Source organism: Trematomus bernacchii, unplaced genomic scaffold (assembly GCF_902827165.1).
Source record: "Trematomus bernacchii unplaced genomic scaffold, fTreBer1.1, whole genome shotgun sequence".
Classification (NCBI taxonomy): domain Eukaryota; kingdom Metazoa; phylum Chordata; class Actinopteri; order Perciformes; family Nototheniidae; genus Trematomus; species Trematomus bernacchii.
The window spans coordinates 2,376,528-2,664,885 of NW_022987620.1; the positions used below are offsets into that span (position 1 = coordinate 2,376,528).

General features: G+C 41.3%; 6 protein-coding genes across 11 annotated transcripts in view; 3 read left to right on the top strand and 3 right to left on the bottom strand.

Moving 5' to 3' along the window:
• The first annotated feature begins 6,366 nt into the window (after positions 1–6,366).
• adgrg1 (adhesion G protein-coupled receptor G1) lies at positions 6,367–32,636 on the top strand. Of its 2 annotated transcripts, none has more exons than XM_034132717.1 (15): positions 6,367–6,796; positions 17,159–17,234; positions 18,962–19,218; positions 19,310–19,499; positions 21,102–21,147; positions 21,389–21,503; positions 23,245–23,367; positions 24,279–24,395; positions 27,506–27,548; positions 27,669–27,775; positions 28,570–28,685; positions 28,769–29,031; positions 29,117–29,216; positions 29,446–29,720; positions 30,925–32,636. In XM_034132717.1, exons 2-15 carry the CDS (start codon positions 17,171–17,173, stop codon positions 31,122–31,124), a joined length of 2,016 nt encoding a protein of 671 aa, XP_033988608.1. In that variant the 5' UTR covers positions 6,367–6,796; positions 17,159–17,170; the 3' UTR covers positions 31,125–32,636. The 2 variants fall into 2 exon arrangements, with proteins under 2 accessions (XP_033988608.1, XP_033988607.1); XM_034132716.1 differs by having other exon boundaries at positions 17,162–17,234; positions 30,925–31,183.
• A 2,132-nt stretch (positions 32,637–34,768) lies between these two features.
• slc7a6 (solute carrier family 7 member 6) lies at positions 34,769–45,297 on the top strand. Its single transcript, XM_034132747.1, has 10 exons — positions 34,769–34,848; positions 38,620–39,172; positions 39,254–39,379; positions 40,288–40,432; positions 40,530–40,653; positions 42,925–43,028; positions 43,125–43,221; positions 43,840–43,989; positions 44,396–44,579; positions 44,675–45,297. Exons 2-10 carry the CDS (start codon positions 38,695–38,697, stop codon positions 44,740–44,742), a joined length of 1,476 nt encoding a protein of 491 aa, XP_033988638.1. The 5' UTR covers positions 34,769–34,848; positions 38,620–38,694; the 3' UTR covers positions 44,743–45,297.
• A 15,591-nt stretch (positions 45,298–60,888) lies between these two features.
• dnah5l (dynein, axonemal, heavy chain 5 like) lies at positions 60,889–136,952 on the bottom strand. Its single transcript, XM_034132721.1, has 96 exons — positions 136,877–136,952; positions 134,530–134,718; positions 134,382–134,456; positions 134,103–134,177; positions 132,187–132,258; positions 132,006–132,107; positions 131,486–131,654; positions 130,960–131,125; positions 129,969–130,062; positions 129,782–129,880; positions 128,805–128,986; positions 127,919–128,038; positions 127,730–127,835; positions 127,209–127,304; positions 126,906–127,001; positions 126,338–126,511; positions 124,917–125,006; positions 124,678–124,833; positions 123,774–123,913; positions 123,516–123,667; positions 122,912–123,116; positions 122,731–122,818; positions 121,836–121,959; positions 119,229–119,401; positions 118,983–119,075; positions 118,801–118,904; positions 117,148–117,244; positions 116,995–117,075; positions 115,856–116,110; positions 115,035–115,184; positions 114,781–114,899; positions 114,394–114,530; positions 113,680–113,842; positions 113,383–113,494; positions 112,976–113,104; positions 112,076–112,275; positions 109,227–109,380; positions 108,924–109,034; positions 108,534–108,689; positions 108,294–108,422; positions 106,876–107,091; positions 106,044–106,190; positions 105,799–105,971; positions 105,446–105,516; positions 105,251–105,358; positions 100,905–101,092; positions 98,154–98,348; positions 97,607–97,741; positions 95,624–95,681; positions 95,268–95,399; positions 94,007–94,224; positions 93,527–93,661; positions 92,738–92,914; positions 90,680–90,769; positions 90,408–90,542; positions 89,420–89,521; positions 88,710–88,877; positions 88,321–88,527; positions 87,796–87,888; positions 86,883–87,119; positions 86,110–86,175; positions 85,633–85,773; positions 84,917–85,048; positions 84,215–84,325; positions 82,780–82,934; positions 82,391–82,512; positions 82,060–82,289; positions 81,228–81,386; positions 80,991–81,147; positions 79,353–79,498; positions 78,698–78,832; positions 78,058–78,159; positions 77,866–77,979; positions 77,328–77,495; positions 77,138–77,242; positions 76,803–76,916; positions 75,972–76,148; positions 75,254–75,448; positions 74,672–74,827; positions 74,354–74,536; positions 73,865–74,035; positions 73,515–73,766; positions 72,800–72,926; positions 72,596–72,717; positions 72,367–72,516; positions 71,619–71,783; positions 68,611–68,828; positions 68,465–68,520; positions 67,718–67,839; positions 67,402–67,552; positions 66,432–66,631; positions 63,704–63,892; positions 63,124–63,256; positions 62,642–62,850; positions 61,844–62,065; positions 60,889–61,539 (listed from the first exon to the last, which is right to left on the bottom strand). The coding sequence occupies exons 1-96, from the start codon at positions 136,919–136,921 to the stop codon at positions 61,303–61,305; spliced, it is 13,755 nt and encodes a 4,584-aa protein (XP_033988612.1). The 5' UTR covers positions 136,922–136,952; the 3' UTR covers positions 60,889–61,302.
• A 2,013-nt stretch (positions 136,953–138,965) lies between these two features.
• Positions 138,966–195,431, bottom strand: LOC117484256 (NLR family CARD domain-containing protein 3-like). Of its 5 annotated transcripts, none has more exons than XM_034132722.1 (13): positions 195,144–195,431; positions 165,419–165,568; positions 165,036–165,155; positions 164,571–164,690; positions 161,702–161,821; positions 161,277–161,396; positions 160,211–160,419; positions 156,663–158,817; positions 150,696–150,869; positions 148,672–148,848; positions 141,881–142,054; positions 141,097–141,270; positions 138,966–140,275 (listed from the first exon to the last, which is right to left on the bottom strand). In XM_034132722.1, exons 1-13 carry the CDS (start codon positions 195,263–195,265, stop codon positions 140,266–140,268), a joined length of 3,825 nt encoding a protein of 1,274 aa, XP_033988613.1. In that variant the 5' UTR covers positions 195,266–195,431; the 3' UTR covers positions 138,966–140,265. The 5 variants fall into 5 exon arrangements, with proteins under 5 accessions (XP_033988613.1, XP_033988614.1, XP_033988615.1 ...); XM_034132723.1 differs by lacking the exon at positions 195,144–195,431 and adding an exon at positions 173,141–173,257; XM_034132724.1 differs by lacking the exon at positions 164,571–164,690.
• A 41,295-nt stretch (positions 195,432–236,726) lies between these two features.
• On the bottom strand, positions 236,727–238,881 carry LOC117484265. The gene is made up of 6 exons (XM_034132736.1): positions 238,780–238,881; positions 238,323–238,449; positions 237,983–238,063; positions 237,546–237,753; positions 236,995–237,353; positions 236,727–236,809 (listed from the first exon to the last, which is right to left on the bottom strand). The coding sequence occupies exons 1-6, from the start codon at positions 238,879–238,881 to the stop codon at positions 236,727–236,729; spliced, it is 960 nt and encodes a 319-aa protein (XP_033988627.1).
• A 43,138-nt stretch (positions 238,882–282,019) lies between these two features.
• The window catches only part of tpcn2 (two pore segment channel 2), a 29,600-nt gene continuing 23,261 nt past the window's right edge, over positions 282,020–288,358 (top strand). The window contains exon 1 of the mRNA XM_034132731.1: positions 282,020–282,332. Within this exon, the coding sequence (XP_033988622.1) occupies positions 282,182–282,332 (151 nt within the window). The 5' untranslated portion in view covers positions 282,020–282,181. The remainder of the gene's footprint in view (positions 282,333–288,358) is intronic.

A 288,358-nucleotide genomic window follows, 5' to 3' on the forward strand; every position in this document is an offset into this window, starting at 1 on the left:
AGAGTAAATACTCATCTGAGACTGGCAATCAATACAAAGATCAATATGCTAATGTAGGCAGTGCTTTCTCTGCCCTGCTCTGGTTTCAGGTGCGTGTCCGAGCATATAATAGGAAAAAGGGAATTAATGAATAATTCTTCATGCGGCATGACCTGATCTCTCTTTGTTGGTGTCAGTCTTTTTCATACATCACCCCCATCACAGCCAGGGTCCACCAGCTGGTCTCTAGAACTAGGGGTAACTAGTGACTGTAACCATGGTGACAAAGCCCTGCAGATGAGGACCCATGTGTGTGGTTTATTGCTTGTGAGTGAGGTTTAACAATGTTTTAATAATGCATAAATACAGGCCTGTGTGTGTGTGTGTGTGTGTGTGTGTGTGTGTGTGTGTGTGTGTGTGTGTGTGTGTGTGTGTGTGTGTGTGTGTGTGTGTGTGTGTGTGTGTGTGTGTGTGTGTGTGTGTGTGTGTGTGTTTGTTTGTGTCTCACATAGCCTTCAGGTTTTCTTGTCTGTATTCCAGACAAAGAGACAGAGTACACAGTGATGAGAGATAATTGTGTTGTTGAAACAAACAGCTGAATGAATGTGTTGTATTGCATGCATTATACTGTTAGAGGCATAAATCATCTTTAACTGCTAAACCAATTGTTTTAATGGTTTGGAATTTTACAACAACGGCCTGTATCACTCTCTATAGCTTGCCAGGATACAAAAGGGAAGGAATGTTCTTAAAATAGGGGAGTTTTAAAGAAAAGGATATAGGGTGGGACAGAAAAAAGGGAAAGCATAAAAGGTGCTGGACTGTGACGGGGGGGGGTTACAGATACAGTAAAGGAGCTGCATGGTGGCTCAGACTACCTGCCACTCATACAACAAGCTACATTTCAATATGTTGTTATGAGAAGCCCCAAAGAATATTTTGGTAGTTTATTTTTTTATAACATTAGGTGAATTAGGTGGAAAACTGAAGTGTTGATATCAATTACTGAACAATCTATCTAAAAAGTAGGATGGTTATAAAGTAAAAGAAAAAACAGATATTTTATTGACTTTCAATTTCAGACAGTTTGCAGTTTTTTTTTTTTCTCCTAAATTACCACTTTAATCACAGTGACACATGTCAGAGTCAGACTAAAGATTAAGTGTCCACGATTTCCTGTCGTTAAACTCAGGATGACCTGAAAAGACAGAGGTCTGATTTATGCTTGTTAGCTTATCTTTGCTAGCCTGGATGTTAAGTATAACTCAAGTTCAACTTTGACAAAAATGTACACATTTTAAAGGTCCTGTTCAAAAGCTTCTTTTTTTTTACCTAATTTACATTTGACATCCTAAATGTACCTTCTTATACATACACTTAAATATAGTTCAACCTAGTCTGTTGTCTATAAGATTGAAATCCTGACAGTCTCGTTTCCAACATCCTGGGCCCCTCTTGTGCTAAACTTGGTAAACATTACTTTAACATGAGTTTGCCCCGTCTAAAGAGAACTATTCTGGGACTTAAAGACACCTGAGGGGCCTCAGGGATCTATAGCTACACTGCAGTTCCTCCTTTAGGCTTAAGGAGTTCTCTTTTTTATCAGCCCTTCAATGAATACTCCAACAACCTCTGTCCTTTGAATGAAGCACTTAGCTCGGATGTCAAATGTTTTTATTACAGATCAGAATAATCTTTGCTTTCAGATGTCAGTGACCTAAATCAGGTCCTGCATGCTATCAGGTCAGCGTTTGCTAATACCACAACAACCTTTACGAGCGAGCATTTCTATCCATCTTTTGTATGCACATGTTCTACTTGGGCATAGAATGACCTAATTGAAAACAAAAATTCTAGAAGAATCATGAAATCTCACAAAAAAGTATTTTGTCTTGGCAAAACGCAGTGCAATCAAAAAGAGGTTTGGCAAACAAATGATGACATACATGAAGCATGTAACTTCGGTGTCCACTATAGATGGAAACGAGTATGCATTTGCGATTATATTTTTCCATTTTCTTGAAATTCGATAACATTTTGCCCTAGATTTGGATGTAAACCTGGCTGAATGAACCATGAAATGAACAGACAAAAAATAGGACCCAAAGACACCCGTTGCAGCAAAAGTGATGGTTAATTTTTAGAGGAAAACCTAAATGAAATATCATTATCTTTAGACTAATGTGAACGGTTCCACTAATCAATATCTGAAACGAATGAAACTTGGAAAACTCAGAGGATAGAAGTGTGAATTCTAGTGACAGGTGTAGAGCTGGTTTAAACCCTGTAATGCTGTTGTTTTCGTGGGGAATGCTGGCCTTTCGCTTTAATGAGCGTGCTGTAGAGTCATTTAAACTAAAGAAGGGGTAGCCCTGAGACCCCAAAAGGCTCTCACTATTGTTAGTGAACTTAACAAGAAAAGGTTCCTGTGAGCGGCCTGCATCCTGAAACAGAGGCATATGTGTTTTGGAAAATGTGCCCCGTAAGGTTGCAACTGAGATACTTATCCAATACTCAATCAAAGTTTTCGTAAATCCATGTAAGTAAAAGTTTGGTGTAAATGGGTGGGTAAGAACAGGTGAAAGTAAAGACATAGGTTGCAGTCGAATAGTCCATTTAGCTTAGGAACCTTCCTAACGGAGTGAAATGACCCGGAAGTACCTCAGTGGTAATATGAATATGGGTAATGTCAAAATTCAATTTTGAAATAGGAAAATCATTTGTTAAAAATATGTCTTGCAAAAGTATGTTGTTGTTGACAGTGTTGGTCCTTACAAGTCCGGTAAAAGAAGGTGTTTCGCAGTGCACAATGTTTCATTGTTCTCACCTCGGGCAGTGTCTCACTCTGAGAAGGTGTGTGCTTCCCTTCACTGGGCGGCTTATTTGCTCTATCACACATAAAAACACACATTCATAGACAGAGCCCTGCTTTTACAACAAGTGATATTTGTCCCAAAATAACATGTATTGGCACGACGGATTAAGAAAATTGTGTATGGGTATTATCCTTTACTGGTTTCTGGTAGGAAACTATAATTGCAGGGTTTAAGATAATCTACTAAGTGAATGAATCACAAAGTGCTGTTTTATTTCCTTTTAGGTCAACAGTGTCACATGATTTACCACAAAAGCATTTGTTTTCAAGTTCAGACAGTCTTTCTATTGACCATATTTGGAGTTTTTGACAGAAGATGACACAAAGCTTCGGGGGTCTAATATACAAGTTATTGTTTGCTGCTGACAAGCATGCAGAAAAAAGATCAGCTCTAATAGTTCATCGACTGCTATGGTTTTTACATGGAGATTGATGATAAGATAACTAACTGCAGGCTTGTGATTGGCTGACTCTTATTCTCTCTTTCTCATGCTTCTGCTTCTATCTGTTTATTCTTTCTCTCCGGTAACTGTCACCAACCTCTCGTCTGTCCGCACAAATCTCGCAGCAGATCTTTTACGTCATAAATTGTCTCTTTAGTCTTTGACCCTGACTGTAGCCCCAACCATGCACAGCACACATACAGTATATTCAACTACTACTACAAATAATATTTTCTTATATTGAATGTCACATTTTTCCATTAAGATTTAGGATATAATAATATTAAATATTAAAATGTTTTGGACAGCTTTGGATTATACATATGTATAATTCCTGTATGCCTCTTCAATGTTTACAGTCAGCTCTGTGCATTGTACTCACTACTCCAAGAGGTTGCAAGACTCAAGTAGAGATGAATGCCAAAAGGAAAGCTAACATTTCTGGAAAGAGGTTGAAACACTATTTTTAGACATTCTAAAAAACGTATATAGGATAGGATATAGGATATACCAGGTTTTGTTCGAGAAAATCGCAATGCCGACCTCTTCAAGAAGTTGGTTGAAGGAATAAAAAAAGGGTGGTTGTGTTCCAACCGCCTGACAAAGTCAGCCACCAGCATCAAAATGGCACTATGTACACTACAGTATGAAGTCTTTGGTTTTCAGTCGTCTTGTTCTATCGAACAAGGGAGTGTGTGTGTGTGTGTGTGTGTGTGTGTGTGTGTGTGTGTGTGTGTGTGTGTGTGTGTGTGTGTGTGTGTGTGTGTGTGTGTGTGTGTGTGTGTGTGTGTGTGTGTGTGTGTGTGTGTGTGTTTGTGTGTGTGTGTTTGTGTAAGAATCCAAGCACACCTGTCAACACCGAGACACTGGGCCCTTTATTACCCAAGCCCACGCAATTCAACCGACAAATCCTTCTACCGGCACACACACACACACACACACACACACACACCACACACACACACACACACACACACACACACACGCACACACACACACACACACACACACACACACACACACACACACACACACACACACACACACACACACACACGCACACACACACACACACACACACACAATTCAGGCGGTTGAATAGAAAAGAGGAGCCAGGTGCTGAATCAAACCATTTCCTCTCCCCCCCCCCCCCCCTCGACCCCACCTTGATCCAAAGCTTCTTTTTTTCCCTCTTTTTTTTCTAGAAAAAGATGCGAGCCTACATTTAAACAATGTTGAGTTTGTTTGGAGAGAATTTTAATAAACAAAAAGAATACAACAAAGATAACTACAGTGCAAGAAGAAGCAGAAAACCCACTTGTTAACATTTCACAATATTAGAGTTGAAGGTTGAGTTTTAGAATTGCTTTTAAGTTGTGGGGCAAGCATGAACAATGGCATCAGAAAAGTGCGAGTTTAAATATTAACTGGCTTTAACACCTGCAGCTGCAGGTGCGTCACTTTGTATGAGTCAAATTTCAGAATCAGAATACCTTTATTCGTCCCACAATTTACATTGTTACAGCAAAAGTGAAGATCGAGACAAAAAGATAACAAAACTATTAGAAAGGTCATGCACATAATATTAAAACAAGTTATTTCAATTTATATATTGCACAACGTTTAATTTCTTTTCAGGCTTGTCATAATCTCTATTGTTATGTTTTTTCTAGGTTTCTAGGGCGCATTCCGTGATCACATCAAGCCACACAAATACAAGAAACATGCAATTGTATTGCAAAAAGCTTCTTCCATACAGTGTCTTAGATGTTTGTTGGCTCATATCTTGCAACATAGCCAGACATGTATTGTCATGCTATTATGATGACATGTGTTTATTATTTTTCACCCTGATAAGGCTGATTGCAAATTTCAATTTTTTGTTGTAGCTTTTCTGTTCTGCTATTCAATCTTGGCTCTGCAGCTGCATACTTAAAACCGTTTCACCCAAGGGGATTTATGTTTGCCAGACAATGTGTGTTTTCCAGAAGCAGTTATAAGAACTGGTTATCCCCTCAGTTGAAAGCCACCTTAGATGAAGCTGCGGTTTGTGGTCACTTTTGAAACCTGCAGGAGTGCCAGTTGGCTGTGTGGCATCTAACACTACGTGATATCAATGCCAAAGAGAATATAAAACACATTGTGTTAACACTTTTTGGAGATAACCAAGTCCAACATGTTACCCTGTTGAAAGGCAAATATACAGGTGCCAAGGCATTGACGGAGCATGTATTTTAGAACATGTTCTCGACACCAATATTTATTCATTAAGCCACTGAAGGGAATGCAATTGTGTGTAATGATTGTGTGGCTTTGGACAGGGAACATAACTCATTGTCCTTTAGCTCCTCCCTCCTCCTTGCTCCCAGATTCAGGGCCAGTCACCCTGACTGGCTTCCCGTTTTTTAACACCTTGCTGATAGAAAGCCTGTCAAGTCAGACAGATAATAGGACAAAAAGAGGAAATAACTTTACCTTCAAAATAAAAGCGCAAAATTCGACACAAAAGAGATAAATCCGCTTTCATTGCCAAAGACTTTGAGAATGCAAATTGCTGTCAACACTCAGTGCATTGACATCTTTAGCCAAGTGCACTTAATATCCCATTAAGAAACTTTAATATTCAGCCAATGACACTACATTGTAAAAAGTTATATATGACAGCAATACATGATAGATTATGCCATGCATTTGCCCAATCAGGAATAATATTATTTCATAATATGTCCCACATGACGTGACACGTCATCTTTTTTGTTTATTTAATGCAAAACAACACTTTACAAAACATTGTAATTGAGTAAATCAAGAAATGGTACAATTTGTAGAGCCATAACATCTGTTCAATATGGCTTACAAACTTAAGGGAACAAATGTGGCTGGACTGGGACTTTGACAAAATCTAGAGTAAAACAAGATTTCTTCATGAAGGTGAACTCATATCGACATAAATTATGAAAAACACGGTGAATTTAAGTGTGCTTTGGTTCTCTTTTAAGCCTGATGTATTTTGAAATTCTTCACCGGAAACAGCTTTCCCTTCATTGTAGCGTGGTTGACAGCTCTGGCTCACACCTTGCTCGCGCTGACAGTCTCTCCTCGAGCAGAGGCTCTGTTTGACTTCTTTAGTCCAAGCTTCAGCCCGGTGCCTTGTTCTTTGGATTTATCTATTTTTTTATCTTTAACCTTCTCAAATGTTAACGTCAGAAATAACCGGAGAGACAGCAAGTGACCGCAAATTAAGTTTTTTCAACCGTCTGGTCAGTCAGCCCTAGTCGTTTTTAGTGGTTGACTGATTTAACGCATCACTCCCAGGTGTCACTGCGGTGTGGAACATTAGCTAATTTTCAAAGCTGTCTAGATTTACATTTCTTACTGGGTCCAATTTGCACGGAAAGTGGCTGGAAGTTAGAACTGAAAGTATTGAGCATCAGAAAGTCTTGTAATCTACAGGAGGAGACCAATAACCCCAACTGGTGACAGTACAAGGCTTCTCAAGGTAAGAAAAAATACGAACCTTTTGAAACAAGCTCTAGTCTAGGCTATAGGCTTATTCTAAAACGATATATATTTTAGCATGACATTTGCTCTTAAAGAAATATATTATGTGTCACTGTTCAATAATACAATTATTAAAGTGTGTTTTTGTATTACAATACATATATTAATAACTTGTTTTAATTGTTTTTCCTGTAGAATTGATAATGAGGCAAACCTCATGCTGCCAATGGGGATGATTTTTTATTTCAATTAGCACGTAACATTTGGCTAATTAATGATTAACTTGCCTGATTTGCAGCCCTTTAATGTTCATGTTGAATAGCAGTAGAATAGTAGTTCCCCTGATATCTCATCTATTCATGTTATTCGATACTAACTTGTTTTGTGGGGTTGGGGTCATGGAGGCATCTGTATTGTTACAGTAACATAGTTGTACCAAGCCTCTTGTATCTTTCCTTTCCTTATAAACCTGTCCCGTATCAAGAGATTATGTTTGTGTTCATGTTGCTGTTCAAAGATAGACTTTGAACTTAACCTGCCTTCTGCTTACAGCTGTAGTGTGTGGTTTCCTGACTGTGCCAATGTGTGCAATCAAAAGATTTCACTCGTAGAAAAAAAAACATTGTGTGAAAAAGCTAAAAAAACTAACTAGGGCATTGCATCACTTCAACCCATGCAGATCTAGAAGCTCTTGATGTTTGCAACTGAAAGTGACTAAATGACAAACCCGTAGGGATTTTTAGAAATGCAAATATTGCAGTGTGGATGTGTGACTCATTGCCAAAACCCCTTCTCCTTTGTGCAGACTTCATTTTTCATAATGAGGAAAAGAAAGCCCCTGATGGCAATCTGAACCTTGAGACCCACACCTTAAGGCCATGCTGGGGGATGATTTAGGCCCTGATAACATGCAGGCTTCTGTCAGTGCGTGTGTGTGTGTTGTTTTATTGATTCATTCACAGCCCCAAAGGAAATATCTGCAGCATTCCACCTGCTCCTCCAATTTCCTCGCAGAGACGGGCAAGATACAGATAAAGGAGCACATACACACTCGTGCAGACACAACACTGCGTTGTTATGGTGCTATCACGAAGAATGCAAGGACCAACACAAATGTAGCCTAGGGTACATTCCACCTCAGCCGTATTACATCTCGCGTTCCACTTCAACTTGATACGTTTTTGCCGTCTTGTCTTGACTTTGATGCTCCTTCATGAATTACTGAAACAATTTGTTGCATCTGAAGAGAAGAACAACTTTTATTAGGAATGCTTTCTATTGGATGTCATGGCTTTCACTTTCAGAAGCTTCTTCAGTAGCTGCTCTGTGTATGACTGGAACCTACCATTTTCACACGCAAGTCCTGAAGTGATAATACCACACGCTATACGTCAACAAATGAAACAGCAGCCATAACATGCAAGTTGCTTCTCGTATTTTGTATCCCATGTTATCTCATAACCTTGTTGGCAGAAATGCACAACATGTAGCAGTCTTCTCACAGCAGCTGCTTTTGCAAAAAGACTAAATGAAGAAGCCAAATGATGTCCCAGTGTTTCTTCTGAAGAAAGCGTGAGATAATACGTTATTTCTAATCAGTTGCATCAATGTGATAGGGTTGTGTTTTACTGCACCCAACACAATAAAATAAGTTATTTCCTACCCTTTTAAGGAGAGTTATTAAGAGCTGGAAATTAAACCCAATACATCCAAATACAATTTTAGCAAAGGTTTTGCAGAGAGTGAGAGCTGTATGTCGGTTTGCGTTACTTCTTCAGTCACTGGCTTAAACAGCCTTTAAAGCAGCCAGTGATCTTTGACCCTTATTCACGCTCGCTGTCACTTCAGCTCTAAAGCCCGACAACAAAGAGCACCTTTTGTTCCTTAAATTACTCTTCCGTGCACATTCCTTGCTCCTCACTCTGCTGTGTGTAGAGGACTGGGGTTAGTGCAAACTGAAACTGTCTAAGGTGAAAAAAAACGACAACATATTCAGTCTACTGTGAAATGGGTGTGCAAGATAATGATGTAAACTTGACTTTGAGTCAGAGTTCAGTGATAGTTGAACCAAAGAAAGTGCTGTGCAAACACTAACTCATTCCAAAAGGAGATTGAGACACGAAGAAAAAGCAACAATGTTTGATTCAGGTGAGCAGTCGGCAGTTCAGTTGCTCTAACGTCTTGAAGAAGGGCAGGAAGTGGTTGTCTATTAACAACGTGTTTTACTATACGAAAATCAGGTCATATGGTTTTGAAATTTAAATCTGAAATGCAGCTGATCACCAAATCTGTTCTTTAATAGAATTCAGTAAAATATGTACACTAGGGCTGTGAAAATGTCTGAACAAAGTATTGTGACAATCCGGTCTACAAATGGTATTCTAGTGGCTTCCTTGTTAGGTACAGATCAGATACAAAAATCACACCATTATCAATTAAACCTATTTTTCAATACAAAGGAGAATGAAGTTTGAAAATCAATCATTGCCTCTTATTTTTTTTTAAATTGAGATTTCAGTCAAAATAATCCAAATTACTTATTTTTTTTTTAAATTGTTCAGCATTATAACAAAACCTTCACACAATGCTAATGTTTAGCAGCAGTACTGCATCTCACTATTCTTATGATAACGTGATAAAGTGCATATAGTTTGGCAGGTTTTTGGTCATAAGCCAAACAAACCACTGGGGAAAAAACTAATCTATGATGGTGTGCAACAGCCAGGTCAAGTCTCAAAGTCAAAGTCAGCTTTATTGTCAAGAATTCTACATGTTGTACATCCAGAAATCTCGAAATATCATTTCCCGCAGTCCTACAGTGACATATATATATATATATATATATATATATATATATATATATATATATATATATATATACATATATCAAACAAAAAACAAAAAGGGCCTATATAAACATGGTATACATTAAACAAAACAAAGGGCCTAGATAACCGGGGTATACAGTTTAAAATGTTAATAATATATTCAAGTGTTCAAAGTACAGTTTCAGTGCAGTAGCAGCGGAGATGGGCAGAAAAGTGACTGGTGCTGGATGAGGGAGGTTGGTTGTGTGTGTGTGTGTGTGTGTGTGTGTGTGTGGGGGGGGGGGGGGGTTAGAGTCCAGGACCATTTGGGGCAGGGGAGAAAGGTCGGAGGCAGGGTGGAGAGTAAATCAACATGCTGATATATTTTAGGCAGCACAGTTTTTAAGTTAGCGTGGTTGAAGTCTCCAGCTACGATGAGAAGGCCGTCTGGGTGTGCTGTCTGTTGCTCACTGATGGCTCTGTACAGTTCACCGAGTGCCTCCTCTTTACCCTCGCTACTGGGGTTAGGCGGGAGGTAAACAGCCACCACAAGAATCGCTGTAAACTCCCTCGACAGGTAAAAAGGACGGCATTTTAGAACCATAAATTCCACCAGTGGCGAGCAGTGTTGGCTAACAACAACAGTATCTCAGCACCAAGCGTCTCTGATGTACACACACACCCCGCCGCCGCGAGTCTTATTTCCCCCAATATCTTTGTTCCTGTCTGCTCGGTAGCTTGTTAGCTTGTCTAGCTGAATAGCGGAGTCAGGGATGTTGTTGTGGAGCCATGTTTCCGTGAAGACGTAAACACAGCAGTCTCTCACCTTACGCTGGGTTGATCGTAGTAGGCGTATGTTGTCTATCTTGTTATCCAGTGAGCGGACATTTGCCATAAGTAGTGATGGAATTGCCGGCTTGTGTGGGCTAGCCTCTAGCCTAGCCTGGATTCCTCCACGTTTCCCCCTCTTCTGCTTCCTCTCACATCGTCGGCGGCGTCTCCTTTCCGGGTGGGGCTCGACGCGAGACGGGTAGCAGAGGAGCTCCAGGCGGCTGAGTTCCTCTACGAGTTTAGCTTCCAAATTGAAGAAAGTTGATCATCTTCCAAGAAGAAACTCACGGCTGTATTGTTGTCCTTTACGGTATAAGTCCAACGGAGACGACGAACAAAGTGACAAACTCGACAGATCTGACGAACAAGACGAAAGCACTGTTTTTTCTAGACCGCGAGGGGCCGCTGCGACTGCTCGCGCCGCCAACTAGTCTCGATGTCGTCACTAAAGTCATGTCATGCCAATCCATCCTACAGTTGTTGGTACACGTCCACAAAAAAACAAAGATTCAAACTTAATGAGGGTAGAGTCACTGTTAAAAAAGTCAGTAGGCCATATCCATGGACACACAAGGTTCCCTCCTACATAAAACCAGATACATCATTGGTCATGTTGCGTGTCTCTTTTTGGGTGTTTGACATCATGCTTGATATTTTTGGGCCTGTTTATGGTCTTTTTGTGTCTCTTACTGTTTTTTATTGTGTCTTCTGGTGGTTTTACATCAACCACGTCATGGGCAGTTTTGTGTCAGTCATCGGTTATTTGGGGTCTATACTCCTGCTGTCTTGTTTAGTCATATCGAGTTTGTATCTATTTTTGGTTGTATGCTGTCTTTTTTGGGGTGTTATACAGTATGTCTGTCCTGGTTATTTTGCTCTTTGTGGTCTTTTTGTGACTGCTTTTAATTATTTTGAAACTCTTTTTGCTAGTTTGGTCTCTTACATTTTAAGCAAGGCACATCATTCAGTAATTTTAGCATGTTACTTTCGGAGCTCAAAATGAATAAATAATGCTGCACTTCATTATATCTTGAGTGACTCAGACATTACTCGTTGCCCACTCTCTGTCTCTCACCCTTATACTATGTCTGTGTCACACATTGTTTTGGCTGCCATTGCACTTTGCATGGAGGCGACCAGACTTGTGAAGATGTCGGTATGAGTCATACCCCCATATGATCTGAAGCGGGAACAATCATTGGAACATTTTTACAAAGCAATATACATAGAGGTCAGGTGGCTTATCTGCTTTTGCGGAGGATATGCATGCATGAACATAAACACGCATCGCGGCTCTATATCATGTAGGCGTGATGAGTTCAGTGAAGCAACAAGTTTCAGAATGAGTGTGGGCACTGAAAAATGAGAAATGCTCCACTCTGTGAACAGCGTTCCAGTCACTCACACACACACACACACACACACACACACACACACACACACACACACACACACACACACCATGTATACATTACTTCAGGGGACATTATTTTGACTTGCATGCATTTCCTGGAGACTTATCCTAACCTTAACCATAACCAACACATGCCTAACCCTAGCCCTTACCCTAACCCTAACCAAGTCTTCACCCTAAAATTCATGATTCCCCTCATGGGGACCTCCATTTTGTCCCCATAAGGGAAGCCAGTCCCCACACGTGACTGTGTAAACAGATGTAGGTCCCCACAAGGATAGTAATGCTAGGACACACACACACACACACACACACACACACACACAAGCACACACAAGCCAATCTTTGCTGAGTGCCTCTCACACACACATAAGAACTGGGAAGTGAAAGAAAAGGGGAAATTCTTGCGCTGAATTGATGCCTGGTCGTCCTGCTGGGACAATAGAGAGGGTGTGGGGGTAGAGAGAGAGAGTTAGTTTACATGTCATGCACTTCAGCAGGTTGGACAATTGTGCGAGAGAAGGAGATTATAGTAGTTTGAGCTGTAAATAAAGGTTTTCTGGTATACAGGAAATGTCACTTTAATGTTAAATGCACACTTACACTATGCATTGGTAAGAGGGGCACACAATCACATAATACAAAAGGGTTCTGTGTAGGTGGGGGACATTTTCGCATTCTCTCAAACATTTCTAGAGAACTGAGCCGTCCACTGTGTTTCCCCCCTGGCAGCCTGTGGGTGGGGCGACTGGCCGCTCTTCTCAGTGCCACTAGATTTCTTCTTCATCCATACACTGTCTATATTCAGTGAGGCTGAAATGAGTCAGGCATCCTTTGCCACCAGTGTGATACTGAATTAGTGTTGTAAACTCTTGTTGTTCAGTTATGTGTCATTGCTTTCCCCGAAACATGCTTACGCCTGATTTGGTTTAACTTTAGCCCGTGTGGACATTGTTCAAAGTATGCCATCGCTAAACTTAGGCACGTATAGGTTACATCATTTCTTATTACTTTGTTAAAAGAAAATCACTTGTACATGTATTGTTTTATCCTTTGATTTTCTGTCAGTTGGATTTGAGATATAAAACTGAACAGTTACATAATAAATGTAAGACGTTGTATTACTTCTAACAATATGATGTAGTCTTATTAGTGGCTTTTATTTCAGTATTGTAATCTCTCTGGTTGATTTGGGTCATTGTGTAATGAATGTGTTAATGTTGGAGAGTTGATCTTGTGATGGGTATTTGTTGTTGTTTTAATGCATTTTGAATGTCAGAATGAACTGCTGTTTTCAGTTTTGTGTCCGTAAAGAGAACAGTTTTGAAAAAGAGAACCCACAAAAAAGTACAATCGAAAACAATGACCAGAAAAATGGATTGCAAAGGTGTTTACAAGCTAAAATACTGCATTTTACAAAGTCAACAAACAGCCTTGTCTATATCTGTGATGTTTCCATCAGTGTTTTTTTATTACAAATGCATGTTGGGTAGTTCTCCCTATCTTGCATTACAAAACTGAACAACAATAGCCGAGTTTACTACAAAACAGCAGGGTATTCAGTAGATCAGATAACAAAGATATGAAAGGTACATTTGATATACTCTTCTCTTGACCCTCAAACTGATAACTGACGTTGATTTGAGAGGTATTTGTTGCGATTGATTTGGGGAAAAAAGCAGTCCTGATCATTTGTTTCCACAACAATTGCAGATTAAATAGCAAAACTAAAAGAACACAAAACGAGAAGTTTCATTCTTAGATAACATGACGAAAAAACTAAGTGACCTTCTGGTACTCACTTAAATAACTGCCAGACAATGTTACTTTATCACAAAATATATATTGATGTTACCTTTAACACCTTTGTATTGTAATTGTAGATTAAACCCACATTGCCCACGTTGCTGTTGGTTTATGTAGACCTCGGTGCAACCACGGCAAGTTTTCTTTAGCATAGTAGACCACTACCACAGTTGTAGGCTGCTTGATTGTGTCTTTGGTTATTGAGAGCCACTTAACCAACTCTAGGCTGCACACATATAAGCATGTGTAAATGCGAACCATTATTTGGTTTTTACTGAACTCAAGAGCACCCGAGGCATGATTTTCACCGGTTAATTCCATTCTGCATGAGGATGGGTGTGAATGTGTGTGTACAACACATAAGGTCATTGCTTAAACCACTGTGAAGTCCCGCCTTAACACCCTTTTCCCCAAACTTTTATTGTCACTCTTGAATTGATAGAAAAAGGGAAGTGCCAAACCACAAAAGAGAACCATATGATGCCGTGTGAAATATTCAATAGTTGCTGTTTCACATGATCTTCACGCGCTTTAACTGAAGTGAAAGCATATCATATTCATGACACGGTATTGCTCTTTTTTTTTTAAATGTTGAATGGTTTATTACAGTATGTAAAAAATAATTAGTTTTTTGTCTTCCTGATATACATTTTAATTGAAAATCACCTTTAAAGACAGTCATACTTCAGAGTTCAGTTTGAACTAAATCTGAATTTCGGTTGGAGCTGGTCAGTTCCACAGATCCTAAACCAGGGTTTATCTGATCCAAAAACCGAGCCCGATCTAAAACAAGCCGGTGTAAATACTGCCTGATCATCATAATGCACAACATCAATTCAAACGCATAGTGAAAACTGAAATATATAACTTAAACCACAAAATACATACATATATAATATGCTTTGGCAACAGTTTGGTCTTCATGAATGTCCCTCATACTATTTGTAATCACACATTTATTTATTTTTGTCTTTAAACATGACATTTAAAAACATAAACAAACATACATAACTTTTGCTACAAAGCTCAGCCATGGGTCAAACTTGTATAATAATTTGAATTGGCTCCACTAACCTAATGCCAGAAATAAATGTGTTTTTAAAAGTGTTGCCAATGTCAAGTTTTCAAAAGTCTTAACACTAAATAAGAATCACCACAACTACTTTATTCATCCCAGGGGACATTTGGTTAAGTGACAGTTGCTCCATTTTAGAATGAAATAAAATGAATGATATGTCAAAAAATAAATATGTATAGAAACCTAAGAAGGTGCAATAAATACAAAAAATAAAAAAACTGGTCCATTGCAGTGAACGGAGATGTCGTAACTCTTCTATCTATATGGCGCTGGGCTTCCTATTTTGTATGGACATGCTTTTATTTTGAAGGAGAGTTAGCGCTGTTGACAGGAAGTTGTTGTTGCTATGGAAACAACGTGACGGAGATTAACGGAGAAAAAGTAATATCTACATATAAAGACGGAGAAAGTAAACAATAACGTTTGTGGTTAAGTGTTAGCAGCCCCGAAGAGGCACAAGCTCTTACGTTGATATTGGAGATTTCAATACATTTAATTTGGCAGCCGCAGTGCCAAGCAGCTGCCAAAAAAAAAGAAAAACGAATATCCGAATAACGAAATTTGAAACCTGAATAGTACTCCAACGAAGGAATATTCGGATATTCGGGTACAGCCCTAATGTGCAGGGAATTTAGCAGAATACAATCCTATATAAGCTAAAGGTTAACAACAGGAGATATATGCTCGCACTGCTGATTTTGTGTAAAGAACTTTGAAGCACATGCATATGATTGGCACATGAATCAGATTGATTACAGTCAAAGTTAAGGGATGCAAGCTACTGTTAAAGTGTCACAAAAAGTTCAGGATTTCTACGTTTTGCTGAAATTTCTCTGTGTGTATTTTTGTTTATCAGTCTGTCTCTGAGTGGTTGGCTCTGTTTCTGCTCGAGTATCAGGTGTGTGCTTCAGCTAACAAAATTATAAATTGTCCACTGACCGGCAGCCCACCACCCCACAAACCCCCCAGGATATGCAGCTTGATATTTTTCTCTCAGTTTCTGTCTGTCTGTGGTTCAACCTGTTGCCATCTTGTGATTTTGAGCCGACGACCGCGGCTGCTGTGTTTCCCCTTAAAAAGCTAGCGTCTGCATGCAGACACACATCCCACTATAGCTATATGTCGCACACGCACGTAACTCCACAGTCATCACAGATCCAGTGTTTATTTGATGTGTTTCAAATAGCAACGTGTGACCACAGTGAATGTGCCAGTGTTGTGACAAAGCTGAGTTATCATACTAGCAGCAAGAAAATGTGGAAGTCTGGTCGCTGACAACTGTCTGTATGAATTGTTTGATGACAGAGTTGTGTGGGTGTGTGTGGTAAATTGACACACGTCTGTGTGGTAACACTCGCATCATGATTCTCAGGATGTCTAATTTGATGCAAAGTTGTGTTTTTTCTGGGAAATCATGCTCTTATTGTCTGTGGTGTGTTGATATAAAAACAAATCGGCTATGTTACTTATTACTTGCTAGTGTGAAGGAAAGACTGAATTGTTGGAGGGCTTGGCTGAATGTGTGTCAGTTAAAAGGAAAGACTGTTTCCATTGATAACAGTGCAGAAAGGTCCCCTGTGTGTATTTTCGGCATGAACTCATTTGTATTCATTGATAAGAGAGTGTAGATAAGAAAGCAGGCGTCTGAGTAAGAATTATATCATTTAAAGAAACGTGTTCAGTCTAACCAATGCTGCCTCGAGATAGAGACTTTTTGTTTTATTAAGGATGTGTGTTTGGAAAGAAAGAATGTTAGAGATATGTTTTCCTTTTATTGAAATGTGCCTTTTACAGTTTGGCTTTCCTTGAATCCTCCACTTTACCAACAGCACGTTGATAAAGCACGGTGGGCGTTTTTAATGTGTTGCCTATGCAGAAATAACATATATATATGTGTAGGGCTGTGCAATTAATCGTATTTTAATCGCAATTACGATTTTGGCCTGCCACAATTACGAAAACAACATAATCGAAAAAAACAATTATTTTGCTTTGCTAGGTTGTGACAGTGCACTGCAACATATTTGATCTAATTAATTTTGGTCTCATTTATTTGTATTTATCATATTTATATATGTTTAGTAGCTTGTGGAAGTGCGCTCCAAAATATTTGTTGATCTTGTTTATTGGTATTTATTATTTTGATATTATTTATTTAAATGTATCATTTATTTTTGTATTGGTTTTTCAGTTGAATTATACGTTCAGGGTAATCAACAGTGAAAAAGATACTGTTCAAATTATTATTTGTATTTGTTTTAAAGTTCAATAAATGGATTTTTTCAAAGTCAATGAATAATCGTATTTAATAATCGTGATATCAATTATTGACCCAAATAATCGTGATTATGATTTTTGCCATAATCGCACAGCCCTATATATGTGTGTTCCTCTTTTACAACTGCATTTCTTTCTCACCAACAGCAGCAGTTAGAAATGGAGCCCCGACTAATGAATAATCTGAGGGTGGTGCTCCTCTTCTTCATCCTCATCTCTTCAGGTAAGATAAGCACACATGGAAAAAAGCACCTTTTATCTTAAGTAGCTTTTTTAAACTCCTTTTCATTGTCTCAACAGTGTTGCTCAACTTTATGCTTGTTTGTGTACGTGGTGTTTCAGACGTATTCAAGACTAGACATTCAAATACAATTTATGATAGAGACTTCTAACATACACCACATGTTTATTATGGCAGACCTGATAACATGTATTTCTCAGGTAATGGTATAACTCATGAGCCAATTGCCTTTCTTTTTTATGTTTAACAATATACGATAAGTGTAACATTGTGAGAATTAGGCACCTGAAGTGCCTCTTTAAAAACAACAACAAGAAGGATCATTTTGTAGACAAAAAGGAAACATTTCACTTGCCACCCATGCAGTTTCACTTGTGCAAAGAACTATGTTTCATTTCATTTAGCTGAGGCTTTTATCAACAGCAACGTGCAATTAACCATAACACATACAAACTCAGACCAACAAGAAACATGCAGGTGCATCTGCTTCAAAGCCAACCCATTTTAAGTGCTACATATTCAATCATTTTGTGGCCAAGTACAAGCAAAACAGGCTGGTTTTCAGTGTGCAACGGAACATGTGTAGCCTTTCTGCTGTCCTGTCTGAGGTAAATTAAAGCATGGTACCAGTAAAGGTCATTTAAATGTTGAGGTTGTCAAATGAACTCTCAGACACTGACTGAAACCCCTGCATGTGTATAATTACACATCACATAACACACATCACAAATGTTTTGTTGCACGCCAAAGGGGCTTTTATTTTGTTGCAGCAACAACTCTGCATTTTCTTCTTGCATCAATAGCTGCTTTCACACCAAGTACTTTGCCGTACTTAGTTCCCAGTACTTAGTCCCGCTGAACTCTTTAGTCCCGGAACTGTCCTAGTAAATCGCGTTCACACCAGAATGAGTCCCTGAGGGAGGATTACGCAAATGAAGCCGCTGACGTCACTTCTTCTTCTTCTGCTTTGGGTTTACTGGCAGGCCGCAAACAACTTCACGGCGTATACTGCCACCCGGAGTCCCCCGGAGTTGGGGACTGGCTTCAGTAGAAGCTGCTGGCTCGCGTCTTCCGAGTAAATCGCCAGAAGCGCCGGCACCTCCTCATAATTCCACCGCTCCCACGTTGTATTTTGTGTTGCCATAAGTTAGTCTCTCTCCGTTGGTGCGCTGGGCTAATGCTAATGCTAATAATGCTAATGCGAGCAAATAAAATGGCGGCTTCACAAAACCTTTCGGAGTTTTACGGGGCGTGGTTTGCAATTCGCCCAGCCAATCAGAAATTGGAACCTTTTCCAACCCCAGGAAAGTACCACCTCTCGAGCAGGGACTGAAAAGGGGTGAAAAGGTTCCCATGAGCTAGGTTCTAGTTCCAGATCTTTTTGGTGTGAAAGCAAAATCCCAAGAACTATCGGAACTATTCCTGGGAAAAGTACTCCGGTGTGAAAGAGCCTAATGCTTCCATGCCGCATTTCAACATGTACTATAAGCTGGGTGACACATTTTTTTACTGCGTTTAGAACCTCCACAATGTTTTATCACCATTAATTGAGCATATAAGGATATTGGAAAATATTTTGGAAAAATAACACTCAATCAACGTTTTATTTTTGTTATGACCACTTTTTTGTTGTGTGAGCTCATCAATGTATTTCAGATAAGTTATACCAAACATCAATCCAATGTGTGACTACGTTTTGTCTCTTTCAGCTTCCAGTGAAAATGACCTGGACTTGAAGTTTTGTGGCGTGTGGCAACACGGTAAGGGCAGCCTGAGTCTGAACGTCAACCTCTCCAAAGGCTGCAGCGGGATCTCAGTCTCAGCCAATCAGAGCGCTCTGTCCATCGAGGGCCAGATCACAGCTCAGTGTAAACGGGCCAATAAGATCCAGCTTGGACTGAATTTGAAGGAGGAAACTCCCTTCTGTCTGTACTGGGACCCATTGCTGGACCACTTGATGCTGCAGGTAAATCAGAAAAGAAGGAGGCTCGCAGCAGATTTGTTGAGGAATTTCCATGCAGTGGAATCTAACCCTGGCTTTTATTTTTGTTGTACAGGTGGGAGGAAAGAACCTCACTCTGTGTTACCCTGCCAGCCTAAAGGGTTCCTCCTGCTGCACCGATCTGTCTAACGGTCCCAACGCAGGCGAAGCCCCCTACGGCATCAAGAATGGAACCGTCAAAACTGATTTCATCTCCTCTAAAACACGAACTCACTACAATTTCACAGCACAACCCATCAACTGCAGTAAGAGAGAATGTTATCTACAGCTCATATCTGTCTATATGTAAATTCAGCTACTCAGTGTTTTGTTGTATCTTATTGTTGTTATTTGTATTCATACTGCTACTTATCCCTGCGGGAGGTGTTATCTGTGTTTCATTTTGTTATTCTGTTGCTGCTTTGACACAAACTTTCCCCACGGGGATTAATGAAGCTCTATCTTATATTTTCTTTTCATTTTCTATCGTATCTTATCTCATTTATTTTCTGATTGTACATACATTTTCTGTATGGTTTTATAGGTCACTGCTTGTTAAAATGTTCCTTGTGTCCAGGGTGAATTTTATCCTTTAAAGATGGTTTTAAAATTGTCTTTAGAGTCATACAAACTCCAATTCCAATGAAGTTGGGACAAGTAAAACATAAATAAAAACCGAATACAATGATTTGCAAATACTTTTAGACCTAAATTCAATTGAATACACTACAAAGATGAGATATATAATGTTCAAACTGATAAACTTTGTGAACAGGTTAATTGGAAACAGGTGAGTGTCATGATTGGGTATAAAAGGAGCATCCCCAAAAGGCTCAGTTATTAACAACTTTGTTAACAAATATGTGAGCAAATAGTCCAACGGTTTAAGAACAATGTTTAATCAACATACCATTGCAAGGAAATTAGGGATTCCATTGTCTACAGTCCATAATGTCATCAACAGATTCAGGATTCTCTGGGCCCGAGATAATCTGAGATGGACTGATGCAAAGTGGAAAAGTGTGCTGTGGTCTGATGAGTCCACATTTCAAATAGATTTTGGAAATGATGGACGTCGTGTCCTCTAGACTAAAGAGGAAAAGGACCATCCAGATTGTTATCAGTGCAAAGTTCAAAAGCCAGCATCTGTGATGGTATCGGGGTGTGCATGGGTAACTTGCACATCTGTGAAGGCACCATTAATGCTGAAAGGTACATATAGGTTTTGGAGCAACATGTGCTGCCATGAAAGAGACGTCTATTTCAGGGACGTCCCTGCTTATTTCAGCCGGACAATGCCAAGCCACATTCTGCACGTGTTACAACAGCGTGGCTTCGTAGTAAAAGAGTGGGGGTACTAGACTGGCCTGCCTGCAGTCCAGACCTGTCTCCCATTGAAGATGTGGGGCGCATTATGAAGCGCAAAATACGACAACGGAGACCCCGGACTGTTGAGCAACTGAAGTCGTACATCAAGCAAGAATTGGAAAGAACTCCACCTACAAAGCTTCAACTATTAGTGTCCTGAGTTCCCAAACGCTTAGTCAGTGTTGTTAGAAGGAAAGCTGATGTAACGCAGTGGTAAACATGCCCCTGTACCAGCTTTTTTGGAACGTGTTGCAGGTATCAAATTCAAAATAAGTTAATATTTGCAAAAAAACATGAAGTTTATCAGTTTGAACATCACATATCTTGTCTTTGTAGTGTATTCAATTGAATATAGGTCGCAAAGGATTTGCAAATCTCTGTATTCTTTTTTTATTTTCCGTTTTACACAGCGTCCCAACTTCATTGGAATTGGGGTTTGTATTTCAAGTGTCATGTTTTAACGTTTTAAATCCCCAACTGTGCTTCTTTTTTTTTTGCAGCAATGTTATGTGATCAACAGAGCCAGCAATCCACCGGAGGCAACATGTAATTTCCTCTCTTTTTTTCTACTAACGCACCGTCACAGTAACCGTCAACATCCTTTGTCACATGGCGTTGTGTTAATTTCTAAGGCCTCTGTTGTGAAGCCTATGTAATGAAATGCACTACAAACAGGAAGCTAAACTGTATACTATTTTAGGGTAGGGGGGGGGGGGTTACAAAAATATGCTTGCTCCTTTACCATCGAAAACCACAGTTTTAACATAGTATCATGGTGTGTGTCCAGGACTGAACGGGCTGCGGTGAAGTCCTTCGCTGGTTGGAACATCGAGCATCCCTGCGCTCGCAGCTCCGAGGTGGAGATGACGGAGGATTTCAGAGGCGTCAACATCACATCGCCTGTAAGACTAAGCTTCAAGATTCAAAGATATAATGGCTTTATTATCATTTGCAGTGTAGTACTAAAGACATTAAAATAAATAAAGAAGTTAAATAGTGCAAGTGAGATGCGGGATCAAATTAATTTTGTACATGCATAATCAAATAAGATGAGACATATTGTAACATGAAATACTGTACAGTAGAACAATTACTTAGATGTAGACTGTTATCGAATGTAAGTGACTTATATCTTTTTTTTCCCAGCACATTACAAACCTTATTCGTGTTTTAAAGGCTCAGTGTAGCGGCGAGTTATAATAATAATAATAATAATAAATTCAATTTATAAAGCACCTTTCATTGCTAACAACAATCCCAAGGTGCTAAAGAGTTATAAAAGAAATGTAACAAAATGTACTTAAAACTAAAAGTATTTCTGAGGCACCAGCTAGCAAATCTTATGCAGGGAAAAAGATCCAAAGTCCAGGCAAGAATGTCTTTTTGTGCACTTTATTCCAAGAAACAAAGGGTTTATCATTATTGCCTTGCATCACCAGGTGCCCAAAATGCCCGGGGCCTAAAACCACCTTCAAAATAAAAGCATATAGAATGACTTTATTTAACTAAAAATAATTACACTAAATAATAATGAATGAATTATAGAAAAAGTCAAGAAAATAAATATTTAACTATTACAAATGATAAATAAACATATAGCTCCAACAAGCAGATTCAAAGACGTGTAAAGTAAACAGCACTAAAGAAAACAATCTTTCTACAAGGTCCATTTGTTTGCTTTTTATCGAGTCATCATAACATATAAAGAGCTTTTTCTTAGGTCAAGAAAAACTTCACACTTTAGAATTTCCACAGAAATGTCGTGTCACCGGCCACATGAGCAGGCTTTCGTAACAGTGTTTCCATCTTAGTTTCATTTTAGCTGCATATCCAAAAACTGACACTAATATCCTGGGACACAACAGAAACTGAAACGCATTACTTATGTATTTCCTTATGCATGCTTTGCTGTAAATTGGAAGGTTGTATAAGCAATCGTTCATAACACTGAAAGTAAGTGACTTCATGTCAGAAAACAAAGAAAGCTGCTATAGAGATGAATTAAGAAGTTAAATTGTATTTGAACAGAAAGCATGTCCGGATAGAGACAGTAAAGGATTTAGTTATTTCCGAAATTGTTCATTTATTCAGTAAAAGTGCCATTGACTTGTCTCTACTCCACAGTATATTACAGGTCAGCTGAGTGGGCAGCATCTCGGTGACTGTGCACGTCCATCTTTAATCAGAGGCTAACTTTATAGCAGGTTTCAAACTCAGTAAATGAGTAACTTTTAACATTATATTTAAGTCAAGGGTGGTGGTGATTTAGTTGAGAAAATAGGTGAGAGGGTAACCACATGAAAGTGAACGATACAAGCATTTTACTGACAAGTACAGGACAGATTTTGGAAGCTGGCATTTTTCCTTCCTAACTATCTTAAAATAGGGCCATTTGTGTTAAGTGCCCAGCAATCCACATGCAGATGTGCTCATTACAACTCTCACAAGCAGAGCAGAGGCTGCTTCAACTCATTGATTTAGCTCAAAATATGTTTGACATTGTTCCTGCATCCTGTATGTATTGCAATATGAAGAACTGATGTTCTGTTTATGGTTAAGGGTTATCCAGTTCACTTTTCTTGCATTTACTAAAATTGACCCACTCTAACTTTTCAATGTATTGGTCCTTTTCTCTGTTTTCAGTTCTCTAAAGGTGAATCTGCAGAGTCCGCTACCACTGTCCACCTCCCTCCCGCTCTGAAAGAAGCTGCAAAAAAGTCAAACAAAGTAGTCTGCACTTTCTTCCAAAATAACTCTTTGTTCCAGGTAAGGCTCTGATTGCACGCACCTTTCTGTCTGCATGAATCACGCAAAGAAGACATATTCAGATCATTTTCAGGTTCATATTTGTATTTAGTGTCTCTATTGTGACATGTCTCCATGCTTTAATGTTCAAAAAGCTCTTTATTTTTCTCATACTGCTCTTTCCCCCCTCTGTCTGAAACCAGAGCCCAGTCTGCGCTGATTGGTTAGCTGGACGGCTCTGTTGTGATTGGTTAACCACTAAGTCACCAATGTACAAGAGAAAATCAGAAATATATAGATTTTTGTTGCTGTTGTTGACACCTCGTCTAGCTTTGCATGGTGGGATCAATCTAGTCACAAATTAGATTTTTTTTACAAATCAAATGTACTTGGTATTCAGATTTAGGAATAAGTTAATACTTTTGCTACTTTACTATGAATCGTGCCTATTCAGAAAAAACCAATATAGTGATATTGAGGAGATGAAAGCTGGAACATAATTGACAAATGTTCAATGCTGTTGCACCACAGTGGCAGTGGCTCAGTCAGTTCCGGCAGTGGCTCAGTCAGTAAGGGCTTGGACTGGGAGCTGTAGGGTTGCCGGTTCAAGTCCCCGACCAGACCTAAAATATGGAGTGTTACTTGGAGAGTTCCCAGTTCACCTCCTGCCCTAGACTCCTGGTACTAGGATGGGTTAAATGCAGAGAACAAATGTCACTGTGTGTGCTGTGTGCTCTGCATGTGTGACCATTAAAGAGGGTTTCATCCCTCCCAATTCTATCACCTTACTAACGCGGGTGATGTGAGATGATCTTCCAAAGTAAAGCAATCAGTGGTTCCTGGTCAAAAATGTAATTTATCTTTTGAATTTCTGACAAATATGTCGGGTGTGTTATATCATATGTATATAAATGTTTTTGTTTGTGTTCCAGGAGGTTGACAAGGAGGCCAGGGTTCTTGATGATGTGGTGGGAATCACCGTGGAGAACGAGATCATCGCCAATCTTTCTGAGCCAATCAGGATTGCCTTTCACCATGATGTCATACCTGTACGTTTGTGTTTTCTTTAATCTCAATTATCATTCTGAACAGTGACCACTTTATATTGTCTTAAAGATCTCCTATCATGCTATTTTTGGTATATATATATATAGGGTCTCAGATATATACAAATATGTAAAAAACATGTCTATGATGTGTTTTGCTCAAAATACCAAACAGATCATGCATTTTAGAAATCCCTCATATCCCTCTATTCCAGGCCTGTTAGAGAAACGCTGATTCTGGGTCCTTAGCTTGAAAAAAAAAAAAGAGGAGGGGGAGCTAATGCCTGCTCAGAATTACCCGGCAGATACAGCTAAATACTGCCGTGATTAAACGCCATATCATGTTCCAAATCACACCAAGGATTATTTCTGAAACAGTATGGAGCTCAAATGCTTTTTCTCTTTCGGGTTTACTACAAGGTTAGTTCCTTTTTTTTATTTCCTGCTTTTTACACAGGGTGTTTCTCAATGTCGAGGAAGGCTGCTCCAGAGCCACTATTTCAAGCATACTACGTCATCGAGTGCCGCCGAAGGCCTGTTCCAATGTCCAGCATACTTGGAATTCTACCGAGGCCGGCGTACTTCGTAGCGAGAAATTTCGAGGCTGCACATGTGTAGACTCCGCGGTCTTAAAATCCCCACAATGCTTTGCGCACGGCCCAATTTCCAAATCTTTGGCGGAAATCGCGCTCCATTTATTGCAGGGCCTCTCATATGACGCACACCTGTTAGCCTGTTCCACCATTCTTCGATTTCCGAGGCAAGGAAGGATTCTTGCCTCGCTTCTGAAGCAAGTGACTCGGAAGACATGTGCTACCAAGCAAGCCTCCTCAACATTGAGAAACACCCACATACTCTCTCCAGAACAGGCTAGCTCTGAGTGTTACCCCTAGATTCCACCGGGTCCGGCTGCGCCGCGGCGTTCACAGCGATCACAGCGATCACAGCCACTCTAGTCAATGGGTGCTATTCCACCGGCCAGAAGCGTCCCAGAAGCGTCCCAGAAGCGTCCCAGAAGCGTCTCAGCGCTGGGCTCCGCTAAAAATAGGCGGCTGGTCTATTTTCGACGCGACACGAGGCGTTGCATAGCACCGGGCCGAAAGTGGAACGGTCAGAGCATCCAGTCAATCCCCAAAATAAACTCATTTTACAGACCCTATCCCGCCGTAGTCTTTCAAGTAGAAGAATAAATGCCAGCGTTCTCCTCCGGTTTACAGGCACGGTGTAAATTATATATAGGCTAGAATAATTATGATGATGAATAAAAAATGTTGCCACTAAAATACATAGGGATGCTCCGATCGCCAATTTTGGGGCCGATCGCCGGAATCAGTATCGGCCGATACCGATCGCCGATCCGATCGAGTGGGCGGGGCCTAAATGGAAGATTTAAACATCACTTTAAATCTTGCATTTAAAGTGATGTTTAAAACTCAGTTAATGGGGCTCATTCACTGGCGCTTCCACAAACAACAATCAACTTAATTATTACATTCAAATGATGTACATTATTCAAGTTTACATTAACTTTGGATAATACCACGGGAGAAATGAGCGGAAGCGCTCTCTTTTCCTCTCTCCCCCTATCTCTCCCCCTCTCTCCCTCTCCTGACAGCCCGTCAGTATCTCATGCAGCTCACTGATCCAGTAATGAGTGACCCGACAGTGAAGAATAAATATATGTATAACTAGTTTAGCTTGTTCCAGAGGTAGATAAAATAGCTAAGTGTGTTAGGTCTAACTCTTAATGTGTGTTTCGTTCCGCTCAGCGGTCCGTCACAGCGGGTGGAGCTGCAGGATTTCTGCTTCACACACGTTGCACCGCTATTTTATTGTCATTTTCGGACACCTTAAAATACTGCCAGACCGGTGAAGCCATTTTGGCGAGCTTGTTTTGCCGCACACAGAGAAAAGTGTCATGTATTTTACGTCATGCAATCGGCTCTCGCGATCGGCATGTTCGGTGACCGATCGATCGGTAGAGAGTGAGTATCGGCAGATCTCGATCGGTGACCGATCGATCGGAGCACCCCTAAAAATACAGCAACACATCTTTGATTCATGTCGTTTATAACAGGAAAATTACAATTATTATTAGCTTTGTCTGTACAAAGTAACCTGTCCAGGAAATATGCCCAAATCAACAAAAACTGCGAGCCGGCACGCTAGACGCTCCGCTTCTGAAACGCGCCCGGTTGGGTATGACGCTGGAGGAGGTCGGACCAAAACCGCGGCGCAGACGGACCCGGTGGAAGCCCGGGGTTAGCGATGCTTGCTAATGTAAACAAAGACCATATAAAGTCCAAAACACATCAGGCATTGTTTCTGATTCTGATTCTGATATTACGTCATATCGGACGCAAATCTGGATCAGCTCCGTTGTACCCCCGTTTTTAGAGATTTGGGTACGGAGGAAAAGAGAGAGGGTTTTATTTTCTGACACTTTGTGAGTTCCCTGACACACCGGGGACACATATCTATGTATAAAGTGCATTTTGCATGATGAGAGACCTTTTAATCTGTACTTTCATACTGTATTTCTAACAAATTTGGTAAACAATATAAACATAAAATCTCTCATACAAAGTTCAGCAAGTATTTTGATGCTCCATAGATTTTGGTGATCTCAATTAAAGAAACATCTGGTGGTGCACGTCATGCTCATTGTTTACCTTCGGCCACAGGAGTATGTTGTTTTTATGAAAAGCAGAGTTGGATATTTCTCACAAACTTGCAACAAAATGTTATTTCAAAACGAGACGCTTTTTTTTGTTCAGTGACGTCTGCTTTAGGCCGTCTACCTCAACAAGACACAGAAACCACTTGAAAGTTACTGTTCTTACTTCACATCTCGCAGAAAACCGATGCTGCTGTTTGTAGCTTCCTCTCTGCAATGCGCACAAACCCACCATGTCTGGTTCACATTATTTCTTACAGTATTGTTGTGACACGCAACAAGCCAGATTTTGCACGTAGGTCTTAAATGAATGCAACTCTTTCAATCACTACAGAATCAAATTATGCAGTGGTTACCTTTTTCAAATGTCGTAAATATGAATACAAATGGTCTGCAGATTAAAAGAATAAAACTATTTTTTTCTCTTTTGTTTCAGAAAACGCATTCAAGGAGTTGTGTTTCATGGGACACGAGGAAAGGTAGGAAACCTTAGAACAACCGTACAAGCAATATTAATTTGTCAGAAATATAATTTACTGTAACTCCCCGAGATGTTAATTAAGTACAGTACGTGTCAATCTGTGTTTTTTTTTGTGCAGATCCGTTGCAGGTCAATTGGTTAGGAGATGGATGTGAGGTCGGACAGAAAGGAGAAAAGTACACCGAGTGCCTCTGTAACCATCTGACATACTTCACTGTGCTCGTGGTGAGATACAAACAGGAACACTGCTACTGCCTTTACACAAGAAACAAACAGATGTTTTAAGGTACTTATCAATAGTTCCATATATGACCTACAGTATAGTCGGCACGCTCACATTTTGGAGAAAAACACAGTTACGGGAGTTAAGGCATGTAATCTGAGCAGTATACAGCTGTGTATGAAGAACCAGCAACACTTATTAAGACACCTAATATACAAATATATATCAGTTTAAATGTACGCTATATTAAGAATATTTTTAACCCTTTACTTTACATATATAACGGCTTCAGTTCCTTGTCCGAAAGGGCTGTTATCTTCCTCTTCCAAACTACCAGACTCCATTGATAAAAAATGCTATTTTACCATGCCAATACAGAAGTTGCTCGTCTACTGTTGCCTAGATACTGGTTAGATTGTGTTATTGTGTGACTTTGGTGAATCTGAATAACCCTTTAAAAGCACCAAAGTCTCACATTAAGAAACACTAACTGTTGGAGGCAGTTTCCTGCGAGGTAACATGACTGTTTTTGTATGCAGTATGGTGGCTTTGAAGATAGCATAGGACAAGTAGATGTACAGCAACTAGTTCACTTCAGCTTTGCTCATGTGCCGTAACTCCTGTGTGTTTCTAAAAACTTGGGGCGTACCAACCACAATCTACTACACTGAGTATGGATAAGTACATATACAACCCCACTTCGAACAAATACGAATACTTATTGAGGTAACTAAAATTTGGAATAGCAACACATTATGTTGGTATATGAATTCCTTTCTTTGTTTCCCCCTGACAGCAATTAAAGCCTCGCCCAGTGCGCCACCTCCTGGCTCTGACCGCCATTTCATCTCTGGGTTCTGCTGTGTCTGTGATCAGTTGTGTGGCTGTCATCGTTTTTCTCGCCAGGAAAAGGTATTACTTATTTTTAAGGGATTATATAAAATATACTTAGATTTTGCCTTACAATTAACCCTGTTATTTCGCTCTCCCTGTAGCAAGCGATGTAAGGAGGCATCCATCCACATCCACCTGGGCTTAGCTGTGTCCCTGGCCTGCCTCAACCTGCTCTTCTTCTTCACCGGGGTCCTGGCTAACGTGGGAGGGGAGAGCGTGTGCCTCTGGGTGGGGGCGCTTCTTCACTACAGCCTACTCTGCTCCTTCGCCTGGATGGGTGCAGAAATTTTCCACACCTTCTGGTTGATCTGCATCATTTTCAACCCCTCCCCGAAGCCCTATGTGTGGTACACGGTCGGTTTCGGTGAGTACATGAAGATATATTTATGAAATGTAAAATCATGGCACAAGCATGATACTAATGGTCGAACTGAAATTGTTTTTTCCAGTTCTCCCTGCTGTTCCCACAGTCATCCTCGCTGCAGTAGGGAACGTTTATGGAGTGAAAAAGGTGGCGCCGAGCGATGACATCAACAACCCGTATCTCATGTAAGCAACATTTGTAGGACCAAGATATTTGCTGTGGAGAAAGATATGCAGTAATGCTTTAATAGTGTCAACCACAGCAAATAACAAAGTGTTACAACATATTTTTAGGAAGGAGGATGTAGACCTTTCTGTTTTAGGGAAAGACGATAATTACATCATTCCTGGATTTGATTCCTCCCTCTTTGGGATTATTTGCTTTCCCTCTCTGAGTGCATTTTGGTGTTTCCAGGTGCTGGATGAAAGAGAACGACAAGGCCTTGCTGGCCCATTATTTCACCAACATGACAGTCACGATGGTCCTGGTGTCCTCGGGCTTTGTGATGCTCTTCATGGTCTACAGAAAGATCCGCACCAGAGATGAATGGAGGCAGAACCGCAAGGCTTTTCTCAGCATCTGGGGCCTCAGCTGCCTCTTTGGGACCACTTGGGGTCTCACCTTCCTGGACTTTGGACCTCTCGCTGACTTCATGCTCTTCATTTCCTGCATCCTCAACTCCTTACAAGGTCTGAGCTTGTGATATACCGTGTTAGTTATTTAGATAGATATATAAATATATGGTTGTGAATGTTAGCTTAAATAATACGTTTTGGGGTTTTCCCTTTACTGTAATGTCTTAAAGAGGTTTTTGTGCATGAAAATGGTCTGCAAAGGCTAACATCTCAAAGTTCAAGTCAGATAGAGTTTCTTTCTTGAACATTAGAGCATGTTAACATTACAGTAGAGGCACAATATACAAAAATGAACCTGAAAATTAGCATAATAGGATCCTTTAACATAGCATAAGGAGCTTGGCTATCACATAACTGTCAAAACATGAAATATAATTGCCTTTTTACCCATCTTATTAGACTTTTACCCTTGTGCATATCTTTAAAAAGAATGCTCTGGTGTGCTCGGAGAACAAAAAGTCCATGTTGAAAAATGTCTTGAAATGTTTATATGAACATTATTTTCCACTTTCACTTTGTTCAATCTTTCAACCAACTTCAGTCCTATGCCTAACCTACCACATAATGCGTTATGATTTCCATTTTAAGCTTTTAAAGGCCAGTTTGTATATTTGCCTTATAGGGCAAACATAAGAAAATGGCTCAACCTGGTGGAAAATAATTAGAATGACACTTTGAAGCCAGGGCTCTAGATCTAAAGCCATATAGCATGTGAGGTGTGATGTGTTTCTCTGGGCGCATCTGTGTCCTTTAGCGTCCGAGTGTCTGTATTTGGCTTTAACACTTTATTATAGAAGCCCAGGTTCAACTTGCAACATTTGAAAAAAGAACTTGAGCCCCTGGAATAAATGTATTGCATATGCATTAACACAGTCAAACACAAAATCATGATCTTATCAATATCACTTTCACAGAAGGTTTCACTTGATATAATCAGGGTTGTTTTGTTGCCGACTATATTTTGAGCCAGTAGCCCATTGTATCAGTGTGGGAACGAGACAATGGCCGTGCTTATCAAGGCCTTCTGTTACTGCTGCCTATCAGAGGAAAAGCTGCTTCCTCTCACATGCAGGGCACTTGTTTTTGAATCAGGTCCAAACAATTCAACACAACCCCATTTGTGCTGCATATTGCTTGGTCATTAAGAGCATTTTCTATGCTAACATGCTAACACTGAAGGCCGAGTTATGCTGAAAAGATGAAATAGATAAAGAACACAGATGAATGACTGACCCCTGGTTCTGCCCCCTCCTCCCAGGGTTCCTCCTCATGCTGCGGTTCTACATGCTGGACTGTTTGAAGAAAGAGAGCGGAGGCTCGACTCTGGGCACCAGCAGCACCGGCTCCACCCGGCAACACATGCTGAAGGCCCAGGAGCAGGGCAAGAGGGACAGCGAGCAGAGCTGCAGCAGTCACCCTTTGTATGTCAAAATGCAGAATCCTTTTCAAAGGAAATGAAAGAATGTTCCACCACCGACTGCCACACTGTCGACTGACTGCTTCCCCTGCTGGAGTTCTGTGGGAAATGTAACAACCCACGACTGAAGAGAGACTCCAGAAAGCAGTGAGCGAGCTTTCCTACACTTCTTCTCGTATTAACAGCTTTGGAGCACCCGCTTCTCAGATGGAATGGATTCAACCATTGTTGTGCATGCACTTGTGTCCGTTGGTCATCTTATGAAGAGTTTGGATCTGTTTTGCAGTAAATTATTTTTGCAGCAGATGAGAAGACAATTCTGGTGAATCCATTTTCTAAGTCTGATCTCAAAATAAATCTCATGTGTTTAGGACCTAAGAAAAGTGAAAAAAATTGCTTTTGCCAGTATAATCTTTCCAAGTTCCTTAACAAAGATGTAAAGTCATTTATGTGTTACATGTTAACTTCAGCCTCTTGTGGACAGAATGAGTATTTCCTCAACACATGTAAAAGAAAAGTGTGTTTTCAGATGAAACCTGTTTGACCTGTTCTTAAGTCGTAAACACAGCAGAGGAAATATTTTAAGTTGGACGTAGACATGGATACCAAGACTTTGACCTTCTTATTGCCTCTCAGGGCTTCCATATATTGCACTGATGGGGAGAATCTGAATATAATCAACCTTGCTGGAAGTTTTTTAAATAACATAATCCGCTTTGCAGTCAAAACTGGTTAAAAAAGACTTGATTCATCTTCTCGAGGACAGTGGAGAAGATGTGACCCCATCACTCAGGAAATCATAATACAGGCCTGGAGCCTTTATTTATCAAATATCTAGACTGGGTCTAGATATAGAAGGGAAAGAATTTATTTCAGATTTGAAATTGAAACTGGTAATAAAGTTAAGCTTTATTTCCAGACAGCGAAACATGAGCATGCTCAATGTTTCAAGTTTCTATGCTTTCATTTCCATTATGTTGTCTACAAAAGAAATGTATCATTATTTTTCTTATTATTATTGAAGACCTCCTTGAACCTTAGATAAGCTTTTTATTTGTTTTTGTACTGTGTAAGCATTTATTTTGTAGCTAATTGTAAGTCTTTTTAGCACTTTAGATTTTCAAAAATGTTTATTAGACCCTCAGTGAGTTGTCTTTTGTTTTCATGTATGCATTATGCAGAACTTTTCATATTCATAGCTGAATGTTGTATAATAGATGACTTTTCCAGGCCATGTTTAGACCTTCAGTAAACATTATATAAATAAAATATAACATTATAAAGTCTTTCATTTCAACATTTTCCAAATTGCATTTCAATTGAGGTCATTTGAACAAACCTGATGGCAGAATCTAGTCTGATTTAAAAACATTTGATATTTCTGTAAATATAATTTCAGTGAATTTTACTTTCACAAGTGAGTTTTAAGATACTGTGATATTTGCACTTTTTTATTTTTTTTATAATGAAATAATGTCACTTAGATGACTGTGTATATGAATTTTTGTTGATGTAAATAGACTGTTAATAAAAGTTATTGTGGCATAAAGGAATGAACAGCTGTCAATAAGTGGTTGCAAAGTAAGCACATTTCTGTTTCCCTGCTCTGTCGTCCCTCCTTATCTGTGCCTGTGAGTTTCCTCCCTGGGGGGGTTTGGATTTGTTGTTCTCTTCACAAACACGCTGTTTGTTTGCCATTGAATTACTCAATGTCTCTGCTACAGTTGTTTCCCCCCTCAGGGTGTTGGAGGCGCTGACTAAACTGCCACCAGGAACGCTCAAACTGCCAAACAATGCAGACATGTGAGGTCACAGTGAGATGGACTCAAACCAGACCCAGAGTAGTGCTGTTAAACCTAAGGGAGATCACAAGGAGTCTCCACCAGCGATATGAACTGAAAAGCAACCATATGTTGTTCCCTTGTACAGTACGAACAGGAGCTGGCTGCTGTGGTGTTTCTGTGTCTGCAGATGTTTACTTTGTGATTTTGGTATTCCACTGGTTTGTAGCATCTATCTTGTAGTAAAAAGGGAAAGAAAGTTATTGTATCCTATTTTTCAGCTTTATTTAGAACATTCAGTACATTTATTACATGGAATATACTTCCGGTATAAAAGTTACGATATAGTATAAAAACAACAACAATACTAAACTTTTATTTTACAACAAATCCAAAAATGTAAGGAAAGGAAAGAAGCATCGCTAACAAATACCTTTTGCTGGAGAAAATGCAATCTATATTGCCCCCCCATCTATACAAATATCTATGTTCAATATTGTTCCCTTTATAATCAAAATAAGAGCATCTATCTTAAACAATCAGAAAGATACGACAGAAATAAGCTGTAGTAGTAGGTAAGATGGTGTTTTTTATCTAAACATATACTTACATGGTAATGGCATCATGCTCAAGATGATTGGACACTTGTGAAAAAGTATTATTCAGGTATAGAGACCCCATTAGAAGTAAAGGGGGTATCATCCCCAAGGTGGTGTCCTCCTCATAAAATAAGCTAAACTACAAAAAATAATTAAAAAGATTGTTCTCAATCTTATTTAATTTTGCCTTAATGCTCAATATTCTTTAATGAAATCCCCTGCCTCATTGTACCTTTTGATAGTACAAAGTGACAAGTACATATTGACCTAAGGTGGGACCTATACAGTATAACTATAAACTGGTCGTGTGTGTGTGTGTGTGTGTGTGTGTGTGTGTGTGTGTGTGTGTGTGTGTGTGTGTGTGTGTGTGTGTGTGTGTGTGTGTGTGTGTGTGTGTGTGTGTGTGTGTGTGTGTTTCACCATGCCTGACACTTCACTAACTTGGCACATACTGCTCCTCTGCCTCTGCCCCATGCTCCTAACACGACCGCTCTAATTACACTTCTGTTCTTCACACACGCTCAGTGGAAATCATGGGACTGATTATAATTATATGATAGATAGAACATGATGTAAATGGCGAATCAGCCAATAACAACAAATAGTATATTGTATTTTTATTTAATGCAATCAAAGTAAAACTTTTGAATGCATTTATTCAGCCCAATAAAACGTCAATGTTTCTAATTCTCTGGCCTTTACAGTTTGTACAGAAAACATACAAACTGTAGGTATTTGTATGTACTTCTCCTGCAATACTTGCACATTAATCTTGCAACATTTTCTTGCGCTATTTTTTCTTGTTTTATGTCTTATATATATTTATGTTGCATTGTAGGAGGAGCCGGGACTTAAGATGTCGATGCCACAACTACAGTGTGGCTGTGCATATGACTATAAAGCCTTTCAACCTTGAACCTTTGAACATATTCAGAATCAGAATTTATAAAAGGACTTTTATTGAACTTTCAGTGAACTTGCAGAGTTTATTTTTTGCAAACATATTTCCAGATGTTTATGGGGACAACTTTTTATTTTTGACTAGTGCAGTAAACTAATTTCCTTATTAAGTTGTGATGGGAATTTATCTCTCAAACACAAACAATAAGTATCCGATAATAATGACTCTCTTTTATCTTGCACTGCTTTTGGTGGTATCACAGATAAGAAATATTCCCTAAATAGCCCTAACCATAGACTGGCCCTAACACATAATGTATGCATATTGTAGTCATAAACTGGTGTACAGTATGCGGCAGCGTCACATGACGTCTCTAGTGAGCAGCGCAGCAGCCAGTTGTTCACCGGCACTGATGCATTCACTAATGGACACCGCGTTGGCTGGTTTTCAAAACCGATAGGCAGGAGGAGGTAAACCAGCACAGGTAAGACTGACAAGATGCCCTGAAAGTGTTCCCGCTGAACAACGAGAATTCCTGTTAAACGGGACATTATCTACTTATTCGCTGAAGATAGAGCTACCTGAATTAGGAACATTTTCAAGCAACGGGACAAAATGAAGTCCCGTCTGTTTGGAGTCCCGGCAAAGTAACCGCATTTAGCCCGGACATTACCGGAAGCTAGGAGGTTCCCATTCAAATGTAAAGTCAAAATAAGCAATTTGTTATTTTTATTTAAAAAAAATTATCCTTTACCTCAGCTGTGACATTTTGTTGAGGGAACGTGAATATTTGTTAGCCACAGTAACATTTTAGATCATTTGGGAGCGGGTCTTATCAAAGAATAAACCAGCGTTAACCGAACGAAAGTAAAGAAAAAACAAGTGTGTGCCAACGCGTAAATACGTTTTCCTTTTGAACTGCCCCCTCCATTTGCCTTTTGGTTCGTAAAGTCTATATTAAACACATGTGGGTTTAGTCAATGCAAATAGCCTCACTTGACGTGTTAAGTGAAACACAGTTTGAGAAAGACAACAAAAGAGTATTCCACATTAGTTAAGTGTGGCATTATTTTGAAAGTCATCAGCGGAAGTCGGGGTTAGTAATTCTCTGTTACTTGTCGCGGGTTATTTTACTAAGGAAACGCCGGCTTGGGATGCTTTGTAGCGTTTTCTTATTGATAGCGATGCTTTTTATGTAGTAGAAAACACGGGTCAATCATAGAAATGTAACATTGTATCAGTAAATAGACTGATCCCTACTGACCTAGCCTCAACACTGAAATTATTAAAGCTGAAAGTGGTAATCATGAGAGCTATGTTAGCAGATGATATCATTCAACACAACCCACCCTTTATTGTTGTAGTGATTTATCCACCTTTGTTTAGCATCATTATCCGTATGCTATAAATTAAGCTTGCATATTTAGTTTTTTAGAAACATGTCTACTGCATAGTACAGGTTGAACAATAAGGTCACGTTTTGATCACAGTAATAAGATGCAAATTATTTGGCCTTGTCGAAGTTCACATGGTTACACATTTAAAGTGCAAACTCTAAATGTAAGCTTTCTTGCAAAAACATCTCAGGTACAATTGACCAAACTTGGAAAATGTCACTGACAGTTTTATTATCCTTTAAAGGACATGCGTTTGAAAACAGTTTGGTAATAGATTTGAATAATCTCAGGTCTTCTGGGACGAAAACATACTCAGAAAAAGTCTGAAAAAAAGCAACAAAATTATTAGTGTAAGAGAGGCTGCAAGCCTGCAACTAAAGATTATTTGCATTGTCAATTATTTCCTCGGTGAATCCATTATTGGATTTTGTCTATAACATTTCTGAAATGAGTATCAAATACCCATCCCAGTTCCTCAAAGTCCAAGGGGATGTCTTTAAATATCTTGTCAGACCAAAACCCAACTAAAGTAGGACATCTCCATATTGCAGGGACTGAAAACCGCATTTTCTGACATTTTTAACCATTATTATCAAATAATTAATTAATCCAGAGTCTTATTCTTTCTGTCTAACTACGTTTACAATAACAAATTGTAAAATTGCTTGATAAATTACTATAACACTGAATCTGTTAAATAAGCAAGAGATACATTTTCTGTTGACAATCTAATCTTGTAATTCTTCAGCTCATAATGTAAAATAAACGATTAGCTTTGAAGTGATCTCAGCATACTAGATAAAAGCCGAAAAGCTGCTTGTGAAGTTTTTCTGAATGATGCAAGGGGAAGATATTGCACCTCCTTGTGTAAAAGGCCTTTTCCAAAAATGTACTCTACTTTACACTTAACTTCCTATGGAGGGTGGGTGACACAAGGTCCGGGCCACAATTCAAACCAGGACATCACAATGACATGAAAAGAGCTTTTGTGCTTAAAATGACGACTGTGACGAATGTACATACTTTTTTATCAATGTATTGCTAACTAAAGCATCACAAGGTATGCTGCACACCACACCTACTGTACGTGATGTCTTCTTCTGCATTGTTGACGCATTTCACAGGGCGACGCACACAAGTTCACACACACGTAAAAAGACTCACACCACTAACACCTTTTTAAAGGGGCCCTATTTTTCTCATACTGCCTGTGCTGCAGCACCTCTTTTCACCCTGTCTGTTGTGATTGGTCAACCGCTTAGAGATGTCATTGTCCTACCCATTAGCCTATCACGTACAATTTGTTGGAGCCCTACCCAATAGAAGCGTGAGTGTTACATAGTGATGTCATTATGTTACGCTAATAATCTATTGATTAAGTCCAATGGAGGCACTTCAGGCAGGGGTGGGAGTGTGTGGGAGAGAAACTCCCTCTGGGGGGAATTTAGCCTTTGCAGACCCTTTACAAAGGCTTTATAACAAATGACATGAAAGTGGTAACCCCCAAAGTTTGAAGAAATCTGTGTTTTGATTTTGCAGTATAGTTCATGTTGTTGACCTGCGTGTGGGACAGTGTGTCTCATTGACTAATGAGATTAATTTAATAGCGGTGTGGTTTTTTGAGTCATCGATTGGTCTGTTTTTGTCAGATAAGCAGGTGTGTGGTGGTGAGTCACAGCATGTGGAACAGATGCCTAATGATTGAAGTGAAGCATGCACCCCACATGGACACAAGCACTGGTCTAATGGGAATATGAGCCCTCAGTCTCTTATATTTATAGTCATGTTATTGTACTGTAAAGTGTACATTTCACCCCTGCTTGTACACTTGTGCTATTATACCCTGCTCTTATGCCACTTAGTCCAGAGTATTCTCTGAAGTTACACCATCTTCAGAGCAATTTTACAACATGTGTCCCTAATATAAGTTCATTATCGAGCAAACTCTGTGAGATTCAATATTTTATTTGTGACCACATCTGTAAACATTTCTTCACAAGATGACACCAACACACAGATACTATGATTAATACAGAAAAAGAGATAAGGGCAAGTAGATGGCCAATCCATCTCCCCATCTCACCCCTCAAATCTACAAATAGATTGTTTGCAGACGATTAGGTTGTTTGTTTTAACATAACATTCCTCAATTGCCAAGTGTTTTTTGACATCATATTTGCTGATGTCTTCCAAACTTCTTTCCATACAGTATGCCAAGTTGTGCATGCAGTTCTATCTGATGGCATGTTTTTGTATGTGAGCTACAGCTGTGGAAGAGACATTTCTACCCAAGTAAATGAAGTTATACCACAGTGTAATAATATTCTGTTACATGTACAAGTCAAATATCACTTATGTAAAAGTACAAGAGTAGATGCATCAAAACATTTAAGTACTTATTTTTGCCAAATGGCCTATTTCAGAATAGTGTTTTTTTTTTTTAATGGGCCTTTTATTTGGATGTCAAATTCAGTTTCGCTGCTGCTCCAGTCTGTGGAAGTACATTCCTTTCTGCTTCGCCAGCTTGGAGCTACAGACCCCCCTCCATTGTAGGTAATGGACTTTAGAAAAGTACTTCATACAACTCCACTTTAAAACATCCTAACTCTCCCTTTAAATCCCTTTAAGGCTGGTACCCTCAGGCTGGTACATTTCTCCTTCTCTGCAGTTAATGTTTCCACCCTCGCTGCCCTTTCTGTTATCTGTTCATCCCAACCCTCTCTGCTCATGACCTTTCTTTCACCCCTGTTACACACACTAGAGATTACATTTAGCAACTCTTCTGACTCACCACTCTGGCATTCAGCTCCTCTCCGCGTCACCAACAATGACTTGTTACATCTATGTGTGTTGGACAGGTTGCTCCAGAGGTTGCCAGGCAGGGACTTCAGTCTGCAGCGTCCACGTCTGTGAGGGTCTGAGACGGCGGTACCATGGCCGACCACGAAGAATCCCAGAAGATGAACGGTTCCTCCCATCATGAGGAGCCTCCCAAAGAGAGCATGCAGCTGAAGAAGGAGATCTCGCTGCTCAACGGAGTCAGCCTGATCGTGGGGAACATGATCGGCTCCGGCATCTTCGTCTCCCCTAAGGGCGTGCTGATCTACAGCGCCTCCTACGGGCTGTCGCTGGTCATCTGGGCCATCGGGGGGATCTTCTCTGTGATAGGGGCCCTCTGCTACGCTGAGCTGGGCACCACCATCACCAAATCAGGGGCTTCTTATGCGTACATCCTGGAGTCATTTGGAGGCTTCATTGCATTCATTCGTCTGTGGACTTCTCTGTTGATCATTGAGCCCACCAGCCAGGCGGTCATAGCCATTACGTTTGCAAACTACCTGGTGCAGCCGCTCTTCCCAACGTGTGAGCCGCCGTACGCAGCGTCCAGGCTCATCGCTGCCGCCTGTATATGTGAGTTCTGTCTGCTCATGTCTGTGTTCCTGGAGGAGTAAATACAAAGAGCATCTCTTAAGTATTTCTGTCTTCCCCCAGGTCTACTGACGTTCATTAACTCTGCCTATGTGAAGTGGGGAACGCGCGTGCAGGACACTTTCACCTACGCCAAGGTGGCAGCCCTCATCGTCATCATCATCACAGGCATCGCCAAGCTGTGCCAGGGTCAGTGATGTCTCTACAACATTGACTTTTCAGTGTTCTTTGTTTTAAGACACATGCTCAGATTTAAAGCTGGGTTAATGACTAATACAGTGGTGAACCGTGTCTATCACAACTGGACCTTCTGTAGACACACACACACCCCGCCACCACCGCCACCATTTTCTTTCTTCTTCTGGATAGTCAATAATTAAATATTCAATATAAAATAACCCCATGGTAGAGCCTTGTTTTGTTTACTCCCATGTTTATAAAATACTCGGTAAATGAGAAGTACATTCTTAAAATATATAAATATGTTTACATGCATGCATATACTGAGTGACAGATTAAGCATTAAGAAAAAACTGAATATTTGTCATTACACTATGGTACTCCACTCCACTATCGAGTACTAAAACCCTGTTGTTTAAACCAAAATGTTGGTTTCCGAATGGGTACACACACTATTATATATATCCCCCATTATTATGTCCTGAGCTGTATTGTATTGTATTCTGGGTAATGTAAAGCGCGACGTAAAAACAAATCCACCATCGGCTGTTATTATCAATATAGACACCAGAGCAGTGTATCATGTTATCTTCATATATGATTTCATCATGCATGACTCTATTGAGAAGACACCATCATATCACCCTGCCCTTGCAAACTTTTACTTACATTTTAAATACAAAATTAAGCAGTCTGAAGTGGATCATTTCTGAATTGTTTTCAGTCCTTATAGCCACAGGGAACCCTCTCGTATCTCATGTGGCAGGTTCCTTTAGTTAAACTGTCATGGCTGAAACGGTACACACCACACTGACTTTATAGGAAGTTTCAAATCCCAGGATCCATCGGCGGTGGGATTATAGGATCAATGCACAGAATTATGATCATTTTCTTTAATTATTGTGTCTCTCTCTTAGGTAACACAGCCAACTTTGAATCATCCTTTGAGGGATCGTCTACAGACCCTGGCAACATCGCGCTGGCGCTCTACTCTGCCCTCTTCTCCTACTCGGGCTGGGACACTCTCAACTTTGTCACTGAGGAGATCAAAAACCCTGAAAAGTAACTTTGGTGCTTCGCTTTCTGTAGAAGGTGTGGACCCAATACTTGAATGATCCAGCTAATAATCCAGCTAATGATCCCATGCGGTGTGTTTCAGGAACCTGCCTTTGGCCATCGCCATCTCTATGCCCATCGTCACCATCATCTACATCCTCACTAACGTGGCCTACTATGCTGTGCTGGATGCTAGTGCTATACTGGCCAGTGATGCAGTGGCAGTGGTGAGTTAACCAGCTGTGATGAAGCCCTGAGAGGCACGAGAGAAAGAACATCTGGTCATTCATTTTCTGATACCTATTTCTTTCCTTTGTTTATGACTAAAAAGCTGAAAGAGAGTGTATGCCCGTACGGTATCATATTTCTAAGTTTCTTCATTATCATTTTTTCATCTGTGATACTTTTTCTTTAGTTATGTAAAAGAAAAAATGTAAAGATTATTAAGCTTTTATCTCCTCTTTGAAAGCCATTATTATTTTAGCCTTGTATATATTGTTTGTTGTAGTTCTCATTTGGCGACATAAGGCTAACGTGCACACCCACGCTATATTCTAAATGGGACTCAAAGCATTCATGTTTACTTCCAGGTGAGTTTGAATTTCTTGATACATTTTACTACAAGGTATGTAACATTACTGTCATATTTAAAAATATATATATAATTCTTTATTTTAGCTAAAAATGTATTTTAATCATATCAATTTAAAAAAAGAGTAATTTAGCAAAAATGATTAGGGCAAAATGTTTCCCATCGGTTTCACAGATCAAATAAATAAATAAAGGAACTAAGAAAGAACCTGTCAGACATGTTTTCCCCTGTTATGAAGTCATACACAAAGGACCACTCAGAAAGAAAATCCACAAACATGTTTCCCCCTCACTTACCTCTAATGCCCCTTTCACACCGGCGCTTTTCCAGCTCCAGCTCCGGCTCGGAGCTGGAGCTGGAAAAGCGCCGGTTTTTCCTGTTCACACCGCAGCGGCGCCGCGTCATAGCTCCGGAATGCGGTTCACTTCCAGCTCCAAAAAATTGTCGGTCTAGAGCATAGACTGTATATATAAATATATATATATATATATATATATATAATAATAATATATATATATATATAATATAATATAATAATAATAATATATATATATATATATAATATATATATATACGGAGCTATGACGCTTACGTCTCTCTTACGTCGAGGCGTGCAGGAAACTAAACCCACCTAACCTGAACATGGGTCGACTGAAGAGTCTCGTCATGCCTGCCTACAAGCAGTAGCGCTGAGCAAAGTGACTAGAAGGCAACCACACACTTATAAAAAAAAAACACACTTTATAAAGTCAGGCAACACTAACTAGGCTTCGTGTGATTCTGTTTATTTGTACCTTACTTTGACCATCCGTTCGCTGTTATTGATAATTGTGGAGAGCAGGCAGACGTTTTGTTTGTTATTATAGCAGCTATCGGATGGAATCAATACATGGGCTGCACAGGTTGTCATGTCCGACTATCACAAGTAGAATCATAATGAAAAATACGCCGGTAAAAAGTGCCTGTAGAAAACGGCTTAGCAAGTAGTCAGTTTAGCTTCGGTTGCTATGCTAACATCACCCATGTTATACCAGAGAAACTTTCATAACAGCGTTGTGATGCCAAACAGCGTCAATTCAGACTGACACACATTCACTGAAGGGGAACTGGGGATATGTATCAGCTGCTTGTGTGACAGTCAGACAGTGAATACTTTAGAGCCGTGTGAGCTAACCCAGAGCTAACGGGAGAATAAACTCCCGTGGAGAGCAGCCAGCACTGCAGCGGTCGGTAAATGCCGCTGAAACACATTAATAAACAATGAACCACGGCACTCTGGAGAAAAGTATAAGATTGGAGAAGTCGTTATTTAATTTAATCTGGCTTCGTATGATTAAAAGCAACACGATCATCGACCCGACGCAGTCCCCGGCCCGTTGTTGTTGTGAGCTCCGTTGGGGAGAAAATCAGCGATGTAAACGGTGACGTCATGACGCAGCAGCGGCAGCTCTGAGCGGTGTGAACAGAGCGGGAGCTGAAAAGGGAAACCGGAGCTGAACCAGAAAAGCTCTAGCTAGGAGCTAGAAAGGGAAAAGCGCTGGTGTGAAAGCCGCATAAGGGCTTCTTTTTCTAAAATAAAATATGCAGATGAGACAGAGAACTGCTGCATGTGTTTAAGTTGAAAGTGTGTGTGTGTGTGTGTGTGTGTGTGGTGTGTGTGTGTGTGTGTGTGTGTGTGTGTGTGTGTGTGTGTGTGGTGTTGTGTGTGTGTGTGTGTGTGTGTGTTGTGTGTGTGTGTGTGTGTGTGTGTGTGTGTGTGTGTGTGTGTGTGTGTGTGTGTGTGTGTGTGTGTGTGTGTGTGTGTGTGTGTGTGTGTGTGTGTGTGTGTGTGTGTGTGTGTGTGTGTGTGTGTGTGTGTGTGTGTGTGTGTGTGTGTGTGTGTGTGTGTGTGTGTGTGTGTGTTCAGACATTTGCAGATCACACTCTGGGTGTGATGAGCTGGACCATCCCCATCGCTGTGGCTCTGTCCTGCTATGGAGGACTCAATGCCTCCATTATAGCTGCCTCCAGGTACTATATGAGCACCACAGACACAATCTGCACGGGTTATTCAATAATATCCTTCCCTCAGTGTTATCCGTCTTCATTTCTGTTTCTTGTGTGCAGGTTGTTCTTCGTGGGCTCTCGTGAGGGTCACCTCCCAGACGCTCTGTCCATGATCCACATAGAGAGGTTCACCCCCATCCCCGCTCTCATCTTCAATGTACGAAAACAGATCCATTATTATTGGATTCTAGCAGAGGAAGAACAGGAAACTTCAATTTAGCCCACATCAATCACTAGGGATACGTTTAGCTTTTTAAGTTATCGCCTGGATTGGCTATGTTATACATATTGCATCATTTATGGCAAAAGTGTGAGGTCTTGTCTTAAGAGTTTAAAGCCTTAAAGGGGCCCTAAAATGATTTTCTTGGGGTGTTCTTTTTAAAACCATCATTCCTGCTCCAGGCTTTAAATCAGTAGTTTTTTACAATTGTCACCATTTTGAGCCAAATCTCAAATGTTCATGTTTGTCCTATAGAGAAAGTATATGACCTGGTCCTGGTTACTACAAGAGCCAATGCTGCTGTACTCAAATGCAACGTTTTGGTAATCATTGACATATACCTGACCACACCATAATACCATCATATTGGGTAGTTGTGATCAGTATTGTTGTTTAAAGCTTTAAAACACTGAAAGTGGATATTATTAATATGAATCTTTGTTATTTATAACCATCTCAGGTAAATAAAGCTATTGAGGATGTATGAGGAGAACACAATGGAGTGTGTGAGACTCACTGTTTGATGTCTCCCTTCCTCCTCTGTCCTCTGTGCAGTGTATCATGTCTCTGATCTACCTGACAGTGGAGGATGTGTTCCAGCTCATCAACTACTACAGCTTCAGCTACTGGTTCTTCATGGGGCTGTCCATCGCCGGGCAGATCTACCTGCGCTGGAAGGAGCCCGACAGACCCCGACCTCTCAAAGTAAGACCCTTTCTTTATTATCTCCTAAATAATGATTTTAATATCATATTCAAGATTTTTTTTTTTCTTCTAAATGTTTCATTTGAACATTTTTGGGAATATTCAAGTTTGGAATATTCAATATTTTATCTATTAAATGAATGATTTTATAATTTTAGGGAATATTCAAGATGTTACCTCACATTTTGTATTTCTTTTTGGAGGGGGGGTTGTACCACTTTAATTTCGTAGAATATCAAAGTTTGTTTCTTATAAATGTATAACATTAATCTGCAGAATTCCGTTTTATCCAGAATATGACTCCCCTCAGGCTAAATGTTGTCTTTACTTCCAATGACCCTATTACTCTGTCATGTCAGAGCCAATGAAGACTAACCATTCTTGTGTTGTGTTTCTCTCCTTAAAGCTGTCTCTAGTGTACCCGGTGATTTTCTGCATGTGTACTGTGTTCCTGGTGGCGGTCCCTCTCTACTGCGACACCATCAACTCCCTGATTGGCATTGGTATCGCCCTGTCAGGGGTCCCCGTCTACTTCCTGGGCATCTACCAACCAGAGTCCAAACGGCCCCCCATCGTCACCAAGCTGCTGCGTGAGTGCACTGCACATCCTGCACACACCAGGCACTCTTCAGCTGCCTCCCCCCCCCTCTCCCCCCTCTCATGCTGTCCTCTCTTCTCCCTGCAGGTTCCCTCACTCACTGCACTCAGCACACTTGCTACTGTGTGCTGACAGAGATGGACAAAAGTGAATAGCCCTGAAGCAGCAGTCTCATCCTCACTGGGGCTCCTGTGTGGGTCAACAAAATGACTTTATAGTACTGTTTACCACGTTGAAGCCCTCAGACTCCACTGACTTGTTTACAAAACTGAAATGCTGCCACAGACGCCCTCGTTCACATGCAGATGAATCCTGGCATTCCGGGATATTCAAAGACTCCGAGACATATTGTGGATACTGTTACATTTGCTTCATCACATTATTTAATTACCTCTATTATAAAGGATTGCCTTGTTATTTTAATATGCAGTGTATATATATATATATATATATATGCCTCTTCAACATCATGTGCCTGTGAGGCGCTGCACATGACCACAGGGACCTGATAATGATGCAATGCATTTGTATTCTATGGTTTAGTCCTATTTTAACTGAAAGATATTACGTGCAGTATACGGTGTGAATGTGCTCAAATCTCACCTGAGAATTCAGACAAATCATGAATTGTCCGTCATGTTCAAAGGGAAGAAAATGTAAAAAACAACATAATATAGTGTGTAAAAAATAAATGCAAAAACGGCATAGTATATGTATGTCCAAAATACTTTTTAAAAAACGGCATAGTATAGTATTATGAAACAATCTATACCATACAATTATTTAAATGTATTACATGAATTGAGTTGAACCAACCTATTTTTAAAAATTAAAGGTAGGGTAGGTCATTTTGGAGAAACCAGCTCGAGTGCGCTAGAATTTGAAAATACACAACCGGAAAAAATCTGCCACTTCCATACAGAGCCCCTCCTCCAACACACACGAACGCGCACATGACCAATGAGGGCACGAGATAAGTTTGTGCAGATGGAAGGCTGACAGGCAGGTAGGCCATCCAGTTACTTTAGCCGGGCCGGCTTGGTCGTGCTTTTTACAGTACTACGGCTTCCACAGATGACTTTTTATGTATTTATTGTCAAAGCATTTAATATATTCATTGTTATCGGGATGTTAAGAGCATTCCATGGAATATAACAAAGTGTTTCTGAAATAAATGACATACCCCACCTTTAACCTGTTAAGCCCGAGAGACCCCGGTACCGGGGTACTGCCGCAACATCTTGCAGGAAACAGTGTCTGAGGGCATGTTCATTTAATAAAACTATGAATGTTTTATATCCATGTAACGGGAAGAAACTCATCTAACTGATCTTTTTTTTTTTTTTCAAAAGAAAACCCACAATGCTAACACTGAGCCTCTGAATTAGCAACGAGCGAAAAATGCTAACACCTTACTGCACCGAAAATCACTCACAAAACCTTATTATTTATCTTTTCACCACATCCAACACATCGTGAGGTGACACAGAATCGATTGACACCGACATTACCACTGAATCATACGTATTTGCGACGTTATAAGCAAAAACGGACATCAAAACAGGTGATGCTAGGTAGCTAAAATTGCTAAAATGTTTACCTTGGCTCTGTAGTCTCTCCAAAGTGGTCTTCAATGGCATTAAAACGATAAAAACGCTGCTGAAGTTAATCCATAGGTTAATCCAATGTGTCTGTGTCCCTTTGAAATGATTTCTGATAATCCATAAGCATTAAAACTGCTTTTCCGTTTCCAGATGTCAAAGCTAGAGATAGGTCCACTCTGATGCAAATTAGATGCGCGAAGCCCCCACCTTTTCTCTTCACAACGTGTGTGTGTGGGGGACTCCCCCTTCGATTCTATTGGCTCTAACGGTCAGAAAGAGTTGTCAACCATCAAAATCGAGCAAGGGGAGCCAGAGATATGGAAAATCCACCCAAATGACCCCAGAAGTGGTTTATTTTTGCTAAATCTCTCTAAAAAGGTCACATGTCACTTGTTTTGCATCAATCTTGATACAGGGTACTTATTATATGTTGTACTTTGGATTCCTAAAGCTTTTAGTCTACCTTACCATCATCCAAGGGTGGTTTTCACTATAAGTAAAAAAGAATTTTTGGACGGACACTATAATTTACAGTTTTTTACTATGTAAAATCTGAATTTTCTTTAAAATAAAAAACATCTATATTGATTCTGACTTTTCTACATCCAACTCACAGGTTTATCATTACTTTGAGAAAAAAGATTATTAATTTAACCATTTTAGAAGGGAAGATATGGTCATTTGTTCTGGGAATGTCATTTTTCGAGCCTGAGACCTGAAAAACAGGCTCAGGGCTTAAGAGGTTAAATAACAGTTGAACCAAGTTATTTTTATAACTATTATTAACCTGTTAAGCCCTGAGCCTGTTTTTCAGGTCTCAGGCTCGAAAAATGACATTCCCAGAACAAATAACCATATCTTCCCTTCTAAAAGGGTTAAATTAATAATCTTTTACCTATCTCTGGCCCCCCTTGCTCGATTTTGATTAATGAAATCTCTTTATAACCGCTAGAGCCAATGGAATCGAGGGAAAGTTATATACACACCAAAACGTTAACAAATAAGGAGTGAGAGTGACGCGTTACCAAAACCGGAAGCTGCATACACTCTGGTGGCTACCATTAGCAGCTAACTTTTCCGCTCCGATTTTTACATAAAAATGGAATTATGGATTATAAATAATTTCTTTAAAGGCACAGGTACATTATCAACCTATGGATCAACAGTTGTAGCATTTATTTTTTTCGTTTTAATGCCATTGAACACGTCTTTTGACCTAATTGACAGCTACGGTGAGACGATCTGCCGTAAATGCTCCGTAAAGGTATGTGTTGTGATGTCTGTGTTTGCTTCCCCTGTCGCAAGTTCGGATCGCTCAGTGATGATACTATACCTAAATAATCTGTGGAGTCTCAGCTTTAATCGGCTATATTGTATGTGCAGCTACGATAAGTAATAAGGGTATCTTTATCTTGAATTGTGTGCCGCAGTGCGTTCGAATTTTTTCGCTCAGGGGTCATTTAGACGCTTCTTATGAGACTTGTGTTTTGTTTTGGTAAAAATGGTTCATATCTTCAGTTAGCTGAGATTCTTCCCGTTAATCTGGTGCTACACATTAATAGTTTCATAAATGTTAAGAAGCCCTGAGACATTATCTCGAAAAAAAAACGGTGGGAGGGGTTCAATGGGGGGACCGCCGTGCTTAAGAGGTTAATAGAGGTGTATACTATGGTAAATTATGTATTTATTTTTGCCATGATGTTCTCCTGTTTCCTCTCCAACAGCATCAAAGCAGCCTCGTGATATATTGGACATACCAATATAATCATCTCTCTAAGTCACTCCCAATGACTCGTAAAAACAATCATTCGGACAAGAAGTAATGAAAGATTTTTTTTTTATTTAAATCTGATGGTCTTTGCAGGATCAAAGCATTGTTTACAGAGATGCAAAAATGAACTTTTAACATGATAATAAACATCTGTTCTTGCTTTGTTATTAGTACACAGTATATTTCACAGATCATAAAGTTCATTAAAGTGATAAGATCTCAACATTTCTCAGTATCTCATTAAATGCATTGTTATTCACTTTAACAAACCACAACACAAATACACACATGAATTTGTAATAACCACACATCTTGAGTGATTGTCATTAATAAAGTTTACGTTTTTCAGTTCAATAATATTAATAATCATAATCATAAACGTGCGACAATTCATCGACTAATTGCCTGAATTGTATTGGCAGCCCTTGATTCAACACAGTGTGTTCCCTCTTCAGTTAGCAGTCCTTTCACTTATATCATGTCACCAACATATCATACAACAATGTGTTCATATGTTTAAGTGGGGTGGAGACATTTAACACAAACCTTTCTAATTTGAATTACATTTATTTAATTTTTATTCAATGAAAACATATCTGAATTTAATGCCTGACTTTTTGAGCCTTGGCAATTCAATTCTACAAAAATAAAAGAGCACTTAAAAAGTTAATTTAGACAAATGTAATGGGGGAAAACCTGAACACCAGAGAAAGCCCAAACTGATAGATAATTGAGAGAGTGTAGAAGAAAAGGGTGAAGGAGGAAGGGTGGATGAAGTAAGGATTCAAGTAGATGAAGTAAGGAAGGGGAAAGAGAGGGACTTATGGGGGTATTTCTTAAGTGTTTTTTCTTTGATATCACTCGATATAAAGTGGGAAAACCCGGCACTCCGGGAGAAAACCCTATATAGAAATACGATAGAGAGGGTGAGGAGGAAGGGTAGATGGAGGTGGGGTGAGGAAGATGAAGGAGAAGAGAGATGAAGAGTGGGAAGAGAAGGCAGCTACTGTCGTCGTAAACAACTAGCAGTGGCTTCTATTATACACCTCTCTTTTCTTCTCTTTCGTCTTATCCTTTCTGCTTTTCTTCCCCATACGTACCTTTCCTTCCGCGGGGGTCTGCTTTGGGTCAGAGGCTTCTTCTGGGTCCTTCACCTGTTCCTCTTTCAGCAGCACTTCCTCTCCTGCCTCGGCCTGCTTTAGGTCAGAGACTTCTTCTGGCTCCTTCACCTCTTCCTCCACCTTCTTCTCTCTGGTCCTGCAGCTCTGGTCTTTCAGCACTGCCGCCCAGCTCCGTTTGTTCTCCTCTCTGCTTCCCATCTTCTGCAGACCCACCTGTCCTGCCTCGGTCTTCGGTAAGTCGGGGAACTCTTCCACTTCTTTCTTCTCATCCGTCGCCTCTGAGGTTTCACAGCTCTGGACTATATTGGCCAGGCTGTCCATCTCATTTACGATAATCGCCTCTCCGGCCTCTTCTGGTTCTTTCTCCTCTTCCTCTTCCACTGGGGTTTCACAGATCTGCTCTTTATTGGCCAGGTTGTCCTCTGTCGGTTTTACCTTCCACATCGGTGTGAAGTTCATTTCCCAGCAATTTGGTGTCTCAACAACAAGGTCATTTATGGACTCCTCTGGTTTCATCAATTCCTCATCCGAGCTAAGCTGTTTCTCAGCCTGGGCCTCGGGGAACTTCTCCTCCAGTTTGATGTCCTTGACTGTTTTCCTCTGTTGTTTTTTCTTCTTTCTGCTTTTCTCTTTCTGCAGCACTTCCTCTCCGGTCTTCTTTAAGGAGAAGAACTCTTCTGGTTCCTTCTTCTCATCCTCCACCTTTGTGGTTTCACTGCTCTGGTCTTTAATGGCCACCGCTGCCACGAGGCTAAGTTTGATCTCCTCTCCGCTTTCCTCTGTCTGCAGCTCTACCTCTGTTGCCTCGGTCTTCGGGACGTCTGGGAACTCTTCTGGTTCCTTCTTCTCATCCTCCACCTCTGGAGTCTGAACCACTTCCTGTGTGGACTCTTCCTCTTCATCCTCCACCTCTGGAGTCTGAACCACTTCCTGTGTGGACTCTTCCTCTTCATCCTCCACCTCTGGAGTCTGAACCACTTCCTGTGTGGACTCTTCCTCTTCATCCTCCACCTCTGGAATCTGAACCACGTCCTGTGTGGACTCATCCTCAGTGAACTTCTCCTCCTGATCTTCTTTCATCTCCATCAAGGTGTCTTCCTCTGCCTGGCTGTGATGTGTCTCAGCTAGGTCCTCAATGGATTTCTCTTCTGGATTCTTAATGTGATCCTCCATCTTTTGGACTTCTGTCACCATCACTGTCTCCAGGTTTTGTTGTTCCTCAGCCGGGTTGTTTTCGATCTTGACTTCCTCCTCCAGGATTTCTTGCTTCACAGCCAGGACCTTTGTGGACATTTCCTGCAGATGTGACTTCTTGTCCTCAATCTTCTGGAATTTCTCCTTGATCAGTTTGCTTAGAGAAGCCCATCTCTCTCTCTTCTCTGCCGTGTCTTTTCTAATCCTCTCTGCCAGGGACTTGTTATCTTTCTCAACGCTTTCAACGTTTGTCCCCTTTTTCTCTTCCAGGCGCTTTGAAGATTCCTCCTTCAGTGCATTGTATTTCTCCTGCCAGTTTGTGGACACTGAGGGACTGTGAGAGAGAGACTCCTTCTCCTGTTTCAGACCCATGATTTCAGAGTCCTTCTGGTTGATCAGTTCCTGCCAGCCATTCTCAGCTCGCACAAATCCGGCATTGTTTTGCACCAGCAACTGGTGTGCTTGTGTCAGACCCTTGATCACAGCTTCCCTCTGCTCGATCCTGGTAATCACCATATTCTGGTGATAAGACCAACTCTCCTCCCAGTGCTTGTTTTTCATTGCCAGGTCCTTTGCGTACTTGTCCAGAAGTTCATATTTGAACTCCCAGTGTTTGATAACCTCTACAAGTTTAGATCTGCTGAAGATATGTTTGGCCTCTGGCCTCTGAGCGGCTTCCTGCTCACACCAGCAGATGATGTCATGAGGTGTTTGTGCTTGGATGTTCTTTATCATGGCCTTCAAAATGGATTCTCAATTGAAGTGTAAAATAACAATACTCAACACCATGTTCACTTCAAACATTCAAATATATTATTATTATGTTAATTAACCTAAGGTAAAATGTGAAATAAATTGATTAATTTTGTACTTGCTTTGTCTATTTTCTACTGATTTCTCAAGTGTTAGGAATCACTTATGGGTGCAGTTGTTTAGATGTGCTTTTAAGCTAATTGCAATTAAAATGTGTTGATTATGTACAATTTATATTTGAAGAAGGAAATGTAAATCAACAAAGAAGTCATGTTGTAGGAATCTCTGTTACGATACATTATTCAACACCAAACCTTTTAATCTGCGCAGTTATTTTATATTATTATTATTATTATTATTATTATTAGCATGTTTTCCTTTTCTGCAAGGTTCAAGGCTTTTATTGGTCATACGAACATAGCTACAGTGTAGTTATGACGATGAAAATCTTAGGTCACAGGCTCCTCCAACAGTGCAACACAATAAAACAGAAAAGCTGAAAAAATAGTGCAAGTAAATAAGTAGAAATAGTGAAATAGTGCAATAAGACCAATAAGTGTCTATATACAAGTGATTTACAAAAATCATTTCTAAGTAGCAGCCAGATGAATGTTATGGATGTTGTTTCAAAAGTTCAGGTGTTTAATAGTCTTATGGCCTGTGGGATGAAGCTGTCCCTGAGTCTGGTGGTTTTAGTCTGGATGCTGCGGTACCGCCTGCAAGACGGCAGCAGTCTGTGTCTGTGTCTGTGTCTGTGTGTGTCTGTGTTGTGTGTGTGTGTGTGTGTGTGTGTGTGTGTGTGTGTGTGTGTGTGTGTGTGTGTGTGTGCGTGCGTGCGTGCGTGCGTGCACTGACAGGGATAGTGGTGGTCTAATGCTGTGTTCACACCGGACGCGATGCGACTATTCGCTTCGCTCTAATCGCTCCTATCGCATCGCTCTAAACGCTGGAGGTTCACCGCGGCTGCCAGCTGTGTTTACTCGCATCATTCAAACAAGACGCGCTGGCTTGGGAGCTACAACTACAACAAATGAACATATTTTACCGTGATTAAATTGTAATACACGTTTCTAAATGATGCCGAAGTAACAACATACTGATACCGGTTAGTAACAACCATGAATTAATGCTTTGACAAGTCTGCAGACAAGACGGCAGGCAAAACACCTTTTAAAATGCTTGTTTTCTGAATGAAGATCGGGTCAACCAGGCTAAGCTAACGTTGTATATGCTCATTCCACACTCATAACAACGGCCTACAGACATAAATAAGCAGCGACTGTATTCACCATGACACAGACAGTCTGTGGTTTGTACTTGTTTAACTTTTGTCCAGTTTCTGAACGGATATGAGGAGCTGTGAGCTCTGTGTGCTAACTGCTAACAGCTAACGGCTGATGTTGTGTGGTTGAACGTCAGTGACGGCGGCTGAGATCCTCACCGCTGATTGGCTTCCGCGAGAACGCGTCACGTGAATTTGACGCTCGAGTTGAAAAAATTGAACTCTCGCGTTTAACGCGGCACCGTTCAATCGCCTCAATCGTGTGATTCGCGCCGCGTCCACCGCTTCATGCGCGCCGTCGGAGCGAATTCGCGTCTGTCCACGTCTCTGCATTGACTTTACATGTAATCGCGCCGCCCCCAAACGTCGCATCGCGTCCGGTGTGAACACAGCATAATGGATAGTAAGGTGGGCTGAAGATTGGAAGGTTGTGAGTTCAAATCCCACCTGGAACACCACCACTAGTGTGCACTTAGTCCTTAGTTACTCCAGGGAGAATGTCCCTGTAATTGGTAATTGTAAGTTGCTTTGGATAAAAGCGTCAGCTAAATGAAAATGTAATGGTGTGTGTGTGTGTGTGTGTGTTCCATCTGCAGGATGAACATAATACATTCATTTCTATGGCGGTCAATTCTGACTGAAAACATCATGGGTGTGACACTGTTGACTAAATCACTCAAAATGCAATGCAAGTGTTGATCATCAATTGTATATGTTCAGAGGCCTAGTATGGAGGATAACATAAGGTCTTGAGGCAATTGGATGAAAAACACAATATTTATGATTAAAAACAAAGAGAACCATTAACCTGTTAAGCCCTGAGCCTGTTTTTCAGGTCTCAGACTCGAAAAATGACATTCCCAGAACAAATGACCATATCTTCCCTTCTAAAAGGGTTACATTAATAATCTTTTTTCTCAAAGTAATGATAAACCTGTGAGTTGGATGTAGAAAAGTCAGAATCAATATAGATGTTTTTTATTTTAAAGAAAATTCAGATTTTACATAGTAAAAAACTGTAAATTATAGTGTCCGTCCAAAAATTCTTTTTTACTTATAGTGAAAACCACCCTTGGATGATGGTAAGGTAGACTAAAAGCTTTAGGAATCCAAAGTACAACATATAATAAGTACCCTGTATCAAGATTGATGCAAAACAAGTGACATGTGACCTTTTTAGAGAGATTTAGCAAAAAGAAACCACTTCTGGGGTCATTTGGGTGGATTTTCCATATCTTTCTGACCGTTAGAGCCAATAGAATCGAAGGGGGAGTCCCCCACACACACTCATTGTGAAGAGAAAAGGTGGGGGCTTTGCGCATGTAATTTTCCATCAGAGTGAACCTATCTCTAGCTTTGACATCTGGAAACGGAAAAGCAGTTTTAATGCTAATGGATTATCAGAAATCATTTCAAAGGGACACAGACACATTGGATTAACCTATGGATTAACTTCAGCAGCGTTTTTATCGTTTTAATGCCATTGAAGACCACTTTGGAGAGACTACAGAGACAAGGTAAAACATTTAGCATTTTTAGCTACCTAGCGTCACCTGTTTTGATGTCCGTTTTTGCTTATAACGTCGCAAATACGTATAATTCAGTGGTAATGTCGGTGTCAATCGATTCTGTGTCACCTCACGATGTGAAATGATGTGTTGGATGTGGTGAAAAGATAAATAATAAGGTTTTGTGAGTGATTTTCGGTGCAGTAAGGTGTTAGCATTTTTCGCTCGTTGCTAATTCAGAGGCTCAGTGTTAGCATTGTGGGTTTTCTTTTGAAAAAAAAAAAAAAAAGATCAGTTAGATGAGTTTCTTCCTGTTACATGGATATAAAACATTCATAGTTTTATTAAATGAACATGCCCTCAGACACTGTTTCCTGCAAGATGTTGCGGCAGTGCCCCGGTACCGGGGTCTCTCGGGCTTAACAGGTTAAATGAAATGAAATCCCCTCTTTGTTTCTCTTTGACCCGTACACTGAGGTAGTGACGCACTGCCGTCACTGTGGCGGCGGTATTACACCACACATGAAGTGCCTTCACACACTGAACCCTGACCTGTAGCGGACTCACTGATAAGGCTGCTGATTGTAAGTATCGATTAATATGAAAAATATTTTCTCTATCAATTTTTTGGTCTATAAAATGTCGTAAACAAAGTGAAATATATCCAATTTCAGATTCTCAATGTCCAAGGCTATATATAACCCAAGGATATTTACTTTATAATGACATGAAACAGAGACAAATCGCATCTTTTGGTATTCTAAGTTAATTTTGATGCAAATACTTTTAAAACTTTTACTTCAGTACGTTTTGAGTGGATGACCGTGACTTCAATGTGGTATTAATACTTTTAGTTAAAGTGGACCTATCATGCTATATTTAAATTATATATTGTAGGGCCATACCTATATAAGGTATATTTATACGTTTCTGTTTTCAAAATACCAAACAGATCATGCATTTTAGCCATGCCTCATTTCAGTCTATTTGCTGTTCTCCAGCCCTGTTTTTGCAGGGGGCTGATTCTGTGAGCTGCAGCTGACCACGCCCCCCTGCAGGAGAGGGGAGTGTGCTCTGATCAAGTCAGAAGAGGGGGAGAAAAATAGATCTCCGTCCTCCGTGTTTTATTATAGCCTATTATTATATAGAGGTTATTCATTTGTTTTAAAGCTCAATAAATAACAAAGAAGACCTTTGACCGGCACTTTTCTAATTTTGTCCGGAAGATTTCAACTTTAACCTGTTACGGCCCCTACACACGTCGGCGTGCGTTGACGCTTCAACGCTTCTGCCCATTCACTTTGAATGGGGTGACGTCACGATTCGCCAAACTGCATTCTGGGAGCAAAGCGTAGCTTTTCTCGCGGTGCTCGCTGCAAAAGTAGAGCAATGTTCTACTTTTGAAGCTGAGGCGGAGGCGTCAGCCAATCAAATCCCGCGTATGCAAATCTGCCAGTACAAGCGCTAGCCAATCAAACCGCGTGTATGCTGAGAGAGCCAGACCGCAGTTCATTTCCTCATATGCCAAAAAAAGGAGGAGAAAATAATCGTAGAGGGAGGGAATCACCCGGTGCTTTCAGTCCCTGTTCACCTGCCGGGATACAAACCGGAGGAGCCAGGCATGGAGGGAGGTGGCAGAGACAGTGGGTGAAACTGGTAGGTTTTCGCCTGTTTGGGGAGTTTATATCCAGTGTACTTCGTTTGAATGGACAGCAGGCATAGACAGTATATTTAGCCACCATGCAATGTTGCATAAAATAGCACCATAGACATTAATTAAAAATCGCTTTTTAGACATTAATGTCTATGGTGAGATTAATACACGGGAGCCTTTTTAAAGCCTTTTTACCCCGCTGCAAACAGAAACCCCCCCTCCTTCCCATCACAAACTTTACACAGACCCCTCCTTCCAATTATCAACTCCTGTCTTGTTTCCGCAAACTCTTGTGTCCTGCAGCAGATAAAAGTTTTGCAAGCCCCCGTTCGTTTAGTACCTAAAATAATAGACATCGCTTTTTCCAGCTGACAAACCCGACTTTCTGGTCACTTCTTCAATTTTCCAGCCCTTGGGGAGAGACACGGGAGATTCATGTGATTGGTTGTTGGTCGCGTTGCTCGCGTAAACTCCCCAAGCTCAAGACACGCCCACCGCCAAGCGGCAACGCACGCCGCCGTGTGTAGGCTGCGTTACGCACGGCCCCCCCGGTACCGGGCGGATAAACGCGTCATTTGCAGGAAACAACGTCTAAGGAATCTTAATATTTAATAAACTATGAATGTTTTATATCCATGTAACGGGAAGAAACTCAGCTAACTGATCTTTTTAATTTTTTTTCCAAAAAAAACCCCACAATGCTAACACTCAGCCTCTGAATTAGCCACGAGCGAAAAAATGTAACCTAAAACGGCACTTAAACTCACAATAACTCCCTTATTACTTATCCTAGATGCACAGCCAACCACTCGTTTTGGGTCTCCTGGAGACACAGAATCTGGGGCTGCCCACCTCAACACTCAGTGATAAACATTTGCGATGCTATAAACGAAAGCGTACATCATAACATGTGGAGCTAGGTAGCTAGAAACGCTAACATGGCTTACCTTGGTCAAAACTGGTCTTCAATGGCATTAAAACGATAAAAAAACGATGCTGCAGTTAATCCATAGGTTAATCCTATGTATCTGTGTCCTCTTTGAAATGATTTCTGATAATCCATAAGCAATAAAACTGCTTTTTCGTTTCCAAATGCCAGAGCTAGAGATAGGTCCACTCTGCTGCACATTTACATGCGCGCAGCCCCCACCTTTTCTCTTCACAACGTGTGTGTGTGGGGGCCTCCCCCTTCGATTCTATTGGCTCTAACGGTCAGAAAGAGACAACCATCAAAATCGACCAAGGGGGGCCAGAGATATGGGAAAAAAACAATTTTCACCCAAATCACCTCAGAGGTGGGGTGGTTTTGGCTAAACCTCTCTAAAAAGATCAAATGTCACTTGTTTTGCATCAATCTTGATACAGGGTACTTATTATATGTTGTACTTTGGATTCCCAAAGCTTTTAGTCTACTAACCCATCATCCAAGGGTAGTTTTCACTATCTGTAAAAAATAATTTTTGGACGGACACTATAATTTAGTTATAAACCTTGCTTTGATAAAAGAAATTATTCAAATAACCCTTTTAGAAGTTAAGTTGTAGTCATTTGTTTTGGGCATGTCATTTTCGAGCCTGAAACATGAAAAACAGGCTTGGTGCTTAACAGGACATCTTGACCGGCGAAAGAAAACCTAACTGAAACTCTGCCGCACGGTCCCCTCGTTCCTTGGAAGAGGCGGAGAGATGGGTGTTTGTCATCTGCTGGTGGACTAACCGGAGAGAATTACAGTGCTTGCCTCGACGGGGAGGGATTGCATTGAATTAAAGCAGCAGGAGCAAACGCTTGCCTCGGGGAGGGAGAAAAAAAGCCACAGCGGAGAATAAACAGAAGGGTAACCATGGTAACCATGCACGGGAAGTCTTCTTCGCTGCTTTTGTGGCAGACTACAGCGCCACTTACAGGCCTGGCATATGTACTACAGCGTCTCCAGCGCTTTCGAGCGGCAATGGCCGGCCGTGGCCCAACCCCACATTCCCCTGATAGGTGGAGAGTTGGCCCAATAGCCATAGCGCCACCGTCCTGACGTCAGGACAGTGTTCAAATGTGGATCAGTTTTTATCAGATCCGTTGCAGCCCCTTTTTAGAGATTTGGGTATGGAGGAAAATAGAGAGGGTTGTGTTTTCTGACACTTGGTGAGTTCCCTGGAACACCGGGGACACATATTCATATATAAAAGACGTACAAAAGTGCATTTTGCATGATAGGTCCCCTTTAAATAAAAAACTTCCAAGAAGGCCATACCGTTTTTACCAGTGTTAAAATCAAATGATTGGGTTTAAATGAAAACTGACTATGTAAGATAGGACTATCAATTCCTGCACTGAAAATATATTTGGAAGTTTTTCTTTTTCAACAGACCGTGTAGATTTGGTAGGGGCGTAGCACAAAACTCTGGGCCCTATAAGCTATCTCTGTGGGCCCCCTTCCTCTCTTGATCCATGTATCTAATGCACCTTTTAAAATGTATTTACAAATGACTGAGCCAACAACTGTACACATTAATCTGAAGCGGTTATTAGGGTAGTCACTAATGAACTAAAGCAGAACTCAAGTATAAACAGAGTTGGGTGTAACGCGTTACAAAGTAACGCGTTACTGTAATAATATTACTTTTGTCGGTAACGGAGTAGTGTAACGCGTTACTTTTATAATTCAGTAATCACACTACAGTTACTAACATTGCCCCGACACGCGTTACTTCGTTACTTTTATAAAATCAGTCATAATCACACTGACAGACAAGAGGGGTTTCCGCCGCAGGTTTATATGTACGTAATCTGCGCGACTTGCGCGTCCACATCTCCCCGTGCACTGCTGCATAAACATGGCTGAGTCAGCGATAACTTTCGAGGGGTGGAGGTATACCCATTATTTTGAGTTCGTCCGAAGAATAGACAGGAATGTGACGGTGAGGTGCAAACTGTGTCCAGGCCAGAAGCTGTTATCCACTGCTGTAAACACCACGTCAAACCTCAACAAACACCTGCAAAGAACACATGCTAAGGTGAAGCTAATAGCTAAGGACCCCCGAACCCAGAGTGAGGATGTCGTGAGTCGCCGCCGCCGAGTCCGAAGCAGCACAAATGAGAATTTGGAAGACCGGTAACCAAAGCAGAGATGGACAGGCTTGTAGCATCCTTCATAGTAGAGGTAATGTTGCCCATTTGCACAGTGGAATCACCATCGCATCGTTCAGAGATATACTGCGCAAAATACAGATAGCAGGAGACAGAGGACAGCCATAGTCAGAGCTATCTGGATCAGTCTTATGCGACAATGGAAACTGAACTAAAGAGAACATTTGAAACTTTAGCAGTCTGCGTGATCTGCCTGTAGGGAGGGGCGGGCCGGCCCTACGAGTAAAGTAACGAGTAAAGTAACGAGTAAAGTAACGAGTAAAGTAACGAGTTACTTTATGTAGAGAGTAACGAAGTAGTGTAATATATTACTTTTTTTTAAAGTAATATGTAATATGTTGCTTTTTTTTAGTAACGACCCCATCTCTGAGTATAAATAGTAATATTTGGAAGTAATAATAATCTGTGCACATTTCAACCCTCTTTCCTCAACATATTGTAGTTTACAATTGTGACTTGCTCTATCGAAATCACTCGCATTGACCCGAAGACACATTTTGAGTTGTATACACTGTTGGAAAGAGGAGATTCCTAGCTTTCTAATGATATCAGGATTGTTGTTGTACTCCAAATATTAAGCAAAATATGTCACATTATATAATGACTGTCACCGAGTCATCATTTTGAGAAAAAGGCCTTCAAAGTTTCCTCTTCTCTACTAATAAAAAAGTGCAAACAAAAACAAACTTTCAATTCCATGCCTTTCAAGGGCCCTCCCCCCATCTGGGCCCTGGGTAATCAATCTCTCTTCCCCCCACTACGACGCCCCTGGATTTGCTCTAATTTGACAGACACTTATAGAGAAGTAAACTGCAGAAAAGAATGCATTGTTTTATCTAAACTTGTATCTCTTATTCTGAAATTCACCTGCATCATTCCAGCGGAGGACTGTAGACCAGCACCACTTTGAATATATGGACAATGGAGGATAAAGGACAGGGAACTTACCACTCATACGTTTCTTTATATTCATTAACATGATACAAGACAGTGTTTTGCAATAAGTGGAGAATGTATATTTGTGATATGGTCGTGAGTTTCTGAGACGTGTCTGGGTTGGTCTAACTGCACGCGTGCATATCAATAAAATAATCAGCTCATATTATAAACAGCTCATAAGGTCGTCAAAATTTAGTTTTAGGAGTTTAATTTGTAATGTTTTGCTACCATTCTGTGTATTAACATAATAGTAAATAATAGCCTATAGTTATGCAATGTGAGAGGGCAGGGTGATCCGGACTCAGTCTGGGTTCCATGGTTGCTATGCGGTCTCCAGCTGCATGATCTTAATTCAAACCATCACAAACCTTCCGACGGTCAGAAAAACGGAACAACTGAAAATTGCCCCTTTCAGTCGCCAATTTCTCTGAAAACAAACTAACAACCTGCCATTTTTTGCTTCCGGACCTCTACCTAAGCCCTTCTGTCACTTATTACAGAGCTTTTTTCATGGTAAATGTGAATTTTTTTCCCAACTTTTCAAACCCATGTTGTTTTCAATGTATTCTCCCATGTTCACTTTCCAAAACCCTCAAAAGTCACCAATATAACTCTAAATATGTTTAATGTTTGTAATTTTAAGTGTAAATTCATGAAATATGACTGACAAGAAACGGATATGTGACCAAATACTTACCGTCCGTTTCACCTGTTGAAAATGTTAGCATGCAACATAGGCTACTAAGCTAGCAACATAATGTTTCTTTAAATATAATTTTTTTATTTCTTATCGATATGGACCACAAGTGTTGTAAGCAGTGATAGTATTTAACCCTTAATATTTCCATATGTTCATAACTCACAAATTAGCAATATAAGACTGACAACAGTTCGTGGCTCTTTTACAGCCTTATCCTTTAGTATTATGAATAAAAACTTTATTCTGAATATCAGTGGAGGTCAAGTGAACATTTAAGTAGATTTTGAATTAATTAATTTCAGCTTGCCATTAATATGCAGTCAGACATGTTGCTGTAACCTACTGTCTTTTTAACAAAAGATCAGAAAATATATTTTTTATTTATCCATGTACACCATCTTTAATTATTGATTTGCAATTATTTTATTCTAAACATAATTTTACACAATGTGGTTAATCTTATTGATTTACTGTTTTCATCATAAAAGAGCAGCGGGACAATTTTTTGAGAAAGTTACCGGTGCGCCAAGGAGGAAGTGCAGCGCACAGGAGACAACCATTTCATTGCAGACTGTTATGTTTACGTGGGGAAATGACAGTGCATACATTATTTTAGATATATTTCGGCCAGGGGTGTGCAGTTACTCCAGGAGGCAGCGGGACGTGTAACTCAGAGAAGAGCAGCACCAGCGCTCAAAGAGCTTTTACGCACCGCCTACACTGTGTTTACCTTCATTCGAACAGCTATAAAGAGTGACCGCAGGCTGTTACGTTTTAACCATACACACACACACACACACACACACACACACACACACACACACACACACAATTATGCTATTTTTTTTAAATATGAATAGTTATTATAATTGTAATAAAATAAAACCAAAGAAGATCCATCTAAAACAGATAGATGTTTATAGAGATCGTCAGGAAAGTACACTGTATGTGAGTTTTAGATCATAGTCTCAAACTTGAAAATGAACAAATGTGGTCCTTTAAAGACTACAAACATGGCCGCTGCAGGCCTCCCTCTCGCGGCGGAGCATCACTTGCAGTCGCAGAGCAGCGCGGCCCCCCTCAGGGTCCAGTGCTGGGGGGGCTGCAGGCTCCTCAGCTGCAGAAAGAAGATGAAGTTGAGGTCGGTGCGGCGCGGTTTCTTATAGACCGGACAGGAGTACAGGCTGACCGCCCCCCCACCCCCGCCGGGGGGCAGCTTGCTGTCGGCCATGTTGGCTGAGCTGATGGCAAAGACGTGAACCACGGGGAGGGGGCTGAAGAGGACCTGAGGAGCAGAGACAGAATTGTATTATTGTATTACTTTTATTAGTGTTTACATTTGAGTACATATTGCTCCATAATTGTATCATACCATTTTTCCTGCATTATTGTTTCTTATTTTAATTAGTAAAGCATCACTTTATTATTTATCAGTAATTATTGCTTTTTCCATTTTTCCATTATATATTTCATTTATTATTATTTATTATGTATCAGTATTTTTTTGTTTTGCCAATACATTTATTTTTCTTATTCATTTTATTTCATTATTTCAATGTATTAGTTATGGTTTTCTTCCTGTTTTTCACCTTTGGGGGGGCCTCGCAGAGTTTGATTCCTCGCCGATCCCACCCTGCCCCATCCAGGAAGAGGCCGTAGATGTAGACCCCGCCCACTTCTTCTGGGGGCGGAGCCACCACATCTTCCTTCATCATCTTAGTGACATTGTTGCTAAGGGTGACAGTATCCAAGGCCCAGCCCCGGGTCAGGTTGGAGCGCGTGGTCTCCTGGCGCATGGCGGTCAGAAAACCCTTTACGAAAAACACCAAAAGTGACGAGACTCAAGTTACATCAGGTTTCTCTCAGAAACTCTTCAATAAAGAAGATACAAATCTGGAATTTAGATCTTAAAGAGAAAGTAAAACATGTCAAAAACATGCAAATTACATTTTTACCCCTGACAGATGAAAACCACTGGCAATTGCAGATTTCTTCATATTTTTCTACCCTGGCTAATATTTTAAATGAATAGAGATTAAAGTCATACATTTCACAGAAAGAAATTGACCAATTAACGGAGAAAAATAACTTGAATATTCTCCAATATTATAAAATTCTTCTTGCCATTATTTTTCCTTGCATAGAAGGATCTTCTGCATCTTCTCACAAAATCTATGACTATAATATTGACTTATTTTTGTCGCATATTAGGGATGTTGTTATTTTCTTGGCTTTGCTCTCAGGTTTATTTTCGCACAAGGACAGAAAGGTCTTTGATGAACTGTTCCTCTTTAGTATGTCCTGTTTGAGAAGTTAGATTGTTCTTGTTTGACTGTCCTTAACATTGTTTCTAAACTCTTCTCTACGTCGGAGGACTTTTATCCAACCTGAGGGTTGAAGAATCCGGTGAGCCAGAACGTGTCCGGCCTGCCGGAGCTGATCCAGCCGCGGAGCTGCAAGCTCCTCTCCAGCAGCTCGCTGAACCAGAAGCCCAGTGAGGCCGAGGGCCAGCTGGGCCGCAGCCACAGGCGTGGGACCCGGGCGTCGAACATGCAGTCCAGAGCGTCCCGCAGGTCCTCAGACATGATGATGGTGCCTGCAGGGACACAGAATACGGGACTATATTTACACGCATATAATAACGTAAAATATACTTGTAAATAGATATCACATTTGCCATAATAGTGTTTGTAGAATGTGTGTGTGTGTGTGTGTGTGTGTGTGTGTGTGTGTGTGTGTGTGTGTGTGTGTGTGTGTGTGTGTGTGTGTGTGTGTGTGTGTGTGTGTGTGTGTGTGTGTGTGTGTGTGTGTGTGTGTGTGTGTGTGTGTGTGTGTGTGTGTGTGTGTGTGTGTGTGTGTGTGTGCTGACCGTCGATGGCCAGTTTGAGGTCGGTGAGCGTGCTCCGTACGAGGCCGATGACGCGCTGCATGCGCTCCACTTCCTGTCGTAGGAAGATGTTCATTGGCTGCAGCGCACCCATCTTCTTCAGCTGACCTTTGACCTTCAAAACACACTCCACAGTTACTCCACATTTCTGCAGAGGACCATATCACTAGTGTATAGATTAATTATGATTCATAACACAAACTCTGTATTAATATGTATTGTAGTTATCAGAAAGAAATGTTATCAGGATGTCATTTTATTGTATATTTAAGAGTTTGTTTCTTGAAAATGTAATACTTACATTTTGACAATGGTGAGTTTTTCCTCAGAAAATAAATCATCTCCCCTGGCTCCATAATCATTATTATTATTATTATGTATTTATTTTTAACCTAAAATGGAACTCATTTAATGTAGTAGAAATTGATTGATTCATTATTACTGCTTATTATTAGTACTGCATTTATTGTTTACCAAATACAAATGTGTTTATACTTTTCCTACGAGACCCATCTCAAAGTCCTTTTATTCCATAGAAATGAATCTTAGTCACCAAACACACCTCGTGCTGCACGTAGTCCGGCGGCAGCTTCTCCAGCATCTCGGCGGCGAGTCTCTGAACGCTGGCCTCCCTCGTCTCCCCGGCCCCGCCTCCGGAGTCCTTTGGTTGGATGCTGATGATGGTGTGGAGCGTCTCATTGGCCAGGTTGGTCTGGTAGGTGATGTCAGCGTTAGGGTGGAGCCCAAACACCTGCAAAAAGGAAGTCAAAGGTTTAATGATGAAGCTGTTCAGGGTTTGGATATTTTAGGAGGATCTTTGTAATTTTTTTTCCTTTTTAAATGTATAATATTTCTGAAGTAATATGTTTAAAAACAACTGCTGTAACATTTTCCTAAATGTTTTGATTAAATAAATAAATAAAATAAACAAAGCCTGGAGAGGGTGGGTAATATTTCATGAAAAACTCAGAACGTATGGGTTTCAAATTAATAAAAAAACTAGTTAATGAGACCAAAAACATCATACATTTGAAAATGTCGATGGAGCAACCTTACATTTTTATGCAGACGATACCGTGATGTACTGTGCAGGTCCCTCCATTAAGGAGGCTGTTGTTGAATTGCAAGCTGTTTTTAACATTATTCAGACTCAGCTCTCTGAACTAAAGCTTCTTTTAGATGTTGATAAAACCAAGGTAATGCTCTTTTCAAAAGCTAAAAAGACACCAGAGCCTGTTTTAGATATTGTAACTACGCAAGGAATAAAACTTGAAGTGGTTACCTGTTACAAATACCTTGGTATCTGGCTTGATGACTGTCTCACTTTTAAACGTCATGTCAATAACCTGCTTAAAAAACTGAGGGTTAGACTAGGTTTCTTCTACAGGAACAAGTCCTGTTTCTCGCTCGAGGCCAGGAAAAGGCTAGTCTCTGTGACCTTTTTACCTGTGCTGGACTATGGTGATCTGATTTATATGAATGCACCTGCCCATTACCTGGTCAAGTTAGATGCTGCGTATCACAGTGCACTGAGATTTGTGACAAACTGTAAAGTATTAACCCATCACTGTACCCTGTATGCAAGGGCTGGTTTGCCTTCACTAACTGTACGGAGGCTCAGTCACTGGTACATTTTTATATACAAAGCCATGTTAGGGATACTTCCATCCTACATCTGCTCCCTGATCTCACGGCGAATTGTAAGTGGCTACTGCCTGAGATCGCATGCTGTGGTTTTATTAAATGTGCCAACTGCTAGGACTGTCTTAGGGAAGATAGCATTTAGATGCACAGCTCCACTGTCCTGGAATAGTCTGCAATTGAAATGGAAACTGAGCAATCTGGTGCCACTAAATGTTTTTAAAGCTCGGTTGGATGCTAGTGAATCGGAAGCTGTTGGTACCTGTTCATGTGGATAGTATGTAATTTGTAATCCCTGTAATGCTAATGTATGATGTCCTTTTTGTTGTTCTGTTTATGTTTTTAATGTTTCATGTGGAACCTACTTGAGCAGGTCTCCCTTGAAAAAGAGATCAATGATCTCAATGGGATACACCTGGATAAATAAAGGTTTGAAATGAAATGAAACATTCTTAAAGGACAACTTTTCAAATGTATAAGTAATAAAATGGAATAAATTGCACATTTATTTTGGTAACACCCAACATATTTTATTTGCATAAGTTACCACCAGAATTTTTAAGAATATCTAGATTTGTTTCTCATGGAATGGACTTTGACATTTAATTTAATATTCCGTTCCTTACACACCTAATGTAAATAATATCCTGCTTTATATTGTGTTAACTGAAAATTGGCCCTTCAATGGTGTTTTATTTGTTTATCTTCACGGTCCACTTATTTTCAACTTTTTGATGCTGTTTTATTTCTATTTTGAGATGTTTCTATTTTAGAATAGTTTATTTTTAATTCTACTTATGTGCAATGCCTTATTTTTCATGCTGCTGCAATGCAAACATTTCCCAATTTGGGATCAGTAAAGTACATCTTATCTTATCTTATAATAAATGTACAACATTATCTCGGAAATTAAAACATATTAGGCGCGTTCACACCGGAGTACTTTTACCTGTACTTTTACCGTTTAGTTCCGTTAGTGCCCGGAATTTTGCATTCACACCAAAAAGAGAACTTAGTTCAGAGAACTTTCCCCCCCTTTTTAGTGCCTGCTAGAGAGGTGGTACTATCCTGGGGAGAAAAAAGTACCAATTTCGATTGGCTGGGCGAATTGCAAACCACGCCCCGTAAAACTCTGAAAAGTTTTGTGAAGCCGCCATTGTATTTGCTGGCATTAGCATTATTAGCATTAGCATTAGCCCCGCGCACCAACGGAGAGAGAATAACTTATGGCAACACAAAAAAAAACATGGGAGCGGTGGAGTGATGAGGAGGTGTCGGTGTTCTGGCGATTTACTCGGAAGATCCCCAACTCCGGGGACTTCCAGCCGGGGACTTCGGGTGGCAGTATATGTCGTGAAGTTGTTTGCGGCCTGCCAGTAAACCCAAAGCAGAAGAAGAAGTGACGTCAGCGGCTTCATTTGCGTAATCTTCCCTCAGGGAACTTATTCCGGTGTGAACGCAATCTGTACTTAGTTTCATGGGGGTACTAAGTGCTGGCACTAAGTGCCGGCACTAAGTGCTGGGCACTAAGTACGGCAAAGTACTTGATGTGAAAGCGGCTATAGCCTAACACTAAATAAAAGTGGCACGTTCCTTAGCATGAACCCCCAGCCTTCATGTTTTGACGCTGCTGTGTGTGATGCTCTGACCTCAGGAGAGTCGACCAGCGGCAGGGTGTCGATGTGCTGCAGGACGTCCTGCACCGTCCTGGCCCTGCCTGGGATGCTGTAGCCCTTATAGAAGCAGAAGGTGTCGCTGAAGGTGCTCTCACTGAACCACACCCCAGTGAAGGTGTTCAGAAGACACTTGTCCAGGTCGTCTGTCACCCGGCCGCCGTACTGCACCTCGCCTGCACAAGGACAGAGGCAGGTGGATGTTTTTATAAAAAGAATGAAATAAACAGAGAGATAGTTTGTCTTTCTTCTTGGTTCATGTGTTGGCAGTTTCAGTGTGAAAGTGTTGACATTATTAAAAGATCAAACCTAATATTCCCATGCTCCCTGTGGATTTATGTTCTATATTCATGTATTATTCCAAGAAAAAGTTTCCACAACAGTTGATCCAGCACGTTGTTATCTTTTGTCTTTTTTCATATCCTTCCTCTTTGCGTCTTAAATCTATGAATCTAGAGATGTTGTCCATACCAATCCCAGTGGCTTGAACTAAACACAGCGTATTGCAGTTTGCACACTGTTTATCTTGGAAGTTAATACAACAAATCTCATGATCTTCTTTAAACAACTGCATTTTGTCAAGACTACATTTGAATACTACATAGTAACTAGTTTTCCTGCAGATTTCCATGCAGATCTTTTGCTCACAAGGTAGCATTTTCAGGTAAGAGATTTGGTAGGCGTCAATTGAGAGTTGAATGACTCCCAAACACTATCATCTTCTGGGACACTAAAGTATCCGTGATACCATGGAGACAAAAACAACATCATCTTTTGTTGTTGAATTGTGGCATCAACTTATTACCAGAGTTTGGTTTGCATGACATCCCTACTTCCAGTCCATTGCATCTTCTTCTTGTTGTATCTGTTTTTATTGTATCTTGTTCTAAAGTATCTTGCCATGCCATGTCAAGGGAGAAGTAGATGAAACCATGTGAGGACCAACCCAGCATGTAGCGCAGGCAGCTCCAGTCGACTCCTCTCTTTGAGTCCAGGTCGTCCAGGTGGTTCTGCACAAACTGCATGCTGGAGGTAAAATCTGCCTGGTTGAACTCGTAGGGGATGTTCCAGCCGAGAGGACCGAACTTACGGCGCTCCTGATGGGAGAGAGAAGAAGAGAAGTGAGAGGGGATCTTTTCCAAATCGTCCAGGAACACATTTCAGTTTGTTTATATGAGAATCATCTTTGCAGAGACTATTTGTGTATCTGAGCTTTTTTAAATGATCATTTTGTGGTGAATGTAGCGTTTGTGTGGACAGACCTGCACGGTGGTGTGCAGGAAGGCCACGGCATACAGCAGAGGTTTCCACTGAGGCAGGCTGCTGATCTCTAACTGATCCTGAGTGACAGCACTGAAAGTCCTCTTCAGACCCGCCTTCATCCCTGAGGTACACACACGAGAACAACATTTTCATAAACAAAATAATACAATTAAATATATATGATAATTTTGATGGTGAAATGAGCCTTTAACAACAGAATATCGTAGTGATATCATATCAAAAGTAGAATGGCATCTCAAAGGGAGACAAAAAATCATAAATGATAAAAAATGTATGTGATAAATTAAACATCTTTTATAGAGCAGATAGGAGTATTGGGAGCCAGGTTAAAACATTTCTGAGAGGAGTCTCTTATCAACTAGTGTACATTTAGTCAGCACTTTATGTAATTATTCTTAATCCAGTGTCAAATGTTCTTGTTAGTTTTTACTATTTCAGTTTTCTTTAATCAAAAGTGTATCATTTATCAGTTAGTTTGTGTGCTGCTTCTATAGACTGCTCTTTTTTTGTCAATCAAAATAAAGACAAATATTAGTAAAGATTTATTTTGTAACTACAATTCTGTCTTGTGGTTTATTCACTTTTCAGACATGTTGCATGTTTATAGGGTCACAGTTAGTGTTTAATGCTGTCTGTGCTGTCTCCTCATAGTCCTGTCTCAGTCATACAAATCAAAAGACAGACATATTGAGTAAGAGTTTTAGTTAATCATATGAAACTGTTACCCAGAGGAGGTTCATTGGTGAACTTGATGGAGGACTGAAGGAATGTGATGGGGAATCTGCACACAAACAAGCACAGTAACATTATTCAGCAAATGTTATATTTAAGTTCCTTTTCTGATAAATCATCATTGGGTTTCTTGTGTTACCTCTCGTGCACGTCTGTCGTCAGCCACACACGGAAACCCTTATGCACGCTGTCTGCCGTCGCTGTGGTAACCGTCTCCAGCAGCTCTGGCAGGAAGTCCAGTCCCAGGTGGCAGTTCTGGAGGAGGAGCCAGCCGCCGTCCGTCATGCTGCCGGCCAATAGCCTGCGAGCGTGCACCTCCTGGCCCTGCCCCATGGAGATGGACCGGCACTGCGCCCCCTGCAGGCAGAGAGCAACACTTGATTCATTACATTACATTACATTACATTACATTACATGATACTTGTTAGACGCTTTTATCCAAAGGGACTTACAAACTCAATACTGTGGACAATCCCCCGCCACATGCCTCCATTCATAAGTGCTTTAACCTATTAAGCACTGAGCCTGTTTTTCAGGTCTCAGGCTCGAAAATGACATTCCCAGAACAAATGACCATATCTTCCCTTCTAAAAGGGTTAAATTAATAATCTTTATTCTCAAAGCAAGGTTACATCTGTGAGTTGGATGTAGAAGTATCAGAATCAATATAGATGTTTTTTATTTTAAAGAAAATTCAGATTTTACATAGTAAAAAACTGTAAATTATAGTGTCCGTCCAAAAAATCCTTTTTACTTATAGTGAAAACTACCCTTGGATGATGGGTTAGTAGACTAAAAGCTTTAGGAATCCAAAGTACAACATATAATAAGTACCCTGTATCAAGATTGATGCAAAACAAGTGAAATTTGACCTTTTTAGAGAGATTTAGCTAAAGAAAAAACACTTCTGGGGTCATTTGGGTGGATTTGACCTATCTCTGGCCCCCCTTGGTCGATTTTGATGAATGACATCTCTTTATAACCGCTAGAGCCAAATAAGGAGTGAGAGTGACGCGTGACCAAAACCGGAAGCTGCATACACCAGGGCTGCCAACACTCATGCATTGAGCGTGAGAGTCACGCAATTAACCCGAATCTCACGCACTCACGCCACACATGCCTTTCCTCACGTTAAGTTTTCGTCCAAAATAAATGTATATAAATATAAAAATAAAGTGAAGGAACAGCAAACCGAGCGGTCTACGAAATGAGACGGTCTTCTGGCTTAGTTCAGTAAAGTTGGAAAGATATTGGGAGATTCTGATTTCACGGATCAATAACTTATGAACAAAACGTTATTCAGACACAAATGACATCTCCTAAGTACCGTGGTAAGGACAACGAACTACAATCACATGTTGATCAAAAAAAGCCAATACGTGCCGTCCTCCGAGCTGGCACATTACATTGGTCTCTATCCGCAGCCGGAGAAGAAAACGAGTGCTCAGGGACCGTCTGCAAAGTGCAACTCCGAAAAAAGAGAATACAATAATATTCAATCACTATTATACAGTATATTACTACCAAACTCACCACACACATCAATAGTCTCCTGGTGGTCATACTATAGCAAGGAGTTTGGAAGAATGTGCTTTTGAATAATTTTGGGGAATATTTATAATGTAAAATCTTCAATAAATATGGCATCATCTTGAATAACTTTACTATTATACAGTATATTTCTACCAAACTCACTATTTGCATTGTTGTTGTTAGCATCTGGTTAGCTAGCTGCGCTAACAGATATTAGAAGCTGTTTCTTAAACAAGGAGAGGGAGAGCTCTGTCCTGTCAGAGAGAGATAACTACAGCTCAGTGAGGTAAGGGACTCTGAGTGTTTAGATAGTTCACTTTAGTCTAGTTATCTGAGTGGGTCTCAAACGGTTTGGTCACCATTTATGAAAATAAATGAAAAACAGTTATGAAATACTATATGACAGTACAACAAGAATACAGTTTAAAAGGGGAGTGATTTGTCAAATATCCATAAAGAAAAAGAAAATCTGTTTACAGTTCCGTTTCATATGGGTGTTGAGAGATGTATCCATAAATTCATTTTGCTCTCAAAGTGCACCAGGTTGATGAATTTAACTTCAATATTTAAAAAAAATCTTCCCGGGGGAGCATGCCCCCGGACCGCCCTAGAGGAGGTGAGGAGGTGAGGACCCCCCCGCACTTATAAAATAGCACTTGATTGTAAGAGTCGCGGGTACACTGTGTAAGTGTGTATTCCACTGTAGCGCCCGGTACATTAATGGGAAACCCTAGTTTGTACATGTTCAATACATTTGTAACACTGAACACATGAACGTTTCTTTTTTCGGTTCACCAAAAAAAAAAATCTCACTCCAAGCTGAACTCAAATGTTGGCAGCCCTGCATACACTCTGGTGGCTACCATTAGCAGCTAACTTTTTCGCTCCGATTTTTACATAAAAATGTAATTATGGAATATAAATAATTGTTTCAAAGGCACAGGTACATTATTAACCTATGGATCAACAGTTGTAGCATTTTTTTTTTCTCGTTTTAATGCCATTGAACACGTCTTTTGATCAGATTGACAGCTACGGTGAGACGATCTCCCGTAAAAGCTCCGTAAAGGTACGTGTTGTGATGTCTGTGTTTGCTTCCCCTGTCGCAAGTTCGGATCGCTCAGTGATGATACTATACCTATTATAATCTGTGGAGTCTCAGCTTTAATCGGATATATTGTATGTGCAGCTACGATAAGTAATAAGGGTATCTTTATCTTGAGTTGTGTGCTAAAGTGCGTTAGCATTTTTTCGCTTAGTGCTAATTCAGAGGCTTGGTATTACCCTTGTGTTTTGTTTTGGTAAAAATGGTTCATATCTTCAGTTAGCTGAGATTCTTCCCGTTAATCTGGTGCTACACATTAATAGTTTCATAAATGTTAAGAAGCCCTGAGACATTGTCTCGAAAAAAAAACGGTGGGAGGGGTCCAATGGGGGGAGCGTCGTCCTTAAGAGGTTAATACATTTCTGTCCATAACTAATCTATAAAATACTGTTCAAATCTTCCCCTTTCCCTGACCATTTCATTGTCTCCTCTTGTTTTAATCTATTGAAATGTCCTGTACTGTCCCTCTCCCATCATTCATGTTTCCTCTCTCCACTGATTGAGTTCACCTTGTTCTTGGCCAGCCTCTCTATGTTTTCGGTGGGATCGGAGCCCATGGACAGCAGACAGACCATCGGCGTCCTGCTGTCACTCTCTACCAACATGGCGTCCAGGTCCAGAACCAAACCTTCAGCGTACTGTGGACCCAGGGAGTCCGAGATGTAGCGGCGCGCCTGCTCAACACACAGATACAAAATATGTTTTATTCTTGTTGACAGACATAGCAGAGAAAATGAGATAAGCTGTGGGAGATATCTTCTGTAAAAGTATAATGTTATTAAGAGGTAATAAATAAATAAATAAGAACAGAGGGGAGGGGGAATAGCAGGATGATAAACAAACATTTGAATGCTGTTATTGGCATTGGACGTGGGAAAAAGCGGTAAAGGATGATTACGTTCTTAAAAATCCGTTTTTTGTTAGGGGAAGGAAAACGTAAAATGTAGTTATGAAGTAATCACGTATGTGAGGGTACGTTCTCCACAGCAGGCTCCAAAAGGAGTGAGAGATAATATGCAAACGATGATTTTTAAGTTAAACTACAGGCGCTCTGCACACCAGCCCGTTATATTAAATGTGTTTTGTGTTGTTCTTTTGGTTTAAGATATATATGTTGTAGGAAAACACCGAACAAAATGACTTTCAGCGCATGTTTTATGTTTGCATTACTGTAAGGCTAGGCATGTTAGTATTACATTTCTACTAAACATGATTCTTAGATAGTTCGATTTGTCCTGCAGAGTTAAGCCTTCAGACCTGAGCGGTGGTTCGGTCGGGACACCAGCTTCGTATGAGCAGAAGCTTCCGGAAGGTGTCGAGCTTCTCCTCGTACCCATCAGGCAGTGGGGCATCTTCTGGTGTTGGATGGTCAAACCACGCTCTCCAGGTGCGCTCGTTCTGGATCACCTGGACAGGAGGAGAGAACACTTTGCTGGGTCTGTGTCCCAGCTTTACCTGCTCACCTTCACCTGGGTCTGGGCTGTACCTGGGTCAGGATCTGGGAGAAGGGCTGCAGGCTGGAGAGCTGCACCAGGTTGAGCCAGGTCTGATCCAGGATCCAGCGCCGCGGTTTGGACTCTACAGAGTTCAGATCCAAAGAGGCTCCACCTACAAACACAAACAGCATTTTCTGTTGAAATACTTTGGTGTTTAAAAAGTAAATGATGGAGAGAAGGATGGGAAGTGTGACCTTTAACGAAGGTGAGCACCTCAGGGTGCGAGATGTTTCGGGCCTGCAGGGCGATCTTCAGAGCCAGGAGCAGAGTGAACAGCAGTTTGTGTTCTTCATACAGACTCCTGGCTGTGTAACAGTAAACCTGAGGGAGGGACACACAGGAATCCAGTTTAAATCATTACAGCAGACTCTTATAGGCTTGGAGTTCTAGTATGAATGCAGACTATAGATCAGGAAGTGGACGTAGTCATAGTACGTCACCCATTGGTGTGTGGACTTCTGCTTCAAAACTTCCAGTTTAGCATTTTGACATATTGGTCATGGCTATCTTGTTTTTGGCCTTCTCCAGCTTGTTTTTTTTGGCTCTTGCTATCTTGATTTTTGGTTGTCCCTATCTAGGTTTTCAACCACATTTTGTCTTTTTAAGCCGTCACTATGTTGATGCTTCTTAATCATCCATTTTACCCAAATGTGGACCATACTTTAGTATATGAAAATATTGCTGTATTGAAGAAAAAAAGTGATGGCTATAAACTAATCAGAAAAGTGTAAACCAATAGACTTTTATTAGTCTAACTTATGTTGGCACCAAAGGAGTTGTCCCCTGCTGGATAGCAGAGAGAGTGAAATACTCTTTTAAGACACAGAGGTTATAAATATGTAGAAATATGAAATGCAGATCATCTTTGTTGGTGGATGATTTAATGGTCACGTCTTTTGACTAAAGCACCTTGTAGGTGAGGAAGCTGATAATGTTGCTGATGCGTTTGGAAGTGAGCTGAGACTTGGCGGATTGCAGCATGGACGAGTCAAAGAGTCCCAGGAACTGCCGCAGAGACGTCTGGTACATGATGTTGACCAGGGACATCTCCACGATGAGGAAGTATAGGATGCCCCCCCTGGTGGCCACCGGGCGGTACTCCTCCCTCGCCTGGTTGATCTTCAGCTCTGTCTCCGCTGCAACAGACAGCTTCTCACTAACCTGGAAGACAAGATGATTTGGTGTCATTTCAATTAGAGAAACTTTCAACATTACATTTAATTAAAGACAACCAGTAGGCTCACAGACAGAGACAGTACCTCCAGAGCAGTGGTCTTGGTGACCCTCAGCACCTCAATCAGAGACTGGTCCTCCACTAAGGACCCCTGGGTGCTGGTCAGCCTGAACAGGAGACTGTCCTCCAGCTCCTGCATCTTCCTCTTGTTGGATGTCACCTCCTCTAAAAGCTTCCCTCGCTCCGCTTCCAGCTCCTGAAATGTAGCATTCGAGCAGATATAAATGCACAGGCCTTGACTTTTCAAAAGAATCAGCGTGTTTTTCATTGCGGTGATTTCATCTTCAAATGTCACATTGGATTAAAGGCGTAAACACAAAATTACAGTTTTCCCTTTTGTCAGGATAACAAGATCTACGCTCTCAGATTGGCCATTTAAGTACATTTTTTGGTGTCTATTTGGAACACAAACCAGAGGCACATACAGAAGGGTAACAGACACTGCTGGACTCAAAAAGCTTAATGTAGGCAACTAAAAACGCTAAATAACTATCTGACTATCTAGCTGAATGACCTGTTTCTCCAGCAGGATGACCCTCCCCAGCAGCTGGTCCTCCAGGCCTCGCTGGGTGACTGTGAAGTCCACCACAGCCGTCCTGGCGCTGACCTCAGGGCTGTACGCAGGGTTTGCCAGCTTGGTGGTGATGTAGAGCGTGAAGCCCTTCATCACATCCACCTCCTTGTCTCCTACCTTCACCTGTAGGCGAGAGAGAGAAGAAGAAATCACATTGGGAATGTATACGTCTGGTTGGTCTTATATACAGTATAGAGAGGGGATATGACAGAGTAAGTTTGAAATTCATGTAGGAGAAAGACTTCACAGGAGTCCTACTTTATAAGTGGATCCAGACTTGATGTAGTTTTTGTCCAGTATGTTGTCCAGGACAGGGTCCAGTTCCTCCCCAACGTCCTCCAGCAGCAGGGGGCGCCCCAGAGACAGACTGTCCTCCAGGTGAGAGCGGAAATATTTATGGTTCAGAGACGTCACCTGGGACACAGACAAAGACAATATAAGGAAAATGCCTTCAAGTGCCCTAAACCTGCGTTCTCTCTACGATCCAGCAGTGACTACAGTGGTTGCAGAAAGAAAATCAGATTTTATAAAAATCTATGAGAAAATGAACCAAAAAAGACTTCCGAAAACCAAGTTGGTGACGGACAAATATTAAATGTAGATGTAAATACTCGGCAACACATTGTCAGGGTCAAATAAACCAAGATGAAAAACCGAGATGATGATGGACTGAATCAAGATGGTGACGGCCCAAAATGAAGATGTTGGCAGCCATAATGCCAACATTGAGGCTTCAAAACAGCAATCCACAAACCAAAGAGGGCGTAAGAGTCACCACTCCTTTGTACCTGTATGGTCAGCACTCGGATTACATTTGTTTAATGTGTTCATACTACTCACCTGCAGCTGCTGGTCCCGCTCCCTGTTCTGGATCCAGGTCTTGCCCTGGCCCTGGGGGTCTATCAGCAGCGGGTAGCGGGACGCCTTGGTCACCACGATGCCGTTCTGGATGGACAGGTCGTCGCTGGGTAACCCCTGCAGGCTCCACTCGCTCACCGTGGTGTTGTCTACCAGCAGGCCAATCACGTTCAAGTCCTGCGGAGAATTGAATAAGTCGTCACAAGAGAGTATAGATGTTGCTTGTAGATGTGGCAAAGAAAAGGACTTTAACATACTTTAAAGGCAACTGTTTTATGTATGTTCCTGCTGTGTTTAACTTACTATTCATTCTTAAAGTTTACATTTAATAAATATACAGGCAATACTAATAATAATAATAATCAATTGTTCGTTCTGTAGGAGCTCTCTTAAGTAATCCAATATTATATTCATCACCACAGTAATCCCATTCTTAAAAATGTTCAACTATAAATACTATATACTATATCTTTAAGGCTGTGTTATTTTAATTTCTTTAAGGTAAAAACAAGAATTTCAGTAAAGTTTGGTGGAAAGTTGGACAGTTTTAATCTGTACATATATTTATTTTATTTGACAGGCCAAATCTTTGAATACATTTAACATAGGAGGATGTGGCTCAGTGCGTTAGTTAACTTTTAGATCAAATAATGTTTTTGGAGGGGAACAGAGGCGGAGCTACACAATGTGAAGTACTCACAGGACTGAAGGGGATGAGCCTCTCCTCCATCTCTCTCTTCCACAGCTCCAGCAGCAGGCTGCGGTACTCCTGGTTGAAGGGCCCGGCGTAGGACAGGAAGCCTGCGGACAGAAGGACGTCCCCCACCAGGTGTGTGATCTGCGTCTGAAACCCAGCGCTGCTCTCAGTCCAACGCACCTGAAACACAGCCGGACCAGGAGACAGAGGGATGAAATTATGATGTTTAGATCAGGCATGTCCAAAGTCCAATCACGGCCCGCGGTCAGATTAAATACGGCCCGCAGTAATTGTTGCCTTTGTTTGTGGGCCTATGAACTGGATTTAATTTATGTCTGGGTTGTAACCAACTGGACTCTTATCTAAAGCGGATTGAACTGTATATATTGAGTCTTTTCACCACACACACCGCACACACACACTGATCTTATATGCGTCACTTTCCCCCATGAAATATATCTGACGAAAATGGAAATTGATGTGTGATCTGTATTGTATTGCATTTCGGTGACGGAGGAGATATTTCCCAAAGTAATTCATTTGTGTATGGTTTGACTGAACCATTTCTGCTGAATATCTTTGTTTATTATTTGTCAGACCTGATTCTGACTGGCACCCCACTTTATTAAAAATAGGTCAAAGCCGCTTCCAAGTTTAAGGTATTCCATATACCTGTAGTTCGTCAATGTTATCTGACTCTCCAGAAGTGAATAAAAGGCTTTAAGAGTTGTTCACGCCTGGCTTATATTTATTTACATTGCCATTTGAAAAATAAAGATAATTGTGATATCAGTGAAAAAAGTTGGGACCTTTAGATGGGTGGATGACACTGACCTTCTCCCCCCCCAGCCCCTCGATCAGAGCAGTAGCGTTGGACATCTTGCGGCGGCAGGCCTGGGCGTCCTCCTCCAGGTCCTGCTTCTCCTTCATGGCAGCGTCGTAAAGCGCCTGAAGGTTATGAGAAGTTTTTTGATATTATGTCAGATTAAAGTGGTACATCTACAAGAAAAAACTCACAAATGTTAAAGACATTTTTTTAAAGATATTTTGAGGTATGTATTAATGCTCAAAATAGAGACCACTTGCTGTAGGGCTGAAGTACAACTATAAATCAGCCTTCAATGACAACAAATCTTCAAATCAAAAGAATATATAGAAGAAGTAGATACCTTCACGGAGTCCAGCTCCCGCTGTTTGGCATCCAGCTGGTCCTGAGCATTAGTGAGTTCAGTCTGAGCGACCACCAGACGAGCCTCCTGCAGAGCCAGGTTAGCCTGAACAGAGGCATGAAGCGACACAGTAAGATATCTTTGTGTTGTGTTCAGGCTCTGTTCACACTGCCCTCCTCTGTGTTTGTACCTTCAGAGGCAGCACCTCCTTGTTGATGGAGAAGAAGTCGGCCATGGCCTGGGTCCAGGAGCAGAGTCCGGCCACGTTCCCGCAGATCCTCTTGGCTGACTCCAGGTTGTAGTCGTCCATATCCCGGTAGGGAGCAAGCAGCTCCACCACCTCCTCTGTGATGGAGTCCTGCAGCGCACACACACACAGTGCAGAAGATTCTAGTATATCCTCACGTTGATCACCAAAATGTAATAAGCCAAATAAAAGAGTACATCTATGAAAAAACTTGAATGTTCTTTGAGATTATAGTTGGGAATGTAAGAAAACTATTTTGTGATATATATTTTATATTTTAAGGTGAGTTTTAAATGGACATTTAAGATTTTTTTCTGGCAAATCTATGTTTTTTTAATCTCATAGTATATTACTCAGAGGAAATGTGTGAGTTTAATCTCTGAAATTCATTAATTTCCTTTAAATGACCCCCCTCTCCCAGCTCCGCAATTCATCAATCATTGTTTTGACCTGAGGATCTTCACATGTATAATAATCTAACCTTGCTGAAGTTGAGCAGCATGCTGAGGAAGGATGAGTTCTGCATCAGCTTCATGGCCTCGGCCCACGAAGGTTTGGGACACGGCCGCTCAGGGTCAGCGCTCACCGTGTCGATCTGTGGACAAAAAGTTGAAAGAGTGAGATGGATGAGAAAGTGTGTTAGGATATTTCACATCAGACGAGACTCGGAGACCTTTCTCTGGAACAGCAGCAGCACGGCGTCCATGATCCTCATGATGAGGTGAGGAGGCTTCTGCAGCTTCCTCACTGTGGCGATGTCCGCCGGCTTAATGGTCTGTAATGTAGAGAGGTTGTTTCAGGAATAAAACATGGCATACCAAAGGACCCTACGAACAGTCCTGCATACTGTAGAGTCAAGACCTACATTTTCAGTCGGTGTCTTTAAGTATGGTTTTAATGTCTCATGTTTTACAATTGTTATATGTATATTTATATATACTTTTTATATATTTATTGATGTACAGCACTTTGGTCAACTCTGTTGTTTTTAAATGTGCTATATAGTAAGTAAAGTTGGATTGGATTGGATTGAAATAATCTTGCTTCAAATGTATGAATTTACTTGATAATTAAACTGCGTCAAGGATATCATTTTCTCGTCACTTTTATAACATTAAAAGCTCATCTTACATTTTTTTTTTTTAATGCCTAAAACATAATTTTGTGTCTCTGTGGTCATTTTGTGTCTGTTTAAGCTCTTTTGTATCTCTTTGTTGTCACATTGTGTGTGTGTGTGTGTGTGTGTGTGTGTGTGTGTGTGTGTGTGTGTGTGTGTGTGTGTGTGTGTGTGTGTGTGTGTGTGTGTGTGTGACCTGTAGTGCATCCTCAGCAGCCTGCAGTGCTGGTTTGGCAGCCTCCAGTTTGGTCTCTGCAGAAGCCTTATCAGCTTCTATCTCGTCGACGATGAGCTGAGCTTTATCCTTCACCTTCTGCACCTGCTGCTTCACCTGAACAGAGAGATTACAATTGTGTTGGTTTTTACTCCACAACAAGCTGACAAACACAAACAACCGTATATTCTATCAGCTAACAAACCACTTCCACATCCAGCAGATCATTTACACAGGTTATATCAGAAAACATGGAGATTGAACCAGACATGAACAGCCGCACAACCAATAGCTAAAATATGTTAACAAGCTTACGGTTAAGGTGCTTTACAAAAATACAAACCATAGATAGGGAATCATAAAAGCGATATATACAAAATAAATCATATAAGAAAATGAAATAAAAACAGATTTCAAACATCTTGTTGATTATTAAAGTTTTCCCCTCGAGAATTTCATTATCATGTATTTTATTTTTATTAATTTTGATATTTCATGATTTATTTTCTTTATGTGGAGCTCTATTTACTTTGTTTGGTAAGTGCTATATATACAAATGTTGAGTATACATTATTTAAATAAATCCCACATTTCTCCTGATTGTGATGTTTTTCTAAAGTAGTGTGTCTTGTGGGACCTTTTCCGCAGCCTGAGCTTTGGCCATGACCTCCTGCAGGACCTCCTCTGCCCTCTGGGAGGCGACGGCGAGCTCCTGCTCCTTCAGCTGCAGCTCCTCTGAGAGGAGAGACACCGCCTGCTCCGCCTCCATCAGTTTACACAGACCTGCAGGAAACAACAACAACAACAAACTGAATATTACACTGGTTATTCTTTCACTTATCTATACAAAAAAAAGAGGAAGTTTTTTAATCATCTTGTGTCTAAAGAGTTGCAACTATTTTGCAGATTATTTTATCTGATGTCCTCAAATGTCTTATTTATTAACCTGTTTATTAATATTTTGAGAACTTCTTATTATTGTCGGAAGGATTAAAGAAACCAGAACATATTGCTATTTAATAATCTGGGTTCAGAGAATTTTACAATTTTTTTGCTTACATTTTTTTTTTAACCTGTTTAACCAGCACCAAGCCTGTTTTTCATGTTTCAGGCTCGAAAATGACATGCCCAAAACAAATGACTACAACTTAACTTCTAAAAGGGTTATATGAATAATTTATTTTATCAAAGCAAGGTTACATCTGTGAGTTGGATGTAGAAGTGTCAGAATCAATATAGATGTTTTTTATTTGAAAGAAAATTCAGATTTTACATAGTAAAAAACTGTAAATTATAGTGTCCGTCCAAAAAATTCTTTTTTACTTATAGTGAAAACTACCCTTGGATGATGGGTTAGTAGACTAAAAGCTTTAGGAATCCAAAGTACAACATATAATAAGTACCCTGTATCAAGATTGATGCAAAACAAGTGACATTTGACCTTTTTAGAGAGGTTTAGCCAAAACCACTCGAAATGTTTGGGTGAAAATGTTTTTTTTTCCATATCTCTGGCCCCCCTTGGTCGATTTTGATGGTTGACACCTCTTTCTGACCGTTAGAGCCAATAGAATCGAAGGGGGAGTCCCCCACACACACACGTTGTGAAGAGAAGAGGTCGGGGCTTCGCGCATGTAATTTTGCATCAGAGTGGACCGATCTCTCGCTCTGACATTTGGAAACGGAAAAGCAGTTTTATTGCTTATGGATTATCAGAAATAATTTCAAAGAGGACACAAACACATTGGATTAACCTATGGATTAACTGCAGCATCGTTTTTTTATCGTTTTAATGCCATTGAAGACCAGTTTTGACCAAGGTAAGCCATGTTAGCGTTTCTAGCTACCTAGCTCCACATGTTATGATGTACGCTTTCGTTTATAGCGTCGCAAATGTTTATCACTGAGTGTTGAGGTGGGCACCAAACGATTCTGTGTCTCCAGCTGATGCAAAACGAGTGGTTGGCTGTGCATCTAGGATAAGTAATAAGGGAGTTATTGTAAGTTTAAGTGCCGTTTTAGGTTACATTTTTTCGCTCGTGGCTAATTCAGAGGCTGAGTGTTAGCATTGTGGGTTTTTTTTGGATTTTTTTTTTTAAAAGATCAGTTAGCTGAGTTTCTTCCCGTTACATGGATATAAAACATTCATAGTTTATTAAATATTAAGATTCCTTAGACGTTGTTTCCTGCAAATTATGCGTTTATCCGCCCGGTACCGGGGGGGCCGTGCGTAACAGGTTAAGCTTATATTATGAGCAAAAGGTAACGAAAGCCTCACCTGTCTTCATGCGCTCTGCGAGTGTGCCAACGTCGGCCATCTTGTGTGCGTAGATGACCTTGTAGCTGGAGATGAAGGACAGGTAGGATTTTGGCGTCACAAACGTTTGGCGGCGGAATCGCTCAAAATACTCGGCACACTTCTCGGCCACCAGGTCCTGCAGAGGTCAGAGGTCATGTGATCAGTCAGCTGATGATGATAAATGAAAACACACCTGATCGTCATGGTGAGCGCTACCTGAAAGGTTCCCATGGTAACCACTATGCTTCGCTTAACATCCTCCGAGCAGCGCAGATCGTGGTGCTGGGACAGGAAGTGATGCGACACGGCCACAAGGGCGTCGCGGGGCCAGCGCTGGAACCAGTCCACGGTGCAGCCTGAGATCAGGCCCGGGAACTATAGAGGGCAACGGACAGAGGTCACTGAAACTTTAAACTGTTCTCTCTTTTCATCCATGACACCTTTCACTCACTATCCCTGCACTGCAGCTCAACAAATAGAACACTTTTGGAACAATACAATACATCACAACAATACTTTGCACATTTCTGGAGAGTAAAGGAGACAAGGAGAGGAAAGGACGGACAAGGAGACTAGAGATGACAAGGAAAGGAGATTATGAGAGAAAATAAGCCAAGGCGATGAGAGATAAGGAAAGAACAATAGGCGCATTCACACCGCAGTACTTTTCCCACAAAGGTTCATCAGAACTTAGTTCATGAGAACTCGTTAGTTCTCATGAACTAAGTACAGATCGCGTTCTCAGCGTTTCTGCACTGGGCTAATGCTAATGCTAATAATGCTTCACAAAACTTTTTGGGAGTTTTACGGGGCGTGGTTTGCATTCCGCCCAGCCAATCAGACATAGGAACCTTTTTCTCCCACGAAAGTACCTGCTCTCTAGCAGGGACGGAAAAGGGGGTAAAAAAGGTTCTGATTAACTCATTTTAGTTCCGGCTCTTTTTGGTGTGAACGCGACATTTCAGAACTATATCGGAACTAAAGTGGGAAAAGTACTGCTGTGTGAACGCGGCTAATGAAAGGAGAGGAAACAAAGCCCTCTCCTCACCTTTAACGCTCGATTCCGAAACTTTTCCCCGACAGGCGAGAAGCAGAGGACGACGTGAAGGTTGCTCCGCACTCGGGACAGGAAGAAGTCGTACAGGTTCTCTGAGGTCGGAGGTCGGCGGGGGTGCTGCCGCTTCATCACAGGAATCAGATCCTGAGAGATGTCGTCCAGCTCATCACGAGCAAACAGGTTAGAGACTTCACCACTCGCCAGCACATTGTTCATGTACTCTGGAGAGGAGGGGGGAGGGTAGAAGAGAAAGTGATGAATTAAAGTGTACAGGACACCTGAATTTCCCTATGGCGATTAATAATGGTTTATCTTATCTTACCAAGGAAGGCCTCGTCTTTTATGTCATTGTCAGTGAAGAGGAAAGTGACTCCTCTTCCTCGCTGACCAGCGATACGATACAAGGTCTTCAGATCCTCCAGCAGGTTACTGCTGCTGTACGACCTGCAGCATGTACACATATAAATGTCATTTTTTAGTTTCTATCTTAAAAGATAAAATGACCGAAAGAATAATTAGTTCATAAGTATTTTCAACTATGAGATAATTAGACCATTATGGGGTCTATTCAATTCAAACATGATCTATAATGGGATTTAAAAAATATGAACTAATTTATTTACGTATGTGCTGCATGATAAAGGAACGTACTCTTGGTGGATGAACATTTTAATAACCCATAAATAAACCTGTGCGTGTGTTGCTTCAGACCTGGTCAGTGTGATCTGAAAAGTTTGGTATCCTGCAATGAACGACGCCAGCCTGGTTAGGCTCTGCTTCCCTGACCCCCCCACCCCCACCAGCAGGGCGTTCCCCTGCGGCGTCCGCAGGACCCTCGAGATCCGCATCAGGTGGGTCATCGCGTCCTGCAGACAAAGAGGGGTGGGTTACCATGAGAAAAACACTGTAAGGGCAAAAGTGTATTTATATATATGTATATTATAAAACCAGAGAAAAGTTTTCCTTACAGCTGCATGTTTCTTTAGTAAGTCATTCAGGTGTTTGTATGTAATGCACTTTTGAACTACTGGGACATGTCTCCATGCTTTAATGTTCAAAAAGCTCTTTATTTTTCCTCATACTGTCTGTGCTGCATCACCTCTTTTCACCCTCTGTCTGAAACCAGAGCCCAGTCTGCTGATTGGTTAGCTGGCCGGCCTGGCCGACTCTTACGTATCGTCCACACGGTTCTGTCGCGTTGAAGCTTGCCGGTGGGCGTGTCTGGCGCGCGACCAACAACCAATCACATTCATCTCCCGCCCCGGACACACAAGCACGCGGTTTGATTGGCAAGCGCTTGTACTGGCATATGATTTGATTGGCTAGCGCTTCCTTCGACGCTTGAAAAGTTGAACTTTTCTCAACTTTTGAAGCGAGCAACGGAGGCAAAGCAACGCGACGGAACCACGATGCAGTTCGGCAAAACTTGACGTCACCCCATTCAAAGTGAATGGGAAGCGTCTCCGTTGAAGCACGCGACGGAACCGTGTGGACGTACCGTTAGCCTATCACGTACAATGTGTTGGAGCGCTAGCCAATAGAAGTGCAAGTTTTAAATAGTGATGTCATTATGTTACGGAAGTAAACAAAGGAGTCCAATGGAGGCGTTTCATGCGGGGGTTTTGTATAGGTTTTTGTGCACCATTTACATGCACACACTATACAACACACTACAGGAAACGGAGAACCCCCAAAAAGCATAATAAGGCCTCTTTTGAATGTACCTAAACATAAGCAAGTAATTGTGTTGCATTAATAAACGTGATAAACAACACATATTTTAAGTTTATTTTGAAATGGCACCATACTAGTTACAAGTGGGGTCTGTTCTTTTCCTTATAATTCAGACACTTATAAAATGACACTGAATGTAACATGGAAGTTTATTTTGAAAATAAAGTATGCATGTTACTGATGTAGACTTTGCATTTCCAGTGAAAGTGGAAGTTTTTTGGGGGGAAAACTGACACTGATGCATGAGGGTTCGTGGGGCTTTCATTGTGTAAGTGAATACTGGTAACATAAAAGTCAAGTGTTTTTTTATTATAATTTATAAATAGAAAAATAAAGGTTAAAATAAGTTGCTGTTTGGATGAACCTGCATCATGTCCACCTCATGAAGGTGATATATAGAAATAGTGATTACCATGAAGAAGACCAGGTCCATGGCTCCGCCCCTCACCGTCTCGTTGTACTGCAGCTGGAAAACAGACAGCCGCTCTGCCAGGACGTCCAGTGATGGGATTGGCTCATACACCTGTCAATTATATATATAAAAATAAAACATTATGCTAAGCTACATAAATAAATGATTGGCAAAATTTGGCAAGGCTCACAAGAAACTCATTTCAGTCGCAGAAAATATGATAGCTTTTGCTTCTTGATTAGCCAGAGGACTTGCGCTGTGAATTTAAGATGGTTTACATCATTTCTTGTTGAAGATAATGTGCTGTTCAACAAGGAGCTTTGCTCGGAAATGTAATGCTCCATAGCAACCATTTTTACATACAGTACGCATAAAGCAGAAGAGTCACACCTGATTCTGCACTAGTTTTATACTACTGTGCCCATATTATATGTAGTTTACTTATATGTATATTTTTTACTTAGAAATTATTATTTTTTGTTATGGTTTACATAAATCATACTGTTTTTGTTTTGTGTATTTATTTAGTCATTTTAATTATTTAATTGAATTTTGTATATCTTACAATCTTTGTCACATTGAATTTTCTTATATGTGCACGTAAGTTATTTGAAATATCAATATAAATATATTGTGTGTATTCAAGTGTATTGTATTGATGTATTGTATTTCATATGGCTGTAATCTGCCCTGATGGAGGACCTTTGGAGCCTCCAGCTCTCCGTCCTCAGGGTCGTCTCCCGTCGCCTCCGGAGCTTCACGCAGGAAGTCTACGAAAAAGCTGTCCCACTGAGCATGCTCAATCACAGCTTTCCCATGATCCTCTACTGTGATCTGAAGAGTGGGAAGGGGTTAGACAAAAAATCAAACAGCTGTCAAATAATCAATCAAACTTTGCTTAGTGCAGATGACAGACAAGTGTGAATCTAAAGAAAAGGAGATATCCTTAAATTGAACAATTTAGCAATTTGAGACCAATGGGACTATACAAATTTAAAAAATGAAACTAAGTATATCTTAATGCTTTGATAACAGTATTAGTAGTTAAAAAGCGTTATATAAAAAACAATTTTCAGTTTGAATAAAAGGAAAGACGTGACATCATTAATAGAGAAAAGGTGTTGACCAAACACATTTTCATTTTAAAAGTTATTTTCTTCTGTTCACTTCCGGGATATTTTGACCATTTTGCACATAATTGTAAAATACTTGCCTTTTATTATAAACTTTATTAATTGTTGTATTTTATTATTTTATTTTGATGTTCATGCATTACAGCATCATTTATTTCACTACACTTTTATTGTTGCTTTTTTGTTGATCAATTTGAGCATCTAAAATAAGAACATAAATGATGTCTAAAAGGAAGAATAAAAGGATTTATCAGTAGTATAAAAACAATATATAAACAGGCACACCTTCTCCATGATGCCGTTGAAGGTCTTTCTGTCGGAGTCGTCGATGAAGCGGTCGGCGATCACTCGACAACATTCGTGATGGAAGAGAGCGGAGAGCAGCTCGGAGCTCTGACACACCTCCGACCTCACCGTCAGGATGCCCTGAACACACCACACACCAATAACTCAGCCCTAACTAAATACAACTATTGGAAGGAGGAATATTTGTGTTTCATGGTCAATCCACAAATGCAGCACATTGCAGATTTACAACTGACAACAAATAATACTTTATGAGACAAATGACAAAGATTTATAGACATGTAAATGTACAAATCATGGCAGAGTTATAGGTGACTCAAAATGACTATAACGACATTATGATAAGGAGACAGAAATAAATAAATAAAAGAGAAAATTATAAATGTACTTGAAGAGTTTTTACTGTCAGGTGTATGTAAGTAAAAATAGAAATGAAAATGTTCCCGTGTTTTCTACCTGCCAGATTCTGCTGAGGTCCCTCAGGTTGAAGATGTAGTGAAACTTAGCAGGAGACGGCAACATCTGAAGAAACACAGAATAGCTTTCATAACGTGTTCACATTTGGTTAATATCTGCTGCATGTGACAGCCGGACAAACATTCAAACTAACAAAAACTCAATCAATCCCAAACACAGGGACCAAAGTTATCGTTGGACATGGACTGAGGGTCAAATTGCTGAAAAATAACTGCTGAGAAAATCTGGGAACAGGTGCACCAGGCCTTCAGAATAAAATCATTATCATTGTGTAAAATTATAATTCTGCACAAGAGCTTTTTTGACAATATATTACATTATTCATTTGTCAAAACCCTTGAATATTAAAATGTGAAAATACTATGAAATCCTGTATGCTGCACTTAATGCTCTTATAATAAACGACATATTAGATTGTGTTTATGTCAAAAGTACAAAACATGCTGATTGTCAGCCAGTACGGTATTACAGAAGTTCGTTATAGTATTATCACTTTTAACATGACACTTATTTATTGATGCATGTGTGGATTTGGTACGTATTCAAATTAAATACGAAAAAAAACTCTTGCTTGTATTAACAGATTACTTTTTTAATTATTACATATCAAATAAATATATAATATAAATGTTTCCAAAAAGGTTTCAAAGAGAATCAAAATCCTAATAATTATATATTTTATAAATTCAGAAAGAAGAATGTGTTTTTGAATTTTACAAAGAAAAACAAGTATTTAAGATAAATTATTTTACCTTGGCCTTCACTGCCTGCCACACCCGTCTGGTGGTGGGCACGAGGGCGGAGGCGAGGGCGCAGACCCCGGGGGGGAAGCCCCTCTCTGGGCAGAAGTGTCCCCGAGCCACGGTGCCAAAGATCTTATCGATGGAGGAGTTGGAGGGCAGCGTGCAGTTGAAGATGGAGAAGTGTCTCTTCAGACGCTCGGGGATGTCGTTACGACCCCCGCCCGGATGGATCATGGCGGCCACCAGCTGGGGAAGGTTATTCAAATGTTTACTTAGTCCAGGTCTAACAGTGTTTACAACCATGATAAAACACACTAAGCTAGCGTTTCTTAAACATTTGAAAGAAGGAGGAAGAAATAATTGGTCGATTTTCATATATTAATATAACTTAGAGAGAGTTGTTGTAGAGAATACATTGGCTGGTCTTTCTCATTATATCTCATTTCTTTATTGAATATATCGCATCTCCCATCAGTTTTTTGAGAGTGGTGAACATTTTATTTTTGAGGCTAAACACAGATAAGTATTTATTGAAGCAGAACATTTTGTTAGATAAAGGAGATGATAACAACAATCCTACACAGCACCCACTGGAATATCATTCTACAAACATTTTTTTTGAACAAAAAAACATTTGTCAAACCTCATCTTTATCTGACACTGTGCACAAATACCGTCTTCGATGACAAAAAGCTGGGCATTTAAATGTCTGGTAAAAAAATATTCTGATGACTGATGAAAATGTATTTGTTGCATCTTGGATGACATTATTTGTGGGTGCTTTCAACACCTAACATTTATAGATAAATCATTTTAAAATCAAACTGAGGATGAAACATCAACATTTCTAATCATATTAGACATTTTATTTTCTGCATTTCCACTAAAGTTGTTTTTCTATGTCTATTAGTAGTTGTTTTACCTGAACGTCCACCACAGTGATGAACTCTCCGGGGCGATCCAGACTGTAGAAGCCTCCCTGCTCCATCAGCTGACGCACAATCTCATTGGTTATCTGAGGAGAACGAAGAAGGGGTTGAACACAGCTCTATGACGTGATTGGCTACTATGGTGTCAGGTGGAGGTGTATCAGAAGCTTATCTTAAAGAAGAAGCTTTTTTCTTTTGAAAAAATATTTTTGAATCAATTTTGAAGAAAATTACATTAATTATGTAATTTTTCATCTAGCACGCAAATATCAATAGTAGTATAAATAATACGTACAATAGTTCAAACAAATACAATTATATTGAATCTCACACGTCATTTTCTGTAAAACTCTTAAAAACATGTTTGACATTATAACTTGTTTGAAGTGCAACACTGAAATGTATGTCAAGGGACTACAGATTAAAAAAGTTACATTTATATGAATGGTTATTTATCTACACTGTTAAATTAACTAACAAGGATGATAATGAAATAAAAGAGAGCCTCTGGAGCCGACCTGGTCTCCCCATTCGTTAATGACGGGCATGTTGATGTCGTCTATGGACACGGTCATCCTGCGCCCCCCCAGCGGCCCGTAGGTGGCGCCCATGCGTTTGTCGATGTAGCTCTCTATGGTCCTCTGGAACATGGCGGGCAGCGTGGCTGAAGAAAAGTTCAGGGTCTTACTGAGGTGCTGCTCCGGGTCCAGTTTACTGGTGTAGCCCTGCAGGGGGGCGCCACAGAGAGGGACAAGTAGCATCAGCATTTTCTACTTCAACTTGAGTAACATTTTAACTCATGACTTTTATGGAATAATTTAAGACTATAACATTTCTACTTTTACTTAAGTAAAAGATCTGAGCACTTCTTCCACCTCAACAATGCGTCACATCCTCGGTGTCTCACTTTAATCATGACGGTCTTGGCGGTGCCCTGCTCTCCGATCAGCAGCACAGCCTTCCTCTGCTTCACGATGGTCTGCAGCAGGAAGTCTGTCCTCACGTTGTCCACATTTGGGACCAGGATGGACGAGTAGTCTGGGACGTGATCTTTGGGGTAGATATACTCTGGGACCTGCATTAGGTCAATAATAAATACAGAAGGTGCATCATGTTGATTTAGAAAAACATTTATTTTCAGAGAAATTATAAAATTACTTATTGTTCGCATTTATGGCATTTTCTGAAAAAAGCTGCCAAAATACTTAAGCGTTAAAACTTTCAACCAACAGGTCAGTCCTGATCATAATTATACTCAGAATACTTTATTTGTTCTCGGGGATACAAAATAAAATAAAATCGTATTTAATAAAATAAAAAAAGAGGATATATAAATAGAGAAGTTGAAATAAAAAAGTAGACAATGTAGAACAATATAAAACAATATGTACAAATATATACAGTAGTGTATTAACTGTATTTAAATTCACATTCTGAATATAATTTTGTCTTATTTTAATATGGAGCAACTGTTAAAAAATCAAACAGGGACATATAAATTATTCTTTAGTCTATAGGGGAACTTTGAAGTTAGAGTGTCTCAGTCCTCCTTCCATGTGCTCAGTGTCAGTCTGAAGGAGACGTGTGTAATGAATACCAGCGTCAGTGTCCACAGACCTTGTTGGACCAGTGCTCCCACTCTCCCCGCTCGCTGACGGTGAACTCGAAGATGGTCTGCTCGTCCTGAGGGAGCGGCAGGTCCAGAGACGAGCTGTGGTGCTGTGAACACAAACAGGAAGTGAGGGACATCCAGAGGACAAGCCACATTATGCAAAAAATATTTTTAACCTAACACCTACAAAGAAAGTGTTATGGCAGAATCCTTATTACAGCGTATTTCTGGCATATGCATTAAGGTCACATGGTAAGCTATATCATGTGTGTTATTGAGTTGGGTCACACAGAGTTAGAGAGGCCCATGAGTCTCTTTGCTAATTATCCATGGTCTCTGAATTATCAATAGATGTATTCATTTTCAAATGAGCTGATGCCGAGGTCATAGGAAGTGCGAGAGGCTACTCAGAGATAATACATTTAAGTCTTTGTTGGTTACTCCTAAAGACGTCATGAGATAATGACTTTTCAACATATACAAGTATAGCTTTCAGAGAGAACAACATGTGATGTTTGTGTGGTAGGCTGCATGATAACATGTGTGTGTGTTCATTACAGTGGCTATATATGCTGTGTGATTGTTGCTACTGGTGGGGGGCATTTCCACGATTGGCTGCTGTGGCAGGTGATGTTATACTCCAATATTATTATTGTTGTTGCGCAACTGAATAATAATTCATCTCAAACATGTCTGTGTTTGTGTTTTATTGATCTCTCTCTGTGTTAACATTTAAGGTTGGTGAGCCATAAATTGCACTAACAAAAGTATTTAGATTAATACTTAAATTAAAGAAGCAAAAGCACACTATTAAAAATAATGCATACCAAGAGGTGGTATGACAGAACTAAGTTAATTTACTCAATTACTGTAAATAAGTGCAACCAAGCAATCTTCATGGAAATCTAAACAGTAGTTTTGGAGGTATCTCAACTTAAACATGACAAACATAAACAATATCCACCTACAACACGTCAAGGTGCATCAACACACCTTTAGGAAGGCCTCCATTTTGGCTCTGTCCTCCAGCTCCAGCACCGCTCCCAGAGACCACATGACTGCAAACACAAACAGTCGACCAAGGTCACCATGGCAACCCTGTTTCTCATCGACTGCAGGGAGCAAACCCTGAAAGCAAAAATATAAAAAATACTTCACAAAAAATCACTCCGACCCGAGTTATGTTCTCAGATAGTTACTTTCTGTCCTTCAACTCCACATTTCTGTGCTGAATAACTCATTTGTGATTCCTTCCTGTGTTGTACCTGCAGCAGGTCGATCGTCTGCCTGATGTACATGCTCTCCAACACCTGCATCTTGGGAGACACAGCCGTGGAGACAAAGTCCAACAAGTCCTGTAGAAAGAGCAGAAAAATACAGTAAATTATACAGTTTATTTAATTCTAGTATCTTACTATTCTTCAACGCAATAAATAATATAATCAGTGGTAGAAGACATTTCTAAAAGTAAAAGTCTTGAATTGAAAATGAACAGTGTGATAAAATAATATACATTATTTGTCTATCCTTAAAGGTAGGGTAGGTACGTTTGAGAAACCGGCTCGAGATACACTTTTTGTTATATTCCATGGAATGCTCTTAACACCCCGAGAGCAATGAATATCTTAAGTGCTTTGACAAAAAATACATTAAAAAATGTCATCTGTGGAAGCCGTAATACTGTAAAAAGTACAACCAATCATTTTAGCCGGCCCGGCTAAAATAACTGGATGGCCTACCTGCCTGTCAGCCTTCCATCTGTGCACAAACTTATCTCGTGCCCTCATTGGTCATGTGCACGTTCGTGTGTGTTGGAGGAGGGGCTCTGTAAGGAAGTGGCAGATTTTCTCCGGTTGTGTATTTTCAAATTCTAGCGATCTCGAGCCGGTTTCTCAAACTTACCTACCCTACCTTTAACAATTCAATATAATGCAATTTTAAAGGGCCCATGTCATGGCCATTTCCACTGATCATAATTCCATTGTTGAGGTATACTAAAATAGATTTATACTGTGCATTTTTCCAAACTCACATTGGTTTCTCATACAGCATCTCTGTAAACTACTTGTATTCACTGAATTTCACTCTCTGCCTTTAACGGCTCGTTGTAGCTCCAATAGCTCCAGCCCCCACCCTCCCTGTGAGCACAGTGTGCTCTGATTGGTCGGGACGTTGTGAATCACGCTGAGCTCCGTGGAGGTGTTGTGTCCTTGTTTAGGATACATAGCGAAACACAGCCAAACTCATCCTGAGCACACACAAAGTCACATCCGAAGTAAAAACAATAAGTGTGGCTTGATATTGAGTAAGAAAAAGGTTGATAAACTCTGTGAGAATGGGTCTGCAGAGAGAATTTCGCCGCGATCCCAACTGTCTGTTATCAGCCTGCAGCCAGGGAGGAGAAATCAGCAGTGCTGCCTGCACTGAGTGTGTGAGGAAGTCCGTGGATTGGTCAATTTGAACCAATCAGCGGGGGCTTAACGTAACGGCTCCGCGGACGTAACGTAACGGCTCCACGGATTGGTCCATTTCGTTCCGGGTACGGCTTGACATCATGCCGTACCCGGAACGAAATGGAAGAATCAAATGGACAATGACGTATCTCCAACGAGGCGTTTTGGGGAGGTATTTTCTGTGTTAGAGTTTTACTCGCTACAGGGTGTACTTTGAGGGTTTTGACTCTGCACACCGTTTACATGCATAAAAACCTTCATAACACACAAGGGGACGGGTAATAACCGGAAAAGCATGACATGGGACCTTTAATGTTTTAGTTTGTTAAAGCACATTTTGTTACCCTTCAGTACTGTGTAGATCGTGTGTGGAATAGTAATATAGTACTGCATCAAATCACATAAACATACTATGTGCTTTTATATGAACAAAGAAACTATCAGTGTGAAATTCATGTATTGGAGTAAAAAGTCAAACAAATTCCCTTTTTCATTTGGTGTAAATTAAGTATAACATTGAAATACTACTGGAAGTCAAGTACAAGTAGTTATATATAATACTTGAATAAATGTACTTAGTTACATTCCACCACTGCTGTTATGGCATTTATTAATCCTGTTAATGTCAAATAAGTCAAGAAAGATTTATTCAAAAAGCACTTTCAAAAAAGAGGCAGGTTGAAGGGGCTGTACTGGGACTTTAGAAGAACACAATACTGATTATAAGTATTTCAAAATACACATGTAAATAACAACAACAGAAGTAATGAACTATTGTTCTGCAGTAAGTTTCAAGTCCCTGCAGGTTTATTTGCACAGAAGCGAAAACCCTCCCTAAGCTCAAACTGCAGACCTCCTCCCGGTCCTCACCTGGTAGCAGGAGGTGAAGCAGAGCCTCAGGGGGTCCGCCTGCTGCTGGGGGAGGGTCTGCAGCCAGGCCTGCATCACGGGGCTCCAGCCCAGCACCGAGGAGCTCATGAACACCATCCCGTTTCTGGACACTGTGGCCGGGGAGGCGTTGTCGATGTTGTGAGGCTCAAAGATGATCTGCAGGAAAGATGCACATGTCACTTTAGATCTGCTCTGTGATTCAGGAATATTTAACACGGATTCAAAGGTTTATGTCTTAGCAGGATTTGGAAAAAACTTGCATTTATCACCTGTTACCTTGACTATTAGTAGTTAACTAGTTACTAACTACAAGGGAGGGTAACATCACTCAATTTTCTGATGTCCACACTGGCTTCCTGTCTGTCAAAGAATTGACTTGAAAATACTACCGTTAGTTTATAAAGCACTAAATGGGTTAACACCAAAATATATTTCTGTTTGCAGTCTCTGCTTCTGAATGAATGTGTTTGAATGCTGACTCGTATTGGTAAATGTGCATCGAGAGGTTGCATAGATTGGAAAAGCACTATATAAATGAAGTCCATTTACCATATATATATATATATATATATATATATATATATATATATATATATATATATATATACCGTCATTTACGCTAAATACTTTTATTTGTCTTCTATTTAATCACATAGCAATGCATATACACTGCAATGTAACTTTTATTCTTGTATTTTGTATTTTCTATGGATGTTTTCCAATGTGTTTCAGTATCTAATGTTTTGGTTAATGTGCTTTTAAAGGCACCTTGCAGCAGGGAGCCATGGGGATCCGGTCTCCGTTCGCCAGCGTCAAAGTTTTGTTGTCGTCCAGAACGGAGTTCAGGTTCTCGATCCAGATGGCGTCCACCGGACCGTCCAGCACGATCCAGACATATTCACCCTGACACACACACATCATCATTTTCATATCAATACCCAGTGTTCTTGAAGTAAAAACGATGCACTGACGAGTAACGCACCTGCCTGATTAACTTAAAATCAGGATAAAAAAGATCATGTTATACTGTATATAATAGAGCTATGTGGGAGACCAATGTGTTCATATAGGTTTTTTTATTAAACTATTCCTCTTACTGTGATTTAAACAAAAAAAGTCTGAAAACACTATTACACTTTAACTTGAACTTGATGACAAAGAAAGATAGAAACATCCCCGTGCTCAGAGTGAATCGTGAAGTTCTGTTAACCGTTCTCTCATGAATCCGTGCTGTGATATCCCGCCCACCTTCTTGGCCTTCAGGGTCTTCCTCCACAGGGTGGAGAAGATGCCGTCGGTCCAGTCGTTGGTGGTGACGTCCAGCGTGCCGAACATCTGCGCGGCCGTGATGGCTTTAGGGTTCATCCTGACCTCTCGGTGGGGGGAGCCGCACTCGCTCATGGCCCTCATCAGAGTGTGGATGCAGGACGTCTTCCCCGCCCCGCTGGGACCCAACGCCATCATCCCTGCAGGGATACGACAGTTACAGGTCAAAACAGACGCATGGTGCGCATCTCAGTAGGTTTTTTCTCACTGTTATTACATTTTATTTAGGTCGGCAAAATAACAGAAGGATTTATTATTTCTCCAACTGAATTTGTATAACTGGCTTCATTGACAGCGTTCACACCATCGTGTAGGGAAGAAAACTGTATAACTCTATTTAACTGGTGCTTCATTTTCTAATTTACAAAGTCATTCCAAAATCTTAATCTGGCCCCATTTGTTTAATAAAATAGAGTCAAAGTTATTTGAGTAAATTAAGTATTTTGCATTACATGCGTTACATTTGAATGTATCTAGCAGAGAACTAAATAATACAAAGTTATACACTTTAATATTTTAAGAGTTTTTGGTGGTATTTATTTTTTTAATATTTCATCATAAATGAATGTGAATGCTTTTTGAACAGCTGTTGGTGATGCAGACCTTTTTTCACAGATCTGATTTACAGTATTTAACAAACAATGCAATACAATTACAGTACATGCTGAATCATTCTAAATGTATGTACTTAATAAGATGGATCCTCGAAGTCACCGGCCAATAAATCATTCTCACATGGACTTCCAACATTGACTTAAAATAAACGAGTCTCTTCCCGGCTGTAGTAGTACACGTCAACAACTTTCATAGCCTGTTGCAAAAAAGTTGCATCGTGTTTTACATTTATTCGTCATGTCCTGCTTGAACTTTCTTCTATAATATTGCAGAAAATGTGCGCAAATACAGAGTAATGTATGGACATATGGTGCAATCTGTATGTCTAAAACAATTATGCAGGGCAGGCTAAATTGCCCCATGAAAAGCGTTGCCAAAGCACTCGCTACATACCCATGAGACTCATTTAAGTGGGGGCATATTCCTGCTCTCCAGAAGATGCAATTCAATAACTACCTTTAGCCCCACCTTAAGGACAATCTCTATTGCCTTACATTTTATACTTTTAGGGTTTAAATATAAGTTATTTTATCAGGGAGTTGTTGGTTCTTCCTGTTATGATCTGTACCATGTCGGACTCTCTGCGTCTCGTAGAGCTGCACCAGTTTGAGGATCCATGGGGGGTGGGGGATCAGACCGGTCTCCTGAGCCTGATTCAATATGGACGACTCCAAGTCCGGATACCCAGCTTTATCTAGAACTACAGGGGGAGGAGACATTTAAAAATACATATTTTAATACAAACTTTCCAGTGCCATGATATAATAAATGTGGTGACTTCGACATAAATAAATTAGATGATAGCTTTATGTTAAAACTTCTCAGTCTCATGTGTTTGCCTCAGAAACTCTTCACCGACAGAGCCATGCTTTGGACAACATGATGAATGTGTTTTTGAGATAGAAGTGAGAGATAGAAACGTACCAATACTGGGAAACAGGTCATTGATCAGACTCATAAACAGAGGCTCATCCCCGTCCACCTGCAGAGACACACAGAGGAATCATGTTGCTGCTGTGAGAATAACTAACTATTGTTCCTGCTTTGTGGAAATCTTCGAGCAACATTTCAACTTACTGGTGCTATAAGTGGCAATGGGGCTAGACCATTTTGGAGCTAGTGCAGGCTACCTTTAATGGAAAAGAGTCAGCCAAACTGCACAGGATATACTGACGCTTTGTGCCATATATCGTGGTTAATATTACCTTGAGATCGCAGATACATTTGCATATTTACCTGAAGGCTTATAGGGAGCCAAATGAAATAAAGATTGTGTCATTATTCTGCAGAATATGAAAAATATTGAAGTATGTTACTATTCTAACTCATTGAAGCCTGAAATGACTTTCAAAAGGCTCTCAAAGCAAACCAGCTGCTACATACAACTCACTGCTATTTTAGAGGGAAACATTGTACTATTAAATTAACCTGACAGAAAAATGTTATTGGTTCAGATTCAGATAAAAAAAAATGTAATTGAGCATTTACATGCATAATCACTGAATCTCCCTAGCGATGTCCAGATACATTCTCTTTTTTGTACTTCTTTAATTTACTCTTTTCTGAATGCACAACAGAGTAGCCCTGGTCCTGTGTCATTTGTTGTCTTAGCAGAGCTAACATGTGTGCAGCATGCTAACCTGCTAACAAGAATCATTTCTGGTTATTCAGTGTGTATGCATTGATTTAATGATTAGTAACTACTTTAATAAACCAAATGTTTGTTAATGAGGCCCTCTACGGCCCAATCCCAAACCACTCCCTCGACCCTACCCCTCCGTGACGGAGTGAACTCCGTCTGTAGCCACACGCTGAATGAAGTTCCCTCCATTAAGGGTTAAGGGTATAAAATACAGCTTCTTAGTTTTTGCAACAATCTGTAAATACAGAACTTTATAATAAATGCAGACATTTACCTTTTTCTAGACTAAACACAGGTACGATCCTAAGTTAAAAAAATATGAGGTTATCATGAGGTTGTTAACATCGCAGTTTATCAGTGGATGTTTGCTGGAATTGTTTGTAAACAGCGTGTTTCCTGACGGACACACACAGCGTGACTCCGGTCAGGTAGAGACCGGTCTCCAGTCAGCACCTGCAGACTCGCTGTTTGAGGGCTTGATAACCCACTCCCCCTCCACACCGCTCCACACTCGTTGGTTTGGAACAGCACTTAATGTGGCGGACCCTCCGCGCGAACGCGCAAACGGAGGGGTAGTGTGTAGGGGTAGGGTGTAGGGGGCGGTTTGGGATTGGGCCTACATTTGCTGTTGGTCCTGGGTTCAAACTGCCAAACAGGAAGTGAGAACCTCCAATAGGATTAATAGAAGAGAGAAATGGACTGTACTATGTTGAGCAGAGTAGCAGGGGGGTTTCATGTTTCACATAAGTCTTTTATTAGACGGTAAACAATTCATATTGTTCATGTTTCTATGTTAGAACAGTTTAAAATAAGGTTTAGGTTTTTACTGCAGTTTGGCCTCTTGCCTTTTTTCTGGATCGGAATCTGTTTTCTTCCAGCGCCTTAAAAAAAAAGCTCTGCAAAACGGTGACAATGAGGATTCACCACAAGTACATGAGCAGAGGGAAAAGGATGAGAGTGCAGTTAAAGGGTGTAGGACTTATGTCATGGAAGCATTTGAGGTACATTGGAATATGCAGGCTTGCATTTAAACAGGAACGTTTTCTTTTTCAGCATAAGGACAAGAGAATGTACGTTTATCCAGATATTGTTGGAGTTGAAGCTTGCCGAAGTTTTTCTACATTTTTTAAACATATCTTTTTCTACAACCTCACTAAAACCAGGCGGAAAGTATGACGAAAACTACAAATAAAAACAGTTATCCTGGCATTGCAGTTATATAAATAATGATATATATATTGTCCCAAAGTAGTGATACCACACACCAGTTTGGAGAGGTTCATGTCTCTCAGGACTCTCATCACCACCGTCTTCTCTGGCTCTGACGGGTTGGATCTCTTCACAGCGCCCAGCGTCCTCAACACCGACAAAATGTTCCTCAGACCAAAATCATAATGGACCTAGAGTAAACACAGAACTAATATCAATAAGTAAAATACAGGGTTTTTTACCAAGCTGAATGAGAAACCAAAAATAGATATGATTATCACTGAGATGAATGATGCTTTGTGCTCAAAAGTCAAAGTTGATATAGACATTTTAGATTTTTTTTCTGTTTAAGATGTTCAGCATTTCTTTTTGCTGCTACTGTTCACATTCCCCCTGAAGCAAGTTTAAAAAAAAAAAAAAATTTCTCTCGTGTAGCATAATGGACTTCTTTGTGCAACCCTGTGTTGCATTATTACAAAAAATGACCCTTGCATCTTTGTTATGAAGTTATGAAATCTAGCATTCAAATATCATAATGGCAGGAGAAAGTTTAAGAATTGTTTCTGAATATGAAATGTCATGAAGTTGGCAGTATCTCCGCACCTGTTTGGAGAGCTGCTCCTCACACAGTTTGTACAGGGTGAAGAACTTCCTGCTGAGCACCTGGTTGTCACGGAAACCTGCGCTGGCCAGTTTGACCCTCATGATGATGGCACGGTCCGGGACCATCATGGCGACGGTGCGAAACTGGATCTTCAAGTTCTCAGGAAGCTCCTGTCGACCGGCGTACCCGGGGTTCTGCAGGGCAGAGAGGTTAGGTCCAAACTGCACTTTTCCATATTTGGATACTTTTTTTATTTTTTTATTTAACCAGGATAGGTCTCATAGAGATTAAAAATCTCTTCAACAAGAGAGTCCTGGCCCAAGATAGGCAGCAGCACAGTTTCAGACAACTTAAAACAGTCACAATCAAAACCCAATCACAGTAATAACAAGATCAGCCGAAGCATGTTCAGACACAGCGGCCTGCTTCAAAGTATTTTAGAGTCACTTTGAGTCTGTTTAAAGAAAAGAAAATGTTGCAGCTGGTTCCGAGCCACAGGAGCAGCGTAACTGATCGCCCTATGCCCCAGTTCAGTACGGACTGGGATAGTAAGAAGAAACAAGTTCTCGGAGTGAAGCCGATAATATCCTGTGCATTTGCGGTTCATGTAGTAGATCCTTAGATAAGGAGGAAGAGCACCAAGAATAGCCTTATATATGAGGATGTGCCAGTGTTCCAGTCTGACCATCCAACACAAGCATATAGGTTGCAGTGGTGTGTCAAAGTGTTGAGGTTGGTAATGAATCTCAGTGCACCGTGGTAGATGACATCCAGCGAGTGAATGCACTGAGATGATGCATTCATATAAACCACATCTCCATAGTCTAGCACAGACAGAAAGGGTGCAGACACCAGTCTCTTTTTTGCCTCGATGGAAAAACAGGACTATACTTGAGTTAGTACACTTCCATGTAGAACAGTACTTTTCTTTCTCTTCGTCCTCCTCCTTCCTGTTGTACAGTCAAATTACTTTCTAATCTGTATTATCCTATTTCATTCAATAAATGTATGTATCATTTTTTTCCTGCATTTTATATTGCATTTTTCATGCATTACTATATGTGACCTGCTCCATCGAAATCAGTCGCTTTGACCCGAAGACACATTTTGAGTTGTATACACTGTTGGAAAGAGGAGATTCCTAGCTTTCTAATGATATCAGGATTGTTTTTGTACTCGAAATATTAAGCAAACTATGTCACATTATATAATGACTGTCACCAAGTCATCATTTTGAGAAAAAGGCCTTCAAAGTTTCCTCTTCTCTGGAATCCATCGATCTGATTGATTATCAGCGGCTAATAAATGATCAAAGTAGTACGGAGGGAAAATATTTTCGTTTGGATTACTGGTCTGGGGGAAGCTCGCGAGTGTGTGTGTGTGTGTGTGTGTGTACGTGTGTTTGTGTATTTTTGCGTTTGTGTATATTGTGTTTGTTTCCCGGGGAAAACACTCACGAGAAACACCGGCTGTTATGCCTGCTGTGACGTCAAGTTACTCCGTTCTCCGCTTATAATTATGCCGTTACAAGCTTCAAAGTTGTATTTATCATCTGAATTTGCCGAAACAAGTTTAAAAGCCAAGACTTTATTTATTTGAAATCAGATGAAAACAAACTGTAACGGACCCTGCCGTGTTATCTATGATTACTATAGAAATTATGTATGCCTTACATTCATAATTTCAGCCGGAGGGAGGGGAAGCGGTGCGCGGGACAGCAGAGTGGCGAGTGAGAGCTGTCATCTTCCCTTTACAAGCTTCACAAATGTATTTATCGTGTGATTTTGGAAATAAAAGTTTTATATTCTGAAAGCCAAGACTTTGTTTATTTAAAATCAAACAAAACACCCGAACCCCGAAAAACTATTTTTTTACACAAATACACGTTTATTTTTAAATGAGCCGTTGCGACTTCCGACTGATTTCGACTACATATTTGTAGTAGCACAATTTTATTCTTGCAGAATTTCATTTGGTCTTGCCCTTTTTTATTCTGGCACCACTTTCATTCTTGCACTGTTTAAATATGTATTGCCCTATTTAATTATTGCACTTTCTTTCTTTGTTGTTCTGGCACTATTTGATTTTTGGTATATTGTAAGTTGCCTTGTAGGTGGAGCTTTGGATTTAAAATGTTCTTTGCAAACAACTACACTGTATCTTTTGTAAAAATAGCAATAAAGCCTTTGACTCTTCAAATAGGTCCTTTAATTTTACTTAAAGGGGACCTATCATGCAAAATGCACTTTTGTACGTCTTTTATACATGAATATGTGTCCCCTGTGTGTCAGGGAACTCACCAAGTGTCAGAAAACACAACCCTCTCTCTTTTCCTCCATACCCAAATCTCTAAAAACGGGGCTGCAACGGATCTGATCAAAACTGATCCAGATTTGAAAATTCTCTGACGTCAGGAATGAGGAGCTCCGCCTATATGGCCAACTCTCCACCTATCAGGGGAATGAGCGGTTGCCGTGGCATGGTAACAGCATGGTACCATGACGCTCATGCCTCGCCCCCCTCCTTTGCAGGGGGGCGTGGTCAGCTGCAGCGCATGCAAAGACAGGCTGGAGGAGAGCAAAATAGAGCGAAATGAGGCATGGCTAAAATGCATGATCTGTTTGGTATTTTGAAAAAAAAAACGTATAAATATACCTTATATAGGTATGGCCCTACAATATATTATTCAAATATAGCATGATAGGTCCACTTTAAAATATCAATAACGCCCCCTCTCAGAGCTCAGTTACCATGGTGAGGAAGATGCCGAACTCGGGGTCCATGTCCACCAGGTCTCCGTCGCTGAAGATGAACTGCTTCTTCTTGTTCTTCTTGCACTGCAGGACGATGTAGATCTGCTGGGCGGCCACGGACAGGACGGGCAGCTCGATGCGGTTAAACTCATCGAAGCAGCCCCAGGCTCCGGACTGGGCCAGGCCTGCAGAGACATCAAAACACAAACTGAAGACACTTTGAGGAGCTTAACTTAAGATTGTCATTGCCATAGCTATAATGCAGCATCTGTGCATATGACAATAAAGCCCTTGAATCCTGAATCTTTGCAACTCAGCCCAGCAGATCCTACGGTGCTTATTTTGCAACTTTTTGTATACATGTGACAGTTCAGACGTGTTTGGCCACTTCCCCTAACTTGTACCAGCTCACATGGTTTACAAGAATCCGACACTACCAGCGACACCCATTTCCTATCTTGATTCTGGAAATGTCAATTACAATACCAATGTTACTAGGATATAAAATAGGTTCTTACTGAACCAATGCTGAAAAAAAGAACCCTCTAACCTGGTTCATTATTAAAATAATGATGTTGCCATTAAGAATAGAAGCTGATACAGCAATGGACTAATGCATAAAGCAGCGGTTTTCAAAGTGTGAGGCGCGCCTCCCCTGGGGGGCGCCAGAGAGCTTCAGGGGAGGCGCAGCGTGAGACAAAAAATAACGAGAAAAGATGAGAAAAGTGACACTTGCCCACTGTTGGCTGTCTGTGGAGACCGAGTTCCCCCACCTCGCCAAAAAGGCTGTAAAAGTGCTCATTCCCTTCACCTCCACCCACCTGTGTGAGTGCGGGTTTTCCGCATGGACTTTGATCAAAATCAAGTGCCGAGTATGATCTGCGTTTATTCCTGTGTGCATCAAAGACGCAGACTCATTGTTCCCACTAAAGTAGGGGTGAGTGTAATAAGGAGGCAAAATTGACGTTCAGTGTGTTGCCGGGAACATATAAGGATTTATCCACGATGTTGAAAATGTTAAAAATGTTTTAAAAACATGTGTTGAGAACACGGCGTGCGAAAATATACGGGTCGTGCTGCAGCTAGATTTGCCTGTCCTCTGTAAGAAGGTGCCGGCGACTGACATGCGAGGAAGAACGGCTGTCCACAGGCTGTTCCAACTTTAAAGGGCCCATGTCATGGCCATTTCCACTGATCATAATTACATTGTTGAGGTATACTAAAATAGATTTATACTGTGCAATTTTCCAAACTCACATTGGTTTCGCATACAGCATCTCTGTCAAGCATGTGTATTCAGCAGTATTCACTTTCTCCACTAAACGACTCGTTGGAGCTCTTGCCCCCCCCTCCCTGTGAGCCTAGTGTGCTCCGATTGGTCAGCTCGGCCACTCGTTCTGATTAGTCAACCACCAGAGAGGCTGCGCCCATGTCAGTGCTTTTCCCGGCTGCTCTCAGCGTAACATCAGTCTTATCATGGCGTCGGTACAGCGGTATATTTTATATACATATATATTTTTAACTGTTGTTATAGAAGAGTGTGACGGCCCCAGGGCCTTTGTCTTACGATGGGGTGGAGCTGAAGAAGCTAATCAGCACGATCACGGACACCTCCGGACACTACGGCCCCAGTCTCTCTCCAAAGCGGCTGCAGGAAGACTAACTCTGCGATCCTCTCAACCACCTATCTTTGCATTTACCACAATAAATGTGCCGTGGTTTTGTAAACTCGTGTATGTCTCCTTGTCTTTCCGTTGTGGCCTACGAGCCGCTCATAACAAAGAGTAAGTTATTTTTACCCGTTATAAACTACTACTGTTTGATGAGAAATCAAATCATGGTTTGCTATATATGAATTCAGGGAAGAAAGGATAGGCCTACTAAGTATTTCCATTAAACTTTATTTTTAGAAATGTACAAAATGAACATAAATATACATATATACACGGTATATCATCCATTCCTCCTCCTCTTGCCTGCGCACAGCCGGTGCGGTGCGGTGCCTTTTAGCACGACGCCTCAGTAGTAGTAGAATCCCTTCCCCGTCATGGATTGTCCGCCAGGATCTGGCTGGACGAAATCAAATGCAAATCACAAAATATTAGAGAAACTTAGTTGTTTTAGATTCGTTAGTAGTAGTTGTGTAATGAACAGCTTGCCTGCTAATATGCTAACCTAGCTTTGTTTACCTTGGTAGCTAACACGATATGAACGTTAGCTTGGAGGAAAGGCAACTATAATGCAGTGTAATAAAACTACTATGAACAAAAGCTAGTGGTTCATATTAGGCTAGCAATAACGTGTTTATAATTGCAATCGTATACGGGTATTCTGCTACCATACAATGTAACTTGCATGAATACATTGTTTTGCGCTAGCATACAGCTAGCCTCGTTAGCTACATGCAGTATATGTACGGTCACAATGTACGGTAAACCGGAGTATACTGTATGAGTATTCCGTGTGTGTGACTGCAGACATTCTCCTGCCATGACAAACATGTAAGGCCATCTGCTGACATTGTAGTTGATATATTTAAACGCTAGCAACGTAGCATCACAAAAATGTTTTTCTGACCAAAACTAGCTCAAGCTCCGTGTGTTAGATCGCTACGCCAGCTATAATGTAATTACGTTTCGCGACTGACCGGCAAATCACCCGCAGTATACTGTCAATAGGTATTTTGTGTGTGAATGCAGACATTCTCCTGCTATGAGATACATGTATGCAAGGCCATCTGCTGATATTAGAGTTGATATATGGAAACTCTAGCAACTTAGTTAGCACAGTTAGCACTGTGTCAATGGCTTAGCAGTCCAACACAGTTTACACATTTAAACAGTCTTGTTTGATAAATACACAAATAACAATGCAAACTTACAGGTTGTATACCCAGATCTTCCCCTGCTCCAAACGGTCCAAACAAGCTGTGCATATCCGGCCTCAAACTGGGCAATGTTTTTGGAAGCTTTCGTCTGTGAAATGCCGGTTCATCGAACCTCTGGAGGAGGAACACGCCGCTGCTGGTGTGGCCATAGCTCTTCGGGATTGGTCCATTTCGTTCCGGGTACCGCATGACATCAGGCGGTACCCGGAAGAATCAAATGGGCAGTGACGTATCTCCAACGAGGCGTTTTGGGGAGGTATTTTCTGTGTTAGAGTTTTACTCGCTACAGGGTGTACTTTGAGGGTTTTGACTCTGCACACCGTTTACATGCATAAAAACCTTCATAACACACAAGGGGACGGGTAATAACCGGAAAAGCATGACATGGGAGCTTTAACAACTTTATTAACTTCCAGGGAAGTGAATTGAACATGCTATTGTAATTGGGTGTGTGGTATATTTTCGTGCACGGACACGCATGTTCCACAACACACAAACTGAACAACACTCAATTGTCCGATCGCTACCAGTGTCCTTGCGATCTTGTTTTAACAACAAAGTGCACATTACTGATGCAATATGGTTGAGACCATTCGGGCTTATTCTAGAGGGGTGCAAGGAATAGTCCAAGTAGTGGGGGAGTTGTATACAATATGTTTAAAACATAAAGATAAAAAGGTTTAAAAAAGTTATTGTTTAATGTTTTAAGGAGGTGACGCTACTCAGCCAATCAAATCGGTGCAGTCAGTGAGTCAGCACGATAGATTCAAACACACACACAGAGACGAGACAAGAGGAGAGAAACAGTCTTCATTTTCTCTCACTGGACCTCTTTGAAATGAAATTGAATACCTCTGCATTATAGCAACAACAACAATGATAATAATAATAATAATAGCAATAATAATTGGGAGGGGGGGCGCGGCTGTTCTTATGTTCTCTGAGGGGAGGCTCACCTTCCCACACTTTGAAAACCCCTGGCATAAAGGATCTTCTTTGTGGCCTTGTTAAGAGTAAATAAAAAATGCCATGTCATGCATGTATACTTTCCTATGTGAGAAAATTGCAATGCCCTTTTTTTATATTTTGTCCATATTAAAAGGACCAATAAAGGTCCTATTGAGATGAAAAAGCTTCCTATACAAGTACAATATCTGCAAAGAATATATGCAAAAACTGAAAAACAGACACGGGACATAGTATCAGAAGTTAAGGAATCAAGGCATCTGTAAATGCTCATAAACTGATTAGGAAATGTGCCACTGATGCAACACTTGCAGGACGTGAAAGGAAGCAGATTATTCATGAGGAGAATTCTCTCTGATGATATAGTGTTATAGTTAATGGCGATATTTGTCGTTTAACTGGAAACGGTATTTCTTCAAGTGAAACTTTAACAGTTTCAAAGTCAAACACAGCAGTTCAAGGTGAATCCAGATTTGTATGACCTTCGCACCTTTGTAGATGCGTCCCAGCCCTCTGTAGTCCATCTGGTCTGAACAGTTGAAAACCACCACGTATTTACCTAGACAGCGACCCATGTCTTTGGTGGTCTCTGTCTTACCTGGTCACACACACACAAACTCATTTGTATAGCAAAGTGCAACAAAACAATATAAGAATATTTTTGCAGACACATGTTCTGTGTAACCTGTTCCTGCAGGGCCGGCCGGAGCACCCCCCATGCTCATCCCCAGAGCCTGGGCCAGAGTTATGTAACACCTGGACATTGTTTAAAGGAGCATAAACATTTTATACAAATATTTATACAGTTTACTCAAGTATTGTAATTGACATGTTATGCTACGTATACTTTACTCCACCACAATTGTGATGCAAATTATGTCCAGCCAGTTTTGAAAGGAAAATGAGCTAAATGAGTGTGTGTGTGTGTGTGTGTGTGTGTGTGTGTGTGTGTGTGTGTGTGTGTGTATGTGTGTGTGTGTGTGTGTGTGTGTGTGTGTGTGTGTGTGTGTGTGTGTGTGTGTGTGTGTGTGTGTGTACCTGTCCGTCAGCGGGGTGATCACCAGTCTGTCTGTGCAGCCCAGGTATTCGTTGCAGTAGCTGAACTCCACATCTGTGATCTGGATCACACATCTGTCCGTGTCCTCCAGGAAGTAAAACCTCGACTGTTTCTGCCACTCAAAGTCCGACGCAGACCGCACATTCAGACGCACCTGAGAGAGAAATATGATATAATGACGAAAATATTTAAATAAATATTGATGTCCGTCCCTGTGTGCACGCACCAGCTCGTCGAAGATGTCCCTCTGGTGGACGTGGATGGTGATGAGCGTCTCGTACTTTGTCCTCTCGTTCTTGCTCAGGTCCCGGGTCGTCATGTCTATCAGCTCGTTGAGGAGGTCCAGGAACTTCTGATTGGTCTTCTGCATGACCTGTCAGCAGAGGTGGGAAGTAGTTGAGTACAAACACTTCGTTACTGTACTTAAGTACATTTTTCTGGTATCAGTACTTTACTCCACTACTTATTTTTCTGACTACTTTTTACTTTGACTTCTTACATTTTGAACACAAATACCTGTACTTTCTACTTCTTACATTTTGAACACAAATACCTGTACTTTCTACTTCTTACATTTTGAACCCAAATACCTGTACTTTCTACTTCTTACATGTTGAACACAAATACCTGTACTTTCTACTTCTTACATTTTGAACACAAAGACCTGTACTTTCTACTTGTTAGATTTCCCAAACAGGCTGGTTCCTTTAGTTTGAATGTGTGTTTGGTGGCGTGATCATTATTATTTAGAGTCATTGCGTGCCTATTGATTTGAACACGATCCGTGTATCCATCATTTCCTGGTCTTCTCTAAAGAAGAGGGACCAATGAAAACGTTGTCATGTTGCCGTTGTTCAGCATGGAAACATTCATTAGCTAACAATGACATTATTCTTCTATTAATATAAAGGGAGGTCAGGTACTCTTTAAAACACCTGCTAGTTATGGGTACTTTTTACTTAGCCATCTCTGCCTGTCAGCCAATGAGAGAAGTGAGATTGAGAATAGAGGCCTGACAGAGGTTTTTCCCTCTGTGCCTGGTTCCTAAATAAAAGCACCTTCTTGTCAGACTTGCTGAGGACGAGTGCGTCCTCTGCGTCTCGGGTCCAGATCATCTGGATTCCCAGCAGGCCGACCTGAGCAGGAAACTCACACTGGAAGTCCAGGAGCTTCATGGCGGGGTCGCTCAGGGTGAGGTGGGCCTGACGGATGATAGCATGGAGGGTCTGCCTCACCCCCGCTAACAGCTGACCCAACCACACCTCCACATTCCCCTGCAGGAGACACACAGACACCCTTTAGGATTAAGCCTTCATATGCCAAATAATCCAGATTGATGACGTGCTTGTTCATGAGCGTTTAGTGGAATAAATTACAGAGCAGGGAGAACAAACTGTTTTATATAAGGTAAATTAAGTTAATAAACATAGTAGCCTCGGTTATTTGCATGCAAACCAGCAACATTTTCTGCATAAAAATAAGCTAAAAGCCATAGATAACTTAAATGTATTGTAAAAATGTGATAAAAATGCTAAGCCAAGCAGAGGCTATTTACAGTAATTACATTACCCCACAGGATGGGTTTTAAAATCAAGCCTGCATGCAATTTCCGTCACCCCCTGCCCTCCTTCGGGCCCAAAATAGTATTTAAAAAATACACAATGGGCCTTTTATTTTGATATAAAAATGTTTCTTCTGGTTGGTTCAAACCAATTAAAACAACCCCTTTATGATCAAATACAAACATTCATTCAGAGATTTCATTTGTTCAATGCAAGGTTTCAAGTTATTTAAAGTGGACCTATCGTGCTATATTTGAATAATATAGTGTAGGACCTGACGTCAGGACAGTGTTCAAATCTGGATCAGTTTTTATCAGATCCGTTGCAGCCCCTTTTTCAGAGATTTGGGTATGGAGGAAAATAGAGAGGGTTGGGTTTTCTGACACTTGGTGAGTTCCCTGGAACACCGGGGACACATTTTCATTTATAAAAGACGTACAAAAGTGCATTTTGCATGATAGGTCCCCTTTAAGATACAAATATATGCATGTAAAAATGTAAATAACTGTTTACAAAAGTATGAAGACATCTTTTGTGTGTGTGTGTGTGTGTGTGTGTGTGTGTGTGTGTGTGTGTGTGTGTGTGTGTGTGTATGTGTGTGTGTGTGTGTGTGTGTGGCCTAGCATTACTATCCTTGTGGGGACATACTTCCCTTATGGGGACAAAATGGAGGTCCCCATAAGGGGAATCATGAATTTTAGGGTGAAGACTTGGTTAGGGTTAGGGTAAGGGCTAGGGTTAGGCATGTGTTGGTTATGGTTAAGGTTAGGATAAGTCTCCAGGAAATGCATGTAAGTCAATGAAATGTCCCCTGAAGTAATGTATACATGGTATGTGTGTGTGTGTGTGTGTGTGTGTGTGTGTGTGTGTGTGTGTGTGTGTGTGTGTGTGTGTGTGTGTGTGTGTGTGTGTACCTGTGCCAGGACAGGCTGCCTCAGCTCCACAGTTTCTCCTTCTTGAGACTGAAATGTGATCATCTGGTCGTAGATGTTCTCGTTGAAGACGACTCTATGAACGTTGTCAAACAGACTGAGCAGATGTGCCTGAGACATGCGAGGAAGAAAGGACACATATATATAAGCAGACAGGCAGGGAGTGGGGACAGCAGTGAAGTGTATGACTTGAGTTGTACCCGTACTGCATGATAGTGTTACCTGGATAGTGTGCGAGTCAGAGGCCTGTCCCAGGATCTCCAGCAGGGCGGGGTCGGACACGAAGAAGAAACGAGGAAACACCAAACGCTTCTTCTCCAGATAACCAGAGAGAGACTTCTGACAGAACTCCAGCTGCTCCAGGAGGTGAGGGAGCACCTGCAGGAGGAGAGGAAGAGGAGGAGAGGAAGAGGAGGAGGAGGACAAGGAGGAGGAGGAAGAGGAGGAGGAAGAGGAGGAGGAAGAGGAGGACATATCAAGTCATCATCTTTTGGTGAAGAATAAATAAACAGATGTTTTCCTGCTGATATATATTTGATGAATTGCTCTTTAACAATAAAGACTAAACCCTCATGTGAGAGGGTGAGTGTTGCTCAGAGGCCGGGGCAGCACCTGGCTGAGGGTCTCGTCCCCCCCGCAGCACTGCACCACGTTGGGCTGCTCGTGGGCTCGCTGCATGACGCTCTGCCACGCCCGGTCCATGTTCTGGAACCGCTTGGCCTCCTGGACGAGGAAAACACAGACATGAGGCTCTGTCTGACGCGACAGGAGACATTGGAACTGTGACGTGGGGATCATGTGACGGGGGGATCATGTGACGCAGGGATCATGTGACGTGGGGATCATGTGACGCGGGGATCATGTGACGTGGGGATCATGTGACGTGGGGATCATGTGACGTGGGGATCATGTGACCTGCGGCAGCTGCTTGGCGATGTCCCCCCCCACGAACACGGCCTCCAGGTAGATCCAGAGGTTCTGCACCGACAGCCAGCGCTCCACGATCTCAGAGGTGTTGGAGAGCTTCTGCACCCAGAGCTGGATGGAGGCCTTAAAGGGAGCGTTGTACCTGCGCACACAGGCTGTATTCATTACATCATTCACGTACTAATGTATCCATCTATACATTCTCCTACATGTATCCATCTATACATTCTCCTACAGGTATCCATCTATACATTCTTCTACATGTATCCATCTATACATTCTCCTACAGGTATCCATCTATACATTCTCCTACAGGTATCCATCTATACATTCTTCTACATGTATCCATCTATACATTCTCCTACAGGTATCCATCTATACATTCTCTTACAGGTATCCATCTATACATTCTCTTACAGGTATCCATCTATACATTCTCTTACAGGTATCCATCTATACATTCTCCTACATGTATCCATCTATACGTTCTCCTACAGGTATCCATCTATACATTCTCCTACAGGTATCCATCTATATATTCTCCTGCATGTATCCATCTATACATTCTCCTACATGTATCCATCTATACATTCTCCTACAGGTATCCATCTATACATTCTCCTACAGGTATCCATCTATATATTCTCCTGCATGTATCCATCTATACATTCTCCTACATGTATCCATCTATACATTCTCCTACATGTATCCATCTATACATTCTCCTACAGGTATCCATCTATACATTCTCCTACAGGTATCCATCTATACGTTCTCCTACATGTATCCATCTATACATTCTCCTACAGGTATCCATCTATACATTCTCCTACAGGTATCCATCTATACGTTCTCCTACATGTATCCATCTATACATTCTCCTACAGGTATCCATCTATACATTCTCCTACAGGTATCCATCTATACGTTCTCCTACATGTATCCATCTATACATTCTCCTACAGGTATCCATCTATACATTCTCCTACAGGTATCCATCTATACGTTCTCCTACATGTATCCATCTATACATTCTCCTACAGGTATCCATCTATACATTGTCCTACAGGTATCCATCTATATATTCTCCTGCATGTATCCATCTATACATTCTCCTACAGGTATCCATCTATACATTCTCCTACAGGTATCCATCTATACGTTCTCCTACATGTATCCATCTATACATTCTCCTACAGGTATCCATCTATACATTCTCCTACATGTATCCATCTATACATTCTCCTACATGTATCCATCTATACATTCTCCTACAGGTATCCATCTATACATTCTCCTACAGGTATCCATCTATACGTTCTCCTACATGTATCCATCTATACATTCTCCTACATGTATCCATCTATACATTCTCCTACAGGTATCCATCTATACATTCTCCTACAGGTATCCATCTATACGTTCTCCTACAGGTATCCATCTATACATTCTCCTACATGTATCCATCTATACGTTCTCCTACAGGTATCCATCTATACATTCTCCTACATGTATCCATCTATATATTCTCCTACATGTATCCATCTATACATTCTCCTACAGGTATCCATCTATACATTCTCCTACAGGTATCCATCTATACATTCTCCTACATGTATCCATCTATACGTTCTCCTACATGTATCCATCTATACATTCTCCTACATGTATCCATCTATACGTTCTCCTACATGTATCCATCTATACATTCTCCTACAGGTATCCATCTATACGTTCTCCTACATGTATCCATCTATACATTCTCCTACATGTATCCATCTATACATTCTCCTACATGTATCCATCTATATATTCTCCTACATGTATCCATCTATACATTCTCCTACAGGTATCCATCTATACATTCTCCTACAGGTATCCATCTATACATTCTCCTACATGTATCCATCTATATATTCTCCTACATGTATCCATCTATACGTTCTCCTACAGGTATCCATCTATACATTCTCCTACATGTATCCATCTATACGTTCTCCTACATGTATCCATCTATATATTCTCCTACATGTATCCATCTATACGTTCTCCTACAGGTATCCATCTATACATTCTCCTACAGGTATCCATCTATACATTCTCCTACATGTATCCATCTATATATTCTCCTACATGTATCCATCTATACATTCTCCTACATGTATCCATCTATACGTTCTCCTACATGTATCCATCTATACATTCTCCTACAGGTATCCATCTATACATTCTCTCCTACATGTCCGCACTCTTTCATTTCAATCTGCTATCTTCTATTATACATATTTCTCTTCTTTCATTTATTTCCTTTCTGCTTTTCTGTCTTGCTATCCTTCTTCAAAGTCCTCCTTCCTTTCAGTCCTCGCTCCAAGTTGTCCTTCCTTCCTTTCCTTTCTAGTCACTCTGCAAGTAATCCTTCCTTCTTTCCTTCCTAGTCTTCCCTCCAAGTCATCATTCCTCCCTTTCCTTTCAAGTCCTCCTTTCTTTCTGATTCCTGTGTTCATTCCCTTTATTGCTTGCTTTATAGTCCTCTTTTCTATCCTTCCCCGCCTCCTTGTCCTGTTCATTGATGTCCTTTCTTCTTCCTGTCCCTCCTTCCTTTGAAAACCGTTATTCCCTTCCTTAATGTCTTTCTTTTCTTACTTTCTTCCTAATCATTCTTCCATATTGTCCTTGCTTCATTTCTCTCCATCCTTAGTTTCCTTTCTATCAATCAGGCACAAGAACCCAAAATGACCTTTGCCATTACCTTAAATGACCTTTCCATCCTCTGTCCTAAAATCCTTGCTCTCTTTCTTCCCCCTCCTACCTCCTTCCTTCCCCCCTGGTCTGCCCACCTGTTGCTGAGCAGTGAGGTGAGCACCATCAGACTGTCCTCCATCATGGAGATCTTCTCCGCGGTGTCGGCTCCTTTCAGCAGGAGTTCTCCTCTGGTCCTGAAGGAGGAGAAGCTGAGTGTGTGGCTGCTCCACTCCCCCACCACCTCCTGCAGCTTGGCCTCGATGTCGCGCTCCTTCACCGCGCTGATGCACACATCCTGACACACGGGAAACAGTCAGACAGAGGCAGGCTTTTCTAACACTGACCCTGGCCTTTAATGCGTTATTATCATATGTTTTCAGTAATATTCTTCATTTTTACCTCATCTTTCCTGGCTATTTCTGTTTATTTGTCTATATTTAAAATAATCCGATTATTTTGTAATATTCCAGACTTTTAAGGATTATATTTTGTAATATCTTTTCAAAGTTATTAGCATATTTTTCAGGTTAATCTCCATCATTCCAGACTTTTTTTAAGTTATTCAAAATGTGAGATTTTAGTTGACTTACATTACATTGTGACTGACTTTTTCTGGTTATTTGTGTCCTATTCAAATAAATCTTTGACATTTCAGGCATGGTTTAAACTTTCAAGACTACATCTTTTAAATATATGTAATGAAATGTAATATTAAGGATTTTTTTTTTTTTTAAAGTCTGCCTTGCACTATTATTCAGGACTGTTGAGAATGATTCATTTTCATCTGGAAGTCTTATATTTTTGCACATTTTAGGGTTATTTTCTTGATTATTCTATATTCTACAGTGTAAGACACTTTCACAGATAATTTCTTATTTGACAAAATGATTCACTAAATGAAAGTGATGGTTAAATAAAGGCATTATATTTAAAACGTGAGTAAATGTTAATCAAAAAGAAGTAAGAGAATGAAGTAGTTTGTTCAGCCTCCGTACCTCGATGTCCTCCTTGTGTGTGAGCAGCGGAGCCTCCATGATGTTTCTGAGGGAGAAGCTCTCCGACTCCACCTGGAGGCTATGAGCCGTCAGCTCAGAGAGGCGGGACCAGTGTCGGGGCAGCATGGCCTGCAGGACACCATCGTTATGACACAGGAGGGACTATTGTACACCTCTACAGGATGTTCACTCAGGTTAGAAGAGTTTTCCATTAGAGTCACTGATACTTGACTTTATTCTAACATTATAGAGATATCTGTAGACATTTCAAAAAATCATAACATTGCTTTTAGTGAAACATAACTTTGAAATGTATTTTTTTGTATAGGATGTGGACAGATGACCAAGGACACAACTCTGTGGGGGTGATTTTCATTGTATAAAACCAACTCCAAAATGTTAAATACCTTGTTGGCCATCATGTGCAGCAGAGGGCAGGTCTCCGTAAAGTCATCGATGGTTTTCTTCAGATCTTTGAAGGCCTGCCACTCCTTCAACGCTTTGGGAAGCTTCCGGATCCTGCAATCACGAAAAAATGATCTGATGAGTGATGGAGCAAAAAGTTCTCCTTTCTTCCATTTACATTGTTTACTTTCTATATTTTAATTTTCAAAAAACTTGCATGCTTTATATCGATTAAATTCGTTTTAATCGAAAGATTAAAAAAACAGTTTGATAGTGTCAGAAACTCTTCGCCGCTGCACCTGCTCTGGAAGTCCATCAGCTCGGTGTTGATCTTCTCGATGTTGAGGTCGGCCCACAGGATGTCGCAGTAGCCCCCGACGCTTTTGATGACCGAGTTATACAAAGAGTAGAGTTTGGACATCAGAGAGAGCTCCTTCTTGATCCTCTGCAGCTCGGGGTACTCTGCCGGGAGAGAGGGGGGGGTGGATTAGGAGCAACAGTATTTTGCCCTCCATGCAAACATTTGATCAGCTAGTTTCTTTAACTTAAGATCTAGACGTCTAATGACTAAAATCCTTCATCTAAATAAAATATAGAGTTAAAAAAACACCAAGATCTAAAACATGTGTTCAGTCCATTTCTGAAGGCTTCTGGCAGACAACGCTGGCACCTGACAGGAGAGCAGATGAAACTAGGACAGCATCAAAAAAAGAACATGTAGTTGAGAGAGGGGATGATTTTCAGATTTAAAAACATTGTAAATGTACACGAAAAAGCTCAGATATTCTCTAACATTTAACTGGTAAAGATATAAGAAAGGGAAATGGTACCTTCACCAAAAAGGTTTTTTTGTTTCTGAAATTTGTGACTTTTCTTTTTCACACAATAGCCCCAATACGCTTTTGTGTGAAATGCATGGTGACCTTTAACATTATACACTTTCCTGAAAAATGTGGGATAAAGTAAGATTAAAACTCACAAAGGTCATTTTTGACAAATGTTACACAGTATACCTTTAACAGGCAGTCCAAACAGCTCCTCTCCTCCAGAGCAGGTGGTGTATTTCCTCCACAGCTGATCAAACTCAGCCTGAAAACCCTGCAGCCGATCGCTGGCTTCAGCCGGAGTCAGGCCCTCTGTCCCCGGACCCCTACACACACACACACACACACGCACGCACGCACGCACACACACACACACACACACACACACACACACACACACACACACACACACCACACACACACACACACACACACACACACACACACACACACACACACACACACACACACACACACACACACACACACACACACACAACACACACACACAACACACACAGGTTTAACTCCTCTGTTAGTATACAAATATATCATATATGTGAAAATGGTGTGTACCTGAGGCTGTACGCGCTGCAGAAGCTCTGCATGAGGTTCTGGAAGCTCTGCACGGCAGACAGCAGGTCAGCCTTCATGCTGGGCTGGATCCTCACCAGAGTGTTCTGGTTCTGCTCCACCTGAAACCACAGCACGTTTACATCGCTCCACCTTTCATAGAGCGGTCCAATCTTTCATGGAGTGCGCTCAAATACAATACAATTCCATGCATATAAACATTTGATAATGTTGTGACCGAGGAGGCTGAAGCTCACCAGGGCAGCGAGGTTACTCCAGGCGTACGTGAGGCCGTCCACACGCTCGGCGTTCCCATCACTGAAGAGCAGATCGTGTTTGTTGAGCAACGCAAAGGATTCCTCCACCGGGCCGATGGTGGCGTCCACACGCACCTCCGCCTCCCGCACCTCCAACAGGAAACAGTGAGGAGGAGGAGTGAGCATAGATGCATGAATTATAAACACTGAGGCGATGAATGCATGAGAGAGGGAATAATTAGTTAGGTAACAATTCACTTTTTTTTCTTCTAAAATGTGTAAATGAACATGATTTATGGTCTCTCAATGGACTAATATTATTATGAAACCATATATTGAGTTTTGGTCCAATGTGAACAATTCTTTGTGAATATTATTTTTAAACCGTGCTATATATTTTTTTACATTTTACACTATACAGTATATTACAATAAAGCAATAAACAAATCGTGTATATATGGAAATATAAAAAAAAAAATCCACTTTAATTTAACTGATTTCACAAAAATAGGGTTTATGATGTGGTTATTTATTTGTTGTTGTTGTTGTTGTTATCTAGACATGAAATTAACTTGTTATCTAGTTATGGTGGGTGGGTTATGGTCCAGCCCTATTTATACTGTTATTATTATGTTCATATTTGTAGATGTATGTAGAACTTAATACATTCATATGAATGAACATTAGATTAAAAAAACTGATCAAGAGTTCATCTTTTGGAGTATAGATCAATCAATGGTGCATTCTCTCTAATTGAGAATGAATGAATGAACGAATCAGCGAGCATGTGATGTGTGACAGCCAATCAGACGCTGGCTGACCTCTCTGAGTGCTGCCATGGTTTCTCGGACGTCCTCCAGGTCTGTGATTGGACGCTGCAGGCGCTTCGTCATCCCGTCCACAAAGGAGAAGAGGTCGTTCATGTCAGCTGACGCCCGTCGGTTCAGCGCGGCGCCGAGGGCTCGCTTCCACAGCCGAGCCTCCTGAGTCAGCGCCAGCTTCAGCTGCTCTGTGTCCAACAGCACCGCACCCACACCGTAACACACCGGGAGCTCAGAGATCTGCTCCTCAAGCTTCTGCAGGGACAGCAAGGCATCATGGGTAAAGAGAGCATTTGTAGTTTTTATTGACAAGCTCTACTTATTCTCAAACTGCTGTCAATTTGATTCCACATGTGTTACTGTTAATGTGATTAGCTGTGCACACAGAGGGAAAGCAGCTCCATCTACAACAACATCTCCCAAAGAAGAAGGGCTTCAGCCATTGTAGTTTTACAAAAATAATGAATTACTGAGCTGGGGGAGGAATCTAATATTGCAAGAAAAAAGCATGTTCATTTATGATAAATGTATGAAATAAAACGTCACAAATTTAAAATAAAAATAATATAAATAAAATATTAAAAAGTGGTGCTTCTTTATATCAAGGAACATCATATTGCACATTTGTTTCTCTAAAATGTCTCCAATCTCAGAAAAGATTCAAGTTTTTACTATTAAATCTGAGTATTTTTCTGTAAATTAACAACTTTAATTTCAGAAGATTGTATTTTACCCCCACCCGCTCGATCATTTAATTGTAATATTTGTATAGTAATGGCACTAAAAGACCCTGTTATTATACAACATGAATTTACCACATGGACGATCAGCAATCATCAATAATTGTGTATTCTCTTTAATGCACAAGTCACAAGACAATGTGACTCAAGCCATTTGATTTGATTGCCTAAGTCACACTTTGGACCTAGGCCATTAAACTCCCAGGGTAGGAACAGCATTATGTTTTCAATAAGGATGTAGGCAATTTGACCAGAGGTGGCCAGCATCATGATGCGAGATTTATGCGAGAAAAAAACATTTCCCTCAAAATATGACTTATGCCATTAGTTTAAGAAGGTGACGATATTGAAAAAATGAAAGAGCGGCTTGTAACTGTGACAAACAGGAAGTGGACTCACAGAGTAGGAGGAGATCTGAGAGCTGAACTCCGGCAGCGAGGGTCCGGACTGCAGGAAGGCCTGCACCTGCTCCTCTGGCTCCTAAACACACCTGTGTGTTAGTGCATCTTAACAACACACAACACACACTTATAGACACACACACACACACACCTGGTTCCACAGTGTAGAGAAGTGAGAAAGTTTCTTCAGAGTGTCCTCAGTCTGGGGTCTCAGAGAAGACACGATGGAGCTGAGCTGGAAAACCAACCTGCTCGACAAAACAACAAAAATATAGATACAAATAAATATATAAATATGCATTTTATTAACTTAGCTGTTGTTGGGTAAAAAATGAAAGGTCCATGCTTGGGCTAGAATCTGACCAAGGACCTTCTCAACTAAATGTTTCATCGTTCCTTAGCACTTTCCGTCTCATCAGGTTCACAGAATGCACTGTAGACGATCAGAGTTTTATCCTTAGAGTTTTATTCTTAAAAGAATGAAAACCCGGGACAGTCTCCGGACGACTGGACAAAAATGTGAACGTGCTTTCTCCTTTTTTAAAGTCCAAGCCCCTGCTGTTCCATCTTCAAACTGTAATCCCAATGTGTTGACAACTTGTACTATCTTGAGACTTTCTCTTCCTATGTTGGCTTGATTTTCTACTGACTTCAGTGTTTTCTAAAGAGGGCCGAATGCCCTCCAGCTACTCCTAACCCTTTTAGTTTCGGGACCCCCTTTCCATCCAGCTATCAGCCTTCAACCATGGGCCTTCTGTCCTTGCATGAACCCTCCTACACACACACACATACACACGTCCTTACTCCGGCATACAGGTCTTGGCAGCTGGAGATACACACGCACATCTGATGCAGTCACTGGCTGCCACTGTACACACCTTAACATTACGCTTATTTTACTGAATTATAATAATACTTTTCTAATAAAGAGCAATTTGTTAAGAAGAATTATACTGCGACACTGTGGTTTGCTTAATTGCTATTTATTATAACCATGTCCTTCAGAAGTCAACTGAACACCACTAGAGGTATTAGGTTTGACTTAAGAGTAATAATCTTAAAGATTTGTATTCACCATCTATTGATGCATAATGTAAAACAATGTAGTATTTTAATATTTTAAGTATTACGAACTGTACTAAGGTACTGGTAATGCAAACCTAATGTTTCCTGTCAAAAGGGTGGGTTTTGTATTTGTTAAAACTCTCTTCTCAAATCAATCAATGTTGATTAAATGTCTCAAATTTGACCTACCCAATGTTTACCTAACTTGTATTACTGATATTGTTATGAAGAAGCCATATAAATGCAGTGTGACCACTGATATACTGTAAGTGAGTGTGTTAGTTGAAGACATGTGCACCTAATGTATATAGGAAAATGAAGAATTGTTATTTTTATGTTGTATTCTATAGTGCTGCTAATAACAATAATACACTGTTTAAAATAAAATTCAGCTTTATATGTATCTTTATTAATATAATTGTGTTCTCCTTTTCGTATTAGGGTTATTATAACTGACAATGTTAAAAAGAATAAATAATCATAATAATATTATATATAACAGCAACAAAAACATAATAATAATACAAATAATAATTATACTCATAAGTTTAGCTAATTTTAGCCTGCTGCGTTAGATAGATTCAGTACTAAGGCAGACCTTTGCAGCTTATTTGAAAGTTAGATAAACAAGTAAATACATTATTTAATGTATTAATAATAATACATGAGTATAATATTAATTAATAAATGAGTATATTAATAATAACTTTATTGTGTGGATAAATATCTCTGGACTGACTTGCTGACGTCCCTGTGTTCGGCCAGTTGTCGGTCCAGAGGCCTCAGCACCGGGGGCTTCACCGGGACGTCGTCTCCTGCGTCCCGCCCCGACGCCTGCTCCACCTGCACAGAGTAATGCTGCACTGTGATTGGCTGCCTGGTGACAGCTGTTTAACACAACCAGATGGAGGGGGAGTTTACCTGCTGCTGTCTGTACTGCAGGTGAGAGAACGTCCACAGAGGGATGTCTTTAGTCACAGACAGCACCACACTCACCAGCCTGTTCACCGCACTCTGAAACACAAACGACATCAAAAAGGTAGAGGCAAGTTAGTATATCATCTAAAATGAAATAATAAACAAATACAAACAAAACTAATGATATTAAAGTCACAGAAGTGTTTGTTTCAGTAGAGTTTATGTAGTGATAGATCATAACAATAGTACCTGGATGTCTTCCAGGCTGGGTCTGAGGACGATGTTTGGGATGGCGAGCTGGATGCTGGCTCTGAAGAGAGGAGGAGGAGGAGGAGCTGGCTGGCTGCAGGAGTAAGAGGAGTAGGAGGAGGGCGGTGGGACGTAAAGTCTCCTCTTCAGGGCGGCCAGAGACGATTTGGTGGCTGGAAGGAAAAGGTGTGACAGAGTGCAAGACACTGTCAAATAAAATACCACATCAGGACATTAAAGGTCACCTATTGTGCAAAATCCACTTGTTCATGTCTTTTATACATCAACATGTGTCCAATCTGTGTAAAGAGACTCTGAAAGTTTCAGGATAAAAGATTCTCTCTCTTTTTGTCCTGATCCATTTATATAAAAACCTGTCTGAAAATGAGCTGATCAGATTTTGGCCACTTTATGATGTCATTTTTGGCTTGTGTAACCATTAGCCAATCAGCAACCAAGGTAATCCCTCCCCCCACCTTATCACCTGAATCTCCTCCTAGGGCACCAATAGCCGCGTTCACACCAAGTACTTTGCCGTACTTAGTGCCGGCACTTATTACCCCAGGGCATTTAGTACAGATCGCGTTCACACCGGAATAAATTCCCTGAGGGAAGATTACACAAATGAGCCGCTGACGTCACTTCGTCTTCTTCTGCTTTGGGTTTACTGGCAGGCCGCAAACAACTTCACGGCGCATACTGCCACCCGGAGTCCCCGGCCGGAAGTCCCCGGAGTTGGGGACTGGCTTCAGTAGAAGCTGCTGGGACTCCCAGCAGCTTCTACTGAAGCCTTCCGAGTAAATCGCCAGAACGCCGACATCTCCTCATCTCCACCGCTCCCATGTTTTCTTTTGTGTTGCCATAAGTTAGTCTCTCTGCGTTTGTGCGCTGGGCGAATGCTAATGCTAATAATTTTTCCCCCAGGAAAGTACCATCTCTCAGCAGGCACTAAAAATGGGGGTAAAAGTTCCCGGCACTAAGTACTCTTTTTGGTGTGAACGCGACATAAGGGGTACTAACGGAACTAAACGCGAAAAGTACGGGGAAAAGTACTCCGGTGTGAACGCGCCTATTGTGTTCTTTTTAACAAAATATCTCTCAGAGGGGCGTGGGGAGTGGCTCCTTATTTTTATCTAAAGTGACAGACAGAGAATCAGCACTTTTGAAAGAGGGCTGAAACAGAGGGGATTATGGGATGCTACTATGCATGACCTGTTTGGTGTTTGGAGCCAAACACTTCAGAGACATGTTTGTATATATCTGAGAGCTATAATATATTGATGAAAAACAGTATAATAGGGGACCTATACAATCTTGAGTAATTACAACTTTTTCTGTAAAATAATTCAGGAACTGCATCTTGGAGCTCTTATCTTCCACCAATTTAAGGCGTTCTGAAATACATTAGAGCATGATATTAAACAACCAGTCTTGTAAACATTATTTTTTACTGTGTTCCAAGCTAAATTAATTATTGAATTGAAATGAATTGTAATAGTACTGATCAATGTGCTGGTTATTTTTGTGTTGATGTGTTCTTTGTTCTCTCTTGTTACACATGCTACGTCTTTTACCGACCAGCAGAGGTGGGAAGTAACAAAGTAGAAATACTTCGTTACTGTACTTAAGTAGATTTTTCAAGTATCTGTACTTTACTTAAGTATATAAGACAGACGAAAACAACGTAAAAGACGTATGAAGAAACAGCTAGGCAGAGACGTTAAGGGAGAAAGGTCTAACGGCATAATGTCCAAGAGTAACGCTAGTACAGTCAGCGACAGGACTGAAAGTGAAGATAACATCGACGGAGGCGATTCATCAGACCACCAGCAAGACATCCCACATCCATGGCCTTACTTGAAGGAGATGTTTGAAGTTGTGGTCGCAAAAAATGATTGGTGGCGAATGCACTATAATCATTTCTGTTTGATATGTTTCGGCCTATATTAAGGAAAAGTAACTCATCTACAATGTTGGTGACAGCAAATTCAGGTACTTTGTTTTTGTTGTTCACGCTGAATACATTCAGAATGGTAGTAATACAAGTTGAAATGAAGCTCCTTTTCACTTATATTAATATGATATTAATATGATGTAAGGTTCAGTTAGCTTTGCACAAAAACAGCCAGTTTACAAGTTACTTTTTATTATGAGTACATTTCAGAGACTGTACTTTTGTACTTTTACTTAAGTAAAAAGTTGAATCAGTACTTCTACTTTTACCAAAGTATTTTTTACAAAGTATCTGTACTTCTACTTAAGTAAAGAGAGTGTGTACTTTTGCCACCTCTGCCGACCAGGAAGCGATATTGTGTTTAAATGCGTCACTTGAACAATTCATTTAAAAAATGTATTCAACTCTTCAAAATATAAAAAACGCAAAGTATGGCTGAATGCTTTGGAATTGCCTCAAATAGGAGATGATACTCATTGAAATGAAAAACAATTGAACATTTAAACTATTATAAAGCAAAAATCTGAAAGGATTTCTCTTCCTTTTTTGTATTTCTTCTCTACGAGTAAAGAGGAAGAAAGATGAAGGAAAAGGGACTCTATCTTAGTGAAGACAAGAATGAGGTAAGGCAGGAAGGAAAGGAGACAGCTGACCTTTGACCAGGGCTTCAGTGTTGCGATGACACAGCTGACCAATCAGGTTGAAGAAACAACACGGAAGACACGACTGACAGCGAGTCTGATGCTTGGAGTCTGGATGGAGACACTGGAACGATCCCTGAGAGGAGAGGAGAGGAGAGGAGAGGAGAGGAGAGGAGAGGAGAGGAGAGGAGAGGAGGGGAGAGGAGAGGGGAGGGGAGGAGAGGAGAGGAGAGGAGAGGAGAGGAGAGGAGAGGAGAGGAGAGGAGAGGAGAGGAGAAGAAACCAAGGAGAGGAAAAGAGGAGATAAGAAGAGGAATAAGGATATGAGAGAAGAACAGGAGAAGGACAATAAATTAGACAAATATAAGGGAAGGAGACAAGGATAGGAGACAATGAGATGAAGGAAACAAAAAGAGGAGACAAACAGAGGAGAGGAGGTGAGGAGGAGAAGGAGGGGGAAGGAAAAGAGGAGGGGACAAGCAAAGAAGAGGAGATGAGGAGGATAAGGAAACAAGGTGAGGAGACAAGAAGAGAAGAGGAGAAGGAAGGGGCGAACACATCATAAGGAGGAGCAGACAATGGAGGGGAAGAAACAAAACATGTAACAGAGCAGAAAAGGAGAGGGGACAAGGAAATAAGATATTACAGGACAAGGAGAAAAAGACGAGGAAACAAGGAGAAGGGAACCAAAAAAGGAAGAAAAAAGAAAAGGAGATAACTATTACATTTATTATTAAAACAATTATTTACATTTTGATTTTTGGCCAAATACTCTTCTGTGTGTGTGTGTGTGTGTGTGTGTGTGTGTGTGTGTGTGTGTGTGTGTGTGTGTGTGTGTGTGTGTGTGTGTGTGTGTGTGTGTGTGTGTGCGTGCGTGCGTGCGTGCGTGCGTGCGTGCGTGTGTTACCTCCAGATTGACAGACTCTGTGGTCTTCATCTTCCCCTTCAGCTCATCGATCAGCTCAAACACATTCCTCTCTACCTGCTGACTCTGCCTGTACACACACACACGATAGGAATTGGATGGATGTTTTACACATTTCAAACCTGGCGCCTACATGACCCACAATGCAGTTCACCAGTATTACCAGCTGAGGGTGGCAGCAGCAGCCTGTGCTGAGCTGTCTGTCTGCAGCAGGAGGTCCTGAGGAGAGACGGGTGAGACAGGCAGCAGCAGCAGAGGGCAGGAGGACATGTCCTGCAGCAGCCGCTCCACCCGACACTCCAACAGGTCTGAGGCCGCTTTAGAGACCTGATCCAGGTCCTTCAGAGCCACATACACGCTCTCTATGACTGGAGACAGATTATTCTGGGTTACAAAATAATATCTCATATGGGGTTTCCATATTTTAGTATCAATTATTAAAGGTAATTATACAATTACTTAAATGTTCAAAGACGCCAAATCATTTTCTCTAAATCGCTCTTAAAGTTTGTATAAATATATGGCTAGTTTAATTCATAACAAAACATCTTATTTTATATTCTTGTATTTCTTCGCAAAAATCTTAATTTGTAAAGTAAATAGTGTCAAAACATTACTTAAGTACACTACATCTTCTTAGCATTATCTTGCAGGTGATATAATATAGGAGAAAATGTGTTTTTTCAAAGCAAAATGTAATGCAGAAAAAAAAGGTTAAATTGTATTTTATTTTCAATAGTACTTCAAAATGTTGTTTTTTTGCTCACATGTGTCCGTATTGAGAGCGCTCCAGGACAGCGTGATGAGTCCCGGGGAGAGAGAGGCCTCCACGCAGCTGATGAAGGGCTGCATCAGAGGGCAGAGGAGAGGCGGGACCCTGGATAACACCGAGCTGTAGTCCTGGAGCAGATCCAGCAGCCTGCACAGAGTCCATCCAGGACAAGAGTCATTTCTATAAACACATTCACTCATTTTTTACTCTTTCCATAACTTCGTATTCTAAAGGATGCAACAGCTGTTCTCACCGCTTGTACAGCGCTTTGACATGTGCTTCTCTGGAGGTCATTTTTTGGACGGCCTTCGGCACGGTAACCCCCAGTTTGGTCATCCACCGGGCTTCCTGCAGCACCTCCAGCACCACCGGGTCCAGGTTCACAAAAAACTCCTAGGAAAACACACAGTTCCCTCACACATAATTCCTGACTTGCCAGGTGAGTGACTTTATATCCAACAACAAAATAAACAAAAAAAGACATGGAGTGTGCCTCAACATTAATTGTTTAGAAAGATTAAACCAGAACATGCAGGTTTGTTCCAGATGAAAACCTTATTCAAAACCTCTAGACATTTGTAACATTCAAAATGAACCAGTATGTATATACATATTTTTAAACATATTTTTATATATATTTGTATTTTGTATTCCTCTGGATTGTGGGAAACGGTATTTCGATCTCTCTGTCTGTACACACAAACTGAAATATTGACAATAAAGTTGACTTTGACTTGACTGACATCAAGCCGCATTTATCAACATAATTATATTTAGTTAGGTCGTGCACTTACATTATGCCAAATAGATTTTAGAGAAATATGTATTTTTGTCAGGAAAGCAGTGCATATTATTTTGTCTCCTGTAATAGTGTTGTCAGAGTTTCTGGCTAGAAGCGGTCTGGAATAAATTGTTATCTCGTTTTAAGACACATTTTTACCATACTCTTTGTTTGGGGATCTTGGTGGTTTTTAACCTGTGAAAAGCTCAGTGTTAAACTCCTACTGAACTATTAACACTGAAGGAACCCTAACCAGGAGAAGCTGAAGACTGCAACTCTCACTATCCCATGCTGCTTTATCATGACAGCTTTACAATGCTTTGAATCAAGAAGCTTCAATAATGTGCATATAAATCCACTTTGAACTAGTCCGCACCTTGCTGCTCTCATGCCTGACCAGCAGGGCGGCGCTCAGGCGGTGCGGGGCGCTCTCTGCAGCCTGACTCCACCCCTGCAGGTGCAGCACCTCGTACTGCAGCAACGCTACGGCCATCTTGTTGTAGCTCCGGATCACTTTAGTTATCTCTGGTCCCTGGCACACAGACAGACAGGCAGGTTGGGTCACAGAGGTCACATTAATAAGTGATATTAATGATGTTAAATATGAGTTTTTACCTTGAGGAAGTCAAGCTTCTTCTTCAGGATCAACATGGGAGCTTCTAACTTCCTGAAGAGCTGTCGACACCACAGGATCCTGCCTGCCACCTGAGAGACAGACAGACAGACGGACGGACAGACAGACAGACAGACAGACAAACAGACAGGCAGGCAGACAGACAGACGGACGGACAGACGGACAGACGGACAGACGGACAGACGGACAGACGGACAGACAGACAAACAGACAGGCAGACAGACAGACGGACGGACAGACGGACAGACGGATAGACGGACAGACGGACAGACAGACGGACAGACAAACAGACAGGCGGACAGACAGACGGACGGACAGACGGACAGACGGACAGACACACAGACGGACGGACAGACGGACGGACGGACGGACAGACAGACAGACAGACAGGCGGACAGACAGACAGACGGATAGACGGACAGACGGACAGACGGACAGACGGATAGACGGACAGACGGACGGACGGACAGACGGACGGACGGACAGACAGACAGACAGGCGGACAGACAGGCGGATGGACGGACGGACAGACAGACAGGCAGACAGACAGACAGGCAGACAGACAGACAGGCAGACAGACAGACAGACAGACAGGCAGACAGACAGACAGGCAGACAGACAGACAGGCAGACAGACAGACAGACAGGCGGACAGACAGGCGGATGGACGGACGGACAGACAGACAGGCAGACAGACAGACAGGCAGACAGACAGACAGACAGACCTATGATGTTAGATAAAATAATGATAATTGAATGAATAGAATTCAATACGATACTTTCCTATGATTCAGGTCTCAAAAAAGTGTTTTTGCTTTTCAGCAGCTCCATTTGCAATATCAACAAGGACAAAAAGACAAGAAACAGACTTTCAACATAACTTTACAATCACTGAGAAAGCTATGTTCAAGACACTTTAACGTACATACGACCTGGGATTGAACGCTGTATTTCATGTGAGGATTGAGTGATGCACAAAAGAGAGTCTAACCTTAGGAAATCATTATATCCTGTTTTTCAGAAAATAAACTAGTTAGATTATCTTTGATGTACATTTGTTGTTGAATTTCTTTGTCATACATGATATTTGACTGAAACAAAACGAGACATTTGTAGAACGGGTCTTCCTCATTTACCAGTTTGTACAACCTTGACTCCTTTCCTCACCTCCTTTTTCTAGCGTCTTAGTTCTGCAAATGTAAGAAAGCAAGGAAAAGACTGGAGGAAAGAGAAGTCGAGGCATTCAATAATATGATAAATCTTTGCTTCGGAGCATCATATTAAATCACTTAAATATGCCAAAAGGTTCATATTGTCAACTATGTAGGCTACACGCAGGGCTATTTTCAGGATATTTTCCATCGTTTTCTGACTGATTTTATAGAACAATGGATCATAAGTACCGGGGGCAGGTTGCGTCCGATGGGGGGGCTTTCTCTCTGTCTCTGGTAGGTCTTCCTCAGCAGCTCCAGCTCTCGGCTGTAGCGCTGCAGCAGCAGCATGTAGTTCTGCTTCAGGTCCAGACCGGCCAACGGACCCGACTCAAACACCTCCAGCAGCGCCAGCATCCGCTCCGCCTGAAACACAGTGTTACTCTGTCTCCCCTCCAAACATCATATTTAATAACCAACTTTCAGCATTGTCCGGACCTATTGGTGAAAATCTGTTCAAATATTATCTTTGTTTATTATTATACCTTTGGGAGAGAAACTCCCTCTGGAGGAAATATGGGGATTTTAGCCTTTGCAGACTATTTCAATGCAAACAGAACCTGTATAACACACTACAGGAAGGGGCAAACCCCACAAAGCAGAATAGGGCCCCTTTAAGGTGTGCTTCTGCAGACTGGAGATCTAACGTTTTTAAATCCTGTTCTGCAGAAGGAATCCTCTCAGATAACAGGAACAATGCCAGCTTTATTAACATTAACTGTTTGAACAGTACAATCAGAGTTGTTTGTGTTGAACTCACAGTGAGAGGCTGATGGCACCAAAAGTCCAGCAGAGACTGAAGAGACTGGAACAAACTGTGAACCTGCAGCTGGAAGTCTGCATAGTCACTGTCAAACTGACATACAGAAACACACACACACACACACACACGAATGTTGAATGTTGCTCAACTCTGGCTGCAACACAACATCACTTGTGCTGGAAAATATTTGAATCGTTCAATATTTTTAGGACTTAAGGAAATGAGTAGTTCATCCCTTCTATTTCTTGCAAAAAGAATATATATTTAATGGATTTAATTTGTATTATAATTTAATTGTACCTCTAGCTTACGGTGGTCCAGCACGTCGTAGGTCTTGGACGTTGTGGTGGAGACGATGCTCTGGTAGCCAACGTAAATCTTCTCAATGCCCTCCACCTGTAACATAATGTCCATATTATCTTTTATATCTGCGTCAACAAACTGTCAGGTTACATCAAATCAAATAAATATTTCCTTATCCGAGCAAAAATAGATAAGTTACCTGCTAAACTTTGAAGCTAAAACGAAATGTGTTTACGTTTTAAAATACTTACGTTGAAAAAAAAGCCACAATATTTCATAGTTTGAAAAAGAAACACAATTTGTGGCATGTAAAGCACAAAAGCTTTAATATAACAGATGTTCTTTATATTTTGTGTTGATCGACTAATTTGTCGTGCTGATGTGTACATATTTATCTTTATGAATTTCTTTTTACTTTTGTGCAATGGCTGTTAACCTGCTGCTGATGTAACAGGAATTTCCCAATTTGCCATCAATGAAGTACATCTATCTCTCAATTTAACAAAAGACTGGGCCACCTTCATGTGTTGCAGAGCAGCCAGGCTCTCCAGTGAAGACGCCATGTCAGCGATCTTCTCCAGACGCCTGCAGAAAGCATCAAACTTCCCGAAGATGTAGTTCTCACTGAAGAGAAGAGGAATACACTGAAGGTAAAATATACTGTTTGTGTTTTAGGGTGAGAGCGTGTGCTTCTGCATGTTGATCACCTGAAGTCAAACTGTCTGCTGTCAGGGTTTTCTCTCAACTTGTCTCTGACCGTCTGGAAGCTTCTCTGGTACTCAGCATTCAGCTTACAGCAGTCTGAGATACGCTGCAGCAGCACTGGCCTGACACACAGACACACAGACAAACAGACACACAATATCATTTATTGATGCAAGTTTGAGTCTCTTTGTAGTCATTTTGTATCTCTTTGTAGTTTTACTTTGTCTCTGTAATGATATTTGTCTTTTCTTTATTTTCCTGGTCATTATGAGTGTCTTTGTAGTTGTTTTGTGTCTCTGTAACTCTTTGTAGACATGAAATGGAAAGTAAAAAATGGGGCAGCTCTTGGTTATCAGTGAGGAATATAACGTAAGACAGGATTCTGATGAGACATGATAACCTGTAGACTGCAGCAATATGCCTATGAAAATAATGTAGAAATTGTAGGCTAAAGCTTACGTTAGAAGTTAAAAAAAATGTAAGCCAGTTAGCTAGCTAACAGTTCTATTAAATAATATGTAAAAAAAGTATCTTTCACACATCTACTGCCGGTCCATCTCATCAGACAGAGTACCTAGAGTAACCTCTACCGCTCCAAGAGTGAGCTGCTCTAAATATCTGAATGGAACATTCCAACATAACCCGAGTTCACTGACATAGAAGCCATTGAAAAAAATCCAGACTATTTAATTAAAATATTGATATTCTAATAAAAGAGAAAAAGCACAAAATCATCTAAAAATAGGTGTGTCCAGTCTAATTCACTGGTATCCTGCTGGGACCAGTCTATTAACTGGTATCCTGCTGGGACCAGTCTATTCACTGGTATCCTGCTGGGACCAGTCTATTCACTGGTATCCTGTCTGACAGTGGTGTAGTCCTCTGTACCTGCTGAGGTCCCAGATGCGGGCCACGCCCTGCGACAGGAAGCTCCTGCAGGTGGTGATCATCTGGTTAGTGACCTTGAGCAGCAGAGAGGTCATCCTCTCTGAGGTGTTGTAGTACTGGGAGATAGTGTGGATCATCCTGATGCTGCTCATCAGACGGGGGATGTGCTCCAGCAACCGGGTCTGTCAGAGCCACAGAGAGAGAGAAGGAAGGTGAAGAGATCAACATTCCATACCAGCTGTTTGCCTGAAGCAACATCATTCTTTACATGGCTTTTTCTTGAACAAAACTGACACAAAATTTGGAAGAAAATAAAGAAAGCCATTTAAATGCAATTTATTTTTGGTTAAGTACTCTTCGGTTAAGAATAGTTCTGCAGGAATTCCATGTTTTGTAAGTACTTACAATACATGGAGTGTGTGTGTGTGTGTGTGTGTGTGTGTGTGTGTGTGTGTGTGTGTGTGTGTGTGTGTGTGTGTGTGTGTGTGTGTGTGTGTGTGTGTGTGTGTGTGTGTGTGTGTGTGTGTGTGTGTGTGTGTGTGTGTGTGTGTGTGTGTGTGTAGAAATAGGCCCCTTGAAGGATATTTACAAGTTTTATTTAGTAGGATATTCTTCAAATAAGGAAACCAGTTTTATGATTTTTGAAGTAAAACGTCAGACAGTATAATGATTAAGAAAATATAAATATGTTCATACACATAAATACATATTCTCACATATAAATCGTTTTGTATTCCACACATTATGGCGGGTAATGTAAACATGACGCTTACATTAACCACAATGGAACTATTCTTCTGAGAGTTGTTTTTATTTATTTTTTATGTTCTTGTGTTTTTTTTTCTTTTGAATAAAGAATTATCAAATATATTTGATATTCTTTGTTTCCTATGTTCTTGAAAGCTGAATCTAACATTTGTGAAAGAGATTATCATTATCAACGGGTCACAAAGCAGTGGACATAAAAAGTGTTTTACCGGAGTGCATTTCCCCAGCGGCCCGAAGAACTTGTCCAGCGTGTAGAGGAACTTCACGTTGTCTTTAGCCTCGTTAGCCACGACGGTGATGTCCCCATCCTGACACAAGCAATAAGTCATCATATTAGCAACATCAAGCTAACTGCTGTGACAAAACATTTTCATTTTATTATTTTCAGAAGCTAACCAGCTCTCTCCAGGTGCGTAGAGTTCGGGACTTGGTGACCTGCAAAACTCCCAGAGTCCTTTTCACCTCAGGACGCTTCACCTCCTCCATCAGACTGACACACACACACAGAAACACACACATATTGTAACCACACAACACTTCAAGTGTTAACGAAAAAAGGTTACTTCATGAGTGAAATTATATTTACCTAAATGATATCAGACTATTTTTAATAATGATACAATGGATTAGTTTATATATTGACATTTTTAATTTAACTCAGTGAAATTAGATTATTTAAAAAAATTGTTTAAAGATCAGATAGTGAACTACATTTGCAAGGCTTCTTGGAAATAACAAGTAAGATAAATAAATAACATTGCTTTTAGGCAGCCATTTTTTGTTAACTGAAAATGGTGTGGTTCTATACATTTTACAAGATGCAAATATCATGAAGATCCCTATTCAAAGCATAAATCTATACAATTCTAAAGTACATTTTCATTTTCATTTTTTTATTAATTGTATTTCAGTCAGCGAGGCAGAGGCAGAGGCAGAGGCAGGCAGTCAGCGAGGCAGAGGCAGGCAGATCTGGCAGCTTAAATAGAGAGGCATGTTTAGGAGAATGCGTTGGCTGGTTGTAAGAGGGACGAGGTGTGTCACGTGTTAATGTATCATTGGTGCTCGAGTTGACTGCCTGAACTAGCTCGCAGGCTTCGCCCCACTCTACTAAAATATATACTTTGGTTTGAAATTACTTTTCTTTCTTCAAAAGGATAATTAATTTATGTTTTAAAACTAATTATATATATTATTTATTTATTTTTATTTGAAATGATTTAGTTGTGTGTCTAAGTTAAGGGAGATCATCAATAATCCTCTTCGGCTTTTGGCCCCCCTTTGCATATTTTGTTTTCATTCATAACATCTTTTGTGAATGTATTTTCCTGTGCTAATATTAATCAATCAAACAGCACAGATAAATAAATCATTAGCAGAGTGCTCCTACCTGTTGAAGGTGACCATGCGCCTCTTCCAGTGCTCCAGCTCAGCTGACGGTCCCACATCGTCCGCCTCCTTCCTCATCTGCTTGCTCTCCGTCAGCACCTGCTTGATCTGATTGGTCCACACGGAGACCACGCCCTCCAGGTGCTCCACCAGCTCGCTGTTATTGGCTGAGGGCAGAGGCACAAGGAGAGGAAGATTTTGGTGCAAGATCATAATGAATCATTCCTCAAATACAAACCACACGTCTGCATTTTAAAATTCCCCTTGATGACATTTGCGCACGACATTTGCTGTAAAGTATATAGTAGCAACGTTAATAAGCTCTCCGGTCAGCCTCTGCCAGTGTTTAGAAAATGTTTCTGGGTCTCATGGTATTTTGTCCCTAATTATTAAGTTCCATATTCTGATTGTTTTACTGTAATAAGGTTAGTTTTATTTGAAATGATTTTATTTGTGTATCTTTATCTAAAATGGGGAAGAACCATGATTAGAACTCAGAATATGTATTCCCACCGCTGACCCCCTACCTGCGGCTGTGTAGTCTGCGGGGCAGCTCAGCTGGTGGATGGCCTCAGGAAGGTCTACCTGCTGCAGCTGGAACTTTCTCTCGATGTTGACTCTGGCCGAGCTCAGATTACAGATGAACTGATCCACTGAGGACAGGAAGGACTGGACGTCTGGACAGGAAGTGCCGTCCTGCACCGAGCCCCACGTCAGCACACAGAATGAAGAGCCAGCCGTGAAAATACACGGGGAGGAAAGGTCCAAACATCAGAGGAAGAGAAGGAGCTAGTAATGCTATTTCAATGTTTTGTTTATAGTGCAGTATAAAAATGTGAGTGGCAAACATGAAAACAACCAAATGAAACTTACAAAAAATCAATAGAACCACATTCAGATACAAAGAAGTGCAACACAAGAAGAGGAAAGAAAGTAGGGGGGAAAAGTAGAGCTCTGATATGCTCGGATTAGGAAGTAGGTTTAAATTGAAGACAAATTAAAGTACCTGTAGTAAATGTACTTAGTTACTTTCAGCCTAGTGTTTACCTGCTGTGAGCGCAGGGCCGGCAGCATGATGTGAGCCAGCAGAGTCTCCACACTGCTCAGGAGGCTGCTGTCTCCGCAGGCCAACATCCCAAAGTTCACCTCCTGAAAACACATCAGGTGCAACATTACACTGGATTATAGCTCTCACGGTAATATAAAACATGTACAAAAAGCTACAGACCTGTTGCACGTTAGCCGCTGTTATGGCCTTGTCAGTGGTTCTCAGGAAGAACAGACACTTCCCCAGTAAACGCTGAAAATAAAAAAGGGAGGGACATTGTGTTTCATATTAAAGATATCCTTTTATGTTTTGGTTTCTTTTCCTTTCCTGTAGTGTGTTGTATAGGTTTTATTACATGGAAATGGTCTGCAAAGGCTCAAATCCACACATTGTATGTGATAGGCTAAGGGGCAGGACATCTCTAAGCGGTTGACCAATCACAACAGAGCTAGCCAGCTAACCAATCAGAGCAGACTGGGCTCTGGTTTCAGACAGAGGGTGAAAAGAGGTGCTGCAGTACAGGCAGTATGAGAACAATAAAGAGCTTTTTGAACATTAAAGCATGCAGACATGTCACAGTAGAGGCACATGAACGTGAAAATGAGCATAAGAGGGCGCCAGAGGTGGGAAGTAGTGAATAAAGTAGCTTTATGTTCAGAAATCTGTTTTTCTCCTTGCACACTGTTTGGCTGCCAACAAAAAACAGCGGATATTTTTGGTTAAATGTTCAATGTAATTGGATTATTACCCTCATATCATTGACTAGCTGGAACCAAAGGGTTAGGCTTGATTAGGATTATGTCTAAATGATTTCTTTTATTAAAACAAACATTAAAACAGTAGTATGAACACTACATGTGGTTCAGAAACTGTTAAACATGTCATATTTTTGTTCTGGGAATTTGCTCTAATTGAGGATACATGATATCACCAGTTTGAGATGTAGACACACATTTTACCCAACAGCAAACTGGTTTTAGACTTTTAACATAAAATGCCAACAAGGCCCTTTTTTCTGAATGCCAGGTGGAAAAAACAATTACCGACTTTTAGATTAGCTACATTTTTACAAATGTATTGTAATTACAGTTTTAAAATGCTAATAGTTTTAAAACTATAAAAACGAAATTAATAGTTTATCAGCTCTGTTTGAAAGCATTTAGCTTTTTTCCTTACTGTGAAGTGTAGTGCATGCTGAAGGAGTTCCACCAAACAAATCAGCAAACAGGATTTGCTGCCATAGCAACTGAACACAGACTGAAGCGGGGCAGGTATTATCTCTGAGGCTGGACAAAGGACAACATTCAGCAGGCGGAGCAGCATTGTGCTGAGCTCGGACTGAAACTAAATATATATTGACAACTGCTCACGCACCTGCATTCATTAAAGGGGACCTATCATGCAAAATGCACTTTTGTACGTCTTTTATACATGAATATCTGTCCCCGGTGTTCCAGGGAACTCACCAAGTGTCAGAAAACACAACCCTCTCTATTTTCCTCCATACCCAAATCTCTAAAAAAGGGGCTGCAACGGATCTGATAAAAACTGATCCAGATTTGAACACTGTCCTGACGTCAGGACAGTGGCGCTACGGCTATTGGGCCAACTCCACCAATCAGGAGGAGACAGCCACGGCCATTGCCGTTCGAAAGCGCTGGAGACGCTGTAGTACATATGCCAGGCCTGTAGATGGTGCTGTTCTCACAGAATCAGCCCTTGCAAAAACAGAGCTAACATTTTTCAAATTGAGCAAAATGAGGCATGGCTAAAATGCATGATCTGTTTGGTATTTTGAAAAAAAAAAAGTATAAATATGCCTTATATAGGTATGGTCCTACACTATATTATTCAAATATAGCATGATAGGTCCACTTTAAGTTACATCTTTCACTGCACTGGCTGCAGTTATGAACCAAATCAAACCCCCATCATGTGTGAAGGTATGGCTGATGACGTGAATTTATTCAGGAATCAAGGAACAATGACCCCACTCACATTTGTGTTCTGTTGTCTGTTAAATATAGAAAACTGCAAAAAACCTCTGGGACATTCTTTCTGGTAAGTTACATGTTTCAACTCTAACTCATGCCTACCTCTGAGCATCCTGTGGTGAGGAAGAGTTTCCTCTGATCTGTAGCGGAGTTTGTTACTTCCACAGAGGACAGATCCTTGAATGAAAGATGGGAAATAAATTATGATAAGAAAGAGAGAGGATGATAAAAAGTAAGAACAGATAAAGGTCAAACTGCACACAAAAGTCATGTCATGTTTGCAGGTCTCCCTTGAAAAAGAGATCTATGATCTCAATGGGACCAATCTGGTTAAATAAAGGTTTGAAATTAAATGAATGTAAATTCAAATATATATTTGACCTGCTTCACATCCTGATAGAAGAACATCAGCTTCTTGGATCCGTTTGCAGCAAAGAAATCATCCACCAGACTGAACTGAAAGAATACATTATAAATATGACATTTCTGAGTAAAATACTACAGTTTCAGAGCGAGGCGGCGATGCTACCTTGTCGTCAGAGATGAGGGCGTCCTCCACCTCGGCCCCCCCGAGCGTCCCTGCGTCCTCCAGCCTGCTGATCAGGTATCTGTGTCGGGGATCCAGCGCTGCCCGCCGCTCCTCCTTCAGCGCTCTCTGCTGCGTCGCCATCTCTCTCCGCTCCTCACTGGATAACAGCAGCGGCCTTCTGCCGGAAAACTGCAAACAAATGTCACAATTAAATTCAGTAAATTCAGAAATAAAAAATATAAGGTAAGAAATGCAGTCTGATATCATTGCAACACATTCTTCCTCTATTTTAAAGGACACCTATCATGCTATATTTAAATTATATATTGTAGGGCCATACCTATATAAGGTATATTTATACATTTCTGTTTTCAAAATACCAAACAGATCATGCATTTTAGCCATGCCTCATTTCGCTCTATGTGCTGTTCTCCAGCCCTGTTTTTGCAGGGGGCTGATTCTGTGAGCTGCAGCTGACCACGCCCCCCTGCAGGAGAGGGGAGCCGCTCTGATCAAGTCAGAAGAGGGGGAGAAAAATAGATCTCCGTCCTCCGTGTTTTATTATATTATGATATAGAGTCGTTATTCATTTGTTTTAAAGCTCAATAAATAACAAAGAAGACCTTTGACCGGCACTTTTCTAATTTTGTTCGGAAGATTTAAACTTTAACGGACATCTTGACCGGCGAAAGAAAACCTAACTGAAACTCTGCCGCACGGTCCCCTCGTTCCTTGGAAGAGGCGGAGAGGTGGGTGTTTGTCATCTGCTGGTGGACTAACCGGAGAGAATTACAGTGCTTGCCTCGACGGGGAGGGATTGCATTGAATTAAAGCAGCGGGAGCAAACGCTTGCCTCGGGGAGGGAGAAAAAGAGCCACAGCGGAGAATAAACAGAAGGGGAACCATGGCAACCATGCGCGGGAAGTCTTCTTCGCTGCTCTTGTGGCAGACTACAGCGCCACTTACAGGCCTGGCATATGTACTACAGCGTCTCCAGCGCTTTCGAGCGGCAATGGCCGGCCGTGGCCCAACCCCACATTCCCCTGATAGGTGGAGAGTTGGCCCAATAGCCGTAGCGCCACCGTCCTGACGTCAGGACAGTGTTCAAATCTGGATCAGTTTTTATCAGTTCCGTTGCAGCCCCTTTTTTAGAGATTTGGGTATGGAGGAAAATAGAGAGGGTTGTGTTTTCTGACACTTGGTGAGTTCCCTGGAACACCGGTGACACATATTCATGTATAAAAGACGTGCAAAAGTGCATTTTGCATGATAGGTCCCCTTTAACTTCCCATCTACATGTCCCATAATGCAACTCCACACCTAACGCATTTGAAGTAGATTTGGATAGGTTATGTTTTTAGCAGATAATGTATCGAGCAGCAACTCCCTCAACATATTATTGATTCAGACTTGTAAATCTTTAGCCGCAACCTGTCTAAAGGACGCCGTCGAGGCACAGTTCTTAACCGTTTAAGTTACCGTTGTAGTGCCGAGAGAAGGGAGTCGGAGGCGGTGCAATGAAGGTACAAAGCTGGCTTTATTGAGCAGCAGAAATGCACATGTTGTCGGGTCGCAGCCCGGGAAGAGAAGAGAAAGCGAAAGGGAGGGCACGCAGTAAGTACCAACAACATATATGTCCGTGTGGAAACAGTACCCCCAACCTGTAGTTCCATGAGTGAATTATGTAACCTAGTTAATTAGTGATCACTACACCGTTAAAGTTATACAAGCCTATACATAGAAAGAAAGAAAGACCAACTTGCTTATTTTGTTAAGTAAATGCACATAGCACAATATCAACACACTGCCAGAGACCAAGCAAGTCATCCAAATGTGAGTAAAGCAAATGTGATTGAAGGAAAACATGTTAGAATTGTCTGTTTAAGGCATCCAAGTAGTTTGATAGAAAGCAAAGGAAGGCAGCCGCGACACACAGTTAGTTAAAATACTTGCATTTTTTTCTGACAGGCGGTTAAGTAACGACTTTTACGTAAACTTACATTCAAAATATGTTCGGGCCTACATGTCCTTTCAATATACTGTACATCCATGGCCTACACTTTTAGAATAATAACGATGATTTCTCCTGGGAGGGATATAATCCTGGATTCTTGACGCTGGGTCTCCTTTTAGTCTAATGCAGATTTGAGTTCGATTTTGCTAATGGAAGATGCAAAAAATATTTTAAGATTATTATTTATTATAAGTTATTATAATTTAATTTCACTACAAAGTGAAATAAAAAAAATAAAAATTCCTTTCTTAAAATCTTGCATTTACAGTAGTTCTAGTTAAATCACAGCAGCTCCCTCTGCAGACATTAAAGCTTTAAACCACTTTGACTCACAGAGCTGCTGCTGCTGGGGGAGGGGGCAGCAGGCGGAGACATCATGTGATTATTGGCTCTCAGGTTCTGGCCTCCGATTCGCTGATGTTCTCTGCCAGCCACATCTGAAAAATAAATCACATTCACACAATTTTTGTTCTCGTTTTTTGTATTCATTTACTTTAACCATACAATGAATTTAAACAGCAACAATGAACAGCAGCCCATTAAATGGTATAAACTTGTTTTAGTTAAATGTAACTAAATGTACCTGCATAAGAACAGAGACAAGCAAAACCTAAATTATGTAAGGGCATTAAATCATGAGTGATACATTATTACTTAAAACCACAGTTAGATTTAGCTTTGGTGTCTAATGTTGCACAAAGTAAGAGGAACAAATAGTCAAATGTAAACTTAAAATTAAAAAACCATCTGAAATAAAACTGTAGGAGCTGTGCAGTTCTGAGATGGTAGTATTGTGAAATACTAATACTAGAGTAGTAGCTGTAATAATAGTTACCAATTGCAGTAATATTTGGAATAAAACCTGCAAAAATACACTAGTAACAATAAGTCTCCATCAGCAATATAACTTTTTTTAACTGAATCATAGTTTGGAATTTGAAAGTTAAGTAGCAAGTACATTTTTATTATTATTATAGAAAAGCAGAAGTATGTGTAGGTTTGGAATTCACATTTGTTTTAAAGCCCACTTTGTCAATGTTTTCAGTTAATGAATCAGTGTGATCTGTACCTCTGTGGAGGTGCAGCAGAGGTTTGGGCTTCATCAGGGCTCCGTCTGCTCCTCCTTCCTTCAAGGCTTCCTCAACCTCCTCCTCTCTCAGGACTCCCTGCCCTCCTGCCTGGAGCTCTATGTCCGGGGAAGGAGCGCCGCTGTTCAGCCCGGGTTCAGAGCTGCTGCCTGGGGGTACAACAGGAGACTGCTCCCTCTCAGGGTCTGGGTCTGCCATCTGAGAGGAATTACATATATTCACACATTATGATTATCTGGCAGCATTTATGGCATTATTAATGAATATAATATATTATGCCATATAAATGGGATTCTGGATTGGGATCCCCCAAAAAAAAACCTGTGTCCTGAAACTAATATCCTTAATTTTGTATGAATACTTTTCAAAGTAGGATAGTCAGAAGGAAAGATGATAATTTGCTAAATGAATATGCAAATGAATTTAATCATAGGACTAAGGCATTGTGAAAATGACACATTATTAACAATAAATGACTAGAATTGTGCAGAAAATTATAAAATGAAGTCACATTATCAGGAGGAGCAGAGAAACATGTCATGACACATTATTACACTTTGGAATAATTGCATAAAAATATGTAATAAAATATTTTCATAACCATCACAATTTTTGTAAAATTGTTTTATAAAACATTTTTGATAACACATAAACAAATGTCTAAAACCCAACTTAAACTCAAACATACCCAGAGAAACATGTACAAATATTATCATCTGTATTAACAATGTAAGGTTATAACAAACAAGCTATTTGCATTTATCAGATTCACTGTGTAAAAAGTCCCAATATTGACAGAAATAATAAGACAAAATAATTATTTAAAAACGATATACAGTGCAAAACAATTACGAACCTTCAATCAATGTGGTTTGGACTAAAATCTAGAAATGCCAACATCTCAATAAAACATTTTTTTGAAGCATTTTTAAATGTTCACCCCATTTCACATTTAAAAAAAAGCAGAGCGGCCCACGTGCCCTTGAGCCACAAAGTGAACTTATAATGTTGACTGACCTGAGAGCCCCTCTGAACAGTCAAAGTCACTGCTGCAAACCAGAGAATAAACTGTGAAAAAAAAGTCAGAGCCAGAGACCGAGCTGCAGAGAATTGGGAAAGTAAATTAAAACCGGCTCAGCAAAGCTACAGTTTGGCTGTTGCCTTGGTGACACAGGCAGGGAGGTGTGTGTGTGGTGTGTGTGTGTGTGTGTGTGTGTGTGTGTGTGTGTGTGTGTGTGTGTGTGTGTGTGTGTGTGTGTGTGTGTGTGTGTGTGTGTGTGTTAGTGACTCAGTAACTAAAACACAACAAAGCTGAAACCAGGAGACTGTGTGTGTTAACCAATGCAAACAGGCTGTGACCCAACATTGCTTATATTATACATTTATGAAAAATAATAGATAACGTTAACAAGTACGTGAATGACACAACATTTTGGGGAGAGCATATCATATTTGCAACAGTAAAACAACATAAAACAAATAAAGTCACAATTTAGTAAGACATCTTTTCCTGTTCCTACGTAATGAACTGATCAATGCAATGGAACATTTCTAAGAGAGAAAGATAATAAAAACAATATTTGAATACAGAACATTTCTGAAGTTATAGTATCCATATCAGGTCATAAGGCTTGTGGCCATAAGAATAAAATATGTTCCAATTGAAATAACATAAAACGATAATAGTACAATTGTTAGAAACCAGAAATAGTTTGAGGTTTGAGAAATGACACTCATTCATACATGAAGGTTGAACTGTAGAGAGAGATTCAAGACATTCAGATGACGGCTACACCCCATCGTTTGGTTGTAGGCCCAAATTCCTCAATTATCTCCACAAAACTTCATGCAAATTACTACCAAACATGACAGACATTTTTTAGTTGCTAGATATCATGTTTTTTCAAATAGTGTTCAGATTGGTCAAACAATACAGTAGGTCCGCAGTGACATTCACTGTCTTACTATACTAAGTACTGCAAGCACAACATTCTTTAGTGATCAAACTACAACGTATCTAAGAATATAAACAAAATCAGCAATTAATTGATTAATTTCAAAACTTTATCAACATTTTGAAAAGACAGACATATCAGTTATATAATGGCATCACATGTGGATTCAGAGATCCAGGGTTTGTTACCCCAATGGGCTCCTCTGATTATTGAACCAATTTCACCAAAATCTATAACAATACACCTGAGAAAAGCAGGATGCATGGAGGTTCCCGGTAATTGTTTACCACCATCAGTAGACTATAACCTTATATTTTAAGGTTCATTAAATGTATACAAACATTCAAACAATTTAGGCTACACACGTCACTTTCCATCGACATTATGGATGTACAAAGAGTACTTTTTTATCATTGCAGGTTTCTGAAATAATGTATGGTTTATGTGAGAGTAAACCTAAAATGTATGCACAAAATCACAAAATCATCTTTTCATTATGTATTTTTTGGGAAGGGAGATCCGATCACATCTGGTCAAAGACTTATTCTAATGCCGGGCGCGAGGTGTCCACTTGTATCCTTGCTCAGTCAGAGCTGAAGATGCTTCAATCTCTGTGGATCATCAGGAGAGCCGTTCCTCTCAGGCTTCACCCTTTCTCATCGCTCACTCCTCAGTGAGATTACTTCCATCTGGTAAGAGAAGAAGAGATAAATCAGTGTTTATCGACTCCCTTCATCAGCTCTCATGTTAATGTATCAACCCTCACATACCTGCAGAGACTTAAGACTGAAGTTGTAACGGAAATACACTGTACCGAATGCATAATTAATGCAGAAACAGATAAATATTCACGGCTCTCTTTAAGGATGGATTTACTGCTGTTAAGCTGTCCAAAGCAGAAGCAAGAAGAAGAGAAGAACATCTGCTGTGTGATATCACTTTCATCACTCATCTTTGTATTAATGGCAACCGGAATATAGGACATTGGAACACTTGAACTGAATTACCATTACAGGAATGGAGTGTAAGTGAGTCGCTTAGGATAAAAGCATCAGCTAAATAACATGAAAGGTAATGTCAAAATTATTTGGGCAAAAGAAATTAAACAAGCACAAACATTTTTAACGCCTTCTCTTAAAGATGAAAAGTAACACTTTTTCTTAGACTACAGCAAAAGGGGTTTGTTGTTCTGTACAAAGTCCAAACATTTGTTAAATGTAATTATAGTTATTTAAATTAGAACAATGCTGTGTCTCAAATCGCATACTTATATGAACTGTTTTGAGTACAGTGCAAAGTATGGAGAAAGGCAGTGCACTCTGAGTAACGTTTAAAGAGTAGTTTGGAACGCTGTACACTTCTCACACAACAATCGCCATCCTGGCTACCAGCCGTTATTGCAACTGCTGGTTGTGATCTATCATTTTTACTGATAAACTAAATTCACACACTGGACAAGTGTTTACGATGTTAGAGTTTTGTAGGCAAATAACTTTAACCCTTTACTGACCTCAGAGTCTCCAGGCTACAGTCAGGACTTTCCAAAAGATCACAGAGCAGCTTCACTGCTGAATCCTGCAGCTTGTTGTCCCTCAGGTCCAGCTTTCTCAGGTGGGAGGGGTTGGACTTCAGAGCTGAGGCCAGAGAAACACAGCTGCTCTCCAACAAACTGCAGCCACCCAGTCTGAAGAGAGAATAGATATACTTGATATGACAATGGGCCTCATGTAAGAACATGACATGATTTGTTCCTATCCAAGATCAGCCTGGCTCCATCTATATCCAACAAATATCAAAGTTTCAAAGATGTCCGATATGTCAGGATTCATTTTTTGGAGATGAACCTACAATACACCTAAAATATTAATTGAAGGAAATGTAGTCATAAAACAAAAGGATCTACAATTTAAAAGATTTGGTCAGCATAAGCAACATATAAATGTGGGAAAAAATGCAAATACTAATGATATGTGCTAGTGGAGTGAATTATACAGTGTAATCCTTTTACTAAAGTTTTAAATTAAAGTTTAAAATCTGGTGCAGTCAATAGACTCAAATACAGAGGTACAACATACATTTAAGCATGAACTGATGTGAAACTGTTCCTAGTACTAGACTCCTGGTGGTACTAGGATGGGTTAAATGCAGAGGCCACATTTCACTATGTGTGCTGTGTGCTCTGCATGTGTGACCATTAAAGAGGGTTTCATCCCTCCGATTCTATTATCGATTCTATAATATCATAAACTCATAAAAATCACAGCGCAGAAGTAAAAATTGAAAAGTTGTCTGACCTCAGAGTCTCCAGTTTACAAGTTGGATTCTGTAGAAAATCACAGAGCAGCTTTACTGCCGAGTCCTGCAGCTTGTTTCCTCTCAGGTCCAGCTCTCTGAGATTAGAGGGGTTGGACTTCAGAGCTGAGGCCAGAGAAGTACAGCTGCCCCCTGACAAACTGCACCAACTCAACCTGGAAAACGAATAAAAGAAGAAGAAAGAAAATCCATTTATAATCCAATATATCCAGAGCTGATCAGGTTTAAATTGTGTAGTTCAAGGGTTTCCTGCAGCATATAGTACTGCAGACAGCTGTAACAATCTTTTGCAAGTGAAAACAAGCACCAAAAGGTCCATGTCCATCCCTTTGGAGTCATTTATTTACAAAAGCACATTAGCCATTTTAATTTCCAAAATTGCGACCATCTTCCAAGATGGCTGCATCTAAATAACAATAAATTGGTTAAAAGTCAAATTCAGTGCACCATCCGAGCGATATTTTTTCTAATATGTCCTGGCATCAGTAGATACACCTCGATTACCGTGCCTTTTAAGCTACCCAGTTATCCATTGGATTGGAGTGGGTAATTTAAAAAGTGGAATATGCCCCCATATCAGGTAACGGGGTTAACAGCTTAGTTAAAAAGCTTGGTATTTTGTGTTGTTCACATTTAGTTTCATTAACCCAAAAATTGATTGCCCGCGCCCACCACCTACGGGAAACAGCGATGGGGTCGGGTGCGCTGCCAGAAGGGTGGCAGTGAAAGCAGAGGGTCTCAACGGACTAGACCCGGGCGGCAGAAGCTGGCTTTGGGGACGTGGAACGTCACCTCTCTGGGGGGGAAGAAGCCGGAGCTTGTGCAGGAGGTGGAGCGTTACCAGTTGGATCTGGTGGGGCTCACCTCTACGCACAGCGTTGGCTCTGGAACCTTACTTCTTGATAGCGGTTGGACTCTATTCTTCTCCGGAGTTGCCCAAGGTGTGAGGCGCTGGGCGGGTGTTGGGCTACTCACAAGCCTCTGGTTGGGTGCTTCTTTGTTGGAGTTTACCCCAGTGGACGAGAGGGTCGCCTCCCTGCGCCTCAGGGTTATGGGGGGGGGGGGACTCTGACTGTTGTGTGTGCTTATGCACCAAACAGCAGTTCAGAGTATACAGCCTTCTTAGAGACCCTGAAAAGAGTCCTGTATGGGGCTCCTGAAGGGGACTCCTTAGTCTTGCTGGGAGACTTTAACGAATGTGGGCAATGATGGAGACACTTGGAGTGGCGTGATTGGGAGAAATGGCCCCCCTGGTCTGAACCGGAGTGGTGGTTTGTTACTGGACTTCTGTGCTAGTCATGGATTGGCCATAACAAACACCATGTTCGAACATAAGGATGCTCATAAGTGTACATGGTGCCAGAGCACCCTAGGCAGAAGGTCCATGATCGATTTTGTTATCGTATCATCGGACCTGAGGCCGTATGTTTTGAACACTCGGGTAAAGAGAGGCACGGAGTTGTCAACTGATCACCATCTGGTGGTGAGTTGGGTCGAGTGGTGGGGGAAGCCTCTGGACAGACCGGGTAAGCCCAAACGTGTGGTGCAGGTGAACTGGGAACGTCTGGAGGAGTCCCAAGTCCAGGAGGCCTTCAACTCACACCTCCGGCGGAGCTTTTCAGGCATCCCTGTGGGATGGGGACATTGAACCAGAGTGGGCGGTGTTCAAAGCCTCTATTGCCGAAGCCGCGGCGGGGAGCTGTGGTCTCAAACCCTCGAACCTCCTGGTGGCACCGGTGGTCAGGGAAGCCATCCGACTGAAGAAGGAGGCCTTCAGGGATATGTTATCCCGGGGGAGTCCCGAGGCAGTTGCAAGGTACTGACAGGCCTGAAGGACAGCAGCGTCAGCCGTGGCCGAGGCGGCAGCGGGTGTGGGAGAAGTTCGGAGAAGCCATGGAAAGGACTTTTGGTCGGCACCAAAGTTGTTCTGAAAAACCGTCCGACACCTCAGGAGGGGGAAGCAGGGAACCATCCAAGCTGTGTACAGTAAGGATGGGATGCTGTTGATCTCAACGGATAGGGTGTTAGGGCAGTGGAAGAAAAACTTTGAGGAACTCCTGAACCAGATAACTCCGCCCTCTATGGTAGAGGCAGAGCTGGAGGAGGATGGGGGATCAACACCAATCTCTCGGGGGGAGGTCACTGAGGTAGTCAAACGACTCCACAGTGGAAAATCCCCGGGGGTGGATGAGATCCGCCCAGAAATGCTGAAGGCTCTGGGTGTTGAGGGATTGTCATGGTTGACACGTCTCATCAACATTGCGTGGAAGAAGGTGGTGGTTCCCCTTTTCAAAAAGGGGGATCAGTGGGTGTATACCAATTATAGAGGCATCACACTACTCAGCCTTCCGACAATGTTTACTGTAAGCAGGGTTCTTACACCTTTTCCAAAGTCAAATTCAAGCACTTTTCAAGCATTTTCAAGGTGCATTTTCAAGCTTTTCAAGCATCTTACAGCTGTTGTAAATTACATATTTATATACACATACTTATACTCAAATGATTATTTCCCTACCTCACATTAAATCAGATGTTCTTTATGCTATAAACAACCAAATGTGTGTTTCATAATAGCATTCTACATGAGGATGACAAATTAAAATGTTTAGAAAAGAAAACTAAGTTTAATATTTCAAAATGAGTGACCCATCTGTACGTAGACTGGGCATCCCATATAACCTGGCTGAGCCAATATAAAACAATCAGCCAAATAACTTTTCAATATATTATTGATTACTATTTTTGAGGTACTTTTAGGTTGGCAGTAAACACAAGTCAGAGGTAAATGGTGTACTTTGACTCCACTACATGTATTTAATACCTTTAGTTACTTTACAGATGTGGATGAATGATGTGAAATATAATCAAGTGTTAAATCAGACTTTAGTTCCACCTGGAGTAAATTTACAAGCTACTCTGTAGTATACAAAGTCATTCAAACTAGCTGCAACTTTACCAGCTTTGATAACACTTTCATGATCAATAATTATAAAACATATCATATACAATTATTTGGAATGCTCCGATCGCCAATTTTGGAGCCGATCGCCGGAATCAGTATCGGCCGATACCGATATCGCTCTCTTTTCCTCTCTCCCCCTCTCCCCCCCTCTCTCTCTCTCCTGACAGCCCGTCAGTATCTCCTGCAGCTCACTGATCCAGTAATGAGCGACCCGACAGTGAAGAATAAATATATTTATAACTAGTTTAGCTTGTTCCAGAGGTAGATAAAATAGCTAAGTGTGTTAGGTCTAACTCTTAATGTGTGTTCTGCTCCGCTCACCGGTCCGTCACAGCGGGTGGAGCTGCAGCATTTCTGCTTCACACACGTTGCATACCACTATTTTATTGTCATTTTCGGACACTTAAAATACTGCCAGACTAGTGAAGCCATTTTGGCGAGCTTGTTTTGCCGCGCACTGAGAAAAGTGTCATGTATTTTACATGCAACGATAGCCTAATCTAAAATGTTCTACTACAGCGTACCTTTTGTGTGGTGTGTGGCTCGTCAGCGCAGACTCTCGCATCGTTATTGTTGCACACTTTGCAGGAGGCTACTCTTGGGCTTCGCTTGACCCTCGTCTTAGCCATGGCTTGTATTTGTCTTCTGCTAGCCAACGCTCGTTGAAATGGCAACCTCCTGGCATACTGTCATCTATCACTCTCATCAGAATGCCCTGGTCACACACGTAACAAAAACACTTGCCGGTCACGCGCATAGCGCGGGAAGGCCGGAGCGGAGCTGTTTTATGTAAAAGCGAAGCAATTAAGCGCGCTCCGACTTCTTTATTTTCTTTTAATCTAAAAAGCGAAGTAAAGCATTTACAATTTCAAGCACTTTATCCCAAATTCAAGCACCATTCCCAAAATTCAAGCACTTTTCAAACCTTGAAAACACCTCGTACAATTTCAAGCATTTTCAAGGATTTCCAGCACCCGTACGCACCCTGTGTAAGGTACTGGAAAGGAGGGTCCAGCCGATAGTCGAACGTCAGATTGAGGAGGAACAATGCGGATATTCCTCCTGTCTAACGGGCCATTTTTGTTCCTACCCTCACCTATGGGCATAAAGGATGGGTCGAGACCGAAAGAACGAGATCGCAGATACAAGCGGCAGAGATGGGTGTTCTCCGCAGGGTGGCTGCCATCTCCCTTAGGGATAAGGTGAGAAGTTCAGTCATCCGGGAGGGACTCGGAGTAGAACCGCTGCTCCTTCGCGTTGAAAGGAGCCAGTTGTGGTGGTTCGGGCACCTAGTAAGGATGCCACCTGGGCACGTCCCTAGGGAGGTGTTCCAGGCACGTCCAGCTGGGAGGAGACCGAGGGGTAGAACGAGGACCAGGTGGAGGGATTATATCTCTTCGCTGGCCTGGGAGCGCCTTGGAATCCCCCAGTCAGAGCTGGTTGATTTTGTGTTGTTCACATTTAGTTTAATTAACCCAAACATTAAGCTCCACTATAACATTTTTATCATGTTTGAACTGTAATTTGAATATGAAATTAAAAAGTCACAGCCTCATGCATATTTCCAAGCTAGAAAGCCAGTTTGAATCTAATGTTATATTATCACAAGGATGATGTATGCCACAGAATGCCGTTGAGGAAGGCTGTGTTAAGTTCACTCGCCTTGTGTTCTCAGGGGCCTCATTTATAAAGGGATATACGCTCAAAAAATGGCGTACGCCAGTTTCTACGCGATGTTTGCGATTTATAAAATACTAACTTGACGGGAAAATGTGCTGTCCTCCACGCAAACTCTAACCCATGCGTACGCACTAAGCACACAAACGGGAGAGACGAGAAACTGCGACACCGTTGGCAGAAGGAAGAATGGAGAGAAATATGTGGAAATAATACCATAAATAAAATGTTACCTCTCATTTATCAAATATGAAGAATTCATTTTCAAACATTGATTAAAGCCAATCTTTAAATGATTAAACAAACGCCTGTTTGCGACTCCTCAGTGCACACAAAAACATAACTTGGAGAAATATATAAATACAGATATGTTATTTAAAACCACCTCGAATATGTTGTGTTACTGTTATGAAATGTTTTCTCATAAATGATGCGGTAAGCAGGAGGACAGAATTACGTCTAAACTGACGCCGTTTTGCATTTCTATAGGTTGTAGATACGAGCATGGTTTTATATACTATCACGTTTAATCGTGTTTTATGCCGTTTGCCAAGACTTGATAAGTCGCTCGTAAAACACAGGAGGTATGGAAACTAAGAACACCATATGTGGTAAATTGTACAGCTAATATAACACAACACATTAGTTGTATTTCCTTTAACTGGTGGATTATGGATATATAGTTGCTGATCGACAGCTGGAACACAAACCACCAAATACAACAAAAATAATTCAGATCCAGTCGTCATGACTCCACTCCGGAGGGATTCCCCGATCATTTCTTACAGTTTCTCATCAAGGGGGTGTCTCCTGTCCCCGGGACAAACACACTGCCTGAGGAAGGTTATGTGTAATTTTTTTGTCATTAACTTTTTTCGGACCACTTATTTATTTATTTTGGTGACGATCCGACCTCCATGCTGCTACTCTGGTTCAAACTGCATCCACCAAACAATATGATTTATCTCGACCTCCCCACAATAACCAAAATCTGACACGGTGTGAGATGTCTTTTTTAGCTGTTCTATCGTAATTTCCTGCGATCTTCTTCATGCAGTCAGTCAAAATGAATGAATGAATGGGCGTTTCTTTGACTATTTATAGGCAAATATGGGCGTTACGTGAAGCCTGCAAAAGCTGCGCCGCATTTCGAGTTGATTGTGATTTATAAAAGGAAACAGGCGTAGGAAGTGCCGGTACGCACTTCCCTCGCCGGTACGCAATGTTTTGTGAATCGGAAAATGTCTGAACATTTCTGTACCTATTTTTTTGCTTTGTACTACGTAAGCAACCTTCTCACGTCAATCCTACGCAAGGCGTTATAAATGAGGCCCCTGGTCACCAAATTGAGGAGCTTGGTGGAGCAATTAGGAAAACTATACTTTACTGTATGTTTACTTATTCTTAATTCTCTCTCACTCAGTTGCCTCTAATGTGATGTTGCACTTTAACTGTGAACTTTCAAAAACGCTGCAAATATAAAAAGTAAACGTGCCAAAAACAATGTAAATTAAGAAACATATTCATCAACTTGACAACAAATGCACAGTATTAAGAAAACATTCAAAAACTTGACGAAACATGCGTTTACTAAAAGCATAAATGAAACACTGCAAATAAAAAACACTGCAAATACAAAAACAATGCAAGACGCTCGAAACACATGGAAAACCAGGGGACACTAACACACAGCTGGGACCGGAGTGCTTGCTGACGTTCGGGGATTATAAAGTTGGCCAAATGTCACTGTTGGCAGTGAAGATGTTTCTTCATTTGCATGTGTTTTGGCACATTTGTGTTTTTCTTTTCTTTTGCATTGATTTTAGACTGCAGCACGTTTCTCCAAATGGAAAAGTTTGTTTGTGCCTCTGTAGAGCGTTTTCACCTGTCTGCCAACATAGACCTCCCTTTTAAGATAGATAATATCACGATGGGGTCTAATCGCCAAAGACTATTCTGTAATCTTTTGCACAGGTTAATAAATATTCTTTAATTAAGAAATAAGTCTCTCCTGATTGAAAATAACGTAGCGTCTATCCATACAATTACAGGATTATACCGAAAATATTTTAGAGGAATAGGCAACTGATGCAATACAGAATATATGTAGATAGATAGAGACGGGGTACTGACCTCAGAGCCTTCAGTCTACAGTGTGGACTCTCCAGAAAGTCACAGAGCAGCTGCACTCCTGAATCCTGCAGGCTGTGGTTGTAGCTCAGCTCCAGCTCCCTCAGGTTGGGGGGGTTGGACTTCAGAGCAGAGGCCAGAGCAACACAGCTGATCTCTGATAACCTGCAGGAACTCAATCTGGAAAAATAATGTACAGCACAGTTGTGTATAGTTACGCTATGAACCCAAGCTTTTCCCCTTTGTTGAATGATTATGTCATTCATGTGGATCATTATAACATCACCGTTGTACAGACACCATCTAAATGTAACCAGTGTTGGGCAAGTTGCTTCCAAAATATTATACAGTACATATTACTTATTACTGTCTTTTTTAAGTAATAAGTTACATTACAATATTACTGTCTCTGAAATGTAATGAGTTACACTACTTTTAAATTACTTTTGAGTTACTTTCACCAAAATAACCGCAAAAGAATGGCTCGGTATTTTAAATGCTAAAATGTAGTTTAGTGCAGCTCATTATATATCCAGTGAAGGGCAATGCGGTATAGCATAACAACTATGTAGGCCATTAAGGCTACTCACAACTTTTATTACACGGCTTGGTCAGGGTTCGAGTTATAAACTGAGCTCTATGGGGGTCTTTAAATCTAACACACACACACACACACACACACACACACACACACACACACACACACACACACACACACACACACACACACACACACACACACACACACACACACACACACACACACACACACACACACACACACACACACACACACACACACACACAGCAGCCCTCTACTTGCTACAAACTTAAATATGAAAAGGTTCAACTATGCACACACACATCATCTCGGCTCGCGCAGCACGCTCACAGGCATAGATTGCGCAATAATGTATTGTGCACCTTGGAGGTGCAGTGCAGGCATATTGTCATTCAAAAGATGCGTAGTTCTTTTGGAAAACATGTTTTTCTTTAGGGTGATCAGGGAACCCGACGCGAAGCGGAGGGATCTTGATGAACCCGAAGGGTAAACACCAGGTTTACTAATCTACCCGCACAATTTTTCTCTTGTGTTGGAATGTCTCGCGATGTTAGTGAATTCTTAAAAAACAAACACCATTTAATTTCGGGTTAAAATGTGTTACTGAGAATTGTAATGGGTAGTATATTACCCAAATGTCCTTAGTAATGCGTTACATTACTTAGTTACAGCAAAAAGTAATACATTACTGTAACTCCGTTACTTTTGTAATGCGTAACACTGAATGTAACCAATATAGTTATACACCTATTCATTCTCAATATGGCAGAATCAGCTTTAAGGGCAGAGAATGTTAACACACAAGGAATTCAACTCCGGTTTTAAGGTCCTCTTTAGGGGCAAATTAAAGAAGAAAGTAATCAAATTAGATGTAGTATCATATAGTTAATTTAAATAATTAGAATCTTTTAGCGTGCCAGACAGGCTGTGCTTGTTGTGTGTTATGTTTAGTTTTTTCCCTCCTCCTCTTCACTTTTTTCTTTCTCCTCCCTGATTTCCTTTCCAGGGGATAACCAGCCAATGGGTTCCTACCTATATAGGAATACATAATATATATTGTGGTCTGCTGATGCCTCCTGAGCTATAGTGAGTCTTGTTAAAATAGAAAAAGGTCACATGTGTGTGATGGGAGGTTGAGGAAGTAGATGAGTTTGGGGTACTTTTTATATACTTTTTATATACCCTTATCACGTGGTTGAACTTTGTTTGGGAATGATCGGTTTGTTGAATGTTGCCAGCCCTGTGAATTCTTCAGGAGCATCTTAGTATAAAAAGTAGTGAGGGCTTGTGTTTGTGTTATGTTTAAAAACGGCAGAATTAGCTTACTATGCCTAGTTAAGTTATATGTGTTTATTTGTTTGTCACAATCATCTTGCCCTCCCTCTCCTTTTAAATTACATATATCCTGATGAAGATTTCCACCATATCACATGGTTATGTGAAAACAAAAGCAGCAGAAACTGACCTCAGAGTCCGGAGTCTACAGTGTGGACTGTCCAGTCCAGTGGACAGCAGCTTCACCGCTGAGTCCTTCAGACTGTTGTTGCTCAGGTCCAGTTCTTTCAGGTGGGAGGGATCGGACTTCAGGGCTGAGGCCACAACTTCAAAGTGAGGGTCTGAAAGCCCAGAGTTCTGAAGTCTGTGAATACAGAAACATGTCAAATTTGTCATAGTCATATTATTATAAAGGAACTAAGAAAAAACTTTTCATAAAGCAGTTGTTAACAATAGGCGCGTTCACACCAAGTACTTTTCCCACAGTAGTTCCTGAGAACTTTAGTTCATGAGAGCTCTTTTAGTTCTGATGAACTAAAGCAGATCGCGTTCACACCAAAATGAGTTCCTGGGGGTGGATTAGGCAAATGAGCCGCTGACGTCACTTCTTCTTCTTCTGCTTTGGGTTTACTGGCAGGCCGCAAACAACTTCACGGCGAGTACAGTAGGTGGCGGTATGCACCTTAAAGTTGCAATCCGCCAAAAAACCGAGAGAAGAAGAAAAAAAACTTCCGCTTCCGCTGTATGCTTCTGTTTACCTTCCGACCTCAGACACGGTATGGAGTTGACGTTTTGATGGTCGTGTTATACAGCTTCGTAACGGAGTTATTTAAGCCAATAACTCAGCCACAAATACAAATACAGATCGACCATTCAAATGCAATAGAAATGCTGAGTCGGAGGCGAAGGCGGTTAAGAAGCCTTAACAAAAGGATTAGACGACGAAATCACACGCTATGGACATGTTTCGCCGTTGTACAGCCGAGGATGATGGCCGTTATTACGCCCAAAGAACAGCAATGGTACGTTCATTAAATCACATTAATACTATCTAATGTAGGATTTATGGAGTTATGTAGGGCTAATTTGTGTCTTTGTATGTGTTCCAGATATGCGAATACTACGGAACTCTGGGTGAACAATAGAACGTCGGCCTGGTGGGAGGTGGTGCCAACGTGTGCAGTGGATCGAAGATTTCCGAATGTCCAAGGGCTCTTTTCAACTCCTCTGTATTCGCCTGGAAGCAACGTTGTGGAGAGGCATCTGAACAGCATGGAAATTGTAAATTGACAATAAAGCTGATATTTTGTACAGTGCATTTGGTTCTCTTTTATTTACCAGTCAACAGACACAATTACAATAGTGCAGACACACCTTAGTGCAAAGATTAAATGTCAGTATCAAAACAGTACTCATACTGTATATTTGTATATTAATGAGTATATTATGTTAAATGTGTGTTAAAGACAATGGGATGAGGTTGAAAGCTCTTTAAAAACGTTTGTATACATACATGTTAAGCATGCACACCTGAAGAACTACGTTACACACACACAGGTTAGTCTGTGTACCGCTGCACTGCTGCTGGTTTAAACAAAGACAGTCATGATGCTAGTGCCGTGCATGTAGGTTCTCTTTTATTTATCAGCAGCAGATCAATAAGTGTCAGTAGTATCAAAACAATATAATAACAGTGGCAATAATATATATATATATATACACACACACATATATATATATATATATATAAAATAACAATAGGTAGGCTCAGCAGCAGACACACCTTAGTGCAAAGTTAGGTGTCAGTATTAATAACAGTGGCATATATATATAATCACAATAATACAAATTAACTGTCACAGGTGTAGGCAATTTGGGGTGAAGTGTCTTGCCCAGGGACACAACGACATCCTGACTGCAGTGGGGTTTGAACCTGTGCTCCCCTGATCCGAACACCAACGCACCAGACCACTGCACGACACGCCTCCCAACAAGTCATTGTACAGTTTATCAACGACAAGTTTTTCTTAATTTTTGTATTGAAGGCCTGTTGGATTTAATCAGCTTGTTTAGCACTGCCAGAAGCCCAGCCAGAAAGGTATTTTGTTGCTCCACCTCGATTCCTGGGCCTTGTGTGAATGCAGCAGCCGTTCGTCGTGCATCTCCTTGGCACGCAGGTCCTCATTCTCCTTGCTGACCATGGCACGGCGGGCCATCGCCATGATGGTGTCAAGGAAGCTGTCATCGCGTGCCCACTTTCCTAAGGTGAAATATGCAAGATACAAGATCAGTTTAATCGCAACAACGACACAACATTGTCCAAATCTGTCTCTGCAGGCACACAACAGGAGGAACACAGGGAACACCTTTGATTTGACTATTAACATTTTAAATGGTGAAGGCACTAGCAATTGGGGGATGGAGGGCTCTCAGGACATGATAGGGAGGCGTCTGGCGCAGTGGATAAGTGCATTGGTGTTCGGATCAGGGGAGCACAGGTTCAAACCCCACTGCAGTCAGCATGTCGTTGTGTCTCTGAGACACTTCACCCCAAAGTGCTCCTGTGGGGATTGCCCACAGTATTGAGTATGTAAGCTTTGGATAAAAGCGTCTAACAAGTGACATGTAATGATTCAAAAAGCTTTTGAATATTGAATAACAAACCAATGTGGTTTACTTGTTATCCACAGTTTAGCTGCTAAATGTTTTTTAGCAATGCTTTTCTTTGTGCTCCACATATCTAAATGTATAAAGTGTGTTTTCACCTCCGTTCCCTCCTGTTTGCTGCAGTATGGCAGCAGCGGTCAGGATGGACCGGGCACAGGGTGTGGAGCTGCCTACTCTCAGCGGGGGGGAACTGAACGTGGAAACTGTGTTTCTCTGAGGGATCCTCCATGTAGTCTGAGAAGCCTTCTGAGGAAACAAGGTCAAACTATTTAGGATAATACAAGGAACAATGTTTAGGCAGTAAATAGAATTTCAATTACATTTCTACTTCAATGTGCAAAAATATTAGAACATCAGTCTTTGTGGCATGCAGGTAATCAACTGTTTAAGCTTTTACCATTAACATGTAGAATGAATGTTGCAAATTACTTGAAATTATAGCAACTACAATCTATTGTTTACCTCTAAGCATTAGCCACAGAGGTAGCATTATGTCCAGCTAGCATGCTAATTGCTAACGTTATATTATCGTTTTATCCCGGAGGGGAAAACTAGTTTCTAATCCTGAGAGAAACACCTCGCCTGAAACACACGATTAGTGCCATGAGTTAGTGAAGCAAATTACAGAACATTGCACACTTATTCACAAGTCAAAACGTGTTCATAGCGGGCATGGATGAGAATAGCTAGCTAGCTAGATGTTATTAGCCAGCTTGGACCTAACGTTAGCAAGTTCTAGCATGGCTAGCTCGATCTACTGAGCAAATAAAAGTACATCTAAGACCAGTATTGTGCAGATTAAAACAGTGCAGTGCATTTTACCTTGGTAGTCGTCCCGACATGACTTTGCCAGGTCTGCTAACTTTGCAGAGCCACAGAAACTGCATTCAGTAGAAGCTTCTGAATGTGGCGCTTCGCGTCCTCCGAGTCAATCGCCAGAAGCGCAGACACATCCTCATCCTCATCACTCCACCGCTCCAATTGATTTATTTAGTGTTGCTATAATAACTGCTTTCACAAAAGGAATCTCTTCGTGTGTGCTGCGAAGCGAGGAAATACAATGGGCGCTTACAACAAAAAATTCTGAGTCAAACGGGCGTGGTTTGCATTCCGCACAGCCAATCAGACGTACGAACTACTTTCTCCCACGACAGGCCCTGCTCTCTAGCAGGGCCTGACAAGCCGGTCTGAAGAACTAAGTTGAGCTACTTTAGTTCCTGGGGCTTTTTGGTGTGAACGCAAATATATCGTAGTTCTGATGAACTATTGTGGGAAAAGTACACCAAAGTACTCCGGTGTGAACGCACCTATAGGATACTGTTAGAATCACTCATATTCATTTATAGATCAATGCAGGCTGCTTCAATTTAAAAGACAATTCTAAAATATAGAGTTATTTGGACAACATTACATTTTGTGATGTTTTAGATAATATTAGACTATATTTATTAAAAGTTATTAAGGACAATGATTATGTTTGTGGTGCATCCATCATGCTGAGCTAAGCATATTAGGATCATTACCCATGTACAACAACTTTCTTACTTGCTGGTACTAGGCAGAATTAGGATGTTGTTGAGTGGAAAAATCTTACTTAAAGTGGACCTATTATGCTATATTGGAAAAAAATATTGTAGGGCCATACCTATACAAAACATGTCTCTGAAGTTTTTTGCTTAAAATACCAAACAGTTCACCCATTGTAGCCATGCCTCATACTGCTCATACCCCTCTTTTGCAGCCCTGTTAGAGAAACGCGGATTTTAGGTCCTTAGCTTGAAAAAATAAAAAAAGGAGGCGGGGCTAATGCCTGATCAGAATTCTACCGGAGATAAAGTTAAATTCTGCTGTGATAAAACGCCATGCTGTTCTAAACCACATAAAGGATTATTTCTGAAACAGTATGGAGCTCAAATGCTTTTTCTCTTGCGGGTTTATCACAAGGTGAGTTCCTTTTTTTATTTCCTGCTTTTTAACACTAGAACCGCCAATCGGGTCAATTTGACCCAGAGCTGTTTTTTATTGCGTGTAACTTTTTTTCAATAAAATAATAAAGTCTTCCAGTATGTGACTTTTCCTGAAAGTGTGTTATGTAGCACCCTATGTTGTTAAAAATTGTCAATATGAAGTCAGATTGAAGAAATCGCCCCAAAAATTGCCATTTATACCTATTTCCGCCCAGCGGGTCATATTGACCCCACCCCTTTTCATATAAACATGACGTGTTGCTATAGCAACGCCTTTTGTCTACTGCGGTTCCTTATAGATTGAGAGATAGATTGAGAGAGAGAGAGATAGATGGATAGATATATTGATAGATAGTTATAGATAGAGAGAGAGAGAGAGAGAGAGAGAGAGAGAGAGAGAGAGAGAGAGAGAGAGAGAGAGAGAGAGATAGAGACAGTCTGTAGTGAAGGAGTGCGCTCACGGGAGACTGCTCGCGCTGCGCTCCGCAGCAAACAGCTGTGGGGCGAGTTGAAAGTACGTTATGCTGGCCGCGGTGTCTAAATAATGCTTCCGGGCCAGCGGGCCATTTATAATGTCGAGCCCTGTCAAGCTGAGAGTCCACAGATTCTATTGGTATACGTTTCATCCCTGTGCGATCAAAACTCACTGTTCAATAAAAGAACATTTTACCTTGAAAATCAATGCATTCTAATAGCGGGTCAATTTGACCCAGGTGGCGGTTTTAGGTATAAAAAATCTCTGGCGGTTCTAGTGTTAAACACATGTGCTCTACAGTACAGGTTAGCTCTGAGTGTTAGCGAGGCTTGCTAATGTAAACAAAGACGAGATTACGTCCAAAACACGTCAGGCATTGTTTCTGATAGCAACTTTCTGTGGGTCCGCTGCTGATTTGACGTCATATCGGCAGCAAATCTGTATCCGCTCGTTGTACCCCCGTTTTTAAAAGATTTGGGTATGGAGGAAACGAGAAAGGGTTTTATTTTCTGACGCTGCGTGAGTTCCCCGACGCACCGGGGACACATATTTATGTATAAAAGACATTAACAAGTGCATTTTGCATGATAGGTCCCCTTTTAAAGCCTTTAAGGCTTATTATCTGTAGTATAGTTAAATAATGCATTAAGTGCTCTTTATTGACTAAGGGATTCTGAGAGATTGCTGAAGTTACACAAATATGTTCCGCGATGTCAGAGGGATTGATAATTTTTGAAATACTATTCATATTATAAATAAAAGAATATGTTAAAATGATCAAGGTGTGATTTTTTTTTTTTAAATCAGGAGCAAACTAAGTTTTTCATAAAGTTTGTAGAATATGGTTTGTAGGCTGGGCAGCGCCAGAATTATATTGCCACATATTTACTCTTTAGCAAATATAGCTCTTACTGCGATTTGGCTATTGCACTGCTTCTTTTGCATTGAAAGGCTCAATCCTAGAGAAAGAAGACGTATAAACGGTGTGATTGAGGATCTATAACTGTACATTATTGTTTTTTTTTTCAATAATAACACATGTACTTACACAGCCTTCCTGCAATTCCTGACAGCTGGAAGCAGTCTCAGTTGTCCCTGGTCTGATGTGTTGTACTTCTTCAGGTCCACCTCATCCAGAACCTCCTCTGACATCTGCAGCATGTAGGCCAGCGCTGAGCAGTGGATCTCAGAGAGCATCTTCTCTGATCTGTTGCCTGACTTCAGAAACTCTTGTATATCCTGATGTACCGATTGGTCGTTCATCTCCATCAGACAGTGGAACATGTTGATGCTTCGGTCGGGGGATATTTCGTCCATGTTCGTCTCCTTCAGGTTGTTGATGGCACTCTGGATGATTTGCGGACTATTTTGTTTCAGACCCAGCAGGCCTCCTAAGACTTTCTGGTTGGACTCCAGAGAGAGGCCATGAAGGAAGCGGACAAACAGGTCCAGGTGGCCATTTTTACTCTTTAGAGATTTTGTCATGGCTCTACTCAAGAACACTGTCAACAGAGAGTCACTGTCATCACATTTAAGAGACTCAGAGTAGTCAAGGGTCCCACAATCCTTTTTATCAACTTTCTTGTTTTCACTTCTATCATCATGTCTGTCATATTCATCAGCATAGTCATCTTCATCATAATATTGTCCTTCTTCATCATCATATTGTTCCTCTTCATCAGTGTAACCTTCAAATTCAAGTTCATCAGCATAATCATCTTCATCATAATCTGGTCCATCTTCATGTTTTGACAGAGAGGAGTTTTGTTTTGCCAGGGAGGAGTTTTGTTCTACCAGGGAGGAGTTTTGTTCTGCCAGGAAGGAGTTTTGTTCTGCCAGGGAGGAGTTTTGTTCTGCCAGGGAGGAGTTTTGTTCTGACGGAGAGGAGTTTTGTTCTGCCAGGAAAGCTTCCAGTACCTCTGAGTTTCCGTTGGTGTAACAGTGGTACAAGTAGACTGCAGCCAGAAACTCCTGAATGCTCAGATGAACAAAGCAGTAGACCGCTTTCTGGAAGATCACTCTCTCTCTTTTGAAGATCTCTGTACAAACTCCGGAGAACACCAAGGCCTCCGTGACATCAAGACCACACTGCTTCAAGTCTTCTTCATAGAACATGATGTTGCCTTTCTCCAGATGTTCAAACGCCAGCCTCCCCAGCTTCAGGAGAACTTCCACGTCAGCCTTCGTCAGTTCCTGCGGACTCTTCTCTTGTTCCTCATCATACTTCTGCTTCTTCCTCTTTGTCTGAACCAGCAGGAAGTGTGCATACATGTTAGTCAGGGTCTTGGGCAGATCCTCTTTCTGGTCCATGGTCAACATGTGGTCCAGAACTGCAGCAGTGATCCAGCAAAAGACTGGGATCAGACACATGATGTGGAGGCTCCTGGAGGTCTTGATGTGAGAAATTATTCTATTGCATGGTTCTTCATCACTGAATCTCCTCCTGAAGTACTCTTCCTTCTGGGTGTCAGTGAAACCTCTGACTTCTGTTACTCTGTCAACAAATAATGGAGGGATCTGATTGGCTGCTGCTGGTCGGGTAGTTATCCAGACAAGAGCCGAGGGAAGCAGCTCCCCCCTGATGAGATTTGTCAACAGCACGTTGACTGATGACTTCTGCGTGACATCGGACACAACCTCATTGTTTTTGAAATCCAGAGAAAGTCTGCTTTCATCCAGGCCGTCAAAGATGAACAAAACTTTAGAGACAGCGAGGAGCTCTGCTGTGACCTTCTGTAAAGTTGGATGGAAAACATGAAGCAGCCTGAGAAGACTGTACTGCTCATTTTTGATCAAGTTCAGCTCCCTGAAGGAAAGCAGAATCACCAGATCGACATCTTGGTTTTCCAAATCTTCTGCCCAGTCCAGAGTGAACTTTTGCACTGAGAAGGTTTTACCAATGCCAGCGACGCCGACAGTCAGAACCACTCTGATTTGGTCCTCTTGGTCAACTAAGGCTTTAAAGATGTCGTGGACCTTGATAGGAGTGTCATTGGCGGTCTCCATCTTGGACGCTGTCTCAAGCTGCCACACCTCGTGTTGGGCATTAACCTCTTCACTCTGCCCCTCTGTGATGTAGAGCTCTGTGTAGATCCTGTTGAGTGGCGTGACACTTCCTGTTTTGTCAGTTCCTTCAGTCACACATTCAAATATCTTCCTCTGGCTGATCTTATGTTCATCTAAAACCTTTTGTAGACCACTATCTGATAAAAAAGAAGGAAAGTCACTGTGTCAGATAAAGGTGAATGACAGGAGGAGGAAATCGTTTTCCTTTCACTCATGTATTAACACAGATGTAATGCAGAGTCCAATAATAATGTTGTGTGCTCCTAGACTAGACAAGCAAGTGAGTAAAGACTAGGGATGGGTATCGTTAAGGTTTTAACGGTACTACTACTTTTATCGATACCGCTTATCGGTCCGGTCTTTTAACGGTACTCTTATCGGTTCTTTTGGAGAGAAAAATGAGGTAAACTAACTATATGTTGTATGTCAGGGACTACGGATGGAAATTAGCTCAAAGCTAAAATCCGGCATATTTACACTTGAAGCATTATTTGTCTAAAGTGTTCATTAATGTGCATTGTCCCTATTCAAATAAACAATTAAATGAAAATTAACAAATTGTGAACAAAACTAACATTGCTTTTTATTTAAATGAAATACATAATATTTCACATCAACAGAAACAACAACGTTTTAACAAATCATATTAAATAATCTGATGACAGAACTGTGAACAGAATGGCTGAAACTTTAACTAACTAAATAACTCAGTTCCCTCTAATCATTAACCCATGTTTGAATCATTGAGTTAGCTTCGTGTGTTGCTGCTAGCATACATAATATACCTGACGTGGAAACGTTACTCGTGGATGGGGCTACAGAGCTACAGTACTAGAGAGACAGTCGAACCCGGTGCATTTCTCCGTCTGAACGTGGTGCACTTTTGCAAGATGTTTAGACAAATTGCTCGTGTTACCGCCCTGACATGCTAAACTCTTATTGCACTTTAGGCAACGAGCGAGACGGGTAAAGTTTAACCACACATCGGAGCGCGTTCTCTCCGTCATCTCCTCCGTGTGTGTGTGTGTTGCTGCATGTAGCAGCTGCGTGTGTGTAAACTGCCCCGCCCCCTCGCACACAGGCGGGGGAGAGAGATCTCTCGTCTGGATTGGAGAGATCGAAAATACAAAGAATGACGCATTTTGCTGTCTTTTTGCATATTAGAAACGGAGTTAGCGACACTAAAACTGCAATATAATGTTTGTGTAGCAATAATACACATGACATATTTTTTAGATGTCTCCAGTACCGATAAAAAGACCGATAACGTCGGAGCTTAACGGTACCACGGTCTTTAATAATTCAGCCCCGGGGCCCGTTTAATACCGGGGCTCGGTACCCATCCCTAGTAAAGACCGAGCAATGCGACAGTATGTTGTATGTATGCTGTTGTTTCTTTGTTTGTAAAAAAATAAGGGTTGTATAGTTTCGATTCAGTGTTACATTTAAATGTTGCATGCATACTTTCATCAGAACTTTGTTTCTGACTGAGTGTGCAAAGAACTTTACTTTGTACAGTGCTGGTCTGACCTGCTGTCTGAAGTCCAAGACTTGTTCTGGATTGTTTTCCACACTGGGGACAGGAGGAGCCTCCTGATGAAGCAGACTGACCCCAGTATGAGGCGATGCATTTTCTGCAGAACAGGTGTCCACAGCTGATAGAGACCGGATCCTTCAGGACATCCTGACACAGAGCACAGCAGGGCAACATCTCCTCCACAGATACACCACTCTTCTTCCTGTTAGGAAGAAGACATATTTTCTAAACAAGGTCTTATGTTGACAACAGGTCAATAGGTCAACACTGTTTAGAAGCTCAGATAGTCAAAGAGAACATTAAAAACTGAAGTTCTTTTCTATTCTATTTCAGGATTTTTGATATCTAACTTGCATATTGGTGCTTATATAAGTCAAATACAAGCATGGTGTGTTTTGTTAATGATTAAATTGATTCATGTGAATTATTGTCTTAATATATATTTAATATGAATATTTTACTTGCATAACCAGGAGGTTAATTGTGGTTTATAATAGACACTTTGTTTGGAATTAACAAAAAAAAAGTTTGAGTTCCATGTTCAGCTTTTATTTCATTAAATAAAGTCATAGTTTTGGTATAGCGTGTTGGACTGATCACATATTTTTGTGGGCCAATTCAGAAGTGAGCATTGTAAGGGCTCCCTTGACAAAAGTCAATGGGATTTTCCATTGAAGATCTTTGGCAAAGACCGGTTAATATACTCATACATTTTGTTCTGCAGGATAATCTCTACATATTAACACCACTTTATGACCACTTTATGGCTTAATGTTAGCGACAAAGAAGCTTTGGATATTCACCAGTGTGGTATTTACTGCCATATTTGATGTCGTACAAAAACACTTATTCATCTCTTAAGCTTGTTTTGACCACAGACCTTATTTCAGGCATCTAACCACAATTGTTGATTTGGAGACCAGAGATACAGAAGTGTTAAAATGCTAACTCATTTCCGGATTTTAGGACTTTAGACTTTGTGACACCTCTGACAGCATGCGTAACCCTGCAAAAAACGTATGATTCTGTTTATGGTTCAAAATGAAAACAGTCTATTACTTTGAGTCTGAGGGTCCAGGTTCATTGCTGAAGTATGGAGGGGCCTCTTTGGAAAAGTCACTCTTCATAGACAGACAGCTGGGTGCTGGAGACTCTGCTCTCTCTCTGTTGTACAGACCTCTGGAAAAACCAAGATGTATTTAATTCTATTGCATGAATCCTTGTTCAACGATCTGATGTTGAAACCGGTTAAGTAGCTTAAACACACAAATTACTGTTACTAAAATTTGCATTAGTCCTCTTACAGCTCCTCTAAGTGTCTGACAGTTGTCACAGATACAAAGGAAGATGGAACAAATTATTTGGCTTTGTGACGCTTACGTTTGTTAAATTTAAGATAGCAAATAGTTAAAAACTTCAAAATACAAACACAAAATCAACAGACACCTAGGACAGAGATAGCTGAATATGAGCAGTTATCTTACTTTGAGTCTGAGGGTCCGGGTTCATTACTGAAGTATGGAGGGGCCTCTTTGGAAAAGTCACTCTTCATAGACAGACAGCTGGAGGCTGGAGACTCTGCTCTCTCTCTGTTGTACAGACCTCTGGAAAAACCAAGATGTATTTAAATCTATTGCATGAATCCTTGTTCAACGATCTGATGTTGAAACCTGTTAAGTAGCTTAAACACACAAATTACTGTTACTAAAATTTGCTAAAAGTCCACTTACAGCTCCTCTAACCCAGGCATGGGCAAACTAAGGCCCGCGGGCCATATACGGCCCGTTGGGCTTTTTAATCTGGCCTGCCGAATATTGGTACAAAATTGTCCAAATTACAGTAAAGACCGCATTCATTTTGTCTTTTTCCTGCAATACCTGGCATTTCAGTTGATCCCACTAGATGGCGCACTCTAGACACAAATGACCTTTGCTGGAGTCGGCAACCCAGCAAGATCTATAACCAAATACGTCACGCTTACATTGGAGGGGGTCGAGATTAACCTGAGCAATAACAGTTCACGGTTAGTACAGTACAGCGAATACAAGTTGTAACAAGCAGTAGCGCTGAGCAAAGTGACTAGAACGCAACCACACACTTATAAAAAACACTTATATAAAGTCAGGCAACACTAACCAGCTTAGTGTGATTCTGTTTATTTTGTGTAGAAAACGGTTTATGCCACAATATGATACGAGATAGTCTGATTAGCTTCGGTTGCTATGCTAACATCACCTGTAGAATGCCAGATAAACTTTCATAACAGCGTTGTGATGCCAAACAGCGTCAATTCAGACTGAAACACATTCACTGATGGGGATGGGGGATATTTATCAGCTGCTTGTGTGACAGTCGGACAGTGAATACTTTACAGCGGCCGCTGCCGTGAGTTAACAGTAGAATAAACTCCGGTGCACGAGCAGCACTGCAGCGGGCAGTAATCCCGCTGAACCACATTAACAAACAATGCACCACGGCACTCTGGAGAAAGGTATAAGGTTGGAGAAGTCGTTCTTTAATTTAATCTGGCTTCGTATGATTAAAAACTACCCGACGCAGTCCTCTATTGATGTTGTTGTGAGAGGTGTTGCGGAGAAAATCAGCGACGTAAAACGCTGTGTGGGTCATAAGAAGGCACGTAAACGGTTACGTCATGATGCAAACGATGACGCAATGACGCAATAACTCACCTTTGAACCTAATTCACCTTTGAACCTGCATCTGTAACACTAGAGGCTTCTCAATACTCTAATTTCCCCTCCTCGACTCCTCGGTCCTCCGGTAGTGACCCGGAAATGGATTTCAGCGCGCCATGTTGAAGGACATCTAATTTCTCTAAATGCACATCGAGGACCGAGCATCGAGCATCGAGGAGGCTCTCTGGAGGAGCTATAACCGAGGATACACTGATGCATCCTCCACGGCTCCTCCGCGGATGCATTTCCGGGAACGGTGGAGGGTCTCAGTTGGTTTGGTGTCCTATGCTTACTTTTAATACTTGTAAATACAACTTTTGGCCCGTCATTTCAATTCCCCATTTCAGCGACCAGAGAGGGGGGGGGGGGGGGATATATCCAGTCTCTGATTGTGTTACGTTATTATGAGAGTGCTCTCATACTTTAAATTGTATATATTTATATAAATATATGTGTGTGTATATGTCCGCATCTGTAGCCTGTTATTGTCTCATTACACCGCACTGTCAATGAATTCAAAGTAAATATATAAGTGGTCATGAACACATCTGTCCATCAGACAGAGGGTTGGCTGTGTTGAGGAGCTTGACGCTCGTGAACTATCATCAGGAGGGCGGGGGGGCCTCGCTGCGGGGAAGCAGTGTGTGGACCTGTCAGCGCAACTTACATGATACCGAATTTAACAAACACATTTAAATAATTGGTTTAAACGGCATAATAATAAGGACGATCGTCCGTTCTGTGATTCTCCAGAACACACATGTTATGATATTAGGGTCATGCAGAGTGAGATGAGATCGCTGTCCCTTTAAGAGAGAGGGAGAGGGGTGTGGCGTGTGCATGTGTGTGTGTGGATGGTAGAGCGACAGTGAGGGAGCGTGTGTATGTTTCTGGAAGTGAAACGAGGCAGCAGAAAAACAGAGGTCTGTGATGTATTTTGTGAAACAGAAGAACAGCTAAATAAATGCAACGGCCTCCCAAGAAGAGCTCGCCTCTCTCCAGTCATTTAAGCTAAAGTGGGTTATTGAACCTGAAGCTTGTTGCTTCTGCCCTCCTCGACTACGGTCTGGGAGCCGACAGGAAAGTTCAACACACAGATGGCCAGTCCGTCCCTTTGTAGCATATTATTTCAATGAGAGATGAGCAGATCGCCACTGGGCTTTCAACTAAAGACACAGCCACGCAAAAACTGCGGCATTTGTAAAGCTCCTTATGGGTACTGCAATTTGTGAAGTGCTTTCCTCTGTGGTGAAACGATCAGCCCTGCACCACGGAGGAAAGCGGCAGAAAGTCACCTGGAGTTAAACAGAGCGGGGCTGCGCTGCGTGCATGGCTTCCTTCTGCAGGTAACGGGGAGACGCGCTCTGGCGGCGGTCTTGTTCAGGATCCGAAAATACAATTTAAATATTTTGCACACTTATTCCACTTATTCCTAGTGTGCCACTGGTTACGGTGCCGCGTGCCAGCATTGGCACGCGGCACCGTAACCAGTGGCCAGTGCCAGGGGTTGCCGACCCCTGACCTAGAAGAATGTTTCTTTGATCAAAGGTTTGTTACCTTTCAGTAGGCAAACACATTTTGTTAGAAAATACCAATATACATACAAAAATGTAAAATAAACATTGCATTGGCAAGGGTAACTTGAAATGAGTCGTACTTTGAGTCTGAGGGTCCGGGTTCATTACTGAAGTATGGAGGGGCCTCTTTGGAAAAGTCACTCTTCATAGACAGACAGCTGGGTGCTGGAGAATCTGCTCTCTGTCTGCTGTACTGACCTCTGCACAATCAAGATGTATATATTTATATTGCATGAATCCTTGTTCTAATCTGATGTTGAAACCAGTTAAGTAACTTAAATACACAAATTACTGTTACTGTCAATAATTAGCAGGTTCAAAGAAATGGCATTAGTCCACTTCAGATTTGATTACAGCTTCTCTAAGTGTCTGACAGCTGCCACAGATACTAAGGAAGATGGCACGAATGATTTGGCTTTGTGACGCTTATGTTTGTTACATTTAGGATAGCAAATAGTTAAAAACGTTAACATACAAACACAAAATCTACAGACACCTAAGACAGAGATAGCTGAATATGAGTGGACGTGCAGCAGTTCTCCTACTTTGCATCTGAGGGTCCGGGTTCATTGCTGAAGTATGGAGGGGCCTCTTTGGAAAAGTCACTGATCATAGACAGACAGCTGGGTGCTGGAGACTCTGCTCTCTCTCTGCTGTACTGACCTCTGCAAACACCAATATGTTTTTAATTCGTGAATACTTGATAAATGATCTGTCAAATCCATGAGGCAGCTCTCAACCACTGAAATGTAAAGCCAATAATAAGGAGGAGGAAAAAGAGTACTTGTACTTAGATTAGATTACAACTTCTCTATGTGACTTTGATTTGTTTAATTTTATTTTACATTTAAGTAAAAATGCTTGTATACAAACAGAAAATAAAAAACATTAAATTAGCAGAGGTATACAGTATAAAGATGTGTCTTACTTTGTGTCTAAGGGTCTGGGTTCATTATTGATGTTTGGAGGGTTTTCTTTAGAATCGTCACTCTTCATAGACAGACAGCTTGGTACTGGAGACACTGCTACATCCTCACTTTCCTCCTCACAATCACTCATTTTGTGATCTGGAGGCAGTCTGAGGGGTAAAAAAAATACGGACAAACTCTGTGAAATCATAACACAAGACAAACAATAATGCATTACATTTTTATTAGAGGACTTTTCCAGGTGCTCAAAGCGCTTTACAATTACACATATTAGACATGTAATGTAATGGTCGTTACTCAAAAAAAGTAATATATTGCATATTACTTAGTAATAAATGACTTTACTTCGTTACTCTCTACATAAAGTAGTTACTTTACTTGTTACTTTACTCGCAGGGCCGCCCCTCCCTACAGGCAGATCACGCAGACTGCGGAGGGTGCTTCATTTTGCGGAGGGAGCCTCATCAGGGGCCTCATTTATAAAGGGATATACGCTCAAAAAATGGCGTACGCCAGTTTCTACGCAATGTTTGCGATTTATAAAATACTAACTTGACGGGAAAATGCAATATGGTCTAGCTGCGGCCACGGACAGTACACGACACTACACGACACGCCCACTACACGACACGCCCACCTGACACGACACTACGGTGGCTGGGAGACATTACCGTACATGGCAGATTAAAAGCGAATTGACGACACTTATTATTATTGAGATCGTACATGGCAGATTAAAAACGAATTGCAAATGTTATTGTAGCATTTTAAGCAACTATTAGGCAAATAAATTAATAACCTAGTCTATCCGTTTGAGACACAACAGTATAACTTTCAACCCAAATCATTTTGTCAACAAACGGTGGTTTAGTCAACTTTTTTTTAATATATAAAATAGGTATTAATGAGATGATCTATTGATTATGTTTGTCTAACTGCTACACATGTATTTTATACATAAATGTAGATATTTGTGAACATCTAAATATAGTTGTTAAAGGTTTTAAGATATACATTATCACATCATGGGGTCATTAAGGAACAAATTAGGAGGGCCAGTCAGGCCACTAATGAGCTCAATCATTCACATGTATTATTATTACTTTATAAATTAAAAGTACTAGGGGTCTATTACAAAACCTTTGAAGGAATCGCATAAATTAAAATAAATGTATGGCAAGTATGATCAAATTAACATAATGTCAAGATATAGCCAATAGACAATCAACATGCTTTGAATATAAAGGAAGAAGAACAATAAACAGATGAACATTTAGGTTTTATGTGTAAATTGTGAACAAACCATCTTAATACAACTGGCAGTCTAAGACAGCAAACTAAGCTTCTTTAACTGCTGCTAGAACACTGTTTTACCATGGGGTATTTCTAACAAGACCAAAAATATATACAAGGCTTCCAAAACAGAAGAAACCAACTCAATACAGTATTTTAATTTCCTTCAAAACGACAAAAGCACTAATAAAAACCAAATAACAATAACATAAAGGAAAAGTAATTGAAGTGGTTGCCTGTTGTAAATACCTTGGTATCTGGCTTGATGATTGTCTCTTCTCTAATAAGTCAAAGATATGTTTACTGTATATTATAAAAATGCTTGTCATGTAGGCATACTGGAGATGGGAAGGCTTTAGTCAGTGTTGTAGCTGAGATTCTTACCGTTCCAATGATGTATTAATAATAACTTGGATTTATATAGCGCCTTTCATGAGACCCAAGGTCGCTTTAAAAAGAACAGGAGTAGAAACAAACATAACAAAAGGCAGTTAGACGAACAGTTAGACAGACAACACAAATAGATTTGGGGCCAAAGACCTTGGCAGACTTGAGGGCCCTTTTGAAGGCGTCAAGCGTGGGGATGTTGCAGATCTCCGCAGGGAGAGCGTTCCAGAGAGTGGGGGCTGCCATACTGAAGGCTCTGTCCCCGAAGGATCGCAGGTTGGTGCGGGGGGCCAGAGTCTGAAGACCGCAGGTTCCGGGGTAGGGCATGTGGGAATTGTATTGATTTGATACAAGCAAGCCAGTGTTTCATTGTGTACTTTCAACTACAGTATATGGTCCGGCAAGTTCAGCATGCACTGCATTCACTGTGATGAATATACAATAAGACACTGATACCGTTTTCCTCAATGAACATTTATTGAACAGAACATCATGTGAAAAATGTTCCTTTTTAGTTGTAGGCTACAAAAACAACATGTTGTGGTTTTGCGCTTTGACATCAAAATGTTGGGGGCTGTGGAAATATTGTGCCATGTTGCTGCAGCAGCCGGAGCCATCACTGGAGCGGCCGTCGGAGCCATCACTGGAGCAGCCGTCGGGGCCATCACTGGAGCGGCCGTCGGGGCCATCACTGGAGCGGCCGTCGGGGCCATCACTGGAGGAGTCGTTGTGGTTGCTGGGGCCGCCGCCAACGTAGTTGGATGTTCAGTGCAGCAGTTTTTAAAGTGACTAATAAACATCTCCTTTCTCCCAATGATTCTTGGGCAAAAGCCACAGTGATAATGGCTGCTGGCCACACATTTGAGATGGCATTTATAAACATTATAACCTAAAAAAAAGAGACAGAAAGTGGTTTAGAGGATTCTAGAAACAAACCAACATGAATTTCTTGTAAATATGCAATTTGAAACAAGGTGTTTGTGCGAGAGCAATAAATAATCATGTCACCAACAATAATATTTTTGCCTATAAACTGATTTTTTGCAGATTGAATGTGTGATTATGCTCATATTGTGCCTACCCCAAATAAGGATATTTTTCCAGCATTATTAACACTTCATAACCTGAATATAAATCTAATTTTTAATGTTCAATTTATAATTCAAAATGAATTTACACCAAGGATGTCCTGGGGCACAGAAATAACACATGTATCCATAATGTGTGAGGCATTAAACACATCTAACAAGTAACATGTAATGTAATGTGATGAAGTATACAATGATCATATAGAATTATAGATGTACTTACCTCCATATTTCACAAGTGCCCTCTGGTGGCTCTGCAAATGAGCCATCAGACCAGGGTATGACCCGGTCCTTTCACAAAATGGACACTGGAAGGTGTCCGAGTCCAATTTGTTGAGCTCTGGGCGTGCTCCATCACGGAGTGTTGTGTTGTTTGTCTATAGGTGAATAAAATAGAATACAATTTCAGTGACTTTAATATTGGAAATAGTTAACTCCTTAAACAAGCAGCAATGGACTGGCCTGTATAATCCTATGGGACAAAGCTGGTCATACTTCCTCACTTTCAGAAGGTAACCCTTTAACTGCCAGCGCCACCATTTGGTAGAGCACATTTTGTGTCTTGATATCTTGTTGAAAAAAAAAAAAGTTTAACTCCATCTGATTCAGCCAGCTCTACCTTTTTGGTTGACATGTTATGCACAAAACAACCTCTAGATGTCACTGTGGTTCGAACAGAAAGCCCTTCAGCTAGTTTAAATCTTTATATATACGGTCTATGGTTTAAATGTCAGGCCTACAGCATGGCCACAAACCCCATCTAAAAACAGAGGCCTGATTGCATCCACCTGGGTTACTTGGCTCTACCCAATAACTATATATCATTTAACTTTAAACCACACTTAAAATAATAATATAATTATACATATGTGCATGTCAGTATAGCAGCTAATACATGTTTTTTTTTTAAAACATTCAAATGTGAAAGACACCTTCAATGAATATTTAAAATCAGATTCTTGTAAAAATGCGAGTACATGCATTGTTCCATCTGTCAAGCTAAAATATATACATATATCTTAGCTCTTAGCTTGACATGCTAACTGAACGAGCATGTTCAGTTAGCATATATGCTAACTGAACGTCGAACATGTCAAGCTAAGAGCTAAGATATATATATATTTATATGTATTCCATTCCTTTACATTTAATATTTAAAATACAAATTAGCTAAATAAACACAATTACACTGCGCTAAACAGCCACATCGACAAACAAACGAGAACCTAAATAGTATGTAATTATATCTAAAACCACAATACGTTAATTACCTGTACTCGGTGCGCCATATTGTTTGTCTGTTCTCTGAACCTCATGTCTCTTTAAATATCCTTGCATCAGCGTCAGTGTCGTCAATTCGCTTTTAATCTGCCATGTATGGTAATGTCTCTCAGCCACCGTAGTGTCGTGTCAGGTGGGCGTGTCGTGTAGTGGGCGTGTCGTGTAGTGTCGTGTACTGGCCGCGGCCGCAGCTAGACCCTTCTCGGAAAATGTGCTGTCCTCCACGCAAACTCTAACCCATGCGTACGCACTAAGCACACAAACGGGAGAGACGAGAAACTGCGACACCGTTGGCAGAAGGAAGAATGGAGAGAAATATGTGGAAATAATACCATAAATAAAATGTTACCTCTCATTTATCAAATATGAAGAATTCATTTTCAAACATTGATTAAAGCCAATCTTAAAATGATTAAACAAACGCCTGTTTGAGACTCCTCAGTGCACACAAAAACATAACTTGGAGAAATAAATAAATACGGATATGCTATTTAAAACCACCTCGAATATGTTGTGTTAATGTTATGAAATGTTTTCTCATAAATGATGCGGTAAGCAGGAGGACAGAATTACAACTAAACTGACGCCGTTTTGCATTTCTATAGGTTGTAGATACGAGCATGGTTTTATATACTATCACGTTTAATCGTGTTTTATGCCGTTTGCCAAGACTTGATAAGTCGCTCGTAAAACACAGGAGGTATGGAAACTAAGAACACCATATGTGGTAAATTGTACAGCTAATATAACACAACACATTAGTTGTATTTCCTTTAACTGGTGGATTATGGATATATAGTTGCTGATCGACAGCTGGAACACAAACCACCAAATACAACAAAAATAATTCAGATCCAGTCGTCATGACTCCACTCCGGAGGGATTCCCCGATCATTTCTTACAGTTTCTCATCAAGGGGGTGTCTCCTGTCCCCGGGACAAACACACTGCCTGAGGAAGGTTATGTGTATTTGTTTTGTCATTAACTTTTTTCGGACCACTTATTTATTTATTTTGGTGACGATCCGACCTCCATGCTGCTACTCTGGTTCAAACTGCATCCACCAAACAATATGATTTATCTCGACCTCCCCACAATAACCAAAATCTGACACGGTGTGAGATGTCTTTTTTAGCTGTTCTATTGTAATTTCCTGCGATCTTCTTCATGCAGTCAGTCAAAAATGAATGAATGAATGGGCGTTTCTTTGACTATGTATAGGCAAATATGGGCGTTACGAGTCGATTGTGATTTATCAAGGGAAACAGGCGTAGGAAGTGCCGTACGCACTTCCCTCGCCGGTACGCAATGTTTTGTGAATCGGAAAATGGCGGAAAATGTATGTACCTATTTTTGTGCTTTGTACTACGTAAGCAACCTTCCTACGTCAATCCTACGCAAGGCGTTATAAATGAGGCCCCTGAAGCGCAAATGCGCCGCACATACAGTGTAAGCGCGCCACAGTTTGCGAGGCTCCACTAGTACCACCAGCCCCCCGTCCGTCCGTCCGTCCGTCCGTCGACGCTCGCGACACAGAGGGCCTCATCATATAACATTGCGTGTTTGCTGTTTACTCATTACTTTACTCGACATCCTCACTCTGGATTCGGAGGTCCTCCTTAGCTATTAGCTTCACGTTAGCATGTTGTCTTTGCAGGTGCTTGTTGAGGTTGAGGAAGCAAATAAATACGCACAGACATTTTTCGATTCATAAAAGACTGCGTACCGGCGCAGGACTTGCGTACGGCACATCCTACGCCGGTTTCCGTTTATAAATCACAATCAACTCGAAATACGGTGCAGCTTTTGCGGGCTTCACGTAACGCCCATATTTGCCTATAAATAGTCAAAGAAACGCCCATTCATTCATTCATTTTGACTGACTGCATGAAGAAGATTGCAGGAAATTACGAAAGAACAGCTAAAAAAGACATCTCACACCGTGTCAGATTTTGGTGGGGCAGACTTCACCTCCTCTAGGGGGGTCCTCACCTCCTCTAGGGGGGTCCGGGGGCATGCTCCTTGATTGTACTTGTGGTAGTAGTCCAAGTAGTACTGAGTCCAACAGTATCAATTTCACTAAGAACTTATTGCAAAAAATATTTGTATCTCATCAAAGATATCAGAATACATTCATTTGTGTACTCAGGACAGGAGTTTAAACGAGTATTACTCAAAAGGTACACAGTAAAAGTACTTGACGGTACTTGTGGTAGTAGTACAAGTAGTACTGAGTCCAACAGTATCAATTTCACTAAGAACTTATTGCAAACAATTATTTTATCTCTCATCAAAGATAGCAGAAAACATGCATTATTGTACTCAGGGGTGGAGTTTGACAAAAGATTACTCAAAATGTACACAGTAAAAACACTTGATTGTACTTGTGGTAGTAGTCCAAGTAGTACTGAGTCCAACAGTATCAATTTCATGTAGAACTTATTGCAAAAAATCATTTTATCTCTCATCAAATATAGCAGAAGTGGCATGATTTTGTTCTCAGGAGGGGAATTTGAGAGTATTACCCAGAAAAAAACACAGTAAAAGTACTTCATTGTATTGTTGGTAGCAGTCAAACTAGGACTGAGTCAAACAGTGTCACTTTTTTAAGAACTTATGGTAAAAATTATTTGTATCGCAAATAAAGCAGAAAAAACATGCATTATTTTACTCTTGTACTACCGTCCGTCAGTGCCGCTTCTCGGCGATTACCGTAAAGACGCTATTAATCGCGCACTCAAAAATGAAGAGCTGCTCATTTGACCAAGCAAATGCGAGAGACGGCTGAGTTGACCGCAGTTCAAAAACTCTGCATGAGTCCGACTGACAGTTTAAACATTGTCACAGCTCACAGGATCTAGGTACCTGTCAGCCAATAAGACAGATGTTTATTTCCATTAAACTCTGTAGTTGGTCTGGTGTCTTGCCTCTGTTACATTCACTGAAAACGGGAAATTACAATTCTGCCGTCCTCTCTAGTGTCATGATGAGGTTCAGGGAAAGCACGGTTAATGTATTATATTATTGAGGGAGAATTGTCCGGGGCTACAGAAAAAACATCCGGGGCTAAAGTCCCGAATGCCCAGGCCAGGCGACGCCGCTCCACCCCTCGAAAGTTATTGCTGTTGACTCAGCCATGTTTATGCACTGCATGTGTGGACCATATGTTACGTAAATATAAACCCGCGCGGAAATCCCTCTTGTCTGTCAAAGGGAGAATCTAGTAATTATGTATGTTAGTAGGCTAACTGTAGTGTGATTACTGATATTATAAAAGTAACGAAGTAACGCGTGTCGGGCAATGAACTGTAGTGTTATTACTGAATTATAAAAGTAACGCGTTACATTACTCCGTTACCGACAAAAGTAATATTATTACAGTTGTTACACCCAACTCTGCATGTAACAGTCATTACTGTGGACAATAACCACCGGAGCAAATTAGGGTGAAGTGTCTTACAAAGAAGTTTCTACATGAGTCGTACTCAGTAACAGACACACACACCCTGCTATCTTGGGTTATGGCAGGTTTAATGCGTATTATTGAGCCAACAACAACGTTGTGTGTGCAGATGACAGACTGTTGAGTTCATTCTAAAATGTCTTTCCTCCACAGTCCACACGGAAAAAAAACTGACTGAGACACAATCAACTAATAAAATGAACACTTACCCTGCCTGTGCTTCCATCGAAATGGAAACTTAACTCACTGAACATATCGGTGTCAGGGTTCCTTCCTGTTGCTCTGTTCCTTGATCACATGAGTGTTGCTCCTCTCTATGGGATTAGTTTTGTTTCATAAAGATAAAGCAACACTTTCTCAGAATCAAGCAAAACTAAGAGTTTAAGAGAAAAAAAGACTGAGTCAAGCAAAATAAATTTAATTTAAAAAATAAAACTATAAGTTGCAAACAAATCATTTGTGTCCTCATGTAAACTATAAGTATTTTTCTTTGTTTTAACATATCTTTTTGTTTGCAGTTCTCGTTGCTTCTTTCTCAATGATCAGACTTTTGCTCTCGCTGCAGCTCTTCTCGTTTGCGCTCCCTCATTTTTTGTTTTCGATTCTGACACATGGGTTGCATTCGAATAGTCCATTTAGCTTAGGAACCTTCCTAACGGAGTGAAATTACCCGGAAGTCCCTCAGTGGCAGCCATGATAAGTGCCGTTCGAATTCTCTAAATGAAAGGAAAGGAGGTTTCAAACTTCCTTTATAACCTCCTTTAGCCTAGGAACCACTGGACCTCCCTAACCGAAAGGAGAGGAGAAAATGCTGCCCCACAATGCCTTGCGGCCGCGGCATTTGCCGCCACACAACAGTCGGCCGTTCACGGAAACAACCGATTATGAACGAGAAATGATATCATGAAAGTTACGGTGCTTATTAAGCATTTTAAAATGTATGTGGTAACTTGCCAAAGTGCTTTGTTTTGAACGATCATCAATATTATAATCAAAAAGAGAAATATGAACGTTAGTTTTTACTGAAATGATCAAATAAAGTCAACATTTCACAGTCTACTGAGCTGTGTGGGGTTTGTTCAACTTTTAAAAGATGTTTGAATGGTGATATACACAGTGATAGATGTTAAGGACTAACGTGTATAATAAATACATTTGTATTGATTTTAAGATCTTTTCATACAATCATACGTATTGGGATCATTTGTATTAATGTGGAGCGGAGGGAGAGGGTGACGAGCATAAGTTTCACTTTCCTTTTTTATTTCAATTCCAACTTTGGTCATGAAGAATATGTTTCTCTGTTGTCCCCGTTCATAAAGCATAAAACAACAGCATCAGAGCACGGTGCAGAGTCTCTAGATGAGTTTACAGTAGTCCCTCGTTCTTATTAAACATCCATGTTGTAGTCCGCTGTATAGAAAACTGTAGTTTCCATAGTTTCCCCACAGCAGCAGGCGCACATTTATGACCTCCGCTGGCGCATCATAAACACGTCGGATAGTGAAAGTGCAGTCGGATTCTCTAAAGTACCGCAGTCTCTTCTCCTAAATCCTTTTGAATTATCCTATCCACTATCCCTTAACCCCATGACGTTTCACTCAGAGGTCAAGGAATAGACGATAGGGTTAGAATTTAGGAGCTGATTTTTGGACTATTCAACCGCAACCAAACGTCCCAGGCAGGGTTCGAGTTATAAACTGAGCTCTATGGGGGTCTTTGAAACTAACGCGCACACACACTCAAACTCAAACACACAGACACACACAGACACACACACACACAGACACACACACACACACACACACACACACACACACACACACACACACACACACACACACACACACACACACACACACACACACACACACACACACACACACACACACACACACCAATAAACATATGGACAGGGGTTACTATTTAAAAAAAATTGCAAATGTATTTGGGAACCTATCCATGTGAACATATTTTGGGGGTGGACCTCAAATCCTCTAGGGGGGTCCGGGGGCATGCCCCCCCTGGTAAGATATTTTTTTAATTTTGGAGTTAAATGCATCAATCTGGTGCATTTTGAGGGGAAAATAAAGAGACTAGATCTATGGAAACACCCATATGAAACAGATGCCACATCATGTAGACAGACAGTCACCCTGTGTGAGGCAAACCCACATTTGCGCAGCATTGCGTTCACAATAGCCTACATTAAGGCCATCGGGAAACCTCCCGGCCCTCCCGATGGCCAGTCTGGGCCTGCCAGCAGCCCTCTACTCGCTACAAACTTAAATATGAAAACATAGCCGTGGGAACATGTTTCAAATGGGGGGTGCTGTGGGAATGACACCAGGGCCGGTTCTGACCAATTTGCTGCCCTAGGCAAGATTTTTGCTGGTTCATTTATATCTTATTTTATCAGTTAACATTTATTTATTCATCCATATTTTTTAATCTCTCCAGTTTTAAAGGATATTGTTGGTTTACTGTCCTATAGTATGCAAGTGCCAAGAGCAAGGACTGTCTTAGGTAAGACAGCTTTTATGTGCGCAGCTCCACTTGCTTGGAACAATCTTCAGCAAGAATTGAAACTGAGCAATCTCATTCCTCTGCATGTTTTTAAAGCTAGGCTAAATGAAATGCTCGTTGATACTATGGGTACTTGTAAATGTCTATAACTATGTAAATGTATCCTGTAAATATAATGTATGATGTCCTTTATTGTTTTATGTTTCATGTGGAACCTATATGCTGCAGGTCTCCCTTGAAAAAGAGATCTATGATCTCAATGGGACCAATCTGGTTAAATAAAGGTTTGAAATGAAATGAAATGACATTGGAATGATTTCAAACCTGTTTTTATTTATCGTAATAATTATAAAGGTGTGCCTTGGAAATATTTGTTTACATAAATTGTGATAAAACCGTTTGAGACACACTGAGATAACTTAGACTAAAGTGAACTATCTAAACACTCAGAGTCCTTTACCTCACTGAGCCTCTCAGGGCAAATGGAAAATGTAACCGGGGTGAAAAGGGTGTTATCTTTACTTAATTATGAATGTGAACAGTTGTATCAACAGCTTTTACAATGTGCTGCTGACTGCTGGAAAGTGGTTTTACTTTAATGTATTTGTTTCGTCCATTGTGCTAATGCAGGTGGGGCCGACCAGTTATACAAGAGGTAGATAATAGCTGTACTTTTTTTTAATGAGCCACATGCCATGATGCACCAACATAATTGTATTATTTAGACTGACATTAAGAAGTTGAATCAACTCATTACAGGGCGAGAGAGTGAGTGAGAGAGAGAGAGAGAGAGAGAGAGAGAGAGAGAGAGAGAGAGAGAGAGAGAGAGAGAGAGAGAGAGAGAGAGAGAGATCAGACAAAGTGATATGAGTGATAGTGAAACGTTTTAACTTTCATTTAGCAAAACATAGCGTGAAACTTTACATGCAAGTTTCAAAGTAACTTCCTGAAATGTAATTGTCTGCGGTGATTCTACGGAGTCCCCAAAGGCCCAAAAGTGTGCACACAAAACATATTTTCGGCTGCCCGGGCATAAATCTCTGTTAGTTTAAACTCCCACTTCACTACTATACATTCAAAACAAATAGCTTAAAAAAAGGGGCACGGCATTATTGATAAAGCTACATATTAGTCTATAAAATAGTTACATCATACTTATCTTAACCAGCAACACCAATAAAATACTGCTTCACATAAATGCATCGCAAATAATCATCAGTTTGTATTCAATGCATATAGAGGCAACTGAACCACACATCAACATTTCATCCATGCATTTCTTCACTTGTCAGTAGTTGTTCAAGCTCTCAAACAAACAAGCGGGCAGTACATCACATTGGCTCTTTTTGCTGCTACTTTGACAACATGGTTGCAACCGGTTTTGTTTTCGTGCTGTTGATGCCAATTTTCATTTTTTTATATAGTGAGTTGATGATTTCATAAACTAAGAGTGAGGTACATTTTCGCCTCGCAAATTTTCCATCCAAATGAAGCAACATTTCTAAATCATTTTCAGACAAATTTGACTACACATGTTAGTGTTGTTGGATCTTATTGTCTTATATTTGTGTACAGCACTTTGAATTGCTTTGTGTTGAAAGGTGCTATATAAATAAACTTGCCTCGCCTTGCCTAGTGATGACTCACAATCTACTAGGATTAATAAATGTCCAAAGTGTCTATTACGTTAGTAGGAAATCTGACCTAGAGCAATTGAGCATTGGAATAGAACATGTTGTTCCATACGGCCCAATGAGAACAAACACGAGGCAGAATCTAAACAGGAAAGTGTAAAAACATGTTGAATCATTAAACATCTGATAGAACAAGAACAAGACACACCTAGTTTTTGTTTTTCTAAAAACAAAACAATGAGGTAGATACTAGCTGTCATTTTTTTTAAGGAGGGGCAGTTTGGGCGTATTGTTGTACATAGCCGCGGGAACATGTTTCGAATGGGGGGTGCTGTGGGGATGACACCAGGGCCGGTTCTGACCAATTTGCTGCTCTAGGCAAGATTTTTGCTGGTTCATTTATATCTTATTTTACCAGTTAACATTTATTTATTTATTTATCCATATTTTTTAATCTCTCCAGTTTTAAAGGATATTGTTGGTTTACTGTCCTATAGTATACATTGGAATGATTTCAAACCTGTTTTTATTTATCCTAATAATTATAAAGGTGTGCCTTGGAAATATTTGTTTACATAAATTGTGATAAAACCGTTTGAGACCCACTGAGATAACTTAGACTAAAGTGAACTATCTAAACACTCAGAGTCCTTTACCTCACTGAGCCTCTCAGGGCACATGGAAAATGTAACCGGGGTGAAAAGGGTGCTATCTTTACTTAATTATGAATGTGAACATCAAGGCCGACATTTTTTTTTTTTTGTATTATATTTGTATTATATTTCCATTTAATCTTGTGGACGTGCAGATTCCCTGTCCTCCATCAGGGGGTGCTGCAAGCACCCTCAGCACCCCTACTTACCACGGCCCTGTATGAAAAGGTTCAACTACGCACACACACATGATCTCGGCTCGCGCAGCACACTCACAGGCATAGATTGTGCAAGAGGTGCAGTGCAGGCATATTGTTATTCAAGAGATGCGTTGTTCTTTTGGAAAACATGTTTTTCTTTTCAATAATACTCATTACATTGACACATGCATTATTTGTGATTAAAATAATGGTTGTTGGTAATGTATTAGCGACCCCCACAGATGTATGATTTCACTGCGTCCGTGGGAGCTCAGACCCCTCCTTATGGGAGCTCAGCTCCCATTGGCTCCCACATAACTCGAACCCTGGTCCCAGGTGAGCGAGACTTTCAGGGGTGCGTCCCCATTGGCTACTCAGTTTTTGAGTGACAGCCCACTACACCACAGATCATACAGTGCAACTCATGCAGCAAACTCCGGAGTCCACTCGGCCACGTTTGTGTTGGTGTCTCCTGTGGAGTTTTCATGAAAATATCAGACTTATCTTATGGATTGCTGTGCATTATACTTGTGTTAGAGCCAGTATTTTTGATTTATAAGAAAGGCCACCTAATTGTGACGTCTGTAGTCAACGCACTATAAAGGACTACAATTCCCACGGCGCCTGCGCTAAAGCCACAGTGATGGGCAACCTGTTGAGAGACGCCGTCGAGGAACAGTTTTTAACCGTACACGTACACGTACATGTACAAATCGTACAAGTACCCTTTAAGTTTTGAAGTTATAAGCATTATCAAGAAAGAAAGAATACCTAAGTTGTTTGTTATTTTATTTGAGTTTTCAAACGAGTTTTGCCTATTTATTTTGAATATTGTAAAGGCCTATTTTCTTTGTTGCATGTGCAAAAGTTTGTTATTTTATTTTGAGCAAACACATCGCAACATCATCTAAACCATCGGAGGCCAAGCAACACTTCAAACTGTGAGTAATTTAAAGGAAAGAAACGAGTTAGAACTGTATGTTTAAGGCGTCCAGTGGCTTGATGGAAAGACAAGGAAGGAAGCCACGACATTGTTAAAAACTCTCGTGACGGACAAATCCGTATGGAATTAAATGGTTGCCACCATATTATAGAATGAATGAAATACTCTTGGAAATGAATGGATACGAGCGGATGTGAATCGTGAGTTTACAAATCACGGACTTCAGAGTGAACAAGGAAGGACCGCATTGACTTTCTGGATTGTGACAACGTGGATTTCTGTGGAAAAAGGCTTGTGCCGCATGTTGTGGATGTTGCAATACAGTATAGTCTAATGCTGGAAGTGGAATAAATTCGCTTATGAATAAAGTGTGGAACGTAACTCAAGGAGCACATCTTGAAAAGCGCTTTAATAAGTTTGTCTATCTGGCTTACTGCCGCGGATCCAAGCCGCACAATAACAAAGCGCAACATTAAAATAAGGACAGCTGTTTACAAGTGGATGTTTAATGACAATAAAGCATAACAATGGCTGAAAAGGAAAATGTGGAAACGAATGAAACTCCTATGGACCCAAACGTGACTGAACGTGAAGTGCCTGTGGAAAATGCTGACGTCAGACCAAAAAGAACAATAAGACCTACAGAAAAGGCTTTAGAAGCTAAGCTGGCGCAGTTAATTAAAAAAACGAAAACGAAATTGGGTCAAGTCTCCAAGGAAAAAAAATGAGATTGATTCACTCATGATTGATTATGGGAATATCATTGAGATGCAAGGTTGTCGTGGGGTTTTTCAAATACTCTCCAAAGAGTTTTCAAACTCACATTACTCAGTGCAAGAAATGCTGTCAGAGCAAGAACAAGAAAGTGATCATGTTGACTGGTATCTCCCAAAAATTGCATATTTCAATGAGTTTCAAGACGTGATGAAGAAATGGTTAGCTAGAGCTGCCTCCTTTGACCATGGCTCATATACTGCACTTATGTCAAGTCCACATAAAGCAATATCAGTGGGCATGATAAGCAAAAAAGGTAAAAGTTCTAGTGGCAGCAATAAATCTTCAACAGCTTCATCAATAAGAAGAAAGGCAGAGGCAGAGAGAGCTGCGCTCATATCACGCGCTGCTGCCTTACCACAGAAACACTCACTCGAAAAACAAGAAGCTGACCTGGAAGCAATGAAAGCCAATGTCAGAGCTAAAATGGAAAAGCTTGAGCTTCAAACGGATATTGATGCTGCAACAGCCAAAATTAAAACATTGGAAGCTTCTGAGGATGATGACTCTGATCCTGACCCTCGTGTGGGGGAGGAGCAATATGACACTCGTCAGCCAGATGAAAATGATGATTTCCAGGATGAAGGGAATCAAGGAAAACCTGTGGAGAAGGATAATAAAAAGAGTTTCATAGACTTCAATTCAATGAACTCAAGTCATGCAGCCCCTAGTGGTCATGTCCAAGTATTGCAACCAGGGCCCACAACAAGGACAGCAGCATCAGCACAGCAGCATCACTCCATCCAAGTCAGACAAAGCTCTCGGACAGAAAGCAATGACTTTATTCAAGTAATGCAGCGACAAAACGAAATAACTGAAATGCTAATGAAGGAGCAACGCTTAACATTACTCCCATCCAGAGAAATACCCATCTTTAAAGGAGATCCATTACAGTACCTTTCATTCATCAGAATGTTCGAACATACAATAGAAGATAAAACTGACAATTACAAAGACAGGCTGTTCTTTCTAGAGCAGTATACAGAAGGCCAAGCTAAAGACTTGGTCAAAAGTTGCCAATACATGGATTCTAAAAAGGACTTTTTGGAAGACAAAAGACTGCTCCAAGAGAACTATGGACATCAACTCTTAATCGCAGCAGCTTGTTTGGACGAAATGTTGAACTGGAATGCCATCAAGAGTGAAGATAGAAAAGCACTGCATTCTTATGCTATCTTTCTTCGTGGATGTTGCAACACAATGGAAGATGTTGAGTTTTTGGATGAAATGAATAGCACATCAAACATGAGAAATGTGATCATGAAACTCCCATTTAAACTTAGGGAAAAGTGGAGAACAACTGCATATGCATATTATGAACACAATAAGACAAGAGCAAAATTTCCAATATTGGTCGACTTCATTGAAAAGCATGCACGCATTGTATCAGACCCCATGTTTGGAGACATACAGGATGTAATGCCAAAAAGGGATATTAAAGTGTACAAATCACCCAACAATAAGCCTGCTCATGGTTATAAGGGAAGTAGTTTTGTTACTGTGACAAGCCTAGGAGTCAATGAAGAGCAAAAACCTTTCCAAAACATCAAATCAGACCATAAAGGCATTACTGTTCAGAAGCGCTGTGTATTTTGTGCAGGAGAACACACCTCTGAAACATGTAAGATGAACAAAAAATCTCACAATGAAAAGATTGACTGCTTAAAAGCACAAGGAATATGCTTTGGCTGTCTAACGAAAGGACATCTAAGCAAAGACTGTCAGAAAATAATGAAATGTGAAGTTTGTTCAATGAAACATCCAACAATATTGCACATCTACAAGAACAGGATTGAACAAAAAGACAACTCTGATAAATACACCCAAGCAGCTTCTGTAAGCAGTGCATTAGTCTCTTTAAATGGCAGAAACCACACTGGGGCCGGTGGTCAACAAACCCTACCAATTATCCCAGTTCAAATAAAGTTGTCAAACTCGAACCAGACTGTGCAGACTTACGCATTTATGGATCAGGGAAGCACTGCAAGTTTTTGTACTGAAGCCCTTCAACAAGATTTGCATGCCAAAGCCAAGAGAACAAAAATCCTCTTAAAAACAATGGGTCAGGAGAAAATGATTGACACTTCCTTTGTCAAAGGTCTTGAAGTGAGTTGCATCGAAGGCAATGATTTTTATCAGCTGCCTAAAGTATACACACAAGAGGAAATTCCTGCTGGAAAAGAGCACATTCCCACTCAAGAGACCATAAATAAATGGAAATATCTAAGAGAAATTAAGTTGCCTGAATTGGATTGTGAAATCGGGTTGCTTATAGGAACAAATGCACCAAAGCTAATGGAGCCGTGGAAAATAATAAACAGTCAAAATGGAGGACCCTTTGCTGTTAAGACAGTCCTAGGTTGGGTTGTGAATGGACTGAATCAGGAAACCACTGAATATGAGAATACTTCATGTGCTGTTGTTAATCGGATATCAGTGACAGATTTAGGTGAGCTGCTGGTGCAGTAATACAATCATGACTTTCCAGAGAAAGGTTGTGATGAGAAGAAAGAGATGTCAGTTGAAGACAAATAATTTTCAAAGATCATGTCAGATTCAGCTCAAATCAAAGATGGACATTATCAGCTTGAACTTCCATTTAAACAGAAGAATATCATGATGCCAAACAATCGCAAACTTGCAGAGCAGAGAGCAGAATCATTAGAAAGGAAATTCAAAAGGAACAAAGTTTTCCATGATGAATATAAAACATTCTTGGAGACTGTGATAGCAAAAGGTCACGCTCAGCTACTGCCCCAAGAGCAGCTCAAACCTGAGAGTGGAAAGGTGTGGTACATACCACATCATGGGGTTCATCACCCAAAGAAGGGCAATATTCGTGTAGTGTTCGATTGTTCTGCATCTTATCAAGGATATTCATTAAATGACAAGCTTATTCAGGGTCCCAATCTTACCAACACGCTACTTGGTGTGCTCATTCGATTCAGACAAGAACAGATAGCTTTCATGGCTGATGTCCAGGGGATGTATCATCAGGTCAAGGTGGCTCCTGCCGATCAAGATTATCTTCGCTTTCTTTGGTGGCCAGGAGGAGATGTCAGTTTACCTCTCGATGAGTACAGGATGACAGTACATCTATTTGGTGCCACTTCATCAGCAAGTTGTGCAACCTATGCTCTCACTAAAACCGCTGAAGACAACAAAGATAATTTCTCTGCAGAAGCTGTTGACACTGTCGGAAGAAATTTCTATGTTGATGACTGCTTAAAATCTGTCGCTTCTGCTGATCAAGCTGTGAAGTTATGTGAAGAACTCAAGGATCTTTGTGCAAAGGGAGGATTTCATCTGACAAAGTGGACAAGCAACAGTAAAACTGTGCTGGCCTCCATCCTAAAGAGTGAAAAACCCAAAGAGGTAAAAAACCTGAGGCCTGTACTACAAAGCTGGATTTTCGCTTAGCCGGCTAAATTCAGGGAAATCTCGGGCTTTCCGGTCCTACGACGCTGGTTCTCTTTTTAGCAGGCTAGATTTCCATGGTAACTTATGCTGAGCGGCAAACCTGCTCCGGAGCAGGTTAGGTGGCAGGCTAAGAGATCAACTCAGTGAAAGCACCGCCTGCTGACCAATCAGAGCTCCGTGTGCGGAGTTTAAAGCTATCAATTCATATTACAGGATAGAGGAAATACAGAAAAACTGCCGTTGCAGGAAAGACGGCCGGCCAAAATCAACTGACTGTGTGAACGTGAAAATTAATAGAATATCCCCTCCCATCTTCAGAGCAATCTGACTATTATAATATTAGCGTTAAGAAAGCTTACTTAAATATCTGCCACGACATAAGTAACCGGATCAGAGTAACATTAAGTACAGTCCGCGGCACTGTGAGTGCAGACGTAGATGTGTCCCATTATCATTCATATCATATCACATCATAATGTATCATATATTTCCTTATCTGAGTCAGCTTCTTGAGCCGTATCTGGCCGTGCAACACTCACAGTGTCACATACTGTATGCAGAAGTATTATTTTAAGCAACACATTAAGGCCCCGGCTCCACGAGGACAAATACGGCAAAACGCATCGGAGTAACGCAAATGCAACCGCAAAAAAGCTTGCGTCCCCACGCAATATACACCGGATTGTGTCAAGCTCCACGAGACGGCTCCGTTTACATCCAAACGCTGGAAAAGCTGCAGTACATATGCCGAACCTGTACGTGGCGCTGTAACTTCCTCCACAAAAGCAGCAACTTCCTCCACAAAAGCAGCGAAGAAGAATGGTTGTCATGGCTGCACTTCTGTGTATTCTCCGCGGTGGGGGCCGACAGAACCGGGCAGAGTTTTTCGCCGGTCAGCGTGTGTTAAAGTTTAAATCTTCCGGACTGTAGAGTATTCGCATTTGGTCTCTGTTGTCCTTCTGCAGACACCGTACCGGTGGTAGGGATCTACAGGCGTGGTTCGTGTATTGTGATGATAACAGCCATGTGGATATAATGTTGCTCCGTCACTAATAGGTTATTAAACCAAGTTCTATGATAAACATGACTCGTTTATAAGAACATCAAACATGGTGTCAGAAGTCATGTCTCCGGAGTTTTTTTTTTCGGCTGATTTTTCACGTCTAGGTGACGTTTGCGAGGACAACTAAGCCTGCTCCACGACGCATGCAGCTAAGCTAACATGGCGGATGGATTCCGGAGACCCGACCCACTCGTCTTTGACGGTAACATCGCAGAGAACTGGCGAATATTCGAACAGGAATATGACATTTTCATCGCGGCGGCACACTATGACAAGCCAGCACGCACACGAGCATACATTCTCCTCAATATAGCGGGACCAGAGGCCATCGAGCGCGAGAGGTCTTTCGTCTATGCGGCTGAAGTGAGGGGTCCTGGCGTGGATGCGCCCATCATCACTCATGCTGAGTCTAAAGAAGACCCGGAGTGTCTGAAAAGAAAATATAGGGAGATGTGCAACCCTCAAACAAATGTCACTATGGAAAGACACAAGTTCAATACAAGGAATCAAAATGTTAGTGAGCCAATTGAATCGTATGTCAGTGCTTTAAGGATCAAGGCAAAGAGCTGCAAATTTGGGAATCTCTATGAAGAACTAATCAGAGATAGACTGGTCTGTGGTATCAGTAATGACAACTTAAGGAAAGTGCTCCTGAGAGACTGTGATTTAACACTAATCAAAGCTGTTAACATATGTCAGATCCATGAGATGACTGAAGAGCACAATAAAACACTAGCTATGCCACAGCACTCTGCCACAAACGTGGATTCAGTTCAGACTTACCAGAGAGGAACACGAAAATACGACAATAAAAGGAAACCTCAGGCAGATACACATGGATTTAGCTGTATTTCCAACTGCTACAACTGTGGAGGTAGTCATGCAGCAAAGAGGGACAACTGTCCAGCTAATGGTCAACAGTGTCATACCTGCAAAAAGTGGAATCATTTCAAAAAGTGTTGCAAGTCCACACAACAAACATATAACAAGCAAGGGCCCAGGAGGATAGTTCATCAACTAGAACCTGATCAAGCTGATACAACTACAGATGAAACATTCTATGTTGACGGCGTAACACTGCAAGTAAGTGTTGATGCAACTGATGCACAGATAGAAAAAAATGATGAGGCTTTTGTCACTGTGCACATTAATGACAATATAGTTGAGATGAAAGTAGACACTGGTGCGAAGTGCAATGTTCTGTCAAAAATATCACTCAATGTGATAAAAGGAGATGAACAAATACAGACGTGTTTTAAATCCACTAATCTTGTTGCATATGGTGGAAGCAAAATCAAAACTGCGGGCGTAGTCAGACTGCAGTGCCACCTAGTGGGAAAAGTCCACACACTACCATTCTACATTGTAGAAGAGGATGTCCTGCCACTGCTTGGGCTACGAGCGTGCAGACAGATGGGACTAGTTTCATTCAGTGAAGCAGTTCATCAATTAAGCCCCACTGACGATGATTTTTCAGTTGAGATCCAAACAGAATACAGCGATCTCTTCTCTGATGAGCTTGGAAAGCTACCTGTGACGTACTCCATGACTCTCGACCCGGATATAAAACCAGTCGTTCGTCCTGCACATCGCATACCTTTGGCTATGAAAGACAGAGTCAAAGCTGAACTCGACAAGATGCAGGAACTGGGCGTCATTATTCCTGTCTCAGAGCCCACTGATTGGGTGTCCTCTATGGTAGCCACTAACAAAAAGGACAAACAAGAAATCAGGATATGCATTAATCCAAGAGACTTGAACACTGCTCTGAAAAGACCACACCATCCTATGCGTACTGTGGAAGAAGTCGCTACACACATGTCAAAAGCAACTATGTTTTCTGTATTGGATGCAAAGAGATCCTTTTGGCAGGTTCCACTCGACCATAAGTCTTCCATGTTAACCACTTTCAGCTCCCCTTTTGGTCGTTACAGATTTCTAAGAATGCCATTTGGAATCAATTCTGCCAGCGAGGTGTTCCAGCGCTCCATGGAACAGATCTTCGCTGGATACCCCTGTGAAATCATCGTTGATGATATCATTATTGCAGGTAAAGATGTTGCAGAGCACGACGCCAACCTGAGAAAAGTGCTTAACAGGGTCAGGGAGGTTAATTTAAGGCTTAACCCCCTCAAGTGCAAGTTCAGGCTAAGCCAAGTCGGCTATGTCGGCCATGTTTTCACCAGTGAAGGACTCAAAGCAGATCCTTCCAAAACAAGTGCTATTAGTGAGATGCCAGTGCCAGCAGACGTCCCAGCCTTACAAAGATTTCTGGGGATGGTCAACTACCTTGGAAAGTTCATACCAAACTTCAGCCAGCTGTCAGCTCCACTACGGCAGCTCACACATAAAGACACAGAATGGACATGGCATGAACAGCAGCAGAAAGCTTTTGAAGATTTAAAGAAACGCATGTCTTGCCCACCGGTGTTGCTATACTATGATGTTGACAAGCCAGTGACACTTACCTGTGATGCTTCACAGTACGGACTCGGTGCAGCGTGTTTGCAGGAAGGAAAACCCGTAGCGTATGCTTCGCGTACGCTAACTGAAACGGAAACCAGATATGCGTCACCCACAAGAGGTAAAAGCCCAGCTTCTAAACAAGAGGTTGTATCAAAAACAGTGCTATGATAAGTCAAGCCGACCACTACAACCTTTGATGGAAGGACAGGTTGTTAGGATGCAGACCCCACAAGGTTACAACAGGACTGGAATGATTCAAGAGATCTGCAAGGAACCCCGGTCGTACGTCGTCCACTCAGAGGGGAAGCTGTACAGAAGGAATCGTAGGCACATTCTGCCTGTAGATGAGCCGGTCCCGTCACGCACCTCTACAAGTGACACCGATCATCAAGACACAGGACTTGAGTTTACAGATTGTGACACACACACACAGGAATCACTGAACAGTGAACACATGAGGGCTGATGTTCCCACAGCTAAACTGCTGTCAGACACTCCCGAGAGTGTCTACAGGACACGCTCAGGCCGTGCTATCAAGCCTAATCCCAAATACAGAGACTGAAGCTTTGTCATGTATGCACAAACATACCACTCTGAGAACAATGACTCTAAACTGTTAGTTCACACAGTAATGCCATATTGAGACTTAAAGTTTTGTTTCACAGTGCAAATGTACTCTATTTTAGTAATCTACTTTGTTACTGTAGTAATTACTGAGTTAATTGCTACACTCATTCTTTGAGATTGTGTAGTGTTCATCAGTTACTAAATGCACACATAGTTTGATAATGTGTACATTCGCAGCATTTTGTATGTTCTGTCATATGTGTTCAGTATAACAGTTTTGTTCATTACTGTAGGAAGAGCTAAAGAAAGGGGATGTAGAGTATTCGCATTTGGTCTCTGTTGTCCTTCTGCAGACACCGTACCGGTGGTAGGGATCTACAGGCGTGGTTCGTGTATTGTGATGATAACAGCCATGTGGATATAATGTTGCTCCGTCACTAATAGGTTATTAAACCAAGTTCTATGATAAACATGACTCGTTTATAAGAACATCAAACACGGACAAAATTATAAAAGTTCCGGTCAAAGGTCTTCATTGTTATTTATTGAGCTTTAAAACAAATGAATAACGACGATATAATGATATATAATCATCAAATACACTGAGCCTGTCTCTTTTTCCTCTCTTCTGACAGCGTCAGTGTCTGTCTCATGCAGCAGCTGATCCTGTAATGAGTGACCCGACAGTAAAAATGAACATATTTATAACTAGTTTAGGTAGTTTGAGAGGTAATTAAAATAGCTAAGGGTGATGATCTGACTTGAACTGTGTGTTTTGCTCCCGCTGCATCACAGCGGCAGGAGCTGCGTGTCTCCGTCCTGTCAGATTAGACTTCACTCGCGTTTATGTCCATATCGAGATAAAGATAAATAATCTGAATTCAAGGAGGAGCTCCTGTAGATGTTGCACAAAGAACTGTAGCATGGTCAGTAGCGACTGGAGCACGATAGCAACCCTGCGGGGGAGAGGCGGGGCTATGAAAACGAATGACCGTATAGGCGACTCCACGGCCCCGTTGGACCCCCCAGAGCGCTCCGTTCCCAGATCTATCCACCTTTGGACCCGTTGTCGTTTGCGGGGTCTGTTTCTACGTTTCCGTTACGGCGGCGTCGAGCTTAGAGGGCTATACGCATGAGAAATATGCGGATTCAACCCGTTTTCGTCCTCGTGGAGCCGGGGCATAAGTTGACGATACACTCGAGTCAAATTCTCCTAATTAAAGTCAGATCCACTCGTGTCTTGGACGGGGCAGTGATTTCATAAACCTGTTAATGTACGCATTCAAACACTTTTTCTTTTACCAGCTGTATTCACCTTGCAGGTGCAGCTATGTGGCTTTTATCCTGGATAAAGTGTTTAAGTCATGGATGTTTAAAGTTTAACTTCTTCATATTTGACTAATATTAAAGTTCACTTTTCATTCAGGAAGTATGACGCTGCGCTGTCAGTACGCTTCTCCGTGTTTGAGATTGGTCGAATGCTCCAAATACCACCCCTTTCATGTGAACGCGCACCTAACTAGATAGGACACAGCTGGCTTGAGCGATCCACTTGATAACCAGCGTCGTAGTACAGCTTAGCGCCAGCGCGTATGTTTTGGCTTAGGCCAACCGGCTAACTCCAACATATCCAGGTTAGGTTGAACCAGCTTCGTAGTACAGGCCTCAGGACTTAGAGACCCAAGACAATCTTCAATCTAGTCAACGCACTATAAAGGACTACAATTCCCACGGCGCCTGCGCTAAAGCCACAGTGATGGGCAACCTGTTAAGAGACGCCGTCGAGGAACAGTTTTTAACCGTACATGTACACGTACACGTACACATACAAATCGTACAAGTACCCTTTAAGTTTTTAAGTTATAAGCATTATCAAGAAAGAAAGAATACCTAAGTTGTTTGTTATTTTATTTGAGTTTTGCCTATTTCTTTTGAATATTGTAAAGGCCTATTTTCTTTGTTGCATGTGCAAAAGTGTGTTATTTTATTTTGAGCAAACACATCGCAACATCATCTAAATCATCGGAGGCCAAGCAACACTTCAAACTGTGAGTAATTTAAAGGAAAGAAACGAGTTAGAACTGTCTGTTTAAGGCGTCTAGTGGCTTGATGGAAAGACAAGGAAGGAAGCCATGACAACTTGTGTTGTGTAGTTTATACTTTATTCCAACTTTAAATATTTTAATACCTGAACACACTGCTGCTGTAAAATAATTTCCCAATTTGGGATTGATAAAGTGTTTGTCTGTCTATCTATTTATTTTATAGATTAAAAAAAACCACATCTATGTATTTTCAAGCTAAAGGTGATACACAATATAAACTGTATACTGTTATTTTTTCAAAGACATGTTACATTTCAAAAGCATATATTGCTATGTTTAGGACAAACAATTAAAGACTGCTTTAATTTAACAAATTCTACAATATAAAAGTGGCAGATTCGCTTTATTAAACAGACCAGACCTAGGTTGCATACCAACACAATTAGGAACATGCTCACATCTTACTATGTTGGTCTGAAGAGCTGAAGCATTCATACACAATGGATAAACACTCTGTTGTCTCATTCTATATCCTGAGAAAATGATATACATTTAGCGTTAAATATTCGACATACTATTCCTGAGGAAGATATGAATAATCAACAGATTTGAATGGAATCTCTAACATTTTCATGTAGAATAAAGACAAAAGAGTGATTATACAAATTACATTTATTGACATTTTAACCAGAAGATTAAGTCTCAAAGAATGCTTTAAATAAAAGGACATAAAACAAAAAGGTGGATAATAATAAAATCTATTAAATGTATATGTAAAGACATTTGGTCAAATGAAATGACACTGAGCAAGTGATAACAGCAACGCCCAGCGTGGATGAAGCTGGTGCAGGTCTTTCTTCATGCCCCCCCTCCGTGCTGTCCCCTCAGAGGAAGTGGGAAAATGGGATAAGACCTCTGGACACCACGCTGTCTCAATGATCCACACTGTTAATATGAGAGGAAAATAAATGTTTTAGGAAATGAAAAATATGAAGTTAACAAATAAAACACAGCTCAGGGGCATCATGGACGGTAGGTTTTCCTACAAAGTTAACTCAGCCTCCATTGATTTTCACATCAAATTAGCGTGTTAATAAAATAAGCTATCATGGCTTATACTTGCATATCTAAACAGAATCATGAAAGCCTGTTGGTAGAGTCAGGCACACGAGTCCGTTTGAGTATGTGCGCCGGTGTCTGAACGCTCACTCACTGCTAGCTATGTAGCTAACTGTCCCTGCTGTTAGGCTACTTAGCTTGCATTGTTATGGATCTAAAGGTAGCAAAAGCTAACTTTCATAGCACAGCTTTTCTTTACTTCTCACTTAACACAATAATGAAACAGACCGTATAGTACAGCACAAACAACACAAATGATCAATACTTACATATAATTTCACTTGTAGTATTATAATCATTGAAATGCTGGTTCTTCTGGGGGTGTTCTATCCACGCTCAGCTGCACTGTACATTCGCTGGAGGACTGGGCTGTCACTCAAAAGCTGAGTAGCCAATGGGGACGCACCCCTGAAAGTCCCGCCTACCTGGGACGTTTGTGTCACAATTGAAAACAAAAAATGAGGGAGCGCAAACGAGAGAGCTGCAGCGAGAGCAAAAGTCTGATCATTGAGAAAGAAGCAAAGAGAACTGCAAACAAAAATATGTTAAAACAAAGAAAAAAAGACTTATACTTTACATGATTACACAAATGATTTGTTTGCAACTTATAGTTTTATTTTTGAAATTACATTTATTTTGCTTGACTCAGTTTTTTTTTCTCTTAAACTCTTAGTTTAGCTTGATTCTGAGAAAATGTTGCTTTATCTTTATGACACAAAACTAATCCCATACTCCCCTCTCAATTTACAGGAAATACAAATTCAGGTTTCAGGAAGTTTTTCTATCAGTGTGTTGTGCTCACAACCTCTGTATACATCCATGGCTCACAATGAACATATCAACTATATATACTATATACTACAACTGAATTGTTTGTGTTATGTATTATTGATTTCTGTTATGTATTATTTACTTATATTAAGGTGAATCAAAATGTGTTGTATGCAGTGTTGGGACTAACGCGTTACAAACTAACGCGTTACTGTAACGCAACTACCTTTTGCGGTAACTAATAACGTTACTAGTTACCTATTCCCATTCAGTAACGCCGTTATAGTTACTGTGATTTAAATGGGTGCGTTACTGCGTTACATTATGTGGTCCAACTGAACCGAATCTCTGTGCGATGTAATTTACAGGCGAATACAGTGATGTCCTCTCACAGTACCATGGAAAGGTGAAAGTGACCAGAGAGGAGTGATGATTGATTAACGCGGGGTAACATTTCAGGGTAAGCCAATCAGAGACAGAGTTGGGCGGGTCTTGTCTATGGGGAAAATACACAGACACACAAACACAACACTTGCTAACACACACACATACACGGCAACGCCCACCACCAGCACACACACACACAATGGCAGATGCAAGTATCAGCGAGAGCAGCAGCGCATTTACAACTTGGAGATATAACCACTATTTTCAATTTGTGGGGATAAAGGACGCAAAAAATATTACGGTCAAATGTAAACTGTGTGCAGGACAGAAAGCATTGTCCACATCGAATAACAGCAATGCCAATCTCCTGAAGCACCTAACTAATGTACATGGGGCCAGGGTTCGAGTTATAAACTGAGCTCTATGGGGGTCTTTGAAACTAACACACACACACACACACACACACACACACACACACACACGTTACTATTTAAAAATTGCAAATGTATTTGAGAACCTATCCATGTGAACATATTTTGGGGGTGGACCTCAAATCCCTGGTAAGATATTTTTTTAATTTTGGAGTTAAATGCATCAATCTGGTGCATTTTGAGGGGGAAATAAAGAGACTAGATCTATGGAAACACCCATATGAAACAGATGCCACATCATGTAGACAGACAGTCACCCTGTGTGAGGCAAACCCACATTTGCGCAGCGTTGCGTTCACAATAGCCTACATTAAAAAAAAAAAATCGCTAGGCCATCGGGAAACCTCCCGGCCCTCCCGATGGCCAGTCCGGGCCTGCCAGCAGCCCTCCACTTGCTACAAACTTAAATATGAAAACATAGCCGTGGGAACATTTTTCAAATGGGGGGTGCTGTGGGGATGACACCAGGGCCGGTTCTGACCAATTTGCTGCCCTAGGCAAGATTTTTGCTGGTTCAATTATATCTTATTTTATCAGTTAACATTTATTTATTCATCCATATTTTTTAATCTCTCCAGTTTTAAAGGATATTGTTGGTTTACTGTCCTATAGTATGCAAGTGCCAAGAGCAAGGACTGTCTTAGGTAAGACAGCTTTTATGTGCGCAGCTCCACTTGCTTGGAACAATCTTCAGCAAGAATTGAAACTGAGCAATCTCATTCCTCTGCATGTTTTTAAAACTAGGCTAAATGAAATGCTCGTTGATACTATGGGCACTTGTAAATGTCTATAACTATGTAAATGTATCTTGTAAATATAATGTATGATGTCCTTTATTGTTTTATGTTTCATGTGGAACCTCCAAAGTAACTTCCTGAAATGTAATTGTCTGCGGTGATTCTACGGAGTCCCCAAAGGCCCAAAATTGTGCACACAAAACATATTTTCGGCTGCCCGGGCCTAAGGAAGTAGCTCTACTTATGAAATCTCTGTTAGTTTAAACTCCCACTTCACTACTTTACATTCAAAACAAATAGCTTATAAAATGTGGCACGGCATTATTGATAAAGCTACATATTAGTCTATAAAATAGTTACATCATACTTATCTTAACCAGCAACACCAATAAAATACTGCTACACATAAATGCATTGCAAATAATCATCAGTTTTTATTCAATGCATATAGAGGCAACTGAACCACACATCAACATTTCATCCATGCATTTCTTCACTTGTCAGTTGTTGTTCAAGCTCTCAAACAAACAAGCGGGCAGTACATCACATCGGCTCTTTTTCTGCTACTTTGACAACATGGTTGCAACCGGTTTTCGTGCTGTGATGCCAATTTTCATTTTTTTCTATAGTGAGTTGATGATTTCATAAACTAAGAGTGAGGTACATTTTCGCCTCGCAAATTTTCCATCCAAATGAAGCAACATTTCTAAATCATTTTCAGACAAATTTGACTACACATGTTAGTGTTGTTAGATCTTATTGTCTTATATTTGTGTACAGCACTTTGAATTGCTTTGTGTTGAAAGGTGCTCTATAAATAAACTTGCCTCGCCTTGCCTAGTGATGACTCACAATCTACTAGGATTAATAAATGTCCAAAGTGTCTATTACGTTAGTAGGAAATCCAACCTAGAGCAACTGAGCATTGGAATAAAACATGTTGTTTCATAAGGCCCAATGAGAACAAACACATCTAAACGGGAAAGTGTAAAAACATGTTGAATCATGAAACATCTGCTAGAACAAGACACACCAAGTTTTTGTTTTTCTAAAAACAAAACAATGAGGTAGATACTAGCTGTCATTTTTTTTAAGGAGGGGCAGCTTGGGCGTATTGTTGTACATAGCCGTGGGAACATGTTTCAAATGGGGGGTGCTGTGGGGATGACACCAGGGCCGGTTCTGACCCATTTGCTGCCCTAGGCAAGATTTTTGCTGGTTCATTTATATCTTATTTTACCAGTTAACATTTATTTATTTATCCATATTTTTTAATCTCTCCAGTTTTAAAGGATATTGTTGGTTTACTGTCCTATAGTATACATTGGAATGATTTCAAACCTGTTTTTATTTATCCTAATAATTATAAAGGTGTGCCTTGTGATCAAACCGTTTGAGACCCACTGAGATAACTTAGACTAAAGTGAACTATCTAAACACTCAGAGTCCTTTACCTCACTGAGCCTCTCAGGGCACATGGAAAATGTAACCGGGGTGAAAAGGGTGTTACCTTTACTTAATTATGAATGTGAACATCAAGGCCGAAAATTCGTTTTTTTTGTATTATATTTGTATTATATTTCCATTTAATCTTGTGGACGTGCAGATTCCCTGTCCTCCATCAGGGGGTGCTGCAGCACCCTCAGCACCCCTACTTACCACGGCCCTGTATGAAAAGGTTCAACTGCGCACACACACATAATCTCGGCTCGCGCAGCACGCTAACAGGCATAGATTGTGCAATAAAGTATTGCGCACCTTGGAGGTGCAGCGCAGGCATATTGTTATTCAAGAGATGCGTTGTTCTTTTGGAAAACATGTTTTTCTTTTCAATAATACTCATTACATTGACACATGCATTATTTGTGATTAAAATAATGGTTGTTGGTAATGTATTAGCGACCCCCACAGATGTATGATTTCACTGCGTCCGTGGGAGCTCAGACCCCTCCTTATGGGAGCTCAGCTCCCATTGGCTCCCACATAACTCGAACCCTGCATGGGGCTATAAAACTAGTCGCCAAAGACCCCACCGTCTCAACCACCGGTGTTACCGTTTAACTGGTGACACCGGGGAACTCGTGACGTTCTATAACGGCAGGAATGTGTCAGGGGCGTGTACTTTGAGAAGCGACGAATAACCAGGAAATACACATTTCGATCGCTTCTTCTGTTGTTTACATTTATCTTTTGGTATATTTGGCTCCATAGGAAAACTTTGATGCACATTCAGTACCAGTGTGTGAGGTTGTGGTTGCGATGCCGATATCCGGACGCGTACAGCGAGGACTACACAATGACAATGAGGTGACTGGGGATGTCTGTTCAAAACATTGCAAACGTGAATAAATCATTTCAAATATATATTTGTCTCCGACTTTCATTTGTACATCGTTGTTAATGTGATGTTTAGTAGCTTTGATAGCTGTTCATACCTTCAGACAGCCTAAAAGTAAGACACAAGTTGTTTACTCACAGCCCGAATGCAGCATCGAGATCCGTGGCAAGCTGTGATCCTCTCCGATTAAGTTGTGACAGGACTTCTGTAGCTATTCTCCAGCGAGTAAGGTTTTTATTAAATACCTCCATCCCTCTCATCACAACAACAAGACTCTACACTGTGCAGAAAAAATACAAAATAAATGAAAATAACCTTGCTGGATAGCTTAGAATGAAACAAACAATCTTCCATGGCTGATATGTCACAGTAACGGGTAAACCACAGAAAAGTCGAGCGGGACACAAGTTGAATCCATATAATGAAATTGTTATTTTATATGTATATACATACATACATATATATATATATATATATATATATATATACATATATATATATATATATATATACATACATACATATATATATATATATATATATATATATATATATATATATATATGTAGATGATGATTGTTGAAAATGCACTTTTACCATAAAAAGCCAGCACGACCAGTTGGTTGAGGCTCATAAAAACACAACCGTGTAGTCAGTCAAAAAAAAAGTAGTTTGTGGTAGTTTGTGTCCCATTTGATAAAAAAATACAAACAAATAATTGTTCCATAGATTTTTTCTTGGTCTGGCAATTAAAGGGTTAAGCCTATATGTTTAAGCAATTATGTCTGCCTTCCCCGTCTTGCACCATTAGGACCCACTGATATAAAATGCTTAACTGCCTAAGTTGCAACTATGCACTTTGTGGTGGGCTAAGCGCCAGCTTCACATATTTTTGGCTACATTTAAAGTGCCCAAATGTAAGTTTAGATATTATGCAATGCAAAGTTTTTCTTGGCCTACATCAGTGTTATAGAAGGAAAGACAACAGTGATAGTTATGTTTCAGAATAACATTTATTGGAAATTGTTGGAAAAATATCACTTTTCACCAGCTTGAGCTTCAATCTCAGGATCCATGTATTTGTGATCCTCTCCAGAATGGAAGGAGTCATCACATACAGAGCATCAACTAGTTCCTGAACAGTGTCCTTCACATGCTGATATCCAAGAGAGGGAGTTACACAGTCACAAGATGGAGGAATAGAAAGCAGTATTCAATGTTTACTTCAGATTAGCTCCACGTCAGAAATGATCATGCTTGTCATCTATCTCCATAGAGGCTGAATCATCATGTTAATCACATAGCTATCATATGCCTAAAGGGAGGCATGTGGGTTAGTGCGTTGGTGTTCGGATCAGGGACACTTCACCCCAAATTGCTCCTGTGGGGATTGTCCACAGTATTGAGTATGTAACTCGCTTTGGATAAAAGCGTCTAACAAGTAACATGTAATGTAATGTAAAACAGTCCTGATGCTCTTCTATTTATTTAATTGTTTATTTGGCAGGGACAATGCACAGTAATGAACACTTAAAACATTCAAATGTATCAAGCGTAACAGTGCCAGATTTAGCTTTGAGCTAATTTCCATCCGCAGTCCCTCACATAAAACATTTAAGAAAATTACATTTTACAAACATAGCAAAAACAAAATACATGATATGCAAAAAGTGCAAAAGAGCAAGAGCAGCACACACAAGCATTTACCACATGGCAGTACAATATAGCAGCAACGACATATAAAGTGCAAGAGAAGATAAAAGTGCTACATAAAGTGCAAGAGGAGATACTGTGTTAAAGTGCATTTAGCGGTGATTGCACGTTTGTTTGTTTCTTAAACATTCTTTGAGTTGACCTTTAAAACTATTGAGAGTGGGACAATCCCGTATCTCAGTATAGGCTGTTCCAGAATGAGCTGCCTTTAATGGAGAGGACATTTTGTCCAAAAGTGGTCCGTCTGCGGTGGACTTCACAGTCTCCTCTGGTTTCTGACGTAGTGCAGCGTCCAGTGTGTTTTTTGTGGATGAATTCCCCTAAGGGAGGGGGGGGTCAGTCCATGTAAACATTTATAAATAAAACACATACTTTTAAAAGACTTAAAATTGTCAAAACTCAAGAAATTGTGTTTCTCAAGGATGGTACAGTGGTCTGTCTCGCTATCTATCTATCTCTCTCGCTATCAATCTCTCTCTCGATACTCACAAACCAAGAAAGTTGTGACACTTCCTCCGGTTTATATAGCCTAGACCAGGGGTTTTCAAAGTGTGGGAAGGTGAGCCTCCCCTCAGAGAATATAAGAACAGCCGCGCCCCCCCTCCCAATTATTATTGCTATTATTATTATTATTATTATTGTTGTTGCTATAATGCAGGGGTATTATTATCCAGTGGAATGCCCTTACCTACTGGCCTAGTTAAATCAAAGTGGTTACTTATTTTTGTCTGGGCAGTGTAGTTTTACACACCATCTTATTTGACTTTCTCAGGGCAGACCCCCACAAAGAAAAAAATATATGTACACACGTAAGGTCATCATCTTAACAGTTTTTAATGCTCGAGTCATCCGTGAGCAGAGCATCAAGTTGGCATGCCTATTACAGCTGAATGCGGCGATTACCATCTTGTTCAGCAAAACGCCTCACAAACGTATTAACATCCAAAGCTTTAGTGCGTTTTGATTCAATGCTGAGCACAGCCAAACTTGACAGTCTCTTCTCTGTCATTGTAGACCGCAAATACCTTATTCCTTCCGTGTACTTGGGTCCGAATGCTTCTCGTTTTCTGCCGCCCGTTCAAATGAAATCGCCGCCAATCACATTTCCTCGCTCGCGCCAGGGTTACAAGGCTCGCGTCTTGTGCTGCATTCACTTGCACTCGGACATCAGGGATTTTCTCTGATAAATGTCCGATGAGCCACAACTTTTATTTCAAAACAAAGCTGCCAACTGGGGTGGCCAGACGCTGTCTCCTCTCTCACTTTAGGTAACTTCACTAAAAATCGATCCATGTTGCCGCTCGCATAAAGTTAGCTGAAGTTAACGAGCTAGATTTCATTGTTTCTCTTTATTTTTTTCTCACGCTGCGCCTCCCCTGAAGCTCTCTGGCGCCCCCCAGGGGAGGCGCGCCTCACACTTTGAAAACCGCTGGCCTAGACAATCTAGGATAGAAATAAATATATATAGCATGTATATATATAGCATGTGTATATATATATATATATATATATATATATATATATATATATACACATACATATAAAATAACAATTTTATTATATGGATTCAACTTGTGTCCCGCTCGACTTTTCTGTGCTTTACCCGTTACTGTGACATATCAGCCATGGACGATTGTTTGTTTCATTCTAAGCTATCCAGCAAGGTTATTTTAATTTATTTTGTATTTTTTCTGCACCGTGTAGTCTTGTTGTTGTGATGAGAGGGATGGAGGTATTTAATAAAAACCTTACTCGCTGGAGAATAGCTACAGAAGTCCTGTCACAACTTAATCGGAGAGGATCACAGCTTGCCACGGATCTCGATGCTGCATTCGGGCTGTGAGTAAACAACTTGTGTCTTACTTTTAGGCTGTCTGAAGGTATGGACAGCTATCAAAGCTACTAAACATCACATTAACAACGATGTACAAATGAAAGTCGGAGACAAATATATATTTGAAATGATTTATTCACGTTTGCAATGTTTTGAACAGACATCCCCAGTCACCTCATTGTCATTGTGTAGTCCTCGCTGTACGCGTCCGGATATCGGCATCGCAACCACAACCTCACACACTGGTACTGAATGTGCATCAAAGTTTTCCTATGGAGCCAAATATACCAAAAGATAAATGTAAACAACAGAAGAAGCGATCGAAATGTGTATTTCCTGGTTATTCGTGGCTCCTCAAAGTACACGCCCCTGACACATTCCTGCCGTTATAGAACGTCACAAATTCCCCGGTGTCACCAGTTAAACGGTAACACCTGCAGTGACCCAGATGGAGCAACACCATCTAAACAGCCAAAAAACGATTTTTTTTAAATCGCCACATGTCACCCAGAGTCAACTAAACAGATTGATTGCCAGGTATGTTGTTGAGGACATGCTGCCCATCGCAACGGTCGAGTCTGTTGCATTCAGAGAACTAGTCAGCAAAATACCAGTGAAAGCAGTGAAAGCAGGGCCACAGTGCAGAAAGACCTTTTCCAACAACACAAAAACTTTTATTTTTATTGTTATTATTTTTAAAGTAAAGTAAAGTAACTTGTTACTAGTTACTTTTATAATTTAGTAACTAATAAAGTAACTAGTTACTTTTTTGAGAGCAGTAACTTTAACTGTTACTAGTTACTTTTTTAAAGTAACTTGCCCAACACTGGTTGTATGTAAGAGAGTGCTACAGCAGAGATCAATGACATTCCCTGGTCAGCTGTAGTATCCAAATGAAGGACAAATCTCAGGTTGAAAGATACATCCTGTAGATCAGGGGTCACCAACCTTTTTTAGGGTGAGGGCTACTTTAAAAAAATAAAACAAGTCGGGGGCTACTTTTACTTTTCTTTTCTTTTTTTGCGGTGTATATATTTAGCACATTTTAACATTATGATATGCTGACCTTTAACCTTTGTGTGCTGTTTGGGTCTGCGGGACCCGTTTGCAGTGTTTACTAAAAGAACATGTATGCAATCTAATTATTTTAACCTGCTTTATTTGGGGGTGGACGGGCCTCACCTCCTCCAGGGGGGTCCTCACCTCCTCTAGGGGGGTCGGGGGGCATGCACCCCCAGGAAGATTATTTTTTAATGTTGAAGTGAAATGCATCAAACTGGAGCACTTTGAGCACAACATGAATTGATGGATACAGCTCTCAACACTCATATGAAAGAGAGCTGTATACTTTTCAATAATCCAAACATCTTTACAATATGATCACAACCAATAACAAATCATTTAAACTGGTTTATTCTTATCTTATGTTACCTAGTTAGCATTTTTTCTTTTTATGTATGCTTATTTTACTAATCACTCCCCTTTCAAACTGTTTTTTGATTTTTTTTTATCTATATTAAATAGATAAAGGTATGCTCTCCCTAGCTCTCTCTCTCCCTCCCTCCCTCCCCCCAGCTCTCTCGCTCTCTCTCTCCCCCTCTCTCTCCCCCTCTCCCTCCCTCCCTCCCTAGCTCTCTCGCTCGCTCTGTCTCGCTCGCTCACAGAGGCTGTGAGCTCCTCCGTGGCGATCGACGGCTTGCGTTAAAAAAAAAAAAATAAACATATTTTTAAAGTGGGGGGACACAAACGGGATTTCGAAAAGTGGGGGGGACATTTCCCCCCTGTCCCAGGTGGAAATTACGCCATGCGTGTGTGGTCAAGTGCAATAAAGATATGCAAGTTGCAACACACAGAGTAAAGCTCTGCCCCCCATGTGCTGTATAGGCTGCATGATAGGCTGTTCAATGGGGCTGATGTGTTGTGTAGATTCTGCCAGAAGGAAAATCAGCGGGGAGGTGCCACATTGCTTTTCTTCCAGACTGCAACGCTGGTCCCGCAAATCAAGCAAGAACGTGATTGGTAGATATTAATTTTGGGGGTGGGGGGAGGAGGGGTGTTAGATAGATATAGAGTTGTAGTAGTAAGTAGATAGAGTTCGCTATGATTTAGGTTTCGTTTATGCATAGGGTAGATTCTTTTAATTACATTTCCTTTTTTGTTTTGTGTATTTTATACATTTTGGATTTGCTTGGCGAGCTATTTTTAGAACATGCCCCGCGGGCGACTCACGTTGCCTCTGTGGGCGACCAAGTGCCCGCGGGCACCGTGTTGGCTACTCCTGCTGTAGATTAAAGGTAGAGTATGTAAGAATGGAGAAACCAGCTCGAGTGCGCTAGAATTTGAAAGTACGAAGCCGAAAAAAACTGCCCCTTCCTTCAGACTTCCTTACAGAGCCCCTCCTCCAACACACACAACGACCAATGACACATGACAATGGCACATGACCAATGAGGGCACGAGATAAGTTTGTGCACGAGATGGAAGGCTGACAGGCAGGTAGGCCATCCAATTATCTGCCCCGGGCCGGCTAAAATAATTGGTCGAGCTTTTTACAGCACCACGGCTTCCACAGATGAAATATTTGTATATATTTATTGTCAAAGCATTTAATTTATTCATTGCTATCGGGATGTTAAGAGCATTCCATGGAATATAACAAAAAGTATTTCTGAAGTGAATTACCTACCCTACCTTTAAGGGTTAAATCATAAATGTACCATCTCTAGAGTGGTTGACGATTTATCAACCCTCTGAGACCCACATAGGACATTTCCGTTTTTGTATATTTTTGTGTTGTGCCTTATAAATTGTCATTTCTTTACAGTATAATAAAGTGTTACACATCCCAGAAATTAGCACAACCTCAGCTAATGATATATGTCACCAGGGCCGGTCCTAGACTTTTGGGGGCCCTAAGCGAGCTTTGGCTTGGGGGCCCCCCTCACTCTAGCTCGTTCTCACTACACACAACACGGAACCAACTTTTGTCTTATGATGTTAGTATAAGCTCACATATTGTATAAATAAACATGTAAACACTGTGGACCTAAACTCCTCTAGGGGGGTCCTCACCTCCTCTAGGGGGGTCCGTGGGCATGCTCCCCCGGGACGATTTTTTTTTTAATATTGAAGTTAAGAGCATCAATCTGGTGCACTTTGAGAGCAAAATTAAGAGATCTATGTATACATCTCTCAACACCCATATGAAACAGAACTGTAAACAGATTTTTCTTTATGGATATTTTACAAATCACTCCCCTTTTAAACTGTATTCTTGTTTTGTCATATAGTATTTCACAGTGTTGTAGTCAAGTCACCAATTCACGAGTCCAAGTCACTCTCGAGTCACCACTCTTCGAGTCCGAGTCCAAGTCCGAGTCACCAAGGGAGAGTCGTAGTCGAGTCCGAGTCCAAGTCCGAGTCACCCAAGGAGTGTCCGAGTCGAGTCCGAGTCCGAGTCATCATTACCTGTGTTCGAGTCCGAGTCCAAGTCCGAGTCACCCAAGGAGTGTCCGAGTCGAGTCCGAGTCATCATTACCTGTGTTCGAGTCCGAGTCCAAGTCCGAGTCACCTAAGAAGAGTCCAAGTCAAGTCCGAGTCACAAGTCTTCATGTATTAATCTTCGTGGATATATGTGTTGTAATGTAGCTGCTCCTCTACATTGCTTTTATCCTGTCATGTTATACTAATCTGTCTATTGAACTGCTGTGAAGCCAGTTTGGCTACAATTCTTGTAATAGGTGCTATACAAATATATAAAGCTTATTACTAATATTAATATTATTATTATTATTATTGTAAATGACCCATAATATGTCTAACTATATTTAAAATGAGTTACCTTTTAGAGAAGTGATTATATTTGTAATCCAATATTTTTCTATGGTAAAGTTTTCGTTTTGCACTTTTATTTTGATAGTAATAAGATCGGGACTCTTATTTTGAAGGAATTTTACCTTAAATCAGTTTACTGATAAAGATTGAGCCCCAGAAAGCACATGGCTACTTAGCATGTGTGACCCACACAAAGTGTAATCACAATTGTATGTGTATAATTAATATGATTTAATATGACCTGTTTAACAATGGACAGCAGGGGGCAGTAGATGGCAGGGTATCACTGCCGCAAAGGGGTTGGTTATTATTTACGCGTCTGCCGTAAAATGTCTGACGTGATGACGGAGCTGTCGTTAGCTTGCCATTCTGGCAAGACCCGCCAAACGAGCAGCAAAAGGCATTCTCTGCTCATAATTTCTCCTGTTCTACAGGTCAGTAATGTGTACAGATTGTCACAAATGTTATAAATCGCAATGTCTTAAGTTTGAAGTGATGTTTAGATGTTGTTTATTATGTTTAATTCCGCGTAGAAGACCACCTCGTGGTGTCTGTGTGTGTATGTGTAATGGCGGTCGCTATTTAGATGTAAGACCACCTCGTGGTGGCTGTGTGTATGTATAATGGCGGTTGCTATTTAGATGTAGTAGACTCACGCTCCCTGATGAAAGTGAATGCAAGTTAATTGTTTATAGCTCCTGTGCACTTTATTAGCTACCTATTTTCAGTGTTAATATTCCAAATGACAAGGTGTGTTCTGTATTATCGATAGCCTATGTGCAGTCGTTCTTTAATTATTGTAAATGCTTGTAAGATGCTAATGCTAGCACATTTTAGACTAATGCTAATAGTTATTCTGAAAAGGTACTTAACAGTACATTCTTATTTTTAGTCATGAAGTTAATGACATTTGGTTATAGACAAATGTGTTTATTTTGAATACTTCAAGCATGTTAAAAGTATATTTTGAAGACATGAACATATAAACATGTGTTTATATTGAGAGTAGGAAAAGGACAAGAACAATTGTGTTTTGTTTTGTGCCAATTGTGAATAAATTCTGGCAAGACCCGCCAAACGAGCAGCAAAAGGCATTCTCTGCTCATAATTTCTCCTGTTCTACAGGAATATAATCTGTCATCGCGCCCTGCATAGTGGGGCCTGCTACATTAAGAGATCTATGTATACATCTCTCAACACCCATATGAAACAGAACTGTAAACAGATTTTTCTTTATGGATATTTTACAAATCACTCCCCTTTTAAACTGTATTCTTGTTTTGTCATATAGTATTTCACAGTGTTGTAGTCAAGTCACCAATTCACGAGTCCAAGTCACTCTCGAGTCACCACTCTTCGAGTCCGAGTCCAAGTCCGAGTCACCAAGGGAGAGTCGTAGTCGAGTCCGAGTCCAAGTCCGAGTCACCCAAGGAGTGTCCGAGTCGAGTCCGAGTCCGAGTCATCATTACCTGTGTTCGAGTCCGAGTCCAAGTCCGAGTCACCCAAGGAGTGTCCGAGTCGAGTCCGAGTCATCATTACCTGTGTTCGAGTCCGAGTCCAAGTCCGAGTCACCTAAGAAGAGTCCAAGTCAAGTCCGAGTCACAAGTCTTCATGTATTAATCTTCGTGGATATATGTGTTGTAATGTAGCTGCTCCTCTACATTGCTTTTATCCTGTCATGTTATACTAATCTGTCTATTGAACTGCTGTGAAGCCAGTTTGGCTACAATTCTTGTAATAGGTGCTATACAAATATATAAAGCTTATTACTAATATTAATATTATTATTATTATTATTGTAAATGACCCATAATATGTCTAACTATATTTAAAATTAGTTACCTTTTAGAGAAGTGATTATATTTGTAATCCAATATTTTTCTATGGTAAAGTTTTCGTTTTGCACTTTTATTTTGATAGTAATAAGATCGGGACTCTTATTTTGAAGGAATTTTACCTTAAATCAGTTTACTGATAAAGATTGAGCCCCAGAAAGCACATGGCTACTTAGCATGTGTGACCCACACAAAGTGTAATCACAATTGTATGTGTATAATTAATATGATTTAATATGACCTGTTTAACAATGGACAGCAGGGGGCAGTAGATGGCAGGGTATCACTGCCGCAAAGGGGTTGGTTATTATTTACGCGTCTGCCGTAAAATGTCTGACGTGATGACGGAGCTGTCGTTAGCTTGCCATTCTGGCAAGACCCGCCAAACGAGCAGCAAAAGGCATTCTCTGCTCATAATTTCTCCTGTTCTACAGGTCAGTAATGTGTACAGATTGTCACAAATGTTATAAATCGCAATGTCTTAAGTTTGAAGTGATGTTTAGATGTTGTTTATTATGTTTAATTCCACGTAGAAGACCACCTCGTGGTGTCTGTGTGTGTATGTGTAATGGCGGTCGCTATTTAGATGTAAGACCACCTCGTGGTGGCTGTGTGTATGTATAATGGCGGTTGCTATTTAGATGTAGTAGACTCACGCTCCCTGATGAAAGTGAATGCAAGTTAATTGTTTATAGCTCCTGTGCACTTTATTAGCTACCTATTTTCAGTGTTAATATTCCAAATGACAAGGTGTGTTCTGTATTATCGATAGCCTATGTGCAGTCGTTCTTTAATTATTGTAAATGCTTGTAAGATGCTAATGCTAGCACATTTTAGACTAATGCTAATAGTTATTCTGAAAAGGTACTTAACAGTACATTCTTATTTTTAGTCATGAAGTTAATGACATTTGGTTATAGACAAATGTGTTTATTTTGAATACTTCAAGCATGTTAAAAGTATATTTTGAAGACATGAACATATAAACATGTGTTTATATTGAGAGTAGGAAAAGGACAAGAACAATTGTGTTTTGTTTTGTGCCAATTGTGAATAAATTCTGGCAAGACCCGCCAAACGAGCAGCAAAAGGCATTCTCTGCTCATAATTTCTCCTGTTCTACAGGAATATAATCTGTCATCGCGCCCTGCATAGTGGGGCCTGCTGCAGATTCTTGGGGGCTCGTCCGGGATCAGCATCGTTTGAGACGACCATATGCTGATCCAGAGATATTGGACCTAAGGACCGGACAGACGACGTGTTGCCGGAGTGAAGGTGCTTCCAGTTAGCGACTCAAGAGGTAGAGAGACCAGGTTAAAGGGGATCTACGCCTAGGAGTGCAGAACTGTTTGCCACAGTTGCCCACAACACACAGGATGGCTGACAACGAGAGGAAGAGACTAAGCTGGTCCATCAAGAAAAGACTTCATCAGTTAACAACAGATGAAGCGTATGAAGTTGCCACACACCTCGATCCAGTGGAAGGACTTGACTCATCAGAGCTAAACAGGGACGACGAGGAGGGCTGTGTTAAGTATATTGCTGTGAATATGAACAGTGAGACTCTACTAAACCTAGAAGATGAGGGAATGTCAATGTTGTTGTGTCTACAAGATACTGTTGATTTGATTATTGCAAACCGTAGCAGGGGTACAGTGAGTTCCAAAGAGGGTGAAATTGATACTTCTGTTAAGTCACCTCTGATGTTATCTGCTGCTGTTAACGCTAACCAACCACTTGAGCCATTAGACAATCCAACTGAGACTGGCATTCATGACACGGACATACAGAAACTGTTAAGGGGCTTAAAGGAGGTGCAAAACAAACTTCAACACGGTGTCACCACACCTAGTTCAGATACACCGCAACCTCACTCTAGCCAACCCAGTGAGCAGCATATACCTAACTCACCACATACATCTACAGAAGGACTCTCTAATACCACCCGAGAGAGCATGATTTCCCTTAAAGATCTTTCACTTCTGCATAGGAGGGAGTTTAAGATTCATGGAGGGCAGATAACTGACACTTCATCAGACATTAGCTTTAACAGCTTATGTAAACAGATTGAGGAAGGCTGCAGAGAGCAACACACTGACGACGAGATCATTAGAGGGGTGTTACGCATAATAAAGGGTGGAAACTTTAAAGACATGCTGACAAACAAGGAAGATCTTACAGTCACGGAGCTGAAGAGTTTCCTGCAGTCCCACCTTGGCGAGAAGAGCAGCACAGAGCTCTTCCAGGAATTGATGTGTACTAGACAGCATGAAAATGAAGCTCCACAGCAATTCCTATACCGCATGATAGGACTGAAACAAAAAATAATGTTCACCTCCAGGCAGGCAAATGCACTTATTAAGTATGATGCGTCTACACTGAAGGGTGTGTTTTTGAATGCAGTCTATCAAGGCATGGGAGAGAGACATGAGGATGTCAGACGGGAGCTGAAACCACTGCTTGCTGACCCCACTGTGTCTGATGAAGCTCTGTTAAGGCAGGTTATCAAGACTACAATGGAAGAAAGTGAAAGAAAGCGCAGACTGGGACGCAGTTCCAACCGCAAATTGACTCAAGCACACAGCATACTCGCTGAACCTGAAGAAATACTCAGCAGTGTGGGAGAGACTCAAATCAAAAGTAAGGATAATGTCATCCAGAGATTGAGTGCTCAGGTTGAGGCTTTAACACAGGCAATGGAAACACTGAAACAGCTATCAACAACGACCCAGGTGCCTGAGGGGCTACATCAAACCACCCACCAGTGTTGCTCGGACAAAACCAGACCAGAGAAGAAGACCAGGAGACCGTATGGGTGCCCACAATGCATAGCTCAGGCTCAACCAAACTGTAGCCACTGCTTTTTCTGTGGGGAGGAGGGTCATCGTGCTATAGGCTGCTTGAAAAGACAGAAGCAGGCGGGAAACGGGCGCAGGTCAGGGCAACGGGACGACCACTGACCGACCCAAAGGACAAGTCCCACCCCCAGGAGGTTACAGCAGCAAGACAAAGCACTGGTCGTACACCTATCAACTCGCAGAAAAATAACGAACAACACCCAATCAAAAAGATAGCTCCGCTAATTGGCCGAAAGTCGCTATTGAGATGTAGCATGAACGGTTACCCCATAACCGCTCTTTTAGACTCGGGGGCCAATGTGAGCATAATAGACAGTGCTTGGAAAGACAGATACTTACCTGGACAAGATATTAGACCCCTCAGTGAACTCATGGAGGATGATCTCTACGTGACGGCTGTCACAGGAGATGCAGTACCTTATGAAGGATGGATTGAAGTGGTAGTAAACCTGCAGGGAAACGATGATCCAGACTTATCTATTCGAGTGCCTTTCCTAGTGAGTCGAATAAAAATAGACAGACCAATAGTTGGTTTTAATGTCATCCAGGAACTCTTTAGGAGTCATGAAAGTAGACCCAAAGTGATATCTATCCTTGTCAACTTGCTTACTGGTGCTTTGGAGACTGACAGTGCTATGGCAGAAGCTATGGTGAGTTTCATAAAGACTGAGCAAAAACAGGAACAACAGAGTGCTGCAGTAAAGATAGGCAGGAAAGAAGTCACTATTTATCCTGGCCAGGTAGCTTATATTAAGTGCAGGGTACCAGTAGATATTAGTGAATCCGACTCACTTGTGCTTTTCGAACCCAATCTAGAAGCTACACCACTGGCACAGCTGAGTGTTGGAGAAGGACTAATGGCGATCCAACAGACAGAGAGACCTTTCGTAAAGGTGCCTGTGTCAAACCATTCCAGAAGTGCTGTGACTCTGCCCAGCTGTACTGTTCTAGGCAACATCGAAACCATTGATAGAGTGATAGAGACAGACAACCCAAGCAGCAAGGACAATCAAGCCCAGGCAAATATAGCCAGTTCTTCCACATCACCACACTCTAACAGTGACAAATCCACTTCTGCACTGTGGCACCCACCTGTGGATGTCAGCCACCTGAGTGATGAGCAACAGATGAAGGTGGAACAGATGTTACACGAGGAATCGGCAGCCTTTGCTAAAGATGATGGGGACATAGGTTGCATTCCCAGCCTGCAAATGTCCATCAACTTAAAGGACAACATCCCAGTTCAGCGCACATACAGTGCAGTGCCCAAGCCCCTTTATAAAGAGGTTAAAGAGTACATCCAAGACCTGCTTGTAAAAGGGTGGATAGTTAAGTCCAAATCTTCGTACTCAGCTCCTGTAGTCTGCGTCAGGAAAAAGGATGGGTCCCTAAGGTTATGCATCGATTATAGAATGTTAAACCAGAAAACAGTACCAGACCGTCACCCATTGCCTCGTATCCAGGAACTCATCGACACCCTAAAAGGCCAAAGCTGGTTCAGCATTTTAGACCAAGGCAAGGCCTACCACCAGGGCTACATTGCTGAAGGATCCAGACACATGACGGCGTTCATCACCCCTTGGGGGCTGTATGAGTGGGTGAGGATACCTTTTGGACTCTCCAACGCCCCTGCTGCTTTTCAGCGCAGCATGGAGGAAATGTTGGACTCTCTGCGTGACAACTGCTGTATCCCTTACCTCGATGACATCCTCTGCTACTCCGACTCCTTCACTAGCCATGTTGAGGGAGTACGTCAAGTCCTGAGAGCCTTGCAGTCCCATGGTGTCAAGCTTAGACCAACAAAGTGTGAGCTGTTTCAGAAAGAGGTCAGGTATGTTGGGAGGCTGGTCTCTGCAGACGGTGTCAGGATTGACCCAAAAGACATTGATGCCATCACGTCCCTGAAAGAGAAGAGGCCAAGCACAGTTGGAGAAGTGCGGAAGTTACTGGGTTTCTTAAGCTACTATAGAGCCTATATTCAAAACTTCTCAAGCATTGCCAAACCAGTTTATGATCTGTTAAAAATTAAAGGAAGCTCTACCGTGACCCAGGGGAAACATAAGGTTGGAAAAGGAGCTCAGCTGCCCTCAAGGACACCTGTCCTGTGGACTGATGATCACCAAAGGATCCTTGAACAGCTGATTGACACACTTTCACACCCACCTGTGTTGGCCTATCCGGATTTCGAACTGCCATTTGTGCTTCACACTGACGCCTCTCAGCAGGGACTCGGCGCTGTGTTGTATCAACGACAGGATGGAAAATTGAGAGTCATCGCCTATGGTTCAAGAACTCTGTCTCCCGCTGAGAAGAATTACAACATGCACTCAGGGAAACTCGAGTTTCTTGCTCTTAAGTGGGCGATATGTGTGAAATTTAGGGATTACCTGTTCTATGCACCCCATTTCACAGTATACACAGACAATAATCCCCTCACATACATGATGAGTACTGCCAAGCTGAATGCTGTGGGCCACCGATGGGTAGGTGAGCTAGCAGACTTTAGGTTTGATGTCAAATACAGGCCAGGAAGAGTGAACATAGACGCAGACACGCTCTCTCGTCTCCCTCTTGACATTGACACCTACGTCAGAGAGTGTACTGAAGAACTCACAAGAGAAACCATCCAAACCACATGGGATGGCTGTGAGTCTGCAAAGAGGCAGGATGTTGCTTATGTTGCTGCATTGGACCTAGCTTCATGCTCAGAGTCACCTGTGAATGTGTCACCCCTTACCATTGACCACAGTGAGCTAGTCAATGCCGAAAGGGAGGACCATGCAATCGGTGAGCTTATCAAACTTAAAGAGGCAAAGGCAGTATTGACCAATGAGGACAGGAAGAGAGCCAGTGGTACGCTCAGAAAGCTCATGCACGAGTGGGGAAAACTGCACATGGAAAATCAACTGTTGTACCGGACAGCCAGTCAGCGGCAGCAGCTCGTCTTACCATCACGATACCACCCCCTGGTACTAAAGCATCTCCATGACGACATGGGACATGTTGGGGCTGAGAGGGTCATCCACCTGGCTCGAGACCGTTTCTACTGGCCTTTCATGAAAAAGGACATTGAAACCTATGTAACCAGAAAGTGCCCCTGTATCAAACAAAAGAAACCTGTGACACACGTCAGAGCACCAATGGGCAGCATCACTTCATCTGCACCACTTGAGCTTGTGTCTATAGACTATATGCACCTGGAAACTAGCAAAGGGGGCTACGAGTACATTTTAGTAGTTATTGACCATTTTACCAGATTTGCTCAAGTCTACGCAACAAAAAATAAATCTGGCAGAACAGCTGCTGAAAAAATCTATAATGACTTCATTCCAAGATTCGGCTACCCGGCCAGGTTGCACCACGACCAAGGCAGAGAGTTCGAAAATGACCTGTTCAAGACCCTGAGGCATCTGGCTGGAGTTGCTCATTCGAGGACAACCCCATACCACCCCCAAGGAAACCCAGCTGAGAGGTTCAATAGAACACTGCTCCAAATGTTGAGGACCCTGGGAGAAACAGAAAAGAGCAACTGGAAAGACCACTTACCCCTGGTTGTACATGCATACAACTGCACCAGGCATGAGGCAACAGGCTTCTCACCCCACTACCTCATGTTTGGACGGCACCCGTGTCTCCCAGTAGATTTAATGTTTGGTCTGTCAGCCAAAGGTCAGACTGAAACAACACAGGGCTATGCTAAGAAATGGGCTCTGAGAATGAAAGAGGCTTACCGGATTGCATCTGAAAACAGTCAACACTCCAGTGCAAGAAACAAGAAGTACTACGACTGTCACATCAAGGGAGTTGTGCTCCAACCGGGTGATAGAGTCCTAGTCTGCAACATGAGTGAGAGAGGTGGACCTGGAAAATTGAGGTCCTACTGGGAACAAACTGTGTATGTCGTCAAAGAACAAGTTGGTGACATTCCTGTGTACAAAGTGTGCTCTGAGACAGGTGGTCATAAGATCCGTACCCTCCATCGAAATCTCCTACACGTTGTCAATGACCTACCTGTAAACTTGCCTGAACCAACAGGAAATCTGCTACCACCTAGAGGGAAGAGCAAGAGTCATAATGTTGAGAAACAACGACAGAGAGAGACATCACAAAGCAGTGACTCAGAAAACTCTGATGATGAGGCACCTAGAGTACGATACTGGCTAAGAGTACCCCCACAAGCTGGACTTCACTCACAGAATGTTGAACCTAGCTCTGGATCTCAGCAAAACACAGACGGTCTGAAAAGGGTACCTGAACCACATAGATATAGAGTGCCATTGAGATATCATACACCAGAACAACATTGAGTTGTTACACCTGAGAGAGAAACCAGACAAGAACCACCAGAAGAACGGACTGATGAGGAAGACCTGCCTGTGGATTCTGAAGCACCGGAAGAGCATGAGGATGTACAAGTACCCTATGGCTATGACCGACCTGTGACACCTCAGGATGAGCCAGTGAGGAAATCCACATGGGACAGGAGACCTCCTCAAACGCTGACATATGACTCCCTTGGTCAGCCATCCTCCAGATCATGTGGGCCTACAGACCCAGCGGGACTATATACTGTACAAGCCCTGCCATTCTGGGGAATGCAGCCCCTTCCTATGCCACATTACACTACACACCAGACACTGCCTTACACTACACACCAGACACTGCCTTACACTACACACCAGACACTGCCTTACACTACACACCAGACACTGCCTTACACTACACACCAGACACTGCCTTACACTACACACCAGACACTGCCTTACACTGTAATGCTGCCATACATACATGCATATTCAGAAGAAAAGATTGTTACACCCACTCTCATACATATTTTATTCACCTGTACATTTAAAGAAGTGCCCTTGTGAGAGTGTGTATAAGTGTTTTAAGTTCAAAGAGAAGGGGCACAAGTTAAGAGGTTGATGGTTAATGTCGGGAGCCATTTTTCTTTGTCGGGGAGTGTGTGACCCACACAAAGTGTAATCACAATTGTATGTGTATAATTAATATGATTTAATATGACCTGTTTAACAATGGACAGCAGGGGGCAGTAGATGGCAGGGTATCACTGCCGCAAAGGGGTTGGTTATTATTTACGCGTCTGCCGTAAAATGTCTGACGTGATGACGGAGCTGTCGTTAGCTTGCCATTCTGGCAAGACCCGCCAAACGAGCAGCAAAAGGCATTCTCTGCTCATAATTTCTCCTGTTCTACAGGTCAGTAATGTGTACAGATTGTCACAAATGTTATAAATCGCAATGTCTTAAGTTTGAAGTGATGTTTAGATGTTGTTTATTATGTTTAATTCCGCGTAGAAGACCACCTCGTGGTGTCTGTGTGTGTATGTGTAATGGCGGTCGCTATTTAGATGTAAGACCACCTCGTGGTGGCTGTGTGTATGTATAATGGCGGTTGCTATTTAGATGTAGTAGACCTCACGCTCCCTGATGAAAGTGAATGCAAGTTAATTGTTTATAGCTCCTGTGCACTTTATTAGCTACCTATTTTCAGTGTTAATATTCCAAATGACAAGGTGTGTTCTGTATTATCGATAGCCTATGTGCAGTCGTTCTTTAATTATTGTAAATGCTTGTAAGATGCTAATGCTAGCACATTTTAGACTAATGCTAATAGTTATTCTGAAAAGGTACTTAACAGTACATTCTTATTTTAGTCATGAAGTTAATGACATTTGGTTATAGACAAATGTGTTTATTTTGAATACTTCAAGCATGTTAAAAGTATATTTTGAAGACATGAACATATAAACATGTGTTTATATTGAGAGTAGGAAAAGGACAAGAACAATTGTGTTTTGTTTTGTGCCAATTGTGAATAAATTCTGGCAAGACCCGCCAAACGAGCAGCAAAAGGCATTCTCTGCTCATAATTTCTCCTGTTCTACAGGAATATAATCTGTCATCGCGCCCTGCATAGTGGGGCCTACTACATTAAGAGATCTATGTATACATCTCTCAACACCCATATGAAACAGAACTGTAAACAGATTTTTCTTTATGGATATTTTACAAATCACTCCCCTTTTAAACTGTATTCTTGTTTTGTCATATAGTATTTCACAGTGTTGTAGTCAAGTCACCAATTCACGAGTCCAAGTCACTCTCGAGTCACCACTCTTCGAGTCCGAGTCCAAGTCCGAGTCACCAAGGGAGAGTCGTAGTCGAGTCCGAGTCCAAGTCCGAGTCACCCAAGGAGTGTCCGAGTCGAGTCCGAGTCCGAGTCATCATTACCTGTGTTCGAGTCCGAGTCCAAGTCCGAGTCACCCAAGGAGTGTCCGAGTCGAGTCCGAGTCATCATTACCTGTGTTCGAGTCCGAGTCCAAGTCCGAGTCACCTAAGAAGAGTCCAAGTCAAGTCCGAGTCACAAGTCTTCATGTATTAATCTTCGTGGATATATGTGTTGTAATGTAGCTGCTCCTCTACATTGCTTTTATCCTGTCATGTTATACTAATCTGTCTATTGAACTGCTGTGAAGCCAGTTTGGCTACAATTCTTGTAATAGGTGCTATACAAATATATAAAGCTTATTACTAATATTAATATTATTATTATTATTGTAAATGACCCATAATATGTCTAACTATATTTAAAATTAGTTACCTTTTAGAGAAGTGATTATATTTGTAATCCAATATTTTTCTATGGTAAAGTTTTCGTTTTGCACTTTTATTTTGATAGTAATAAGATCGGGACTCTTATTTTGAAGGAATTTTACCTTAAATCAGTTTACTGATAAAGATTGAGCCCCAGAAAGCACATGGCTACTTAGCATGCAAAATGGTCATTCTGCATGTTAAGTAGCCATGTGCTTTCGTGTTATCGGCTGAATCTTTATTTATTGATTAGATCACGTTACTCTGATGATAGTGTTCAAGACAGCCTATATGTCTGAACTTGATCCTTAGAGTAATGTGTTATGGAGCCTTCTCTTCTCTTCAATATTTTTTCCACATAACGAGCATTTTGCGCTGCTCTTTTCCAATGTGGAAGCAGAATGTGTGAAAGCATACAGCACGATGCGGGGTGTGTCTCTAGACATCTTTAGACTGGAATAGCGGGGCCCAGTACATGAACTCGCCTCGCAGGTGCACACGCAGGGATAGAGGACATCAGACTCCAGAGAAAACTTGCTCGAGTCCGAGTCCAAGTCGGAGCGTCAATGTACGAGTCCGAGTCATCGTGGGGGGGAACATTCACGACTCCGAGTCCAAGTCATTGTAAGCGAGAATTTACGAGTCCGAGTCCAAGTCATCGTGCGCGAGAATTGACGAGTCCAAGTCCGAGTCGCGTCAATCAATGCGCGAGTCCGAGTCGAGTCACGAGTCCCGAAAATCGGCACTCGAGTCCATCTCTGGTATTTCATAACTGTTTTTCATTTATTCTCTCTGGCTGTCCATCTCATAATGTTCACATAGAAACTAGCTGTCAATAGGAATATCATTCAGAAGAATTATAATTTCATTCAAAAATCTGTCACAAAAAGAGGTTTCACATTTAAATTCAGGTGTTGTTATGGCAACGTCAGTGGCCAAACAGCCACATTTACTGCTGCAAATACGTTCAAACATGCTGTCGACACGTAAAGCAGTGGCAACTATGCCACCATTTCAGCTGACTTTTTCTCAGAAATACTGTCACATAACATCCATATATGTCAGTGCTAGGTTGATGCTTAGCTAAGCTAACTATGAAACACTTTAACTGACAGGACTCAGGATCAACTGTGTACTGTAAGGTAGCTTCTAGCTTCATGTCGAACAGTAAGTCAACATTTTCCAGAGAGCTTTCTTTGAAATCACCAGGTAACGCTAAAAAACATAACATTTAGATTGTATGACAAAGTGTTTATTTAATATATCTGGCTAGCTATAGCTACTTGCTAACGGTTTAGCTTACCCCCGCGATTCAAAGTAACGTCAACGTAGCTGTAATTTATGCTTTGCTTACATGTTCGCATAACTTGGAAGTTTACTGACATTTACATACCTTGTTCACCTGGCTCAAGTGGTGGCTCTGGGGTTGTTGTGTGAGCCACCACTTGAGAATTGTCGACTTTTTTAAGAACAAATGTTCTTATGTCAGATGTCTTCAAAAACTCTGATTCCGACTGACAGTTTATTTTAACCTCTTAAAGGGCCCATGTCATGGCCATTTCCACTGATCATAATTCCATTGTTGAGGTATACTAAAATAGATTTATACTGTGCAATTTTCCAAACTCACATTGGTTTCGCATACAGCATCTCTGTAAAGTATGTGTATTCAGCAGTATTTACTCTCTCCACTAAACGGCTCGTTGGAGCTCTTGCCCCCCCCTCCCTGTGAGCCTAGTGTGCTCCGATTGGTCAGCTCGGCCACTCTGTTCTGATTAGTCAACCACCAGAGAGGCTCCGTCCATGTCTAACTGCTTTTTTCGGCTCGCTGTCAGCGGAACAACAGTCTTATAATGGCCTCGGTACAGCCGTATATTTTATACGCTAACTAACCGAACTGTACCTACAACTGTTGTTATAGAAGAGTAAGTTATTTTTACCTGTAATAAACTACTCCTGTTTGATGAGAAATCAAATCATGGTTTGCTATATATGAATGATATGTTATAGGAGCAAATAATTCAGGGAAGAAAGGATAGGCCTACTAAGTATTTTCATCAAACTTTATTTTTAGAAATGTACAAAATGAACATGCGTAAATATACATATATACACTGTATATCATCCATTCCTCCCCTTATAGGCGTTTTCGGCATCTTGCCTATCGCAGCTTTGTAAGCGACTGCCGGGGCTTTTTAGGACGAGGCATCAGAGTGGGTCATCCCGTGTGTGTGTTGTCCGCCAGATACGCCAGGAGTTTCCTGATCTGGCTGGACGAAATCAAATGCAAATCACAAAATATTAGAGAAACTTAGTTGTTTTAGATTCGTTAGTAGTAGTTGTGGTAGGAGTGTGTATCTATCTAATCTATCTATCTAATCAACACAGTTTGTTTTCCCGAGCAAACTAATGTCTAGCTCCGTTTTTTAGCTTTGTAGCATACACGCTAGGAACGCCAGCTATAATGTAATTACGTTTCGCGACTGACCGTACGGTAAATCACCCGGAGTATACTGTCTATGAGTATTTCGTGTGTGAATGCAGACATTCTCCTTATATGGGTAGTCTGCTACATTCATTGTAGCTGGCATAAAAACAATGTTTTCCCGAGCAAACTCATGTCTAGCTCTTAGTAGCCTTGTTGTTTAGCTCGGTAGCATACACGCTAGGAACGCCAGCTATAATGTAATAACGTTTCGCGACTGACCGTACGGTAAATCACCCGGAGTATACTGTCTATGACAGTGGCGAGCCGTGAGCTTTATACCTAGGCCCTCTGACCCCCACCAATTCCCTCGAAAAAAAGAAAAAAAATAGTTATTACGTCACAGCGTATACTTCAGCGGAATATCAAAACAACGGCCCAGGGTGCAAAACGCATCAATGACAGCGACCCTGTACCACACAAAACAACACCTGTGAACCCAATTTGTGTTCTTTGACATTGAAAATGATATTGCATTGTGTTTGTTACTTTCGTTGCAGTTGTATGTCTTAAGTGTAATTTGGCATGCTTTTATTTTGAAGGCGAGTTCACGCTGTTGACAGGAAGTTGTTGTTGCTATGGAAACAAGAAAAGTTTCACAGCGGGCGGAACTTGTCATAAAGTCCGCGATAATCAAACCCACCCATTTAGAGGGAAGATATGATTGGTCAATTGTACTCTCATTTGACATTACTCTCTCGTTCAGTTACTATAGCGGGCCCTCTGTGAATCGCAGAGAGGGCCAGGCGAGCTTCTTTCATGTAACCCTTCACATTCAACAGAGACTGAACAGGCAGATTCGAAGGATTCATTTCTTTGGAAATGTTATTTTAAATACAATTAAATCAAGTTTTTTTTCGGTAAAACTAATGAAAAATATATCAAAAATAATATTAAAAAAAAGATATATTTAAAAAATATATATATTTTTTAAATGTTTTTAAATATTATTTTTTAGAATATCTTAGGCCCTCACAGAGGGCCTAGAGGGCCCTGACGGCTCGCCACTGGTCTATGAGTATTTCGTGTGTGAATGTAGACATTCTCCTGCTATGAGATACATGTATATAAGGCCATCTGCTGATATTGGAGTTGATATGGAAACGCTAGCAACTTAGTTAGCCCAGTTAGCACTGTGTCAATGGCTTAGCAGTCCGAAACACGTTTACACATTTAAACAGTCGTGGTAGATACCTTGTTTGATAAATACACAAATAACAATGCAAACTTACAGATTGTGTACCCGAATCTTCCCCTGCTCCAAACGGTCCAAACAAACTAGGAATAGCATCGTCCTTCAGTTTCAAATGCTGTGCATATCCGGCCTCAAACTGGGCAATGTTTAGGAAGCTTTCCTCTGTGAAATGCCGCGCACACAGTAACGTTCTTCGAACCTCTGAAGGAACAGTGTTAAACAGAAATTTCAACCACTGACTTCGTCGTGGTTCTTCCGTCAGTAGGACAAACAGCTCAGATTTCTCCTCACATTTCAGGAAACAGGTCCTTGGCATTGGCATGACTGGATCGATTGTGAACTGAACCAGAGCTTCCAACAGTAAATGTTAGGCTGGCAGAGGGTGCGGCCAGCGCCGCTGGGTGTGGCCATAGCTCTTCCGGATTGGTCCATTTTGTTCCGGGTACCGCATGACATCATGCCTTACCCGGAACTAAATGGAAGACTCAAATGGGCAGTGACGTATCTCCAACGAGGCGTTTTGGGGAGGTATTTTCTGTGTTAGAGTTTTACTCGCTACAGGCATACCTGCCAACCCTACCAATTTGGGCGGTAGTCTACCGCTTTTGACATGTTTCTACCGCCTACCGATTTAGCTGGCTTTCCCTACCAAGCGGTGGGACAATGTATTTAAAGCCAAGTGGACAGCAGGTCACCCGTTCATCAAGGTATCGCGGAGAGGAGAGAAGCACGCATTCTGCGAATTGTGTAGGTCCGACTTCTCGATTTGCCATGGTGGACATAACGATGTAGATAAACACATAGCCACCGAAAAACACAAAAGTAATGCGATGGCAGTCAAGGGTACTACTTTATCTGTCATGAATATGTTTGTTAAGAAGAACCAGTCAACTGCTGTGATTAATGCCGAACTGTTATTCCAAGGAATGGTGATCGAGCACAATTTACCACTCGCCCTGAATGATCACTACTCAAAGCTGGTGTCTCGGATGTTTCCGGATAGTGAAATTGCCCGGCAATATGCATGTGGACGTACCAAAGCAACACATATAGCGTACAGTGTGGCAAGCCACTCGGTTGACGGACTGAAAAAGGCTGTGGGTTTGAAGAAGGCGCCGTACAGCTTGGCAACTGATGGGAGTAGCGATGAAGAAGATAAGTTCTTCCCAGTACTTATCACTCATGTGGATGAAGAGACTGGCCTGATCACAACTTCATTCCTTGACATGCCAGTCGTAAATGAAGCGACTGGTAAGAACATCGCATCGGCCCTCAAGGCGTCCCTTAAACAAGGTGGATTAGATGTTGAACAGTGTGTGGCTTTCTCGTCAGACAACGCGTCTGTAATGACTGGACAGCATCGTGGTGTGATGAGCTACCTCCGCAAGGGCAACAAAGACATCCATTTAGTGCGATGCCCATGCCACCTTAGTGCACTGGCAGCCAAGACTGGTGGGAAAGCGCTGCAAAGTTTCGATGTGGAGGATTTCATCATAGACCTCTACTATCATTTTGATAAAAGGTGGGCAAAGCTATTACTGAACACTTCATATAAAATTCAGGGAATATATTTGCATGCTTTACAATTTAAATGAGTGTTTTATCCTTTTAACCTTAATTTGTTATATTTAATTACTAGACAAATGGCCAGTGGCGACTGGTCATTAGGGGCACAGCCCCACCTAGTGTCAGCAGAAAGTATTAAAAATAATGATTACAAAAAAATATATAAAATATATTTTAAGATTAATTTGTTTTTAGTTTAATCATCTGATTCGTCTGTACATTGCTGTTTTAGTCTGTGTTCTTCTAATTTCTTCCATTTGAAATGGCACATAAATTATGATATTAAACTTATATTCAAGTTCATTATATTAAACTATTTTACATTTCTGTTTCTTAGTGCCAAGAGGAAGCATCAACTGAGGGAGTTTCTCGTCTTCAACGATGTGGTCGTGAGGAAGATCCTGAAGCACGTTTCCACAAGATGGCTCAGCCAACACAAGTGCATCGAGAGGACGCTCAATCTCTGGGAAGGCTTGAGGTCCTACATCTTGTCAACCTTCGATGCTGATGAAGATGACATGGAGCCTCCGTCGAAGAGACAGAGGTAAGCTCAGCATTGGTATTTATTTTGAGAACCATATACAAATATTTAGTAAAAATGTTTAGGCATAGCGTTAATGCTATCATAAATAAATAGGCTACATTCTGAAAAGAATAATAAGTAATCTTGAATAAAACGCCATGATTTAGGTAGCTAATTTATTAATTTAATTAAGTACTATAGAGTAATTATTTACTTATACTCTACATTTTGTGAAAAGTGAAATATATCTCATTAAGAAATATAGACAATGCATGTTTACTTTAAATGTTGTGAAAATAAAATGTTTTGAATGTTCTTCATCAACCAGCATATCTTATTTTTGTATTAATATTTTAACCACCTATTACCTTTCATTTAGGTTGAAGAAGGGTGGTGCTCGTGAACAGAGGCTTCTGAAAGTATTCAAGAGTCCAACAGCGAAGCTGTACATGTACTTTCTACATGCCATCCTGCCAAACTTCGACAGCTTCAACGTACTCCTGCAGTCTGACGCCCCAATGATTCATCGGCTGTATCCATCAATGCTGAAGATCTATCAGGTATTCTAACTATTGTAGATAGCATAAGATTTCAGTCTTATATATGTAAAAAATAATGTTTTATACAATAGAACAATTACACTTGATTATAAATGTAGTACAGGTTTAATGACTCTGGGAACTATTATAAATTGTACATTCTGTGATGAAGCCATATCTTGTTTTGTTAATCCACACAATTACTTTTTTCTCAGAGCTTCCTGTCCTGTTTGGTGAAGCCAGTTGTACTGCAGGAGGAGAGTGATGTCCTTCAGGTGGACTTCAGAAATCCCTCCAATCAGAAAGACAGCCAGGAGTTGTTCGTGGGGTTTGCAGCAATGCAAATGATCATCAAAGAAGACATGGAGGGCATGCATGAGGTGAAGAAATTCAGGTTGGAGGTCAGGGACTTCTATGTGAATGTGCTGGCAAAGAAGTTCCCCTTCAAAGACAATCTCATCTGCAATGCTGTTGTGGTGGACCCTGCTGTTCGACAGAATCTGTCTATGAGGTCCTTTCTGAAGCTGCTGGATGAACTGCACCGCCTCTGCTGTCCCAACAGATAAACAGGATGCTGTGTGTGTGGAATTCATGCAGTACCAGTCCGCCAAAGACACAGACCTACACAGATGGAGAGCGGGTTGATGCTTTCTGGGCTGCCATGGCAAAGCTGAGGGATCCTGCAACAAGCCAGCCTTGTTATGAGAATCTCTGCACAGTTGCCCAGCATGTGTTGCTTGTGCCTCACAGCAATGCCTACTGCGAGGCCTTGTTCAGCATGGTGCGCAAGATCACTACTGATCAGCGGAGCTAGCTTGGGCGTGGCAAAGAAGGCCATTCTAAGTCAAGTGTTTACAGTGAAACTTATGGCATCCGAAACACTCTGTGTGGTCTGTTGGCAGGGAAGATAAATATCTTCAAAAAATGCACCTGCTGCAACTGGAAACCAGACCCTGAACTTCTGAAGAAAGCCAAATCCGCCACGTACCAAGCACTAAAATGACTGAACATTCTGTGTAATGATATATTGATGATGTGATGCATGCAATATATTAAATGCATGGTTTATACCAGTAATTCATGTGGTTCCATTTCTTCTGATCACCTAATTTGGGCGTGCACATTTGCCACGCGCAAACCTACCTCTTTTGAATTTGGAAAGGTTGGCATGTATGTACAGGGTGTACTTTGAGGGTTTTGACTCTGCACACCGTTTACATGCATAAAAACCTTCATAACACACAAGGGGACGGGTAATAACTGGAAAAGCATGACATGGGCCCTTTAAGCACGGCGGTCCCCCCATTGGACCCCTCCCACAGTTTTTTTTTCGAGACAATGTCTCAGGGCTTCTTAACATTTATGAAACTATTAATGTGTAGCACCAGATTAACGGGAAGAATCTCAGCTAACTGAAGATATGAACCATTTTTACCAAAACAAAACACAAGTCTCATAAGAAGCGTCTAAATTACCCCTGAGCGAAAAAATGCAAACTGACTTTGGCACACAATTCAAGATAAAGATACCCTTATTACTTATCGTAGCTGCACATACAATATATCCGATTAAAGCTGAGACTCCACAGATTATTTAGGTATAGTATCATCACTGAGCGATATGAACTTGCGACAGGGGAAGCAAACACAGACATCACAACACGTACCTTTACGGAGCTTTTACGGCAGATCGTCTCACCGTAGCTGTCAATTAGGTCAAAAGACGTGTTCAATGGCATTAACTGTTGATCCATAGGTTAATAATGTACCTGTGCCTTTGAAAAAATTATTTATAATCCATAATTCAATTTTTATGTAAAAATCGTAGCGGAAAAGTTAGCTGCTAATGGTAGCCACCAGAGTGTATGCAGCTTCCGGTTTTGGTTACGCGTCACTCTCACTCCTTATTTGTTAACGTTTTGGTGTGTATAGAACTTTCCCTCGATTCCATTGGCTCTAGCGGTTATAAAGAGATTTCATTCATCAAAATCCACCCAAATGACCCCAGAAGTATTTTTTTTTGGCTAAATCTCTCTAAAAAGGTCATTTAACTTGTTTTGTATCAATCTTGATACAGGGTACTTATTATATGTGACCCGCTCTATCGAAATCAGTCGGAAGTCGCAACGGCTCATTTCAAAACAAACGTGGATTTGCGTAAAAAACTATTTTTTCGGGGTTCGGGTGTTTTGTTTGATTTTAAATAAACAAAGTCTTGGCTTTCAGAATATGAAACTTTTATTTCCAAAATCACACGATAAATACATTTTTTAAGCTTGTAAAGGGAAGATGACAGGCACCTCTCACTCGCAATCTGCTCTTCCGCAGCGCCGCACCCCCTCCCTCCGGCTGAAATTATGAATGTAAGGCATATAGTAATCATAGATAACACGGCAGGGTCCGTTACAGTTTGTTTTCATCTGATTTCAAATAAACAAAGTCTTGGCTTTCAGAATATTAAACTTGTTTCGGCAAATTTAGATGATAAATACAACTTTGAAGCTGGTAACGGCATAATTGCAAGCGGAGAACGGAGTAATTTAACGTCACAGCAGTTATAACAACAGCCGGTGTTTCTCGTGAGTGTTTTCCCCGGGAAACAAACACAATATACACAAACGCAAAAATACACAAACACACACACACACATTCACACACACACACTCGCGAGCTTCCCCCAGACCAGTAATCCAAACGGAAATATTTTCCCTCCGGACTATTTTGATCATTTGCTCCGCTAATAATCGATCAGATCGATGGATTCCAGAGAAGAGGAAACTTTGAAGGCCTTTTTCTCAAAATGATGACTCGGTGACAGTCATTATATAATGTGACATATTTTGCTTAATATTTGGAGTACAAAAACAATCCTGATATCATTAGAAAGCTAGGAATCTCCTCTTTCCAACAGTGTATACAACTCAAAATGTGTCTCCGGGTCAATGAGACTGATTTCGATAGAGCAGGTCACATATGTTGTACTTTGGATTCCTAAAGCTTTTAGTCTACTAACCCATCATCCAAGGGTAGTTTTCACTATAAGTAAAAATGAATTTTTGGACGGACACTATAATTTACAGTTTTTTACTATGTAAAATCTGAATTTTCTTTAAAATAAAAAATATCTATATTGATTCTGACTTTTCTACATCCAACTCACAGGTTTATCATTACTTTGAGAATAAAGATTATTAATTTAAGAAGGGAAGGGAAGATATGGTCATTTGTTCTGGGAATGTCATTTTCGAGCCTGAGACCTGAAAAACAGGCTCAGGGCTTAAGAGGTTAAACATTGTCACAGCTCACACAGTACCTGTCAGCCAATAAGACAGATGTTTATTTCCATTCAACTCTCTGGTTGGTCTGGTGCCTTGCCTCTGTTGCATTCACTGAACACGGGAAATTACAATCCTGCCGTCCTCTCATGATGAGGTTCAGGTGTAGCACGGTTAATGTATTATATGATTGACTCAATAATATAATACATTACTTTGAGAGTAGGCAATCTTGGCATATTAACAAAATTAATTAAACATACTTATCACGGCGACGGTCTTTCTTTTTTTTTTGTGCTAGGGGGCCCTTACGGCCCGTCCACACAGCGGCGTGCGTTGAAGCTTGACGGCAGGCGTGTCTGAAACTCGACCAACAACCAATCACATGAATCTCCCGCCCCTGACACACAAGCAGCGGTTTGATTGGCTAGAGCTTGTACTGGCATATGATTCGATTGGCTGACGCTCAGTGGCGGCTGGTGGAAAATATTTTAGGTGGGGCTGTGGAAATGGTGATCAAACAATACTAGAGGGGTCCGGGGGGATGCTCCCCCGGTAATTTTTTTTGAGAAAAGACCCCTTAAATCATGACTTCTGGTGATGTTAGAGGGGGGGAGAAGGACAATTTGAGGCTTAAAAATATGAGAAGACTGATCAATACCTCCATAACTTCAGTGTGGTTAGCTATGAATCTTCCAAAACTTCCAAACACCTTGTCCTGGACATAGTTTCTACAGCATAAACTGTGCAACAGTACAGTAGGCCCACACAAACTGCAGAACACCGGGGCTTTGGGAACACTGATTTAATTCCCATTTAACCTGTTAAGGGGCTTTTTTCCCCCGTTTTTTTTCTCACGAAACTGTGTCTCAGGGCTTCTTAAAATACTATTCATGTGTCCTACTCAGAGGAAACGCATCTAACTGATGATATGAACCATGTTTACCGAAACAAAACACAAGTCTCACAAGAAGCGTCTAAATGAGCCCTCAGCGAAAAAATGCTAACGCACTCTAGGTATAAATCAATCGATATACTTATCGGATATGCACAAACAAGCTTACAAGCTGAGATTCCACATATTCTAGAAATATAAGTATCATCACTGAGCGATCAGAACTCGCGACAGGGGAAGCAAATACAGACATCACACGACGTAGCTTTAGGTAGCAAAACATGGAGATATGCTCACCTTTTGCAGAATAACAATTCTGATCAAAAACGAGAAAAACGCAGCTGAAGGTTAATCCATAAATTAATCCAATGTGTCTGTCACTTTGAAAAATGATTGATGATCCATAATTCCATTTTTATGTCAAAAACGGAGTTTTCATTAGCTGCTAAATGGTAGCTTCCAGAGTGTATGACAGCTTCCTGTTTTGTCTCCTTGGATACGAGTCCAAACAACTCACAGACTGCACCGGGCGCTCACGTAGGAGCCCTGTGACCATCATATTTGACGACGCTGATTGGCTGAAATTATGTTTTCGCGGCATAGTTTACACGTTACAGATAGCAACAGTCAGCTGCTAGTGGCTGCTGCTGCACTGGTTGAGGGCTCCTCTCTTAGCGCCCAGACGAGAGAAGGTACACGGGCAAGGCCAGGCAGGAAACATGTGACTTATCAGTAACTTTAGACATCGTAACACAATTTTAAACGAGATTTTATTGTAGATTATACATTTTACTGATACCAATTATATAATATTTACCTTGTTCATTAAAAATAAAAATAAAAATAAATATATTTTTTAAAATATATTTTTTATTTTTATTAAAATATATGGACCGGCCGCCACTGCTGACGCTTCTGCCGAGGCTTCAAAAGTTGAACATTGCTCAACTTTTGCAGCGAGCCACACCAGCAAAGCTCCGCTTCACTTCCCACAATGCAGTTTGGCGAAAAGTGACGTCACCCCATTCAAAGTGAATGGTGAAGCTTTCAACGCACGCCGCTGTGTGGACGGGCCGTTAGTGGCTGCGGGGCCCTAAGCGGCCGCTTATGTCGCTTAATGAGTCGGGCCGGCTCTGTATGTCACTCATTAGAGACTTATATACAATATAATATGGGATATTTGCCAATAACCCTTTTTTTTTTTTTTAAACCGAGCTTGAATTTTTAACTTATTTCATTAAAAATAACTGCTAACCATAACATTGAAAAAAACATTCAACACAGACAATTCAATCAATCAATCAATCAATCAATCAATGTTTATTTATATAGCCCAATATCACAAATGTTACATTTGTCTCAGTGGACTTCACAGTTTGTACAGAATATCAGTATGACAATACGACACCCTCTGTCCTTGGACCCTCACATCGTACAAGGAAAAACTTCCAAAGAAACCCCACAGTTTAAAGGGAAAAATGGGAGAAACCTCAGGGAGAGCAACAGAGGAGGGATCCATCTCCCAGGACGGACAGACATGCAATAGATGCCGTGTGTAAATCGAAGAGATAATACATTTACAGCATAGGTAGACCAAATGTTTGGAAATGCATGTTTCTATAATAAGAAGATGAATCCACGAGGATGTCAACAATCCTGTGGGAGCCATCAGGGAAGTAGTATGATGAGAGTCAGGCAGGACCACAGTGACAGGTTCAGCCACAACTCAAAGTCCAGGATTCAGATACAGGACTCAGGATAGCGGATCCAGGACACAGGATCCAGGACTCAGGATCCAGGACTCCGGATCCAGGACTCAGGATGCAGGATCAAGGACACATGACTCAGAATCCAGGACACAGGACCGCAGCAACAGGATCAGCCACGACTCAGGATCCCGGCGTAGATAGACACCAAAAATAAATTTGGGGGAAGCTGGGTTATTCGGAACATGAGAGTACACAGGTACAGACAGACAGAAGGAAGAAGTAAGGTGTCCCCCGACAGTCTAAGCCTATAGCAGCAAAACTAACGTGTCTACAGATGTAGCAGCTAATTTAGGACAGTTTGAAACGCGAGGGTCGTGGTCGGCCCGTGAACGGCCCGTGAACGGCCCGTGATCAAGAGACAGCCTCCAGTCTGACTTGAGACCGCCCCCGTGATAAATAAATGTAATTATTGTGAAGCCAGCTGCAATGGATCATTGATCCACCGTGGGGTTCCACACTGGAGCTCATGTGAAATCAACTTCGATACAGTAAGCTGGATGTACAGTATGTCTGGTACTACTGTATAGCGGATCTTTGTTAAGATCCATATGTCACGGATAGGATCATAGTCTGTGCTAAATAAGACATGTAATCATTTACAAAACATCACCATGTTGTTATTTAACAAAATAATGTTGTTTAGTCGAAAAAAACGAACGAGAGGAAATGCAGCCGGCTCTCGATTTTTAATCCTAATTTAATCATCATCTTCACCACGATCATTTATGTTTATGTTCGCCGAATTGACATGAAATCACTGACAAATATGAATATTCTGTATTCAACTTCATTAAAACGTTATTAACGTGCCTAAACTCAGTAATTCACTAAAAATATTTATATTTTAATGGAGCCTTGTCAGGCAGATCAGGATTTTTCCCCACAATGACCAAGTCGCTGCAAATTATCCCGCTTATTACATGGCCACATTCTCAACAAAGTAACGACATGACTCCCAATATTAATTGAAATGCTTTTATGGATTTAGAAAATGTTTTTATTGATTTAAAAAATAGTTGTATGTATTGATTTAAATTGACATGTGTCATGCTAAGAAAAATAGTCCGTTGTTACCGTCTGAATGCTGTGTGTTTACACACCTAATGGCCCATCAGCCACAGCTCTCTCCCCCCCCCCCCCCCCCCCCCCGATCTTTCTTCTCCAGCAGTTAAGTTAACTGTAGGTTACTCTGAGTGACAAGCTTACAGTTAGTGAAGTAACACTTTTTTTTTGTGAGTCACGACCTGGCTGTTTCATTCAAACATAACGCTCCAAATGCTACTGTTTCCACTCGGACTTCAATACAGCTACACCATTGTTTGGTTTCCATCATAGACTGTGGGTGTTTCTCAATCGCGAGTACGCTTGCTTGGTAGCACATGTCTGCCGAGCATCTTGCTTCAGAAGCGAGGCAAGAATACTTCCTGCCATTCGGAAAACAACGAGTGGAACAGGCTAGCAAGTGTGCAGGTGTGCGTCATATTACATCTTCCGCCACAGATTTGGGGAAATTGGTCCGTGCGCAAAGCATTGTGGGGATTTTAAGACCGCGGAGTCTACTCATGTGCAGCCTCGATATTTCTCCAAACGGAGTACGCCGGGCTCGGTAGATTTCCAAGTATGCTGGAGATTGGAACAGTACTTCGGCGGCACTCGATGACGTAGTATGCTTGAAATAGTGGCTCTGCAGCAGCTTTACTCGCGATTGAGAAACACCCACAGTCTTGTCTTCCCCTGTGTGCCTTGTCGGTTCATTGTCTCTCCTGTCTCCCTCCATGTTGGTCACGGTCAGTTTTTGTGCTACCTATGTGTTTCATGCCATGTTTTTGTTCAGCTTTTAAAATAAAGCTCGCTTTTTGTTTCTAGACCTTTTTACCTTTTTTGTAGTCTGCATTTGGGTCCTACCCTTTCCACGCAACCTAACAGAATGAACCGACCAATTATGGACCCAGCGGATTATGATTTTGATTTTGATTTTGATTTGCTCTCTCTGGATTACTCCCTTCGATGTCTTTACGCTGAGTGGAGTAGAACCTCGACTAGAAGGGAGAAAGAGGCTGTCCTCAAAAAAGCACAAATGGAGGTGGATAACGTGCCATGGCTGAGGAGCTCGTTGCCTGAATTTCTCAGAGTTTTTTCGCGTAGCCCTGAGTGCCAGTCTCCATTCTCTGACCCTTTTTTGGGATCCCGCCTGGCGTTTGGAGGTCCACGGAGCCTCCAAAAGACCTCAAAGAAACGCAAGGTCAGGAAGCCAGCTCATGCACCAGTACCGGCCCACACAGCCATGGATCCGTGCACCAGTACCGGCCCACACAGCCATGCTTCCGTGCTCCATTACCTGGCTCACACAGCCAGGGTCCAGGCTTCTGTTCCGTGCCCAGCAGCCATGGTGCCTGCTCCAGTACCGGCCCACACAGCCATGGTTCCGGCTCCAGAACCGGCCCACACAGCCATGGTTCCAGCCCCAGTTCTTGCCCCAGCAGCCATGGTTCCAGCCTCAGTCCTGGCCCCAGCAGCCATGGTTCCGGCCCCAGCAGCCATGGTTCCGGCTCCAGTTTCGGTTCCAGTACTGGCTACCCGGCCGACGCCAGCCCTCCGTGTTATGTCAGTGGTTCGGCCCACTCCAGCCCCTCGTGTCCTGTCGGTGGTCCAGCCCACTCCAGCTCCCCGTGTCCTGTCGACGTACCGGCCGACTCCAGCACCTCGTCTCCTGTTGGCTCTCCAGCCGACGCCAGCTCCCCGTGTCCTGTCGGCGTTCCGGCCGACTCCAGCTCCCCGTGTCCTGTCGGCGTACAACCCGACACAAGTCCCCTCTCAAGTCCTCTCTCAAGTCTCTTCTCAAGTTCCCTCTCGAGTCCCCTCTCAAGTCCCCTCTCAAGTCCCCTCTCGAGTCCCTTTCCAAATCCCTTCTCAAGTCCCCTCTCGAGTCCCCTTTCAAGTCACCTCTCGAGTCCCCTTTCAAGTCACCTCTCGAGTCTCCTCTCAAGTCACCTCTCGAGTCACCTCTCGAGTTCCCTCTCAAGTCCCCTCTCCAGCCCTCTATCAAGTCCCTACTCAAGTCCCTCCTCTAGTCCCTCCTCTAGTCCCTTCTCTAGTCCCATCTCTAGTCCTATCTCTAGTCCGTTCTCAAGTCCCATCTCTAGTCCCATCTCTAGTCCCTTTCCTAATCCCCTCTCTAGCCCCTTCTCAAGTCTCCTCTCGAGTCTCCTCTCGAGTCTCCTCTCGAGTCTCCTCTCGAGTTCCCTCTCAAGTCTCCTTTCCAGTCACCTCTCGAGTCCCCTCTCAAGTCCCTACCCAATGTCCTGGTCCGTTGGAGGTTCCGCTGGGGGTCCTGCCAACTCCATGTCCTGTCCCATTGGGGGTCCCGCCGACTACTCTTCTGCCGGGGGTCCTGCCAACGCTATGTCCTGTGCCGTTGGAGGTCCCGCCGACTACTGTTCTGCCGGGGTTCCTGCCAACCCTATGTCCTGTCCCGTTGGGGGTTCCGCCGACTACTCTTCTGCCGGGGGTCCTGCCAACCCTATGTCCTGTGCCGTTGGAGGTCCCGCCGACTACTGTTCTGCTGGGGGTCCAACCAACCCTATGTCCTGTGCCGTTGGAGGTCCCGCCGACTACTGTTCTGCCGGGGGTCCTGCCTACTCCATGTCCTGTGGCGTTGGGGGTTCCGCTGAGGGTCCTGCCAACTCCACGTCCAGTGTCGTTGGGGGTCCTGCCGACACGTGCTCCGCCGGGTTTCCTGCCAACACCATATCCTGTCCTGTTGGGGGTTCCGCCGACACGTGCTACGCCGGGGGTCCTGCCAGCTCCATGTTCTGTTCCGTTGGGGGTCCTGCCGACACCTGTCCCGCCGGGGGTCCTGCCAGCGCCATGTTCTGTTCCGTTGGGGGTCCCGCCGACACCTGTCCCGCCGGGGGTCCTGCCAACTCTGTGTCCTGTGCTGTTGGAGGTCCCGCCGACACCTGTTCTCCCGGGGGTCCTGCCAACTCTGTATCCTGTCCTGTTGGGGGTCCCGCCGACACCTGTTCCACCGGGGGCCCTGCCAACTCTGTGTCCTGTCCTGTTGGAGGTCCCGCCGACACCTGTTCCACCGGGGGTCCTGCCAACTCTGTGTCCTGTTCCGTTGGGGGTCCAGTCGACACCAGCCCTTGCTCCATCCGGGGTCCCATTGATACCAGCCCATGTCATGTCCAGGATCCCGTCTACGCCTGTCCCGTCAGCTCCGGTTCCTGTCCGGCCGACACTGGGTCCTGCCCGGCCTCCGGAGCTGTCCCGTCAGCGCCTTCCTGCCCGTCCTCCGGAGCGGTCCCGTCACCGCCTTCTTGTTCGCCCTTGAGCCCGGCCCCCGGACTCTTCCAGCCGCTGCCTTCGTCCTCGAGCCCGGCCCCCTGAGTGCCGCGGCCTTCGCCCTCGAGCCCGGCCCCCTGATTTCCCCAGCCGTGGCCTTCGCCCTCGAGCCCGGCCTCCTGACTCTTCCAGCCGCTGCCTTCGCTCTCATGCCCGGCCCCCTGAGTTCGCCCGCTGTGGTCTTCGCCCCTTTTTGAACTCTGCCTTGCCCCCGGGCCGTCCGCCCGAGGCCCGCTCCTTGATCTCTGCCTTGCCCCCGGGCCGTCCGCCCGAGACCCCCTCCTTGATCTCTGCCTTGCCCCCGGGCCGTCCGCCCGAGACCCCTTCTGGGTCCTCCGCTGTGCCTCTGGGCTGTCGATCCAGACCCGTCCTCCGGACCCCCTCCACCCACCCTTTTGGAAATGTTGGACTTTGTTTTTTGGGACGTCTGGAATCCGTCCCTTGAGGGGGGGGTTCTGTCACGGTTTTGGGTTGTTTTCATTTTCCACCAGAAACAGTGTCTGAGGGCATCTTAAAGCTCCCATGTCATGCTTTTCCGGTTATTACCCGTCCCCTTGTGTGTTATGAAGGTTTTTATGCATGTAAACGCTGTGCAGAGTCAAAACCCTCAAAGTACACCCTGTAGCGAGTAAAACTCTAACACAGAAAATACCTCCCCAAAACGCCTCGTTGGAGATACGTCACTGCCCATTTGAGTCTTCCATTTAGTTCCGGGTACGGCCTGATGTCATGCGGTACGCGGAACGAAATGGACCAATCCCGAAGAGCTATGGCCACACCCAGCGGCGCTGGCCGCACCCTCTGCCAGCCTAACATTTACTGTTGGAAGCTCTGGTTCAGTTCACAATCGATCCAGTCATGCCACTGCCAAGGACCTGTTTCCTGAAATGTGAGGAGAAATCTGAGCTGTTTGTCCTACCGACGGAAGAACCACGACGAAGTCAGTGGTTGAAATTTCTTTTTAACACTGTTCCTCCAGAGGTTCGAAGAACCGGCATTTCACAGACGAAAGCTTCCAAAACATTGCCCAGTTTGAGGCCGAATATGCACAGCTTGTTTGGACCGTTTGGAGCAGGGGAAGATTCGGGTACACAACCTGTAAGTTTGCATTGTTATTTGTGTATTTATCAAACAAGGTATCTACCACGACTGTTTAAATGTGTAAACATGTTTCGGACTGCTAAACCAGTGCTAACTGTGCTAACTAAGTTGCTAGCGTTTCCATATATCAACTCCAATATTAGCAGATCGCCTTACATACATGTTCCTCATAGCTGGATAATGTCTGCATTCACACACGAAATAGTCATAGACCGTATACTCCTGGTGATTTACCGTTCGGTCAGTCGCGAAACGTAATTACATTATAGCTGGCGTAGCGTGTATGCTACCGATCTAACCGACGGAGCTAGACCTTAGTTTGGTCGGAAAAACATTTTTGTTATGCTACGTTGCTAGCGTTTAAATATATCAACTACAATGTCAGCAGATGGCCTTACATGTTTGTCATGGCAGGAGAATGTCTGCAGTCACACACACGGAATACTCATACAGTATACTCCGGGTGATTTACCGTACATTGTGACAGTACATGTACAGTACATACGCAACCCAGTCTCACGGCATTTCGTGTTATAGTCACGTTATTTAATCTATTGATTTGTGTGCACCACCACGATTATCCCCTTATTTTCGTGTCACACAGAACGATTTTAAAAGCAATGTATTTCTATTGGTAATGTGTTTCGTGCCTGCAACACGTCTTTTTCTCAGTCTGGTCGTGGAAGACCGGAAGCTGTGTGGTTCATAAAAACATGTTCTTACTCAATATCAAGCCACGATTATTGCTTTTATTTAAAATCGTATCATTTCGGACTTTTGTTGCCGTCTGTGAGGAAAAGAAATGGGGCTCAGAGCCTCAGGATACTGAAATCTGTATTTTTAAAATCTTTTTTTCCTTCTAATTTGTTATTCTTTTCAAAATAACACACTGTTATTTACTCAACAATAACACACAATTATCCTTGTTTTTATTTATTGGTTTAATTCGATAATCTCGGGCTATTTTGACGTCCGTCAGGAACTGAATTTCAAAATAAAGTCAACACGTCTTTTTCTCGGTCTGGTCGTGGAAGACCGGAAGCTGTGTGGTTCATAAAAACATGTTCTTACTCAATATCAAGCCACGATTATTGCTTTTATTTAAAATCGTATCATTTCGGACTTTTGTTGCCATCTGTGAGGGAAAAAAATGGGGCTCAGAGCCTCAGGATACTGAAATCTGTATTTTTAAAATCTTTTTTTCCTTCTAATTTGTTATTCTTTTCAAAATAACACACTGTTATTTACTCAACAATAACACACAATTATCCTTGTTTTTATTTATTGGTTTAATTCGATAATCTCTGTCTTTTTTGACGTCTGTCAGGAACTGAATTTCAAAATAAAGTCCGAAACAATACCAGAAACAGATTTAGGACTTTTCAATAATCCTCAGCGGTGATTGGATGTTTTAGCCGCAATGCACGTAGGGATATGGTGTTTATGCACACGTTTCTTTCGTGTCAGAAAGCACGATTTTCAAAGTAATGCATTTTAAGTGGAAGAATTGTTCGTGTCTCCTCTTCGTGTCTCGGGAAGCCGGAAGCTGTATTATTTTCTAATGTTTATTTTTTTTAACCATAACGGGTACTTTACATAACATTGAGTCAAACTTATCCTTGTTTTGTTTATGTTAAATTGTCGATCAATTGTCCATTTTATTTATTAAGGTTTAGGATATTTGCCAGGAGAAGGGAGACCGTCGGAAACCGGAAGCTGTATTATTTTCAATGTTTTTTTTTTTTTTATTTTATTAATTTTTATAACCATAACGGGTACTTTACACAACATTGAGTCAAACTTATCCTTGTTTTAATCCTTGTTTTATTTATGTTAAATTGTTGTTGTCGGTTAATTTTCCATTTTATTTATTAAGGTTTAAGATATCATTAGTCTTTTATTTTATTATTATCATGCTTGATGTTTACACTTTTCTGCATTTTATAAGGCAATATATACTTTTTTGTTTTTGTCTGTAGGCTACTTAGGTTATTAAATAGTTATTGTGTCAAAATATAGGAAATGTATTAATATTTTATTGTATAATCGGTACAGGAAATGACATAATTCAGAGCACCACCTATAGAGTGGCGAAGTCCCTCCCACTTACTTTCGGGGTATGGGACCTTATTCCGGAAAAGTTATGCATTGAAGTCAATGGGGAGAGAAAACTTATCTTTCGATCCCGTTTGAATTGTGCCATGAATTACACATATGATGTTTGTCAATCTTAAAAAATCATTTCCATGTCAAAAAAGTCACAGTTTGTCGTAAAACTGTTGAAATATAAGACTATGAAAAATACGTAACTAGAAAGACTACAAATCCCAGAGTCGCGTAAGTGATGTCACAATTGTTTACCTCCACCATTCAGATACCTAAGATCAGCGCAATATAGATATAATCTATCTATATGGCGCTGGCTAAGATAAGATAACTTTAACAAGATGCCTGTGTGCTTAGTACCAGGTTGTTATTATACCAGCAATGGGTCTTGCTCGTTCTTTTGCTTCCCGTCTGATGAAACGACCAGGAGTGGCTTGATCAAGTTAGCTACCTAGCTAGTAGCTAGCACGTTAGTTAGCATTACAGCCTTGTCATTTTTATTAGCCTTAACATGAAGTAACATTAAGTAACCCAAAATGTTAAACAGTAAGAGTAGTAGTCATATTTCGTGAACCCTTTGAATAGTACTGTCACCGGTGTGATCATTCTATAATACACCATTTAATTCCGGGGGAGAAATGCTAACGCTAACGTTAGCATCGGCGATCTTTTCTACTTCATGCTATCTGCACAAATGGTTGACATTAAACATTAAAACGACCAGGCAGTTCAGAGAGAATCAAAGGAAGGCAGGCTTTGCATGACATTCTTCAGGACGTGTTTCATTGTGGTGATAGTCAATCGTTTGTTGACAAGACAGTAGTGACGGCCATCTTGGTGACGTGTGTGGTTGACCAGAGATGTAGTTCATTGAGCCTTTCACACAAACAAATGTGTTACTTCACAGTTTTACGTTTGAATTGTGCCACGAATTACACATATGATGTTTGTCAATTTAAAAGATAATTTTGCAAGTCAAAAAAATTAAAATGTGTCGTAAAACTGTGAAGTAACACATTTGTTTGTGTGAAACGCTCAAAGAACTACATCTGATCTCTGGTCAACAACACACGTCACCAAGATGGCCGTCACTACTGTCTTGTCAACACAAGAGACTACCCTCACTATCACTACAATGAAACACGTCCTGAAGAATGTCATGCAAAGCTGCCTGCCTTCCTTCCTTTGATTCTCTCTGAACTGCCTGGTCGTTTTAATGTTTAATGTCAACCATTTGTGCAGATAGCATGAAGTAGAGAAGATCGCTAGCGTTAGCGTTAGCATTTCTCCCCCGGGCTTAAATTGTGTATTATAGAATGATCACACCGGTGACAGTACTATTCAAAGGGTTCACGAAATATGACTACTACTCTTACTGTTTAACATTTTGGGTTACTTAATGTTACTTCATGTTAAGGCTAATAAAAATGACAAGGCTGTAATGCTAACTAACGTGCTAGCTACTAGCTAGGTAGCTAACTTGATCCACACACTCCTCTTTCATCAGACGGGAAGCGAAAGAACGAGCAAGACCCATTGCTGGTATAATAACAACCTGGTACTAAGCACACAGGCACAAAGTTATCTTATCTTAGCCAGCGCCATATAGATAGATTCTATCTATATGGCGCTGATCGTATATATACGGTATTATACGTGTATCGTAGTGTCTCAATTGTGACATCACTTACGCGACTCTGGGATTTGTAGTCTTTCTAGTTTCGTATTTTTCAAAGTCTTATATTTCAACAGTTTTAAGACAAACTGTGACTTTTTTGACATGGAAATGATTTTTTAAGATTGACAAACATCATATGTGTAATTCATGGCACAATTCAAACGGGATCGAAAGATAAGTTTTCTCTCCCCATTGACTTCAATGCATAATTTTTCCGAAATAAGGTCCCATACCCCGGAAGTAAGTGGGAGGGACTTCGCCACTCTATTGGCCAAAGACCGCTGCCACCGGCATTGCGATCCATCTTCAGACAAAGTAAGTTGTGTCACTAAAGTCTGATGCATGATTTAATAATTGGGGCTTTTTTTTAAGCCTTTTCTCGCATAGTTCATCATACATAATGAACTGTTCTAAGTCTGAGAAATGCTTCCGCCATAATCAGCAAAGCAACATTAATGTGAAATTATTCTTGCGGGCGGCTAGCTAGCTAGCTCACGTTCAACATAAGCTTAAACTAGTTTAGCTACATTTATATCAGCTCATAAGTGGTGTGTGGAAAATATTTGTCTTAATTACGGCTACATACGTCTGTGTTAAAGTGTGAGTTATACGTTATTTTAATCGCTTTTGTTTGACACATGACAGTGCTGCCGAGCGGACATTTAACATATGTTTGGGGGGGAGGGGCATAGTCCATGTGCACGGCCATGTGCTTGTTACGAGTCTGAAACAGGAAACACGTAAATGAACTCACTCAGTCTGTCTAAAGTAGTTAAACCGTCACAATGTGCATTTAAAAAAGCTAGTTTCACTACATAATTCACTTTTTCTGTTCTCTCCTGCAGCTCCTGTACCCACACCACAAACCCATACACTGATCTACACCATCATAAAACCAACGGCACTTTTAAGAGCCAAACTCTCCCTATCTCCCTATCCAGCTCTCTTATATCTATCATCTATTTCTTTATTCACCCTTCTATCTATTCTGTGTACTTCTCTACTTTCCTGTGTTTGTCAGTCTGTCTGTTTGTAATCCTGTGTTAATCATGCCAGGTGGGTCTACAAAAAAGACATGTCCCTTCTGTCAGAACATTTTATTTTGTGCACAGAAGATCTGTGCACATTGCCTTAAGGAGCAGCCAAAAAAGCTGCACCTTGAGAAGAAGCTCAAGCGGTTTGATGAGAAGCGAGAGGATTGGGTGTCTGGGCGGAAGAAGAACCACAACATTGCTTCCATCAAGGATGAAGCCATTGTCTTGGTATGTACACTTTTTACTGTATGTTAATGCCCGGACACACCAAGCTGACACCAAAGAACTGACACAGACGGACCCCCGACTGTTTGCCAATATATTGGGCCAGGATAAAGTTGAATGTTGTTTTTATATACATTTATTTCTTAATGATGTTTGTATCTTATTAACCAATATACACTTTGATATCAACTTCAAATATAGATATTATTGCAAAGGTATTATTTAATATTCTCTTTTCTTTCAATTTTAAAACTACTCTTATCTTAACTTTCACAGCCAAGGGACACTATTTTAATTTAACTTTCACATTTCAAGTCGGGGGTCCACTGCTGCTGGCAAGTTTGACAGACATATAGTGGCAGATGCAAGTCATAACGCCCTTGGAACAAGTAAATAAACATAATTAAGACACATTTTACAACAGTTCCATCTACAAATAGTCAAAGATTAACAGATATTACATGAAGGTTTTACTCCAATTGGAAGCACAATGCCTCAGCCCACAACAGTAAAAATATAACAACAATTCAATAGAAATCCAAATATATATATATATTTGTTTACCATTGATGGTAATTAAAATCACTGGTTTGCCTGGTACCACAGTGAAGTTGTTGCCTTTACAGGAGCAGTTGGGTGCCTTCACAGTTGGCAATATGCAAGCTGTCAAAAAAAAAAAAAAAGCACTAATTACCATTATCTGCTGGCCGAAGAGACATGTGAACATCAAAATGCAAGTTTGAGAGAGCATACCTTGGTCATGGGTGTCATATCCACCTTCCACTCTAACAACACACGTTGTTGGACTAATTGGTTTAAAAAACCCATTAATTAAACTGTCCCTGTTGTGGAGTGGCTGTTTCTTGTGATGAAGTACATCACAGTCTCCACAGAACCACTCCTCGGGGAGACACTCTCTACACCTTGGGAGGAAATACAAAATGATTATAATATCCTAGAATTACTTTCATTTTCATGTGGGTTTTCTCTAGGTATCCAGTTTTCTAACATCCCAAAAGTCATGCATGCTAGCTGAAATAGCAGAGCACTGAGCATTAATACTGAAAAATTACAATTAGGTAAAGTAATTTAAATAAAGGTAAATGTTATCTCACCTAATAACAGCCGGCTCGTGGCAGAGGCCACACAGGGGATGACCAACAGCCTCTTTTTCTAGAAGGCATTGTAGGTGGTGTGGTCTCGCTTCTTTCCAGCGCTCTGAGGCTTTCTGCTGCCGAAAAGACCAGGATGAGGCAGAGCTTCTTTGAGGCTCAGGAGGAGGACATGAGGAAAGAATGTCAGAGAGTCTCTCCATATTCTTTTCTGTGAACAGAATGGGAAACTTTAACTGTAAATGACTATATTTAAGATGAACACTAAAAATCAAGGATCATTTCTTTGCTCAGTATGGAACTGGCCAATATCTTTACTGAATTATTCCTCGTTCCGAGTCCTGAACTGTCAGTTGTGTATAAGGTTATTTTCTCTCACTAACACAATTTATTTAAAAATTGATTTTAGTTTTAAACTTAAAGCCATTTTTGTGATTTACCAAATTCATGTTGTGCTGAAGGTTCAGTACGCAGAACCTCCACACTGGATGACTGGAAGCCCTCAGTCGGGGGGGATGTGACTGTAAAACATCACACAGAGGGTTAACAACAGATAACTGATGATTTGTATTATCTACCTATTGTTTAAAAGCTTGTGAAATTAAATAAAGCATAGTTCTTATGACACCACAGTGGGAATGTCTCCGACTGTAGTGTCACTATGCGTTTATATATTGGGATTATTGTAGACTCTCAACAAGCAATTACTGTGTTTTAATTAGATTTTCCAACCAGTTACTTAGTAAATTCATAAAAATGTAAAATAATTGGGATTTCAACCTGTAGCTGAGCCTTGGCGTCGCCCTCCACGCCTCCCTCTCGGCTTGCCACGTCCTACACAGCCCCTTTTAGGGGACTGTAAAGTGTCTCCTACAGAGCGTGCCCGTTTCCTCTCCTCAGCTGCTTTCTGTGACCAAGTAACAACTCATGTAAGGTTGATGTTGCTGATAAACTGATACCATATGACAGTGGACAAATAAAAGGAAATTCATTCACTTGAAGAACATTTTTGCTTCAAGTTTTTCCTACCATATCCAACTAATGAAGTAAAACAAGTTGAACAAGCTTTATTTAGTAAGCCTCTGCCCCCCATGTTGTAATGATGAACTGTTTTGCAAAGGCCCTATACATTGATCCAAAATCCAGTTACTCTTGGCCTGTTCAGCATTTTTTGGATAAGAGATAGTGCCACATTCAAGTAGGAAATGAATGAGGTCATATGGGTTAAAACACCAACCTTAGCTTCAGCTAGCATGTGTTCATGTTTCAGCTCAAGAGCCATGCGTTTCCCTTCTTTGGATGTGGGATTATTGGGGTCTGGGTTGTGTTTTGTTGCCATTGCAACACAGCCAGCCAGACAGACAGACAGACAGACACAACAGATATGCAAACAAACAGCTGCTGTATGAGACAGACAGAGATAGTGAGACAGATTGTAAGATTGAGATAGATAGATGAAGAAATAGATAATGAATGATAGAAAAAGATAGAGACAATAACTATAAGAAAGCTAGGTAGATAGACAGAGAGATAGGTTGAGTTTGGCTCTTAAAAGTGCCGTTGGTTTTATGATGGTGTAGATCAGTGTATGGGTTTGTGGTGTGGGTACAGGAGCTGCAGGAGAGAACAGAAAAAGTGAATTATGTAGTGAAACTAGCTTTTTTAAATGCACATTGTGACGGTTTAACTACTTTAGACAGACTGAGTGAGTTCATGTACGTGTTTCCTGTTTCAGACGCGGAACAAGCACATGGCCGTGCACATGGACTATGCCCCTCCCCCCCAAACATATGTTAAATGTCCACTCGGCAGCGTTAGTACTGTCATGTGTAAAACAAAAGCGATTAAGATAACGTATAACTCACACTTTAACACCGAAGTATGTAGCCGTAATTAAGACAAATATTTTCCACACACCACTTATGAGCTGATATAAATGTAGCTAAACTAGATTAAGCTTATGTTGAACGTGAGCTAGCTAGCTAGCTAGCCGCCCGCAAGAATAATTTCACATTAATGTTGCTTTGCTGATTATGGCGAAAGCATTTCTCAGACTTAGAACAGTTCATTATGTATGATGAACTATGCGAGAAAAGGCTTAAAAAAAAGCCCCAATTATTAAATCATGCATCAGACTTTAGTGACACAACTTACTTTGTCAGAGGATGGATAGCAATGCCGGACCGGTGGTGGTGCTCTGAATTATGTCATTTCCTGTACCGATTATACAATCAAATATTAATACATTTCCTATATTTTGACACAATAACTATTTAATAACCTAAGTAGCCTACAGACAAAAACAAAAAAGTATATATTGCCTTATAAAATGCAGAAAAGTGTAAACACCAAGCATGATAATAATAAAATAAAAGACTAATGATATCTTAAACCTTAATAAATAAAATGGAAAATTAACCGACAACAAGAATTTAACATAAATAAAACAAGGATTAAAACAAGGATAAGTTTGACTCAATGTTGTGTAAAGTACCCGTTATGGTTAAAAAAAATAAACATTAGAAAATGTTACAGCTTTACAGCTTCCGGCTTCCCGAGACACGAAGAGGAGACACGAACAATTCTTCCACTTAAAATGCATTACTTTGAAAATCGTGCTTTCTGACACGAAAGAAACGTGTGCATAAACACCATATCCCTACGTGCATTGCGGCTAAAACATCCACTCACCGCTGAGGATTATTGAAAAGTCCTAAATCTGTTTCTGGTATTGTTTCGGACTTTATTTTGAAATTCAGTTCCTGACAGACGTCAAAAAAGACAGAGATTAGCAATAATCGTGGCTTGATATTGAGTAAGAACATGTTTTTATGAACCACACAGCTTCCGGTCTTCCACGACCAGACCGAGAAAAAGACGTGTTGACTTTATTTTGAAATTCAGTTCCTGACGGACATCAAAATAGCCCGAGATTATCGAATTAAACCAATAAATAAAAACAAGGATAATTGTGTGTTATTGTTGAGTAAATAACAGTGTGTTATTTTGAAAAGAATAATAAATTAGAAGGAAAAAAAGATTTTAAAAATACAGATTTCAGTATCCTGAGGCTCTGAGCCCCATTTCTTTTCCTCACAGACGGCAACAAAAGTCCGAAATGATACGATTTTAAATAAAAGCAATAATCGTGGCTTGATATTGAGTAAGAACATGTTTTTATGAACCACACAGCTTCCGGTCTTCCACGACCAGACCGAGAAAAAGACGTGTTGACTTTATTTTGAAATTCAGTTCCTGACGGACATCAAAATAGCCCGAGATTATCGAATTAAACCAATAAATAAAAACAAGGATAATTGTGTGTTATTGTTGAGTAAATAACAGTGTGTTATTTTGAAAAGAATAACAAATTAGAAGGAAAAAAAGATTTTAAAAATACAGATTTCAGTATCCTGAGGCTCTGAGCCCCATTTCTTTTCCTCACAGACGGCAACAAAAGTCCGAAATGATACGATTTTAAATAAAAGCAATAATCGTGGCTTGATATTGAGTAAGAACATGTTTTTATGAACCACACAGCTTCCGGTCTTCCACGACCAGACCGAGAAAAAGACGTGTTGACTTTATTTTGAAATTCAGTTCCTGACGGACATCAAAATAGCCCGAGATTATCGAATTAAACCAATAAATAAAAACAAGGATAATTGTGTGTTATTGTTGAGTAAATAACAGTGTGTTATTTTGAAAAGAATAACAAATTAGAAGGAAAAAAAGATTTTAAAAAATACAGATTTCAGTATCCTGAGGCTCTGAGCCCCATTTCTTTTCCTCACAGACGGCAACAAAAGTCCGAAATGATACGATTTTAAATAAAAGCAATAATCGTGGCTTGATATTGAGTAAGAACATGTTTTTATGAACCACACAGCTTCCGGTCTTCCACGACCAGACCGAGAAAAAGACGTGTTGACTTTATTTTGAAATTCAGTTCCTGACGGACATCAAAATAGCCCGAGATTATCGAATTAAACCAATAAATAAAAACAAGGATAATTGTGTGTTATTGTTGAGTAAATAACAGTGTGTTATTTTGAAAAGAATAACAAATTAGAAGGAAAAAAAGATTTTAAAAATACAGATTTCAGTATCCTGAGGCTCTGAGCCCCATTTCTTTTCCTCACAGACGGCAACAAAAGTCCGAAATGATACGATTTTAAATAAAAGCAATAATCGTGGCTTGATATTGAGTAAGAACATGTTTTTATGAACCACACAGCTTCCGGTCTTCCACGACCAGACCGAGAAAAAGACGTGTTGACTTTATTTTGAAATTCAGTTCCTGACGGACATCAAAATAGCCCGAGATTATCGAATTAAACCAATAAATAAAAACAAGGATAATTGTGTGTTATTGTTGAGTAAATAACAGTGTGTTATTTTGAAAAGAATAACAAATTAGAAGGAAAAAAAGATTTTAAAAATACAGATTTCAGTATCCTGAGGCTCTGAGCCCCATTTCTTTTCCTCACAGACGGCAACAAAAGTCCGAAATGATACGATTTTAAATAAAAGCAATAATCGTGGCTTGATATTGAGTAAGAACATGTTTTTATGAACCACACAGCTTCCGGTCTTCCACGACCAGACCGAGAAAAAGACGTGTTGACTTTATTTTGAAATTCAGTTCCTGACGGACATCAAAATAGCCCGAGATTATCGAATTAAACCAATAAATAAAAACAAGGATAATTGTGTGTTATTGTTGAGTAAATAACAGTGTGTTATTTTGAAAAGAATAACAAATTAGAAGGAAAAAAAGATTTTAAAAATACAGATTTCAGTATCCTGAGGCTCTGAGCCCCATTTCTTTTCCTCACAGACGGCAACAAAAGTCCGAAATGATACGATTTTAAATAAAAGCAATAATCGTGGCTTGATATTGAGTAAGAACATGTTTTTATGAACCACACAGCTTCCGGTCTTCCACGACCAGACCGAGAAAAAGACGTGTTGACTTTATTTTGAAATTCAGTTCCTGACGGACATCAAAATAGCCCGAGATTATCGAATTAAACCAATAAATAAAAACAAGGATAATTGTGTGTTATTGTTGAGTAAATAACAGTGTGTTATTTTGAAAAGAATAACAAATTAGAAGGAAAAAAAGATTTTAAAAATACAGATTTCAGTATCCTGAGGCTCTGAGCCCCATTTCTTTTCCTCACAGACGGCAACAAAAGTCCGAAATGATACGATTTTAAATAAAAGCAATAATCGTGGCTTGATATTGAGTAAGAACATGTTTTTATGAACCACACAGCTTCCGGTCTTCCACGACCAGACCGAGAAAAAGACGTGTTGACTTTATTTTGAAATTCAGTTCCTGACGGACATCAAAATAGCCCGAGATTATCGAATTAAACCAATAAATAAAAACAAGGATAATTGTGTGTTATTGTTGAGTAAATAACAGTGTGTTATTTTGAAAAGAATAACAAATTAGAAGGAAAAAAAGATTTTAAAAATACAGATTTCAGTATCCTGAGGCTCTGAGCCCCATTTCTTTTCCTCACAGACGGCAACAAAAGTCCGAATTGATACGATTTTAAATAAAAGCAATAATCGTGGCTTGATATTGAGTAAGAACATGTTTTTATGAACCACACAGCTTCCGGTCTTCCACGACCAGACCGAGAAAAAGACGTGTTGACTTTATTTTGAAATTCAGTTCCTGACGGACATCAAAATAGCCCGAGATTATCGAATTAAACCAATAAATAAAAACAAGGATAATTGTGTGTTATTGTTGAGTAAATAACAGTGTGTTATTTTGAAAAGAATAACAAATTAGAAGGAAAAAAAGATTTTAAAAATACAGATTTCAGTATCCTGAGGCTCTGAGCCCCATTTCTTTTCCTCACAGACGGCAACAAAAGTCCGAAATGATACGATTTTAAATAAAAGCAATAATCGTGGCTTGATATTGAGTAAGAACATGTTTTTATGAACCACACAGCTTCCGGTCTTCCACGACCAGACCGAGAAAAAGACGTGTTGACTTTATTTTGAAATTCAGTTCCTGACGGACATCAAAATAGCCCGAGATTATCGAATTAAACCAATAAATAAAAACAAGGATAATTGTGTGTTATTGTTGAGTAAATAACAGTGTGTTATTTTGAAAAGAATAACAAATTAGAAGGAAAAAAAGATTTTAAAAATACAGATTTCAGTATCCTGAGGCTCTGAGCCCCATTTCTTTTCCTCACAGACGGCAACAAAAGTCCGAAATGATACGATTTTAAATAAAAGCAATAATCGTGGCTTGATATTGAGTAAGAACATGTTTTTATGAACCACACAGCTTCCGGTCTTCCACGACCAGACCGAGAAAAAGACGTGTTGACTTTATTTTGAAATTCAGTTCCTGACGGACATCAAAATAGCCCGAGATTATCGAATTAAACCAATAAATAAAAACAAGGATAATTGTGTGTTATTGTTGAGTAAATAACAGTGTGTTATTTTGAAAAGAATAACAAATTAGAAGGAAAAAAAGATTTTAAAAATACAGATTTCAGTATCCTGAGGCTCTGAGCCCCATTTCTTTTCCTCACAGACGGCAACAAAAGTCCGAAATGATACGATTTTAAATAAAAGCAATAATCGTGGCTTGATATTGAGTAAGAACATGTTTTTATGAACCACACAGCTTCCGGTCTTCCACGACCAGACCGAGAAAAAGACGTGTTGCAGGCACGAAACACATTACCAATAGAAATACATTGCTTTTAAAATCGTTCTGTGTGACACGAAAATAAGGGGATAATCGTGGTGGTGCACACGAATCAATAGATTAAATAACGTGACTATAACACGAAATGCCGTGAGACTGGGTTGACATACTGCATGTATAGCTAACGAGGCTAGCTGTATGCTAGCGCAAAACAATGTATTCATGCAAGTTACAATGTATGACCGAACGTAGCAGAATACCCGTATAATATTGCAATTATAAACACGTTATTGCTAGCCTAATATGAACCACTAGCTTTTGTTCATAGTAGTTTTATTACACTCCATTATAGTTGCCGTTCCTCCAAGCTAACGTTCATATCGTGTTAGCTACCAAGGTAAACAAAGCTAGGTTAGCTCTCTTTGCCCGCTCACAGACCCCCAACGGACGGCCTAGAGACCTCCAAGAGGTGTCCCTGAAATGGGGACTCTGTTTATTTCACACTTCCAGCAGAGACAACGGGGAAATCCCCTCTCTTTGCCCGCTCACGGACCCCCAAAGGACGGTACATTACAGTTGGCTTTCCTCCGACGCTGATAGCATGTATAGCTAACGAGGCTAGCTATACATGCTAGCGGGAAACATTGTATGACCGAACGTAGCAGACTACCCGTAGAATAATGCAATTATAAACACGTTATTGCTAGCCTAATATGAACCACTAACTTTTGTTCATAGTAGTTTTATTACACTCCATTATAGTTGCCGTTCCTCCAAGCTAACGTTCATATCGTGTTAGCTACCAAGGTAAACAAAGCTAGGTTAGCATATTAGCAGGCAAGCTGTTCATTAGATAGATCCACACTCCTACCACAACTACTACTAACGAATCTAAAACAACTAAGTTTCTCTAATATTTTGTGATTTGCATTTTATTTCGTCCAGCCAGATCCTGCCGGACAATACATGACTGGACGACCACACTGAGGCATCGTCTCAAAAAGCCCCGGCTGCTATAAGCAAGATGCCGACAATGGGGAGTAATTGACGATATACCGTGTATATATGTATATTTACGTTCATTTTGTACATTTCTAAAAATAAAGTTTAACCTCTTAAAGCTCCCATGTCATGCTTTTCCGGTTATTACCCGTCCCCTTGTGTGTTATGAAGGTTTTTATACATGTAAACAGTGTGCAGAGTCAAAACCCTCAAAGTACACCCTGTAGCGAGTAAAACTCTAACACAGAAAATACCTCCCCAAAACGCCTCGTTGGAGATACGTCACTGCCCATTTGATTCTTCCGGGTACCGCCTGATGTCATGCGGTACCCGGAACGAAATGGACCAATCCCGAAGAGCTATGGCCACACCAGCAGCGGCGTGTTCCTCCTCCAGAGGTTCGAAGAACCGGCATTTCACAGACGAAAGCTTCCAAAACATTGCCCAGTTTGAGGCCGGATATGCACAGCTTGTTTGGACCGTTTGGAGCAGGGGAAGATCTGGGTATACAACCTGTAAGTTTGCATTGTTATTTGTGTATTTATCAAACAAGACTGTTTAAATGTGTAAACTGTGTTGGACTGCTAAGCCATTGACACAGTGCTAACTGTGCTAACTAAGTTGCTAGAGTTTCCATATATCAACTCTAATATCAGCAGATGGCCTTGCATACATGTATCTCATAGCAGGAGAATGTCTGCATTCACACACAAAATACCTATTGACAGTATACTCCGGGTGATTTGCCGGTCAGTCGCGAAACGTAATTACATTATAGCTGGCGTAGCGATCTAACACACGGAGCTAGAGCTAGTTTTGGTCGGAAAAACATTTTTGTGATGCTACGTTGCTAGCGTTTAAATATATCAACTACAATGTCAGCAGATGGCCTTACATGTTTGTCATGGCAGGAGAATGTCTGCAGTCACACACACGGAATACTCATACAGTATACTGTACTGTGATTTACCGTACATTGTGACCGTACATATACTGCATGTAGCTAACGAGGCTAGCTGTATGCTAGCGCAAAACAATGTATTCATGCAAGTTACATTGTATGGTAGCAGAATACCCGTATACGATTGCAATTATAAACACGTTATTGCTAGCCTAATATGAACCACTAGCTTTTGTTCATAGTAGTTTTATTACACTGCATTATAGTTGCCTTTCCTCCAAGCTAACGTTCATATCGTGTTAGCTACCAAGGTAAACAAAGCAAGGTAAACAAAGCTAGGTTAGCATATTAGCAGGCAAGCTGTTCATTACACAACTACTACTAACGAATCTAAAACAACTAAGTTTCTCTAATATTTTGTGATTTGCATTTGATTTCGTCCAGCCAGATCCTGGCGGACAATCCATGACGGGGAAGGGACTTCGACTACTACTGAGGCCTCGTGCTAAAAGGCACCGCACCGACTGTGCGCAGGCAAGATGCGAGGAGGAGGAATGAATGATATACCGTGTGTATATATGTATATTTATGTTCATTTTGTACATTTCTAAAAATAAAGTTTAATGGAAATACTTAGTAGGCCTATCCTTTCTTCCCTGAATTCATATATAGCAAACCATGATTTGATTTCTCATCAAACAGTAGTAGTTTATAACGGGTAAAAATAACTTACTCTTTGTTATGAGAGTGGCTCGTAGGCCACAACGGAAAGACAAGGAGACATACACGAGTTTACAAAACCACGGCACATTTATTGTGGTAAATGCAGAGATAGGTGGTTGAGAGGATCGCAGAGTTAGTCTTCCTGCAGCCGCTTTGGAGAGAGACTGGGGCCGTCGTGTCCGGAGGTGTTCGTGATCGTGCTGATTAGCCTCTTCAGCTCCACCCCATCGTAAGACAAAGGCCCTGGGGCCGTCACACTCTTCTATAACAACAGTTAAAAATATATATGTATATAAAATATACCGCTGTACCGACGCCATGATAAGACTGATGTTACGCTGAGAGCAGCCGGGAAAAGCACTGACATGGGCGCAGCCTCTCTGGTGGTTGACTAATCAGAACGAGTGGCCGAGCTGACCAATCGGAGCACACTAGGCTCACAGGGAGGGGGGGGGAAGAGCTCCAACGAGTCGTTTAGTGGAGAAAGTGAATACTGCTGAATACACATGCTTGACAGAGATGCTGTATGCGAAACCAATGTGAGTTTGGAAAATTGCACAGTATAAATCTATTTTAGTATACCTCAACAATGTAATTATGATCAGTGGAAATGGCCATGACATGGGCCCTTTAAGCCCTGAGCCTGTTTTTCAGGTCTCAGGCTCGAAAATGACATTCCCAGAACAAATGACCATATCTTCCCTTCTAAAAGGGTTAAATTAATAATCTTTTTTCTCAAAGTAATGATAAACCTGTGAGTTGGATGTAGAAAAGTCAGAATCAATATAGATGTTTTTTATTTTAAAGAAAATTCAGATTTTACATAGTAAAAAACTGTAAATTATAGTGTCCGTCCAAATATTATTTTTTACTTATAATGAAAATTACCCTTGGATGATGGGTTAGTAGACTAAAAGCTTTAGGAATCCAAAGTACAACATATAATAAGTACCCTGTATCAAGATTGATGCAAAACAAGTGAAATTTGACCTTTTTAGAGAGATTTAGCCAAAAACCCCCACTTCTGGGGTCATTTGGGTGGATTTGACCTATCTCTGGCCCCCCTTGCTCGATTTTGATGAATGAAATCTCTTTATAACCGCTAGAGCCAATGGAATCGAGGGAAAGTTATATACACACCAAAACGTTAACAAATAAGGAGTGAGAGTGACGCGTTACCAAAACCGGAAGCTGCATACACTCTGGTGGCTACCATTAGCAGCTAACTTTTCCGCTCCGATTTTTACATAAAAAATGGAATTATGGATTATAAATAATTTCTTCAAAGGCACAGGTACATTATCAACCTATGGATCAACAGTTGTAGCCTTTTTTTCTTTTTCGTTTTAATGCCATTGAACACGTCTTTTGACCTAATTGACAGCTACGGTGAGACGATCTGCCGTAAAAGCTCCGTAAAGGTACGTGTTGTGATGTCTGTGTTTGCTTCCCCTGTCGCAAGTTCGGATCGCTCAGTGATGATACTATACCTAAATAATCAGTGGAGTCTCAGCTTTAATCGGCTATATTGTATGTGCAGCTACGATAAGTAATAAGGGTATTTTTATCTTGAATTGTGTGCCGCAGTGCGTTAGAATTTTTTCGCTCAGGGGTCATTTAGACGCTTCTTATGAGACTTGTGTTTTGTTTTGGTAAAAATGGTTCATATCTTCAGTTAGCTGAGATTCTTCCCGTTAATCTGGTGCTACACATTAATAGTTTCATAAATGTTAAGAAGCCCTGAGACATTATCTCGAAAACAAAACGGTGGGAGGGGTCCAATGGGGGGACCGCCGTGCTTAAGAGGTTAATGGAAATACTTAGTAGGCCTATCCTTTCTTCCCTGAATTATTTGCTCCTATAACATATCATTCATATATAGCAAACCATGATTTGATTTCTCATCAAACAGTAGTAGTTTATAACGGGTAAAAATAACTTACTCTTGTTATGACCGGCTCGTAGGCCACAACGGAAAGACAAGGAGACATACACGAGTTTACAAAACCACGGCACATTTATTGTGGTAAATGCAAAGATAGGTGGTCAGGGGAGAGGATTGCTGAGCTGCTTGGAGGGAGAGAGGGGCTGCCGTTTGACTCCGGGCAGCTGGCTAGCACCTCGGCTCCGGCCAGGTGTCCGTGATCGCGCTGATTAGCCTCTTCAGCTCCACCCCATCGTAAGACAAAGGCCCTGGGGCCGTCACACTCTTCTATAACAACAGTTGTAGCTACAGTTCGGTTAGTTGGCGTATAAAATATACGGCTGTACCGACGCCATGATAAGACTGATGTTCGGCTGAGAGCAGCCGTTTAGACATGGGTGCAGCCTCTCTGGTGGTTGACTAATCAGAACAGAGTGGCCGAGCTGACCAATCGGAGCACACTAGGCTCACAGGGAGGGGGGGGGCAAGAGCTCCAACGAGTCGTTTAGTGGAGAGAGTGAATACTGCTGAATACACATGCTTGACAGAGATGCTGTATGCGAAACCAATGTGAGTTTGGAAAATTGCACAGTATAAATCTATTTTAGTATACCTCAACAATGTAATTATGATCAGTGGAAATGGCCATGACATGGGCCCTTTAATATTTAATAAACTGAATGTTTTATATCCATGTAACGGGAAGAAACTCATCTAACTGATCTTTTTTTTTTTTTTTAAACCCACAATGCTAACGCTGAGCCTCTGAATTAGCAACGAGCGAAAAATGCCAACAGATTACTGCACCGAAACTCACTCATAAAACCATATTATTTATCCTTTCTGCACATCCAACCCATCGATCTGATCGTGAGATGACACAGAATCGATGAGTACATACATTATCACTCTATGATAAGAACTCGCGACTTTATAAACAAAAACAGACATCAAAACATGTCGCGCTAGGTAGCTAAAAACGCTAACATGGCTTACCTGTGTCGTTGTCTGGTCAAAAGTGGTCTTCAATGGCATTAAAACGATAAAAACACTGCTGAAGTTAATCCATAGGTTAATCCAATGTGTCTGTGTCCCTTTGAAATGATTTCTGATCATCCATAAGCAATAAACCTGCTTTTCCGTTTCCAGATGTCAGAGCTAGAGATAGGTTCGCTCTGATGCAAAACTGCATGCGCAAAGCCCCCACCTTTTTTTTTTACCATGTGTGTGTGTGGGGAGGGAACAATTCCCCTTCGATTCTATCGGCTCTAACGGTCAGAAAGAGATGTCAATCACCAAAATCGACCAATGGGTTCCAGAGAAACGGTAAAACCCCCATTTCCACCCAAATCACCTCAGAGGTGGAGTTCTTTTTGCTAAACCTCTCTAAAAAGGTCAAATGTCACTTGTTTTGCATCAATCTTGATACAGGGTACTTATTATATGTTGTACTTCGGATTCCTAAAGCTTTTAGTCTACCTTACCATCATCCAAGGGTAGTTTTCACTATAAGTAAAAAATAATCTTTGGACGGACACTATAATTTACAGTTTTTTACTATGTTCAATCTGCATTTTCTTTAAAATAAAAAACATCTATATTGATTCTGACTTTTCTACATCCAACTCACAGGTTTATCATTACTTTGAGAAAAAAGATTATTAATTTAACCCTTTTAGAAGGGAAGATATGGTCATTTGTTCTGGGAATGTCATTTTCGAGCCTGAGACCTGAAAAACAGGCTCAGGGCTTAACAGGTTAAAGAAGATAGCTTGCGAAATGTAATGTAAGCTTGAATTAAATTAGCTAACAGTTAAATGCTCTTTTTAAGGGGCTTTAACCAAACAGCCGGTGCAATCACTGTCAAGTTTAATGAAAGGGGTTAGCTAACAGAGGCCTGTACTACGAAGCCGGATTTTCGCTTAGCGAACTAACTTCAGGGAAAACTCTGGATTTCCGGTCCTACGACGCTGGTTCACATAAGCCACAACATAAGTAACCGGATCAAATTAACATTACGTACATCCGCGGCACTGTGAGTGCAGACGTCGATGTGTCCCATTATCATTCATATCACATTATATCACATCATAATGTATCATATATTTCCTTATCTGAGTGAGCTTCTTGAGCCGTATCTGGCCGTGCAACACTTACAGTGTCACATAGGCCTACTGTATGCAGAAGTATTATTTTAAGCAACACATTAAGTTGACGAAACACTCGAGTCAAATGTAATTAAAGTCAGATCCACTCATGTCTTAGGCAGTGATATCATAAACCTGTTAACCTGTTAAGCCCCGAGCCTGTTTTCCAGGTTTCAGGCTCGAAAATGACATGCCCAAAACAAATGACTACAACTTCATTTCTAAAAGGGTTATATGAATAATTTATTTTATCAAAGCAAGGTTACATCTGTGAGTTGGATGTAGAAGTGTCAGAATCAATATAGATTTTTCTCAGTCAGAGTAAATTCAGATGGAACATAGTAAAAAAAGGTAAATTCTTACCTCCGCCTAAAGAAAAAACATTACTTATAGTGAAAACCACCCTTGAATGATGGGATGGTAGACTAAAAGCTTTAGGAATCCAAACTATAACATATAATAAGTACCCTGTATCAAAATTGAGGCAAAACAAGTTAAATTTGACCTTTTTAGAGAGGTTTAGCAAAAAAAGTTCCAGGCGGAATAAGCTTTCGGCACATTTGGGTACATCTGGTTCCATCAGTGCCATTTGACCTTTTTCAGGTACCAGACTATAAAAATGATGTATTACATTGAATTATCACCATAGGTATTCATTCCATCCAAAGAAAAAAATTTAAAATAAAAACAATTAATAAAAAATTAAAGAATTAAAAAGAAAGACCCGCCGACGGGGGCTTTGGGGCTTAACAGATTAATGTACGCATTCAAACCCTTTTTTTTACCAGCTGTATTCACCTTGCAGGCTGCAATAACATGGCTGAGTCAGCGATAACTTTCGAGGGGTGGAGGTATGCCCATTATTTTGAGTTCGTCCGAAGAATAGACAGGAATGTGACGGTGAGGTGCAAACTGTGTCCAGGCCAGAAGCTGTTATCCACGGCTGCAAACACCACGTCAAACCTCAACAAACACCTGCAAAGAACACATGCTAAGGTGAAGCTAATAGCTAAGGACCCCCGAACCCAGAGTGAGGATGTTGTGAGTGCGCCGCCGCCGACTCCGAAGCAGCACAAATTAGAATTTGGAGGACCGGTAACCAAAGCAGAGATGGACAGGCTTGTAGCATCCTTCATAGTAGAGGTAATGTTGCCCATTTGCACAGTGGAATCACCATCGCATCGTTCAGAGATATACTGCGCAAAATACAGATAGCAGGAGACAGAGGACAGCCATAGTCAGAGCTATCTGGATCAGTCTTATGCGACAATGGAAACTGAACTAAAGAGAACATTTGAAACTTTAGCAGTCTGCGTGATCTGCCTGTAGGGAGGGGCGGGCCGGCCCTGAGAGTAAAGTAACGAGTAAAGTAACGAGTAAAGTAACGAGTAAAGTAACGAGTTACTTTATGTAGAGAGTAACGAAGTAGTGTAATATATTACTTTTTTTTAAAGTAATATGTAATATGTAATATATTACTTTTTTTTAGTAACGACCCCATCTCTGTTCATGGCCCATTTTTCTTTCCCCAAACTCTAAAACTGTGCAGAAATAACGTGAAGTCTGAACAGCCTCTGAGCCACGCGCGGTTGAATACTGCACAGTCAACCCACGTGGTCCACCCACCAGTCTTTGCGGCACAATCAGGTGGGTACACCCCCCTCTCATGGACAATATCTGAGGGGCCTGTGGAAATATGATTGAACCAGTGTCAAATGCTAACTTGAACTTACTGAGGCCCTGGCCGTATTGCTAGGGGGAAGGGAGCCACGGGAGAACCAGAACCAGGGCAGAGAAGGGGAGTTTGTCCGACCCTGCTGCAGTAAAATTAGAGATTATCTAAATTCACTCTTGTGCTCTGAAGCAATTCAGTTTGCGTCCAAAGGAAGCGCCAAAATCTACACACAATGGAAGTTCCTCTCTGTTTTCTAGTAGAGGAGGACTTGAGTAAATGTATGGATTTGAATTCCAATTCTGGAAACGTATTGGAAAATATAGCGAAAATAGTGTAGAGATGTTTTTGCGTTTACAGCTGAATTTGCCGCATAGCGTCATTTTCTGGCAGAAAGGCGCTTGCAGAGCTTCATCAGGCGTTTTGTCAAAAACACTCCCCCCAGACATTAACTGTTCTTTTTGTACATAACTAATGTACTATTTTCTGACATTTATTGACCAAACTCTCCATAGACAAATTGATATTAATTGTTTTTTGCAGCCCTATCACCAGGGGCGTCGCCTGGACCTGAAAACATTCGGGGCTTAGCCCACAGTGGCGGCGACACTACAGTGGCATTTTTTACTGCAACACTCCCCACACGCACACACACAGTACACCCGCGACTGTTACAATGAAGGCTCGATAATCAGCTCACGGCATATAGGCAGGGGTAAAGTGGGGGGCTCACCTCCTCAAGGGGGTCCGGGGGGATGCTCCCCCGGGAAGATTTTTTTTTAAATATTGAAGTTAAATGCATCAATTTGGTGCACTTTGAGAGCAAAATGAAGAGATCTATGGATACCTCTCTCAACACCCATATGAAGCAGAACTGTAAACAGATGTACTTTTTCTTTATGGATATTTTACTAATGAAGTAAGAAGATATGATTCTACACTGTATTGAAGTAAACATGTATTGTTTGAACGGGTTTTGATAATCACTTAGAAAAAGAATGTTATTCTCACTTTTAAACTCACTGACTTAGAGATTCTGTGTTTCACACACCAACATTGGCTGTTATCATCTCTAAGAGCCAGATGCTGTTTCTAAGTCGTTAAAGACATCGTAAAATAGGAAAAGATCCCCTGGAAAAGGTAGGGAGGGGAGATCGGGACGGAGATAAGAATTTACTTTTGACCTTAGGGGACTTTGGAATTTCAAGTCCTGGAGAGAACTATTGAACCCGGCCAGAAGCGAATCCAGCCAGTCAGGGCACTTGGGGGAGGTGGTCAGTTTAAACAGCTCCTCCCCAGGGGTTCTTTGATTCGCTTGGGAGAAAAGTGGGAAGGAAGAATCGACAAATCTCCGCCCCAAAGACAGATAGAAATACTGATGATTTTGAGTGTAAAATGCTTCTGGTCTGTTGAAAGCTGGTGCTAGAAGACGGTAAACCGCATCACAAACCTGGAGTCCATACTTCTCGTTTTCTGAAAGCTGGTCTGTCTACCTGTAAAACCGCATCATCAGGCCTGAAGCCCGGAGTACTCGAGTACTCTGTATAACTTGTATATGTGTTTGGTTTCCTACTAGAAGTAAACTCAGATAATTTGTTATAACTTTGATTCCGGTGTTTTCAATTCCTTTCTTAATTTAATAGAGATCCAGCCTCATCCAACGAACGGCGCGTAGCAGAGGTATTCTACTCCAACAAGTGGTGACTCCCGACGTTTGTGAGCTGATCTCTAGAAAGGAACACGATAGCCGGGGGACAGAATCCAGTCCAGGGGGAGGACACAGAGATACTGGTGACAACTAAGACCATGGCAATATACAAAAGGTGAGCAGACACCTGTTTTGATTATCAAAAATCTGTGATTGATTATACTAAAACTTTAGAGTTGTCAGCAGCGTTCTCAGTGTTCTTAGTCACGGTGGGAAATACAATACATATTCTAGTTAAATTAGATTAATAGTGCTTAGAGAAGGGTATTTGAGTCCTGGATCTAGAGCAAAAACGAAGGCTGCAAGGCTAGAAAAAGAGGGTTAAATTCCCCGCAGATCATGATAAGATTGATTAATGCGGTTACCTTGCAACGCTTTAATTAAAGACTAACGAAGGTGTCAAAATAGGGTTAAATTCCCCGTAGGTCAATATAACATTGATGAATACGGTTACCTTGCAGTGCTTTCATTAAAGACTGTAAGGCTATAAAAGAAGGGTTACATTCCCCGCAGATCATGATAAGATTGATTAATGCGGTTACCTTTCGTGGTGCTTTAAATGTATAAAATGTCTGTAATTGTTATATGGTGGGTGATAGAGGAGGAGAGAGACGCGACCTCCAACTAATTATTTGGAACGACCGTATCTCATCACAAAACTGTTGTGGGGATAATCAGGCTCATTAAACGTGACGATAAAGAGATTTTGTTGACTGAGTTTTTAACTCTTGACCTGAAGTCGCAATCACCGTGAGGAGATTGTAGAAGCCTACTTCTGGAAGTCACGCTATCTGTTGAAATAAACATCGCACAATAAAAATTTGCCTGAATGTGATATGATAAGGTATGAGAAGCTCTGTGTGATTTTTTTTTAAAGTCAAATCTGTGTAATACTTGAGAGACAGAGAGCAACGAGAAGGTGGTATAATGTCTGAGACCCTACCTCCACCCTAAGGAGATAAGGGCTCACAAATGCCACTTATGAGTATCCCATCTAATACTCCTAAAGGAAAACACATTGTTAGACCTGATATTCAGGGATAAGGAATGTTGGAAATAGTAATGGAAGATATTGAAAATCTTAAACTGGATCAACCAACCATGTTAGTGAACCCTGCTAATATGGAGCTAATACATGTAGAAAGACTAGCAGCAGCTCTGGCAAAGACAATAGGTCCTAGCATGCAAGCACAGAGCGGTAATATGATAAGGGCTATTGAACTGACCCTTTTTGGAAATGGGATTTTCCGTTACATAACGGAAGACTCGATTCAGGCCTTAAAGAACGCTTTACAAACAAGTCAGGGAGTGTTAAATGTGGAGCTATGTTGCTCAAAAGGGAACTTACACTTTTGGGAAGAGATCTCACACTTTCTCTGTCGTGAGGTGCTGCTGACTCAAAGCAGCATACAGGGTCAAAGACAGGCGTGACCTCTGGAGAGGAAGAAAATCTAAATCTGAACAGACCACAGAGCCCATTAAAAGGTTTTATGGCCTCTACACTGAGAGGAAGATCTGGAGATTGTAAGGAACTCTCCCTGAATATCCACCCCCACACCATTGAGGGGAAGAGTGTTCCTTTCACCAATAAACAAATCATCTCTTAACCAAGTCAGATTTCAAAATAGCCATACCTCAAGTTGTTAAGAAAAGAGGGAGATTCAAAAAGTTATCAATAATTGCCCAGTATATTAAATAAATACAAACAGACACGTATCAATATAAGTCAGATAATGTAGACGAGGTCAATCGTGGAAGAAGGCTGACATTTAATGCCTGATATATAAGTAATAGTAATAATAAATATATAGCTGATATTAAATAACTGATGTATAAGCCTCGATATTTCTGAAAATAGGAACACCGTTAACGGTGTTCTATTTCAGAAAAAGGGGGAAAAGGATAGGATATACATCAGACAATATGTATGTGAGATTATTACATTTTTAGGAGAAATTTATCAATTTAAAATACTAGTTATGGTATTTTAGTTATGGTATTTTTTGTTTTGTTTTATTTGTTGCTTTTAAGAGAAATTGATACATTTAAAATAATCTAGCTTTGTTTATTTTTTGTTTTGTTAGTTTGTTCCTTTTTTGTTTTATTTTTATTTTTGTTCTATTTTTGATTTTTGATTTTTGATTTTGATTTTGATTTTTTGAGATGATTTCAAAACCATATTTCCAGCAACTTAAGGGCTTGGTATGAGACTTCTCCACACAGGCTGCTGACGTCAAAAGGGGGACCCGAGAAACACAAGGCCAACACAGCAGATTATGTCTGGTTGGAGGGGACCTCTCATGTCGTTCGCCTAGATGGAAAGGGAGACAACTGGTACCACTGGAGCCAGTCTGCGGTCGGGAAAAACACCTGCGAGGACCCTGGACGACATCAGGACAGAGTTGGCCCTCGTCGCGAGGACCCTGGACGACATCAGAACAGATCTGGCTCTCGTCAAGGCAGTCGACCCAGGAGGCGCCATCAGCAGACCGGAGGAGGAGGATCAGGACATCTCTCCAACAGTCGACCCAGGAGGCGCCATCAGCGGGCCGGAGGAGGAGGATCAGGACATCTCTCCAACAGTCGACCCAGGAGGCGCCATCAGCGGGCCGGAGGAGGAGGATCAGGACATCTCTCCAGCATCGACCCGGAAGCCGCCATCAGCGGGCCGGGGGGAGGACAATCAGGCCACATCTCTCTAGCAGGCACCCCAGAAGCCGCCGTCAGCGGGCTGGGGGGACGAAGACATGGCAAACCAAGACGGCACAGGGAACTCCATTTCCCGCTGAAACAGGTTGATATAGCCGGTGTGGAACTTTGTCTGAACAATCCATTTTTTTTTTTTGAGGAACTTTCAACTTTATTTTTATATCCCACAATATAAGGGATTGGTATTTTTTATTCTACAGAACTATGTGTTACCAAAAGAGGGAAAAGTATGATAATGTCTTTTCTAATTTCTGTGGCTACTTTTATTGCCATTTTAGTGACATGTGGTTGTTGTTGTTGTGTGCCTTGTATCTGCTCACTGTGTGTTAGACTCATCAGTTCCACCATTGAGGGAAGAGTAAAGATGACTCAGCTGACAAGGACTTTGCTTTTTAGACATATTTTATTCTCCCTCCACTGTCATAATAAGTTGTTGTTGTGGACTGTTCCTAAAGGTTTAAAGTGCTCTATATCCCAACTTCTGATGGGTTTATATAAATGTTGGGACAGACACAGTAAGAAGAAAATTGACAGTGGTAATGTTTCAAATGCTATATGTTGATCTCGTGAGGTGAGATCAAAAGAGGGATTGAAGTAAGAAGATATGATTCTACACTGTATTGAAGTAAACATGTATTGTTTGAACGGGTTTTGATAATCACTTAGAAAAAGAATGTTATTCTCACTTTTAAACTCACTGACTTAGAGATTCTGTGTTTCACACACCAACATTGGCTGTTATCATCTCTAAGAGCCAGATGCTGTTTCTAAGTCGTTAAAGACATCGTAAAATAGGAAAAGATCCCCTGGAAAAGGTAGGGAGGGGAGATCGGGACGGAGATAAGAATTTACTTTTGACCTTAGGGGACTTTGGAATTTCAAGTCCTGGAGAGAACTATTGAACCCGGCCAGAAGCGAATCCAGCCAGTCAGGGCACTTGGGGGAGGTGGTCAGTTTAAACAGCTCCTCCCCAGGGGTTCTTTGATTCGCTTGGGAGAAAAGTGGGAAGGAAGAATCGACAAATCTCCGCCCCAAAGACAGATAGAAATACTGATGATTTTGAGTGTAAAATGCTTCTGGTCTGTTGAAAGCTGGTGCTAGAAGACGGTAAACCGCATCACAAACCTGGAGTCCATACTTCTCGTTTTCTGAAAGCTGGTCTGTCTACCTGTAAAACCGCATCATCAGGCCTGAAGCCCGGAGTACTCGAGTACTCTGTATAACTTGTATATGTGTTTGGTTTCCTACTAGAAGTAAACTCAGATAATTTGTTATAACTTTGATTCCGGTGTTTTCAATTCCTTTCTTAATTTAATAGAGATCCAGCCTCATCCAACGAACGGCGCGTAGCAGAGGTATTCTACTCCAACACTAATCACTCCCCTTTTAAACTCTATTCTTGTTTTACTGCCATATAGTATTTCATAACTGTTTTTCCTTTATTCTCTTATTGTTTTTATAACTATAATGATCATATGAATGTGTGCTGCGGAAATAATCTTTTGAATAATTTGTGACCAAACCGTTTGAGACCCACTGAGATAACTTAGACTAAAGTTAAGTATCTAAACACTAAGAGAGTCCTTTAGCTCACCTGAGTCTCTCAGTCTGAGAGGAGAGGACTCTCCTCCAGCTTCTTGTGGAACAAACAGCTCCTTATGTCCGTTAGTGCAGCTAGCTAACCAGATGCTAACAACACGGTCCATGCTGGCACGGTCCCTCCCTCCCCCTCTCTCCCTCTCTCCCTCTCTCTCTATCACACTAATGGCGCAGTTCCACTGCAGCACGGAGCTCGCTTTAAGCGTGCCGTGTCGTGCCGTCCCCTTTTTTGGTTGTGCTTCCACTAGGCCAATTACCGGCGCGGCACGGCGCGGGGCCACTTTTTCACCTCTTTTCTGGCCCTAGAAAATTGTGGTTCTATCGGGGCCAACAAACAGGGCTGAGTCGGGCTGAGTATGCTAAACTAGAGAGAGGAGCGCTGGCAAGAGGGCTAGAACTACAACAAGATGGACATATTTGACCGTGATTTAATTGTAATACACGTTTCAAAATGATGCCGAAGTAACAACATACTGATACCGGTTAGTAAAAACCATGAATTAATGCTTTGTCAAGTCTGCAGACAGACGGCAGGGGAAAAACCTTTTAAAATTCGTGTTTTTCTAGATGGAGATTGGCTAAGCTAACGCAGTATATGCCCCGACCGTCCACACTCACAACAACGGCCTATACAGACATAAATAAAGCAGCGACTGTATTCACCATGACACAGGCAGTCTATGGTGTGTACTTGTTTAACTTTTGTCGAGTTTCTGAACATATATAAGGAGCTGTGAGCTCTGAGTGCTAACAGCTAACGGCTGTGTTGTGTTTCTGGATTTCTCATTGAAGATGACGTCACGGCTCCGCCTACACTGCGTTACTATAGTAACTACCCCAGTTCCTAAACTGTAATGGAAGCGCAGCATGAAGTGAGTCGGCCCTGTTAAGGCCCAACGCGGCCAAGCCGTACCGAGCCGTACCGAGTGTGGCCGAGGCTGACCGTGTAGTGGAAATGCGCCATAAATGCGCCACACACACACAGAGCCGAGCTTGAATGACACAAGCACACATTTATTTCCATGCAACTCTCTGATTGGTCTGGTGTCATGCCTCTGTTGCATTCACTGAACACGGGAAATGACAGTGCTGCCGTCCTCTCTTGTGTCATGATGAGGTTCACGTACGTAAAGCACGGTTAATGTATTATATTATTGAGGGAGAATTGTCCGGGGCTACAGAAAAAACATTCGGGGCTAAAGCCCCGGATGCCCAGGCCAGGCGACGCCACTGCCTATCACATTATGTTGGCCGCGTCTCAATTCAGGGGCTGCACCCTTCGGAGGCTGCATTTGCAGACCGCATACGTCACTTCCGCCGAAAGAAGGCTGTCCCAATTTTAAAAAAAGACGAGACTCCTCCGAATGCGGCCCACGAATGCGGCCTTATTATCCCGGATTTGAAGGATACATCTGATGCAGCGACGTGCAGTCAGGGGAGGCAGGGGAGGCAGAGCCTCACCTGTCATACTCCAATGTAACGGAAAAACAACTAAAGAAAAACTAAATAGTAATAATAATAAAATGTCTACACTGATCTGTGTTGTAAGTGTGATTTATGTATGATTCCAATCGCTTTTTATAGTCAAAATCAGCAAATTTGCCGAGCTCCGCTGCGGGAGCGATGAGAAGTGAGGCAGAGGGACGAGCTCTGCCTCTCGTAAGCCCACAGTAACTTGCTGGAGCACGGGCACTAATTTAGCGCGGGCACTTATTTTGTGAGCGCGCTCAAGCCAGTTACTGTAGGGTAAGGTGAGGCACAGATGAGATCTGCCTCACCTCAGAATGCGTCACCCCACAGAAACTGGCTGGAAAGCGGGCCCTAAGCGCATGCCTGTTACCATCTCACTGTTGGTCACCAATGTAATGTTTGTAGATCCCTTTATTACATTTATCCTCGCCATCCATAGTCTCTAAATAACTTATTTCACGTATATATGATATTTAGGCTTGCTGGTCTCATCATACAACGGCAATGAAAAAAGCACCAGGGGAGGCAGCCATAACCTCTGCCGCACTGAAGGGGGCGCACGTGAGCCCACAGGTTCTTGTTGCTACTGTAATTCTACGCAGAGACGGTAGACGCAAACAACAAACTAGACTTTTGAAACTACAGGAAGATAAGGAGGACTTTTACAAAAAAGTAATAGAGATTGTTGTCCAGAAGGATAGCATGGACTTCATCTTCAAGTCAAGGTAAGACCACATTTGTAATGAAAATGGGATTTTACTAAGAAAGAACAATCCAATATTTAGATTTTGGGTATCCTTTTGTTGAACGGTCTGTTTAAAATGAATCGAAGCATCAGACTAAAAAAGCTTTTGAAAATAACCGAATATTTCGATTAAGGTCAAAATATAATATTTGTAAATCTGAGTCAGTGCCTCACCAGCCATGAACCTCACCGCACGTCACTGATCTGATGTATCCTTCATGGTCTACCATATCCCAGGGTGCAATGCGTGCAGGGAAGAGTGAGTTTTTTTCAAATGAAATGGCGGTCCGGTCTCCCCAGCAGAGTGGATTTAAAAGCAGCAGCAAGCGGAGGAATCACTAATAAATGTGAGTATTGGGTTTTAATTTACTTTAAATTAACTAACGTCACACACGTCAAACCCAAGGGGCATTAAAACGTACATTTTCGTTAAATAATACGGATAAATACGTGACGTTAGTGACGCTAACTAGCTAGCTGGACGTACTGCACTTATTTTGTATTCAATTCAGAAGTTTACTAAAGTCATACAGAGATCTTGGTAAAGAAGATAAAATGGCCCAAATTTTGAGAGAGCGAAATGTCCCAGATTACCCGTCATGCCTGAGAAGTACCCGTATGTGCGCTCATAGAGCATGCGCAACTTTAACCACGCCCCCCAAAAGGCTCGTTCACATCAAGCACGTACATTTGTACACGTAACAGCACCACGCGTTCATGACAGCATGGATTGTTATATGATGGATTTGATATTAACGAGGCGGCCGCGGGAGTTAGCAGCTAGCTGCTAGCTAGTAATTATGCTAAGTTGAACATCAATCATTATGTACTTTTACAATTAATACAACTGTTAATTTGATTAGAGCTTTGACACATATATTTAAGCAATAGCTCACGACAGGCTGTGGTATATGCACATTATATCACAGCTAAGGGGCGTGGTTCGGCCCGACGCAAAGCGGAGGGTCGAGGTTGTTCTAGGCTGTTGCTTGGCGTGGCGAGAATATTGCTCCACTTTCTCCGGTCCCCGAGATTCGGCTTCCAGTAGCTCTGGAGAGAGCTTTCGTACCTGTGGCCACTAACGGTCATAACGGTCTACCTGCTCTTCACGTAGCTCCGCATGTCGTCGTTTAGGTGCTTTTTTTTCTGGAGATAGGCACTCCTCAATCCACTCCTCCATAGTAAGACCACCCCGGAGGTCGAAGTTAACCTTAAATGTTTCCATCTTAAGCTTTGTAAGTTTGTTTCGTAACGGACGAAATGTAAATATATTTATAAAACGGACAAGTCAAATGTAGGAGTAGAACACTTTTCTGGTGGCTAAATAGCCCCCCTCTCTCCGCGCCGTTCGTTGGATGAGGCTGGATCTCTATTAAATTAAGAAAGGAATTGAAAACACCGGAATCAAAAGTGACAACAATTATCTGAGTTTACTGGTAGGAAATAGAACAATTATACAAGTTATACAGAGTACTCCGGACTTCAGATTTGTGATGCGATGCGGATAAATGCGTCGGGACCCGCCAACTCATCAAACCAAAAAGAAATTGGACTTCAGGTTTTATGATGCGATACGGACACAGTTATCAGGACCTGCCACTCACCAAACCAAAAAAGCATTTTTACACTCAAAATCATCAGTATTTCTATCCATTTTTGGGGCGGAGATGGGTCATCTCTTCCTTCCCACTTTTCTCCCAAGCGAATTAGAGAACCCCTGGGGAGGAGCTGTTTAAACTGACCACCTCCTCCAAGTGTCCTGACTGGCTGGATTCGCTTCTGGCCGAGGTCAATCAGAGTTTCGAACAGAGTGAGACCCCAAACCACACTAGGTCAAAAGTCAATGTTTATCTTTACCTTATCTTACTCTACATTCCTTCCCAGGGGTTCTTTTCACCTAAACCATTCTCCCACAGACATTTAAACTCTTCTTCACTTATTTTACGATGTCTTTTAACGACTTAGTGACCGCATCTGGCTCTTAGTGGTGATAAGGATCAATGTTGGTGTGTGAAACACAGAATCTCTAAGTCAGTGAATTTAAAAGTGAGAATAACATTCTTTTTCTAAGTGATTATCAAAACCCGTTTGTGATTACATAAAACATTTCAAACAATATATGTTTACTTCAATACAGTGTAGAATCATATCTTTTTACTTCAATCCCCCTTTTGATCTCACCTCACGAGATCAACATATAGCATTTGAAACATTCCTACTGACATCATTTATACTGTGTCCCAATATTCATATAACTCCATCAGAAGCCGGGATGTAGAGCACTTTAAACTGTTAGGAATCAATCCCCAACAATAACTTCTTATGACAGTATAGGGAGAATAAAATATGTCTAAAAAAGTCCGTCCTTGTCGGCTGAGTCATCATATTCTTCCCCCTCCGACGCATACGCCAACAAGGGCATTTGGTACGGAGGGGAAGGGGCAGCTTTTCCCTCAATTGTGGAACTGATGAGTCTAACACACAATGAGCGGATACAAGGCACACAACAACAACCACATGTCACCAAAATGGCAATAAAAGTAGCCACAGAAATTAGAAGAGACATTATCAAATTTTTCCATTTCCCAAACATGTTTGTCATCCATTCCTCCATAGGATTATTGATCCCTGATTGTTCATGCATGGTTTTGGACAAGGTACGTAGACCCTCTAAGGCTTTAGTCACTGAACCGTCAGGCGCCGTGTTGTTGGGAATAAACGTGCAGCACATATCACCGAACATTGCGCAAACACCCCCTTTTTCCGCCAAAAGCATATCCAACGCCATTCTATTCTGTATAGCCATAAGGGAGGTAGGTCCTAACTGTTCAGCCAGGCCTTCTACTGCGTCCCTAGTGAGGTTCGCCAAACGTAGGACATTGTAATGTACAAAGTTAATCCTGTCTACATTTTTGTTAGGAGTAATGGGAAGAATAGCTGAAATGATAGGAATATTTTCGAACCCTGCTGCGATCTGGTCAGCTAATTTGTACTCACTAGGGACCCCCCGAGGGATCCCTATGGAGTCAATGTAAGTAGGGGAGTTACTGGAAAGGTCAAAGTTGACTTCTGCGCCCCTTTTGTTTAAAACGTGTCTTCGCCTTCGGTTAGCTACCTGACCGTTCGAGACGTGTTTCGCATTGAGGGGAATTAACCTGTCACCTAGTAGTGTCAAAGGGGCATGGAGGCGGGTCATCGCACAAAGTCCTATTGATGCTTCCGGAATTCTGGTATACAACCGTCGGCCGCCACAATAATAGTAAAGCCCACCCCTGGCCCAATGCCCTACCATATTACCTGCTAGAGTACTGTTGCACCAATCAGAGGAAACATTACCCAGATTAAATTTAGGGGAGGCACTGGTTAATTTGAAACAAGTGTATCCCCCTCTGCCTTTTCTTGGTGTAAAGGGTCCTGTTTTTGTGCCATTATCAATCGGTGGGAAAAGGCTGGCTAAGGTTGTACAGTTTGATGGGCTAGCCATTTGGGTAAGTTTTAACATGCAGTTGTAACCCCAGATATCTGAAGGGAAGAGAGGAGCGGGGTCAGTTATCAAATGGGGACGAGCGGTCGCACAAGCTAAACAATCACCTACCATTTGTTCGTGAGCAGTCCCAGCAACCCATTTTAACCATAGATTATCATCAGTAAAACCCGTGGCCATTTGAATTATGTCTAGTGGTTCAACTTCGCCAACTTCGCTAGTACATTTATCTTCACAGATGATTTTGGAAATATATTGTATCACGGCGGTCGTTGGGCGAGTTACTACTGGTTTCGGAGTGACAACTATTTTGAACAGACCTTGGGGTGACTTGTTTCCTGCGTGTGCTGCCAAAATATATAGACCTGCATCACCGATCTCAACCCCTCTCAGTATAATTGAGACAGGGTTGCATCTACCTACAGCACAGGGAGAGATAGGGTTCCTTCTAATTACTTTCATTCTATGTTTTAGTGACGCAACAATCCTTGCTGATTTGAACTTAGGCGTATATCCCCAGTCTTTCGGACCAGAGTTAACTAGTACATAAGACCAGGATTCGCATCTACATCCGTGGGTTTGAGTAATAGATACATATTTTGTCCTCTTAAAGGGAGAATCAGAGGCATACTCTATACCTGTGAACGTTTCCGTGTATGTATTGCATACTGTTGGGGTGAGGCAGACATATTTAGCGAAACCTGAGTATGATTTGTCAGAGTTGGAACATGGGGCGATTGCGCTCAAATCTATGTCCACTATTCCGTCGCTACCTTCTTGGAGAGTGAAGGTTCTTTTTGGGGACATAAGGCTCGCTACTCTAGTCCCCCTTTTGGCCCTTACTATCTCTTCCTCTGGGGCGAGAGTTGGAGAAAGAACATCATTAGTTTCACAGATAATGAAAATTATCGTTACCATAATGGTAAGTAGGAGGCCCAGGCCTGCTACCATTCTCCAGTGCCCGTACATAATTATGCTGTTAGTTCAAATTCTTCTGGTATCTTTAAACCGTATACTACCAATGGTCAATGCGATCGTACCTTGGTTTCTTAGAATACAAAACGTGCCCCCTGAGGGAGATTGAGACCCAGATATGCCAAAACCCTCTTTCTGGAACCTTTAACACATAGTTATGTAAAATAAAAATAAACAAACCCCTTAAGCAAATGGGAATATAAAAATACAAAATCCCTCAAACAAAAATCCCTCACACAAATGGGAATATAAAAATACAAAAATCCCTCAAACAAATGGGAATATAAAAATAAAGTTGAAAGTTCCTCAAAAAATGGATTATTAAACAAAGTTCCACACCGGCTTTCTCAACCTTTTTTCAGCGGGAAGTGAAATTCCCTATGCCGTCTTGGTTTGCCGTGTCTTTGTCCCCCCAGCCCGCTGACGGCGGCTTCTGGGGTGCTTATTAGAGAGTTGTGGCCGGATTGTCTTCCGCCCGCCCGCTGATTGCGGTCTCCGGGTCGATGCTGGAGAGATGTCCCGATCCTCCTCCTCCTCCTCCTCCGGCCCGCTGATGGCGGCTTCCGGTTCGACTGCTGGAGAGACGTCCTCCCGATCCTCGTCCTCTGGTCCGCTGATGACGCCTCCTGGGTCGACTTCTTTGATGAGGGCCAGATCTGTCCTGATGTCGTCTAGAGTCCTCGCAGGTGGTTTCCCGACCGCACACTGGCTCCAGTGGTACCAGTTGTCTCCCTTTCCATCTAGGCGGACGGCATGGGAGGTCCTTTGGGTCACTCTGTAGGGGCCGGAAAACCTGGGGTTGAGCCACTTAGGCCTGATGGCTTTCAACCAGACGTAATCTGCTGTGTTGGCTTCGTGTTTTTCGGGCCCCCCTTTGGCGTCAGCAACCTGTGTGGAGAAGTCTGATACCAGGCCCTTAAGTTGCCGGTAATATGGTTTCGAGCTCATCTCTTCTACTTCCTTTCCTACGCTCAAGGCTCCTGGGCCCGGGAATTGGTGGCCATGTGTCAGCTCAAATGGGGAGAAACCTGTCCCTCTGTTAATGGAGCTTCTGATTGACATGAGGGCCAGAGGTAAGGCATCTAGCCAGTTCATATCTGTCTCCTCACATGCTTTGCTGAGTTTCTGTTTGATGTTCTGGTTCATTCTTTCCACCTTTCCCTGTGATTGTGGATGGTAGACTGCTCCAAAACTGTGTCTTAGTCCTAAGGACTGTTCTACTGTGCTTAGGTCATGGTTCTTGAAATGGCTGCCATTGTCTGACCTCACTTTCCTAGGAAACCCATGTAATGGAATATAATGCGTGACTAGGAATTTGATCACTGAGTCTGCATCCTCTCTCTTGCATGGCATAGCTTCTGGCCAACCTGTGTATGCATCTACCACAACTAGTAAATACCTGAACCCTCTTACTTTATCAATCATGTCAGTGTAGTCAATGATGATTTCTTCTCCTGCCATCTTAGGTAAAGGGAACTTTCCCTGGTGTGGTTTTACAGTAGCTCTGATGTTGTGGGTTAAGCAAATTACACATTCTTCCAGGTGATTAGCTATCATGTCAGGTAGGTAAGGGTGCCACCAGTGAGTCAGGTGTCTGCTCATCTGAGTTTTACCGCAATGTGTTGGGCCGTGTGCTTCTTTAAGCATTGATCTTACCCATCCTGGGGGTATCACTGGTCTCCCATCTGGGGAGTACCATATCCCATCTTTATTGGTAGCTCCTCTGTTTAACCATACTGTCTTATCTTGAGGTGACCCTGCTGCTTGAGCTTCTTTAAGAGTATCATCTGTTACTGCGGGCAGTAAGTCAGCAGATTTATTAACAAGCATTTGAAACCGGGGTGTATACCCTGCTTTGGCTTTAGCTGCTTTGTCTGCTGCATTGTTACCCCAAGTCAAGTAGTTATCTGCCGTGCTGTGACCTTTACACTTGAGTAAAGCTAGCTTGTTGGGTAACATTACTGCTTCTGCAAGCCTTTTGATCTCTTTCTCGTGTTTGATGGGGGTATTGGTGGATGTTACAAATCCTGCTCTCATCCACTGGCGCATTTCCACATGTATGACACCATGGACATATGCTGAGTCAGTATAGATGTTTACATCTTTTTCTTTTGACAGTTCCAATGCTGCAATGACTCCCATTACCTCTGCCAACTGTGCTGAGACTTTCCCTGTTACTTTTTCTGCCGCTCTTTCCTCAAAACCTCCCTCAGCTTTTTGACCCACCACTGCGTAGGCTGCTTGGAGCCCGTTGGTGGGGTGTCTGAAACAACAGCCGTCTGTGAACAGGTTCTCTGCATGTGGCATAGGCTCGTCTCTGAGATCTATTCTTAGCTTCACATCCTGGATGACTCTTTCCTCACACCTATGGGGTTCTCCGTTAACAATGGTGTCTGCGCTGTTAACTCCCACATGTGTGTAGGTGATGTGTGCTTGTGTCAGAGTTTTCTCTAACCTGGTCTGTCTTGTGGAAGTCATTGTGAATGCACTTGAGTTCACAAAAGAAACAATACTATGTGTTGTCAGTACTGTCAAAGGGTGGCTCATCACAATGTGTGAAATCTTGTTTAAGATACGTGCTGTACCTGCTGCATGTCTCGTGCATGGAGGTTCTCTGTTTTCCACTCTGTCCAGTGTGATACTAATGTACATCAGTATTGTTCTACACCCCCCCTTTTTCTGAAATAGAATACCATTTACTGTGTTTTCACATTCAGAAATATCAAGGAAAAATGGCAATGCATATGATGCAGCGGCGAGAGAGGTGACCTGAGACATGGATTGTTTGAGAGAAATGAACGCAGCTTCTGCAGCTTGTGTCCAGTTCAGTGTGGCAGTGAGATTGCGCATGCCTTTCTCATTGATCAGTGTTCTGAGTTCACCTGTTCTTAGGTTATACTCTGGGATGTAGTGTCTGCTGTAGCCTGTGAGACCCAGAAAAGATAGCATATCTTTGACTGTCTTGGGTTTGGGGTGATGTAAAATGTGCTCCTGATGAGCTGCTGACATGCCCGTACCTGCTGTAGAGATTACTCTGCCCAAAAATGTCACCTCTTTACGGGTGCATTGTAGCTTTTTCTTAGAGACTTTGAACCCTGTTGCGTGGAGGCGAACCAGTATGTTCCTGGTGGCCTCTAAACAAGAGGCTGAGGAGGGTGCTGCAATGAGAAGATCATCCACATACTGTATCACTACCACCCCCTCTGGCAATGAAACGCCGTCTAGCTGTTCCCTGAGTATTTTGTTAAATATTCCTGGAGACAGACTGAAACCTTGAGGTAGTCTCGTGTACTGAAGTTTTTCCCCGCCTATTGTAAATGAAAAAATAGGTCTCATATCCTCTGCTAGAGGTATGCAGAAGAAAGCGTTGGCCAGGTCAATACAGGTGAACCATGTATGTTCAGGTGAGATATTACAGATAGCTGTGTATGGGTTTGGAACTGGTATCAGAGCTGTAGTCGTGATAGCATTAATGGACCTCAAATCATGGGCCATTCTGTACTCCCCGCTAGGTTTTGGTACCGGGAGTATTGGAGTATTCCACTTGCTTTGTGAGGGTTCCAACACTCCCGCTTTCTTTAGTCCCTCAATTGCCCTGCTAATACCCCCTTTGGCCTGTGGTCTAACAGGGTACTGTAACAGTCTTATAGGTATAGAGCTGCTCACCTCAAATGTTATTGATGCAGCCTTTGAGCAGAAACCTACGTCATGAGAGTCAGCTGACCACAGGTCAGGCGGGAGGTCACGCAACATATCCTCAGTGTATGCATGGTCAGTTTTCTCCCTACCATGAAACCTATCCACTTCGTGTCTCTCCATTGAGAGACATTCTTGAGTGCAGATTTTTAGAGCATATGCGTTGTGTGAGGGAGAGTATGTGAGTGCTGCTATCTGAGTTGGTTCCCAATCTTTAACTTCTAGCAGTGTTTTTACCATGGGACCAAGTTCTTTTGCTTCATAGCCCTTTCTGAGAGCTAATGAAATGTGTGGTGTAGCTTCAGCTGTCATACGGTACCAAAATAGTTGTTCATCAGTGAGGTCAACAGACGCAGCCACCCCCGCTTCTCCCACAAATAAATTGGTTGTGGTTACTTCCCAAACGGACATAGACACCTCTTGGTCATACGCATAATCATAACTTTGGTCGTCTTGTCTGTCATAATTTAGCGTCAGATGGGGAGGATCTGGAGGGGAACCATAAGGCCTGAGGAGGTTAATCCACGGCTTCCATTGTTGAAAAATGGAAAACAGTCCTGGTGTATTATCTTGGGGCCGATCGAGCAACCCCCAGAATATAGTGGCATACTGAATGGCACCTGCTTCAGTGGATTGGGCCAACATCATTTGAGAACCTGACTCTACGTTGAATAATGAACAATTGAGACGAGTGCCATCTGGGAATGATATTATTAGTCCATCGGGGGAACAGAGGATGGAGGCATTAGCTTTGACAAGAACATCCCTTCCCATTAGATTAGCCGGGCTTTGGGGTGCCAGAATGTACTGATGGAAAAATATCTGGCCTGCTATTCTGGTGTTTAATGGCGTAGTGAGCGGTACTTGCTCTATTTTTCCCGAAAACCCTATGACTGAGACTGTATTTCTTGAAATGCACGTGTTGAAGTTGGGGGAGTTGATAGTTGAATATCTAGCTCCTGAATCAACAAGGAATGGTAGCTCCGAGTCTTCTACAGTCATGTCCATGTACGGATCTGCTAAGCCCATACATTCAGAGTTCTCTGGGCGACCTCATTGTGGTAGGTCATATTCTTGTTCGTTCTGGACAAACTGGCCATAGGGGGCGGCCATCGCGTTTGGTGCAATGTGACCTTGGCCTTGATGTTGGGCCTGTGGGGCTGCCTGCTGGTGCTTCTGGAAATGTTGCATTTCTTGTCGGTTCCCTTGTCCACGCCCTCTCGGTGCCCCTCTTCCCCGCCCTCTCTGGGGGGGTCCCAGTGGGCACTGCCGGAACCAGTGGTCGGCCTGTCCACAGGTGAAACACACCTCTTCTAGATTCCCTCCTGCAGCTGTTTCAAACCCTCCTCTACCTCCAGTTTTGCCTCTAAACCCGCCCCTCTGTTGCTGAAAACCATTATTGTAGTCATATTGGGCCTGGTTATATGACTGACCTGGGTGGGGAAAACCCCCTTGTGGGTTTTGCGGCCCCTGTGCCTGCCCTGCTGGCGCCACTGGATGAACAATCAGCTGTTTGAGACCCTTTTTCTCATTTTGGATTGTTTTACGGGCTATATCTAACTGAGTACGGAGTAGTTGCACTCTCAACTCTTCTTCCTCGGTTTTATTCTTTTTGAGCTGTTTGTTAAATTTGCCTAAATGATGGGCCAAATGACGCTCCCATGTCTGTGTGTTTATGTGATCTATTTCTGGGTTGTCTTCCATAAGAGTTTTAATCTCGGCAGGTATTGCTGCCATTATTGCTTTACGGAACATCTGTTTATGTTGGTCATTATTATCGGGATTACAGTCAGTAGCCGCTGTGTATTCTTGGCGTGACCTGAGCAACATGGTTGCGGCGGCCTCTCCGGGTGTAAATGTGAAGGACAGTGAACCGTAACCTCCCCCTGTCTGTGGGAAATGCTCTCTCATTGCTTTGCTCACCAAGCTGTGTATGTTATTGGAAGAGAAAGGCCTGTTATCATTCATTGCTTCTGTTCCTGCTCTTTCCTCAACTCTTTCTACCTCATAGTGGGAAGTCTGTTGTGCTAATACTCTCCTGAAATCTCCAAGGCAGATTGTTTGTCCTACTGACATATCAGCAAACCTACTCATCCAATGTCTCCCTCCCTCAGTAGGTAGGGGCATTTTATCCACTATAGCATGTATGTCTCCCAGTGTGAAAGGGTGGTAAGCGATATTCCCACTAGGGAGAACCACTAAAGGCGCCTGTAATGCTGGGCATATAAAGGCATGTGACGTGGGGTTCTCTGAGGTGTGTTGGGATCTTAACATCCTACGGGGAGTCCAATCACCTGTTCTTCAGGCATTTCAGTGATTGTTCCTGTCAGAGATATATTTTTAACCTTGCTCCCTCTCTTCCTGCCCTGCTTCTCTTCCTGTTCTATTAATCCTTGCTGAACATGTTCCTGATTGCTCTGTCTGTGTGCTTTGTCTTCTTCTTCAGAGTAACACTTATCTCTTTCATCTCCAGCTGCTCCTCTTTCACTGTCTGGGTAATAGTGGGTCTGCGCTCCTCTGCCTCTGAAAGGGTCACCTAACCCCTCCTCCTCAGAGCATCTGTCCTCTTTCCTATCCTGACTGTCTGTCTTATCAATACTACTCCTCTTACTTACTGGCTCTCTCCCCTCATCCTCCATTCCTTCACAGGCTGTCATATAATTTATAGCTCCATGTTCCCTAGCCTCTCTCTCCCTCTGTTCCTCTCTCTCCCTCTGTTCCCCTCTCTCCCTCTTATTTAAGGTTTCTGCCATGTCTCTTGCTGTTTTTTCCAGTATGGAAATAAACTGCTCCCTCCGCTCTATTGTTCTTTGGTCTGATGGGCTTTGTTGTTGTCTTTTATACCCCCCACCTGAGGCAGAGCTAATCTTATCTTTTGGTCTTGTCTTTGGGGCGGGAGTGTTCCTTAAAGGAGTCAATGCTACATTTCCCACTATTTTAAAATGTCCCCCTCTTATCGTAGCTATGTCTTGTTCTGGATCGGAGGGTGTGTCTGACATCATCATTTGTAAATTAGACACGGGAGGAGCGCTTGGGGTAGGGAGAAAATAAGGGGGGGGTTGCGTGGGTAAATCATCTAAATTCGGGTAGATTAGGGGAGAAGAGATGGGAGCAGGCGCATCCCCTGTAGGTCCAGCTGGAGACCTCTCCTCATTTACAGCTTGTCTCCCTATATCTCCTTTATCAGAGACTGAGGTTTTATTTTTTGTTACATCCTTAAAATATTCGAGGCGTTTAGCAATAAAGTCAAATATGTCTTTATCCGTGGGTGGAACTGTTGACACTGGTGGTTCTTTAATGTCCTGAGGGCACAGGAGAGTGCCAACGTCACTAGAATGTTGAAACTCCCCTCCTTGTGTTTGGGGTGTTCTCACAATCTCAGGTTTTATTGCAGGGAGGAGAACAGCCGCTCCCTTTATGGCGAGCGCTGCGTTATGACAAATCCTCCTTAATTTATCTACCGTCTCTTTGTCTTTGTTTAGTGTCTTACGGCCAAAATATCCAGGCTTTTGCCCGTTTATGTCTCCAAGTTTTTTTACGAGCTGTCGCTCATATGTGTTTAGGGCTGAGCTTAAACTCCCCAAAGTCTCATCTGATCCTACTCTGTCCTCTTTAATCATTCTATTTTTTAGGAATCTCAGATCTGCCCCTGCCTTTTTCTTGTCTCTCTGTTTGATTCCGCTAAAAATCAATTTTTCCGTCTGTTCCCATTGCTCGCGGAAGCTTCCGGAAATTGGAGCTCCTATTTTATTTTTTCCAAAATCTCCTTCCATGGTTGACCTCGTTTATATTATCTGACTTATTTTGATACGTGTTCGTTTGTATTTATCTAATATACTGGGCAATTAATGCTTTAATTCTAACTATTTAGTAATCAATTTTTTCAGAATGTTGTAGCACTCCCTGTTCGCCACCAGAGAGCAGCAGCTAACCACGAATGAAGTTGCCTTCACTCACTTGGCTTCATCAACTATTTGTCCCCTTGTGTCAATTATGCTTCTCTTTCAATTATTACACAGATTTGACGTAAAAAATCACACAGAGTTTTTCATATATTCACACAGTACAGTCAGGCAAATTGTTATTGTGCGATGTTTATTTCAACAGATAGCGTGACTTCCAGAAGTAATCTTCTACAATCCCCTTACGGCGACTGCGACTTCTGGCCGGGAGTTATAACTCAGTCAACAAAATCTCTTTATCGTCACGTTTAATGAGCCTGATCAACCCCACAACAAGAGTTTTGACGAGATTCGGTCGTTCCAAATAATTAGTTGGAGGTCGCGTCTCTCTCCTCTTGTTTCACCCACCATATAACAATTACAGACACTTTATACATTTAAAGCACCACGAAAGGTAACCGCATTAATCAATCTGATCATGACCTGCGGGGAATTTAACCCTATTTTGACACCCTCGTAGTCTTTAATTAAAGCGCTTGCAAGGTAACCGCATTAATCAATCTTATCATGATCTGCGGGGAATTTAACCCTCTTTTTCTAGCCTTGCAGCCTTCGTATTTAGTGAGTGAAGGGCCGGGACTTAACCTACCCGCCTCTCTCAAACACTATCTTGCTCTAGGTCCAGGACTGAATACCCGACTCTAAGCACTTAATCAAACTTTTCCAACTTGAATATGTATTGTATTTCCCACCGTGACTAAGAACAGTGAGAACGCTGCTGACAACTCTAAAGTTTTAGTATAATCAATCACAGATTTTTGATATTCAAAACAGGTGTCTGCTCACCTTTTGTGTATAGCGCGCTTGCAGTTGTCAACAGTGTCTCTTTGTCCTCCCCCTGGACTGGATTCTGTCCCCTGGCTGTCGGTGTTCCTTTCTAGAGATCCGCTCACAAACGTCGGGAGTCACCACTTGTAGGAGTAGAACACTTTTCTGGTGGCTAAATAGCCCCCCTCTCTCCGCGCCGTTCGTTGGATGAGGCTGGATCTCTATTAAATTAAGAAAGGAATTGAAAACACCGGAATCAAAAGTGACAACAATTATCTGAGTTTACTGGTAGGAAATAGAACAATTATACAAGTTATACAGAGTACTCCGGACTTCAGATTTGTGATGCGATGCAGATAAATGCGTCGGGACCCGCCAACTCATCAAACCAAAAAGAAATTGGACTTCAGGTTTTATGATGCGATACGGACACAGTTATCAGGACCTGCCACTCACCAAACCAAAAAAGCATTTTTACACTCAAAATCATCAGTATTTCTATCCATTTTTGGGGCGGAGATGGGTCATCTCTTCCTTCCCACTTTTCTCCCAAGCGAATTAGAGAACCCCTGGGGAGGAGCTGTTTAAACTGACCACCTCCTCCAAGTGTCCTGACTGGCTGGATTCGCTTCTGGCCGAGGTCAATCAGAGTTTCGAACAGAGTGAGACCCCAAACCACACTAGGTCAAAAGTCAATGTTTATCTTTACCTTATCTTACTCTACATTCCTTCCCAGGGGTTCTTTTCACCTAAACCATTCTCCCACAGACATTTAAACTCTTCTTCACTTATTTTACGATGTCTTTTAACGACTTAGTGACCGCATCTGGCTCTTAGTGGTGATAAGGATCAATGTTGGTGTGTGAAACACAGAATCTCTAAGTCAGTGAATTTAAAAGTGAGAATAACATTCTTTTTCTAAGTGATTATCAAAACCCGTTTGTGATTACATAAAACATTTCAAACAATATATGTTTACTTCAATACAGTGTAGAATCATATCTTTTTACTTCACAAATCAAGCAATCTGATTGGTCGATAGCGTTTTTGCGGACCTTTTTGATTACAGATTTAAAAACATCGTTGCTTGCTTTAAAAGTAGCACAATTCATTATGTCAAACCTTGGAAAGTATCTACATATCCCTGCCCTAACTGGCAACTGAATATGTTTTGCCGTTTGATGTCTATGTCTGGACCGTTGCGTAAAAAGGAGGGTTTCTGCCCCGTTACTTCTCCGCTGTTTTCTTGTCCCAGTTTGAAAAGCATACTGCATGCAGTTTGCTTTTCAGCCCAACTGTATACAGTTTTTCTCAGACGCGGAGGGATACTGACTTGTTGTGAAAAGTAACTACAATTCTACCCATGATATACGCTCATTATATCACGGCTAAGAACCAATCAGATTGCTTGATTTGACTTGTCCGTTTTATAACTTTATTTATATATGTATAAGTATGACGACTTCCCCGGGCGATATCATATGGTATAGCGAATGAATCAAATTGGGTCAAAACGTGTTGTGCCCACATGCAAAGGTTGTACGCTCTGGCTTATCCCTGCGTGGTATTATATAGTAATAGCAAACAGCTACGTTCAACTCCTTTAATGGTATATTGCAAGTGCAATAAGAAGCTACAGGGACGTTAATCTACGTCGGTAATATTAACTTTATTTAATACAACATTTACGGTACAAGATTTACATCATACAGCCCATGTAGTATAATATTTTACAAATGATGAATTACAGCAAACATGTGCAATATATCCATTATTACAGCTCCGTGGGCTGGCAGTAAGGCGATATGGGTCCGTTCTTATTGTGCATCCATGGGTAAAGGTAAAACTCATGTAGTACTGAACACGTCACATGAACGTGCCGGGCGGTGCGGTCCCGTGGGTTAGATCCATGGATGCACTCTCAGATGCGCGTTCATAATGCAGAGGAAAATAACTCTCAGAATAACATTATTAGCACATTTTACAACTTGAGGAGCGAATGTTTTTAATAAGGGCTATACAAATGTTCATACTGGATAGTTTATTTAGTTTAAAAAAAATTATCCAACGATTTACAGACCACTCTTTCCCAATGTAAGTCAATGGGAAAAAGTGTTTCCGGGCCCAGCAACCTAGCAAAGCAAAAGTATAGAGACAAAAATAGCAAAATATAAGAGACATGCACACAATATTAAAGATACAAATTACACAAATTTAAATTTACAAAAGTACACATCCAGGTGGATAACAATAAGTAGCTGTAACTTTGACAAACACATTCAAAATGCTCTTTAATGAGCATGGATTTATAATATGCTAAAATAATATATAACTTAATTTTTTTTTTAAGAAGCATTCTGCATATTGGTTAGGTTTTCCTTTCGATATTTGTAATGAAGACCGTTACCCCTAGATTCCACCGGGTCCGTCTGCGTCACGTTACGGCCGCGTTACGGCCGCGTTAGGCTGCGCCGCGGTGTTCGCAAAGATCGCGGCCATTCTAGTCAATGGGTGCTATTCCACCAGACGCACCCCGTTACGGCTCAGAAGCGTCCCAGAAGCGTATCGGCGCTGGGCTCCGCTCAAAATAGGATTCAAGTCTATTTTTCGACGCGACGAGGCGTTGCAGAGGCGCCGGGCAGGAAGTGGACCGGTCAGAGCATCCGGCCCATCCCCAAAATAAACTAATTTTGCAGACCCTATCCCTCCGTAGTCTTTCAAGTAGGAGGAGAAATGCCAGCGTTCTCCTCCGGTTTACAGGCACTGTGTAAATTATATATATAGAATAATTATGATGATGAATGCATTTTTTTACCACTAAAATCAACACACTGTCACTCCATAAACGTCCAGGAGCGACGCTTGGTCAGGGTCCCGAGGGCTCCTTCAGCTTCATAAACAGACGCAAATAGCTTCCATCTGCGGCGGGATTTGACGCTCATGGAAGCACGGCATTCGTTTGTGTCGGCGTTTGTTAAAGGCAATGTGAGCGTCCATTCCCATTGGATAACGGAGAATTGTACACCCGGAAGTAAGTATTCCCCTTACTGTCGATTGATTTGACAGTGATATCTCCACTACTCATCAACTCAAAAATACCAGATTATCCTTGTTAATTAAACGACATTGATAGGTTTTAGTGTGTGTACAATGCTTTTGTCACGTTTTCCCCTTCAATTCTGAGAAACAATTCGTTTTCTATGAGTTTTGGATGGCCGAAGACATTACATTACCCACAATCCTCTGTAGCAACCATAGACTGTATATTGTAACAGGCAACAGCTTCGGTTCATGTTAATTTACAAACTCTTCAACTACAACCGTTGTTATATTTAAAAACATGTTAGAAGGCCTCACGAATTACTTTAATGTACATTTAAATTTAAATGTGAAGGAATGTGTGTATATTAACTGTGGGTTTTTCTCTGGAAGTTTTTCCTTGTACGATGTGAGGGTCAAAGGACAGATGGTGCAGTTTTTCTCATACTGATATTCCGCTATGCACGCTGAGATTTGGTGTTTATACTTTGCAATGGTACTGTATTTTGATTTATTGTATTGGCTTCATATCGCAATATATTCCGGAAGTCTGAAATGCAAAAAATGTCCCACATTAGGGCAATTCACCCTACGTGTGGATATGCGCGTGAATAACGTACGTGGATAAGCGCGTGAATAACGTACGTCTCGCCTCCGTTAGCATTGTATAGCATTATCCTATATTATATTTTTCGAATGATTCCGCTCCTACAGTAGTTTGGAGAGTGTTACAGGTACACTTTCTCATCGGCACAGTATTGGTATCAGAAGAGAGGGGAATAATAATTAATAATCATTAGTATGAGAATATTTGCTGGTGTTGTACTTGAGACCGGTCTCCAGACCACTTTTTAACGGTATTGGTCTTGTCTCGGAATCGACTGCATTTGGTTTCGTATTGTCTCTGTATCGGACCTATAGGACTCGAGAGTTTATGTCAAGACCGGCTAAGACCTGTGGCTGGGGATGTGATGAGGGTCGGGAACTGAAATCTGGTTCCGATTTGGAACAAATAACAATTGTCCGGTACGGGGATTAATAAGAGTTGTGTCTAGCAGCTCTCTCTCTCTCTCTCTCTCTCTCTGCTCGGGAACAGCTGATTGCTACACGCAATCAGCTGTCCCTCCCTCCCTCAAGGTGTGTGTGGGTGTGTCTGTGTCTGTGTGTCTCATTCACTGTCCCTCAGGTTGTGGCATGTTTCGATTGCCAGTTTGTGGCTTGTATGTCTTGTGAACGCATCGCTGGCATAATATGATGTGGCCTGCCTCTAATAAACACACAGGACTAAAATAATACGTGTTTAATTCAGCCCAGATGCGGTGACTGCAGGCCAAATCCATTAATGCGGCATATATTGAAGGTGTTCAAAGTTGCACCGGTATGAGGCGCAGTGAGAACCACGCACCTGTCAGACTAGCGAATGTGCACATTTAAATTCCAGGAGAATAATGAAGATGTGATTGGTTGTTCCACTCTCCGTTTCTCACGAGACCAGCGCGCTGCTGTTTACATTAGTGATGGGAATTCCGGCTCTTCTTGGTGAGCCGGATCATTTGGCTCGGCTCACCAAGAAGAGCCGGCTCTTTCGGCTCCCAAACGGCTCTTCAGTTTACCACATATTATACCTTTTATAATTCAATCAAATGTAGCCTTGTTTTGACTAATGATTTATATGTGTACACATATCACTTAAATTATTCAATACATCCTTTGTACTGAAGTATTCAAAAGTAAAAATGACATGTTTAATATCAATTATTTGCTGTGGCCAATTGTTTTCATTGCATTTACAGACCCTTGTATCTCTCTGATACCACCCAATGAATGCACAGACTTGCTTGTCGAACCACGCTACACAAAGCAGATAGCAACACCTATAACAAAACCCGAGGTGACAGGGCTTTCAGTGTTGCAGCTCCTAGACTGTGGAACAGCCTCCCAGTACATATCCGGACTGCTGAGTCTATTGAACTTTTTAAATCTCAGCTAAAAACTCACCTCTTTGCACTGGCTTTTAATACTAGTTGAACATTACATTTTTACATTTGTATGTGTTTTTTTAAAAATATTTTTCTAGTTATTGTGCTTTTTATCATGTTTTTAATTATTGTTTTATTATTGTACTCCCATTGTGTTATTTAATATGTATTGCCTGTACAGCACTTTGGTCAACTGAAGGTTGTTTTAAATGTGCTATATAAATAAATAAAGATTGAGATTGAGATAAAAACTTAAGCATAGACATTTTAAAAAATGGGCTACTCTATCGACATTTTAAAATTATATTTAAAGAAAAGGCCCTGACTAAACAGCAGGGCTCTATTTCAGTATTAACTATAGAAAAAAAGACAGCAACAGCTGACATCAAATCTTTGCCGAGCCCAAGGATAATCATAAATAAATAACATAGTGAAAATAAATATATTGCAATGCTCAGTACAGCAGCATCCAACCGTCTCTAATCATAAAAAAACATAATAAAAATAAATGTATTGCAATGCTCAAAACAGCAGCATCCAACAGTCTCTAATCCTTGGATATTACATGTCACTGCATGCATGCACGGAGCAGCTGTAGCGCGGAGATCATCATATCATTCTGTCTTGTATTACTTAACAACAACAAAATAACAAAAAAAAACGGCTCGTTCGCGGGCGCGAGCCGGCTCCCGTCGTTCACTTAAAAGAGCCGGCTCTTTGAGCCGGCTCGTTCGCGACCGACACATCACTAGTTTACATTTAGTGTGGACTGGACCGACTGAAACTGACGGCAAGGTTAATTATTGTGGAAGGATGGACCCCCATCCTGCAACAAAAAAAGGCAGCGAAATGTGCTAAAATCACTGATTTATTCAGAACCCCCGTATGGTATAGAATGACGAAGCAGAAAGTAAGTGAGCGAACATTATGAGCCACATGTCTTTCTATATTGTAGCCTGATGTGCACATCGACTGTCAACAAAACAGTTTCTCAGTCCAATGCTAAGTTAGTGGCAGGCCCTGCTGTGTGACTGGAGACTATGAGGCTACACAAAACCCAAACATGTCCTTAATGTTACTCAAGGCAAATATATGTAATATAACCGTTAGACTGCAGCTAACTGGGGCTACAAACCCCTCATACTGTGAGTGAATAACTTGAGATGGTTATGTTGTCTAAAGGGGAGACAATCATTATGGTATTAGGCCATGCAAATACAGGGTCAACTAAGTGATAAAATAAGTGTTGCATAATATATGTTCTTGAATAAAGTTATTTCATAAATAGTTGTTAATGTAATGATTACATGTTCTCCTTATTCAGTTCCACTATCAGATGATGCTGATGGTGATGGCCCTGAGGAAGAGATGCAGGCAGAGCTCAGTGGACAGAACTGGCAGGTACAGAGGAAACTGTTTCAATAGGCTATGTCTATGAAAATACTGAACAAAACAAAGGAAATGTAATGACAACAGTATAAGCAAGCTATGTTCATGTTCTCTCAATAAGTTACTATAGTTATTGATCAGAGTTTAATCCATTTGAGGTCCACCCCCAAATAAAACATGTTCACATGGAAAGGTTCCCAAATACATATGCACACTTTTTTTAACAATATCCTATGTCCATATGTTTCTATTTAAGTAGTAGATTCAAAATGTAGGGCTATCACTAAGGGCAGCAACGTTGTAAATATTGACGATACATCCAGCAAAACGCCCCCCAAAAAAAACTGGTAGTGGCATGGCTGGGTGTATAATTCCCGGCCTGACCTATGGTCCCAGTCCGGCCCTGCTGACACATCACACACCCGTACACTACACACATTACTGATTAACTGATATCACAATTGAGTTACTCTCTTTAAATAAATATACTGTAATTGGAAAATAATCATGTGTGGTGTCCTTGTTTTGTCCGTCCTTGAGCCAGGGCTCCCTATTGTTGTATGTAGGTTATTCTTGGTTTTAGAATGAATTCAGTAATGGTGTGTGTGTAACACACACATAATAAATCATTGGATAGTGTTTCTATATAATAGAAATAAAGTAATGTATTAAGATTAAGATAAGACTGTACTCAGTGCGAGTTATTACTTTCTTCCTTTTCTTGGCATTCTTCAAAAATACACAGACATTGCAGCACATCGTTTCACGTCTTTGTACAGCCTTTCTCAGCATTAAAGTGCAATGTGTTGGCGAACCTTTGTTTCCTCCTGACAGCTCACTTAAATAGCTTTATTAGCATGACCTCAGTTACATATAGTATTGCCAAAGCTCTGTATAGTTGCAACATCTATACAAAATATATATATATATATATACAATATATATATATTGTATACTCCCCCTTGTGGCCAAAGGGACACACAACTCTTGTCTTCAGATGTATGCTTGAGTGCAGCAAAATGTAGCACAGTGACTATTTTGTCAACTAAACATCATAAAACAATACATATTTTAGTAAACGGGACATTATAATCTCCGCACATTAACTCTATATGTGCCTCTGCCATGGTGCCAAAATGAAATGAAATAAAATAAACAATATATAGGGGTTGCTTCTTCTCTGAACTTCTATGTATACTGCATCCCTCCATATAAATAAACCATAAACAAATACATAAAGTCGTGTTCACTGCAGCGATCTATTTCACACTATATGAAAACTTGGTGATATACAGTTTTCTCCTGGAGACCAAGGGAAGACAGGCTTCTCCTGTTTTTTCAGCCTTTGTTATCATTTTGATAATTAAAAATATATATTCTTGTCTGTGGTTGTTTTGGCGTTCAGGGCATACGAGAGGTGTAACATTATTTTAATACCAAAACTATTTTGAAATATAGTCTAGTTTGAACAGCAACTACTGTAAGTAGCTGTAACATTACTGGGTTATTTGGTGATAACTACCAAAGTAAAGTAACTTCAGACGCAGACGTCACGTAGCTTCTCAGACGAGAGGGGTGGCGACGAGAGTGTCACGTTACTTCTCTCGCGGCATAGTTCACGGCATGGTAGGCGATGATCGACACGATTGGCTGCTCAGTTAGTTCGTTCATTGGCACAAATCACACCTCATACGATTCACATACCCGCGGTTCTCTACCTACTCTTCTACTCAAATAAATCCCCGCGCCCCTGCAGCACGTGCACTGTACTGTAGGTGGAGTTTGAGTTTTTAAGGCGGTGTAAAGTGATACTTGAGGACAGGAGGAGGAGGGGGGGGGGGGGTGGAGCAGGAGGAGGGGGGAGGAGGGGGGTGGAGCAGGGCAGAGAGCTGACTTCCTAAAAAAACATTCCCCTGCTGCTGCTTCAGGCTGTCTGAGTGAAGCTATGTGACTCTGCCTGCCGCTGAGGGTGCAGACGGAGTACACTCTGAATGTCTCCTGTCCTACTTTCACTTTCACAGCGCAGGATCGGACACTGAACAACTTGTAGATGGAAACGGACAGTCTGCTGACCGGGAGTATGAACGGAGCGTCCGGGGATTATGGCTCCTCGTCGGGCACAGAGGACCGAGGTTCCCCGGGCAGCAGGCGGATGTCGTACAGTGTCGCCGGGCAGTCGTGCAGTGTCGATAGGGCCCCAGGTGAGTGGAGCGTCAGCCCGCTGTCAGTCTCAGGTCGGTGACCCTTTCTCTGGTTGTTATTCAGGACAAAAGTCTATACAAATAGCAGCACAACAATGTCAAGTCCTCCATTACAAACAAAAGTCATTCAAAAACGTTCCTCAACTAAAAGTAAACTCAAAAATATACTAAAGAAAAACGTATTATGAATAGCTTTACTCCCTTAGCATCAAGTTCTAACCCAACTATAGTAGGGGCCCTGAAGTACAAATTACCTATGGGCCATAAGTATTAAAAAAAACAAAACAATTTGGTTTGGTACTGGGCTCTTCTGGTTGTTAGAGCCAGTCTTTTGTTTTTGTAAAAAAGGCCAAATATTGTCACCTAATCGTGACCCACAGCCCACAGACTACATTTCCCACAGCGCCAGCCTTTTAAAGGCCCAGACACACCAGGCCGAAATCGGCCGTCTTCGTTAGTCGGACGACGAAGCGTGCCCTGTCGCCCAAACTCAATTTGGTGTGTCCCGAACCATCGGCCGTGACACGCCTTATTTGGCCTTTCACGGCCGACGCATGGCCGATTCAACATGTTGAATCGGCCATGCGTCGGACACAGGCAGTCGGACCAAGAAACCGCACCGCTCGGAGAGAGGCCAAGTACTTAAGTACAGTGTCTAATGGCGCGTTTCCACTACAGCGCGGAGCACGGTTTAAGAGGGCTGTGACGTCAGCGGCCCGTTTTTGGTTGCGTTTCCACTTGGCCTAGTACCGGCCGGCGGGTCCTAATTCACAGTTTTTCTGGCCTCATAAAATCGTGGGTCTAGGGCCAGAGACAACGAGGCTGAGTCGGGCTGAGTATGCTAAACTAGAGAGAGAATCGCTGGCAAGGGGGCTACAACTACAACAAGATGGACATATTTGACCGTGATTTAATTGTAATACACGTTTCAAAATGATGCCGAAGTAACAACATACTGATACCGGTTAGTAAAAACCATGAATTAATGCTTTGACAAGTCTGCAGACAGACGGCAGGCGAAAAACCTTTTAAAATGCGTGTTTTCTAAATGGAGATTGGCTAAGCTAACGCAGTATATGCTCCGACCGTCCACACTCACAACAACGGCCTATACAGACATAAATAAAGCAGCGACTGTATTCACCATGACACAGGCAGTCTGTGGTTTGTACTTGTTTAACTTTTGTCTAGTTTCTGAACATATATGAGGAGCTGTGAGCTCTGAGTGCTAACAGCTAACGGCTGTGTTGTTTTTCTGGGGTTCTCATTGAAGATGACGTCACGGCTCCGCCTACACTGCGTTACTATAGATACTACCCCAGTTCCTAAACTGTAATGGCAATGCGCCATAAAGTGAGCCAGTCCTAACGAGGCCTAGCCATACCGAGCGAGGCCGTGCGAGGCCGTGTAGTGGAAATGCGCCATAAGTACATGAGATACTGGGTGTTTCTCAATCGCGAGTACGCTTGCTTGGTAGTACATGTCTGCCGAGCATCTTGCTTCAGAAGCGAGTCAAGAATACTTCCTGACATTTGGAAAACAAAGAGTGGAACAGGCTAGCAAGTGTGCAGGTGTGCGTCATATGATAGGCCCCGCCTTACAGTTTCCGCCACAGATTTTGGAAATTGGTCCGTGCGCAAAGCATTGTGGGGATTTTAAGACCGCGGAGTCTACTCATGTGCAGCCTCGATATTTCTCCAAACGGAGTACTCTGGGCTCGGTAGATTTCCAAGTATGCTGGAGATTGGAACAGTACTTCGGCGGCACTCGATGACGTAGTATGCTTGAAATAGTGGCTCTGAAGCAGCTTTACTCGCGATTGAGAAACACCCCCCGTCTACCGCTGTTCATTTACCTATTGTGAGTCGCCTCGGATAAAAGCGTCACATGGAAATGTAAATTTAGCAAGAAGTGGCCATTTTGACATTACATACATTACTACATTGCTGACTCTAATAAACTACACACCCGCCAGAACACTGCGATCATCAGATGCAGGTCTTTTAACTGTGATTTTATAGTATGTCTGCACTTTATGTGCTCATTTCATCATTCATGTATTTTATATTCTACTAAAACTGAATCAAACCATAAACAAGGTGGCCTGTTGGGATTACAATATCCCTATCCCTATTACTCTTTATATATATATATATATATATATATATATATATATATATATATATATATATAATATATCTGCATTATTTATCCCACTTTATGCTTTGCTCTTGCTGCTTGTTTTACACTAATTTTATGTCTTATTTCTTACTGATGTAAAGCACTTTGAACTGCAATCCCCTGTATGAAAGGTGCTATACAAATAAAGTTATTATTATTATTCAGATGGATGTTTCTGCCCCTCTGTTCATTCTCCCATTATCCTCCTCAATCTGCCTAGAAGTATTTTAATGTTGTAGCTGTTACTATAACCAATACTAATGCTAGGGCTGCAACTGACAGTTATGTAGGCACATTGTTATTGTTTCTTATCGCTGTGTGATTAAAAGAATAAACACAAATAGCAGGATAGGCAATGCAAAACTTTATTTCGTACCTTCATACACACATAACACAACATTAGAATGAGCTTTTATCAACGCCTACATGATGATAACCTGTCAACATGACAGGAAAATCCACATGACATTAATACAGAGCGGGCAGAACCCAAATCTGCATTCAAAGAATACACTTTACCAAAGCTTGAGGAAAATATCACAACGCGCCATGAGCTTCTCGCTGTAGTATCCATGATTTCACCCATTTAGTGCGGTTTCTCCTAATTCTTCGCTTCCGTCTCTTGAGAGACTGTTTCTTGAGAATGTCTTCCACAAGCAACACTCCAATGGCTGATAGCCCCAGTACCGCACGAAACATGTTTTCGATGGACGACAGTGAAAATGGAACGCACACGCTATTTGTTGTTTGTTTATATCACAGTCTGTTCTTCTTCTCTGTCTTCCGGTTGTTGCCTATTTTGAATGACGAATACACACTACCGCCGCCTGCTGGTAAGGAGAGTTATTGCCACTCACGCATGCGCAGTTCGTACGTGCTTGGCCGAAGTCTTTGCGGTGTGTTCCAGTGCGACACATGGCCAAGATGCAGGAGAACTCGCCGACGCAACAGTCTGCGTCGGCGAGTTCTCTGGTGACTGCCTGGTGTGTCAGGGCCTTAAGAGACACAGATATGGGCAACCTGTATGGAAGACACCGTGCGTCGAGACATACTTTTTAACCATTAAGTTACATTAGCCTACACACTATAAAAGAAAGACGATCTTAGCTGTTTATTCTTATCAGTTTTGCCTCTTTTGTTTTGATTTTTTTGACTATTGTAAAGACCTAAGATTTATATTTTATTTTGATTAAACTCAGAGTCTCACAACATCAACTTATCGGAAGACAAACAAGTCATCACAACTGAAAGTAAACTAAAACAAATAAATGAAAAGATAACACTTTAGAAATGTTGAGTTACAAGGCGTCTAAGTGGCTTGATGGAAACAAAGGTAGGAAGCCACAAGACTACTATTACACTAGTAATAATGCACAATTTTAATTCCATCTTTATTTGTATATAGTCACAAACAAATCTACACAAATGACCATAAACCAGGGTCACTGTGAGTCTGGAGCCTTTGGGGCCCCTTAGGGCCCTTGGGCAGAGTTGCGCCTTGCCCATTAGAAAGCTCCTGTGCCCTGCTCTGTTTTCATATTGGATTTTTATCATTTACTGATGCATTCACGTGTGAGTGGTATTTTTTGGCAACAGAGCTAATTGTAACTTCTTTCTACTATCAGTTTATCAAGCCTGTCCCCTCTCAAGCTGCAGTTTCCTGTCCCTCAGTTGATGAGACCCCACCTCCACCACGTGTTGTGTGTTCAGAGAAGCCGCCCCCCATAGTACCGTTGCAACGCCTGTTATTTTATTGTAACTTGTGTGGCCATTCTCCTCTGATTCTCACCGGATGCTTTTTGTTTTTCACACCATTCTTTGCAAATGCTAGAAACAGTTGTGTGTGTGAAAATGCTTTCTGAGATACTCAACCCACCCTGCCTAACCCCCACAATCCTTCCTTAAACACTTAAAGTCAGTTGCACCACACTTAAGATGTATGGTTTGGACCAAGAAACCTCTAGCCCAGGGGTGTCAAACTCAAATACACAGTGGGCCAACATTACAAAATCGGTACTAGCCTCTCTTTTCCTCCCCCTCTTCTGAGAGCCCAGCAGCTGATCTCAGAGCACGGCTCCCCTCTCCTGCATGTGAGGGGCGTGGTCAGCTGCAGCTCACAGAATCAGCCCCGTGCAAAAACAGGGCTGGAGAACAGCACATAGAGCGAAATGAGGCATGGCTAAAATGCATGATCTGTTTGGTATTTTGAAAACAGAAACATATAAATATACCTTATATAGGTATGGCCCTACAATATATCATTTAAATATAGCATGATAGGTGTCCTTTAAATAATCAGTTGCATCCATTTCTTATGGCTCTATCTGCAGCTATTCCGGAGACATTTCTTATGATTACATTTTCCCACAGGCCAACAACAGCTTCAAAAAAACTATTCCCCTCAAAGAAAAAACCAAACATGCCCTGTTGTCACAAGAAAAAAAGTGCAGAAGGAAAAATCCATTGAAACTCAGTGTGCTGCTCTGTGATGCTAGTTCAAGCCAGATACATGGCATCTCATCTTGGGTGCAAGTTCATCAATGTTTGGGGTCAGGCTCTGAGCTGAGGAAATCCTCAGGATTGAGTGAAGGTGTGCGTGCAATATACCGGCGGGCCAGATCTAATAGTAATTCAAAATGATCCTGCGGGCCGAAATTAAATCCACCAAGGGCCTGATTTGGCCCCCGGGCCTTGAGTTTGAGACATGTGCTCTAGCCCATGTCTGCATGACTTCATGAACTGAGCCCTATGGTTAAAGGTGGGGTAGGTAAGTTTGAGAAACCGGCTCGAGATACACTTTTTGTTATATTCCATGGAATGCTCTTAAAGGTAGGGTAGGTAAGTTTGAGAAACCGGCTCGAGATACACTTTTTGTTATATTCCCTGGAATGCTCTTAACATCCCGATAGCAATGAATATCTTAAGTGCTTTGACAAAAAATCCATAAGAAAATGTCATCTGTGGAAGCCGTAGCGCTGTAAAAAGCACGACCAATCATTTTAGCCGGCCCAGCTAAAATAACTGGATGGCCTACCTGCCTGTCAGCCTTCCATCTGTGCACAAACTTATCTCGTGCCCTCATTGGTCATGTGCACGTTCGTGTGTGTTGGAGGAGGGGCTCTGTAAGGAGGTGGCAGATTTTTTCCGGCTGTGTATTTTCAAATTCTAGCGATCTCGAGCCGGTTTCTCCAAAATTACCTACCCCACCTTTAAGGCTAAATCAAATATCAACATTTTATCAAAAAATAATGGCCCACTGCAGTTTTCAAATCACAGGAGGAAAAATATGTATTGGCAACATTTGTCACCATACCATTTTGAAACGAAATATTGTCATGCTGCAGGGATGTTCTGTTATCCTACAGATTTATGAAAACATTGTTAACAGACACCTGGAGAAAAAGAAAAAAAATCACATCATAATGACTTTAATATAACTTAAAAGGAAAATTGAAAAAAATAAACGTAAAAAATGATAGTTCCCTGTAATATAATATTTGCAATACAAGTAAAGAAAATCCAAATGTTTCTTAATTGTTCAGCCCTACATTCGCAGCACCTAATAAATTGGCAAATCACTCGTTAGTTGTAGTATATATTAACAGTACAACTTCTGTGTTAAACTGTTAAAGATTAATACATTACTTATATTCTGTCAAATGTAATAAAATGTATAATACTAATCACAATTTCCCAATCCGAGGGTCATGTCTTCTAATGTCAGTCTCTAATGTTTTGTCCAACTCACAGTCCCACCCAAACCAAATACATAAAGTGTTTGTTAGATCTGGATACTGAGATATGTGATTTGGCTTCCTCCTTGTGGTGCGTCACCCATCAGGTGT

What these genes read in the sequence shown, in the direction of transcription:
- slc7a6 (XM_034132747.1), top strand. Translation starts at nt 38,695, where the DNA reads ATGGCCGACCACGAAGAATCCCAGAAGATGAACGGTTCCTCCCATCAT. An exon ending in GAGATCAAAAACCCTGAAAA is followed by an intron (nt 40,433 to 40,529) that starts GTAACTTTGGTG and finishes GGTGTGTTTCAG; the next exon opens with GAACCTGCCTTTGGCCATCG. An exon ending in TCCATTATAGCTGCCTCCAG is followed by an intron (nt 43,029 to 43,124) that starts GTACTATATGAG and finishes TCTTGTGTGCAG; the next exon opens with GTTGTTCTTCGTGGGCTCTC.
- LOC117484265 (XM_034132736.1), bottom strand. Translation starts at nt 238,881, where the DNA reads ATGGCAACAAAACACAACCCAGACCCCAATAATCCCACATCCAAAGAA. An exon ending in ACGCCAAGGCTCAGCTACAG is followed by an intron (nt 238,064 to 238,322) that starts GTTGAAATCCCA and finishes GATGTTTTACAG; the next exon opens with TCACATCCCCCCCGACTGAG. An exon ending in GATTTTAATTACCATCAATG is followed by an intron (nt 236,810 to 236,994) that starts GTAAACAAATAT and finishes ACTTGTTCCAAG; the next exon opens with GGCGTTATGACTTGCATCTG.
- adgrg1 (XM_034132717.1), top strand. Translation starts at nt 17,171, where the DNA reads ATGGAGCCCCGACTAATGAATAATCTGAGGGTGGTGCTCCTCTTCTTC. An exon ending in CAATCCACCGGAGGCAACAT is followed by an intron (nt 21,148 to 21,388) that starts GTAATTTCCTCT and finishes GTGTGTGTCCAG; the next exon opens with GACTGAACGGGCTGCGGTGA. An exon ending in CATACTTCACTGTGCTCGTG is followed by an intron (nt 27,776 to 28,569) that starts GTGAGATACAAA and finishes TCCCCCTGACAG; the next exon opens with CAATTAAAGCCTCGCCCAGT.
- dnah5l (XM_034132721.1), bottom strand. Translation starts at nt 136,921, where the DNA reads ATGATGTCTCCGCCTGCTGCCCCCTCCCCCAGCAGCAGCAGCTCT. An exon ending in TGCTGCTCAACTTCAGCAAG is followed by an intron (nt 77,496 to 77,865) that starts GTTAGATTATTA and finishes TGTGCGCTGCAG; the next exon opens with GACTCCATCACAGAGGAGGT. An exon ending in TCTCCCAGATCCTGACCCAG is followed by an intron (nt 72,517 to 72,595) that starts GTACAGCCCAGA and finishes CCTCCTGTCCAG; the next exon opens with GTGATCCAGAACGAGCGCAC.
- LOC117484256 (XM_034132722.1), bottom strand. Translation starts at nt 195,265, where the DNA reads ATGAGAGGGATGGAGGTATTTAATAAAAACCTTACTCGCTGGAGAATA. An exon ending in TCTTGGACTTCAGACAGCAG is followed by an intron (nt 158,818 to 160,210) that starts GTCAGACCAGCA and finishes CTTTTTTATCAG; the next exon opens with ATAGTGGTCTACAAAAGGTT. An exon ending in TGTAAACTGGAGACTCTGAG is followed by an intron (nt 141,271 to 141,880) that starts GTCAGACAACTT and finishes TTCTCTCTTCAG; the next exon opens with ACTGGGTGGCTGCAGTTTGT.